This window comes from Halichoerus grypus, chromosome 14 (assembly GCF_964656455.1).
Source record: "Halichoerus grypus chromosome 14, mHalGry1.hap1.1, whole genome shotgun sequence".
NCBI lineage: Eukaryota > Metazoa > Chordata > Mammalia > Carnivora > Phocidae > Halichoerus > Halichoerus grypus.
In genome coordinates this window covers 10,509,714-10,761,029 of record NC_135725.1, presented here as the reverse complement: position 1 = coordinate 10,761,029, position 251,316 = coordinate 10,509,714, and the positions used below count along the sequence as shown (strand labels likewise).

General features: G+C 43.1%; 1 protein-coding gene and 3 pseudogenes across 3 annotated transcripts; 3 read left to right on the top strand and 1 right to left on the bottom strand.

Moving 5' to 3' along the window:
• Positions 1-20,209: 20,209 nt before the first annotated feature.
• Positions 20,210-20,323, top strand: LOC144380176 (small nucleolar RNA U3; annotated as a pseudogene).
• Positions 20,324-24,790: 4,467 nt separating this feature from the next.
• Positions 24,791-247,293, top strand: DOCK8 (dedicator of cytokinesis 8). 3 transcript variants are annotated; one of them, XM_036090844.2, is made up of 48 exons: positions 24,837-24,986; positions 75,417-75,519; positions 88,223-88,398; positions 90,940-91,011; positions 104,376-104,499; positions 109,834-110,046; positions 114,920-115,005; positions 119,282-119,348; positions 120,291-120,440; positions 123,983-124,063; positions 125,389-125,548; positions 127,930-128,066; positions 131,422-131,515; positions 132,226-132,388; positions 159,123-159,240; positions 161,508-161,578; positions 162,652-162,790; positions 163,407-163,508; positions 167,037-167,132; positions 167,814-168,048; positions 170,405-170,569; positions 172,244-172,416; positions 175,033-175,128; positions 178,425-178,520; positions 185,022-185,171; positions 186,881-186,994; positions 191,800-191,955; positions 193,939-194,078; positions 199,764-199,933; positions 203,539-203,684; positions 205,580-205,762; positions 206,129-206,261; positions 207,232-207,319; positions 210,971-211,067; positions 212,441-212,575; positions 213,823-213,975; positions 215,069-215,227; positions 216,018-216,118; positions 216,890-217,082; positions 222,258-222,401; positions 223,626-223,757; positions 224,227-224,361; positions 225,780-225,869; positions 228,892-229,128; positions 231,585-231,728; positions 233,424-233,530; positions 244,765-244,935; positions 245,378-247,293. In XM_036090844.2, the coding sequence occupies exons 1-48, from the start codon at positions 24,934-24,936 to the stop codon at positions 245,436-245,438; spliced, it is 6,309 nt and encodes a 2,102-aa protein (XP_035946737.1). In that variant the 5' UTR covers positions 24,837-24,933; the 3' UTR covers positions 245,439-247,293. The 3 variants fall into 3 exon arrangements, with proteins under 3 accessions (XP_077917652.1, XP_035946737.1, XP_035946738.1); XM_078061526.1 differs by lacking the exons at positions 244,765-244,935; positions 245,378-247,293 and adding an exon at positions 240,779-244,756 and having other exon boundaries at positions 24,791-24,986; XM_036090845.2 differs by lacking the exons at positions 24,837-24,986; positions 75,417-75,519 and adding an exon at positions 76,974-77,060.
• On the top strand, positions 46,900-48,758 carry LOC118534771 (importin subunit alpha-1 pseudogene; annotated as a pseudogene).
• Positions 236,710-236,998, bottom strand: LOC118534773 (small nuclear ribonucleoprotein G pseudogene; annotated as a pseudogene).
• Positions 247,294-251,316: the final 4,023 nt, after the last annotated feature.

The following is a 251,316-nucleotide window of genomic DNA, read 5'->3' as shown; positions in this document are numbered from 1 at the left end:
AGGGGAAAGAATGGGAAGCTATAACACTACTGTATTAATTGCACTTTTTCTCCCTGAAGGAATAATGAGTGAAAATTTTTTTCTTTTTTATAACTACATATTTTACATGTATATCCAAATTTTTACAATGTACATGCACTACTCTCATTTATTTTTCTTTCTCATTTCTTATTTGGACTCAGGTAACCTGTGTTCATTTATCATATTCTTTGGTTCATGGCACTCCCATCATTAATCCATGGGTAGCCTTCCTTTCTATTTATGTTTATAATGAACTCCTTTGACCTCATCCCTAGCCCAAGAACATTACCAATAAGTATACCTATCTATGTGGAGTCAGTACCCTGTTCCAACCTTCTGCCTCTGCCTCTCCCTTAAGATAGTAACAATTACCCTGAATTGATTTCGGGTGACTGATCATTCCCTCCTTTCTTTTTGGTGTTATCAAATATATATGTGCATAGACAATATGTTGTTTAATTTTGTCTTTGACTTACATAAAAAGAGTATCATACAGTATGTAATCTCCTGGGGTTATCTATATTTTCAACTCCTCTGTTTTATTATATTCTTTTTTTAAAATTTATTTTATTATGTTAGTTAATCACCATACATTACGTCATTAGTTTTTGATGTAGTGTTCCATTATTCATTGTTTGCATATAACTCCCAGTGCTCCATGCAGAATGTGCCCTCTTTAATACCCATCACCGGGCTAACCCATCCTCCTACTCCCCTCCCCTCTAGAACCCTCAGTTTGTTTCTCAGAGTCCATAGTCTCTCATGGTTCATCTCCTCCTCCGATTTCCCCCCTTCATTTTTCCCTTCCTACTATCTTCTTTTTTTTTTTTTTTAACATAAAATGTATTATTTGTTTCAGAGGTACAGGTAGTGTTTTATTATATTCTGTTATATGACTATACAGCAATTTCTTCATTCATTTTCTGTCAATCATTTCCAGGTTTTGCTCTATGGACAGCATTCAGTGACCCCTCAGCACTGTATTACTGCCTGAACAGAAGTTGTTACAGCCCTGACCACTCTCTCTTACACATTGCTCAGACACGTTCTTGCAGATACCCTTACGTGGTTCTGACAGAATGTTCTACTAACATCTCTTATCTCACCGAGAGCAACCTGTGCCCAATAAGGCCAGCTCGGTCAAGATGACTGACAAATATTGCTGTAACAGTGTATAGCCTTGGTCAGAGCAAATAGAGTTTTACACACCACAGTAGTCAAAAGATAAAGGCACTCCAAATGTTCATCACCTGATGGATGAATAAACAAAATGTGGTACATTCATACAATGAAAAATTATCTCACAACAAACAGGAATGAAGTACTTGCTATAAGATGGCTGAACCTCAAAAGCATTATGCTAAGTGAAAGAAGGCATTCACAAAACACCACATATTGTATGATTCCATTTACATGAAATGTACTAGAGTAGGCAAATTTATAGAAACAGAAAGCAGATTAGTTGTTACCAGGGACTGGGGGCTGAGAGGAGTGACTGCTCATGTGTACATTTTGGGGGTGTCATCAATGTTCTAAATCAATGTTCTAAAATTGATTGTGGTAATGGTAGCACAACTGTGTGAAAATACAAAAAACCACTGAATTGGATGCTTTATATTTTTAAAGATTTATTTATTTATTTGAGAGAGAGAAAGAGCATGGCGAGGAGGGGCAGAGGGAGAGAATCTTCAAGCAGACTCCTTGCTGAGTGCAGAGCCCCACCCAGGGCTCCAGCCCACCACCCATGAGATCATGACCTGAGCGGAAACCAAGAGTCAGACGCTCAGCCAACTGAGCCACCCAGGTGCCCCCGTATACTTTAAATAGGTGTATAATATGGTATATGAATTTTATTCCAACAGAGCTGCTATTTTTTTTAAAGATTTATTTATTTATGTATTTGAGAGAGACAGAGAGGGAGAAGGAGAAGCAGACTCCCTGCTGAGCAGAGAGCCCAACATGGGGCTCAATCCCAGGACCCTGAGATCATGACCTGAGCTGAAGGCAGACACTTAACCGATTGAGCCACCCGGGCGCCCCCAGAGCTGCTATTTTTTAAAAGTGTTAAAGTTTTCACTGTGCATTAAAAGTGGGGGGGTGCCAGTGTGAATTTGCAGAGAAGCACTGCCTTCAAGGTCTTCCTCCAGCCATTTCAAGCCCTGGCCTTCTGAGCAGTTAAGTCTGAACCTATTTGTGGTGATTTCTCAGCTGAGCCACACATAGGCATGACTACAAAGATTGCAGCTTAATAAATTTCTTTTGTCTGTTTCTGTAAGACTCTTCAGCAATATATCTATCCAGGAATTCTGTGGAGTTCCGCCATTTTCTTTTCTGACTTTTATTAACTCTTTTCAAAATTTAGTATCCATGTGTCTGAAGAGGGGAGGGTTTTGATATATTCAGATACATGGCTTGCAAGCTCAGCTCTCCCTACATGTGTGACTGTTTTCACTTCTATCTTAACATAAGACTTACCACTTTTATCCATTCTATTTTGAGGGAGGTTTTGTTGTTGTTGTTTAATCCCAAATGCCATTTAAAATAAGTAAAAAAAAAAATCCTAATCATAATATTGTAGAGTCTATTGCATTTTCTAAGGTAACTTTAAAATTTCCTCAGTTTGGGGGCACCTGGGTGGCTCAGTCGTTAAGCATCTGCCTTCGGCTCAGGTCATGATCTCAGGGTCCTGGGATCGAGCCCCACGTCGGGCTCCCTGCTCTGCAGGAAGCCTGCTTCTCTCTCTCCCACTCCCCCTGCTTGTGTTCCCTCTCTCGCTGTGTCTCTCTCTGTCAAATAAATAAAGAAAAATCTTTAAAAAAATAAAAAAATAAAATTTCCTCAGTTTTGCCATTTTGTTTAGTTTCAGTAGCTTTGTGGCAAAGCAATAACTATGTGTGGATCCCTTACCATGTGATAGGCATTGTGTTACGCACATCAAATGCATTATCTCCTTTAACTTGGCAAGATAAATATTATTCGTATGCCCATTTTATAGACAGGGAAACTAAGCCTTGAAAAGTTAAATATCTTGCTCAAGGTCATACAATTAGTAAATGGCAGCCCCGGGGCTCATTCCAGATTTACCTGACACTCGATCCCACGTTCTTCCAAAGCAGGGATCTTCAAACTTTTTCTGTAAAGGGCCAGGTAGTAAATATTTTACGTTTTACAGGTCAACAGCCAAATTCAAGAATATTATGTAGGTACTTTCATCATAAGAGAGAACAAATTTCTGCAAATTTTGAAAATTGATTAGATTTGAAATTGAATTTATATAATTTTCATATGTCGTGGAATACTATTCTTTTCATTCTATTTGCAGGCAGTAGAAAAAGAGGCGATAAGCCATAGTCCACCAACTGCAGATCTAAGCTAACAGGCGCTGCCTTGTTAAGCTGTACTAAATGATATTTTGCAAAAACAGATCGTCTTTGCTATTTTTTTTTATTTTTGGCTATTATTTAATAGCATCCTTGCTATTTTCAGCTTAGTTTGTAAATCCTTACCATTGCAACAACCCCTTGCCCTCAAAGGGTTGGGCACCACGATTACCACCATATGAATATTCAGAGGAAGGTCTGAAGCTGAGAAGCTTAAACTATTTCTCCAAGGAAACTGATACCTGGTCTCGGAGGGACCGGATTTAGGCAGCACCTGAGTCTTCCTAATGGGAGGAGCCTTCCTGCATTGGAGCAGAGCAGATAAGCCCTCTGGCCATCTGGATTCCTGCCGCCCAGCTTCACGACAATAACCTTGCCTTAAGATCTTCGGCACGATTCCCTGCTCCTCCCCTTTGCCTCATTTTACTCCTTTAAAAGTTAGGAGAGTTGCCAGGAGAAAAACTAAGGACTGTCGCTATATCCAAATCAGAGGAAAGCTAAAAATAATGCTGGCTTGGTTTTGCTTTTTTTGTTTTGTTTTGTTTTTCTTCTCTCGTTTTGTGACTTCTTACAAAGGAAAGAACACATCAGTGTCCTCCAATAGCTATCGGTTTAGAGGAAAGGAAGCAGGGTTTCAGAATTAACCCAGTTCCTCTACCTAGCTGTGGTTGGTAAACAAACAACAAACAAATAAAGCATCTCATAGTTTAGGAGACTGTCTAAATAACATCCTCTTCTCTTGACAATGGACATTTAAAAGTGACATTTGTGGCTTTAAGTTTTACTTTCTAACTTTCTTAGTTTTAGAAAAGTGGCAAAATCTACAGGCACCTATGTGTGATTTCTTCAATGTGAGTAAAAGACACAGAAACAAAAATAAAATACCTTCACTCTTCATTCTTCTTCCTACTCATTCATATTCTTACAAAGAGTGTTTAGTTGCACAAAAATATTGTGCGATCAGCAAAAACCAGGTCTTTCCAGTTTCAAGCGAGTGTCTTCTGAGTCCCATAGCTCTGTCTCTCCGTGAGCACCGTGGTTTCGCTACGAAGGAAAGATTCATGAATCCTTTTCAGATCGATTGACTTTCCTCTTATGATTTTCCTGTTTCTGTTCTGGCCTGGAGTCCCAGTGTCGACTACTCCGAGTACACGGCAATACCTCTTCTCAAAGCCACCAAGCCACTTCCATACCTACATCTCGACCACATAATCTTTTTTTTTTAAGATTTTATTTATTTATTTGACAGAGAGAGGCGCAGTGAGAGAGGGAACACAAGCAGGGGGAGTGGGAGAGGGAGAAGCAGGCTTCCTGCCTATCAGGGAGCCCGATGTGGGGCTCGATCCCAGGACCCTGGGATCATGACCTGAGCCGAAGGCAGACGCTTAACGACTGAGCCACCCACCCAGGCGCCCCTCGACCACATAATCTTTTTAGGGAACTTCCTTCAAATCCACAACCTTCGGCACACTTACTCCTTCTACAGGCTACCTTGATTTTAGTGACCCCTCCAAACTTACATGTATAAGAATCTGAACTTCCCTGAATTAGGTATGTGTATTACCCAACACCCTTTCCACCCCCTGCTTTAATAACAGCAGAATCCCGATTTTTTAAAAAAAGATTTTATTTATCTGACACACACACAGAGCACAAGCAGGAGGAGCGGCAGGCAGAGGGAGAGGGAGAAGCAGGCTCCAGGCCCAGCAGGGAGCCTGATGTGGGGCTTGATCCCAGAACCCTGGGATCAGGACCTGAGCCGAAGGCAGACGCTTAAGTGACTGAGCCACCCAGGCGCCCCTCAAATAAAATATTTTAAACCTAAAATTTTGATTCTGCTTTACTTAATATAAAAGACAGGTTATGGGTCACACTGATATTTCATGCAAAACTTGGCAAGACAGAATCTTATCGACCCCAGAGTTTTTAGAAGTCAAAGTACTGCTCTGGTTATTATGTTGTTCAGTAAAGATAATAAAGTGAATGTTTACGTTCTGGTGACCACAGAAGCACAATGGCCAGGTAGGGCAAAGGTCTGAGTATGCTCTGTTGCTGTTAGGATATATTTATCATACCTGTGCTCTGTTGCTGTTGTATTAATTTTTCTTGTCAATGTTTACTAAAAAAGAGCAAGTAGCTCTCCAGGTGAGTCAATTGTTAACTTCAAAGTTATTTAATCTCCCGAATGTAACCTTTAACTTTAAAGCATGTCATGACCTTATCAACATGTTTGTTGAAGGAGATCTTAATTGTTTAATTGATCTATGGGATATAGAGATGACAGGGAATTAAATGTTTTCAATTAAGCTGTATATGAATTTATCACACTTGTGATTAATAAAAAATCCACCATCTTTTAGTGTAGATTCTCTTATTAATCAGAATGCTCCATTCACTCTTTTTTGTCCAACTTTTTCTTGGAGGCTATTCAAAATAAAGGTGTTTCTAGCAGTTTCATATGTAAATAAAATACAAAGCCTTATCTGACCATAGTATTCCAACATATGAATGAGCCAAATTTATTTAGCTGTACCCTACAGGTGGATAGTTAGGGTGTTTCCAACATCTTACCTTTAGAACAATTCCTTTCAGCAGAATTTCTAGGTCAAAGGCATATGCAATTAATATTTTGATAGATATTTTATAATTTGTCTTCCATAAAAAGGTTGTTAATATAAATCTTATTTATTTTAAAAAGTTTAACTTTCAGGGGCGCCTGGGTGGCTCAGTCAGTTAAGCATCTGACTTAGGCTCAGGTCATGATTTTGGGTTTTAAAGATTTTAAAATTAAAAAAATACTATCTTTGACTAATACAAGAGTCACTAAAAGGATGCGTTGTTAAATAGAAAAAGAAATACAGAATACTATGTATAGTACTGCTCTATAAGGAGGGGAGGAACAAGAAGGAGAGAATAGTTAATATAATAATATTTATTTTTAGTACTTCATTTAAGAACATCTCTACATTGACTTATTTTCTTACTTATTGCTTTCTTAGCATTAGAATTTGGTAGAATTTGGCTCATCACTTCACCATTCATTTCTTATCAATCCACTGCCATTTTCCAAGCTGAAAGGTAAAACTTCATTTTAACTTTTTAACATTTCCTTTAAAAATATTTCTAAATAACTTACAGAAGTTACAGAAACAGGAGTACCTCAGTGGCTCAGTCGGTTAAGCACCTACCTTCAGCTCAGGTCCTGATCCCGGGGTCCTGGGATTGAGCCCTGCATCGGGCTCCCTGCTCAGTGCGAGTCTGCTTCTCCTTCTCCCTCTGTCCCTCCCCCCTCCACTCATGCTCTCTCTCGCTATCGCTATCTCTCTCTCAAATAAATAAATAAATAAAATCTTTTAAAAAATCTAAAAAAAACCCTCTCTCAAATAAATGAATAAAATCTTAAAAAAAAAATAATGCAGAGATTCTCACAAACTCTTCATTCTGCTTCCCCTAATTCTAATATCTCACACAATCATAGTGCAATTATCAAAAGCAGGCGAACACAATACTATTAACCAATCTGCAGACATTATGCAAATTTTGCTGGTTGTCCCACTAACATCCATTTTCTGGACCAGGATCCAATATAGGATCTTACATTACACTTAGTTATCACATCTCTTTAATCTACTTATTCTGGGGCATTGCTCAGTGTCTTTCATGACTTCCACACTTTGAAATAGTACTTGGTCAGTTATTTTGTAGAATGTCCCTCAACTCAGGTTTGTTTTATGCTTACTCAGGATTAAATTCAGGTTATGCATTTTGGGCTGGAATATCACAAGTTGATATTATATCCTCTGTGCATCACTTTAGAAGGTATATGATATCCATACATCCCTTTACTGGTGATATTATCTTTGATCACTTGGTTAAAATGGTGTCGGCCAGGTTTCTCCACCATAAAGTTACTATTTTCGCCATTATAGTTAATAAGTATCTAGGGAGGAGATACTTTGAGACCATGTAAATATCTTATTTCTCATCATATTTTAGCCCACTAATTTTATCATCCATTATTCTTTTTTAAAGTTACGGCTGGGGCGCCTGGGTGGCTCAGTTGGTTAAGCGTCTGCCTTCAGCTCAGGTCATGATCCCGGGGCCCTGGGATAGAGTCCCACATCGGGCTCTCTGCGCAGTGGGGAGTCTGCCCCTCTCTCTCCCTCTGCTCCTCCCCCAGCTTGTGCTCTCTCTCTGAAATAAATAAATAAAATCTAAAAAAAATAAAATCAAATTACAGCTTTATTAAAGCGTAATTGACCTAGCATAAAATTCACCCATTTTAAGTGGACAATCAATCTTCTCTCTACCTTGGGCCCCAGGCAACCATTGATCTACTTTCTGTCTTTATTTATACAATACTGTAATTTTTCTCATTTATTTGCTTGACTCTTTACCCTTGTTCATGTGCACATTAACAGATGTAGACACTGTAGGAATGCGAAGACTTAAATCTAACACATTGGTATTTGACACAGGACACCGATAAACCTGGAAGGCAAGAGAAATGCTGAGTCATTCATTGACATCAGACTAAAAATGGACTTTGGATATTCTATATATTAGCAGGATCTGAGTGATCCAGTTGCTTTAGATCTTCAGTTAATTTGTAGGAGTTATCCCAATTAAATTATCTCTCTGACTATGTGAAGTCAACGGCATGATCTTTGATATTTTATAAGCACTAAGCAATTCCAATTTTATCACATCAGCATGCCTTGGAAAAATGTTAAGGTCCAGAGGTTTTTGTTTCTTTGTTTTGTTTTGTTCTGACTTGTTAGTTTTATAACAACAAGTACCTTGGCTTGCTATTTAAAATTACTTTCATCCAGGGGCACCTGGGTGGCTCAGTTGTTAAGCGTCTGCCTTTGGCTCAGGTCATGATCCCAGGGTCCTGGGATCGAGCCCCACATCGGGCTCCCTGCTCAGCGGGAAGCCTCCTTCTCTCTCTCCCACTCCCCCTGCTTGTGTTCCCTCTCTTGCTGTGTCTCTCTCTCTGTCAAATAAATAAATAAAATCTTTAAAAAATAATAAAAATAAGTAAAAATAAAAAATAAAATTACTTTCATCCAGAGCCAACTTTACTAACCCAATGCAATATAATTTCAGAGATACTGGGTCTCTCCCACACCCTGCAGAGAGGATGAAAAAGCTTCATCACTATAACCAGCAGAGGATAGGCAACTATAGCTCCCAGCTATGTTTTTTCATAAAGCAGTGTTTTAAAAATCAGGACATTTTCATTTGTAAAAAGTTACATATATGGCTTCTCTCAAAAAGTCCTTAAATTTTGTGATACATGTTTTTATAACGGGTAGCTTAATAGGGGTAGCCCACTCGTAGAACAGAGCATGTCTTCTTTGGTTTATTGTGTCCACACCAATACCCTATTGCATCTTACCAAGACTGCAAGACTGCTTCACCTAGTTAAGTTCCTTGTCCAGCCCCACTGGGCATTTGTGTTTGCGATCTTAGGTTGAAACCTGAGCAACAGTTGTTGGTGTTTTTTGTGTTTTTTTAATTGAGCCATAACCAACAGATAAAGATTACCAATCTTAAGTGTGCAGATTAATGATTTTTTTTTTTGACATAACCACAGATTTGTGCACAAGAAAATGTAACTCTCTCTCTCATTTCTCACCTACACATACACCCAGTACCCACCACTATTTCTGTCTCCCTATACTTCCAACGTGTGTGTTTGTCTTGGTTAGATTAATATTTATTTTAACATTATTGGGACTGTGGAAATGATATTGACAGTTGAGCCTCAGGGTGTCCTGTATTTTTTTCCTACTCAACTTTTCATTTACCCTGAAATTAATATTTTTCTTTTTTTTTTGTTTTTGTAGTTTTGCTTGCTTACTATCGTGTACTTATCACTAATTCATCTCAAACTCGTATACACTTGTCTAAAATGTCCTTTTCATATGTTCAAATGGATCAGGTGATCCTTTAGTTTCACGTTCTCAAGAAAAAATTCTGTTCTGGGGTCTATAACACCTTGATCGTGAACTTCCAGCCTTTAAAACCAAGATGACAGATTTCTGTTATTTTAACCCTGCACTCTGTTATTTTGCGTAGCAGCCCCAGCAAACAAATGCAGAGTGTTTGGAAATGGCACAATACCGTGTCTTGGAGTGGGTCTAATTTCATCTAGTATCTGGACACTTAGTAGCTCTTCCAATCTGCAAACTCATGTCCTCTCCTTGCATTTTCTGGAATTATTTTGTTAATGATTTCCTTCCTTTGGTTTTGTCTGTCTCTCTTTGTGGAGCTCCTCTTATGCAGCTATTAAACTTCTTATTCTGGTCCTCTAATTTTCTTTTCTTTTTTTCAACTCCTATTTTCCATCTTTCTTTTTGATTTACTTTCTGGGAGATTTGCTCAACTCAGTTATATACACTGTCTCTGAATTTTTTATTCTATCATATATAGAATAGCCCCCTTTAATTCCTTGAATAGTCCTTTTAAATTTACAAAATATCCTTATTTCATGGGTACAATATCACCTCTTATCTTTCTGTGTATATTAATAATAGTTTTCTGATCCCATTATAGTTTTGCTTTCTTCCAAATTGCTTTTTATGTTCATTTGGTCTGGACTCTACCTTTTGATGAGAGGGGAAAAAAATCTCTCTAAAGGCCTGATATATAAGGGAAAGCATTTTAGATTTCTTTCTGAGTCAGTAGGACTGTACATAAACGTTGTTTAAACCAAAAGCCTGGTTTACAGCCCGCCAAGCATACATTGCTGGTCTGCCTTACAAAGGAGTAGCCTGAAGGAAAATCATCTTGTCCTTAAGATATTGATCAGTACTCCCTGTATTCCTTGACGTTAACACTTGTGATTCCTGCCTTTCTGTTAATCTATAATCTGTTGAGTGTAGAAACGTATCTAACCCTGTAAAACCGTTCATTCTCCAGACCTCTTTCTTCCCTGTGAAGAGCATGTTTCCTGCACAGCTGTCCCAACTTGACCTCGAATAAAACTTTCTTTTTAGAGATTCTAAAAGATGTGTTCATTTTGCGTCAACACTTTTGTGTTGGTTTTTTTCCTTAAATGTCTGATAATTTTTGGTTATCTACTCGAGTTTAGGAGTGAGGTACTAGAAAAGTGGGGGGGGGGCTTGGGGGGGTGAGGGGAAGCCTCATTGACTGATGGCTTCAGTTTCTGGTACTCTCGCTGGGCCATTTAACTGGGGCGTTTAAAAAATTTTTGTATTTTATTTAAATTCAATTAATTAACATACAGTGTATTATTAGTTTCAGAGGTAGAATTTAGTGATTCATCAGTTGCATACAGGACCCAGTGCTCATTATATCACCCAGTTACCCTATCCCCCACCCTCCACCCCTCTCCAGCAACCCTCAGTTTGTTTCCTATGCTTAAGAGTCCCTTATGGTTTGTCTCCCTCTCTGATTTCGTCTTATTTTATTTTTCCCTCCCTTCCCCTAGAAGAAATAATTGGGGTACTCTTGATGTCAGTATCTTTATGTCTTCCCTCTCCACTTGGTCAGATATCCCAGACATTCCAATCTCCAGCGTTCTGGAATCAGAATCGAGGTAAAAGATCTCTGCTTTTATTTGGTTACAAATGTTTCCATAATTGTTCACGGAAACCACCTCCCTCTGTTCACTGTATTGAATCCCATCCCCAAACGTGCCAAGCATTCCCCAGAATGCGATTCTCTCTATTTATTTACCTTATCTAGCCTCTGCCAGGCTGGGAGAGGGCAGTAATCTGGCTCTATATATGAGCAGGGCATCTAAAGAGATCTAACTGCTCCTTAAACAGATTTATAAACCAATCCCCCTGTTTTCAGTCCTACTTGATCCCCATTTCCAGAGGTATTGATATTCCCACATCTTTTGGGAGGTCTGCAATGCAATCAGGCCTTCCCTAGCTTTCTCGAGGAAAGTTTCAGGATCACCTTTCTCAGATCTAATAAATAAGATATCCCTTGTCTGTATGGCGTCTAAATTCCTAAAGTTTGCTTCATCTTCCCTCCTAATCTCATTTGCACTGTGGGTTTCTGCCTTAAAATAACAATTCCTTTACTGTCATTTTACTAGGTTTCAGAAGAAAACCAAAGTAAATGCAAATATCCAAACGATCACCCTACTCAGAAGTCCATTTTGCATTTTCACAAGGGAACTACAAGCTAGCTCAGGAGTGTTTGAAAACAAACAGATCTGCTTTATAATTTCGCTGCTGGCCATCCCTACACTCAGCATGTCTGGTAAACAACTGGGTCCCTGGAACATAAATTACAACTCTGACTGGTGCTTTTATCCAAGCAACCACAAGTTCATTCACAATTATGGTTCACTTGTCAATTAAAAAGGAAACTAATTGCTAGTAGCTTTAACTCTAGCCAAAGGGATCTGGTAAAACTGTTTTTATCTTCCGGGCTTTGGTCTTTGAATACTAATCCTCTCCCCAACCCCTGATTTTCTTCCAAAATAACAAAGCCTCTAATTTTTGAGCGCTCAGTATGTACTAGGAACTGGGCTAGGGCTTTTACATGCATTATCCCACTGAATCCTCCCTACAACCCTATAATGTCCACGTTGTTGTCCCCATTTTACACAATGCGGAAACTGAGGCTCTGACAGTTAAAGGATCTGTTCAATCTCACACATCTGTCAGGCGGTGAAGCTAGGGTTTGAATCGAAGTTGGCCTGACTCCTGACCCATTTTTACTTTACTAAGCTGTCTTAAAGATTATTTATTTCTGGGCTTTTTGAATCTTTATTTTCAGGTCCTCAAATCATTTAATTATGTTCCCCTCTCCTTTTCCAATCCAATTTTTATACTATACGCCCTATTTCAGGTAAGGGCATCCAGTTGCTTCAGCCTTTGTGAATGTCTACATCACTCTCCTCTCTAACCCGTATCTCGCTAACCACCTTAGGTATCACTTGCTTGGGGAAAGATTCCATGACCATCCAAGGATGGATTCGGTGACTTTCAGGTGCTCCTATAACATATACAGAATCCTATAGCACATATAGGAGCAGTGATTACCCTGTCTAGAAACTATCTGTTTACTGACTTATCTCTCAACTACACTGAACTAACTAAAGGATCCTGAGGACAGTGGCAATATTGACCGTATTCATGTGACATGTCTATAGCCTAGTGCAATGCCTGCCCTAGATGCTCCTTAAGTATTTTGTTGAGTGAATGAATAAATGAATTAAGTTATATATATATACCTCAGTCTGGATGAAAAGATTGTCTAATTTAAAATGATGTTCTAGGGGCGCCTAAGTGGCTCAGTCGGTTAAGCGTCTGCCTTCGGCTCAGGTCATGATCCCAGGGTCCTGGGACGGAACCCCCCATCAGGCTCCCTGCTCAGTGGGGAGCCTGCTTCTCCCTCTTCTTACTCCCCCTCCGCGCTCATGCTCTCTCTCTCTCAAATAAATAAAATCTTTAATAAAATAAAATAAAATAAAATAAAATAAAATGATGTCCTAATGATATTCTAACGTTTGTCAAACAGTTTCATGAAAACACAAGTCTTTAGCACCTTCCATTTACTATTCAGAGCATAGATCCTATTTTAACTTCAACATTTTAAACTGAGGTGTTGATATTAATCCATGAAGTAAACTCTGACAAGTTTTCGAAACACGTATTGAATTGAATTTCACTATGAAATTTTAAAATGTGAATTTTTATTGAAATAAACTAAAAAGTCATCTTACTCTTGATAAAAATCTATCATGCCCTGAAGCCTTTCAATTTATTTGAAAAAATTCTACTACATAATTATAAAGTACAATGCAAGAAATATTCGGAGAAGTATTTTTGGTCTTCACTTGTTATTGTGAATGGACTGTCGCAGTTTTTCTTGGGACTATGTGATAAAACTTCTTATCATAATTCCTGAGGAAATAGAAACTCATACAACTGTTATCAGAATTTATGCAAAATGTTTCCCAGGAGATGTGTTTTTTTCCGGCTCAAACACTCTATGATTCTATATCAGCCAAACTAAAAGAGCAGATCGATGGGATAAAATATAAAGAACAGGAAGAAATAATAGACTTTTTCCTGAGGAATCCTAACCTTGCACATAGTTTTTTAAAAATCGCAGGAGTTTACCTGCTTTATCCTGACACCCAAGGCAAGTCATTAGAGTGACTTGAGAGTTCTGTGGATTCAAGCTGGAATCAGAGAAGGTCTGGGGAGGCCACAGTCAAGTGTAAGCTACCCTTCATGAAGAGATTTACTGATCAAATATTAACTGTCCAGGTATATTCATGCCATGGCCACACAGAAATGAGATGAATGATCTCATTCTAAGGGTAGCAATATGGATGAATCTCACAAACAACATGTTGACTAGACAGAAAGAGGCTACTTATTGTCAACTTCAAAAGCAGGGGGGAAATGGAGCTATAGTGTTAATAGTCAGGATATTAATTACCCTGGGGGAAGTCAACAGAGAAAGGGTATGATGGGGGCCTCTGGAAGTTGGTAATGTTCTCTGTCTTGGTCTGAGTGCTTGTTACATGGGTGTGTTTACTTTGTTAAATTCATCAAGTGGTACATTCACTCATCTGATGAGATTATACAGTAATCCCCATGTATATTATACATGGAAGAATAATTTCTACTAAAGTAAAGCATTAACTGTATACCGTTTTCCAATAATCTATTCCCGTCTCCAAGGAATCCTAACCTAGGAAAAGGAATGCCCTAAACTATGGCCTCCCTAAATGTGGCTTAATGGCAGGATATCTAACACTATAATAATGTAAAATCGAAATGTAAGTTCCACTGGGATAATCAAACACAACAAATATGATATTTCAAAACTAGATTACCATATGCGGAATTTACCAAGGAAACTGAGAACTATTTCCATGACTCTTCAACCCCACAGGATTTTTGAAGAGATTTTTTTTTTGGAGAGGATTTTTCCCAAGGAGAGCTTCCATTTCTGGTTGGGGAGTGGGGGCGGTAAATGAGGAAGGGCTACCACTTCCTTCCATGGCTTGTAGGACACTGTTCAGAGAATTTGAAATGATAATTTTCCTGCAGCTGGGAGATGGAAAGATGTAGCCTGACTCTGGACCTAGGATGTTCAAGCAGCCTGGGGCACCAAGGTAGAGGTTGTGTTGGGATCAGCCGGGATTGTTCATGAGCATTTTCAATGGATCAGATGTGGGCTACAGGGGCGATATCCAGCTAAGGGTCATTTGGGGTCCTGTCCCGTAGGATCCCTTAGAGAGCAGAGGACCCTAGCCACAGGAAACGGGAAGTAGCCGTAAATGAGTCACAAGTGAATACTATGAATACAGGTGCATGAGATAAGAGAAATGACCTACTGGAGAGAAATCTCCAGGAAAACAGCCTTCCAAAAGACCTGAGAAACCCTAAGTAAGGACTCAGCTTTGAATATCTGTCAGGCACAGAAAATTCGAAGCTAGCTCATAACGATATCAGTTCTACAGTTCTGTAAGAGCTTTTTTCCCCAAAATTTTTAGGCATAGTTGACATACAATGTTATATTAGTTTCAGGTGTACAGCATATAGATTTGGCGATTCCACACATTACTCAATGCTCCCTGCCATCAGTGTAATCACCATCCATCACCATACAACATTATTACACTATTATTGACTGTATTCCCTATGCTGTACTTTCCATCTCGGTGACTTAGTCATTTTTTAACTGGAAGTTTGTATCTCTTAATCCCCTTTATCTGTTTCACCCATCCCCCACCCACCTTCCCCCTGGCCGCCATTGTTTGCTGTGTTTAAGATTCTGTTTGTTTCTTTGTTCATTTGTTTTATTTTTTTACATTCCACATAGAAGTGAAATCATATTTGTCTTTCTCTGTCTGACTTACTTCACTTGGCATTATTCCCTCTAGGTCCATCCATATTGTCAAAAGTGGCAAGCTCTCATTCTTTTTGTGGCTGAGTAATATTCCATTGTACGTGTACATATATCACATCTTCGTGATCCATTCATCTACAGATGGACACTTGGGTTGCTTCCATATTTTTGTAAATAATATTTGTAAATAATACTTCAATAAACAAAGGGGTATGTATATCTTTTCAAATTAGGGTTTTCGTTTTCTTTGGGTAAATAAAGAGTAGTGGAATTATTGGAGCTTTCTTATATCTTTACCATTCATTCAACCCCAAGAGGTCAGAAACTGGCTAGCCAGCTGGAGTGGAAGAAGAAAAGAGAAGTGGCACAAAGTGAAGGGAAGAGCCAGCCACACATCCTTCCCTTTCTTTGCTGCTTGAGCCTGCTGGCTTGAAGCACACGCCAGCTGGGGGAAAATCTGTCATTAAAGATAAGGTGGAGTTTTTTCTGGTCTCAGACCTCAAATTATGTTTGCAGCTAACTTGTACCTTAGAGTAAGAGAAAAGTCGTGGGACCTGCCCACATTCCCATATGGGATTGTCAAGGATTATCCCCACTGATTGCCATGGGAACCCATAAAAAAAGATGTGTTTTGATTCCATCCATCAATCATACATTCACTGTACGGGTTACATGGACTTTCCATTAGTATACTCAGTTTTTTAAGAAGCTGGTTGCTGAACCATGATTTAGTCTTAGATAAAGACCTAAATTCCAAGTGTGCCTGCCCGTATAGATTATCTATTTTATCTGCCATTGCTTCCAGCTGTCCCCCTTAACTCTTCATCTAAGCTAAACCTCCCCCCAAACAAAAGTTTTTAATCTTATACTTTTAGGAATATTTTCATTTTATTTGACGGCTCTCAAACAATGGTTCTCAAACTATGGTATGTAACAGAATCACCTGGAGAACTTGGCAGACGTATAGAGGTCTATGCTTCATCCATCCTACTTCAGTGAGTCTGGGACATTTTTATTGTTAGTTCTCTAGGTAATTCCCACACTCCCAAAGTATGAGAACTTCTGTCTTAAAAGACACAGATTGCTCCTGCATGAGGCATAGGTTTGGGGACATAGCATCATGTCACCTGGATCTGACAGCCATATTCTATGTCTTAGTGCCATGTAGTTATGCTGTTCTAAGAATCGCAGAGATCACACAAATTGTGCCATGATACAATCTTCTGTGTGTAGTGTGTAGGGATCAGGGGACACTGAGCCAGGCAAGTCTGTCCAAAGAACCACCATGCAGCTTGCTTTTCCCTCTTCTGAAAATGTCCCAGTGCTTGTCATGGTACCTAAATTTTTATGGTGATATGAGGTTTGGGAGGGGGGCACAGGATGGAGTGAAATGAACTGGGAGGATATTGGAGAATACAGAAATGGGAAAAAAGCATTTCCAAAATTCATATAAACTTTGGTCTGATGCTGACACTCAGCAGGGGCCAACAAAATTTCTAAAGATTCTTTAAACTTGTCTGGTTTCAGTCCTTCCCCAAATGGCTCAAGATATCTAGGGAGATCATAGTTACTTAAAGAGAAATACTCTACATTGTTAACATACTAGTTAAAGGGTGAATACAATCAATAAGAAAAATGCTAAGATTTTTTTTTTCAGTTTTTGTGTTGCTTTTTATTTGAGAAATAGTCATCAATATTAAGGAAGAATGTTCCCTGGTACAATTTTTAAACATCCATTTATCTATTTATATATTCATTTATGTATATGTATTTACATATATATATATATTTTAACATTTTATTTTTAAGTAATCTCTACTCCCAATATGGGACAAGATATAAACAGACACACCCCCACAAAATACAACCATGTCCTAAAATAACATGGAAAAATACTCAGCTCATCTAAATAATAAGCACATAATTAAAACATTTTTAAAAAAGATTTTATTTATTTATTTGACAGAGAGAGAGACAGCGAGAGAGGGAACACAAGCAGGGGGAGTGGGAGAGGGAGAAGCAGGCTTCCCGCGGAGCAGGGAGCCTGATGCGGGGCTCGATCCCAGGACCCTGGGATCATGACCTGAGCCGAAGGCAGACGCTTAATGACTGAGCCACCCAGGCGCCCCAATTAAAACATTTTAAAATGTATTTTTAAGCTAGTAAACTTGCAAAAACTACAAGTAAATGCTAGCGTAAATGAGGGTAAAATGAAAGTCTTTTGAACATTACTTATAAATTAGCATGAGCTAACAAAAGTCAAAATTATGCTTGTCATTTTTATTTTTTATCTTTAACCTTTTCTTTTGAAAAATTTTCGAATTTACAGAGCAGGAAACTTTATGTAATCTTCATCTAGATTTATAATCTTATTTTAATGTTATTAACACCATCATTATCATCATCAGCATGGATGAGCATCTGAAAGTCACAGACACTATACCATTCTGCTGCTTTACCCTAAATACTTGAGTATGTATCCACTAAGAATAAGGATATTCTCTTATGCAACCACAGTGTAAGTATCAAAATTAGAAAATGTAACTTTGATATAATACTGTTATCAAATACATAGTCAAGATGCAGATTTTGCCAATTGCCCCAGTGATAATCTTTATAGTATTTGTTTTTCTTGATCTGAGGTCCAGTCTAGCATCCCTCATTGCCTTTACTTGCTCTGTCTCTGTAGACTCTCTCTCTCTTTTTTAAAGATTTATTTATTTATTTCAGGGGTGAGGGGGCAGAGGGAGAGGGAGAGAGAGAATCTCCAGGAGACTGCCTACTGAGCGCGGGGTCCAACGTGTGGCTCGACGTGGGGCTCAATCTCACCACCCTGAGATCATGACCTGAGCCAAAATCAAGAGTCTGATGCTTAACTGACTAAGCCACCCAGGCGCCCCTCTGTAGTCTCTTTTAATCTGAACCCGTTCCTCAGCCTTTCTTTGTCTTTCATGACACTGACATTTTTTAGAGACTGCCTGGTTAGTAGAATGTCCCTTAATTTAAGTCTGTCTACTATCTCCTCATGATTAGATTTATGCATTTTTTGGCAGGAGTCTATAACTTTTGACCTCATACATTCCAGTTCTGGGAATCTGTTAGGAGAAAATAATAGTAAACATGTAAAAGACAGCTTATATGGCTTTCATCCAACACATGTTGGATAACAGTAAAATCGCAGCCCACATGCCCCGAGGCGATGGTGGGTATCCAGCAGTATGCTCTGTCCTTCAGGGCCATTATCTTACCCAACTTCTCAGTAACGTGAGTACCGCCGAGTCTCTTCACTGCCTACCCAACAACTACCCTCCCCTTTGTCCCTCTTTGGGAAGCTCAGGAGAATGAGTCAGAGCAGTTCTAAGCCAACCACGATCACCCACTCCTGTCTCCAGGTATGGTTTTTTTCTTTGGGGAGAAGAAAATAGACTGATGAGGAAGTGGGTTGATGGGGGTGACCTCAGGGAAGTCAGTGAGAGAGCTTAGGTCAGGAATGGGGCAGTGACCAGACCCCTGTGAGGCACTCCAGTGAGAGGCCGAAGGAACCAGACCAGAGCACCAGGCCTGACTTTCTGTCCGCCCTAAATCCTCCCTCTCTCTATGCGATGTGACTTTGGGAAATCTGCCTAAATCCTTCTGTAAAGGACTGTGTAGCTCTTCATTCGTGTCCAGTGAGCATGCTCCAGCTGAGGAAGATGGGGACGGCAGTGCCAGATCTAGGAGGCCTAATCCCCACCACGATGCGCCCATCCTCTCCTGGACAGTCCTCATCATGCACCTCCAGGTAGCCAGAGCGATCATCCCCCAAGAGACTGATGACCTAGATACAGAAACAGCAACCACCGGCTGGTAGGACAAAGTCTGAACTCTTTGACAGGATGGCCATGTTCAGACCCTGCCCACCTCCAAAGCTTCGTTTGTCACCACTTCACTCTGCACCCCACAGGTCCCCTTGTACTTTTAATTCCCGGGATGGACAATGGCTTGTCTGGGCTCCCTGCTTTGGCACACAGTGCTCCCTGTGTCTGCGATGTCCTGAAGATACTTCTCTGCCTGGTGAATGCTTCCTTGTTGTTTAAGACCCAGTCTCCATGTCACTGCGTCAGTTAAGTCATTCTTCCTCAGCGTCAGTCTCTCTGCCAACACCCTCGCCATGAGAATAAATCATTTCCTCTTTGTGTTTCCGCCCTCACCGAGTTTTGGGAAACAAAACGTTCCTGTGTTGTCACTGGGAACTCAAGCTTCTTCTTTTCCTTTGTAACGCATCTCGTTCCTAGACCATGAGTTCTGCGAAGTCCAGGAGCAAGTATTGTTCATTGTTTTGCCCTTAGGGTCACTTAATACAGAGCTTGATGTATGGTCACCACTCGGTCAATGTTTGGGGAATGAATAAAAAGCATACAGATGATAATGAAGAATGAATTAATGAATTAATGAATTAATCCAAGGTCTTTCTAGTTATAAAATGCTATGGTTTGAATATTCCTATTGAAAATGAAATACCGTTGCACGTTGGAATATGGGCTAAATCCTAAATTAAAATACACATATATAACGTGCACATGTAAAAATATATACACTATGCTTGTATATATATGTTTGTCACCATGATCGTTAAGGGAAAATTTCTTATTCTTTATTCTTTTCTTATTTACAGATTTCTTGTGACAGTATAAGGAATAAAGTGGAGAAAAATAGGAACTCCTATTCTAATGGCTGGCTTTAAATGCCAGCACACAAATCTTTCTGCATTTGTCTTCAATTATAAGACAACAATACAAATATCCACTTGCTTGTAATAATCTATGTGCTGTTTCATTTCTCCACCCAAAAGATAAAGACAAAACAGAGCTGGAAGATGTGCATACAAAGGCACAGCTGAAATACTCAAGAGAATAAAAAAGATTCTTACTTTCTTCTGAAGGACACGTAAAACTCGATTACTCCCATCTAAGACTATACTTTCAGGGATCATTTCTATAGTTTGTTACTAAGTTCACTTTAACAAATACTTACTGAGGGCGCCTGGGTGGCTCAGTTGGTTAAGCGACTGCCTTCGGCTCAGGTTATGATCCTGGAGTCCTGGGATCGAGTCCCGCATCAGGCTCCCTGCTCAGCAGGGAGTCTATTTCTCCCTCTGACCCTCCCCCCTCTCATGTTCTCTCTATCTCATTCTCTCTCTCAAATAAATAAATAAAATCTTAAAAGAAAAAAAAAGCAAATACTTACTGAGTGTCTGCTCTGCATTCATTTATTCAACAAGTACTTGTCAAACACTTAGTATGCGTCAGGAATTGTTCTAGGCAATAGAGATAGAGCAGTGAATAAAACAAAAATCTCTGCACTTATGGAATCATATTCTAGAAGCATGAGGGATAATAAACATAAATAAATAAATTATAGAGTATGTCAGATAGTGATAAAGTCCTTTAGAGAAAAACAAAGTTGGAAATGGAGTTAGAAGTGTCAGAGTAGGGAAGGGGGCATTCCAATGTTAAATAGATGCTCTCAGAAGGTGACAGATGAACAAAATCTTAAATGGTTTGGGGAATAAAGAAGGAGATGTGCAAATGATCACACTTTTCTCTGTAGTCCTATGGACCTTAAATTCCACTAGGTTGTGTTCATTGGTAATGACCTACCCTTTCTAGCTAGTTCAAGGTGCTGTCACACTGAAAGACATACTCCTTCAGGTAGAGATGGAAGGTGTAAACTCCATTCAAACTTTGAAGTTTCAGGAGAGACTGGTTAGGATTTCAGGTGAGGATGGCAGAAAGAATGACACCAGCAAAGAAGGCCCCAGGCCAGGAGATCTTCCTTGCTTCGACAGAGAGGTAAGGTTTAGAATTAGTTACATGAAGTGGGACTATAAACCAGTTGGAGAGATCACACTTGGTTGAACGGTTATGGGAAGTCACCAAAGTTAACTGAGCAGGGAAAGAAGATGATGAAACAAGCGTCTTAGTCAAACTCATACAATGTTAGAGTTCAGTTCAATCAGAATAAAAAAGAAGTGACAAGCAGGGAGGCCATTAAAAACTTTTTTTGGTGCTGTTATCCAGACATCGATTGCTGAGAGCTGGGTCAAAAGGGAAGCAGTGAGGACAATGACACTAAAGAGGAGTGAGGTTTATGAAGCATAAATAACAGAGCTTCGTGGACGATTAGATCCAAAGGGTAAAGAAGAGGAAGAAGTTAGAACTGACACATTCACAGAGTTCAGAGGGAGGCGAGCAGATGGCGTCAGCCTGAGACGGAGGGCTCTGTCAGCCAAGCGCAGGGTGACTGGCTCCGGGTCACACAGTTCATGAAAAGCTGGATCCAGAACACGGGTTTCCTGCTTTTCCCACCCTAGATGACTCCAAAGTTCTAAAATTGGCAAATGGGCAAAGAGGGCCACCAATAGAAATGAGTGATCACAGAGGGATAGCCAGGTTACAAATGGGTACAATAGGTAGAGAGTGTTTTATATTCGTGGAGTTTGAGGATATTCAAGTGGACGTATTTGGGAGATAGGCATCGATTTAGGATTGGAAATGACTCTGTCCCTTACTAGTTTGTGATCTTGGGCAAATCACTTAACCTCTCTGAGCCTCAGTTTTCCTGGTTGCAAAGTAGGCATAATGTTATCACTTAATCTTTGTAATTAACTAATTAATTAACATTTGTAAAGGCTCCGAACAGGCCCTGGTACAAGGTAAGTGCTATTTGTTAAATAAAATATGAACGACGCAGTGTAAAGAAAGAGGTTGGCTTTCCGGAGAGGTAAGAAGACGTAAGGAAAGCTAGATGTCATAATGGACATTACATCTGTTATAGAAGTCAAGAGCCTGGGTGGCTCAGTTGGTTAAGCATCCAACTCTTGATTTCGGCTCCCGTCATGATCGCAGGGTCATGAGATGGAGCCCTGAATTGGTTCTGTGCTGGGCGTGGAGTCTGCTTAAGATTCTCTCTCTCCTTCTCCCTCTGCCCCTCCCCCCACTTCCCCACCCTGAGCTCGCTCTCTTTCTCTCTCTAAAAAAAAAAAAAGCCAAGGGAGGAATTTTATGAAGATGAAAACAAAATCGATGACACAGAGATGCAGAGAAAGAGGAAGGCCAAGAGAGGTCAAAGGTGTGGAAAGGAGGCTTTCTAGAGTGCTTTTTTTTTTTAAGATTTTATTTATTTGTCAGAGAGAGAGCACACAAGCAGGGGGAGTGACAGGCAGAGCAGGCAGAGGGAGAAACAGACTCCCCACTGAGCAAGGAGCCCTATGTGGGACTCGATCCCAGGACCCTGGGATCATGACCTGAGCTGAAGGCAGGCGCTTAACCGACTGAGCTACCCAGGCATCCCTAGAGTGCATTTTGGACGGGGGGGAGGAGGGGGGGCAGCCAGGAGAGACACCCAACTACAGGGAACTAAAGAAGTAGTGAGAAGCCAGGGATTTAGCTAGTGATCTGTGATATGTGAATATATCCCAGAGCAGATACATTTTAAAAATAGGCATCTGACTAAATTAGTGGATTACATATTCACGGTGAATTGTTAAAAGGCTGTTGAGGAAATCTGGAGTCATTTCTAACCATCCAAGAATGGACAGCATGGAGCATAGTGCTGGCCTAATCTTTATAATTAGGTATCAAATACTAAGTTGAATGCAGCATGACCTGGTGTAAGATGGGAGATTTTATGATTCCATCCCCCCTTACCCCCTCCCCCGACAAAAAAAGTTTTCCTTGATTGCAAATTCTGAAAATTTGAGATACTCTCATTACATTTTATTTGCGTTTGTGTGGAAACTAGAATATTTTTGCTCTGTAGGAACATGTGTGTCACAAACATTTAGAAACTCAAAGGAGCCATATGAAAGGCTGACTTGGTACACAGCAGACTCAAGATTCTGGTGTAAAAAAAAAAAAAGATTCTGGTGTAAAAAATCATCTACAAATCACCCATTTGCTCTCAGTTTGAGAAGTCGTCACAGAGTTGTTCTCTCAGCATCTCTTGATCTAAATGTTGGCTTATAGTTCCCAGTGCAGTAAATAGACTTAGAATTTGGAAGTCAGAAACTCCACATTACAAAAAGCTTTCTTTTCTTTGGATCTTTTTTCATAGCCTATATAATAACGTTGGACTGAAGAACTTTGTCTTATATGCTTAAAGGCATTGATATTTGCAGGGAAAAGTCACCTAACCAGCTCTGAGGAATTACTAAACTAACAGAGCCAGGCAAAACCAGAGAAAGGAAGGCCAACAAGAAGAGACCCAATTCAGTCCTTAGGAGTTTTACTTATTTATTAGGTTGCAAACTACAAACCATCAGTGCCTGATAGGAACATATGTGACCCTCATATGTGAACTACGTGTGTAATTTAAATTTTCTTTCACGAAGGCCACATTGTAAAGAGGGAAAAACAAACAGGTGAAATTAATTTTAATATTTTATTTGCCTAATATCAAAACTATCATTTTAACATGTAACTAACATTAAAAAAAATCACTAACAGGATATTTTTGCATTATTTTCTCTACACTGTCTTCAAAATCCGATGTGCATTTTACACACTCAGTACATCTCAATGCAGACTAACCATCTGTTCCAATGGTCAATAGTCACACTGGACAGCAGTGTAGCTCTGAACCAAAAATATCCTGCTTTAGTATTTTTTAAAGGGCAAGCTGCCAAACAGAGGTAGAATTTAGAGAATGCTCTACTAGAGCAAAACTCTGAGCAACCAGTAACTTGAAATAAACATGTACTTTCCCACTCTGGTGAGCACTGGGACTTTTCTGATTTCTCTTGAGTTGGGTCTGGGCCTCTTAGCCGACTTCTCAGTCTGAAACTGAAATAAACAGGGCTGCAGCATATTCTTGAATCACAGGAAAGAGGCGTGCAGTGTTTTCCCAGAGAAAAGCATTTATCCTCCTGTTGGGAAAAAAAAAAAGAAGAAGAAGAAGAAAGAAAGAAAAAACTGAAGGGGGCATTGGGGGATAACTTAACAATGTTTATTCCTTGGCTGGATTCATTATATTTAACTCAAGTGCCCCAGCAAGGATGAGGGACACATCTTTTGCAAAAGTTGATTTGTACCCTGGTCGGTTGGTTGGTTGGTTGGTTGTGTTTTCAAATCTGCCTCCCCCCCGCATCCTCCCCCCCTCCCCCCAGGCTTGGTGCGGACCCTTCAGAAGGCCCAGCGCCGAGACGTGCGGGGCTGGCTTCCCGACCTGGCGGAGCGCGCGGGGCGGGCGGACAGCGCGTTCCCGCTCCTGCCCTCAGGCGCTGGCAGCCCCGCGGCTCCGGGCAGACGGAGTTTCCGGCCTGGCCCGGCGGTCGCGGAGCCCTCCGCCCGCGCTCGCTCCTGCCTGAGGTCAGGGCCCCCGCGGCCGCAGCGCGCCGTCGCTCGGAGCATCCGGAGGGCAGTTCCGCGGCGTGTCCACACCCTCTCGCCCGCCGCTCCCTGCGTGCCGGGCCGGGCGCCGGGTGGCTGGCTGGGCTCGCCGCCGCGGCAGCTCCGAGGCTGGGCCCTCCCCCGCCGTGGCTGCGGCGCCGAAGGTGGAAATGCGGAAGTTTGCAGCCCCGCTGACAGATGAGGCTCGCGCCCCGCTCGGCGTGCGCTGCAGCGGCTCCGCGGCGCGCCGGGTCCCCGCCGTCCGCGCCCCGCGCCCCTAGAGGCGGACGAGCCGCGCGCGGGCCATGGCCACGCTGCCGGGCGCGGAGCGGCGCGCGTTCGCGCTCAAGATCAACAGGTAAGACGCGCCCCGCGGCGCCGCGCAGCCGCCGCCGCCGCACCGCCCCGGGCCCGCCGAGCGCCCGCGGGGGCCGAGTCCCGGGGACGGCGCGGCGGGGTGCACCTGCGACCCCCCTCCCCCCACCCCGGAGGCGGCCGCGCTGGGGCCGCTGAGCGCGCGACAGTGTCCGTGCGCGCCGGCCTCCGCCCGCGCCTCCGCGACGGTCCCAGCCCTCCCGGGTGTCCCGGGCCACCGGCGTCCCTTCCCTGAGCGAGCCCTCGGGGCCACCTCCGCGACCCGCGTCGCCCGCGCCGCCCTCGGGGTCTGACAGGTGGCCGCGCCGGGGAGGGTGAAGGGCGCAGGGCGAGCTGTGCTGGGCTCGCCGCGGACTTCCTGATGAACTGCGCCGGCCTTTGAGACCTGCCGGGAGATGGGGCAAGTCAAGAAGCGGTTGCAGTGCGACTTGTGTTTCCAGGCAGCTGCTGAGGACTTGGGCTGTTCTGAGCAGGGCTCTTTCCCCTCTCGTTGTATTTTCCCCTCCGAAGAAGTTTGGCTCCTGTTGACATCGCTATTTTTATTCCTTGGTCCCAGGGAGCCGTGAAGGGGAAAAAGTGATTTTTTAAAAATTCTCCATTTAAATAAACAAAAAGGAATGGCCTGTGGCTGGCATTTTTACATTTCTAGCGCTCTGGCGGAGAACTAAGAGCAATGAATCCACCTCACCGTCCGGTTCCTAATCCAAATCGCACACACTCAGTGTGAGCACATTTACTGCTCAAAGTTCTCGCCAGAGGTGCTGCAGCTGCAGTTTTCCCTCCGCTGAAAACTGCTGACAAGTATTGGGGGACATTTTTGTCCTGCCCTGAGAAATCGAGACTGTCCGGTTAAAAGATAACACGAAACTGGTCCCGAAGGGTCAACTTGTTATTCTCCTGTGCCCTCCCTGCTCTAGGACGTGTTATTCTTTTAGCTGAGCCCGTGAGAGGGTAGTTGCACAGTACATTTTGTGTGCGGAGGGCGTGTGGAGAGGTTGGAGCCACAAGGCATTAGAAGCCCCGAATAATCAGGTGGTAAGCCCCCCACCCCGGCCAGGGCCCACTGGGCTTTATTGCTGTTTGATGTCCACCTGCTGGGTAGCTGTGGGCAAACCATTCCTTGTACCTTACTATTTCTTCATCTTTAAAATGAATTTAATTATTAATGGGCATTGTATATTAATGTTGGAGTACCACAGGTACTAGTTAAAAGGCATGATGTCCATCAGGAATCTCCCTACGGGGATTTTATTTTATTTTATATTTTATTTTATTTATTTTTATTTATGTATGTATGTATGTATGTATGTATTTTGCATTAGGGTTCATGGCTGTTGCAAGCCAGAAGGGGCAATGAATTCGTTTGGGGAGTATGGGAATCAAACTGAAGTGAGCAACGGGTGTACCACTTGCCAGAGCTACTGCTCTTCGGTCCCTGTGAATTTTAGCTCAGGAAGCATGGCTGGGACAGAAAGATGTTCGAGACTGTGGGGTTTGGTGGAGTTGATCTGGGGAGAGCAGCAGGACCTGCGCTAATCCTGTAGGCACTCTTGAAAGTAGCAGTAGGGCTGGTGTGGCCTGAGGGTTAAGAATAAAGGCCCTGGCTAGAATTAGGACCTGCTTGCAGATTGGCCCCCTGCTACACACTGTGGGACCCTGGGCCTGTTATTTAACCTTTGTAAACTTTGGTTTCTTTATATGTCAAATGGGATAAATCGTAGGACCTACTTCTTATGACCGTTGGGAAGATTGAGGGAAATAGGTGCCTATAGCGTGTGGCTCAGAATAAGTGTTAAGTGTTAGCGGTCCTCATCGACCTTGCCATCAGCTTCATCACTGTCCCTATCATCATCGTTTTTGAGAGCCTAAGGAAGAAGGGTAGGAGAGGAAGCTGCAGTTAGAGAGCACTTTGGGCTGGGTCCACCAGCCGTAGGTTGGAGCTGCTGGGGCGGATGTTCTCCCTCATGTGACTTCCATCCCTGTGCTGAGATCACCAGACACACCCAGTGGAACGGAGTGTGTGATGCAATCTGAACAAGAAGAGCCCCATTGAAGTTAAGTATAAAGGTTCCCTAATCCTCAGGCAAGAAAAAGGATCGGATATTCCTATTTGGGGGGGTTCTGCTTTCCCTTTTGAAGCATTTGTGTCTTAGGTGAAAGAGTTATACTAAGGAGCTTAGCAGAAAGTATTGTTCAAAGGAGTGGATTTAGTAAGGACATACCTGGTATTAGTATCATATTAAAACTCACCATTTATTGAGCCCTTACTCTGTCCCAGACACTGTGATACGCTTCATGGATTATATCACTAAATCCTTACAAAAATCTTAGGAGACTCACATGAAATCTCGTATAGAAGGACAATGAAGCTTGGAGATGTAGTTTGCAAAAGGCCATGCAATTTGTTAAAGGCCAAGCAACAGTAGCAGAGATTACAAACTACTCCAAAGACTGTGCTCTTAATTGGGCATGTGCTATTTTGATGCACGAGCCTTAATAATTTCCTTTGAAAGCAAGCAGGGAATGACTTAAAAAAAAAAAAATTCTCATCTCAGTAGCAGCACTGGCAAACTTTTCTGTGTTCTGATCGGTGTTTAAACCACCAGTGTGACATTTTGCAATTTTGCAGTTGGAAAAGAAAATGTTTTCCCTTGCATGCCTACCCAGTGTTGAAATACGGCCCTCAAGTACATTTAGCATGGGTTCCCATTTTTTCCATTTTTTCACCTTTCTCCTCAGAATGAGATGAACTATCCCTTGAAAATGTTTGTGGGGGTAAAATCAGCGTGCCTCCTATTATGGAAATATTCAAATCAGATATATTAAAATTTTTCTTTGTAAAGAGCTCAGTTCTGCCTGCACCAACCTCAGGAAAGAGCGAGCTGACTAACTCACAGTGGGAAAAGAGTGTCCCCCACTGTTCCCAAATTCTGTGGCTTTCTGCAAGTAACATTGCTCAGTTTAGGGGCAGGGCCAAAGCAAAACAGGAACCTGGGAATGCCCACCAGTGCCCATCCCCCACGATTGCCCTGGCTCTCCCATGCTCTGAAGAAGCCTAAATTCCCATATGTTGGAAATTCACATGTTGGAAGAGTCCCATCCTATAGGACTTTTTGTTTTGTTTTGGGGACAAAGTGTAATTGTATGATGTAATCATGTGACTTGTTACAGTTAAACGTTTCTCTAGAACCCACCTCTCAGGGAGATAACAGGGGAAAAGATCCTCCACTGAAGTTTTCTGAGCTGGGGAAGTAAAATTTAATTTCGCGTAAGTTTCACATACTCATCTTTGTTTCAGTGTAATTGTCGCTGACTTCCTGTGCACAAAAGGACTAGATTGAGTTAAGAAATTCATGGTAATGTTTGCATTTGGGATTTCAGACACCGCTGCTTTAAGTGTCATAATACAGTCCTTGTACGAGCACCAAGTCTGATCAACTACCTTTCTTTCTTACTGGCATTTAGTGCTTTCATAGATTATAAAAATTATTACTAATATTCTGAAAATTCATTAAGGGAAATCTTGGTTTCTTTCACACACAAAATAGATATAGAATTTAGCACATATTAAAGTAAAATAAGGACTCTGGGTAAAGAGAGCAAAAGTCAGAAGGCGGAAAAAACATAAATGATCTTCTGGACACTCAGGATTGAAAGGAATAAATAATAATAGCTTATGCTTATAACATGTCTACTGTATGGCAGTCTAAATCTTTGCACGTTATAACTCATTTACCCCTATGAAGTATGAACAATTATTACCTCCATTTTACACACGGAGAAACTGAGCATGGAGAAGTCCCAAAAATTGTCCAAAGTCACAAAATAGCTAACAAAGGGCAGAGCTGGGGTTCAGATGGAGGCAGCCTGGCTTCAAAATCCTCTCCTTTAATCTCTATACCATGCTGTCGTCTCAGTTTTATATTAAGATAACAGTAAAATAAGTAACGTTTATTGACTGCTCACCACGTGCCAAACATTGCGCTAAGAACTTTATATATCTACATTGCATTGTTGTAGAAAAGGGACAAAATGTTAAGCAAAATAATCATCATTACAGAGTGATTTTATGGAAGATAAAAACAAGGAGCTGAGAAAACAGATTGCATTTAAGAATCCCAATAATTTTGGGCATTAGGACCAGAACAAGATGAAGGTATAGAGATCTTCCTGAGAAGTATTTGCTATTTTGTCTATGAAGATGATGCAGGCATAGAAATTTATGTATAAATGTGTGTCAGCAGTGAAACTAAACTAAATCTTTAGTAGTGACGGCGGAGCAGGATGTTGGTGCTTTCTGGAATTGCTTCATTTGTCGAACGTGTTCTAGACCAACAACCAATAGACAAGGCTTTAGGCAATCAAACTCAGGAATTTAGGTCTTTCACATTCCGAATCATTTTCTTCCAGATTCTTGGGACAGCTCTACTTGACTTTGGGCGTCAAGTACAAATGAAAGAACCTTCTGCCAGGGTGAAATTTTCTTCATTTGGAGTTCTCTGAGCTCTGACAGTTCACATGCATGTGTGGAGCTAATGTTCACTTCTACATGGAAGATAGATGTATAATTGCATCATATGGTTACCTGTGGAAAGCAAATATAATTGCATCATGTGGTTACCTGGGGAGAGAGATAGAACTCAAGGGACGAGGTCTCCATCTCAGCTCCCCAGACAGAGCTAGTGATGGAATGGGGTGATGTTATGAGCTCCCCATCTTTCTGTCCTCTTGTTTAACAGGGACCTTGAGGAGGCAGGGATGTGACGCTCAGACTTCTTGCTGAGGAAGGGTAAGAAACAGGAGGCCTGGGGCGCCTGGGTGGCTCAGTTGGTTAAGCATCTGCCTTTGGCTCAGGTCATGATCTCAGGGTCCTGGGATCGAGCCCCGCCTTGGGCTCCCTGCTCAGTGGGGAGCCTGCTTCTCCCTGTACCCCTCCCCCCTGCTTGTGATCTCTCTCTCTGATAAATAAAATGTTAAAAAAAAAAAAAAAAAAGAAACAGGAGGCCTTAATTTTTTTCAGTGGCAAACAATCAGGTGCTTATTCCTGTTTTGGTCAATAGGAAAGTGTTAAAACAAAATGTACTATCCCAGTTCCCACAAGGATCTAGTCTAATTTATTAGCAACCAGCAGCCTCAAGGGTTCTCTAGGGTCCAGGGAAATGCATGTGTTTATATGGTTGTGGTAAGTGTGGTCCCTCTGCTTCTGGAACTCACGCTGTAGTGGTGCACCTGGCTGTTTGGACAACTTGGGGACACACAATAAAAACAGGCTGATCTCTCTGAAAGTATGTATGAAGGCATCTGTATGCCGGGGTTCCGTGAGATCAAACAAATTGGTAAAGTTGGCATAGGATACTGTGTCCCACTGCATTCAGATCAAATGCAGTACTAAAAAAGCAGGATTAGTGGTGGCAGAAAGAGTTTCCCCTGCCCTCTGTTCTTTTCATCCGTGTTCAACGTGAGAAATAGGAAACAAGTAAGCAGAAATGTCGACCACCCATAAATTACAGCTCAACATTTGCATGTATAGCCTTCCATTTTCACAAAAATAAGATCTTATTGGATATGCCGCTTTGGGGTTTGTTTTGTTAATTTTAAATATTATGAACAACTCTCCATGTCAATCAATGTAGATCTACATTGTAATTGAGGTGAGGCTCTGTAAAATTGCATTGATTGCATATAAAATGATTTGTTGAATTCATTTTCTGTTATTGTGCCTCAGAGTTTCCAGTTTTCACAGTACCGTACAGAGGTTGATGGAATGCCTTATACACACATCTCGATGTGTTAGGGCAAATGCTACCTTAAAAATTTCTAGGAGTGGCATTGCCTGGTCAAAGGAAAGAAACATTTTTTAAGCTTTTGATACACATGGCCACATTGTCTTCCAGAAAAGTTACACTTATTTATGCTTCCACCAGCTGCCCTAGCCCTAAGAGTGATCATTTTCTCACATTCACACCCCCGCTGGGTTTTTTTTTTAATTTTTTTATTGGTATGTTAATCCCCATACATTACATCATTAGTTTTAGATGTAGTGTTCCATGATTCATTGTTTGTGCATAACACCCAGTGCTCCATGCAGAACGTGCCCTCCTCAATACCCATCACCAGGCTAACCCATCCTCCCACCCCCCTCCCCTCTAGAACCCTCAGTTTGTTTTTCAGAGTCCATCGTCTCTCATGGTTCTTCTCCCCCTCTGATTTCCCCCCCTTCATTCTTACTCTCCTGCTACCTTCTTTTTTTTTTTCTTAACATATATTGCATTATTTGTTTCAGAGGTACAGATCTGAGATTCAACAGTCTTGCACAATTCACAGCACTTACCAGAGCACATACCCTCCCCAGTGTCTATCACCCAGTCACCCCATCCCTCCCACCCCACCCCCCACTCCAGCAACCCTCAGTTTGTTTCCTGAGATTAAGAATTCCTCGTATCAGTGAGGTCATATGATACATGTCTTTCTCTATTTGACTTATTTCGCTCAGCATAATACCCTCCAGTTCCATCCACGTCATTGCAAATGGCAAGATCTCATTCCTTTTGATGGCTGCATAATATTCCATTGTGTATATATACCACCTCTTCTTTATCCATTCATCTGTCGATGGACATCTTGGCTCTTTCCACAGTTTGGCTATTGTGGACATTGCTGCTATAAACATCGGGGTGCACGTACCCTTTCGGATCCCTACTTTTGTATCTTTGGGGTAAATACCCAGTAGTGCAATTGCTGGATCATATGGTAGCTCTATTTTCAACTTTTTGAGGAACCTCCATACTGTTTTCCAGAGTGGCTGCACCAGCTTGCATTCCCACCAACAGTGTAGGAGGGTTCCCCTTTCTCCACATCCCCGCCAACATCTGTCATTTCCTGACTTGTTAATTTTAGCCATTCTGACTGGTGTGAGTGAGGTGGTATCTCATTGAGGTTTTGATTTGGATTTCCCTGATGCCGAGTGCTATTGAGCACTTTTTCATGTGTCTGTTGGCCATTTGGATGTCTTCTTTGGAAAAATGTTTGTTCATGTCTTCTGCCCATTTCTTGATTGGATTCTTTGTTCTTTGGGTGTTGAGTTTGATAAGTTCTTTATAGATTTTGGATACTAGTCCTTTATCTGATATGTCATTTGCAAATATCTTCTCCCATTCTGTCGGTTGTCTTTTGGTTTTGTTGACTGTTTCCTTTGCTTTGCAAAAGCTTTTTATCTTGATGAGGTCCCAATAGTTCATTTTTGCCCTTGCTTCCCTTGCCTTTGGCGATGTTTCTAGGAAGAAGTTGCTGCGGCTGAGGTCGAAGAGGTTGCTGCCTGTGTTCTCCTTTAGGATTTTGATGGAATCCTGTCTCACATTGAGGTCTTTCAACCATTTGGAGTCTATTTTTGTGTGTGGTGTAAGGAAATGGTCCAGTTTCATTCTTCTGCATGTGGCTATCCAATTTTCCCAACACCATTTGTTGAAGAGACTGTCTTTTTTCCATTGGACATTCTTTCCTGCTTTGTCAAAGATGAGTTGACCATAGAGTTGAGGGTCCATTTCTGGGCTCTCTATTCTGTTCCATTGATCTATGTGTCTGTTTTTGTGCCAGTACCATACTGTCTTGATGATGACAGCTTTGTAATAGAGCTGGAAGTCCGGAATTGTGATGCCGCCGGCTTTGCTTTTCTTTTTCAACATTCCTCTGGCTATGCGGGGTCTTTTCTGGTTCCATACAAATTTTAGGATTATTTGTTCCATTTCTTTGAAAAAAGTGGGTGGTATTTTGTTGGGGATTGCATTGAATGTGTAGATTGCTCTAGGTAGCATTGACATCTTCACAATATTTGTTCTTCCAATCCATGAGCATGGAACGTTTTTCCATTTCTTTGTGTCTTCCTCAATTTCTTTCATGAGTATTTTATAGTTTTCTGAGTACAGATCCTTTGCCTCTTTGGTTAGATTTGTTCCTAGGTATCTTATGGTTTTGGGTGCAATTGTAAATGGGATCGACTCCTTAATTTCTCTTTCTTCTGTCTTGTTGTTGGTGTATAGGAATGCCACTGACTTCTGTGCATTGATTTTATATCCTGCCACTTTACTGAATTCCTGTATGAGTTCTAGAAGTTTTGGGGTGGAGTCTTTGGGGTTTTCCACATAGAGTATCATATCATCTGCAAAGAGTGAGAGTTTGACTTCTTCTTTGCCGATTCGGATGCCTTTTATTTCTTTTTGTTGTCTGATTGCTGTGGCTAGGACTTCTAATACTATGTTGAATAGCAGTGGTGATAGTGGACATCCCTGCCGCCCCGCTGGGTTTTATCATTCTTTTAAATCTTTATTTGCAAGCTTGACCCCTGCTCTTAAATGTCTCTTACCTCTTCCTGTTTATCTTCTCTGCCAGATCCCTGCGTGACCTCTGAAGTCATGCTTCAGAAATTAAAATGGTCATACATTTCTCCTTTTTTCTTTGCCCGATAGACAACTAAAGATGGTGGTAACCTCCATCTTCCTTGCTTTCTGCCTTTATTCATTGAATAGGTGGGTTAACGATGAAGGTGGATGTTCTAGCAACTTAATTCTTTCTTGATTCTCTTTTAGACTCTAGTTGTCACACTTTCACTCACTCTTTGCTTTCACAATCTAATCTACCTGTCGTTTGCATAAACTCTTGCTCTTTGAAATGAAATGGCATGTCGGAATCAGAATCCCTGTCTCTCACAAACAAGATCCAGATGATGTAATTCACTGTGTTTTCCCTTGGATCCGGGTATACATAAACTGGACTTCTTTCACACTTTTTTGGGTCCCTCTGGCTCTGGGATTGACTTTATGTTTGTACAACATGTTAGTGTCACTCTGCTTAGAAACCTTGAGAGGCTTCACAAGCACTCTTATCATTCAAAGGATAAAGTTTATTGTTCTTCCTATGCAAGAGGTCAAAGGTAAAAATAGCAAACAGGTTACCTAATGGTATTCAGGCTAAATTGGAACTAGAGTAAGAAATGCAGAACTGTAAAGTAATCAACTTTTTTCTCCCATCTGTTGACTTTCTGGTGTGTGGATGAGTTAGGAGGCTTGCAAATCCTAGGCTCATAAGTTTGAGAGTGAGAATACACTCCAGCTAATGAGGGTTACTCTGTTCTGAGCACTGCACCAGGTCCTGGAAATACAAAGACAAAAAGTCATGGCCTTGTCTGCAAGGAGCAAGGACATTAACCCAAGATTATGGACTGGGAAAGGAGGGAGACTTCATTTGCCTCCTAACCCTGCCTTTTGGGCATTGTGCCTTTAAAGTGGTCCTTTTGGCTTCGTCCTTTTGGCTTTGGTCCTTAGAGCTGCTTATTCTAAGGATCCTAGCAGTATCCAGAACATTCTTGGAGATCCTTTTAGAATTGCTCTCAGAGTTTGGGGGACATTTATTTTAAAAAATAAGCTCAGTGGCATGAAATCTTTTTCCCCTGGGGGAGAATCTGCTTTTTTTCTTACTTGGAAAGTTTCAAAAATATAGTAAATACAGATAGATGGTAACATGGCAGGTACCTGAGAGCCTGCTGAGCAGAATGAACAAATGTGAACATTTGGTCACTTTTTTTTTTTTTTTAAATAGGCTCCACACGGGGCTCCATCTCATGACCCCGAGATCATGACCTGAGCCAAGACCAAGAATCAGACGCTTAACCAACTGAGCCACCCAGGCGCCCCAACATTTGGACACTTGTGTCTTAGATATTTCTAAATGAAAAAAGAGAACATTACAGATAAATTTGAAGTCCCCATATTCTGCTCCTTCAGAGGTCAGCACTACCACCAAGTTGTACTTTTAGTGTGTGTGTGTGTGTTTGTGTGTGCGCGCACGCACGCACATATCCATAAATGATACACTGTATGGTTTCTGGAATGAGCCAAAGTCATTAGCATTTAATCAAGTCTGTTAAATTAGGTAGTATCAGTTTGAGTTAATGAAAAGATATGACTTCAAAATCATGGAGCTGGTTTTTAGCGGCCTCTTCAAGTAGCTCTGAAAGCAGTTGCCAAGAAGAGCCCCCAAAGATGATTTCAGGAAGCCAGCTCTCTCAGCATAGACTGCATGGCCCTTCTTGTGTGAAATTATAAAAAAAACAAAAGACAAAAAACCCAGCAACAGGTATTTAGATGTGTACAATCTGGTCATGCTTTTTTGATCACTCCTTACATTATAGTCACATTACCTATTTCCTGGAAAAGCCCGGAAACTAAAACCAAAAAAAATTTTTTTTTTGTCTCCATCAGATGAATGTACCCACGATTTGCGTTTGACCTGAGATAAGGAGTTGAGTTGATAACATGTTTATTTTTAAATAATATGTTATTTTTTAAAGATACTACTTTTTAAATTTCTTTGAGAGACAGGGAGAGCATGAGCGGGGTTAGGGGCAGAGGGAGAGGGAGAAGCAGACTCCCTGCCGAGCAGGGAGCCTGACGTGGGGCTCGATCCCAGGACCCTGAGATCATGACCTGAGCCGAAGGCAGACAGTTAACCAACTGAGCCACCCAGGAGCCCCAATAATATGGTTTTTAAAGCATAGAGTAAAGATTCTGCCTCATTGCCCAGACATTTGATGAGAGATTAGCACAAGAGGGTATGGTGTTTGCTAAGAAGGATGTGGTTCTCCTGGCGTGGGTGTAACTGAATGGTTGGGCTGGATTCTCCCGTTTGAACAGGGAGATGTAGTCCCCTGTTGCACCAGACCCCCCATGAGAGAAAGTGGGAAGAATGGCCACAGATAGTAGGGCTGTCCTCCAAATCCCTGCTCTGCCTTGCTGCGACACAGGGCAAGAGTCCACACACAGCAGACCCCTTCTGTGGTTTGAGTTGTTTGAGTTGTCTGCATTCGGTTCTTGGCGCCGTACTTGAGAACTCAAGAGAAGTTAAGTTCTCACCAAGAAGATAACCCCCCGGGGTCCCGGGTCATTGGGGAATCCAACCAGAGCTGCCTACGGGGTGCCAGTCAGCAGGCACTGATTTATACCAGCATGACGGCCCATTTTCCCTTATGCTCGCAGAAAAAGTCAGGCTCAAAGTCCACTAAAAATGTACCATCTCCTGCTTCAAGGCAGTGGTGGCCGTCTGGTCTCTGCGGGAACAGGATCGTCGCCTCCCTGTTGTCGTTCTCACTGGTTTGCTTCACCTGCTCGTATTGTCCTCTTTCATTCCAAATCACTGTCTGCTCTCACAATATCCCTTTAGAAGGGGTATCCACTTTCTCTGTTGTATATATCCGCTATAACTGTTGTATATTACCTGTTGTATACCGATCACTTTATTCAACTCACAAGAATTTTTTTTGATTGCCTCTGACTTTCTCTAGGCAGTCTGAGAGGGGGAAAAAACAACAACCAGTATCTGCCCCCAGAATTCAGCGGGAGGGAGCGGGTTGACTAAGAGAACAGAGGAGATGGAGTTTGTGTGGCTGGGTGAGGGTTAGGGCAGGATTGTCGCCAGAACGCACAGGGAGGGGAGCAACAGATGAAACTGTTACGATGGGAAGAGTAGCTGTGTGCAGAATGGGTGGGGTAGGGGGTTCTGTGAGATGGATCAGGAGGGGGCTGCAGTCATCCCCATTGTGAGGTGATGAGCTCTGGGATTAGGCTGGAGTCACAAGAAGAAAAGGACTGTGGCCACAGATACTTCAAAGGGAGTCAACTGGATTTGAGAAGCACCTCAATAACTGTTCATTTGCTCTTCTCATGAACATTGACTGTAGCCTGCTGTGTACCTGCAGAGTTCTAAGGGCCAAGGATAGAGCTGTGAGCAAGACAGTCTAGGTTCTTGTTCTAAAAGAAGTCATTTTCCAGGGTTGCCTGGGTGGCTCAGTTGGTTAAGCAACCGACTCTTGGTTTCGGCTTGGGTTGTGATCTCAGGGTCATGAGATCGAGCCTTGCATCAGCTCTATGCTCAGCCCAGAGTCTGCTTGAGATTCTCTTTTTCTCTTCCCTCCCCCTCCTCCTACTCCTGTGCTCTCTCTCTCTCTCAATAAAATAAATAAAACCTTTAACAAAAAATATAAGTCATTTTCCAGTGGGAAGATAATAAAGTAAACCAGGAAAGAAACAAGGAAATATCAGATAAAATAAGAGCTATGCAGAGAATGTACAAGGGCCATGTGGAGAGTGTGGATACTTCAAAAGAATGGACGAGGAAGTCATCCCTGAGTGGGTCGGTGACTGGGGCTGGGACTGGGTGGGGGAATTAGCAAGTGCTGTGGCTGGAGTAAGTCTGGTGTGTTGGAAGAAAAGAAAGAGCCAGCGTGTCTGGAGTAGAGTGGATGAAGGGAGAGTGGTAGAGATGAGGAGAAAAGTTGGCAGCAATCAAATCCTTATAAGCCATGGGAAAAGTTGAAATGTTATTCTAAGTGCAATGGGAAGGTTTCTGGAACAGAGGCATGACTCGATTGACATCCCAAAAGAGATGACACCAAGATTTCCATTCTGGGGTTTAAAAGTGCACTCTGGCTTCCCCACAGAGAAGCAAAGAGTGGAAGCAAGGAAAATAACTGGGAGGTAGTCAGGTTCCAGATGGGTGGTGGTGGCAGCTGGGACTGCAGGGGGGAGGGGCAGTCAGGTCTGAGATACAACTTGGAGATTGAGCGGATGGATTAGATGTGGGCTGGGGACAGTGGGAGAAAAAGAGAAATCGCCATGTCTCTGGGGTTGGAGTTCTGGGTGGAGATGGATGCTTTTCACAGAGATTGAAAAGGGTGGACGAGGAGCAGCCTTTTAGGGTGAATCAAGAGTTTAGTTGGGGGCATATTAAGTCTAAGATGCATATTAGAAATGCAAGTGGAATTTCCTACTATGTAGTTTTATTTAGGAATCTGAGACTCAGGAGAGAGGTCAGAGCTGGATATTTAAATTTGCAAGTCATTGCCATGCTATTTTTCAAAACAGAAGAAAAGAAAATACTGAAATTATCTTGATAAGATTTTGACAGCCACAAAGCTGTATGTATGGTATGAAATCATTCTTATTGAAAAACAAATATGTATATATTTCCCTGTAGAGTTAATGGATCAATACATATGGTAAGGAGGGGACCAGAAGGACATATGTCAACATGTTATCAGTGTTATACCTGGGTAGTTGTATTACTGATGATTTTTGTTTCCTGGCATGTGAAGCGTGTGTATGTATGTATGTGGGTATATTTCCCACATTTTCTTCAAAATTTTGTAATTAGGAAAGGTGAGATTTATAAAAGAGATAACACCAAGATTTCCATTCTGAGGAAACTGGATAAAGATGGTGCCAGTGAGTAATTATGAAAACTTGAAATCTGAGTAAGTTTTGGGAGGGTGATTTAAACTTCTCTTGTAGAGTTTTGTTTAAGAGAATGGAGTAGGCTGCACAGTGATGGATAGTTAGCACTCCTTCCCTGTGAGAGGATTTTACTTTTCACCTTACTGAAGGTGATGTGGTCACTTCGAGGTGAAGCTCTAAGAGCCATGTCAACTTTTCCCTGTTCTGTACGATCAGCAATGTTCCAGATGGGTCTGTAGCCTGCGCCCTGGAGTAAAGACAGTTAGGGGAGAGTCACACTTGCTCTCTGGTGGTCTTTGTTTTTATAAGCCACTAAGATTTTCGGATTATTTGTTATCACTGCATAACCAAGCCCACTCTGATTGATACAGAGAAGCATAAACTCTACAACATTTCCATGGGGTAGCTTGAGATATAGGTTTGGAACTTGAATGAGAGGTCAGGAAGGAACATATTAATTAGGAAGTCATCAATGAAGGTGGGAAAGTGTAGTGGGAAGAGGAAAATCATGGGACCAGGGCATGAGCCACTGCCAGTTGGTGTAAGAGGGAAAAGCTGCAAAAAGAGAGGAAGAAGAATTTGGCCCAGATGTGGCAGATAGGGTAGCGCTAGAAAAGCAAGCTAACAGGGCAATTCGAAAGGTCCGGGGACAAAGAAAGAGCCATTGGATTTGCCTTGCTGGTGGTCAGTGTAAATGTCTAAAACAGCAGTTTTAGTGGAGTTGTGGGAAAGGAAGTCAGATTTCATAGGGTTATGGGGGGAGTCAGTGCAGAGGAAATGGAGGAAGCTGGTAGAGACCACTCCTTTAGAAAGTTTGGATGAGGCAGAAGAGAAAGTGGGACATCGGTAACCAGAAGGTTCTAACAAAGCTTTGACCTTTACACAGATTTAACATGCCATGCTGGCCAGAGCATGCTCTGATCTGAGAGGGAAAGCGCATGTATGTTTCATTCCCATAAAATAAGTCTTACACAGGGATAAAGATATGACCCGATACTGTCTGATTTATAACAAATTTTGCTTTGCGCCACCGTTGGGACCCTTGACAATAAATAAAATATTCTTCTTATCTGTTTTCTTCCGGGGAGATTCTGAAACTCTCAACACTGTCATGTATTATCTTTCAGAACTGATAATCCTTTCTATTTTATTATCTTTATGTGTTTGAAGTACAAAAATTATAGGAAGGAGCACCAGTATCGGTTATATTTTGCTGCTTAACAAACACCTGTTGTGGGTCGAATCGTGTCTCTCCCCAAAGATTCCTAAGCCCTGGTACCTGCAAATGTCATCTTGTTTTAGAAAGAGGGTCTTTGCAGATGTAAGTTGAGATGAGGTCATACTGCATTAAAGTGGGCGCTAAGTCTAGTCAGTGGCATCCTTAGAAGAAGAGCCACAGAGCCACGGACACACATAGAAAAGAGGCCACGTGGGGGCGCCTGGGTGGCTCAGTCGTTAAGCGTCTGCCTTCGGCTTGGGTCATGATCCCAGGGTCCTGGGATCGAGCCCCACATCGGGCTCCCTGCTCAGTGGGATGCCTGCTTCTCCCTCTCCCACTCCCCCTGCTTGTGTTCCCTCTCTCGCTGTGTCTCTCTCTGTCAAATAAATAAATAAAATCTTTAAAAAAAAAAAAAAAAAAAGAAAAGAGGCCACGTGAAGACAGAGGCAGAGACCGGAGTTACGCCACCACGATCCAGGGAACACGAAGTCGGCCAGCAACCACCAGAAAGTAGGGAATCAAGGAAGGAGTCTTCCCTAGAGCGTCAGGGCTGGAGCGTGGTCCTGCCGACACCTTGAATTTGGACTTCCGGCCTCCGGAACAGTGAGGGAATAAATACCACTGGGTCTGTAGTAATGTGCTATGGCAGCCTGGGAAACTAATATGTTACCCCAAAGCTTATTGACTTAAAGCAACAGCAGTTTATTATTTCTCATGATTCTGTGGGTTGACAAGTTGGGTTGGGCTCAGTGGGGCAGCCCTGCTGGTCTTGCTGTGGTCATCCATGTGGCTGCAATTATCCGATGGCTCAGTTGAAATGGGATGTCTACGCTGGCCTCACTCACAAGTTCAGGACCTTGGTGCTGTTCTCCCGCTTCACATGGTCCCATATCCTCCAGGACTCTAGCTCGGTATTCCTTCTGTGGTCGAGGGAACTTTCTACCAGGAGGAGCATGGAAGCCACAAGGCTCCTTGAGGCTTGCTTTAGAGCTTATACAACATTCCTTCCCCCACATTCATTGGTTCAAACAAGTTACAAGGCAACCGAGCTTTAATGGGTGGGAAAATAGACCCAATCTCTTGATGGGAGGAGTTGCAGGATATTTGGCCATTTTAATCTCAGTACAGCACCGAAGAAAGCAAGCCATCGTATTCCAGTTTCAACTTCATGGATTTAAGCAGAAGGTCTTGTCGTTCCCTGCTCCGATCACAGTACCCGTTTTACTGGCAGGGAAACTGAGAACAGATTAAATGGACTCCTTCGTAGTTACCAATGAGTCATGCTTTGTGAGACACTTTTTTGGCCCGTGGAAACCAACTATATGTCTGGAAGAGCTAATTGCAGTCCTGCCTGGAGGCAGGTGAATGAACTTAAATAACTTCTTGGGTTTCTCTTAAATACCATAATTACACCGATGGAGTTGAGATGGCAGAGCTGTCTGGTCCAGAGACGAAGCAGTGGTGTGAGGGTATTATGGAGACAAGGTGCTTGGAAATTCCTGTGTGTCACTCCAAGGAGCAGGATTTGAGGCTAAATTAAATGACTGGAAAAAGGGTCAGCGAGCACTTTATTCTCAAGAGTTACCCTATGGGCTTAGAGATTCGGTAGTGCTATGGTCCAGTGTAAGTCCTGGGCTGGGAAGAATTAAAGTGAGTAGAAGAAGAGAATACAGCAAGGAAGGCAGAAAGACCAGCCTGAAATGAAGATACATGACACGGGTTGTGTCAGAAGGGTCACCCTTCAGTCAGCTAGGATTGCTTTTAGCAGCTGCAGGGAAGAGACAACCCCGCAAAACAGTGGCTTCAACAGATGGGGAGTTTATTTTTCTTACGTAACAGGAATTCCAGTGGTTGGCAACCCACACTTGGTAGGAGAGCCCAAAATGCCACTGGAGACCTCGTGTCTTTGTGTCCCATCATCCTTGGTGCATGGCTCTCATGCTCATGGTCATAAGGTGGCTCCTGAAACTACGCACTGGAAAAACCTTGAAGACAGGAAGAAGACAGAAGGCCAAAGAGGCACGTCGGCTAACGTTGCTCCCCTTTAAGGAACTTTTCCAAAAACTGGAAACTGGACATTTGCTATACATCACATTTGGTCAGATCCCTCTACCTACAAGGGAGGTTGGTAAATACAGTTTTTATTGGGCCAGCACATTGCCACCTCCAACAAAACCTGGGTTGAGCTAGAAGGAAGGGGATAATGGCTATTGATAGGCAACCAGCGGTGTCTGCCATAGCCCCCCAAAATTGCGGTGGGCATGAATCAGTGACAGAACTTCCATTGTAGCATCATGCCACCTCCGACCCATTAATACTCATATCAGATTCAGGCTCATCGAACTCCAGAATCCTAATGAGGAGGGAAGATCCAGGCCTAATGATCTAGGCCTCATGAGGAGGGATATCTGGGCTTATAGGTCCAGTATGAATCCGGGTAAAAGCTGTCATAACAAATAATCCCAAAATCTCAGTGGAATAACCCAACAAACATTTATTTTATGTTCATGCCACAGACTAATACAGATCAGGTGGCTCTCCTCTAAGCAGTGACTTTGGAACCCAGGCAGCTTCGACCTTATGGCTCTGCCATCTTGTCATTGTTAGGTTACTTTGGCATCATTCAGCCAATGGCCGAGAAGAAGAGACAGTGAAAGACTTTGTAGCCCATCATTAAATACCTCAACTCAAAAGTGGTATGCATCAACTTCTGCTCACATTACATGATGAGAACTACTTACAAGGTCCACCGATAGGCAAGGAGGGTTGGTGAATACGGTTCTTGTCTGGCAGTCACTTTCCAGCAACAAATCCTCCCTGGGAATGGGGAGCATGAATTTTTGGGGGGTCAGCTAACCATCTGTGCCACACAGGGTCCCAGTCACAAAGGAGGGGCCGTTAACCAAATGTCAGTCAACATACAGATAGGCCTGATTTGCTGTGCTGTTGGCAGATAGATGAAAACTCTGTGGTCTAAGTCACAGGGGATATGGGTGTGGAGACTACCGAGGAAGCAATATCTAAATGTGTATAGCTGAAACACCTGAGATTCTAGATGGAGATGCTAAGAATACAAGGCATACCTATCCTTTAAGGCAGGGTGGCTGATAGTAGAAAAAAAAAAACAACTTAAAATCTCATTGAAATTGAGGACTCTAGAAGTGCCATGTGAAAGTTAATCTTTATTCTAGAGACCCCACAGATTGGTAAGGAGCCAAGTTGCTCAGCCATTTTTTTTTTTTTTCCAGAGAACAAGCATTTAAAAAGCATTTGAGGAAAAACCAGAAGATTAAGATATTTTTAAACAGCTTTTGAGTGATTAAATTAGAATTTTTTATTTGACAGGAAACAAGATGTTATCTAAGAGAAAGAAGCATTCTAAAACATTCACTCCCACTTGAGGGGTAACCTTGTAATGGTCCCACCTCCCCTCTGTGACAGAATTTTGATGAGAAGCTGAGTCACTTTGCTTTTCTTGACTGGTTTACTTTGGGTCTGAGGAATCCTCTTGTTTTATTTGCCTTTTAATCATTTTAATAGTCTGTGACATCAGTCTTCTCATTCATATTATCATTTGTAGTGATAAACAATTCAGAGAGCCCTCACTACAGGGAGAAGAGAGTAGAGACCTTCCAGTCAGAAACTTGAGGCCAACAAGTCCGATTCCGGTCGCCCTCCACTGATTCTCAGTGGGAGCATCTTGTGCAAGTTCTTTAATTTCCCTGAGTCTTAAGTTTTTCCATCTGTAAGACAGAATAATGCCCATGTCACTGGGTCAAATGATATAATCTCTATGAAAATGCTACATAAGTCAAAGAGCACAACACACATAGTAATGAAACATTTGTGAAATGCAAATGAGTGCCACGTTTCTGTGATTAGTCAACGTGTCCTATGTAACAGACCTGGAACCAGGTCTCCCGCTAGGAAGGTGCTCGGAAAAGAAAACTAAGAATAAATATGGACAAAGTAAAAAAACACTGAACATGAGGGATAGAGAAATGTCAAAAGCAGCGACTGCAACAACATAAAGTAAGGTTTCAACTCATTTACAGAGCCTGTCCCCCAGAACACGCAGGCATGTGCACACGTGCACACACACACACACACACACACACATACATACCACATACATGATAGTTCACTCAAAAGGAAAGAGACGTAAAGGCCAAGGGGAAATTTGGACCTTCAATTTCCCCATGACCTCACATTTTCTGAAAACTGAAAGAGATGGTAGGCACACACTGTTGCCTTTTCCAAAAAGTAACTTCTGTGGAAAACTGTGGCAGTTCTGAAAGTCTGCAGGGGGAACTTGGTAGAGCCACTTAGATAATGCACGTCATGTGATCACCAGAGATGCTTATATGAGGGATGGGGAAGAAATGTGGGAACGCAGAGCCATTCGGGAAAAGAAGGGGTTCATCCTGAAGACTAGCAGCTAGAGTTATAGATTGGAGAAGACAGACCTGTTTCCTAGACTTTCCTTAAGTGAAAAATGGCTTCTTATTACAAAAGCTAGATGTGTGAATTATAGAAAAAGCAGGAATGTACGTGAAGCAGATATTTTTAAGATAAAAATTATTTCTAGGGGCGCCTGGGTGGCTTAGCCGGTTAAGTGTCTGCCTCTTGATTTTGGCTCAGGTCTTGATCTCAGGGTCATGAGATTCAGCCCCCACGTTGGGCTCCGCGCTAAGAGTGGAGCCTGTTTAAGATTCTCTCTCACTCTGCCCCGTCCCTCTCCCTGCTTGCGCTCTCTCTCTTTCTCTAAAACAAACAAATAAATAATTTCTAGTTCTTTGACCAAAAGTTTATCACTTTTAACAGCTTGATATATATATATTTTTCAGACTCACACACATACATGCATGTTTTCTACAAAATTGGAAGCAGACTTACAGACTGTTTTGTAACCTGCTTTTTAATTTAAAAATATAGTATGAACAACTTTTCATGTCACTAAATATTCTTGCATGACATTTCTAAATGAATGCATAACATTTCATTGTGAGGATTGTAATTTTTTTTTCATCTTGAATGATTCTTCAGTATAAATGCTGGAAATTGAATCACAGACTCAAAGGTTATTCAGTGATTTATATAGCTGCCCAGTTGTCTTTCTGGAAGGTGTTGCGTGACATCTGTCTTTAGAATGAGATTTTAAAATACTTGAAAGATGTTCAAATAGGTACAAACAGGTAAGGCCAATCTTTTATAGACACCTTCAAGAAAAAAATCAACCTCAAAATATTGAACTGCAACCATTATTGTGATTGAGTCAATGAACCCAAAGATAAATTGGGGAAGTACCGAAGGATGGTTTATGTTCAAATAGGTACAAACAGGTAAGGCCAATCTTTTATAGACATCTTCAAGAAAAAAATCAACCTCAAAAGATTGAACTGCAACCATTATTGTGATTGAGTCAATGAACCCAAAGATAAATTTGGTTTGGACAAATACTATTAATTCATGAAGTTTCCTTGTGGCCACAGTTTTTAAATGAATGCTTTTCTGGATAATCTCAGTCCTATTTGAGGGTATCCTGGTGTTAATTACCAACATTTCCAGCTGTATCAAGAATCTATAAACTAGCCCTCTTAAGCCAGTTAAATGTATATTTTCTTGAAGAGAATAAAATTATATAGAAGTATGAGATCACCTAGAAAAAATAATTTATTATGTATAATTTCTTTTTTATTGCCAGAGTTATATGCTATTTACATTTATTTATTTATTTATTTATTTATTTATTTTTTAAAGATTTTATTTATTTATTTGAGAGAGAGAATGAGATAGAGAAAGCATGAGAGGGGGGAGGGTCAGAGGGAGAAGCAGACTCCCTGCTGAGCAGGGAGCCCGATGTGGGACTCGATCCCGGGACTCCAGGATCATGACCTGAGCCGAAGGCAGTCGCTTAACCAACTGAGCCACCCAGGCGCCCGCTATTTACATTTAAATCTGACATTTAGGGGTGCCTGGGTGGCTCAGTTGGTTAAACATTTGCCTTTGGCTCAGGTCATGCTCCTGGGGTCATGGGATTGAGTCCCACATTGGGCTTCCTGCTCAGCAGGGAATCTGCTTCTCCCTCCCTCCCTCTCTCCCTCCCTCTCTCTCTCTCTCTCCCTCCCAATCACTCGTTCTCTCTCTCTCTCTTTCTCAAATATATAAAATCTTTAAAGAAAAATCTGACATTTAATTCTCTGTTATATCCCCTTATTAATTCATTAATTAACTCACTAACTCATTCATTCATCCATTCATTCATGTGACAAACATTTACTTGAGCATGTACTATGTGCCAGGCACTGTTTTACACTCGAGGGATATAGAAAGACCCTGCTCTTACAGAACTTAGGTTCTAATGATGGAAATAAATAACAAATACACTGATCAGTATATAATACAATGTTGAGTGGTGGTAAGTGCTGTGAAGAAAATCACACAGGGTGAGGGCTGTGGAGACACCAAGTCATTTTTGGAGTGAACATGAATATTTGAGTCACAACAGGATTCCAGTGCCCGTTTTACCACTTCCTGACCAGCTTTGAGCAAGTCACTTAGCTTCTCTGGGCCTCAATTTCCTTATCTGTTAATTAAAAGAATCTTCTATTTCCTAGGGTTGTTATGGGGATTAAATGAGATGATGTGGAAATTGCTTATCATGTAGGTGTTTGAGAAATATCATTCCTCTTTCTTCCTGTCTTTTGGAAAAGGGAAGATGATTTGGTATAAATAATCGAATTCTCACGTGAGACGAAGAAACTAGCATATTCTTTATTCCATATTTAAGGAAGGGGTAGGTAAAAATTTTTAAAAGGTGTTTTGTTTTGTCTGAGCAAAATCAAATACCAGTGCTTTTCAGGAGCGAAGGTCAGCATGAGCCTTCACATCACGAGATGATCTCTAAAATCCCTTTCAGGGCTAACAGCGCTTTGTCCTTTTATAAATTATTCCCCTACTCCACCCACTTTAAAGGATGAGTGCCAGGTGCCAGACTCTACTTGAGAAGAAATTTGGGCCCCATGCCTATCAAAAATGATAGTATGGACTAAAAAACTATGACTTTTGTTAAAATTCTGTTTTGCTGAGAAGTAGAAAGATCATTGTGTCTTCACTGACAGGGGAAGACTAATATAAACTGGAGAAACTGAGAAACCAGTGCTATGTTTCTTGCCCTGCCAGAAGGAAAGAGAGACACAATGTGATCACTAATAATTATTTTAAAACATTAATTCTTGGGGCGCCTGGGTGGCTCAGTCGGTTAAGCGTCTGCCTTCGGCTCAGGTCATGATCCCGGGGTCCTGGGATCGAGCCCCGCGTCGGGCTCCCTGCTCAGCCGAGAGTCTGCTTCTCCCTCTCCCTCTGCTGCTCCCCCCCACCCCCCAGCTCATGCTCTCTCTCTCTCTCTCAAATAAATAAATACATAAAATCTTTAGCCACACCCTCTTTGGGGTGATCCGTGGTGGACGTTTTGAGGGCAGCTGACCCGCAGCCTGCATGCCCCACACCGCCTCCTGTGGAAGCCTGAGCCGGCCGTGTAGCTTTCTCCCTTTGTCTCATAACCATGTCCACCAACAAGAATGCTAATTCACCAGCTGCCCACCTTAACAGATCCAAGAACAAGGGGAAAGACAGTACAGAAATGAGGCGGCACTGGATACAAGTTAATGTGGAGCTGAGGAAAGCTAAGAAGGTTGACCAGATGCTGAAAAGGAGAAACGTAAGCTGATTTCCTGATGACACCACCTCTCCACTGCAGGAAAACCACAACAACCAGGGCACTGCACATTGTTCTGTTGATGACATTGTCAAAGGCATACATAGCAACAATTTGGAAAGCCAGCTCCAGGCTACTCAAGTTGCTAGGAAACTACTTTCTAGGGAAGAACAGCCCATCATAGACAACATAATCTGGACCGGTTTGATTCCAAAATTTGTGTCTTCTTGGGCAGAACTGACTGTAGTCTCATTCAGTTTGAATCTGCCTGGGCTCTCACTAGCATTGCTTCTGGGACATCAGAACAGACCAAGGCTGCGGTAGATGGAGGTGCTATCCCAGCATTCATTTCTCCTTTGGCATCTTCCCATGCCCACATCAGTAAACAAGCTGTATGGGCTCTAGGAAACATTGCAGGTGATGGTTCAGTTTTTTGAGACTTGGTTATCAAGTATGGTGCAGTTGACCTGCTATGGGCTCTCCTTGCAGTTCCTGATATGTGATCTTTAGCATGTGGTTACTTACATAACCTTACTTGGACGCTTCCAGACCTTTGTCACAACAAGAATCCTGCACCCCTGTTAGATGCTGTTGAGCAGATTCTTCCTACATTAGTTCGTCTCCTGCATCATGGTGATCCAGAAATATTAGCAGATACCTGCTGGGCCATTTGCTACCTTCCCGATGGTCCAGATGAATGGATTGAAATGGTTGTGAAAACAGGAGTTGTGCCCCAGCTTGTGAAGCTTCTAGGAGCTACTGAATTGCCCATTGTGACTCCTGTGCTAAGAGCCATAGGAAGTATTGTCACTGGGACAGATGAACAGACTCAGGTTGTAATAGATGCAGGACTACTTGCTGTCTTTCCCAGCCTGCTAATGAACCCCAAAACTAATATTCAGAAGGAAACTACATGGACAACGTGAAACATGACAGCTGGCCGCCAGGACCAGATACAACAAGTTGTGAATCATGGATTAGTCCCATTCCTCGTTGGTGTTCTCTCTGAGGCAGATTTTAAGACACAAAAGGAAGCTGTATGGGCTGCTGAGAAACTAGGTGAAACTGAGAAACTTAGTATAATGATGGAAGAATGTGGAGGTTTGGACACGGTGGAAGCTCTACAAAACCACGAAAATGAGTCTGTGGAGAAAGCTTCATTAAATTTGATTGAGAAGGATTTCTCTGTAGAGGCAGATGAGAAGGTCGTGCCAGAAACTATAGGTTCCAAGTTCAGGATGGCACTCCTAGGACCTTTAACTTTTAGATTGTATAGCTGAGGCAGAAAGTTGTTTGCTGAGGACTCTGTTTGGTAGAAGTTTGTCTTACTGTTTCTCTAAGAACTCTTTTTCAACGTGTTTTGTTATGGTAGCACTTTTTACAACGAAACTCTACTTGACCTGTTCCAAACTTTACGGCCTGTATGAAGCTCCTCCTCTCAGTGGGTTTCTTATTTCTATGTGGAATCTCCTACCTTGCTGTGTCCTGTAAATAAAGATTAAATTCCACCCTTTCTTTAAAAAAAAAAAAAACTTTAAAAAAAACCCAACATATTAATTAATTCTTGTACTTATTGACACCTGCTACGTCCTTCACGTGCATGTAATTATATATATTATTATATATTCATATGCATATAATTCACATGCATATAATTATGTCTTATATCATTGGATCGTTATAATTCTATAATTCTTATAACAGCCTAACAGGTGAAGGGTGTTCTTCTTATCCCAAGGTGTGGATTTGGAAACTGAGGCTGGGTCAGGTTATGCAGTTGTGAGTGGTAAAGCAGTGGTGGGAACCCAGGTGTGGGAAACCCAGCTAAGGCCAGAGCCATGCTGTTAAGCCCTTGCTGTTGGTCATTGCCAGCCCCAGCTTCCAGCAAGCCAGCTCGCCTGCCCACATCAGTTCTCACCACGGCCTTGCTGTGGAATCTGTTGAGGTTGTTTTTTCCATATGCCGTAATACGTTTAGTTTCGCCTCAGATGGGCGAGCAGATTAACTTCCAAGAGAGATGGACCATCTCCACTCTAAACACAACTAGACATGGCCTTCCAGCGCCTGAAAATCCTGTGCTGGAATCCCTTCATCCCAGTGCAGATACCCTTTTATGGGGTCGGTTTTTTAATCTTTCTAGTAGAGTGGGCCAACACTGACTCGATTTTTCTCTGGAATTAGCTATGAACAGAGATGCATTTTCAAACTCAAAATTCTAACTCCCCCCCAACCCCAGCACTAAAACTGAAAACAATCTGCTAGAAACATTGCCCAGCCTTCAGAGACTTAAATCAACTCAGTGATACAATGCGTGAAACTTGATTTTCAGATGGAAAGGAGGAGAATGTTTGCGGATGTTGGGAGATGACCTCTCTGTTTTTGGTGTAACAAGCACATTTCCATTCACATCTGGCCCCCTCAAGCCAATGCATGTTCCCACGGGTGGGGTTACAGCTACGTTCATTCTCTGGGAAGACATCAGAGTGTGGAGACAGAGATGCTGCCCTGGGGATCAGTCTTGGGTTCTAGTCTCTGCGACCAGTGAAATTTGGATTTTATTTTATTTTATTTTATTTTTTTTTTTAAGATTTCATTTATTTGACAGAGAGAGACACAGTGAGAGAGGGAACACAAGCGGGGGGAGTGGGAGAGGGAGAAGCAGGCTTCCTGCTGAGCGGGGAGCCCGATGCGGGGCTCGATCCCAGGATCCTGAGATCATGACCTGAGCCTAAGGCAGATGCTTAACGACTGAGCGACCCAGGTGCCCCTGAAATTTGGATTTTAGATACAAAGAAGAAAGATCTGACTGGCCCCAAGACAGTTCAGTATTTACCAACTGACATGTTTTGTTTAATATCAGGATTCCCGGGGAGCCCCAATTTGGACAACTGCTGTTTCCAACTGCACAGCTATGTTCTTCCTTCTTCCCTACCGTCCCCTTGAGGCCTCAGGTGGCTCTAAATGAAATGGAGTGTGCGTGTGTTCGTGGGGGTGGAGTTACTCTATGTATCTCATTGCCCAAATCCACTGACTCTGACACCCACTGTGTTCCCCACCCCACCCTCAATGAAAGGGACGCTTCGACTCACAATCCCCCTTTCATACAACGCCACCATCCATCCTCCACAATGTGTGGTGCCCACTACTCCAAAGTCTTGTCAACTTGGTCTTTAATGTTGGCTGTCGAAGTTTTTTCACCACAATCCATGAAAAGAAATACACTCTACATTACAATCAGATACTTACCCAAATGTCTCTTATCCTCCCACAATTCTAGGTCATTGGCAGAATAGGGATGCCATCCAAGATCTGTTGGGTCAGTTTGATGACATCAAGATGTAGATGCTAAAACTTTAGACCAAGTAATATGGGACTTTGAGATAATTGTTCAGACAGTTTAGGGAAACAAACAACTAAAAAGGGCGCCCCCAAAATGATCCCTATTGATCCATTTTTTTATCTGACAGAGGCGGGAGAGGCACAAGAAATAGTCTTTAGGTGTTCAACACGGGGCTGATTTCTTTGTGGTAGAAGGAAGGACAAATACATATGTGAAACCTTTAAAATATACCTATAAAATGATCCCATTTTCTAAGTGGCCTTGCTGTTGAATCCAGAGATTGAGGGTATGTAATTCACAGGTAATTTACCAGTTTTTAAGTAAGACTTTCAACAAATCCAAGGAAGTTGGATAAAGGGTGGTGCCACAGAAAAAATGAAATTTTTGAGATTTTTTTTTTCTCTGAGTATTGAATTAAGGATTTCTTTTTCTTTCTGTTTTTGGAGTGGGGGAGGCAAACAGGGGCAGGGAGAGAGAGAGAATCCCAAGCAGGCTCCATGCCCAGAACGTAGTCTGACATAGGGCTCAATCCCATGACCCTGAGATCATGATGTGAGCCGAAATCAAAAGCCCAACCAACTGAGCCACCCAGGCACCCCTGAATTTAGGATTTCTTAGTTGACATTGAAGATCACATGTGAATATTGGGTATTTAAAAAGTTTTAAGTGACTTGAAGGATTTCCTTTTGACACTTAGTAAAAATATTTCCACACAGCCAAAACAATATAATTCTGCATAAATTGTTATTCACACCTGAAGTATAGAAAGAAGTGTGTTTCCTTGTTTATGTTACTAGTAATTTGAATTTGCTGTTCGTTTTTTAATGTCTCTTTAAAGTCAGCTGGAGAAAGAGATCATGAGCTGCTATTTTATATCTTTTCACTGCTCCCACTTTTGGTAAATTAGTCAAATATGGCAAGTTAATGAGCCTGTAGAATTTACTTGAATTTGCTAATCCTTTAACCAAAAGGGCACTTTCGACCAAAAAAACAAAACAAAACAAAAAACAACAAAAAAACAAAAAACAAAAACACCAAAAACCTTTTATGGTGTCCATTTGTCATTTTTAAAATATTCAACCTAGTTTTATGGCAGAGAAATCTTTGTTTCAAAATGTGGCAATTTGGGCGCCTAGGTGGCTCAGATGGTTAAGCATCTGCCTTCGGCTCAGGTCATGATCTCAGGGTCCTGGGATCGAGTCCCGCATCGGGTTCCCTGCTCAGTGCAGAGCCTGCTTCTCCCTCTCCCTCTGCCACTCCCTCTGCTTGTGCTCTTCTGTCTATCTCTCTGTCAAATAAATAAATAAAATCTTTAAAAAAAAAATGTGGCAATCTTTGGGGAAATAAATATTTCCAGTTTTTTTTTTTTAAAGATTTTATTTATTTATTTGACAGAGAGAGCGAGCGAGCACAAGCAAGGGAGAACAGTAGAGGGAGAGGGAGAAGCAGGCTCCCCGCCAAGCAGGGAGCCCGATGTGGGGCTTGATCCCAGGACCCTGAGATCATGACCTCAGCCAAAGGCAGATGCTTAACCATCTGAGCCACCCAGGCGCCCCTAAATATTTCCAATTTAAGTCCTCTTGACAGTATTATCATTTATAAGTAAACCAAAATATTTCTAATTCCCTTCCATTGTCTCTATATAAATTGTATTAAAATGTTCTTTTCTGATCTTCTCTAAATTAAAAAAAAATAAGTGAAGTTGAGTAAACAAGCTGTACAGACTTTGTATTAAAACTTCAATGTCTTCAGAAAAGGAAGCTTGTATTCAGAATAGTGCAGTTTCTAGTGATGGGGGTGGGGTGCCTCATTTGAGGTGTCTCTTCTGAATGCCAGCACTGAGGTGTTCTGTACATCCACACTCAGGCTCTACCTTGGGCTTGTGTCCTGGAGTCCCAGAGGGACTCATCAGTTGTTTGGTTATTTTTCCCTATACTCTCCTTGGTACATCTTTTTTTTTTTTTAATTTTAATTTTTTTTAAGATTTTATTTATTTATGAGAGACAGAGAGAGAAGGGACAAGCAGACTTCACGCTGAGTACGGAGCCCAACGCTGGGCTCGATTCTCACGAACCTGAGATCACGACCTGAGCCGAAATCAAGAGTCAGATGCTTAACTCACTGAGCCACCCAGGTGCCCTGGTATGCACCTTTTAAAGAAAACATTAACATCGCCCTGTTCTTTGGTCTCCAGCATTGAACTTTCTATCATCATATGGCCTGGCTCATTACCAGATTTATTTGGTCAATTTCACATTTCTTCCTTTCAAAGAAACACCATTCACCTATGTAAAGAGCTCTCTCTCTCTCTCTCTTTTTTTTTTTTCTTTTGTCTGATTCAATTATCAGGGCCTGAAGAAAACTGGGGCATAAGTGATGTTGCCTTTAGACCCCCTCCTGGGCGCCTGGGTGGCTCAGTTGGTTAGGCGACTGCCTTCGGCTCAGGTAATGATCCTGGAGTCCCGGGATCGAGTCCCGCATCGGGCTCCCTGCTCAGCAGGGAGTCTGCTGCTCCCTCTGACCCTCCACCCTCTCATGCTCTCTCTCTGTCATTCTCTCTCTCTCAATAAATAAATATCTTTAAAAAAAAAAAAAAAAGACTGTTTAGACCTCCTCCACCTTCCTATTCCCTTCCCTCTTTGGCTCCTCCCATTTCCAGAATGTTCTGGGATTCTCGTCCAGACATGGTCTCCAAGGTTCTAACTGTACCTTTCTTCTCCCCCAACCACCTTCAAAATTGGCCGCCAGCAGATCCATCCTTCAACATGAATTGGTTTGGACTGGTAAGGGCTTAGTGCGTTATCACTCATAGAGTTCGCTGCATTTTTACTGAGATACTGTTACTAAACGCAGGGTTGCTGTCTGAGGAAGCAGAGCTAACACGGGAAAGTAGGGACTTTCCACAAACATCATCAGCTTAACAGATGGGCATGTGTGGCCTGATCTTGCTACCTCATTCTAGGTGCAAGAGTTGGGTGCGGGCAACACCGAATGCGGACTTATGGGAGAAGGATTACACAGAGCAGGGAGGGACTCAAGGCCCCATCTTCTCCCTTCTCTCTTGGTGCCTAACTGCGGTTTCTACTGTAATCACTTCTCCTACCTGAGAGCTCACAGGATGGGGTGAAGGCCCAGGCAAAGGACTGCTAAGAAGATGCCCAGGATCTTGGGCCAGTGCCAAGAACAGCAAGCTTTCAAGTCCAGAGATGGCCCTATGGCACGACTTTTGGGGACAGAATTTCCTTCACCAGAGCGTTCACATCATCCCAAGTTTGCCTTGGTGAATCCTCCTCTCCAACTGTAGACTCTCTAAAGCAGCACAAAGATAAGCCTCCACCCAACACTTAGCCTGCCTCTGACCACAGCCTGTTCCTTCCAAAGGTAAATGGAAGAGAAAAGTCGGTGATGTTTTATACGTTGTCAGCTCCAATCTGACAGCCGCAGTAAATTTTCCTTAAAAATGTGTAACGTATAATACCAAACCTTTCTTTTCTGTTCCTGGTTGGTTAGAGTGTATCGCGTCTGCCATGCTAATTTTGGCCTTTCAGACAATATGCTGTTACTTTTAATTATAGCCTCAAGACAGTTTGTAGCACCCTGAAAACTCTGTGAAGTTGCCATTGGCCCAAAGTGCCTCTCCTTTATTTTAGATCCTGGGCTTTATAAGCAGGAACCACGTCTTGGGACCATCGGAACTTCTCAACAGGATTCCACACGCTAAGGGTCTTTTAAGTTGTCATATGTCCCGGACAGGCATTTACCATATCTTGAGGAGCATGTGGGGCTCAAGATGTGAGGGCAAGAGAGGGCTGAGCTGTTTATTATTAAACTGACAGGAAACGGCCCAGCTGCTTTTGGCTGGGCAAAAGAGGATAAATTAATTGCTTTATAGAAATTCCTTTCTGCATTCTTTAGGAAAAAATTTTCCATGTAAGCTAAGTGATCAAACTGAGCAGTTTTGGGCTCAACAACTTTGACATTGTCCCTTGAAGGAATGAAACAATTAAAGCAGCTGATTTCCTCTGAGAAAAGACCATTTATAATAATCTATGTACTCTGCAGAAAAGATTCATAGTAGACTCATCGCAAGACCCTAATTCCAGAATATTATTGGGTTTTTCCTTGCTGGGATTCCCCCCACTTTTTTTTTTCCCCTTTAATGCTTCCCCATGTTTTAGGCATACGATGTACTCACCTAGAGCAGCTCCTGATCCTTTTCCCCCCATTCCCAAAGTTATCCCAGTACCACCGTTTGGGAATAAACAACATTTAAAAGGCCCAAAGGAGAAGAAAACCAGTTAATAAAAAACTGAGGGCAGTTGGCTAAGAGAGTTGGCAGGATGTGTATAATTCCAGGGAGGGGTTTCATGAAGATGGAGAAGGTCAGCAGTGTCTGATGCAAGGAAAGGTCAAGTTAGAACAGGACAGGAAAGAAGTTGCTGGCTACCCAACGAAAGGTCATCCGTGGCTATATCAAGGACAGCTTCTGCAGAGGGGCGAGGCTGGATGCCTGAGGACACTGGATTAGGCAGTGCAAGGGAGCAGAGAGGAAGTAGAGATTTGGTGGTCAGGGGAAGGGGAGAGAGGAGCTTGACGATGAAGGTTTTCTTTTCAGATGGGACTGAATCAAGCAGGTTTCTAGGAAGAAGGAAGGAGTCAGGGAATGGAGGGTATTGGCCAAGACAGGATATGATGCGTTTCAGGTGGAAAGAGCTGGAATAAAAACTTGGATGAAGTCCCTGTTCTGGGTGCCTTTTTTGCCTTCCCCATGCCACATGCCAGACAAATATTTGGTGCATGAACAGATTTTGGACTTCGAAGGGCTTCACTTTTATTGTGCTTGAGGTTTGTTCCTTGGTGAAACATAAAGAGACAAAGTTGTACACACAAAAAGGAAATGATATTTGATGAAAACTCACCCTTCAGTAATTGCTCTAAAATCCTTTGCCCGTTGCTCATGTGGGTATTTGACATCTGGAATATGTTCCAAGACTACTTACCCCTGGAAGGATTCATGGTATTGGAGCTGAGTTCAAAGTCTCAAAAACAAGCCCAAACCTGTTCCTTTCAGTAGTCAGGGTAAAGTTTAATATCCTTCTTTGGAAAGCTTTTGCACGTTAAGCTTGCCACCGCTAAGCTGCTGGAAAGGGAAAATGCCAGAAGTTTAACTCCTATAGCAACTCTCTTATGCAAGTTACATAACCTTCCTTAGTTTGTAAAGCAGAGATAATAATACCTACCTCATGGGGTTGTTGTGAGGATTAAATGGGCCAATTAATATAGTCCCTGTCAGACGGTAAGCATGTATTAAGTGTGAGCTTATGTGCTTTATTGTAGTAATAGTAGTTATAGCAGTGGGCTTTTCCAGGTCATAAGGATTATAGACACTGTCAGGTTGCCTCTGTTAATAGTGGATTATTTTAAGGATGCCCCACAAGGTAAGGAGAACAGGAGCCTACCTAGTTAGCTCATTGGGTCTGTAGATCCAAGGGCAATTCTTTTTTTTTTTCCCCTCTCTCCCTTGCCAACATTTACAAATGTCATATTTCACATGAAAATCCAAATTTCTGGTAGCACTAGGCATGTACTGCAGCATGGCAATGATGCTCTGTGTGGAGCTCAACAGTCCCTCAGATCTGCACACGGGTCTGGGATCTCAGCTTTGCCAAGGTTAGTGCCAATCCCTGCTACGAGTAGACGTGGGCCCGGGGCCTCCATGTAAGGCTGTGCAGGTTGCTCACTGTACAAGGCACCCAGCTATGGGGCCAAATCAGGGCTGAATTCCTATAATCTGCAAAGGGCAATTCTTATAGCCTGACAGATTTGGGACTCAGGGTCTCCTTTTCTTCTTTTCTCTATTGCTCCCCCTTCCTCATCTACTAGCCCTGCTGACATCTTTCCATTTCAGGTTTCTTCTCACTTATAGCTTCTACTGCTTTATGACTTCTGTTTACTGCCTCCGTCTGTGTGTTTCCACACCTCTGCCCACTCCACCATGCTTGACAGGATCAACTGATTTGCCTAAGATCATACAATCAATAGGTGATGAAGACAGATTTGAACCAAGCTTACCCCTTGTTGGAAAATGATTACTGAGTAAGTTAGCATGAGGACATTGAAGATAATTTATTAGGTTTGCTTATTTAAAAAAATCCAGTATAGATTTCCTTGCTTAAATGAGGACAGGCTTTATTGTTAATTTTTACGGATAGCCCACATGCATTTAAACTAACTTGTTATTTCCTGGTCTAGGGAAAACTCGGAAAGGGGCCAAGTTGATCCTAGGGTGTCCAAAGGCACAAAGTGCTTTATTCTGTCCTTGGGACAAGGGTTTGATTCAGAAGTGTATTTGTCTGAGAGTAGCTGTGAAAACCTGATTTTACCTTCTTTACTGTCCATCTCTCCTGGAAAAGGACTTGACCCCCATTCCCACCATTGCTTTTTGGGACTCATTATCTTCCTCAGCCCCCTGGGCCCCCGTGGGACCGTCTGGGCTTCATTTCCTCAGTGTTCCTGTATGCGGTTAGCGGAAGCAGGGTAAACTGAATCGTGACCCTACACCATGGCGGATTTCGTTTCTATGTTATTCTCTCAAGTGACTAATCATTCAACCCACTGAAACACTTCCTTTATGCTTTAGAGTGGTGGGAATTACAAGCACAGGTCAGAGATTCGTGCCATCTTTAAATCGTAACACACAGATTTCTGCTTCCTTGATGATCGCGCTTACTTGATGCAACTTTCTGTAGGAACAGAGATAGCGGTGGACTTTCTTGGGCGTTTAGAGAACCGAGTTCTCATCTTGTCTTTGCTTGTTAGTTTTAGGCAGTGGTTCAACCTCACTGAGTGTTTTCTGACTTGTCTTGCTCACCTCCTAGGCAGTGAGGCTCTGGGCAGGGAAGGTGGGCCTCCGTAAGGTTCTAAAATTATGCCGAAACGAGATACTAGCAAAGCTGGAGACGTGTTCCCTGCCTCTTGTGGGGAAGACCTTGTGCTTGACCCAAAGGGATGGTGCAGGAAGAGCTGGTCATGTGTCGGCTTTGCGCCCCCAATGTGCGATAGCTTCATTTCAGAGACCGGTTTTAGGATTCTCGTTCCTAAAATCTCATTCATGTTAATTACTGCGTATTAACTTCACCTTAGCGTGTTTAGCACACAGTCCCCTGGTTCAAAGGCATTTGAACACCCTCAGGAATCATGACGCCACACTCAGTCATTGAGAAAAGAGGGTGCGGCCAACATTTTGAATTGCGTTCAAATGCAACTTTGTATAAAACACGAAGTATTCAAGAACTGGAGGAAGTTAAAGCTCTATGTTATTCCCTTGTTAACTGTGAGAAGTAAAGCTATTTTCCTTGTGTGTTTAATATTTGGGAACTGCATAGGAGATTAGCTTAATAGGAACCACAATATCAACAGTAAGATACATTCTTTTTTTTTTTTTTAAGATTTTATTTGTTTGAGAGAGAGCGAGAGAGAGAAAGAGAGAGAGAGAGCACAAGATGGGGGGCAGAGGGAGAGGGAGAGGCAGACTCCCCGCTGAGCAGGGACCCCGATGTGGGGCTCCATCCCAGGACCCCGGGATCATGACCTGAGCAAAGGCAGACGCTTAACTATCTGAGCCACCCAGACGCCCCCATACACAATAAATTATTATTCTCATATTGCACATGAGGGAAAACACTGCATAAGAAACCTCTTCTCCCCCAAAATTGGGTGAGCTGTTGTTTTAAGCCAGTATTCTCGACTTAAAATAGCTTTTTGGTCCATAACTCATGCTTCACAATTTCACCAAAGCAAATGCCATAATATCCACCATCTTGAATAACTCTTTAGTGCACAGAGTGTATTCTAGTTTATTAGGAAGGGATTTAAGGGGTTTTTACTTCTGCATATTTTCACAGTAACACGACAAACACTTTATTTTTATTTATTTTTTGAGAGAGAGAGAGAGCATAGGCAGGGGGTGAGGGCAGAGGGAGTGGGAGAGAGAGAATCTTAAGCAGACTGCATGCTCAGCACAGAGCCCCATGCGGGGCTCGATCCCAGGACCCTGAGAGCATGACCTGAGCCCAAATCAAGAGTCGGCAGCTTAGGTGACTGAGCCACCCAGGCGCCCCCACGAGACGAACACTTTAGTAAGGGAGGAGCAAAGGAACTTATTTTTATAACTGGATAGAAATGTCATTAAGGATATACAGCATCAGGATTTTTATGGCATGTAGTGGATGGAAAACAAGAATGAGGCTCTTTCTGAGGCCAGCAGGGAAGACTATTTACAGAAAAGATAAAGGACATGGGGGCTTCCTGACAAATGTTGGCAGAAGACTGGGCATGGCTTCCGGACCGGGACGAGTGCTGCAGCTGAGCGAGTGTGAATGTGCCCATCCAGCCCAGGGAGACACCTGGGAGGGGAGACGGGGGCTCCTTAGGTCAGACGCTCTGCTTCAGACCTGGCTCCAGTCACTCAGGTCTTCTCTGCTTCCATTCCCTTTTCTGGAAGATGGGGCTATTACTTATCCCATGGGAGAGCTGTGTGAGGACTAGTGTGGCTTTACAGAATGTGTATAATACTCAGACCTTACAAAGACATACATTTCAGAAGCCTCAGGGAGAGTTCCTTTGCTCTGCGAGTAGCTAAATATGTTAGCTGAGGTGGGGTCTGGTCACATTTTCTTTTTGAACAATTTTCCCTCATTTTGGCCATCTCCTCCCTTCCTATGAAGACACCAAAAGATTGTCTTGCCTCAGATGCCTGCAGTCATGAAACAGCAGGACCGTGAGCGGAAAGATCACTGGATAGTGTAATGCTTGGTTTAGAATAAGGAAGCTTGTTACAAAATACAGAAGCTCGGGCAGCAGTGCACATTTGCATATAAGCTTCTCTTAAGGGCAGGGACCGTTGTCTGCTTTCCTCACTGTGGCACCTTGAAAAGCGGGGTGCTCAATAATTGTTTGTTGAAAGAAGAAATCAAGGTCAGACTTCTGGGCTTAATGTCTCCTCTTTCCTTCCTATTTTTCCTAAGAGATTCTCTTCATTCTACAACTTTCCTAATCTGCTCTCTCTCTAAAACATCGCCCCTTGGAGACTCCAGCCCTCTCCCCTTCCCCACTCAAGAGCTCTTTCCTAAAGTTAACAGTAGTTAGCCATTAACCGCTTCATAACTTCGGAACAATGCCGTTTCTCTGGTGTAAGGAGAATGGTTCCCATCCTCCAATCTAAAATAAATGTTGAGGGGCACCTGGGTGGCTCAGTTAGTTCAGCGTCTGACTCTTGGTTTGGCCCAGGTCATGATCTCAGGGTCGTGGGATCAAGCCCCGCGTTGAGCAATGTGCTCAGTGCAGAGTCTGCTTGAGATTCTCTCTCTCTGCTCTTCCACCCGTGCATGCGCTCTCTGTCTCTCTCCCTCTCTCAAATAAATAAATAAATAAATAAATAAATAAATACATAAAATCTTAAAAAATATATAAAATTAAATAAATTTTGAGAAAAAAATAGAGATGGTTTGGGGTTGGGGAATTTGGTAATTTTGGGGTGCATTTATTTGTATAAAGTGGCATATTTTGGCTAAATCTGAGGAGGAAATATAAACGGTGGTAAATGAATGTCCTTTAGGATCTTGATTTTCAAATTAACTGGGTGGGCAGGGTTAGTTAGGCTAAGGGAGGTGGTCAGATGGCCAAGTCCAAAGTCTGAGGGTGGGTGAGTGGAAGGCAAGGGCAGCCTGGCAGGCGGACCTGGAATTTGTCGGCTCACAACAGACGAGGGGTTCTCAGGCTTGAGAGTGCATCAGAATCACTTGGGGGGCTTGTTAAAACACAGATGGTTGCCCCCCACCCCAGAGTTTAGGATTCAGTAGGTCTGCGGTGGGGCCCAAGCATTTGCTTTTCTAACAAATTACCAGGGGATGTTGCTGTCGCTGGTCTGAGAAGAGCTGCAGTATAGGGAGAGTGTGAAGGTACAGCCAGTCTTCCTAGCCTCCGCGTAGGATGTTTGTCGACCACAAGCTGAGGCTGGGTTCAAGAGCAAACAAAAACTTTCTCAGTCACCCCAGTAAATTCCACAATTTAAGGAAGGAAACCGACAAGAAAGGAGGGGGTCAAAATCGTCCCATTTCACCTTATAGTAAAAGGCATTTTTGTACTTCACAGCTGCAAGCACTTTGGTCTTAGAGGCCACAAGCCTCTTGGGGTCTTACTGAAGGCACTTCACTAAGACGCAGACACACTGCTAATTCACTGCCTTGGCCAGCATATCTGAAAACAGATAGCCCCATTATGCGGTCTTGGAGGAAAAAAAAAAGCATGTGGCCTCTTAATGGCCAAGGAGCTGGCCAAGCCCAGGACAAATAATTTAGGTAAATCACAACTCAGAACGGAGAAATGAGGTGCTTTTAATTAATGGTGCCCAACAGTGTTTGTTGAGTTTAATGGAATCCAGGTGGATCAGGAGGTGGATACAAGGGCTCAAAGTATGTGAGAACACAGTTTTATTTAGAAATTCCAGGAGATGAAGAAACAAAATAATACAAGAGCCCTCAAGAGACCCTTAAGATGTGCAGCCTCGTTCCCATGTCTCAGCAGAAGAATTTATGTTATTTAGAAAGCTGACAAGGTTGTAGGTTAAAAATGTGTGTGTGTGTGTGTGTGTGTGTGTGTGTGCATATACAATTTCTGTCACAAAATTAGGGCAACCGCTGCACAAGCTATATGGAAAAAGAAAAGAGAATAGAAAGAACTATTGTTGTCTCTCTAACGTATCTGTGAATAGCATCTCCTGCTAGTAGTTTTGCTTCTATGTATTTTTAAATTGTGTATTTAGATTTAAATACATTTTTTTAAAAAAGCTTATATAATCATAGTGACTAAGAGCCCGGTCGCTAGAGTCAGATAGCATTGGTTTCAAATCCTGACTCCAGACATTTCCTGCCCGGTGTTTTGTACTTGTTGAATGGGGGAAGACAAACTCCGTTCATAGTGTTGCTGTGGGAATTCAGTGGAATGGTCCACATCCAGTGCTCAGCACAGAACCAGGCCTAGCGCGAGCACTTGATACATATCGGCATAATTTTCCGTTTTCACTAAGAAGCTGTGTCAACCTTCCACAATCCTAATAATTGGGAACATTATCGACATCTAGAAACATGGCTATTTTTATTTCATGACTCTGGTAAGATTTCATTCCACAAATTCTTCTGTGGTTCAGACACTGCTTGGAAGAAGATCTTCTTTGACCAGCTTGTTGAGAGCCCTTATTACCTGGGTTTTCCTCAGAAATTAGACTCATCAAAGAGCAGTCTAAGTCAAAATATACCAGTGACCATTGGGCTTGGAGAGTTTGGTTTATTTGCTCTTTAGCAAGGCTGGGTGACTTTCCTCCAAGACTGCAGACTCTGACTGCACCATTTCGGGCATCACGTACGGCCATGTAGACAGTGGGTTGCTAGGGAGACAGGTAAGAAACTGTGGGTGGAGAGATGTAGATCTCTTACCCCTGTTGGAAAAACAACCCTAAACTCAAGCTTAGCCAAATCTACATCTGCAACCTGGACTTCTCATTTCTGCCCCAGACCTGCTTATCCCATTGCCAACTTGACCTCCACTTGGAGTCCTCTTGGGACCCCAAACCCAAAATGTCTAAACCAAATCTTCAGGCTGATGGGAAGTCATCACACTGTCCTGAGTTTTACGGTTGCCTGTAAAAGAAGGGATTAATTTTGTCAGATAGCAGCTTCCTGCCCACAAAGGGAAGAAAAGAGCTCCTCAGTGAAGACCTTGGTTTTGTTTATCAGATAAACAGATCTTGACTCTACCGGATAGTTATAGGTACAATAAGCAGAACAGCCAGTTCGTTCATTAACTCCTTGAATTTGATGCAACCATGTTGTACATTCTCTTATATTTCTAAAGTGTTAACTGACAAAATACTATGAAGAACAAATACACAAATCCTTTGGCCCAGCAATTCCACTTCTAGGACTTTATTCCACAGATGTATTTGTAAATGTGTGAATTAGCCTGTGTGTGATTTACTGAACATTATTTGTGCTGGCAAAAAGTTGGAAACAACATGGAATGTAAATTGGTGCAGCCACTCTGGAAAACAGCGTGGAGATTCCTCAGAAAAATTTAAAAAGGTTTTCCATTTGCGATAACATGGATGGACCTTGAGGGCATTATACTAAGTGAAGTAAGTCAGAGAAAGACAAATACTGTAGAATCTCACTTATATGTAGAATCTAAAACAGAACAAAAAACTGAGCTCATAGATGTGGAGAACAGATTGGTGGTTGCCAGAGGTACTAGGTGGGGATGGGCAAAATGGGTGAAGGGGGTCATTTGGTGCAGACTTCCAGTTATAAAATAAATAAGTCACAGGGATGTAATGTATAACATGGTGAGTATAGTTAATAATACTGTGTTACATATTTGAAAGTTGCTGAGAGAGTAGACCTTAAAAGTTCTCGTCATAAAAAAGTCTGTAACTATGTATGGTGGCGGGTATTAACTAGGCTTATTGTGTGATCATTTTGCAATATTTACAAATATCAAATCATTATGTTTTATACCTGAAACTAATATAATTTTATGTCAATTATACCTCAATAAAAAATTGGAAATAACAAAAATATGTAAAAGAGATTAGTTAAGAAAATGCCCATCTATATAGTAGAATATATATACAACCATAAAAAAGACTGAGGGAATTTTTATATGCTTATCTATCAGGCAAAATGCAGCTCACCAGTGAATGGATAAACAGATTGTGGTATATTCATACAATGTAATACTCCTTCATTGAAAAAAAGAACAACTATTGGTACACACTACTGTATAGATGAATCTCAAATATTATTTTCCCATTTGTGTACAGTATTGGGGAAAGAATATATATATGTAGTTCCATCTATACTGTATATGTACAGTAATATACACAAGAAACTATTATGTGGATTGTCTATGGGGAGGGAACTTGCATAACTGGAAGACAAAATAAGAGGGAGACATTTTGTAATGTTCTTTTTTATACTTTTTATATTTAAAAGTACACAAATAGAGGGGCGCCTGGGTGGCTCAGTCGTTAAGCGTCTGCCTTCAGCTCAGGTCATGATCCCAGGGTCCTGGGATCGAGCCCTGCATCGGGCTCCCTGCTCGGCAGGAAGCCTGCTTCTCCCTCTCCGACTCCCCCTGCTTGTGTTTACTCTCTCGCTGTCTCTCTCTCTGTCAAATAAATAAATAAAATCTTTAAAAAAAGTACCTAAATATTGCATACTCAAAATAAAAATAGAATAGTTTATAACTATATCTAGATATTATATATAATTTTTTTCTCTTTTTTCCTTTTTGGTTTATAACTAGTTTTTAAAAATTCATTTATTCAACCTATGTGTATAAACATAAAGAAGATGTTTAATATTATTCCATCTGCAAAAATAAGCAGATATTTAGAAAGCTAGTATGTTTTTGTTGATCCTGAGTTTAATTCTACTGTGGTGTGAGACTAACTGTTCTATATCATTTCTGAACTTTGAAGTTTGTTGAGACTTGCTTTGTGATCCAGTATATGGTTACTTTTGGAAGTGGCACAGGAAAAATGTTTACTCTGTCATTAAGTGTAGATTTTCTATATAAGTCAATTAGATCAAGTTTGTTTATCATCTTCAAATCTTACATATCTCTGATTTTTTAATTTACATGTTCTATCACTTACTAAAAGAAGTATGCTAAAGTCTTTCACTATAATTATGAATTTGATATTTCTCCTCTTCTGCAGTTCTTGCTTTATATGTTTTGAGCCTTTATTACTTGGTGCATACACATTTAAGATTGCTATATCTTTCTGGTGAACTGACTTTTGATCATTTAGAAAATGTGTTTACCTTTTGTCACACTTGTTGCTTTAAAATCCTTTTTGCCATATTACTATAGCTACACCAGCTTTCTTTTGGCTATTTTTGCCTAACTTTTTTCCACCACTTTGTAAGCAGTTTATCTAGGCATTTACCCAAGACAAATAAAAGAATATGTCCATAAAAAGGCTTGCACATGAATGTTAATAGCAGGTTTATTTGTAACAGCCCCAAACTGGGGAAAACTCAAATGTCCTTTAACAGGTGAATGGATAAACAAATGGTGGTATATCCATATATAAACAAATATGCAATGGAATACTCCTCTATAATTAAAGGAAATGAACTATTGATGTATGCTACAACATAGACAGATCTCAAAATAATTATGCTTGTGAAAGGAGCCAGAAAAAAGAGATCCATTGTGTGGCTCTATTTATGTAAAATTCTAGAAAATGCAAACTAATCTATAATGATAGAAGATAAATTAGTGGTTACCAGGGAGCAAGGGTTGGGGGAAGGAGGGAGATTAAGAAGTGGCATGAGGAAGTTTTGTGATTACAGTGGTAGTTTCATGGGTGTACACTTGTGTCAGACTTATAAATTATCCACTTTAAATATGCACAGAATATTGCATGTCAATTATACCTCAGTAAATCTGTTAAAAAAGTAAAGTATCTAAGTATGTCTCTTGTAAGTAGCATATAGTTTTTTTATGTAATCTGATGATCTTTGTCTTGTAATTGGTGAATTTACTCTAACTATATTTAATATAATTACTGACATATTTGAGTTTGTTTTTTCCTTGCACTCCTTCCTTCCTAAGACTCAGATAACTTATCTCAAACGTGATGATAACAAACCAGTAAAAGTAAAAGTCTCACTAAGTTATAAATCATTACAGTTTTCAGTTTCTTTCCTGGTTTTCAGAAATGAACAAGATGAATCCTAGATAAAATTCTAAAGCAGATGCCCCTTTTCAACAGAAAGGTTTATACTTAGGCAGATTGCCTGGCATTTTTTTTTTTTTTTTTTTTTTTTACCTTTTGAACCCCTTCACTCATTTCTCCCATGCCTTTTGGCAACCACTAATCTGTTGTCTGTATCTATGAGCTTGTTTCTGGTTTTGTTATAGATTCCATATATAAGAGATATCATATAGTATTTGTCTTTCCTTGTCAGATTTATTTCACTTATCATAATGCCCTCGAGGTCTGTACATGTTACTGCAAAAGGGAAAATTTAATTTTTTTTTCAAGATTTTATTTATTTATTTTAGAGAGGGGGGCGGGCAGAGGGAGAGGAAGAGAGAGAATCTCAAGCAGACTCTGTGCTGAGCGCAGAGCCCCACGCAGGGCTCCGTCCCACGACCCTGAGATCACAACCTGAGCCAAAATCAAGGGTCAGATGCCTGAGTGACTGAGCCACCCAGGTGCCCCAAGATTTTACTTTTTTTTATAGCTGAATAATACTCCAGTGTGTATGTATATACAATTTATTTATCTATTCATCCATTGATGGACACTTAGGTTATTTCCATGTCTTGGCTCTTGTAAATAATGCTGCAAAGAACATGAGGATGCATATATCTTTTTGAGTTAGTGTTTTTGTATTCTTTGGATAAATACCCAGAAGTGGAATTGCTGCATCATATGGTAGTTTTATTTTTAATTTTTTTGAGGAACCTCCATACTGTTTTCTAAGTGCCTGTACCAATTTACATTCCCACCAACAGTGCATGAGGGTTCCCTCTTCCCACATCCTCACCAACCCTTATTATTTCTTGCCTTTTGATGTTAGCCATTCAGACAGGTGTGAGGTGATAGCTCCTTGTGGTTTTGATTCGTATTTCCCTGATGATTAATGATGTTGAGCATTTTTTCATGTACCTTCTTTGGAAAGGCCATCTTCTTTGGAAAAATGTATATTTTCTGTATATCTTCTTTGGAAAGATGTCATTTCAGGTCTTCTGCCCATTTTTTAAATCAGATTGGCTTTTGGCTGTTGAGTTGTATGAATTTTTTGAATGTATTTTTGATATTAGCCCCTTATCAGATATAGGATTTGCAAATATTTTCTTCCACTCGGTAGATTGCCTTTTCATTTTTTTGATGGTTTCCTTTGCTCTGCAGAAAGTTCTTACTTTAATGTAGTCCCACTTATTTGTTTTTGCTTTTGTTGCTTTGCTTTTGGTGTTAGAATAAAAAAATCATTGCCAAGACCTATTTCAAGGAGCTTACTGCCTATATTTTCTTCTAAAAGTTTTATGGTTTCAGGTCTTCCATTCATGTTTTTATTTGAGTTTAAATGTGTATTTCTACTGTGTTTTTTTCCCCTCTTTTTCTTTTTTTTTTTTTTTAATTTTTATTTATTTGACAGAGAGAGAGACAGCGAGAGAGGGAACACAAGCAGGGGGAGAGGGAGAGGGAGAGGCAGGCTTCCCGCGGAGCAGGGAGCCCGATGCGGGGCTCGATCCCAGGACCCTGGGATCATGACCTGAGCCGAAGGCAGACGCTTAACAACTGAGCCACCCAGGCGCCCCTTCCCCTCTTTTTCAACTTGTTTCTTGTTTCCAGAGATTACAACAGTACATACTTATTAGAATTCTGTAATGAGTACTTTCACCATTTCGCAAACAATGCGGGGACTTTAGAAGATATGAACTCCGTTTACCCTTCCCACCTTCTGTGTTATCATTGACATGGATTTTAATGCTATGTATATTTTACATTTATTTAAGATTTTTAATTTTTTTAAAGTGATCTCTAGGGGCACCTGGGTGGCTCAGTCAGTTAAGCATCTGCCTTCGGCTCTGGTCATGATCCTAGAGTCCTGGGATTGAGCCTGGTGTTGGGCTCCCTGCTCAGCGGGGAGCCTGCTTCTCTCTCTCCTGCTCCCCCTGCTTGTGCACTCATGCTCTCTCTCTCCCCCTCTCTCTGTCAAAAAATTAATAAAATCTTAAAAAAATAAATAAAAAAAATAAGTGATCTCTACACCCAACACGGGGCTCGAACTCACAACCCCAAGATCAAGAGTCACATGCTCCACCAACTGAGCCAGCCAGGTGCCCCAATGCTATGTATATTTTAAATCCACATTATTATCATTATTATCATTGTTTTGTACTGTCGATGCACTTCATTGCTTTCAACACTTTTGTGCTTCCATCTGGAACGCTTTTCTGCTCTCCTTCTGTCTGAAGAGCTCTCTTTACTATTTCTTTTAGTCCAGCTCTGCTAGTAATAAATTCTCTCAGTTGTTGTTTATCTGGTAAAGTCTTTATTTATCCTTTCTTAATGAAGGATATTTTCACCAGGTAGAACATTCTAGACTGGTAGCTGTTTTCTTCCAGTGCTTTAAAGATGTCATTGCATTGGTTTTGGGATTTCACTGTTTCCACTGAGAAGTCAGTGATCAGTCCTACTATGACGCTTTGAAGGCAATGTGTCTTTTCCCCAGATTTTTTCAAGAACATTTAAAATTTCTCCTTGATTTTTGTGTTTTACTATGATGTGACTAGGTTTGATTTTCTCTGTATTAATTGTGATGGGAGGTTGTATCTGTGTCTTTGAATCTGTCTTTGGTGCTCCTGTCAACAATATTTCTTTAAATCTCACTTCTGCTCCTGTTTTGTCTCTCCTCCTCTTTTGGGACTTCAGTTTACATATGTTAGATCTGTTTCTTTGTGTGTCAGGACACTTTTTTGGAGACATCTTTTTTCCCCCTTTAAATAGGTACAAACATGGGGCGCCTAGGTGGCTCAGTCGGTTAAGCGTCTGCCTCAGGGTCTTGGGTTCGAGCCCTGCATTGGGCTCCCTGCTCGGTGAGGAATCTGCTTCTCTCTCTCCCTCTGCCCCTCCCCCTGCTCGTGCTCTCTCTCTCAAGTAAATAAATAAAATCTTTAAAAAAATTACTCAGTACTTACAGGTTTTCTTTTACGTTATTATGCTGCCTCATCAGTAGGAGGTAGGACTATATCAGGAGAGAAACTCACTTATATGATGTTTTTCTGATGATATACACAGGCTGGGGGACGTGATGCCTTAGCGAGACCCTGAAGACATTGGCTAACTCTTCTCTAGGCTCCCTGTGGGAACCCTCAAACACTTCAGTCATCGAATAAATATTCTTCCTATTCAGAGGAATTTTCCAAGTGAAAGGAATTTGGGACTCCCCTGTGAGGAAGAAACATAAGTTCCACAGCTTGTTAATAAGCGGCAAACTTCTCTTTGTAATCATGTTTCCACTTGTTGAATCATCTTTATAAAAGTTGTACATTTATGGCATGTCTGTTTATGAGAAGAGATGGAAAATATGAGAAAATCTGAAACCTGAAATATCTATTCTGGAGCCCCGGGCTAATGAACTTCTGAGGAATTTGTTCCAGACTCCATTAACGTATATGTATATGTAAGGATGGAGTTAGATACGTATATGTATATGTAAGGATGGAGTTATATACATGTATTATATATGTAGATAATATATATTATATGTATATTATATATTATGTATGTATTATATAATGTATAATATTGTATATATATTATATAATGTGTAATATATATAATTTGCTACAGCTATTAATTTTGTAGCCTTTTAAATTTAAAGGTGCACTTTAGGGCCCCCTCAGTGGCTCGGCCAGCAGAGGATGCAACTCTTGATCTTGGGGTCGTGAGTTCCAGCCCCATGTTGGGCATAGAGATTACTTGAAAAAAACAAGAACAAACCAAAAAAAACTAAAAAAATATAAAGGTGCGCTTTACTAAGAGTATCTGGGGATGCGTCTCAGAAAAATTCTTAGATCGTTTTTTTTGAAAGATTTTATTTATCTTGGGGGTGGGGTGGGGAGGAGCAGAGGGAGAAGGACAAGCAGAGTCCAAGCCAAGCGGAGCACGGAGCCCGATGCAGGGCTGGATCCCACGATCTCTGAGACCATGACCTGAGCTGAAACCAAGAGTCAGATGGCAAACCAACTAACTGATCCCCCCAGGCGCCCCACCTTCTATCGTTTTGATGTGGTCAACTCCAGGAACTACTCACTCGTGAGCCCAGCTGTGTGTTTTCAGACTTTATCCATGCCATGCACTGTGATCCAACCTGAATCCAACCTGAATGATTACATCATTCAGAGCTACTTTTTCTACACACAATAGATTTAAAAATCTTTATTATTGTTGTTTTACTATATTGCCCTAACCTTATAATTCAGGAAGTTTGGGGAATAGCATTCTTTCATTGCTTACTTGGTGCAAATCATTGCTGGTCCTGAACAATGGTTATTTTGCAAGGTTAAATTACACCATGTGCCTGTGGCCACATACATGTAATGTGCCACCCACAAATGTCTATAATTAGTGTTTATTAGTAGCTGTGTACTTTACGCTTGTATTTGTTGAGTGTTTTGTTAGTTACTAAGTCAGTTGTTAGTTACTAAGGGTAAATTGTAGGTTTACTTCTCTTTATTCCACCCCATTCACTATTGTTTAAAACATGTCACACTCGGGAAAACCCTAAGCCCCTTGAAATACTTATTGACTTGTTTTTTTTCTTGAATCCGTTTTAAAATTCTTCCAACCATTTTGGCTGCTGACCATCCAGCATATAGTGAAAGAATTTTCTTTTAGGGATGAAAGCCAGCGAGAAGGCTTCCGGGGCTCTGTAGTTTTCCTAGCACAGCTGCTGATGTAGATCATGGTGCTGACTGTTCCACTTGGAGATTCTTGAGCATCTTTGCCAGTTTGAGCTGGAAAGGTGCCCAGGAGATCAGATAGCTCAGCCCCTTCATTTCATACGTAATGGAACTAAGAATCAGCTTGGTTAACTAATCTACTTGAACTCAAAGAGCTGGCAAATGGCTACATTTATTGTAAAGAAACAGGACAGCCTGATAGTTTAAATACTTGAATACTACTTCATACTCCTACTTCAAGTATTAGATGTCGTGAAATGGTAAAAACAAACAAACAAACAAACTGCTTTTTTCCATCAGGTCTGTTCCTACTTTTTTTTTTTTTTCAAAGTATGGCTCGAAAGTCCTCTTTTTGGGGGGGGGTGCAGAGGGAGAGGGAGAAAGGGAGTCTTGGGGCTCTCAATCTCACATGGGGCTCGATCTCACCACCCTGAAATCATGAGCTGAACAGAAATCAAGAGTTGGATGCTTAACCGACTGAGCCACCCAGGCACCTGGGTTCGACAGTCCTCTTATTCCAGAAGCCTTCTAAGCATTCCTAGGCTGGATTACTAACTCCCTCCTCTTTGCTCACAAGGCATAGTCACATTTTTTATTATAATACTCATCATGTTCTATTATGATTATTTATTCAGTTAGCCATCTGTCCTCCTCCCTCCCACCCACTGGGCTGAGCCTCCAGGAACAGCAACAGTATCATCTTGGACTTTAATCCCTAGCACTTGGCAGAGAGCCTGGCACTTTTGTGCCCTCGATGTTTTTTTAATGAGTGAAGGAACTAATACTCTCTCATAGTCTTGCACTATTAGCGAATCTTTATTGACATAAAAATCATCTGGAGCTGTTGGCTAAACATGCAGTTTTCCAGGCCGTGCCATAAAAGATGCTGTTTCTGGACGGGGATAGGGTCTAGGAATCCACATTTTATTAAGCAGCTGATAATTGGAAGCATATGGTCCATAGTTCACACTTGGCATGCTCTGCCCCATCATTAGTTCTACTGGCCCTTAGTCCCAACTGTGTGTATCACAATTATCTGTCCGTCCGAATAAAAACAGAGCTTTGCTACCCATCCCCCTCTACCATTCTGACTCCTGAGTAGGGGTACCAACATTTTAAACAAATCCCAAGGCTCCCTCCCAGTTTAATTTGTAGAAATAAAGAAAATAATATTTTAAAGCATTTTGAGTTATTAGAAAAGTGTCTTAGCTCATCAAGGAAATATCATCATGATATATATAAATCTGGCGTCATCAAAGTTATCTGAAAACATGTTGAATTTGGTCTGAGACTCAAATACAGAGGAAATAAAACCCACATGCCATCACTACCTGCGTGGACACCAAGCCTGGATGACCCCTTGCCTGGGCTGAATTCTCTTCTCTGTGTAGGCAGGCTTTCCCCTTCGCTAGGGTCAATGTAGACATGAAGAGGCTTGATTTTGATGCCGGGATGCTAAGTGCTTTTCTGAGAATGAAGTTCCATATCACTAACATTATAGCTGAAATTTACAAAATTTAAAAAATTCCCAAGAGTGCACCTGTGCTCGCATGCTATTTTATATGTACATACCTTTTTTCAAAGTGATGAACTTAAGCAACTTTACATCAGAAAGAGCTGAGTGAGGTAGTGATTAAACTAGCTTTAGATAATTACCAAAAGGATTCCTGATCCTTACACATAAATTGTTAGTTTCTATTCAGTTCCTCATTTTACTTTTCACTTGTAACTTACTTGGTACGCACTTTTCCATAGGTGAACCTGATTCACATTTTTAAGTAGTAAAATCGTATTTCACCTATTTGCTATTATTTCCTCGGTGCTCTCCCTTGTGTTGGGTGCTTTGGTTATTTTCAGTTATTTGCCACCATATACAGAGTTCTTATATTCATTTCTGCTCAAATTATATGTTTGTATGAAATGGGGTATATTCTCCAAAGTGAAATGATCACATTGAAAAGTAATGACAATTTTAGAGTTCTTGTTGTGTATTACAGTGTTGCTTTCCAGAGGCACTGAACCAATATACAACCCTGTGAGGTTCCACCGGGGTGTGGGGCATGCCGATTTTCCCACAGTTTGACCAGCGTGTGATTTTGTCATTCTAGCTTATTTTTGCTGGTTTAATATGTGCTTAGGTCCTCTCCAGAGAGATTTAATTTGGACGTTCTTTAAACGATAGAAGTTCTTTTCCATGTGGGACGATTCACTATTTTCATTTTAAGGACCAACAATTCATCTCCATATTTGACAGTTTAAAGGGACAGGTTTAATTGCATTCTATAGAATTGATCCCAGGCTCCACTGTCAGGGAAGAGGATCAGTTGTGTGGCTCCGAATTGGGAAACTGATGTGGAGAATTGCAACAGAAACACCCACTGACCCTCTTTAAGAAGGACTGAAGAGCTGGAACATTCTGATTTCATGCTGAAAAAAATATTGGGGTTTTGGCATAGGACGACAGATTTTGCTTCAAAATGAAAGCAAGAATCTGTCCCTGCTTCCTTTCTTTGACTCTCTTATAATGCCATACCTTTCCTGATCCTTTTTAGATATTCCCATTTCAGATAGACCCCTCTGGTCTATGGCAGGAAGAGCTACAGAAGGACCATGAGCCGAAATCATGTTATTTGAGAGGTCCTGCTGGGAGGACCTGGGGGCAGAAGTCTTAGGAGCAGTAAGACATGTCTGTCAGAAGGCACCCCGGTCACAGCAAAGGGCCTTTGCTTGGTTGTCTTGTCCCTCTGTGTCTACGGTCATCTCCCTAAGTAAGCAGATAAGCGATCACCATGTTGGTTTGGGTTCCTTTGTGGTGCCAAATGCAAGATACAGTGTTGTTCATGCAGATGGGCCTTTTGATATGGACAGTGGTCTAATCTGTTGGTTTTTAAAAATTGGTGATGGTTCAGCTTGTAATGAAAATCAGCCTATTGAGTACTTAGAAGCAAATTCTGCAGATTTTCCTCCATTCTTGGCTGTTTCATTAAATTTGGTAATTTCTGCCTTCACTCTTGTGTTTTTAGGACACTTGCACACATCCATATCTATATCTGTATCTATATCATCTTTATTGAGAAATAATCCACCTAGTTCACCCATTTCACATGTGCAATTTGCTAATTCTTAATATATTCGCAGAGTTGTGTTTCCATCACCACGCTCAATTTTAAAACATTTTCTTCACCCCAAAAAGAAACCCCATTCCCATTAGCAGTCACTCCCCATTTGCCTCCAAGGCCCCAGCCCTAGGCAACCACTCGTCCACTTTCTGTCTCTATAGACTCTCTTGTTCTGGAAATTTCGTATAAGGACTAATAAATATGTGGTCTTTGGGTTTAGCTGCTTTCACTTGGCATGATGTTTTCAAGGTGCATCCATGTTGTTGTATATACTAGTACTTCTTTCCTTTTTTGTTGCTAAATAATATTCCATCACACGATAGACTTTATTTTGTTTATCCATGCAGCAGGTGATAGACATTTGGGTTATTTCCACTTTCTATTATGAATAATGCTGCTGTGAACATTCATATCTAAATTTTTGTATGAAAGTATGTTCTCATTTCTCTTGGGTGTACACCTAGGTGTGCATTTGCTGGGATATATATGGGAACAGTATGTTTAACTTTTTTGAGGAACTGCCAGACTATTGTCCAAACCAATTGCACAATTTTACATTCCCACCAGTAACGTGTGATGCTCTCATTTCTCCATATCCTCGCCAACACCTGCTATCACCCATCTTTTTTTGAAATAGCCATCCTAGTGATTGTGAAGTGGCAGCCCATGTAGTTTTGATTTGCATTCCCCAGTGGATAATAGAATATTTCTCATCCTAGTACGTTCTTATATTTAAAAAAATTAAATAAAGACAATATCTTAGGAAATTCAGGAATACAATGAGTATGGGCTGCTTTCACTTCCTGGGAGGTCTCACACTTCACTGCATCATCACATAGGGGTTCACCCCTGCCATGAAGGTGCTCCAGCCATTTTCCTCCATCCTTGTATCCATCCATCATCCAGAATCCTGGGAAGGAGAGATCATTGTCCTGTGTTGGGTTATGTGCCCACCCCTTTGCTTTGTAGTTATGCCTAGACAGAGTACAGCATGAGTGTGTGGATCCTGGAGGGACATTGAGGTGCTCTTGGTTTGGGAGAATGGATGTCACACATGGGACCAGAACAGGCTTTCTGCCTGAGAAGAACCATGTTGCCACATTTGAAAGCCAAGCAGACCATGTCAGAAACCTTATAGTGCAGGGTAATTACTAATTATGCTTTAGCACACATTATAATGGAGAAAATGTAAGCTTTATTTGTCACATTCAAATATTATATTTTAAAATTATGATTTAAAAAGTTTATATAGCCCTTTGTTGGACACCCAGCATGTTTCAAATATACAATCTCACTTGATCCTTAGTAAATGTCTCTTAGTGTCTAATTATACTATATAATAGTCTCACTGTGGTTTATATACACTTTTGTGAACTAGCCTAAGAGTCCACCCACCAACAAATGAGATCAAATGAGAAATGTGACGTGAGAAAACGTATTCTGAGCTCCACACAAATGACTAACAAATGAGTGCCTCAAAGTCAGTCTGTTTGTAAGCCAGGGTTTCCCTGGTCAACAGCTCATGCCAGTAGGTGTGAGTAGACAATGGAGAACAACTTCCATGTGCCTGGTTTCCAGCTACCAAGGATGTTGGCTGAGGGGACAACAGTGTTGTGATATGGATGACTCAAAAGATCACTCTACTGGGAGCAGTTTGGAAAACGTACAGTCCTTGGAATCCTAGGTAGCATCTAAGGTGCCTGCAGGGAGGTGGACGTGTTCGTATAATAGTTTTCTAGAATGTTCTGTCATAGCAGGCAGCCTACCAGAAGGGTTCAACTGCTTAAAAGCAGAATGGCTGGATCAAAATGGCAGCATGGGGTTGAAAGGACTCAGTTAGAGACCAGATGTCCTCATGCAGAGACAATGCCTCTGAATGGCCTGGGAAGAAGGATCCAAGCGCCCTGGATCTTTCCTGGGGCCTCAGACTCTTCCCCTCCTTCATGCTCCTACCCTTCCAGTATTGGGCAACAGCCATGGTTGGTTGTAGGTGTCCTGGCCTTTGTGAACTTTCCAAGGGTATAGACTATCAGACAAAAGCTACAATGTCCATTCATAGGCCACTGAGGGCATGTTAGTTCTGCTGATTACCCAGCCAAGGCATGGGTTTTAGAACATAATACCAAAGATTGTATCTAGAATTGTGATGATTTGTTAAAATAACCACTTCATTTGGATGTTTGTGTTTTACCCAAGGTATTCTTCGGCAGAAATAAGGAAACAGTTTACTCTCCCACCGAACCTTGGCCATTACCATCGACAGAGCATAAGTACCTCTGGCTTCCCCTCTCTTCAACTAGTAAGTATGAGATGGGTTTGCTTCGAGAATGGTCAAGTGCAGAAATGCACAGTGTGTGCTTTTCCTTCCTGCTTTTCCTTAGCTCTTCTGCTGCCACCTTACACTTCCTACTACCAGTTCCTAACTCCATGCCTGCTTTTTGACATCACACAATTTCCCTCTCTCTTTCCTTCAGCATGAGCTGAGAGGGCAATGTGGACCTGCAGGGGCCATGGTTCTGAAGTCTCAGGCTTCAGTGGGCAAACGGGCTACTTGATTTCCCCCAAATTATGGCTCCTATTTTGGGGAGGGGGAAGTGGCCTGGAACCCAACTACCATTTGTAACAGGCTTTTATTAGGAAAATAAATCCCCAAATCTGGAAAGTCAATTTAGGAACCTTAATTTTTATTTATTTATTTATTTTTTATTTTTATTTTTTTTAAAGATTTTATTTATTTATTTGACAGAGAGAGACACAGCGAAAGAGGGAACACAAGCAGAGGGAGTAGGAGAGGGAGAAGCAGGCCTCCCGAGGAGAAGGGAGCCCGATGCGGGGCTTGATCCCAGGACCCTGGGATCATGACCTGAGCTGAAGGCAGACACTTAACCATCTGAGCCACCCAGGCGCCCCGGAACCTTAATTTTTAAAAATTGTTTTCTTGGAAGTATAATTTACATACAAGAAATTCACTCATTTTAGGTGTACAGTTTGGTGAATTTGGCCAATTTCTAGTCACTTAATCTCTACTCAGTCAAGATATAGAACAGTCTCTTTACCCTAAGATACCCCTAGGACCCCTTTGCGGTGGGTCTCTTCTTCCAGCCCCCAGCCCAAGGCAATCACTGATCCACTTCTGTCACAATTTTGCCTTATCTGGAACTTCGTATAATTGGAATCACAGAACAGACCTTAATTTTTAAGATTTTTATTTATTTATTTATTTATTTATTTATTTATTTATTTATTTGTCAGAGACAGAGAGATAGAGAGCAGAAGCAGGGGGAGCAGCAGGCAGAGGGAGAAGCAGACTCCCTGCTGAGCAGGGAGCCCGATGCGGGACTCGATCCCAGAACCCTGGGATCATGACCTGAGCCGAAGGCAGATGCTTAATCCACTGAGCCACCCAGGCATCCCGACCTTCATTTTTGAAACACACTCCCCCTTTTAAGTTGAAGGTAGCTTGTATTTTTATATTAACACCTAGTGTTGAGTGTGTATTATGTGTTGTATTATTTGAGGACTAAATGCCAGACATATGTTAGGTGGGCTAAACCTCACTTAAATGAGATGATTTGTAAAACCAGAAGTTGAGTATTCACTTCCTTTGTGTGCGGCTACGGTCCTCGCTGTACTCACTTCCTCACTCGCAGCACAGCGGCACTTTCTTGCTTCTTCTAGTGGTTATCTTGAGGAGGTTAGGTTATTTTTTTTGTTTCTCACTTATTACTTCAAAACCACTTCTGCTCTTCAAAGTTTTGTAACCTTCCACTTGGTTTCCTGTAGCCGCCATCTTGCCTCCTGTAACAATTTGCACGCCGTGTAACTGTGTATCTTTTAAAGGTATGTTTGCTGGAGTGGTATGTGGTTATTTCAGTAGGATAATTCGTGTGTTGTGTCATTGATGAAATAGGAGTAGTAAAAAGTGTATAGCATCTTTTACTGCAAGAGGTAATGACATTTCTTCAAAAAAATCTATTTATGACTTCGGTGGCTTGCTAACTGTCCTTTTTGTTTGTACTTTTCCTGTTTCAGAATGCAGGTTATAATAAAAGCACACTCAAAGCATGACGTCCATGCTTTCAGATAGATTAGATAACCTTTAGATTAAGAAATATTAACTATTTTTTTTTTTTGTTTAATTTGGTGCTAGTATATATTTCATTGAAAACCAAAAAAATTTTTTTTCTTGAATTTCTAATTCAAATTGTATTCCAAAGTATGCAGAATTCAGTTAAAAAGTGTCCAGATACACGTTTATATTTAAAACAAGGTAAGGAGGGAGGGTTTGGTGCCTTGCTTGTTGGTAAATTAAGACTGCCGCTCTTTGCAGTGGCTGAATTGAGAAACAGTGTGGACATCATAATTAAGAGGCTTTAAGGAAGTGTAGCTCGCAAGCTTTAACCCCTTCTCTACACACCAGCTTTGACGTTTATGCTGCAGCCTTAAGTTTTTCATTTAAAGTCACAAAGAAAAAAAAACTTGCTTAATATCTACAGGTGTTCCTTTGGTAGTTTTGCCTCCTCATCCGTAGGTTTTGACAAAAGTGAATGTTGATCAATTTCTTCATTAGCTAGGTAGTCAAATCACCATGTGGCTTAACTACCCATTTTCTAACAGAGGACATCAAAGAAATAGCAAAAATAAGCAACAGCGTTTAACTATGCAAGGATCATGGGTTCCTGCCTGTCGTAATTTATTCCTGATTCTATTTGCAAATGAATAGCCTTTAAAATATATGGCTCTTAGTATTCCAGGTTAGCTCCTGAATATCTCTTCCCAGATCTCGACTCCAATTTCAGCACTCGGTGCTGCCCCTGATCCTTCTTGTTAACTGCACGAGGAACAGGAAGCATGAGGGAGCCAAGAGGCCTGATTTTAATTCCCCCTTTAAAAAAAAAAATGCACAGCCTGCCGAGGAAATCACCCTAAACGTTTACCTGCCGCCATGCTGTCATGTCACAATGAAGTGGCCATTCTTTCCTCTGAATCATCTTCCCGAATGAAGGTTCCTCCAACAGACATCATCAACTTAATGGTGATTTCCCTTTACCTTAAAAAAAAATCCATTTCATAGAAAGATAATGGGACATTTCAGCAAGCTTCATTCCTGGCAAGGCAGAGAAGTAGCTTATCATCTAAAGACTCTCAAGCTGAAGTAGCTTTAAAAAAAAACTTAAAGGCGAAGTTATAGACTGTTCATTGTTTGGTTTCAGACAATTGGAAAATAAGACCAAGTGCATTTTGGCTTTTGTTTCCCTTACCTTTATTTATATAACTACCCATTTCAACAACCCCACATGCTAATACAAATGGCTATTTAATTTTTAGAAGTATCTAATGGTGCCACGTTATTTAAAAACCAATCAGTGGGGCGCCTGGGTGGCTCAGTCAGTCGAGCATCAGACTCTTAGTTTTGGCTCAGGTCATGATCTCAGGGTCGTGAGATTGAGCCCCACACTGGGCTCCGAGCTCAGTCGAGAGTCTGCTGGAAGATTCTCTGCCTCTGCCTCACCCCAAATAAATAAATAAAAATCTTAAAGAAAATAAAACCCAATCAATGATTAGTTTGTTGTCTTGCAAGAGGCCAGAACTTGGCCACAAGCCTAAGTGGACCCCGTTTTGCTTGAATATACCTGCCTTTCATGAATTTGTGAATATGAATAGAATTTTTGTGTTGCAAAAATGTGCATTGTATCCTAAAATTGTATCATAAAATTTTCTTTTATACATAAATCATTAAAAATAAGCATGTATTTTTTTTTTTTTCCTACAAAAACTGGTGAGATGGGTCCCAGGTGAAGCATTACTGCCACTGATTTGGTATATAATCTGGGGCAAGTTAACCTATGTGAAGCCTCCAGATTTTTTTATTTGCCATGTTGGCCTAAGAGTGCTCCCCCTCCCATTCGGGTTAATAGAATGGTATCATAGACGTGTGTAAATACTGGTGAATGGCTCTGTCCACGTGTTTGGCACTGTCTGTTGTCTGTATACTGGAGAAAGGGTGAGAGGTTAAAAGGTGGCCAGAGGTGGTTTCAGCTCTGAAAGGCCTTGTGGTCCACTTGGGAGGACAGATGATACTGAGGACCTATACTGTCTTTAAGCATGCTAGGTGTTCAAAAGGAGGTAAAAGCTTGCTGAGGGAGGTGGAGAAGACTTAAAGGAAAGTTTTCAGCCCTGGCTGCACATTAGAATCATCCGGGACCTTTAGAAACATCTGTGGCCAGGCCCACCAGAGAACAATGAAATCAGAATCTCTAAGGGCTGGAGCCTAGGTATCTTGATATGTTAAAGTTCCCTGGGATTTTAGCATGTGATCCAGATGGAGGATTGTTTAAAGAACCTACATAGGTAGAAGTATTCCAAATAGGAGGAAAAAACATAAAGAAAGGTAGTTTCTTTTGTGGTCCGGGGTGCTCTGGATTTCAGAAAATGTGGTGGGCAAGGACCATTGCTAACCCTATGGATATATCCTTATATAAATATAGTGGCTTCTGTTGTAAATCAGATCAATCACATGAGAGAAAGGGTGTGTGGGTGTGGGTGTGGTTTTATTGGATCTTTGTTTTTTAACTCTAATTGTAAATGTCAGCTGGGATGTATGTGTGTTTTCAAAGTAGATAAAATATTTTAAACTCTTGGGGCGCCTGGGTGGCTCAGTCGTTAAGCGTCTGCCTTCGGCTCAGGTCATGATCCCAGGGTCCTGGGATCGAGCCCCGCATCGGGCTCCCTGCTCCGCGGGAAGCCTGCTTCTTCCTCTCCCACTCCTCCTGCTTGTGTTCCCTCTCTTGCTGTGTCTCTCTCTGTCAAATAAATTAAAAAAATCTTTAAAAAAAAAAAAAAAAAAAAAAAAAAATATTTTAAACTCTTGCACTGTGGACTGTGAAGAAGATCGACTGTTTCAAGTTGGCTTTTTAGACCTGGTGATATGATGATAGACCTGCCCTGGGTCTCTTTGACACTCTTGCCAGAGTTGTTTGTGACCAGTGCCAGAGAGCATGACCCTGTGTTGTAGACTCACCTGGGTGTAGCATTGCACATTGGCCTTGGCATCCTCCATTGCCACAGCCTTGTGGGCAGGTCGACCAGACATCCTCTCATGCCAACCATCTACACAGGCAAATGACTTTATAGTTGACATCTTCATTAAAATACTAAAACTATTTTCTGATCATTCAAAGTCGAAAGGAGAGTGAACTACAAGAAAAGGTTGGGATCTCTATCCTGAAGTAGAAAGGAGGATTTGAGACACTATACTTGGTTAATAACCTTAACCTACATTTTCATAGAGGGAAAAATTCTATTTTTAAAGATGAGAATAGAAAAGATTTGACGTGAAATGGAATGAATCAGCTGGAATGTAACAGTTCTTGCGGGAGAAAAGGATGTTTGAAAAAGCCACATCCTAAACACCAGGGTTACATGAGATGTTTGTGTATAACATTTATGTAAAAGAAAAAAAGTCTCCTACCTTAGAAGGCATTCATTTGTGTATTGTGTTTATGTGTAATGTGTTTAAGCTTCTGTGCAATAAAGCAACCTTTTGCTTTTACTACCAAGGATGACCAAAATGTTAGATCACTTGATAAATATGGTTCTTTTAAATTTTTCTGATGCTATTGTTCTTTTGTGCTTAATCTGTCAAGGAGTTGGGCTGTCCTTAGGTTTCATTGATTTCCCTTGAGGGGCCATGATGGAAATGAAGACCTCAATATAGTTTTCATGGCAGATTCACAATGGAACATAAAATGACAGAGTGGCAGCCTGCATGCCGAGCAGGAGTTTTATTTCTGTCATTGAAAAGCAGGGACATCAAAGTATCTTGGCAAAAATAAGTTGATGCTCATGATGGCCTGTCAGCATCTTCTACTCAGTAGTACAGTGGAAGATTGACATTGGGAGAAGCAGGGGAGCATTGTTGAATCTAAGCCATGAAGTACTTTGAAATCATTGAAGGAGAAGAACCTTATGTTCTCAGCTCTGTTTACTTAAATATAGTAGGGAGTGGAGAGGATTGTCTTAAATATCCCTTCCTCCCTCCCTCCCTCCCTCCCTCCCTCCCTCCCTCCCTTCCTTCCTTCCTTCCAGAAATATGTGTTGGGTCTCAACTCTGTGCTAGGTACTGCTCTAGGAGCTGGGGATATGCTAGTGAATACAACAAAGGGTCTAGCCTCATGGAACCTATGTTCTAGAATGAGAGATAGACAAGTAAGTGAATGCAGACTATATCAAGGGGCTTAAGTGCCTTGAAGAATAAAAGGGAAAGAGGATAGAGAGATGATACAGAAGAGGAGCTATTTGGGTGTCTATTGGAAAGGAAACACTTGGGAAGAATTCTGCATGAACTTGAGGGGTAGCTGAAGGAAGAGTATTCTAGTCAGAAGGAACAGCAAGTGCAAAGTCCCCAAGGCAAGAGTATGTGGTCTGCTCCAGCGACAGCAAGGAAGTGGAGTATGAGCTGAGCAGAGTGGGCATGAGGAGATGAGATCAAAGGGAAAGCAGGGCTCAGAGACCTCAGAAGAACTTCGGCTCTTACTCTGATTAAGATGGGAAGTCTCTGGAAGCATTGAGCCAGAGGCCAGGCATGATCTGACTTTTTATAAAGATGACTTATAGAGTTCCTTTTATAAGGATCACTGTGGTTGCTATGTGGAGAGTAGACTGGGGTGGGGAGGGTGTTAGGAAGTTGTCACAATAACTCTGGAATAGGGTTATAGAGAGTGATGCCAGTAGAGAAGGTGAAAAGGTTGGATGCTGAATATATTTCAGAAGTAAAGTAGATGGGATTTTCTGATGGACAGTATGTAAGGCATAAGAGAAAGAGAGAAACCAACATTAACTCTGAAGGTTTTGCTCTGGGCAACCAGCAGAATGGATTTGCCACTCCCCGAGATGCCAAGACTTGGGAGATATGGGAAGAAAAGATCAGCAGGAAAATTAAAAATTAGTTTTGAATTTGTTGTGTTTGAGAGTCCTATTAGACCACCAGATGGTGATGTTTGGATGTAGTTGGAAAAGTTAACCTGGATTTCAGGGCAAAGATATAAATTTGTAATTTAAAAAAAAAATGGTATTTAAAGCCATGGGAGTAGATGAGTTCATCTGGGAGTGAATGCAGATTGAGAAGCAAAGACATTTTAGGACTGAATCCTGGAGCACTGCATCGTAGGAGGAGAACCTAGAAACAGGTAGAGTGACCAACCATCCCAACTTGTTTCCTGGTACATGAGCTTTCAGAGACTGTGTCACTCTCCATCTGAATGAAGTATTGCAAGAAAGAGGGAGTGATTAACCATGTCCCATACTGTAGATAAACCAGGACTGAGCAATGTCCACTGAATCTGGCAACAGGGGAGTCTTGGGTGACTTTGACAAGACGTCTCGCATGAACAGCCAAGTAGATTTGAGGACCACCCTCCATAGGGGTACACACATGTGAGGGTACTAGGCCAGTACCCCTGGAGACCCCACACCTCTACCCCCAGCCCTGCACAGAGCAGCATGAAGCAACCCCGCCCCTCCCCAAAGCTGTAACGAAGGACCCTTGTGGCAGGCGAGAATTCTACCACTGAACCACCGATGCCAAAGGACCCTTGCGATTTCCTGTCATTTAACCTTTCTGTTTTTCAGCATCCTTATTTGTGAAGTATGACCCAGATTTGTTATTTTAATCTGCTATCAGTGTGCTCTCTGAATACTACACTGTGCTGGGAGCTATACAGATTCATTTTAAACAGATACGGTTCTGGTGCTGTAGGAATTGTCAGTTTCAGAACAAACTGAATCCAATTCATGTCAGGAGAACTAGCCTTTGATGTGCATTAGGGGACAAGGAAAAGCTCAAACTCCCTTAATTAAAACATGGATTTCTGGCTGTGAATAATTGAAGCGTTTAGGGTATTTATAATCTTCTTGTGTGTTTCTAGTCTTCTGTCAATGAGGCCTCTGCAAAAAGTAACCAGAGAGAGAGACTGCACAAGTCTTCACTAGAGAAGTGTTGAAAATTGCTTCCGGGGCAATGACTGTGTCTCCTCACCTAGAGCTGGACCACCGTGGGACCCCAGGAAGTATTTGTTAAATGAATGGAAGTAGACAGATTAGTCCAGGTTTAGTCAGAGCAGTGGAACCAGGAGGAGATGCATATGCACGGATATTAAGGAGTTGATTGCAGAGAATTGGCTTACCCACTGGTGGGGGCTGGCTAAGCGAGTCCACAGAGCAGTCAGGAAGGCAAGATCATAAGCAAGCTGGAGCTCCATGGACAGGAGCTCAAGCCTGGAGTCCCTGAACCAGGAGGTGGCTGTCACCTGATTAAGTCAGCATCCACCTGATTCAGTCAGGCCACCCAGGGGAGTCTCCCTTTACATTGACTTAAAGTCAACCGATTAGGGACTTTAATTACATTAGTAATATCCCTTCAACAGCAGCACCTAAATTAGTGTTTGGTTGTATCCGTAGAAGTCAGGCCACCCAGGGGAGTCTCCCTTTACATTGACTTAAAGTCAACCGATTAGGGACTTTAATTACATTAGTAATATCCCTTCAACAGCAGCACCTAAATTAGTGTTTGGTTGTATATGTATGCTCCAAATTAGCTGTAGCAAGAGAAACATCCTGGAGCCCACTCTGACTAGAAACATACTAGGAAGTAAATTCGGGGAATGTAGTTCAGCCTAGCAAAGTCGACAGTCATGATAGATAAAACCTGATTTAGGATTATTTGTCGTCTTAAGAGTTTTTGTTGTTGTTGTTTTTTTTTTAAAGATTTTATTTATTTGACAGAGAGAGACACAGCAAGAGAGGGAACACAAGCAGGGGGAGTGGGAGAGGGAGAAGCAGACTCCCCACCGAGCAGGGAGCCCGATGCGGGGCTCGATCCCAGAACCCTGGGATCATGACCTGAGCCAAAGGCAGACGCTTAACGACTGAGCCACCCAGGTGCCCCTTTTTGTTGTTTTTTTTTAAAGGGTTTTTTTTTTGGTTTCTATTTTGATTATTTGGGGTTTTTTCTTCTATTATTTTAACAAGTGATGGTGGCGATGTCGTGATTCATGGTATAAGGGGACTTTCTTAGAATTACTTTGGATTATACCATTTAATCTAGTCTTGGGTCTTCACTGACTAACAGGCCATGTGTACTCAACAGCAGAGAAAACAAAATAGTTAATTTTCCTGTATGGCTTTTAAGTTCCCAAGAGCCCCAGTCTTGCCTTAAGGACTGACCTTAGACCATCCCCCCACCCTGTTCTCAAACTTCAGTCTCCAACGAAATAAAATACCACTGCAATTCTGTTCAATATTTGTTTCCTCCCTTTGCTTATCCCTAGATCAGCATAGTGTATGTGCTTGTGTGTATGTGTTGATTGCTTCAAAATAAAACCAACTCTTGAGATGCAGACTTCAGAGAGTTTAGAAAACAGAAACCTCTTTTGGTTCCTTTTTTTTTTTTTTTTTTAATATTTTATTTATTTGACAGAGAGACACAGCAAGAGAGGTAACACAAGCAGGGGGAGTGGGAGAGGGAGAAGCAGGCTTCCCGCTGAGCAGGGAGCCTGATGCAGGGCTCGATCCCAGGACCCCTGGGATCGTGACCTGAGCCGAAGGCAGACGCCCAATGACTGAGCCACCCAGGCGCCCCAGGTTCCTGGTTATTATGTGAATTTGCAAGCAGAACAACTTCCTCGGAGACCCTGTTCACAGTACTTGGGGTCTCCACCTACTTGCCAAAGAGTAGTTTATATCGCATTAGGAATGGACCGTTTCCTCCCTTGTCCGTTTCAGTGTAGAAAGAGTAGGGGAGAGTAGTCAAATGTCACCTTGTCTGTTGCGCTGGAACCATGCTCAGTAATTCTCTCATATGGTTGATGTTTACAGTCTGCTCAGTCCTGAAATATATGCGACCTCGAGAGTTTGACTTTACGATCAAACCCGTATATCGATGACACTTGGCACATGGCCCCACAGTTAGTGCTCAGGGGGGTTACCGTGTCCTTTATCATGGCTGCCCTCTTCAAACATAGCATGATTTATCTGTGAGAATGTGGCAAACTGCACCATCTCATGGCTCACTAGAGATCTCTGGAAAGGTGCTGGAGAGGAGTACCTGACTCTTCTGTACCCCACCCCTCCCCCGCCCTGCTCAGTGACTGGCATTCAGCAGACACTCAGCAAACCCTTGCTGAGGGAGGGAGTCATCCGTCCTTGTCACCCAGGTTCCTAGACAGCCTGTCCTGTAGGTAACCGGTGCTGCTCTCAGCCAGGTTTGTCATCATTTGGAGCTCTGGCTTTCAGGGTCACAACAAGTAGCCTACGTTGGCTGGACCTGAATTTTCTTCTCTCCGATGATTTTGCACAAATGCCATTTCTCCGTGGAAGCTTCTACTTACTAGTGGTTAATGCTAGCGTCACGATGCTTCCAAATTGTGCTTCAGTATAATTTTTTTTTTTAAAGATTTTATTTATTTATTTATTTGAGAGAAAGAGAGAGAGACAGAGAAACAGCATGAGAGGGGAGAGGGTCAGAGGGAGAAGCAGGCTCCCTGCTGAGCCGGGAGCCCGATGTGGGACTCGATCCCAGGACCCCGGGATCATGACCTGAGCCGAAGGCAGTTGCTTAACCAACTGAGCCACCCAGGTGCCCAGTATAATTTATTTTTAAGTATATATTTAAAGTGTCTCGGCTTGAGGGATTGACATTCTTCATAATAAATTTACATTTGTTATTACTGTAATTAATTAATTACTTTATGTCATTACTTTGAGCAGCTGGGCTCATGAGAAATACAAAGTGGAACTTGTGGGTAGTGTGGTAAAGGTAGTTTTCACCCTCTTCCAAACATACTTACTATTGCCTTGTGTTTTAAGTATTTCTGGAAGTACAGATTCCCTAAAATGCCTTCAAGAGAAAACACAACCACTGTGGTTAAGAACATGAGTCTGCCTGGGTTTGAATTCCAGAGGGCCTCCTTCCCAGCTGTGGAGCCATGGGCAAATTATTAAATCTCTAGCCTTCAGTGTCCTCATCTGTAGAATGGGGTTAGTAAGAGTGTGTACCTCATAGGCTTTAGTGAGGATGACATGACATAATGTATATAATGACCTAGCCAGTTTCTTGGTACATAGTAAGTGCTCCATAATTATTGGCTTCATGGGTATCAACTTTGCAATAATAAGACTGGGTATGCAAAAAATGCAGTTTTCTATTTCAGTTCCTGACTCTGAACGCTCTGTACTGGGTTGTGGTAAGGGGTGGGAAAATCCACTTTCTACTTTGGGGTTGGTTGGTCTTAAGAAGGTCTGCATAGACAATGCCTGCCATTTTCTCTGGCAGAGGTCACTAGTGGCCTTTTGCAAACTCTGTCCCCACCTGGCTTCTGCACAGGCTGATCTCCAGCTCCCTGAGCCCCTGCTGGTTCCTGTCTCTTCATTTTGAGAGGCACCCTCTAATCCCTATGGTCTTCTCCTTAGCTGACCTGCAGGTCCCCCCAAGAAACTTGCCTGTCTTTCTCTCACAGCGTATGGGAGCCATGCGGAGCTAGAGATGTCTCTGTTCTCCTCCACCAAAGTATATCCTGTTGCTTCCCTTCTGCCCCCTTTGTCCCTGCGGCCCAGGACATTATGTAAGCCAGCCACCTTCCAGAATCTCAGAGAAGGAGGAGGGCACGTGTTGCCTCAGTTCTTCTCTTTGTCCTCAGTCCCCAGCACGTCACTCAGGTCTCCACCACGACCAGGAACGGCAAGGGTGGGAGGAGGGAGGGCAGCAACATCTACCTTCTCCGATTTTATGTCCTTTTGCCTCTCGAACAGCAAGCAGTGCCCTGTCCCTCCTCTCCAATGTGGAGCCCTCACATCGAGTCTGGTGTATGGTTTCAGGCTGGTGAAAAACCGGTTTTGTTAGCATTTCCTTTGGATCTGGCCTCATTTCACATGGAGGCAGTACAAGTCGGGAGTCTGGAGTGTTTGTTTTATTGGTCCATGGTCAGGGGCGGGGGGGAGTAGAGAACAGTACCTCCTTGGGCTGGTGATTCCAAATAGCCTGCCGTAAATGAACCCCACGGAGCTGCTGGTATTCTCATCATTCCACAGCTCCACTCGATCTGATGCATTTACTTCCTTAAGGCAATGGTTCCCGTTTGGGGACTTCACAGACAAGAAAAAAAAATAGTTGCTTAATTGCCAACTTTTTCTTTTGTCGACTAGAGAAAATTCTATTTCGAATTCCCATCCACTTCTGTCATTGCTTTTGTCCTTTCCCACTGCACGTGGATATAGTCGAAGAGCAAAACAAAACAATCCTTTAAAAGGGAGAACATTAAAAAATAAATAAAAATAAAAGGGAGTACATTTAGGCCTAGGTAAAATCAGCCAATTGCCTTTAGTTTACTCATTTAACTGCAGCCCCGGTGAAAATGTCTTCCTGCCCAGCAGGAGTCAGTCCAGGAGCCTCTGGAAATCACCACCACCAAATCTGGCTCACCATGGGCTGTGATTATGTATGAAGTGCTTTCAAGAAGCAACATATAGGGAAAGTCAGGCCAAAGGAAACACGGCGCCTCAATACTCACACAAAAGGAGTGTTGAGTTGGCCCGAATTTCTGGAAAATTGCCTGCATGCACTACTTCACTGTATTGGGGTAAACATGGCCTCAGAGAGCTTTTGCAGGGGAAATTATAAAATTCAGCAAAGCCTCGTGATCTCATTTTGGATCTCCTCAGGATTCCTCATCAAGATGCAATTAAGCAGAGAAAAATTCTGCCTTGGGGTGTGATTTGGGTGCCTCGCCGTGTTCTGACTTGACTTCCCGTGCAGTGTCTCTTCCCCTTTCCGTATCACTGCCTCTCTGTCTGACAGGCCCCTCGGAAGACCGCTGCACTGGGCTGTGCACTCGGAGCCAAGCCCTTGCTGAATGGAAGGGGCAGGTCCGGGGCTCGCCGACTGTCGCCTTGGTGCTTTTCCTGGAAACCTTGTGGGAACGTCCTTTTCCTTCTCCTTATCTCTGCAGCCTCAGTTTTATGACCCGGTGGAGCCGGTGGACTTTGAAGGACTTCTGATGACACAGCTGAACAGCCTGGATGCGGAGCTCGCCCAGGAGCTGGGAGACTTCACCGAAGATGACTTGGACGTGGTGTTCACGCCAAAGGAATGTCGCACCTTGCAGCCTTCTTTACCGGAGGAAGGGTAAATCGTGTTCCTAAACTGTAGATGCGTGTGATGTCGTGACCGTTATTGGTGAGCAGGGGAGATGCCTTAAGTCTGGACTTCTTTTGAAACTAACGTTACTCAGATCCATTAAGGGGGTGTGCAGGATGACTACATATTACTAGCGCCTGTGATCATTTTTAAATTGGTTTGACCAGAGGCTTTGAAAAGGCATGTGGGGACTAAGCCAGTTAAGGGGATGCTCAAGGAGAGGAGGAGAGGTGCAGGGGGAGGCCTGGGAGCCTGGACCTTGGGCGACTCCCATGAGCTCCCAGAGCCTCAGTTTCTCCATTTGTAAAAATGTCAAGTTTTTCAGTAATAATCAGTGAAATGATTCAGAAGCGTTTGAATTGTTTCCACCTAAGAGACGGGATCAAGTCCCAGACAAGTTCAACCCACATTTATTGAGCATCTACTATGTGAGTAGGGCAAAGTTCCTTCCTTGGAAGAAAGTTTTGCCAAGTGGGGTGGCAGTGGGGAAAGCTCTGTAGAGTGAATATGTGAAGGGCTGGTTAGAGCTTGAGTTTCTACGGTGGGTTAGTCTATGTGTTTCTAGGTGCGGGCATTAGCTCTCTGTAGCGAACAATGGAATTATATCCCAATGAAACTCTTGTTACTTCCATGGTGGAAAAAGCAATACCTCTTTAGAGGTTTAAGATGAACTTTTATTTGCATTTATTTTCAAAACAAAATTAAGATACACGTCTCTCCTGGACATTTTCAACCTCGTCGTCACCTTCCCCAAAAGAAGTCCCCAGAAGGAGATCATGAAACACAGTCCCTGCCCCAGTACTGTGCAATATATTCTAGTTCTCATTTGGATTTTCTTCCATCATAGTTTAAGGATGTGGGCTGACAGTGATATGGTATTATCATGAGTCTTTGCTCTCCAGTTTCGATAGTTCTTATTCACATAGGAGAGTTCATCATGTGCTCAGCTCAGACGTTTTAGAAATATTCACTCCCCAGAAAACAAACAGTGGAAAACATTTCTCCCATTGTCAGCCCATTTATTCAAGGGTAACTTTCATGTAGGTTAGGTCTATTTTTTTCACCATTGACAGAATCATTTCATATCATTTCCTTGTCTGAAATTTATGGTTGCTTATTTAATTATTTTCAAATGAGGTGAGAGTCTTGGAAAATCCTGTTTAAGATACTTAAAATAAATTTAGAGATGGGATTTTTGAATTTTGGTTAAAGAGGCAGGTTTTTTTTCCTTAGCATCAGTAATTTAGTATAATATTGCCTTGCGATCAGAACTTCTAGCTCACACTGTCTGTCTGATGACTTTAAAACAACCTCTGCTATTTCAGTCATTGCCCAAAAGTCTGCCATTATAATCAAAACCCAGGAAGGCATCATCGTCATCACCAGAGTAAACAACAGCTGATTCCCGTTGACCCAGAACTTCGTGGTGAGCTCTGACAGTGCTGGTTAGAAGCCTGCACTCCACAGGTGAAAGGCCCGGATTTAAGTCCCTGCTCTTCGCCTGCTGGGTGATTTTGAGCCAGGTCCTCCTCATCTCACTCTTCTGCAAAATGAGAATAATAGTGCATGCCCATGCCCTCGGGAGAATTAACTGAGTTTTTTCAAAAAGAGAGAAATAACCGAATTAACGTGTGCAGTGGTTACATCAGTACCTAGGACATGGTAAGTGGGTCGGAGGCATGAGCTCTCCTCCATGGGTCTTACTATGTGCCAGACACACTTCTAAGCGCTTCCACATTGACTTAGTTAATCCTCATCACAGCTCTCTGAAGGAGGCACTCCTCTCTGAATAGTACTCTAAGATGAGGACCCTGAGGCATAGAAGGATGGCCCGAGGCCACGTAGCTAATAAGGGATGGGGCTGGGGTTTGGGCAGTCAGTATTTAGTATGTAGTGTTTAGACCCATTCATCTCTAATACCAAAACACTTGGAAAAACAGCAAAAAGCTTTGCTACTCTGTGGAATTGGTTATTTCAAGACTCTGGCACCCTTGGAGAGTATCTCCCATGGCACGCTCTTATGCAGGTATGACAAGAACTGCCCCAATTAAGAATCACCGACCAAAGCCAGTGTCTACTCCTCAAAGCTCAAGACAGCTGTTCTTCGTCATGGCTTTCCGGAAGGGAAATGCGCGTGTCCTGACAAGGTTACACATGAGCAAAAAATATGCCCAAATTACCCCTGTGAGAACTTGGTATTTATACTTATTTTTCTGGTTATGTATGTGATTACAGCTAGTTCTACCTGTCTGGTGTTGGAATGCCTTTAAGGGATAGGTATAGTTTAACATGATTCTCTATAATAAAAAAACCCGCAAAGCCTCAAATGCCAATATGTTTGTCTCATCAAAGTAAAAATGCTGTCGCCTGAGGAATGCTCCAGACACTTGATGAATGGGGAGGAATGCCCCTGGCGTTCTCACTTGATACGGAGTTGAATCATGCTGCTCTCCTTGGTTATGATAAGGGATTGTTTTGTTGTCTTTATCCGGTACTAACATGATTTTATTTCATTTTCCACCTCATTAGGGTTGAACTGGACCCTCACGTCAGGGACTGTGTTCAGACTTATATTCGGGAATGGCTAATCGTGAACCAAAAGTAAGCTCCTTTTTCTTTTCTCTTTACATATATACATATATGGTTAGCTTTTACAGTTGTTTTTTAATGAAAATTTTCAGGTGCAGTTTTAGGTTTACAGGAAAACTGAATAGCAAGTACTGGGAGTTCTGATATACCACCTCCCATCAGTTCCCCTTACTGTTAACATCTTGAGTCGGGGTTTTGTTAGTTGGTTTGGTTTGGTTTGGTTTGGGTTTTAGTTTGTTTGTTGCACACGTGCCCACATCACTGTTCCAAAGGAATTTTAGCAAGGAGGTGACTGTTTAAATACAAAATACAAAATTCATGAGTAATGAATGCGGATTGACTATCTTGTCCCCTATGCAAACACCTGCTAAGGCTTTGTACTACCTACTCTTATCAGATATCAACTCTGCTGTTTGTCTTTCAAGGGCTTTAATAATCTGGCCCCACTGTATGTATTAAAACTGATTTCCCTTATCTCCCAGATCCACTTCCTTTCTGCTGGGCCTCGTGCCTCTTCCTCACTATTCCTCCGCATAACCAGCTCAGTCCTACCTCCACACCTTGGCCATTGCTGTTCCCCTCTGCCTGTGCCCCCCGCTCTTTCCCCTGTCTGTCAGATCCTACCTATGGATTAAAGGCCAGGATAAATTTCTTTCTTTTTTTTTTTTTCTTTATGCAGCCTTCTCTGACTGATTGATTCTTTCTTGGATGGACCTTACTTAAGATACATGATGCATTTGTTATCACTGATGAGCCCATAGTGATACATTATTATTAACTGAAGTCCATAGGTTACATTAGGGCTCATCTTTTGTGTCCTAGGTCCTACAAGTTTGACAAATGTATAATGCCATGTATCTACCATCGCAGTATCCCCTGCCCTAAAGAATCTGTTCTCCCCACAATCATCTCTCCCTGGCAACCACTTACCTTTCTACTGACTCCATAGTTTTGCCTTTTTCCTTCACATCTCTTTGTGGCTGGAGAGCTCATTTCTTTTTTTCACTGACGAATATTTCACTGTGTGGATTTATCACAGTTTGGTTAGCCATTCACCTATGGAAGGAGAAAGTTACGTTTTAAATATAAAGAATAGGGCCTTCTTGTTTTGTTTCCATTCTGATGAATTCCGAGGGGGGAAAAGTAAATGAATTGAAACTTGGCCTCAGGTTCAAAGGTAACATTTAAATTTGTAACCAAGAAATAGATTACTTGCTAGGCTTCCCGTCAAAAGGGCTCTTCTCTCCTGGGTTAGTCAAATGTTCTACAACATTGTCTTGAGCTTTTTGTCTCTATGTCACTGACCTGGACAGTATTGTCCCATGAGAAACATGTAGACACATGAAAATCCTCAGCCTATGTGTATGTATGAGTTGGGGAGCAGGGCGGGGAGTGTCTGCAGACTGAGGACACATCCCATTAGAAAAAGCATCAGAGAGCCTTTATCAAGACATAAATAGTTTGAAATTCTGCTCTCCTCACCTCTCCTGTACTCCGGTAAGAATTACTGTCCTATGGGATAAACAGTGAAAGACTGTGGAGGTTGGGTTTTATCCAGCTCCTGGAAGTGTGCCATTGAATTTGTGCTGATGTTTTTTGGAGTAATGTCAGTAAGCATACTATTTTCAATAGCCGAGCAAAAGAAAGCAACCGCTTAGAAATAGTAATTAAGAGAAAGTTAGATGCTAATCCATCATGTGCTCTAATTTCCAACATGAATGGAAAACGAAGTTTGTCAGGTAGTCAAGTAAGATTATGCTTTGCTGGTAGTAAATAAAAAATTTCAGAACAAGTTGTTCTCAAGCTTTTAAATGTTATAACTAGAGATACTTTCTGGATATTAAGGTTCTAAAAAAGTCTGAGAAGGAACAATAAATAGAAAGGTCCATTTTACTACACTTGGTTTCTGTTTGCTTCTTGGGACACTTTTTTTTTTTTTTAATTCCTCATAGCAATTCCCATTGGAATATTCTTTTTTCCCCCTCTATGTTGCACAAATGTGAAAGAAAAAAGGACTCTTTCGGAATACTCATTTTAGAAATTTTAGAGATTATAGGGAAACAAAAGGAGAAAAAAAACCCACTTAATTTACTATAGACAGATAACTGCCATTAACATTTGATACATAGCTTTCACATCATATTTCTTTGTATATATGTTTGTATAAAAACTAAATCAGATTATAATACTATTTTATAGCATGATGCTTTTTGGGTTTTTACAGTAACTGGTGATTATCTCTGTTTGCTATTACATACTCTTCCTCAACCCAATTTTTAAGGGTTGCATGATATATTTACATCAAAATTCACTTAACCAATTTTAATGTTTACACGATTCCCTGAATTTCAGGGTTATACCCCAATACAGTAACATCTTTGTGCACATCTATGATTTTTTTTTCCTTCAGAATAAATCCCTAGAAGAGGAATCTCTCTGTCTAGGGTTATGTACAAACTTAAGGATTTGGGAATAATATATCAGAAAATTATCAACAATATGTGCATGAATCCTCAAAAATATTGGATGTTATCTTTTAATACATTTCCAATTTTACTTGTAAAGAGACTATCTTTTATTTGCATTTTTGTATTATGAAATCGGGCAAAGCTTTGTCCATATATTAGTTGGCCCACTTGTAATTTTTCCTTCATGTCCTGTTTATTCTTGAAATTTGTGCACCTCTATTAATATATTTGTCTGGGCCTGTTTATCTCTAGGACTACCTTTATTGTTAGGGATATTAACTATTTGTCCAGCATATATTACAAATTCCTATCCAGTATGTTCTTTGCCTTTCAAAATTGCTTATAATTTTTAACATTCAGAATTATTTATGTAATCAAATCTGTATTCATAATTTTCCTTGTGATTTCCATTTTTGCTGTCTTGCTTAAAATGTAATTCACAAACCTGATATTATTTACTGGGAATTTTAGATTAAAATGTTAATCCAAACCATTAGCCACTTGATTGCTTTTCTGTTCCCTTATGTGTCTCTATTTGTTTTTATCTCTTCTGTAGGAACAATGATTATCCATATATTTATTTTATTCAAATTTTTGTGTCTTTTTCTTTCCCCATAAAACAAAGTGATATCTGCTTTATCTTTGGCAACATACTGGGGATGGGGATTGCCACTGGTCCTGTTCTCTGCACACTTGTATAATGGGCCAGTTTCTTTCCCAGAAATTTGGTAGAATTATGCAACTCTGAAACTCATTGTCAGTTTCTGGAAGCTTTGACTGGTGTTTAAGAGAGGAAGCGCCTTTTTCTATCCCACTGTTTGATTCTTTGGTACTCTGAATCTGATACTCTGAACATGAAAATACATTCCTAGCACACACTCCTCCCAGAGATCATTCTGCCCCCATATGCACCTATAATATTTTATTTGTGGGGAAAATCCAATACACTGTTGCCAGACGCCCTTCATCTCCCAACCCTGCACACATTTTCAGCTCAGTTGTTTTCTATGAGTTGTTTCTTAAGCATTGCTGAATGATGGTAGAAAGAGAAAGGCAAGGGAGAAAGGAGTGCAGCCAGCTGGAGCCTGGCCGTGACTCCATACATAATCCTCTACCACGAAGAAGGAGCATTCAGATTTCTGGCTCATGTAGACCTTGACTGCTCAGGGCCTGGCAGGAAGGACAGTACGAAGTGTCTGTTTTCCTTTGAGTTCCCCTTTGGGGAGACAAAGCATGGGACATCATTCTGCCAGCTCCATCTGATCCACAGAGATTCTGTCCAGATTCAGGTATTAAGTTGTGTGCTCATTTGGGTGAGTTTCCATTTTTTCTGCATCTTCATAAACAGTGTCCTGGGATGTTAGAGGAGGATGCTATAATCTTTTTGGCCTGTTGTTACTTAGTGATTAACTAGCTCTCCTTTGAATTTGTTATTTTATGTGTCAAATGATGCATGCTCGTTTTGAAATAAATCAAGTCATGTAGACGTGTATTAAGTAGAAGGCGGTCTCTTGCCTCACTCCTCGCTCACTCCCTGCCCTTCTCTTCAACCCACTCTTAATGCACGAATATTGTGCTATGCGGGCTTCCAGAGCTTTTCATGCCCTCACAAATATATAGATGGATATTTGTATTTTACATAAATATTATGTAAGTACACATAGGTAAATATGTATATATGTTACATATATATACAAAATATCATTTTTTTCAATAATATCTTTGACATTCCTTCCATGTCAGAGATCTCTCCCTCCCTGCCTGGTATTCCAGGGGCAAAGGAATGTATCATTAAGTTATCGAATCTTTCTCTATTGATGGACATTGAAATTGTGTCCATTTTTCACAGGTATAAGTAATATCACAATAGACATCTAGGCACACTTGCCTGGACACATGTATGTGAGGATTTCTGAGGGTAGAAGTGGAGTCCGTGCACATGACGCATCCTCATAAGGACTGCCAAATTTTTTCCAGGAAAGCTCTACTGATTGACTCCATTACCAACTGGGCATGAAACTGCCCTGTCGCTCCATATCCTTGCCAATGCTGGATATGATTGATCAAAATAAAATATAAATTCCTGAACTTGTATTCTTGTTATTGTAACTGGAAGCTACTATACTCTCTGAATATTGTTTCTATCACTGAGTTTCCTTCCCTTATCTACCCTAGAATCCCAGTTACATATATACCTATCATACCACCTGACTTCCTACTTCTAGGTATTTACCCAAGTGAACTGAAAACTTCTGTTCACATAAACATCTATATGCAAATATTTATAGCACTTTTATTTGTGATTGCCAAACATTAGAAACAACCCAAATCATACGCAATGGGGTAATGGATAACCAGACTCTGGTACATCCATACAATGGAATGCTACTCAGCACTAAAATGGACCAAATTACTCATGCATGCGGCCATAGAGATGACTATCAGTTGCATTATGCAATGTGAAAGAAGCCAGACAAAAAAGATAATGCATGATTCTATTTGTATGATATTCTGGAAAAGGCAGAGCTGTAGGGACAGAAAACAGATCAGTGGTTGCCGGGGTCTGGGGGTGGGGAAGGAATTGACTGCAAAAGGTCATTAGAGACTTTTGAGAGTGTTGGAACTGTTCTAAATCTTGATTGTGGTGGTGGTTACACAACTGTATGCATTTGTCACAACTCACTGAAGTGTCATCTAAAAAGGATGAATTGTAATTGTGCCCTAAAATCAATAGATGGAAATCTAAGATAGTTCCTGACAGTAATTAATTACTCGTTAAATGTAAGCTCTATTACTTTGCTATGGTTTATTATATTATTTCATAGAATGATGGTTTCTCTGGAGCAGGAGTAAATGGATTCAAGTCCTGGCTCCGCAACTTACTTGCTGTGTGACCTAAGACAAACTATTTCTTTTGTTCCTCAATTTCCTAATCAGAAAAACAGGAATTAGAATAGTGTCTACCACATAAGTTATATTATATGCAATAAATAAATTAACATATGTAAAGTACTAAGATTTCTTGGCCTATGGTAATAGATTAGCTACCACTTATTATATTTATTAAAGAGTATTACAGAATATGGCTCAGTTGTCCCTGCCCAGTTGACAAATAATTTCAATTAGACCTGTTAGTAAGATATTATATAAAACAGGAAAAAAAAACAAGGGACAACTCAGTGTTAGTGAAGGTTTCATTTAATGATCCAGGGTAGAGCTCCCCTCATAAGCACTATAATTTCTCTATTCTTGAAATTAAGATAAAATTTGGAAAATCAGAAGGCTTTAGGGTTTATCTAGTTCCAATTCAACCTACCCAAAATATTCCTTTCAAGTGAAATAAGATCTGAAGACTTCAGAAAAAGCATTTATATTAGCATGTCAAAGGAATGAACCAAAAACTCTATCCCATATATTTTAATGCACTGGGGGGGGGGGGGGGGAGGAACTACCTTCCTCTGGAAGACATACTTAATGAAGCCATTTCACCTTCTATGGACATGTCTCTGTCATCCATAACCATGCAGTCAAACACTGATTTAGTTAGCTCTTTTATTCCTCAATTATCTCCTTGCTGATATTACATTTCTCTGTAAGGATAGTCTTTTATGTCCTTGCTATCTGTGATAATGGCTTTGAATCCCACTTAGGGGGCAGGGGAGTAGAGTAATGACCACTTGTGTTCCCTCCCATGCTCATAATTCTATAGAGCAATTCCCATTCAAGTTCTATAATTGAGGCTTTTAAATCAGACAAAGAGTGCTGCCTAGGAAGGATAGAGGAAAGTTCTCAAATTTCTTTTTCACTTAATAAGAAAAATTAAACTACACAAAAACACAAAATATGTGATCTCCTTTTGGGGGAAATATGTTTTCGTACTTGAAATGTTTGTGGTACTTAGAATGGAAGATGCCCTGAATGGGTTCCATTCTATCTTTCATGCCTATACCATAAAATGTGGTGTTATAGCTCTAAAAATAATAGTGCTTCTCTCTCCATGACTTTTGGAAATGACCCTTGATCCAATGAAGAGAATGGTGCCATGGTTGCTTGTTCATCTCATCTCATTTCTAAATATTTGATCATTTTGTTTGGATTGATGTTTGCAGGCATCTTTTGGATCACATTAAATACTTAAGCATTATTTCCTCTGCCATTTTCTCTAAATGAACTAAAGAGTGATTCACTTACGTCGTGTTTGGTGTCTTGGTGGAAAGTCGAACTCTTAAGTAATTAAACTTGTTCACATGCTATTTATTCTTGGTGTATTATCCACAGCGACAATGAAACATTTCATGAGTGTTATGAGCAACATCATAAAAGCCCTTAGACTTTGCTTTTCATCCTGAGTGATTAAGGTAATTCTGAAGGAAGGTCGTGCTCAAGGAGAGCTGGGACATCAAGGAATGGGGTATCATCTGTTTTATTACTCCATATTTTACTCCCAGTGAACTGGTAAACAATTAAAATTCAAACACATCAGTGCATATAATTCAGTTACTCCCAAAACACCATAAAAATGTCTCCCTGATCAATAATTGCTTATTATGACATGCATTTGTCGTGCTGGCTGTCAAGGTGTTTAGCTATTTGCTTTGTAAAAGTACAGAAGGCAAGCAAGGCTCATCGGCCTGTGCAGCTACAAAGAGCAATCCAGCTGTGGAAATCGCTGAGCCACTCCTGAGCTGTTACACACACACTCCCATCCCCACAAATCCACACCCCCGGAAGCCCAAGGGCCAGGGCTTTCGTGAAGCCTTCCCTGACCTGGCCGGAAGAAATGGATCCCTTCTGTGAATTTTCAAAACATGCTGTTTGTATTTCTCTTAGAAGCTCTTGTCATACTCTACACCGCATTCTTTTTTTTTTTTTTTAAGATTTTATTTATTTGAAAGAGAGAGAGAGCACACACGAGCAAGAGAAAGTAAGAGCAGGGGGAGGGGCAGAGGGAGAAGCAGACTCCCCGCTGAGCAGGGAGCCTGACCTGGGGCTCGATCCCAGGACCCTGAGATCATGACCTGAGCCGAAGGCAAACACTTAACCGACTGAGCCACCCAGGCGCCCCTCTACATTGCATTCTGATTTCTTGTCTGAATGTTTCCCCTGCTAAATATGTGGTATTTCTCAATAGACTATGACTTCACTGAGGACAGGGACTCCTTTAAAGCTAGGATTCTTGTGTATTCCCCTTTACATCCTCTTTGGTGCCTTATTCTCAGGAGATACTTTATAAACCTGTGTTGAATGGGAGAATGAATGAAACTTTAACAAGCAAATATCCATATCGTGTTCCTTTAAGACAAGTGTTCTCAGATCTATCAGACCCAACAGCGTCTTTCTGTGTAATGAATATTTTATAATGCCGCCTTTATCAGCCATGAACTTTCTCATTTGTAGAAGTCAGTAAAATGTCCCAACCGTTACATAAAGGAGAAATAAAAGAAGCAGACTACATAAAATAGCAGGCATGTAAATATGCTAATGCTTGAACACAACTCCACCAGAGAACTTAGTAAAATAGCTGTTTGCAGCTGTGGGAACCATCACTATGAGTATCACGCCCCCCTCAAAAGCAGACTGCAACAGGTGTGTTGTATGGGTGACTCAAATACCACAAGCAGCATTGCTGTTAGTAATCCATTTGGATTTGATGATTGTAAAATGCCCAATTCCTCATCAAATTTTCAGTTTATTTGTATCGATATTAAATCATAGTTTCCTATTTTATTCAGTAAGTTTGAATCCAGTTCTATGGTTTATTTTGATGCTCAGATTATCCTCACTTTGACCAGTGTCAATCCCTCCAACTGGCCCTTGTGTCTTTTTCACATGCCCCCAAAGAGCCATTGATCATATCCTTGCTTTTTGCCACAAGATATTCCAAGCTGATCTTACATTGTCCTTTCCTCACCCCTGGAATCAGTCATTTCTCCAAGCAGCTCTGACTCCTTTTAGGTGGAAAGTGGTACTTAGAAGCCAAGCTGGAGGTGTCGAGTGTGCTCATTTCTGTTAAGGTGTCACTCCTCCCATGTCTTCTCAGTGAACAGAGGTAGGGCGTGTGTGTGTGTGTGTTTGTGTGTGTGTGTGTGTGCGTGCGCGCATGCACGCATGGGCACTGAAAACCACGAGTTCATGTCGATACATGGAATTCCAACATGACATCAGAGTATTCGTTCTAATTTTCTTCCTTTCCATATTTTTATCCCTTCTCAGATGGTGAAAAACCTGACTCTTACTGTCCTTAGTATGTTTGCTTACTTGATTAATCCTCCGATATGTAACCGTTGCCCACACTACCCCCAGCCCCCACACAGTCGGCTTCCTCCTCATATTCTGGCTCTGATGCTGACACCTGCAACAGGCTTGCCCCTGTTGGATGGGCACCGTCCACCCTGGGTGGCTGCCCTTTTTGACCTGCACAGATACTGAGTGCCAGGCCACCCATCCGTAGAGACACCCTTGGCAGACTGTTCCTCCAGGTGCATGCCCTCCTTGTCCTACCCAGAATGTCTACTCTGTTATCACCTGCCAGGCTCTTCCAGGCTTGGGGGCCCCCCCTCACAGCATGTGGGTTCTGATTCTCCATGCCAGGCAGACCTTTTCTATGCATGTTCTCTTCACCCTGTTTGGCCTTCAACTTCCCATTCTGGGCTTCCTCACCTACTCCCCATCCTGTGGCATGGAGGATTACCTTGTTCTGATGTTTTTAGTGCCAAATTGTACAGGAGGGAGAGGAAGGAAAGGGAAGTGGAGGAAGGACAAGAAGAAGATGTACATGTATTGTTTTCCAGTCAGCACACGGGCTTTCAAAATGAGCAGTGTTATTCCTCATTTCACACCTGAGGAAACTGTGGCTCAGACAGGTTAAGTCACTTGCCTGTGGTCTCATAGCCAGTATGTAAGGGGGCAGCATCCGAACCCAGGCCCTGAACTCTAGAGCCAAATTCTGTCTACTCCACACTGCCTCTAAAGACTTTGGTCTTTAAAATCTGTTTGGTCTTAGGGTGCCTGGGTGGCTCAGTTGGTTGAGCATCTGACTCTTGATTTCGGCTCATGTCATAATCTCAGGGTCCTGGGATCGAGCCCCAAGTCAGGCTTCCCATTTGGCAGAAGTCTGCTTGTCTCCCTCTCCCTTTGTCCCTCCCCCAGCTTGCTCTCTCTCTCTCTCTAAAGTAAATAAACCTTTTTTAAAAAGAAATAAAATATGTTTGGTCTTTGGATTGTTCCCAAATATACAATAATTGTATTTGGAGAAAAGGAATGCAGTTCTCTTGAGAAGCAATAGGTTTGTTCATTTTAAGAATAGTTTTTCTACCACTTGGCCCACTTCCGTATCTTTCTTTTGTCTGCAAAGAGGCTCAACAGGAGCATGGCTTTATTTGGCTCAGTTGCCCACGTCGGGTAGTGAGGCTGGGGTTTCTGGTGGCCAGGGGCACTCAACCAGCAGCCTTACTACCTACGAGGTGGTGGTTTCCACCTTCTGTGGCTGGCACTTTTAAAATGAATCATCTTTACATTCTTGCCAGTCTTATCCTCTCCCCCAGCCAGCTCTACCCCTGCTGCCACAAGACAGCTTTGTGATAAAATGGGGAAGTAGATGCTAAATCTGGAATGAGGAAGGGGAGAGACGTTTGCTCTGGTTTCAAACACACACCATGGAAGACGTCAGTCTTAATGCTTTCCATCCCCCAAATGCTGAGGGCTGGTGCATATATGGAGTTAGAATATATATATATATATATATATATATATATATATATATACACACACACACACACACATATATGTACATATATATGTATATATATATATTATTGTGAAATGAATGTTTAACACTATTCGGTGACTCATTTTTTTAATGCCCATTTGTCAGTGTCTTTGGGGTTCTTTGAAATGTGTCTTTGAAATAACTCCAGAAAACGTTCTAACACAGTGGAAGACCAAAAAAGAAAGAAAACATCTATTTGCATAAAATAGCAAAAGAGCAATAGCCAAATAAATTTGACTTCTTCCAGATTTAAGCATCTTCGGAAGAAAATTGATTTGAATGTTTCCAGATACAGTGTACGAACTTTTTTTCATAAAACCTTAAAGCTGGGCAAATATCCTAGAATTCACCTCATGTTTATGCGTCACCGATGAAGAAACAGAGGCACTGAGGGAAGTGATTGAGGATGATGGGGGCAGGTGCACGGCTGTAAGCCTGTAATTGTGTGTGTGTGCGTGTGTGTGTGTGCGCGCTGTTCACTTGTCAGTAAACACTCAGAAATAGGTATACTTTATGAGACAAGAAATAAAGCTAAGGCAGATATGGTTCTTGTTGTCAAGGCACACAAGGTCTTAAGTTAGGCTGCTTCCTGAGTTTTATTTCTGTGGCCTGAGCAGGTGGTCTTGTGAGGAGACATGTGACATTGAACCTTTAGCAGCAATACCCTTTGGAGTGTACAAGTCCCAAGTAAGGCAAAGGGCAGATGCCAAAGTGTGAAATTTGTGTTTTAATTTGTTTGCATTTGATTTTAGAATTACTTAATTAATTAATTTTAGAGGGGGGAGGGGCAGAGGAATGGGGGAAGAGAATCAAACAGGCTCCATGTCCACGCCCAGCGCGGAGCCCGATGTGGGGCTCGATCTCACAACCTCGAGATCATGACCTGAGCCGAAATCAAGAGTTGGATGCTTAACCAACGGAGCCACCCAGGTGCCCCTAGAATTAATTTATATTAATTAATTCCTTTGGGAATTTTCCCCCTTAAAATTGGATTCTTCAGGAAAAACAATCACAGATTCGGTGTATTGTAATTAACGACAGTAATCTTGGGACACAACTCACTATTTACCGCTATTTCAAGTTGGGTCCTTTTCCCCCAGACATTATATCACATATAGCTTTTTCTTTGAACCCTCAGAGAGAGTCCAAAAGCTATTTTATGCACTAGAAAAGCTACCCATCCAGCACACACATGCATGTTGCTGGGGAAGTTTATATTGATGAGAATCACTTTTAAAAAGCTAACAGGTTAAAAAAAAAGAAGAAGCTAACAGATTTATGAAATCCTATGTGAGGCTCTCTCTCTCAAAGATCTCTGTTCATAGAAAATAAATATTATAATAGCAAATAAATTTTGCTCACACATGTATCTGCTCTTCTTAACACTGCCATTAGCACACTTAGAGCAACTGGAACCAACATAATTTTCTTAAATATTTTAAGTAGTTATTACTTCTGGGAAATTGTTTGAAGGGGTCTCCCCAAAATACTTCTTTGCTAATTGATGTTTATGAACAATATGATATTTTAAATTTCATTTATTTTGTTGGTGTTTAGGAATTCCAAGCCCGAGGTTATTCTGCGTATTTCTCTTGAAATCTTTTCTAAATGTTTACTCTTATTTCCTTATTCAGAGTGTACCTTACTCATTTACTTATTTTTTTCAGTTCCCCAATTTGGCCTGCTGTTCACCCAGCCCCGGGAATACAGGTTTGGGGTCAGGGCAGTACAAGTGGCCAAGAGACGCTGAAGATGACGATTTATAGCAGACGTTGACTTGAATTAGTCACCAAGCCCGTCTTGTCCGTCTTCGGGGGCTATTTCTTGTCTCCTTTTCCTCAAATTGCTTGTCTTGAGAGCACAATAAAATCTAAGGACAGAGCTTTTTTCTCCCTGTAGACCACACTGGGACAGCTCCTTTTTTTTTTTTCTTTAATTAACTTAATCAACTATAATTTATTGAATACCGAGTCTGTGCATAACCCAACACTTCACCCTCCCCAAGAGTTATAAACGTGGATCATTGCTAGTAGCTCTCCCACATCTCCTGCTTTATCTGCCTGCCATTTGATCTGCCTAATAAATCCTCACTCATTTCATATCCTTTTACCCACTTGCTCGGGGGTTTTTCTAATAGTGTGAGAAATCAAACCAAAAAGGCGGGTGGTTGTGCGGTTGACTTTGCAGCCTGTTTTCCAAGAAGACTTTGAGTCATAAAAACGGGGAATAGGCCCGTTGGTTTCTTGGGGCGCCTGGGTGGCTCAGATGGTTAAGCGTCTGCCTTCAGCTCAGGTCATGATCCCAGGGTCCTGGGATCGAGCCCCGCATCAGGCTCCCTGCTCCTCGGGACGCCTGCTTCTCCCCCTCCCTCTGCCACTCCCCTTGCTTGTGTTCCCTCTCTCGCTGTGTCTCTCTCTGTCAAATAAATAAATAAAATCTTTAAAAAAAACAAAACAAAATGGGGAATAGGCCCGTTGGTTTCTGCAGTTAGTATCTGACAGCCTCTATCTGTTGCCTTTTTCATGATGGTCTAATTTCTTTCTCCAGTGACAGGGCTGGCCATTATATTTTAAACCCTTTTCATAGATACACAGTTTTGAAATCCAATTTTAGTGGCGTGCACGGAGCGGAGATTGAGACTGTTAGCAGAGATTTTTGGCCTGTCCATCACTTATTTCTATTTTTTCTTAACCATGTCCTGCCTTTCTAATTCATTGTGAAGATCACTGTTGGGGACATTCAACATTTTCCTCTATTTTTATCTTCAAATGATCTTTATTTGCAGCTCTGCCCATTGCTAGATTTATTCCAGCCTCTTAACACTAGGGTCATAGTTTTTAGTGTCAGCTTGGAGCCAAATGCCCCGCAGCTGAAATGACCACACCTCCGAAGTGGCATTTTCCCAGACCGGTCCTGCCTTTAATAATGAGCCAGCCAGGAGGCAAGTCTGTATCTGATTACAGCAGACTCTTGTATTAGGCCTGGTGCATAATTAGATGTGAGGAATTACAATCGGTCCTCTCTTTGCAAGATCTTTCAGCGCTATGTCTACTCTCAGCCATTACTTTTATTTTTAACCTAATGCGTTTGTACCTCTCTCTCTTTCTCCCTCTCCAAATTACGTATAACAACAAAAAAAGAAACCAAGGAAGTTCGGAGATTTGCGGCTTTAAAAAGACTGGATCCCGAAGAGATTTTCACAAGACGCTCCAGAAACAGACATTTGAGTCAGAGTCCTTGGAGGGCCATGAACCAAGCACACAGGTATTTTCTATCAACAAACATGGTTACCAGGTTACTGGGCTGTTCTGCCCAGGGCATGTTGTTGGCGTTTTAACTAGAGAAAGGGCTAGACTCAGAGAATGTCAGAGTAGGAGGAACGTTACCGTCTGACTCAGTGGGGTTTTTTGTTTTTTTTTTTAAACCTGTTTGTACCTACAGAAATCGGTGTTCAAATGAGAACCCACAAGTTCAATAATGAAAAGAGGTAGAATCGGAGGGGGGGCCCTCTCCCCATAACAGTTCCTGAGGAGACCCAGTGGTACCTCTAAGGCAGGCTGTGGACTGAGTGAAAATCCACACTGAGGCCAGGCTGCCCAGATTCTCTTCGTGATTTTGCTGCATACTAACTCTGTCGCCCCAGGAAGGATCATTAACCTCTCCAGGCTTCCTCCCCTGGAAAACAAGGGTGATAATAAAGCCATCTCATTTTATTATAACTTTTACTTTTATTTCCTTGTTCTGTTAATTTTTTTTTGAGTTCGTTTTAAAAATATATGTATATAAGTAAGTTATATTATCTGTACATGACATTTCAGGATGGGAGAGGAGAAATTAGGAAACATTTACATTAAAAAGGAGTGTTGGGTATGGAGACCAGCTGGTGTAAAGGGAGTAGAGCCTTAGGAGATCTGCTTGTCCGCCATCTTGGGGAACTGTTGTGTGATCTTGGGGAAGTCATGTTACCGCCTGAGTCCACTCAATGGGAAATGATGGGCTGCACTGGTCTCTTCCAATTTTAAATCTCAGCTCTCTGACTTTGACGTTAGTTTAGGTTTGAGAATATTTAAACCCTTTGGGAAAAAATGGAAGCAGCTGAGCTAACTAGGCAAAGTAATGTTTTGAATCTGGTACAGTATGTTGAATGTATTTGAGTGATTGCTCTAGAAAAGGACAACCATGGTTAACTGGAAAGTTTGAGAACTCAGTTTCTGTGGAGGAATAGTTGAGCATATATACTTTGTGCATCTGTTAAAATTATACAGCCATTGAAATCTTAGAAGAGACTGTGGAAAATGTGGGAAATACTAATGTGTGAAACCAAAATCAAGAATCAAACTCTTGAATTTGGTAGGAAAGATATGCCTACAGAAATATAGAAGGTAATATCTTTGGGTACTAGAACTGTTGTATCTTCTTAAAAAGTATTCTTTTCTCAATTTTACACAGTTTCTATAACAAGTACTTATTAATTATTCAGGGAAAGCTTTTTTTTAAAGCATTTTTTGGACTTATTTATTTTATAGAGAGAGTGAGAGAGAGAGCATGTTCATGTGAGGAAGGGAGAGGGAGAAGAGACTCTCAAGCAGACTCCCCACTGAATGCAGACCCTGACTCAGGGTTTGATCTCAAGACCCTGAGATCATGACTAGAGCTGAAACCAAGAGTCGGATGCTTAACCGACTGAGCCACCCAGGCGCCCCAAGGGAAGTGAACTGTCTTAGTCAACTTGGGCTGAATAATAGAGTACAATAGACTGGGGTAGCTAAAACACCAGACATTTATTTCTCACAGTTCAGAAGTGGGGAGGTCCAAGATCAAGGTGTCAGCTGATTTGGTCCTGGTTTGCAGACACCTTGTTGTATTACCACACAGTGGAGACTGAGAGAGAGAACAAACTTTCTCATGTCTCTTTTAAGGGCACTAATTCCATTCATGAAGGCCCCATCTTCATGACCTGATCACCTCCCAAAGGCCCTACCTCCCAATAGCCCATTGGGCATTAGGATTTCAACACAAGAATTTTTCAGGGACACAAACATTCAAGTTCATAACACTAGTAACATTGACAACAAATAGTAACTAACACAGGGGGTTGTTTGAGTATTAAATGAGTTAATATGTGTAAAGCATTTAGGTTGATGCCAGCTCACTCTTAGTGCCCATACATGCTAAGTAAAATAAACCAGTCACAAAAAACCAAAAATGGTATAATTCCACTTATGTGAGGTCCCTAGAGTAGTCAGGTTCCTAGAGACTGAGAATAGATTGGTGGTTGTCAGGAATTGCAGGGAGTGGGAGGAATGGAAATTATCTTGTAATGGGTACAGACTTGCAGTACTGATGAAAAGAGTTGTGGATGGTGGGTTGCACAACAGTGTGAATGTACTTCACACTACTGAGCTGTACTCTAAGAAATGATGAAGATGGTAATTTTATGTTCGGTATATTTTACCACAATTAAAAATTTTTTTCTAGAAAGCTAAGGCTCTATTCCAACTTGGTCCATTTTATAGATGGGAAAAATAAAACAAAGGGGAAGAAATTTGTCCAAGTTTTATAGGGCATCTTCTGAACTTTATAGGGCATCTGTAGAGTTTTCAGCTTTCAGGTGCTCCCATTATAAGCACCTCACCATGCTGAATGGTGAATGACTGGAGAGTTTTAATATAATACCGATTTTTCCAACAACATGGTCTCTACTGCCCAGCTGACTCCTTAATCTGAGCTCTACGGAGGAATCAGCCGTCAGTTCCCATGCTGAATATAGTGGGCTTCCTGAAGCGTGGGATATCTGTACTCTGTAGGAGATTTTTACGGGATTTTTCATTGGTAATTTTGACTAAATTCAGCTTTTTTTTTTTGAAGATTTTTTTTTTTATATTTAATTTTTTTATTGTTATGTTAATCCCCATACATTACATCATTAGTTTTAGATATAGTGTTCCATGATTCATTGTTTGTGCATAACACCCAGTGCTCCATGCAGAACGTGCCCTCCTCAATACCCATCACCAGGCTAACCCATCCTCCCAACCCCCTCCCCTCTAGAACCCCCAGTTTGTTTTTCAGAGTCCATCGTCTCTCATGGTTCTTCTTAAATTCAGCTTTTATTTTACATCATGACCTACTAAATTTTTCCTTGTCTTGGTCAGACGGAAGCCACACCAGGTATCTCAACAAAAGAAATTTAACATAGAGATTGGTTAAACAATTTTGGAGGATCGAGAGAAACAAACAGGAAAATTCAAGTCCTACAGAAATTTTAAGAGTAGGAAACAGCATGCCATGCTGGGGCTGGGGCCCAGGGCAGTGGAAACTGAAGCTTCACTGCAATCCCTGGAGGGCTTGTTTGAACTCACAGTGCTGGACCCCACCCCAGAGTTTCTGATTCATTAGGTTGGAGTGGTGCTTGATAATTTGCTTTTCTAATTAGCATTTCCCAAGAGATGCTGAGGCTACTGGTCCCAAGACCAGATTCAGGAACCACGGGTCTGGTGGGAAGAGTTTGGAGTTATCAGAACCTAGAAGCTCCAAAGAGTGGCCTTAGAGCTGGGACTCAAATCTCTCGGGAGGGGGCCGGACCTGGCTGGAGGTGGTGTCTTGGGATCTCAGAGGAAAGATCCCACGGGGTCTGGGACTCTGGACTTGGACCTCTTAGGAGGGGGGACTGTCTGGCTGGTGCTGGTACCTCCAAGGAGGTAAGAGGAGGATGGTTCTGGAAGTGCCCAAACTAGCTGGAGGCTAGAGCCGATGGCCACTACCAAGGTGTGAGGAACTGCAACGAAGAGGGAGGGGCCAGTCCCTTCTCCCTCCTCCAGCCATCCAGTCTCCCTATAGTGCGCCCTACTGGCAGGACCCAAAAGGAGTGGTGGCAAAGCCAAAATATGACTTGCTGAGTACCAGGCCCAGCATCAGAGAGAAGAGTATAAAATTTGGAGCTGAGAGAGAATAGGTAAATGACCCTCACCCCCATGAAGCACACTCATTCAGCATACTAACAGTACTCAATTAAGTCCTCAGCTAGGTTGTGGAGCCAAGTTACGCAAAGGTATGTTAAGTGTTAGAGTAATAGTCACCATGCAGAGATGCTCAGACAGTGAGACAACGAGCAACATCTTCCATGTCACTCCCATTCTTGGCACCTTCTGAGTGGAATGTGGAGGCCAAGTTCCCGAATTTACGTAAGTTCAATACATATATGATGCAACTCCATGGTACACATATATTCCATTAAATTAGATTATATTATACATAATACTGTAAACCTTCCTTTTTCATATTAACAATACACTGTGTTGTGATCATCTTTCTCTTCCAGGGAATACATGTTTACTTGGGTTTTCTTTAAATGGCTGTATAACATTCCGTTAGATGAAAGTTCCCAAATCTTTTAATGCTACCTCTTTGGGGGGATATTTAGACAGTTTCTGTTATTTTGTTACTACAGTGTTCCAGAGCTGCTCTTGTCCTCACAATCCTTGCTCACTTGTCCAGTTATACCCTTAGGATGAATTCTGGAGATTATATATATAGAGAGAGACATCCTTTCAAAGAAACTTGGTAAATTCAATTCATTTTCCCAAGGCTCTCATAAATTCTAAGCCAAAAAAAGTATCAGTAATTAAAGTGCTAATATTGATTATTGCTAGCACATTTGGTTAGGTAAAATTTATGATCTAGCAGAGTAGCACTTTTATAATGTAGATGGGTATCACAGGAAGGACATATTATAGAGAATTTGTATAGTAGCATGTCCATTCAGTAGAACTTTAGGATAACATTTTACCATTATTATAATAGTTCATCTATATTCTTATGATGTATCATTGATTGTGGGTATATAGTCTTTGCCAAGTCTTTGGTTGGATTTACCATTCCCCATTACTGAAACGTTCCTAATGGAATAAAGCATCTGCTTTGTGAAAGCTTTCAGACTCTTTTTTCAAACACACTGTGACTAAAAGTGGACACTACTTGAATAGCAAATGGCTTTTCTGCTTTTTGTTCTGGCGCTTTTTCCTATAACTGTTACCAAAGAAGAGTATTCACAGCCCCACATCTCTGTCTTCAGAAGCATAATATTCAGTTTGGGAATTTATATAAGGTTTAATTTGGAAGGCTCCTCTCAGGTCATCTTATTTTCCAGTTTCAAAAGCCAGCTTCTGAAATTGAGATTAGGACGAGATCCCTATATACCCCCGTCCAGACTCCTCTCTGTTAAACCTCTTCCAGTTCTGTTCTGCTTGAGTGTGGGACATGAGCGAGGTTCCCAAGAGACTTGGCTCCCAATCTCCAGAAAACAACATGCCCCAAACTAATAGGAACACAGTGCTCTTTTCAAGCCTTTCCTCAAGGACTGGTTTATCCACATCCGATGAGTAATTACCTGCTTCCAGGTGGGAAGGAGACATTTAATTTTAGGATATTCAGGCCAGGAAGCAAAGTTGTGGCTTTTGTCAAACCCCCAGTTTGCTCAGAAGCAACTTGAGGCCCGATTCTGTAATCCCACGTGGGTGCAGGGATGAGACATCGCGGATGCTTTCGTTCTCATTTTAGACTCACGATCTCTGTCACAAGATGGGTCTCTTCTTGCAGGCTCGCCCCCGCCACTTAAACGTGCTGTGTGACGTGTCTGGGAAAGGGCCCCTCACTGCCTGTGGCTTCGACCTCCGCAGCCTGCAGCCTGATCAGCAGCTGGAGAACCTCCTGCAACAAGTGAGTGCCGAGGACTTCGAGAAGCAGAATGAAGAGGCCCGGAGGACCAATCGGCAGGCGGAGCTCTTTGCCCTGTACCCATCGGTGGACGAGGTGGGTGCAACCCTCTCCATGCTGGAGAATTTCAGGGAGGAAACAGAGTCTCCAGGAGAGTATTATCGTTTGTCATGACCGGATAGCGCTGTCAGGATGCTTAATTGTATGATTTCTGGCCCGTTCTTTTCACTTATCCAACAGGATAGCAAAGTTGGTTATTGATCAGTCCTGCCAATGAGATTGTGATAATAACAACCAGGATTTTCATTGCTCTCTACAAAACACTTTCACTGATTTTGTCTCATTTAATCCTCACAACATTTCAAGGGTCTGCATGCAGTGATCTCGCTCATTAAGTCAAACCATTCAGTTATTTGGGGGTATGTTTTGCGGATAATCCATCAAGGTGTGCGTTACTTGAACTTTGATATCCTCAAGTGTTGAGATCTTTTTAAAAATAATCTCTATGAACAACCTGAAGAGAATTGCTTTGAAAACATTCCAGTCTAAAATGACCATGGCTATGCTCTTAGTGCATCGACTTCAGGATCCTGATTGTCCACTTCTTTATATATTGGAGCTGACCGAGAACAGTTTGATCATTTAGGCTTTGCCTTGTGGTCACTCCCTGGGGTACTTTGGATGGATGGGATGAGAAATGACCATTATTCAAGCCTGTTTAGGCTCCTCATGCTTAATGGGAGGCTCTCTGTCTTTCCTCTGTCTGTCAGAATGTCTTTGCTTCTGGTTCTTGCCCAAACTGGCTACAGCAATAAGCTCTGCTGTCCAAATTTTATTGAAAGTTCAGTTGCAAGATATACGATCTAGGGAGCATTTTTGCTTAAAAGATAAGCCATCCATCTATGCCTCTACATGTTTGACATTTAATGTTCAGATCAAGCAGGAAGACCATCAGGGAGCAGGCTTCTTAAACCTTGTGAATCCCACACCCCTGGGCATTGTATTTGCTGACTTGCCCTGGGATGAGCTTACCACTGCGCAGCAAAAAGCATAGTAAGGGAGGCAGCAGTCAAGAGATGTGATATCATGTCCACTGTGCAAATATTATTGAGGACACAGACCTATTCCTCACCCAGCATCTGCCTCAATGAGGATCCAGAGGGGAATTATCTGTCAAGCCTTCGGACAGGGAAGAAGTTGCATCCACTGGGGAAATAGGAACACTTAGGAGACGATGAGCATCTTGTAATCTGCTCTCCTAAAGTCTTTACTTAGGGTCAAATTTCTGTTTGCTGCTACTAAATCACTTCCTTCCTTCCTTCCTTCCTTCCTTCTTTCTTTCTTTCTTTCTTTCTTTCTTTCTTTCTTTCTTTCTTTCTTTCTTTCTTTCTTTCTTTCTCTCTCTCTCTTTCTCTCTCTCTCTTTCTCTCTCTCTCTCTCTTTCTCTCTTTCTTTCTTTCTTTCTTTCTTATCCTTATATTCCAGCCCCTTGATTTTCTCACCTATTTATTTCATTTGCAGTGGCCTCAAATCCTTTTCTGAATGAGGCAGGTTAAAAATAAATATGAATAATGTGGGCAGTGTCATCACCTCCATTCTTCAGATTGCAGAGTAAGAGTCAGGGAGGTTAAGGAACTTGTTCAAGATTCAGCAGGCAAATTAAAGTACAGAATGGGGATCCTAGCCTCTTAACCCCAAACTTTATGTTTGCCTGTTTATGTATCTACATAGGCCTACCTGGTATATTAGAGCACATAACTGAAATCCAAAGATGATATGAGCAACCACATTATATATCATAACTTTTCAGTTTCCATATAAAACTAAATTTTTTTTTTACCAGCTTTGTCAAGAAATATTAATCTGACAGATTTGACTTCCACTTACATTCCTTTTCCTCCCAGTTCCATGGTGGAGGTGCCCGTAAGTAAGAAAGTGTCCCCAAGTGGATGGCAGGAGAGAGAAAACAATTAAAGGGTGAGGAGGACATGTCTGGTGAGACATCAACTCATTGAAGTCCCCCTCAGGGGATTAAGTGGGAGGGTGTCCAGTCTTGCATTGATTGTAAGAAAAATCACAGACTCTGTGGAAGGAACTTTGTTTTATGGTCTCCAAAACAATGCAGAAACTCGATTAGGACTGAAGGTTATAATCTAGCAAAGGTCCTAATAGGCCTGCTTTATTGAGTGGAGAGGAATGCTTTGTAATTATTGTACCAGTTATTTGTAAATTGGTATGTCTAAAATGCTGGAGGGCCCCTATACCAGCCTTTAATATTCTGAAGCTCATCCACACAGAAATTGCATTTGTCCTTGTAATTTGCACTTTCTCCAAAGATAGTCCTGTGGAAGAACAGTAAATTTCTGGCTACCTTGAGGTGATCACCCCTGCTGATTTTTTGGGGGGAACACATTAATGAAACTATTTAATATTACCACGACTTTATTTCCTGGTGAGGAGAATGAGAAGAGAGGTGAACTATTATATCCAAATTATGACTAAGCGTACAGAAGAGGTAAAATAGAACATAACCACCAAGCCTCTATGTGGTGAGTTCTTTCCCCGACTCACTCTCGGTTCTGTGAAAGGCATCCTATGTGTTGGTCCCTAAAAAGATGCCACTATCCTTTAGATCACAGAAGAGTTTGCATTCAGACTCCCTAGGCTGCAAGTGACAGAACCCAAGTAAAAATCAATTAAGAAAAAAAAAAAAAGTGGTGGTGGGGTGTGAGATTTATCTGTTCACATAATGCTGTCACAGGCAAGCAGATACAGAGTTGGCCTCAGGATCCCACTGGCTCAACTGATAGAAGAACATCTTTCCTACTGTCTTTGTCTTTCTCTCTCACTATCTCTCTCCCTCCCTTTCTGCCTCTGTCGCTCTCTAAATATATATATATACACTCAGGAAGATAAAACAGACATCCACTTAAAACTTCATATTTGTTCTCTAAGAACTAGTTCCAATTTCAGATAATTATAAAGGCTCAAGAAAAGCATATAGATTAGAAGGGACTTAGGAAATGCATCAATATGTAAACCTTGTTTGGATCATGATTTAACAAACTAACTGCAAAAAAAATGGAGACAGTTGAGGAAATTTGGAACTGATTAAATATTTAGTGACACTAAGAAGTTGTCTTATTGTCTTATTAAAAAGACTTATTAAAAAGTTTAATCATCATGATATTACAGCTGTGCACTTTTTTTTTTTTTAAAGATTTTTTATTTATGTTTTTGACAGAGAGAGACACAGCGAGAGGGAACACAAGCAGGGGGAGAGGGAGAGAGAGAAGCAGGCTTCCCACTGAGCAGGGAGCCCGATGCAGGGCTCGATCCCAGGACCCTGGGATCATGACCTGAGCCGAAGGCAGACGCTTAACGACTGAGCCACCCAGGCGCCCCACAGCTGTGCACTTTTAAAAATCTGTCTTTTAGAGATTTACAGATGAGGTTATATGATGTCTGGGGCTTTGCTGTGCCAAGCAGTCCACTGTTGAGTGGGGAGAGGTAGTAAGTGGGAATATAGGTGAAACCAGGTTGCCCACGAGTTGAACGCGTTGAAACCTACATGATGGGTAAAGGTGGTTCATTACATTTTTCTCTCTACTTTTGCGTATGTTTACATTTTCCCAATGAAAAGCTTTTAACAAAGGATCCCCAAGGTTCGAATCCAGACCAGAGAGATAGTGTTAGAAACCCATGAATGTATGTTGACTTTCTTCTCCGATGGCGGGGGGCTTCCGTTTTTGATGTGTCTACTCTGATCACCCTGCAAGTGATTTGAGCTTGCTCTGAGGGAGCTGAGTTCAGTGTGGGCATCAAGCAGTGCCTCCTCTGAAAAAAGCTCAGCCCTTCCACCGGACAGGATGGCCAGCTGACCAACACAGGATTGGGCCTTGGACAATAGAGGTTAGAGTAGAGGCGGGTTTACCACTTTGTTTCACCAGTCCAGGTGCAGAGTTACTGGGAAGGTGGATTCTACTGTTATTTCTAAAAATGTTACCATTGCTGTGGGGTATTTGGTGAGGGGGGAAGCTCCCATCATTTACAGCCCAGGAAAATATAATTAGACCCGACTCTATTCTTTGGACCCTTGTGAGCTGCAGACCACCAGAGTTCAGATAGTCCACAAGAGCAGGAATTAAAGTTGTCAGGGCTTTGCACTGTTATTTTTGCATACATGAATGTAATTAAGATCCTGTGATAGTTCAGATTTGAATGTTAAGAGTTACCTTAGGGACTTGATGTTTCTCTTTAAGTCTTGAGTCCCAGTGGGGTAAAATAGAGTCCCAGATGTGGTTAAAAAAAAAAAAAGTTGTGTTTGTCATTACTAAGTCGTTACTAATGTGTCATTACTACGTTTCCTGGACTTAGAACTTCAGCAAGCTCTAGCTGGATATGTATGTATACATTCAACCTCAAGCCTGTTTAAGAAAACGGTCAACTGAGAAAGACACTCTATTATAAGTATTGATAGTTTACATACAGCCTGCTGTGAGCTATTTTGACTCAGGCTTCAAGTCTGAAACTCACTATTTAATAGTAAAACCTTGGCAGGAGAAATATTCTGAATGTGTACTTGGAGCAGCCAAAAAAAAAAAAAAAAAAAAAGAAAATGAAAAAAGAGAAGCCGACAATACCAACAATAGGTATAAGATTTTGCAATGCCATCTGGTGGATGTTACTCAGTCATATTCATGTTCCCATTTCCTTCCTTCCTCCCTCTGTCTCTTTGTCTTAAATGCCTCGCTTTCCGAAAGTAGAATTTGTTTGTGGTTAAGGTTGACTTTGAAGCTTGGGATTGAATAACAAACTCTCATAAAAGTCAAAGTGTTATCCCTCTATTAGAACTAAGGCAAATGCAGGTTGAGCTCTGGGTGGCAGCCCTCCCTTCCCTGGACTCATTCCAGCCAGAACCCCTCATGGAAATTCACTCATGATTTCTTTACCATGTGATTAATAATAGGAGGATGCCGTGGAAATACGTCCGGTACCAGAATGTCCTAAGGAACATCTGGGCAACAGAATACTGGTCAAGGTGCTGACCCTGAAGTAAGTCTCAGCAAACGTACTAACCACTGCACAGAGATTTATCTTGCCTTTTACATATAAACTGCATCTCTATGGACAGAGCTTGAATGGGGAGGGTCTTCCAGCGCCGTTGTAACAGTGTGTGGTTGTGACGTGGCGGGAGGAGCAGAGTTTGGAGTCAGCTAGACCCAGATTCTATTTCTCCCAAGCCTTGGACAGTCCCTCCTCTGTCACAGGGAAGGCACACCGTGAAGTTAGTTACATAAGGTAACTGAGTGAAACAGCATAGTTACAAAAGGAACAGGGAAAGCTATGCAGGGAAAAAAACTGAAAAGCAGTGAATGGTGTACTCGAGTCCACGCTGACTAATTCATGAGAGCTGATGGTGCCTTTCTCTTCCCAGCTCTGTGTCCAGTGATGTCACGTCCGTCCATAGCTTGAAATTGGCCATGGTGGGATATTTACAACATAGAAATCAGAAAATGCTACATATTAGAGCTTTTGTGGGTTTTTTTTTCCCCCCAGAAACTGTTAACTATTGAAACACAACCTTAAATATGACTAAAACCCAGTCTCAGTGCCAGGGGACCACAGAGGACCAGAGAGCAGTGTGACTTTAGCAAACTATTTTAAGGGGGTACCCACTGCTGGCGAGGGCCAGTTCTTGCCATCCAAGGACACAAGCCCATTTTGGCCAACTGTCTGTTTTGTTTTTGTTTTTGCTTTTTCAAGAGAAGCTGGAAATTCAGAGTTTTCTGCATGATTTCACTTCTTTTTTTTTTTTTTTTAAGATTTTATTCATTTCTTTGAGAGAGAGAGAGAGAGCACAGAGGGGGGAGCGGGAGAGGGAGAAGCAGACTCTCTGCTGAGCAGGGAGCCCGATGTGGGACTTGATCCCGGGACTCCAGGATCATGACCTGAGCCGAAGGCAGTCGCTTAACCAACTGAGCCACCTAGGCGCCCCGATTTCCTGACTTCTTAAATACCTTCTCATTTCCTTTCCATTCTACAATTGAATGCCAGCTGGATTCATCTGGTGGGCCAGCTGTTTGCCACATCTACTTTACAGCAATTATTTCCAAATTTTTTTTTTTTGACTGTTTACTTTTAGAGTAGGAAAAAGTCCTATGTCCTCTGTATACATGTATTAATTTTATACATGCAGATCAAAATATTATCTACATTATCAAATATACAGAAATGAGAAATTGAAACTTATGAACTAAATAAATCGGAATAAATTACCGTAGCTTCTTCCAGCACATGAACAGATTGTATTGCATATCCAGTCGGGAATGTTTGCATGCCTCTCTTGCAGACTGCTACTTTCGAGAATTCTTCCAACTTCAAATCACAGACTCTTGAAAATACTCAGTTGTAAATGCCCTGTCTAGGCAACAGTACATAAGCATAATATTTTTTCATACCCCCATTAGGAGGGTCATCCATCTCTTGAAGTCAATTCATGGACCCCTCAAGCAGCACCTAGTTTGCAATCAGAGTATCTGGACTCTGAATTCAAGGCTGTATTTCAACCCTGGGATCTTCTCTGGGAGTTTGAGTTCTTACCGATAAATGACTGACATTGTTACACCAGACGGTCTCAAAGTTCCTACTTGCCCTAAACTTCTGTGATTCTAATACATAGCTTCCCCAGACCTCTCCTGAGAACACAAGGAGGCAGAGCTGCTCACCCGGTTGTGGGGGCTCTCTTGATGTGGTAGCCCCTCCCCCTAGCCAGCTCTACCAAGAGGGAGAGGGGAGTGAGGGCCTTTTGTGCAGGGAGATGAGCAGCTCATAAACCAGCTCTGTGTCAAGTTTGGGCTACAGAAGGCAGCCTCTAACCCTTGCAAACCAACCCGGAAGTGGGAGTCTGCTGGCCCTTGAGCAGGGGGACTGAGTGGAAGTGGCCACTAGTCTCCTCTGCGTTGCTCAGGAAATCACCCTATTGTCTGAGGCACTCAATCACCCCCACAGGATGCACATCAGACCCCTCGTAGGTGCAATAACTATGCTATTCAGGATTGGAGGAATTCTCCCTTATGATGTCACTTTGCCACCAAGTCTTCTAGATCTTTCCAATAAATAAACAACAGCAGTTCTCACAGGTGGGAAAACATGGCCACTAAGAGAGACATGTATTATTTAAAAAAACAAGTAGAGCCATTTGGATTTCTGTTAATGAAATTTGTCAGTTTTCTGGCGATGTTTTTCCCCGTTGCCAAACAGGAATCAGGTAGAACTGAGGTGTTTGCCCAGTGCACTTGGCCCACTCAGGTGTCTTAAATAGTATCCATCTCAACATTCACCTGTAAGAGGAGCAATGGACCAAAGAGATTGTCCCAGCTATAACTCCTCTAAATAAACCAGATTTTTAAAAAAAGCAAGTTCTTGTAGGTAAACCTACAATGTCAAAAATATGAATAGTAAAAATGTAATGGTAATGTTAAAGACCCCATTTCCCCATTGACACGGACATGCAGAATTTTTATTTCTACCACTATCGATTTTATCAGCTCGGGAATTTTTCAGAATCTTGTTGCGATCTCTAACTGTCACTGTTTTGCTTTTGAGAGACATGTAAAACCTCAAGCATGTAGAAAGAATCAGGCTGGTGTCGATTCTGCAAATGTTTGTAGCACCTAGGAAAAAGAGAGGATGGCAACAAAGTATTTTTCTCTTTTGCATTTAATGTGGGGAAATCTTTTAATGTAAGATTTAACTCTATCTTATGTAAAGTAACCTTAGCTCAGAGGAGTCTCCTTGCTGGTGAAACTGGTATGCATCATCACGTTTACTCAGAGAGATTGATTGATTGATTTAAAATTGATTTATTTGAGAGAGAGAAAACGAGCGGGGGGCGGGGCAGAGGGAGAGGGAGAGAGAGAGAGAGAGAAGCAGACTTCCCGCTGAACAGGAAGCCCGACTCAGGGCTCTATCCCAGGATCCGGAAATCATGACCTGAGCCAAAGGCAAAAGCTGCCCAGGTGCCCCCTCAGGGAGCTTGTTTTAAATGCAGATTTTGGGAGACCTTGCACCAAGGTCTCCAAGAGATTCTGGTTCACCAGATCTCAGGGGGGACAAAGAAACCTACATTTTGTTAAACTCATTTGCCTCACAATGCTAGTTTCTGGGGTCTGCCCTTAGAGATAACACCTGTAGGAAAAAAACTTCAGGTTCTGTGATCAGAAAAGGCTGGACTCTTTTTAGGGCCCCCTGGGTGGTGCAGTTGACTGAGCATCGACTGTTGGTTTTGGCTCAGGTCATGATCTCAGAGTTGTGAGATCGAGCCCTGTATTGGGCTCTAGGCTCAGCGTGGAGTCTGCTTGAGTTTCTCTCTCCCTCTCCCTCTCTCACTCGTTTTCTCTCTCTCTCAAATAAATGAATCTTTACAAAAAAAGATCCTCTTTTTAGGCAAAGTTACCCAGCGATAAGGCCATTCTCTGACACATGGCTTGAAACAAAAATTGGCCTAATTTACGTGACTTCTGAGGTAATGGTGGTCCAGGGCCTGGTTACTGGTGCACTCAGCTAGCAGGATCCCAAATCATGGGTTGTTAGCCTGAGAAACTTGGAACGTGCACATCTGTGCTTCATGTGTATCCTATAACATGTGGAAGGAAGCCTTGGGTATGCAGTCTCATCAAAGCCACCATTTTAAGGGGAATGGGCAATTAGGGCTGATATGTTTCTAGTTCTCACTGGGTCCCCACAGCTCAGTGTTTATTGGCAGCGCTCCGCTCCTTCCCCAGCAACTCAGCAGCTCCCTTGGTAGTGGAATAGGAAAGGTCAGACATTCTCCCACATAAATGGCCCCACTGTAAATCTAAGCAAAAGCAACGGAACTTTTATTATTATTCTTTTTACTCTCTGAAATGCCTTGTCCCTTAGAATTGAATAATAGAGATTCCTACCCTAGTAGTAAAGGGTAAACTGTGAACAAAACCTTTACCTAAGACAGAGGCTTTACCATTAGAAAACACAGCATCTACAGTGATAAGGAGGGCCATGTTGGACCGCACCATGGGCACCGTTCTGCCGTCTCTCCCTTGAGTTGCCACCAACAAGTGCTTTTTAGGAGAATGTGCCATCCACCACGATCTCCATTGACTAGGAATTTTCCACGAACCTCCCATCTTTCTCCACTAATATCCCATTATGATTCTCATCTGTGTGGAGTTATCCAAATATTTTGGGGAACGATGTACATTTTTAACTGGTTTATAGAGCTCAGCGCTTTCAGGAAATTCAAAATTATCTAAGTTAAAACCCTATTTTTTCTTACTCTCTCTGAAAGGTTTGAGATTGAAGTTGAGCCTCTGTTTGCCAGCATTGCTCTCTACGATGTTAAAGAAAGGAAAAAGGTAAGGAGGCGAAGAACACCCCATCCATGGGGGCACACATTGCTCATGATTTTGGGGGTTCGTGGTTTTCAAATCCACTTCTCTGCAGCAAAAACACATCAGATTTGAAAGCAAATGACCTTTGACACAGCTGGTTCTATTGCCTTTGCAGTGTTTGCAGGAATGATCTGGCAATGTTAGTCATTTATGTTCTTTGAAGAATCTTAAAGGGAGAGCCTGTTTAGGATCGAGAGAGAAAAGAAATAGCAACATATGGGGTGACACGTCAAACAAGGCAATTTAAATACATTTTTAACAAGCTCGGATATATATGTAACGTTACCTCCGTTGGGGAGGTTTTGCAGTGTGAGAGAGTCTCATCGTGGATGGAAGGCATCTTGTGCAGGAAAAGTATTAATTTGCCATCAGGCGAAGAGCTCACCAACTGTGATGCGCTTTTAATGAAAAAGATTTTGAGTACCTAAGCCTCTTCTCCAGGAGTAAACAATGTTTTGTCACTTTGTGAACCCCAGAGGAGGACAAAAACAGCACAGCCACAAAGGATGCTGTTGCCCCTTTGACCCGTAATCACTCCGTATTTAACGAAGTGTGTATCTCTTGGATAAATATTCACAACCCCTGAGATTTACGTCAGCTAGGGTAGGTTTACTGCTAAAACTGCTAACTCCTAAATTCCAAAGTGTAAGGCAGTAATTCAGGAAATACGGATGGGTTAATAAAAATGTAAATGTTTCGAGGAACATCTCTCAAACAGCTCCAAAATATCTAGAAATTGTGACAAAATGCATATCAGATTTTTCCACCACCACTAGTCATAAACCATGTCTATGATGACCCTTATTTCTTTGGCAACATTTTTCGTGGGTTTTTGACTCTTTAAACATGGGTAGACCAGGAGAACAGCCGGTGTGACTTCTTTTTTGCCTTGTTCCTTGTTTACAGATATCAGAAAATTTTCACTGTGACCTGAACTCTGACCAGTTCAAAGGCTTTCTGCGTGCTCACACGCCCTCCGTGGCTCCATCGAGTCAGGCAAGATCCGCAGTCTTCTCGGTCACCTACCCATCCTCGGACATCTACCTAGTAGTCAAGGTAATTAAACACAATTTGGTTTGCACATTCTGCATTCGGATGCGCTCCTTGTTGCATTATTCCCAGAGCATGTTTGGGGTGAAAGAGGGGTCAGAATGTATCCACATTTTCTCTCTGAGATTCGCTTTGTTTCCTTTTCAACTGGCCCCTTTTCCTTTCCAAGCAAATCCTGTGTGGGACAGTAGCACAGCTCTGGGTTTGGGAGTCATACAGTCTTGGTTTTGAATCCTGGCTTTGAAACTTGGTAGCTATAGGACTTTGGGTGATTACCTAAACTTTTGGAGACTTAGTTTCCTTACATGTAAAGTGGGGATTATAATACTGCCCTCAGTGGGCAGTTGTGATTGCAGAAGAAAGCCTGGCCCATTACTTTATTCCTGACCAAGCTGTTCTTCCTACCCTTAGCTGTCCAGCTCTGAGAGCTGCTGTGGAGGAAATCTTGGCTAGAGTTCCCTAATACTGTTCGTGTTCTTCTAGACGCCTGTAGAGAAATGTTCCCAAGTCCAGGCTCTGACAATTTAAGGTGTGGGCTGTGGTTTCCAAATTTCACTCTCCCTTTACATCACCATGTCCCAGACTATGACTATGTGTGGTGCAACTCAAAATCTGTGGGACAGTTCCAAGGAGAAGGACTTTGCATTCTCAGCTGTACTCTTTGCTGATAGAAGAAACCCAGAGGCTTTCTCTGCACACCAGAATGACTGGTTAGAGGTTAACAACAAACGTTGAGTATTTCACTTAACTTAAGCCAAATATTTAGTCTTATTGACTGTTTACCCCAAAATTGTAAAAAAAAAAAAAAAAAAAAAAATTCAGGTGTTTTGATTTCACGTCTACGCAGAGTTCCAGGTTTGGAACATTTTCTAGTGAGCGCAGTGTTTTACTCCCAGAATCCCATTGATTCCCCCATGATCCCGAGAGAGCAGCCTATAGATTCCCAAGAATTTAAATGACTTAGAGGTCAGTTGACAAGTGGCAGATGTCTTCGCCTTCTACCTGCCTTTCCACCATTTTACAAAGATTCTGAAAAGTTACTGTTACTCAAGGAGAATCTATGTAACGTTGTAGGAGGGATTAAAGTTAAAATTGTGTTGCTAAAAAGACCCATCTGTTGTTGTCAAACTGAACATGTATCCTTTTCACTGCAGTATCCCTTAGACCTATAGGAAGGTTAGAGTCAAGCCCACCCTACAGCTAGTGAGATTCAAAGTTCCCTCAGTCTGGGAACCCAAAGATGCCAACACTAGTCCCATCCAGCCAAGTTTTACTTAAGCTGTACGTCTTAGGGGATGACTTTGTTTTAGTTAATCCACCATAGTCTGCTAAGTATCAGCGCTTACCTACAGGTTACTGTTACTTACTAAATATATTACAAAATTCTCAAATGTACAGATGCATTCATTTGGCAATAACAAGTCTTCTATCAGTTGTCTGTATAGAGTCAAGACATTTAAAGCTCAATAAGACAGTCCCTGGTTTGCTTCTGACTTCTTTTCCTTTACTGGAATGGTGTCATTGTTGCTTCTCTCTACAGATATGGTAAATGGTGTGTCACATTTAGCACAGCCAGGCAGATGCCATTTGGTAAAGAGGAGTTCTTTCTTTTTTTTTTTTAATTTTTTTATTGTTATGTTAATCCCCGTACATTACATCATTAGTTTTTGATGTAGTGTTCCATGATTCATTGTTTGTGCATAACACCCAGTGCTCCATGCAGAACGTGCCCTGCTCAATACCCATCACCAGGCTAACCCATCCTCCCACCCCCTCCCCTCTAGAACCCTCAGTTTGTTTTTCAGAGTCCATCGTCTCTCATGGTTCTTCTCCCCCTCCGATTTCCCCCCCTTCATTCTTCCCCTAAGAGGAGTTCTTTCTTATTCTTCTTCCCAGGCTGAACACCGGGATCTTAACTGTATTTTAGGTAGAGTTTCCTAGTTTAGTATTGTATATACTATTGCTTTAAGGGATTATCCAGGCTTAAAGGTTTTGTTCCTCAGTTGAGGGATGGAGAATAAGGATGAAATTTAAAACTTCAAAAATAAACATGTGGAGGCACTGAACCAGCCCCTCCTGAATAGGACAGAGGGCAGCCTTTTATCTGACAAAAATCCCCTGGTAATCCCCCACACATCCCTTTCCTCTGCCCGCCACGCTTATGAGGACCCCTGGGTTTCTTTCACACCTAAACACGAGGGGACATACAGTGAGCCCTCACAGCAGCCTGCAGCCCTTCTCATGAAGTACCTGGAGTTACTCTTGCCCAACTGGGGAAGGGCGTAGTCTCTGCTGGTCTGGTCAGATCGGGAGTCTTCCACTTTCAGACTCTGGAGACCCCTGTCCTATGGGTTCCGTGCTGCACAGTACTTGTGCTTGAAGCCATGGCATGGTCATTGCTGCTTCAGGATCTCCATTAAAAGGTCCTTTATCTCTGCTCAAAGTTCATTTTAAAGACCATATCTTTATCTGTTGACTACATGGAAAAACTAGCTTCTTCCAATTTGCTCTACGAGCTCCTGACCATGAGCTTCACTAGAATAGGAGTCAGGTCTGTCTTGTTCACCCCCTTACCTGCCCAGCAGCTACCACCTAGAAAAAAAATAAAAATAAAAAACACTCTGTCCCTCTCTGGTAGTGCCTGTGGGCCACGTGCACCTAATGGACTATGTTAAACCCAGACTTCATGTTGCAGGAATGCCGCATCTGGTGTCTAATCTCAGCAAAGGCTAATGGGACTACCTCCACTTGTTTTTCTCTTCAGCATTTTCTTGGAGCAGAGGGTTGGGGAATTTCAAATCTCTTATTTTTTTTCCCCCGTCAACAGGGTGACCACATTTCTGGCCAGCCAGATCCTTTACCTGAAGCAAACTGGAAGAAGATACTCGACAGGAGTAGCATTAAATCGTATTTCCAGCCAGTTAGCCAAGTGAAAAGCTGCCCCATTCCACACCTTTCGGTTTCTCTCCATGTCTGTTAAATCCAGAGAAGCGGCCCTAATAGGAAATACAAGGGAGACAATTACAGATAATTTATTCTGTTCATTTATTCATTTTGTGGAAGGTTTTAGTCCCCAACCTGACTTTTACGGAGGCCATATTTCTTTTTTACATTGTAAGCAATAATAAAGAAAATGAGCTTTTCACTTCTTACATATGTCTCATGGGTTCTGTTTTATAAAATAACTTTTATTGCATTTTTTATTGTAGGCATAATACATGTTTATGGTTTAAAAATAGAAAATACACATAGCAATAGGAAGAAGATAAAAACAGCACATAATCTCACTATACAAAGATAACTACTATTAACAGTTTGTGTATCTACTATCATCCTTTGAATCTGCCTTTGTGACTTCTTTTTTACAAAACTGTGGTACTCTTCATGCTAATTTTTTTCACAGTGATTTTTTTAATCAGAACATATACAGCATGAGCATCTTCCCTAGTCCTCAAATACTGTGACAAAACCTCATTTTGATGGTTGCATTGATGCCATTATGTGGATATAATTCATGAGTTTTGTTTTAATATTATTTTTGTTGGTAGATTGAAAAAGTCCTTCAGCAGGGGGAGATTGGAGACTGTGCAGAACCATACATGGTTATCAAAGAAGGTGATGGTGGAAAGGTATGATACTTTGGCTATTACTAAATGGTGACATCTTAGAATAAACAAAGTTTTCAGAAGTTCCACAAAGTAGTTAAGTAAATAATAGGTCCATAATATGTCCCCATATGAGACATTGATACATTGTGTCTTAAAAAAGAAGAAAGGAGAGCTGGTCATTGATGATAACTTTTTAAAGAAATAAATTCTTGAATTCAACAAATGACATATGCACCAGTGTCTAAAAAAACTTGGCTAGGACAAAAGCCACATCCCGTTGTCTTGGTTCCAAGGCCCTGACCCAGGTTGGGAAGGCCACAGAGACCTCACGAAACTCTGCTGGGCTTTCTCAACAGTACCAGCCAATTTCCAAATGTCTTTTCTGGTGTGGATATTTGGAAATAGGCTGAGACTTCTGTAGATCATAAATTCACTGGGACAGCATAGGTACTGAGCCTGTGAAAGGGACATCTTTTCTCAGCCCCCATTTGCAAAGGTTTCTAATGTGACTTTTAAAACATGGCCTTTCTGGGGTGCCTGGGTGGCTTAGTTGGTTAAGCGACTGCCTTCGGCTCAGGTCATGATCCTGGAGTCCCGGGATCGAGTCCCGCATCGGGCTTCCTGCTCAGCAGGGAGTTTGCTCCTCCCTCTGACCCTCCTCCCTCTCATATGCTCTCTCTCTCTCTCATTCTCGCTCTCTCAAATAAATAAATAAAATCTTTAAAAAATAAAAATAAAATAAAATAAAACATGGCCTTTCTGGATGAAGACTTGCCTAATCAGCATCCTCCCCCAGACTCATAAATCTCAAATAAGATTTCTTGAACTCAAGACACTTATTTTTTAAAAACCTACCTTCTCTTCTGAACTTAGAAAGAACACCCTGGAAGTGTTGTCAGCCTAATAAGAAGTGGTTAACAACCTTTATAGATTTTTCTAGAGTTTCCCAAGGCAACTTTTGAAAAATAGGCTCTCTTGAAAGCGCGATACATAATATATAAAATGTTTCATTCTAAAATTTTGTCATGCAAATCCAAGTCTTGTAGCTAGCCCCTAAAAGCACTTGTCGATTAATTGGTATAACAAGTCTTGGACTTTTTTTTTTTTAGCTGAAGGTATATTTAATAATTGAATGTTGACTTTCTTTAAACTCTTCCATTTCTGATCTGTATTCTCTTGTCAGCTAGCATTCTAGCCTGAGTTGTATCATTTTCCTGCCCATTCACTCTTTTTAATTAGTAGGGTGGGGATTTTGGAGATGGCTGTCATGTCCGTGGCAGAGACCGTTGACTTGGTGCTGGCACCGTATTGTTTGTTTCTGCTTGTGTCTTTCCACTTTCCTCTAGAGTAAAGAAAAGATTGAAAAACTAAAACTTCAAGCTGAATCCTTCTGCCAGCGTTTGGGAAAATACCGGATGCCTTTTGCCTGGGCCCCCATAAGCTTAACAAGTTTCTTCAATGTCTCCACCCTGGACAGGGAGGTAACCGATGTGGAGTCCATGGTTGGTAAGATTTTCAACTGCAGTGGGAACGGGAGGGGTCCCCAGTGAACTAACTCTGAGGTCAGCTGCTTATTAATGGGGGCCCAGGGTGCAGTAATGAGTGGAGAGTGGGAACGAAGAAGATAAATAGGATGAAACACTATTATGACTGACTTACAAATGCTTGATTGGATGGTGATCCCCAAAACAATTATCATGAACATTTGTGGAACTTAAATATATTCTTACAGTAAGACTTTTGGTTGGAATTTTCTGGACACTTCAACACTTTAAAAAGTTAATTTTCAGTAGCTGCCTCCTTTTCAAAGTAAAAATTTTGAAATAACAAAGTACAATAACTATCTGTAGTGGGTTAAACAATGCCACCAGGATTGGCTCTTAAACATAAGAAAAGCTACTCTCAGGAAGGCTTCAAAAAGCAGAACTCTGGCTTCTCAGCAAAATTTCCAGTCCCTTCAAAAAAAATTTTTTTTTTTTTGCCAAGTGCAGTGAAAAAGTAGATGCCAAAAGAGTATTTAGTTTCTGTTCCAATTTATTGAGCATATTTCTCCTTTTCATCACCTCACCCTGGGTCTGAGTCATTAATTTCCTGAACAGTGTGGGTATGGAAGTGTTCAGGAGGGTTCAGAGTTCTCGAGTCGACCCACCCCACCCGTGGTAGAATGTCTGTTGTCCTGAGTATCTTTGTATCCAGCAAATATGTGAGACTGTTCACGTTTCTCCGCATTCCCACGCCCTGCCTTTTCCCAAATGCCGCCTTTAACGGGGGGACTGGAGGGAGAGGTATTTTGTCATTGCTGTTTCTCTTCTGGAATTAGTGTTGTGTAATTACCAGTCAGAACTGCTGGGTTATTTCTGATTTACCAACAACAAACGTCACCTGAGTGCATCCTGACCTTCACACCACAATGGGTAGGGTTTTTTTTTTTTTTTTCCATGCCAACTTCTATGTAGACCCAGGTAGCCTTATTTGAAAAGAATTATGCACAGATTTTAGAGGGCACCATAAACTAGGTAACTCAGCCATAAGGTAATCTCCAGGTCAAGGATAAATTAACCTGACTATAGAAGCTGCTTCTTAAGAAGCAACCAGAAAATGCAGTGTATAATACTGGGGCAGTATGGTAAGTTTAGGCGGACAGTGGTAGCAAGAAATTCCCATTCAGGGGCACCTGGGTGGCTCAGTCAGTTAAGTGTCTGCCTTCGGCTCAGGTCATGTTCCCAGGGTCCTGGGATCGAGTCCCGCATTGGGCTCCTTTGCTCGGCAATGAGTCTGTTTCTCCCTCTCCCTCTGCCCCTCCGCCTGCTCGCTTTCTCTCTCTCTCTCTTAAATAAATAAATAAAATTTTTTTTTAAAAAAGTTCCCATTCGGCATCACAGCAAGAATTAAGGATAAGAGAATATTCAAAGAGTGGGCTTGGCAACATTAGAGTTCTAAGCAATTTGACCGTTCACAGTGGAACCCCTTAATTTTGCAGTATAAAAGCAACAAGGTCCCCACCTCAGTCCTAAAAGGGGATAACAAATAATTAAGCTGAGTATCGGGGTCCCAGCCCAGGTGTGGGTGTGACTCAGGGTTCTAATCCCTGTTGGACAGGTCAGCCGAAGAACCCCGATCTGCTGCCTGGTGCCCACAGGGAGAGCAGAAGAACGCTCAGATTCAGAACATACACAGGCTGACCCTGGCATGTTTGGGCCACAGTCCCAAATGCCTTCAGGGGCATTCGACTACATGCCTCTCCCAGTGGAGTGCAAATGTAAAAATAAAACAAAAGCAAACAGTGTTGGCTAAATAAAGCTTATGCAGACCCAGTTCTGGCTGCAGTCCTGGACCTTGCTGGGTGGCCATCCCTGATGTCCATGTGGGAGGGGACTGTGGCTGTTCATGGCTTCTCCACTCTGGTCATAGGAGGACTAGGGGCTCCAACAGGGGGACTGAGAAAGGTAAGGCCAGTGGAGGGAAATTTTCATCCAAAACAAGGCTGGCCACATTCAATGTTCTTGTTTCATGACTTTAAACTTCTTTTTTTAAGAAACGAAGATAACATTGTGTGTCAACTACGCTTCAATAATACATTTTTTAAAATCTGTCTTTTGGGGTGCCTGGGTGGCTCAGTTGTTAAGTGTCTGCCTTCAGCTCAGGTCGTGATCCCAGGGGTCCTGGGATCGAGCCCCGCGTTGGGCTCCCTGCTCAGCGGGGAGCCTGCTTCTCCCTCTCCCACTCTCTGTGCTTGTGTTCCTTCTCTCCCTTTGTCTCTCTCTGTCAAATAAATAAATAAAATCTTAAAAAAAAAATAAAACCTGTCTTTTATATGATAAAGTTCATGACTGCTGTGTATTCACACAGAAAGGCATGCTTTCGAATGACAACTGTTTTCCTTACAGGGAGAAGCTCTGTGGGTGAGCGGAGAACTCTGTCCCAATCTAGAAGGCTTTCTGAAAGAGCCCTCTCCTTGGAGGAAAATGGGGTCGGATCCAACTACAAGACCACCACCATGACTGTTAACAGCTTTTTCAAGCAGGTATCTCTTCCCATTCCAGTGTGTCTGAATTTCTTCCCTGAGTGGCATGGGTGTTGGAGCCCAAAGGGGAAGTACATGTCATGATTAAGGGAGCAAGTTAGTTAACCTCATCAATCCTCAATGTCATTATCTGCAAAACAGGAATGACGGTGCTTGCTTCATGGGGCAGTTGGGAGTGTTAGATGGCCTGAGGTGTGTAAAGCTCTTCTCACAGTCCCTGGGATATAGCAAGGGCTAAATGAGTGTTGGCTCATTTCATTGACAGAAGGATTTGTTCCCACTAATGCAAACTCTTCTCTTTGAACGATCATGGTCAGTTCATTTATTGGGCTGTTAAAACCATCTGGCTGAAACATCCCTTTCCCCGTGGTCTTGGGGTTTCCCAGCCCAGCTGTTGTCCTTCTCACCCCTGTTCCATCTGTAGGCTTGCCACATTTCTGCCATATTCACTTGCTCATAGAGGGTGACCATTGCAGATCGTTCTCTTTATTAGTTCAATAGACATCGAGGTTATTTAAAAATCAGAGAGCTTCTCAGAGTAATCAACTTCACAGAGACAGAAAGTAGACTGACAGGTACCAGAGGTTGGAGGAAGATGGGAATGGGGAGTTGTTGTTTAAGGAGTTTCAGTTTCAGAAGATGAAAGAGTTCCAGAGATTGGTTGCACAACACTGTGAATGGACTTAATCCTAATAACTGTACACTCAAAAATGGTTACGATGGTGCTGTTCATATCATGTATATTTTGCTACAAACAAACTAATTTGATATGACTTGGTTTGACTCTGCTTTGGAAGATTTTCCATAGCTCAAGCAGTCTTCATGAAGCATTTCAGGGGTATCTTAATGATCCCAAATGCGAAAGGGATGCTGGGAGTGGGAGGTGTGACATGCCACATAAGAGAAGTAGCATGGGACTAAAGAGTTTCTATTTGGGATATAGCCCTTTCTCTTGTATTACCTTGTTGGGGGGTGGGCAAAGTACTTAAATGACTTTTCTTATCTGTACTTGGGAAATAAGACATACCTACCTCCCTAGCTACCTAGCTACCTAGCTACTTACCTTCCTAACTTCCTGGGCTATTAGATTAGAGCTCTTGCCCTTGAATCCTTGGCAGAGTACCTCTCCCATGTAGGCACCTGGAGAGTATTATTTATGCTTAGTCTTCTGGATCAAGACAAATGTGAAGACAATGAGGATAGGAAAAAGACAGAAAGATGCTGTCTCTTTCTTCAAATCTTTGAAGAAGGAAGTAACGTTATTCGTATTGTTCCAGAGAGTAAAATAAGCATTAGTGGATTTAAGTTACAGGGGGAGAAACTTTTGGCCTAGATTTGCACTGGTCACACAGGCTTCCTTAGAATGTAGTAGAAGGATTGTTGAGAGGCTGGGGGACAGTAAGTTGGGAGTGGTAGAGAAGGAATGTTTTTTTCTTGTAAAAGGCGTCTTTCATTCAGTAATCTGATCTAATTGCAGAGTTATGGTCAGTCTTTTGTTTCTTGTCCCTGCAATGTCCCTAGAAGCAAATTTTAATTGTCTGGCTTAGCCTGTGACAGACCAAATGGACAAATCAACCCACAGAATAGTAGCATTTATCAAGCACTTAGACCCAGAAGCACTCTTCTGAATGCCTTCAGTATTAAGTACACTCGTGTGTTCCTCGAAGTAATCCTTTGAGGTGGGGTCTATTACTATACTGTTTTACCAACAAAGAAACAAGCATAAAGAATGAAAGTCAGGATATAGAAGAACTACATAACATAATTGACAAGGCATATCAAGTTGCTGCACTGAAATCTCTATCCTGAAAAGAATGAGTGCACCTTCTTTTCAACTGTCCATGGAGCAGTCTTTTTATTTTATTTTATTTTATTTTATTTTATTTTATTTTACTTGCTTTCCTCACAATAAGTGTACTACGTAATCCCCATCAACCATTTCCCCCATCCCCCCACCCACCTCCCCTGGTAGCCATCCATTTGTTCTCTATAGTAAAGAGTCTATTTCTTGGTTTGCCTCTTTTCTTCCCCCTATATTTATTTGTCTTGTTTCTTAAATTCCACATATGAGTGAAATCATAGGGTATTTGTCCTTCTCTGACTGACATATTTTGCTTAGCATGATACTCTCTAGCTCTGTCTGTGTCATTGCAAATGGCAAGATTTCATTCTTTTTTATGGCTGAGTAATATTCTCTTGTATATATTCCATATTCCAATATTCCATTGTATACACACACACACATATATAGAACACATATTCTTTATCCATTCATCTTTTGATAGACACTTGAACTGCTTTGGGTATTACAAATAGTGCTGTTATAAACATAGGAGTGCATGTAGCCCTTTAAATTACTGTTTTTATATCCTTTGGGTAAATACCCAGTAGTTTGATTACTGGATCATAGGGTAGTTCTATTTTTAACTTTTTTGAGGAAACTCCCTACTGTTTTCCACAGTGGCTGCACCAGTTTGCATTCCTCCCAACAGTGCACGAGGATTCCTTTTTTTCCATATCCTTGTCAACACTTGTTGTTTCTGTGTTTTTGATTTTAGCCATTCTGACCAGTGTGAGGTGATATCTCATTGTGGTTTTGATTTGTATTTCCCTGATGATGAGTGATGTTGAGCATCTTTTCATATGTCCGTTGGCCATCTGGATGTCTTCTTTGGAAAAATGTCTATTCATGTCTTCTGCCCATTTTTTAATTAGACTATTTGTTTTTTGGGTGTTGAGTTTTATAAATTCTTTATGTATTCTGGATACTAACCCTTTATCAGACATGTCATTTGCAAAGATCTCCCATTCAGTATAGATTGTCTTTTAGTTTTGTTGATTGTTTCCCTCACTATGCACAAGCTTTTCATTTTGATGTAATCCCAATAGTTTGCTTTTGTTTCCCTTGGCTCAGGAGCGTATCTAGAAAGATGTTGCTACGGTCTGTGTCAGTGAAATTACTGCCTATGCTTTCTTCAGAGATTTTTATGGTTTCAAGTCTCACATTTAGGTCTTTAATCCATTTTGAGTTTATTTTTGTGGGTGGTGTAAGGAAGTGGTCCAGTTTCATTCTTTTGCATATAGCTGTCCAGTTTTCCCAGCACCTTTGTTGAAGATTTATTGACCATGTAATTGTGGGTTTATTACTGGGTTTTCTATTTCATTGATATATGTGTCTGGGAAGGAATATTTGACAAGAGGTTGAACTAAATTATTTCAGCATTGGCTATAATCCTTATTCCTATGAGAAGCGTGTTAGAATAAAACTTAAGGATCAAAGTCTTCCTGGAAATCATTGGCCCCCACCCCAGGAGCCATGGTGCATCAGCACTAACCGTGACTTCTCTTTTTGTAGGAGGGGGATCGCCTCAGTGATGAAGACTTATTCAAGTTTTTGGCTGACTACAAAAGATCTTCATCCTTACAGAGAAGAGTCAAGTCGATTCCAGGTGTGGATGGCTCATCTTTTCCTCTCTAGTTGTGCCAAAGCCGTTTATGAGTAGACACATTATTTGTCTAATGCTACAGTTTATAAAATAATGTTTGCTAAGTGAAATGTGGGATTTTGCCTCAGGAGGTAAGAGTCTGAATTGGTCTACTTTTTTGAAAACTCTGTTAATATTTCTGTTTCTATTAAAGGAGCATCATGCTTTAGATCTGGCTCCTCAGATAATCAGATAATTATTTGAACAGAGCAGCCTCTTTCATCAAATAAACTATTATATGGAACTTTTAGTATAAAAAGAAAAGTGAAAGTGAGATGCTTTGGTAGAAGATGAGATCATCTTCCTTATTACCAGCTTAAAAGGTCCTGAGGCACTTCTGCAGCACCCTGGGGTACCAGGGAACCCAGTTTGAAAACCACCAATAGTTACTAAACTATGTGCTATTATGGTGTGGTATTTTTGGAAGGAAGTTTAAAGATCCATTTTTATTCATTGTATGATTCCTTGCTCTTTGATTTCTAGAAACTAAATCTCAAAAGATATCAAAACATGATTTTTTTCCAACTAGAGGAAACTAGCTAGGAATTCCAAAAATCTTGCACTCCCACAACTCATCCTTTCTTTCATAAAAGAAATATGGTACAACAGTCTTTCTTGATTCCCATGTCACATGACAGCATCTTTACTGAAATAGTCCTGTTTTCCCTCTTTAGGCTTGCTGAGAATAGAAATTTCTCTAGCTCCAGAGATCATCAGTTGCTCTCTGACTCCGGAAATGCTGCCAGTGAAACCTTTTCCTGAAAACCGGACACGTCCACACAAAGAGATTTTGGAATTTCCAATCCGGGAAGTCTATGTCCCTCATACTGTGTATAGGTAAGAAACTAAGGCTCGTGGGAAACCATGGAACCCACATTTAGAGTTTTGTTTGGAGAATGCTCTCATTACCCTTCAATGATCTTCTTACTTCCTAAGTTTTGGGGAAAATGAAATACGATGTCTACATAACTATAGAAAATTGCTAGATCAATTTCTGAAAATGGTTTATCTAACTTTATTTAACCAGAATGTGTTACTTCAGTCATAGTTGGAATTTGGGATTGGATTGGACATATTCCTTCCAGAAATGAAATAATCTTCCTAGTCATAAGCTTGGTTTTCCTATGTGCAGAAAGATGTATTAGGGAAAGAGCAACGTGACCAAAAATGTTCTCTTTGTCTAAAAGAAAGATTTTTAGCTCAAGACCAGCTCTGTCCAATAACATTTATAGCAATGGTAGAAATCTTCATTATGTATGTTTCCCGATACAATAGCCACTCACCACATGTGGCTGTTCGGCATTTGAATTGTGGCTAGAGTAATGGAGGAATGGAAATTTTGATTTTATTTAACCTTTCTTGATTTTACTTTAAATTCAAGTAGCTACAAGTGGCTGGTGGCTACCATATTGGGCAGTGTGGAGCTGGACAGCAAAGGCCTAAGAGGTTAGGCTGCCTTGGTTTCTTGGAGGCCCTTCGCGGGGAGCTGGGAGGGAGCTGGTCCACATGTATCTGCCAAAGGCATTGCCTTATATTTTTTAGTTTTGATTTTGAGGAGATTTTTTATTTTTATTTATTTTTTAAAAGATTTTATTTATTTATTTATTTATTTATTTATTTATTTGAGAGAGAGAGCACGAGCAGGGTAGAGGGGGGAGAGGGAGAAGCAGACTCCCCGCTGGGCAGGGAGCCCGATGTGGGACTCTATCCTGGGATCCCGAGATCATGAACTGAGCTGAAGACAGATGCTCAACTGACTGAGCCACCCAGGCGCCCCTTGAGAAGATTTTTTAAATTGCAGAAAAAGAATGTTACAACAAGTACCTTTTCTCCACCATCCAGAAATGACGTTTGTTGTTTCTTATATTTTATACACGTACACATGTACATTCTTACTGGTTATATTGAAATCTCCTTTATCCCCCATCTTCAGTCATAGACTTTCACCTGACCTCCCAAACACCACAGTTATTATGAAGTTGGATGTTTCCTTTCTTCTATTTTCTCTGGTTTGAGACACACACACACATACACACATACGTGAGCCCTGAATGGTCTTATTTTTATATTCATTTAAAATGTACATAAATAGCTTTACACTCTATTTTACACTACACTTTTCATACAACGGTGTAATTTCATACAACGGTATAATCTTTTTTGGTTATTATTGTGGATTCAGGAATTCTCTTATTTCAATGGGTCATGTTCAGTTACAATCATTATCCTGTGTAATTACTCAGATTTTCACAAATTTAACCAAGTCCTTAACAGCTTGTGTTTTGGAAATATTAATATAGGTTCAGATAGCACTTTATCATTCTTTTTAACTGCTATATAGTATTCCTTTGTGTGAAGACACCATATTTTATTTATCCATTTCTTATTTTTCTATTGATAGACATTTATCAACGTGCCTAAAAGTGACATTGCTGGGTCACCAGGGATACGCATTTTCAGTTTTATTCATACTGCCCCTTTTTTCCAAAACTGTACCTGCTTGCAATCCTTCCAGCAGTGTGAGCTCATTCCCCCACATCCTCACTCATGCTTCCCAATATGATGTGTGTGTTTGTGGAACTGAAACGCAAAGAATGTCAGAACCCACCCAGTGCCCACCCCCACATCTCCAGATGCACAAAATTGAGTCCTGGAGAGGGTAAGAGAGTGGTTTGTTGAGGTCAAAAATTACAGAGAGACATACAAACAAGCATCCACTCAGTTAGAAATGGACCTTTTTCCTTCAGTACTAAAGTCCCTTCCAGTTATTTCTGGAATAACTTTTCTGAAGCAGCTTTTCATTGTCTTTTCTCATTCCTTAAATACAAACTCAGCCCCAGTCCCTCTCCCTCGATGAATTAAGTATTTCTGGGATAGTGGTTTCAGTTCCCCATTCCCAAGAGGGAGAGGAAGGCATGAAAATGTTTGCTTATGGATGCTGTGTTTGTATCTTTTTAGAAACCCTATCCTATAATTGGAAAAAGAAATGCTTCTGGCATTGTAATAAACTTGCATCAAATGAATTCTGTAGTTATTCAACTTCTCCTCGGCATTTAATCACCCCGGGGAGGCATTTACAACGCCTTCTACTCCTTGCTGCAAACATTATCCCTTAATTACATCACAGCAGGACTCAATGTATTAGTGCGCCGGATGATTCAGAGAGGTAGGAGTTCTAACGAGGACAAGTCCGAACAGATTCCTCTGAACCTGACTTGGCATCCTGAGAAATGGACCCACAGGTGCACAGTGAATGTTCTTTAGCTCTGTTGTACACTCCAGACACGCCAAGGCCAGCCTACTGGAAACCAGGCCTTTAAGTTTACCTTCAGCGCCTTCTCTTGGCTCCTAGGCCACCATATTTTATAGCTTCAGTAAGCAAGGAGACTTACAGTGAACTTGGCTCAGAACCTCACTATGGGAAAATGTCAAGGAATTTGGAGAGCTTATTGTCTACCTCTTGTGCTCTTGTTAAATGTTTCATATTTCTGCAGCCGTCCCCACATGCTTTATCGTGGTTTTGATTAGTTTGGTCTTAAGAGCAACCCAGCCCTGGATGAATCTTCCCCTTTCCCCATACCTCCAGTACCATTTCACAAAACAGAAATGGAAGACTTGGGTCAGATCTGAACCCTGGGTCAGATCGGTGAGCTGACTGTTGGCCTTTGCTGACCTAGTCTGCTCATCTCTGCCCCAATCCACCCCCCTTTTGTGCCTTCTCATCTCCTTATACCTCAAGAAACCGGTAACCTTGTGGCTTTTCCATCCCCTTCCCCTCTGATCAAAGTCTCTTTTCAAGCAGAGGTGTCTAAATCTCCTTACATTGTGGTATCAATAGTGGGTATGCCCTGAAGTCTTCTCTGTCCCACAAGTCTTACCATTTCAGCAGGGGCAGCAGTTCCTTTTTCTTTTAGAAAAGTTTTCCTTTGACTTCGTTGAATTCTGGACACCATGCTAAGGGTTTGGCCTGCAGGTAGCTCTCCCTGTTGACATTGCTATTTCCGTGTCTCTGATCCTGGTCACAGCTGCATCTCTTTAACAAAATCCAGGGAATGAAAATTAAGATTTACAGAGCTGGTAAATTCAGGCATAATTCTTTGTTTTATAGAGGGTCCACCTCCTGAATTTGAAATACGGCTTGACTTAGAGAAATTTGATTTGCCTGGAACTTGTGGGGAGTGCATCTCGTGGGTCAAGCAAGGAATGCCTGCAGTGACAAACCCAGGATTTGAATTTCGAATTTATGTAATTTTCACCCGACCTGCAGAGCTCTCTCGGTGGGGGGAACTTTTACATGGATCCAGTGGCAGATGTTTTCTGGCCTTGAACGTGAATAGTGCCCAGAGTCACACATTACAGGATATTAATATGGGTGAGGCTTCAATTTACCACGGTGTGAGTAGAACTCAGTAGAACTTATTTTTACATCTCTCACAGAGACTCAGATAAAATGGGGTTAGGATGGGCTGACATTGACTTCCTGTCCTCAGTGCCCCTCATCCCTCTGACCTCTGTCGGTCACCGCCTTGTGGTGTGTGAATACCGTTCACACTGCCTTCTCTGGGGAGTCCTCCTTGGTGCCTCTGCCTTCCTCGGAGTGCTTTAAGGAATCCTCTAGATCAGCTATGGGAGCCCTGCTGCGGGCTCCAGAAATACCCGTGTGAGCCACCGCGGGGCGGTCCCTTGTAAAACAGACGCACGCTTTGAGGGAAGAGGTGAATTTCTAGAGCAGGATAGTGCTGTTCCCAGGAGTGGCTAGCATCTCCCAAACCAGGGGCTTTGGCCGTCCGCGTGCCCCGTGCAACCTGTGGGGGTAGCGGCGTGGAGTCGGACGAGCGGCCCCTGATACACGCCCAGCCCAGACCCCTGGCGAAGTCGCAAGCAGGACAGCGATTCTGAAAGCAGAGCAGAACAGCTGGGAAAATGAGGTTGATAAACAGGATTATCCACATCTGACGTTGGCCCCCTTTCTCCACGGCCAGATGAAGAAAACACTAGTTGTGAGCCCAGCAACACGTTTGAGCCCACTCCTGGCTCCTGGCCCAGGGGGCCCAGCAGCTGGTGTTGGGGACACCAGCTGCTGCCTTCCGGTGGGGGCAGGGGTGGGGGGAGGAATAGCAGGGCTGCCGCCAAGGCCCAGCCTGACCTCTTGGGGCACCTGGTCCTGCGGCTGCCACGGGGGTGTGTGCGGAGATCACAGGCGCTGAGCTTGTAATGAGCTTGTTAACCTCCTTGCCGTCCCTTTAGCTGGCGATTATATCAGAGAAAGGCCCATAAAGTGCGTTTTCATCTCTTATCCCAGCCCCCAAAAGGCTCTGAGGCCTTTTTATCCAATTAGCAGGCTTGCTGTGGAGGACCGAGCTTGCTGAGAACAAGTATATCAGTTAGAACATGATTTCTTTGATGGATAATGAGCTGTTTTCAGGCCGCCTCCTATTTAGCAGAACATTCTCAGACCAGCAGTCTGCATTCCCAAAGCTCACCTAGTGCCTGGTTTAACAGGGAGGTGCCTCCCATACCACAGAGGGGAGCGGGCTGTTGAAAACTGTCAGACCTGCAGCCTACACAGGTAAAAAGAATGGCGTAGGATAAATGTGCGAGCTAATCCTGAACGGATGTCTGAAAGTTGAAATTTTGTGAATAGGCTCTATAAGGAAAGGAATGAACCAGAAATAATTCTGGGTGAGGTGGTTAGGGAGGAGCCGGGGCATGCAGAGTAGAAGATGACCTTGAAAGAGACTTCTCTTTGGTCCATGGAAATGGACTCCCATTCTGAACTCAGCTAGCTGTATGTCCAGACTGGATCTTTTTGGTGCTGTGTGTTGGGGCCAAGGGGTATCTCAGAGGCCACTGTGGAGAATTATATTAAAAAAAAAAGTACAACTGTCCAGCCCCACCTGGAGACCCCCTGGAGAGAGGGCTCTGCAACTCCATCCACCTGACTTGGGAAGCAGTCCCAGCTTCTGCTGGAATAGCAGCTGAGGTGAAATTTGGAAAGACCAAGTGCTGGAGCAGGAAATCGCGCCACATGAGGACAGTGTTGTTGTTGTTGTTTTATAGCACAGTATGCTCAGATGCTGTGAGTACTCCAACATGACTGCTAATTAACAATCGGTGCTTTCTGATGTGATTGGCCCGGGTGTAAATCACCATCAAACAATACCTTAAATAGCTATCAAAATAATAATTTTATGTGTTTCTCGAGTTGTTTGAATTTTATTTATCTTGGAACACATAGGCTATTCTGGCGGTTTATCTAAATTATTAAAGTACGAAAATGCAGAGTGAGAATTCTCTCTCCCTCTGCTGACTTCTAGTCATCCAACTTCTTCCTTGGGCACAGCCTTTTAAATATATGTACATATACATCTATTTGATTTTATTCACGTATTTATTCCACAAATATTGAGTGCTTACAGTGTGCCAGGCCCTTTTCTTTCTTTTTTTTTTTTTAAAGATTTTATTTATTTATTTGACAGAGACAGAGACAGCGAGAGAGGGAACACAAGAAGGGGGAGTGGGAGAGGGAGAAGCAGGCTTCCTGCTGAGCGGGGAGCCCGATGCGGGGCTCGATCCCAGGACCCCAAGATCATGACCTGAGCCGAAGGCAGACGCTTAACCGACTGAGCCACCCAGGCACCCCAACCAGGCCCTTTTCTAAACACTAGAGAACTACTAGTGAACAAAGTAGATGAAAATCATGTAAATCCCACAGTTCTATTTTTGACCCTTGGAAACAACCATTTTTATCAATGTGTATCCTTCCAGAGATAGATGATGTCTGTACAAGCCAGGATAGCTCTGGTATTTTTCCTTTCACAATGCAAGTATAGCAAAATCTCCACACTGTTCTGTATCTTGATTTCTCATCGAATACTGGGTTTTGGAGAGGACTTCTGGATGAGTACATAAAATTGCCTCTTTTACAGCTGCACTGAATCTCATTTAGATGCATCATGATTTACTTAACCCATGATAACAAGCATCCAAGATGTTGCCAATCTTTTGTAACAAATGATGTTACAATGAAAAAAGATCTTATTTTTCACACCTGTGCAAGCATGTTTATTGGATACATTTCGGCTTTTCACCCTTTAAAGGGATGTTGAAAGAACTCTGCCTTATAAGGCGACCCTAAAACCCAAGTTGTTCGTTTTACTAGCCTTAGAAAGCAGTTGCTTGTGGAAGACAAACCTTATTATAAACAAACATTTTATTTGGAATGACAGTGCAACACAGGCAAAAGTGAAGTGAATTCCTAGTGCCTGACTTGTCCAGATACTTCAGTCCTCGTACTTGACTTCGCTGTAGCAAGTTGGGCTCAGTAATAAATCCGGAACATCATCCCATTTCCTGATGCCTTACTCCAAAATTCAGTTGTCCTCCTCCTTTTCAGAATTAAAGAGATCAGGAGGGAGCCTGTGATCTAACATGACTTAGCAATTGCAGGCTTTGCCCAGCCAGCCTTCCAGTACAACGTTCAGCCACTTGAGGGCACAATTTGCTCACTTTCTAGGTGCCCACACAACTAGTTATTTTTCTATTACAAAGCAGATGGCGTTGTGATTTATTAAAGGAAAACATACACTTTATTTTTTTGCCCTTGAAGCTCAGGATGGAGAAAAACTGAAAAGTATTCCAGTGTCCCGAGAGATTACTATTGTCTTTTTTTTTGCAAAGACATGTATCTAACCTGTCACCTTCTGCCTTCTTTCATTAAGCCATGACCTTAGAAAGCGGACACTTCTCAAAGCCCTGTGTTGTACATCTGAAACTAATGTAACGTAGCGTGGCAACTATACTGAAATTAAAAATTTGTTCAAGGAAGGATGCGAGGCAGTAGTGAAACGTCATGGAGGTTGTATATACGGTAATGTCCCTGATTCCACAAGTCACAGCCCCACATTGATCTCTGTTTTTTTTTTAAAGATTTTATTTATTTATTCATGAGAGACAGAGAGAGAGAGGCAGAGGGAGAAGCAGGCTCCCAAGGAACAGGGAGCCCGATGCGGGACTCGATCCCAGGACCCTGAGATCATGACCTGAGCCGAAGGCAGATGCTTAACCATCTGAGCCACCCAGGCGCCCTGATCTCTGTTTTAAGACTCATTCCCTTTGAGTGCACCATGCGTAAGTGTGACTGTCCTCATGAAAGACCCTGCACTGTCCACTGAACGATGGTGTCATTTTTCCCGTGGATCCTTTATCCAGCACTCAGCAGGCAGGTTCCTGCAGCATCCTGTTTGGACATGGGTGGGGAGCATAAGGTTGATGAGGCAGAAGCACCGGGGAAACGGTGATGAAAATAAAGCAGACCTGGGCCTGCGTTTGATTATGACGATGAACAGCCTGCCTGTCTTAAGAGGAACCTCCTAAAATTCAGAAAGCCTTCTTTGATTTTGAGACTTTTGTTTGTCTTTTTAATTATCATTTTAAAATCTGTTCTTTGAAGTGGCTTGTCTTCTGATGAGATATCCTTCCGGGGGGAATTCTTCTCTCTTACTTCCCGTGCCGTGCTGGGGGTGGGGGGTGGGGGGGAACAGCTTCTCTCCTTTTTAGCTTTTTCATGCTCAGATCTGACATTCTCGTGTGCTGTATAGATGATCCGGAGGTGAGCATTCACCCAAACTCTTCTCGTGACATGCTTGGCCACCTTTAAAGCAGAGGTATTTTAACAGCTCTCAGTCATGATGGATGTCCTGTGGTTTCAAGGCCTTGGACCCAGTGCCCTTGACCCTTCTCAGTAGAAGTACAATGCCCCGGGGCCAGATGTTCGAGGCTGCATCAGGGTCTTCCTAGGGGACAAAGTGGGTAAGGGTTGGGGCAGGGCAGGCGGGCCCTGCAGCACAAAGTAAAATAGCCTTTATTATTTTAAATGTTGCTGCATTAAATTCAACTATTTATTGATAGTTAAGTAGTAGGGAAGGATTGAGTTTTACAGGGTAATAAGGTAATTTTTAAAAATGCTCATCAGTCAGATTTTGTGTATCTTTTATAATTAAAAAATGAATTTCATTTATCTGCAAGCCTAAATACCAAAAGGGTTATAAAACTAAAAATGTGCCTATTTCACCTCATTTGTTCTATGTTCTTTGATGGCCTTCAAAAGGTAAACTGGGGGTTGGGGGGCTCCTGGTGGCTCAGTCAGTTAAGCATCTGCCTTCAGTTCAGGTCATTCCCCCAGGGTCCTGGGATCGAGCCCCGCATCGGGCTCTGTGCTCAGTGGAGAGCCTGCTTCTGCCTCTGCCTGTCACTCCCCCTGCCTGTGTGAAATGTGAAACGCTCTATAATGACACATATTAATTGTTGCTATTTGTGTCACGTGTATGCTGTGAATCTCTGACCTGGTCGTAAACTCCTTCAGGGTAGCAGAGACTCATAAGTTTCTCCCTTCACGACCTAAAACCGTTTTGCACATGGTGGAGTGCATCAGTAAATGCTCTTGGTATTGGCATGTTGCAGGGGGGCTGGGGGGGGAGGGGGCGTGGGGGATGAGGCAGATTGACTTTTAGCTGATTTGCTGGTGTTTTGCTCCGGCAGGGGTTTGGTGGGACCGGGGCGCGGGCTGCACCCCTTATGTCTCTAGCATCCTGCTGTGCTGATGATCTCCTCTACAAGGCCCTGGTGGAGCCAGGGTGACGGCCCCAGTTTGCCTTGTATGGTCTGTCTCCGACCGAGAGTAAACTCTAAGCAGGTAGCTGGGGAGGGCACTACCCTCATATGAAGATCTTGATGTGATCTTGTCATCAGGGATTGGACTGGATCTGCAGCAATCAGTCTTTCTGTAGTCTTGTTTCAGAAATGTAGCCCTGGTCTTGTGCAGGTCAGGAGGGCAGATAGTCATAGTCGGTGACCGCCTTCCATATCATCACGGCTGGAAAAGAGGCCCTATTTCTCTCATGCCCCTGTAGGGGGCACCTTTCTCACCAATCATCAAGAATAGAAGATGATTGGGCGCCTGGGTGGCTCAGTTGGTTAAGTGACTGCCTTCGGCTCAGGTCATGATCCTGGAGTCCCAGGATCGAGTCCCGCATCGGGCTCCCTGCTCGGCAGGGAGTCTGCTTCTCCCTCTGACCCTCCCCCCTCTCATGTTCTCTCTATCTCATTCTCTCTCAAATGAATAAATAAAAAATCTTTAAAAAAAAAAAAGAATAGAAGCTGATTGTCTGCAGTTACGTTATTTTTTTAAAAAGACTTTATTTACTTACTTATTTGAGAGAGAGCGCACAAGAGAGCACGAGCAGGGTGAGGGGCAGAGGGAGAGGGAGAAGCAGGCTCCCCACTGAGCAGGGAGCCCGATGCGGGGCTCCATCCCAGGACCCTGAGGTCATGACCTGAGCTGAAGGCAGATGCTTAACAGACTGAGCCACCCAGGCGCTTCTGCAGTTCTTTTAAATGCCATGAAGCTGTCATCAAAACTGCCCATTGGTACATCATGTAACTTTTTGATAGTCACATTATTTTCTTCACTGTTTCCTTTCCCTCGTCCTAGAATTCAGGCCAGGCTCCGTTTGATGAGTTAGATTCTGTGCGGATGAAGTAGACCCTGTTAGTTTATAGGCAGAGCCACATTCCCTGAATTGGTATGGACAAAGTAGAATAGGTAGGGAGCCTGTGAAGGGTAGAAAGTTCTCCTCGTTACGTCCAGGGTCTGTTTACTCACGGGGACAGGATGGTGGCAATGATTTCCGGTAGAGCTGTTCTGACCGCCGTTTCTGGCCAGCTCTCTAGCGAGAGCCAGTGTCCGGCAAACCGTGCATTTTTTGCACTGTACCCATGTAGCACTTTCCCTCTGAGGCTCAGGATCTGTCCAGAAATTTAGCATGTGCTTAATACCTGATTCGATATGCATGTCTGCACCTCCCAGCAGCTCCGGTGCTTGTTTGGTGAATACTGGGTGTGTGATCGTTTGCACGAGGACACGGAGGAAGACACCTGCGGTGGGAGTGGTGCTTGATGTTACTAAATGTGAACCCCAATGCGGGCCCCGACCAGAGGCTGCTGGGTGACTCCAGACACATAGCTCTGAAGGTGCCAGCTCCCGAGTTGCTGAGACCCTGGGCAATAGGCCCGAGAGCCTAAGTGCTCCCCCGAGGTAGCTGATGTTTCCAGGAACTGTGGGACGTGATGTGAGCCCAGAATCGCTGTATTGTTGAGCAAGACCCCATCACGACAGCCTTACTGGGAGCAGGACACAAGAGCTGCTTCCTTCAACGGGTCTCTAATGTCCTCTCCCAGAGTCGCTTTGAAACTCACCCGAACCCTGGCATAAAAATCCAGCCAACAACCTGCCAACTCCGTGTGTCTCTAGGGCAAGAAGAAGCAGAGCCCATGACAATGACTGTGACTCAGCCCTCCGAAGGGTCTGGGGATGAGCACAGCCTCCATGGATGTGTCATACTGGTGTGAGCTTGGGGAGTGAGAACTGGTCCCTGTCTTCCCTCCTCACCCTCTGTCATGGAACACCATACCTGTCCTTTGAAAGCCTTGCACACCTAGCAGTACTTGTCCCCTTTGAATAATGTTGATGCATTCACCTATCCAGTAGTTGCGGGCCTCTACTGCATGCCAGGCATTATGCTTGGCATTGAAAGAGACCAGGAGTGACTCATCTCTTTGGAGGCACAGCGCAGTCTCTTAAGAGACACCAGAACCACCTACAAGTGTGCCGATCTGCTGAAAGACGTGCATGAAGTTCTGTCCTACAGCCCCCTTGAGATCTTTGCAAGTTCTCCTGCCTCCAAAACCCAGAGAAGCCTTCTCTCCCCAAGTCCCCAGAGCAGGCAGATGTTTATAGAGGGAGGTGGGGGCATCTGGACAATTTATGTCTTAGTAGACTTGCTGTTTCTCCCAATTCCAATACTTTTTCCCCAACCCAAACCAAGGCATCTGACAATATTAAAACCGTCAGGAATGATGCAGCATTCTAATGAATAGTATTGACTTATTCATTGGCTGGTTTTTTTTTTTTTTTTTGAATGGGTGGGGGACAAATACAGTGTCTGCCCCAAAGGAAAAAAAGAGTCAGTTTCAGCAACAGCGGAGATTGGAAATTTTCTGGTATGTGTATGTGTTTTTGTCACCTGGCAGATTTGTTTTAGGAAACTACTTGCAAAGCCTGGAAAAAATGTGCTCCCTCTGTTCCTTAAAAGGGCGAACAGGTTGGTTCATGTTCGTCATCCATGTGATAATTCTGTCTGGTGGTCTTTTAAAAAATGCAGCCCGGTCCCGATTTGGCATCTAGACAGTGTCTTTAAACTTGAATTTTAAGTCTTTTACAAAGCCAAATATTACTAAAATGTTTGTTCTGTTTTTACTTGGGGGAAGCTAGTCTTAAAATTTTGCTCGTTTAGGAGAGAAGGAAAGATGTTTGTGGCTGGTACTTCTTAGCATTCTTCTTACCTTTTATCTGACCTGTCACAGCCTCTGAAGAGACATTAATTAATTCAGTTAATGGAATCAGAGCTAGAACCAAAGAAAAATTACTTATTACTTATGTTTTTAGTAATTCTCAAGTTTTTAAGCTTAGTTAGAGATTGGATTGATGCCAAAGAGGCTCTTTTGATACTAAGAACTTTATCGTATAGGTTGTCATTATATTATACTCCTTAGGCCAGGAGAATAACTCTGAGATCCAGTTAAGAGGCAGAAATTTTACCAGGTAAAGCATTTCCTAAAGGAATCACATGTTTAAATATCAGTGAATACCCGACCTATGCTTTTTAAAAACATAGACACCTGTGTTAGTTATCTGTTGCTATATAATGAAAACTTTACAGCATAAAACAACAAACAGTTGTTATCTCCCGGTCTCTGTGGTTTATCCAGGTGTGGTTTAGCTGGCTGCCACTGACTCAGGGCTCTCAAAGCCACAGTTAAATGGCAGCCACAGCTGTGATCACCGCAAGGGTCAACTAGGGGAGGGGTCACTTCCAAGCTCACTCACGTGGCTGTTGACAGGATTCAGTTCCCCTTGGATTATAAGGGCTTTCGTTTGTCCTTAGCTGTTGGCAAGAGCCCTCCGTAAATTTATTTAAATCTTTTTATTGTTATGTTAGTCACCATACATTACATCGTTAGTTTTAGATGTAGTGTTCCACGATTCATTGTTTGCGTATAACACCCAGTGCTCCATGCAGAACGTGCCCTCCTTAGTACCCATCACCAGGCTAACCCATCCTCCCCCCCTCCCCTCTAGAACCCTCAGTTTGTTTTTCAGAGTCCATCGTCTCTCATGGTTCATCTCCCCCTCCGATTTCCCCCCCTTCATTTTTCCCTTCCTGCTATCTTTTTTTTTTTTTTTAACATATAATGTGTTATTTGTTTCAGAGGTACAGATCTGTGATTCAACAGTCTTACTCAATTCACAGCGCTCACCATAGCACATACCCTCCCCAATGTCTGTCACCCAGCCACCCCATCCCTCCCACCCCCCCCCACTCCAGCAACCCTTAGTTTGTTTCCTGAGATTAAGAATTCCTCATACCAGTGAGGTCATATGATACATGTCTTTCTCTGATTGACTTATTTTGCTCAGCATAATACCCTCCAGTTCTATCCACGTCCTTGCAAATGGCAAGATTTCATTCCTTTTGATGGCTGTATAATATTCCATTGTATATATATATATATACCACATCTTTTTTTTTTTAAGTAATCTCTAATATACCACATCTTCTTTATCCATTCATCTGTCGATGGACATCTTGAAGAGCCCTCGGTAAGTTTTTGCTGTATTTGTCTGTCCATGGGGTAGCTCCCAACATGGCAACTGGCTCCTTCAGAATAAGCAAGAGGGTGTGTGTGTAAGCAAGATAGAAGCCAGAGTCTCTATGTAAACCTTCAGAGTGACATCTGCTGTATTCTGTTGGTTAGAAACAAGTCACTGGTTCCAGCCCACATGCCAGGGGAGGGGATTTCACAGAGCAAGAATACCAAGAGGCAGGGTTACTGGGAGCCATGTTGAAAGCTGCTACCACAGTTCTAACCAAACTACAAAAGTTGGGGTGGAAGATGTAGCTGAGAAGGGTGAGTTTTGCAGGATGTCTGAAATGTATACTGCTAAACTGGTCTGTTCCAATCCTGCCCATGTAGATAAAATGTATTCTTATTAAATGTTTTCTAGTCACCATGAAAGAAAGAAAGAAGGAAAGAGAAAGAAGAAAGAAACCAACCAGTGACAATAGGGTTGTAATACACCAACTGGGAGCTTGATCTATTCAACAAATTTCTGAGCCCTCCCTATATGGGAGTCACAAAGACCATCCAAACAACAGACCTTAAAACCACACCATAGGTTCCATGGGGGTAGCTGGGAGTTAGAAGAGATGTGGTTAGCCAGTGAATGTTTTGACTATTTTGTCAGTGTCAAGTTTAAGAAAGTTTTAGGGAAAAAATTGTGGAATAAAAAAATTTGGATTTGAGACCTTCCCACCTTTCCATGTTTTCTCACTCTCCTTGATGTGCTAAGTATCCAGATCTTCCCCAGAGCAGTGCCTCATGATTAATAATTACCCCATCTTCCTGTCTGTCTCCTTTCTCCACTCACACTGACAGTCCAAATCCAACCTCTTTGTAAGGAGGAAAGAAACCAAGAAAACTAATTCACACTAAGGTGGGAGTGGATGATATTTAAACCTCTTAATACTTGAAATCTGCTAAGTGGTGTTTCAAAAAAATATTTGGTAACATGGATATCTTAATTGGTAAAATTTCAATGAGCTCAACAAAGTATGGTCTAAAAAAAAAGTTGCAAGCAAGGTGGGAGAGAGATTTACTCTTTTCCTAAAGCAGTCCATTTTCCTCAGCAGGTCTCAGATGCTTATGTATTTGTGATTCTTCTCAATGGGAATCTGATCCAGATAAGATAAGACTTAAGATTATAAACATCCCAGCTTTCCCTTTGGGTCTTGTGCTGTTGAAAACTAGTAGACTTTTCTTAAACAGGTAAGCGGGTTTTAAGGAGAGCTCACATTGGGGCACCTGGGTGGCTCAGTGAGTTAAGTGGCTGCCTTTGGCTCATTCAGGTCATGATCCAGGAGTCCCACATCGGCTCCCTGCTCAGTGCTCCTTTCTCAAATAAATAAATAAGTAAATAAATAAATAATCTTTTTAAAGAAAGGAGAGCTCACGTGCATTGATGTGTTTCTAAAAGGTGGTATTATCTTTGCCCCAACTTGAAGTCCTGCTTTATTTAACAGGAGTGCTGGTTTTCCAGACTCTCACTTAAGACGAACTTTTCTCTCTCATAAAAAGAAGGGATAGGATTGATGTAATAGAAAAGGTGCAGTGTAAGAGCTGTGAGTATTTTGTTCATGTTCAAAGACAGTGTTCTATGTAAAGACACTGTATGTGGTGTTCACACTGTCATTCATCAGTTGAGAAAGCAAGGACATCCAACTCGCCCCACCCCCAATCATTAAAAGTGGTATAATAAGAGTTATGAGAGTTTACTGTTGTTTTGCTTTTTCTCTCTCTCTTATTTGATTTCTGGTTTTGAGTGCATTTTTTTTTAGACCTAACAGGACTGTAGAGAGAGACTATTGGGTCATTTATTGCAGTTTCTAAACAATTTGGTAACATTTTGTCTCTGCTTCTTAACTGCATTTGCTGTTTGTGGGGGTGGCGGGGAGAGGTCCCCAAAGTTCAGAGTACAGTAGCAGCATTTATCCAAAACATTGCAGCCTGCCAGCAGAGCACAGAGGTTACCGAGGGGCCAACTGCTGCTTGTGATAGCATCCGCAGGCCTCCTTCTAATCTTGTGCTTTTTCCCAGGGCGGACAGCCTCGGGGGGGCGCGCTCTGCCTGGTGCCCTGGGACAGTCACAGTCCTTTCCTCTTGCTCTGATTTCTGAAGCTGGAACGTGCTCTTCACCCTACACGTGAGGGTTTCTCCTTCCACTGTTCACGGATTCCTTTGTGAATTTGTGCTTTGATCTAACCGAAGTATTAGAAACGGGAACAACCACAAATAATGGCATGAGACCCATAGAATGACAAGACGGGACATGGAAAATGCCTTATTTATATGCATTTGTTTATAAATCTCATTCTACAAATTATCTGAGGCAGCTTATGGAGACTGTATAACAAGTATAAAATTTCTGGGTGAGAGGAGATAAGGGGAGGGAAGTCAGTCTGAATCTGGGTAAGGTTAATAATAGAAAATATCTTAATGTCCTTGACAGTTCTTTAAAAAGTTAGCTGCACGTGTGACCTTGAGCTTCCTAGCGCCAAGCAAAAAAAAAAAAGGAAGAAAGAAAGAAAAAAGAAACACAGTGAACTCTAGGATTCATATGCCTGCCAAATTAAAAACAGACCAGTTCTCATGGATCAGTGCTGCTCAAACTTGAATGTGCATTTGAATCACTTGGGGTGTTGTTAAAATGCAGGTTCTGATTCAGCAGGTCTGTGATTCATCCTAAGTGGCTCCCGGGTGGTGCTGAAGCTGACCCTGCTCCTCCCCAGACATTCTTTAAGTTGCAAAGCCTTAGCTCCCTCATAAGCATGTCTTTACAAAGCATGCTCCCACTTAAAATATTAGGTTTGCAGGTTTCCTGGGTAATTCTAGAATATATCAAATATTGAGCTCTAAGTTTTCTAACTTCAATTTGCTCTTGATGTATTTAAAATGTCAAACCCTCTGTCTAATACTGAGGGACACTCTCATCTTTGAAGTTAACTATGTTATTTCAAACCTCTTAAAAAAGCTATACTGGGGCGCCTGGGTGGTTCAGTTGGTTAAGCGGCTGCCTTTGGCTCAAGTCATGATCCCAGAGTCCTGGGATCGAGTCCCGTGTTGGGCTCCCTGCTCAGCGGGGAGCCTGCTTCTCCTTCTGCCCCTTACCCAGCTTGTGCTCTCTCTCTCAAATAAATAAAATCTTTAAAAAAAAAAAAAGCACCGTACAATTTGGGCGAACATCCTTTTGCCCTTGTAAGTAATATAATAAAAGATCACATTATAATAAAGTTCTGGAGAGTCTGTGGACCAAAGAGACAGTTGTTATTAGAATTAGCAATGGTTATGTCCCCTGGGTCTAACATCGGGCCACCTGGATCTGAATTCCACTGTGCCATTTGCTAGCTGTGTTACCTTGTGCAAGTTATGCATTTTCTTTGTGCCTCTGTTTTATCATCTGCCAAGTGAAGCTAATCATAGTACCCGTCATAGGTGGCTAGAAGAGTGCCTGCACACAGTAAGAATTCAATAATGTTCGCCATTTTTAAAAAAGATTTATTTATTTTAAAGACAGAGAGAGAGAGCATGGGGGAGAGGGGCAGAGGGAGAGGGAGAGAAAATCCCAAGCAGATTCCCCGCTGAGCACAGAGCCCAACGCAGGGCTCAATCCCACGATCCTGAGATCATGACCTGAGCAGAAATCAAGATTCAGAGGCTCAATCAACGGAGCCACCCAGGAGCCCCAATAATGTTAGCTATTTTTATTATTACATTTAAAATATATTTTCTTGGCACTGAAATGTGAATGATAATTAAAACCACCTCCTCAGCGGCTCATCTTGCATAAGTAACTTTAAAAGAATGTATCTAGATTTGCAGTTTTCTTTGGAATGCCTGAGTAAAAGACAGACAACTTTAGATCACTGGTATTAACAGGCTTTTGAATTTTGTTCTGTTTGAATCAAAGTCAGTTGCTAACAAAGTACTAAAAGCTGTTAGAGCCCCCAACCTCTTCCCATAGTTTTCGAATGAGGGCATCTCATTCACGCACATGATTTTGCAGCATTTCAGCACTTCAGCACACAGTTCATCAATTCTCTGGCTCTGTCTTTGCAGAAAGGGCTAGAAAGGAAGAGTTTATTTAAACACAAGAAAAGGAAAAGAAACACTTTTGAAATTACCAAAATAGGTTGAGCGTGGAGAGAAAAGTGGAGAGCTTTTTATACGGAAAGCTGTTTCAGTATGTTGTATCAGGAGAGCTAGGTACTAATTTACTAGCCCATCTACTTCAGTTCAGTGTTAAACCGACACTTGTGTCTCAAGCTTTAGGAACATTAATAAAATAGCAAAACTCCTCCTAGCCCATATCCATAGCCAAGATCCTTTTAAGGTCTCCCTAAACCTGAAGCACCTGACCACATGTCATTTAAAACATACTGAGATGCACCTACTTCCCCATTTGCTATATATACTTTATGTATAATTATATATAACAGTCTGCAAAGTGGGGGAAAATTTTTTTCACCTATAGGTTAAAGTCAGTAGAGTTGCCATTGACGAATTGACAGTGTCCTATGTGGTAAGCATTTAATTTAAAATCACAGGGTTAGGACACCTGGGTGGCTCAGTCGGTTAAGTGGCTGCCTTCAGCCTGGGTCATGATCCCAGGGTCCTGGGATCGAGTCCCACATCGGGCTTCTTGCTCAGCAGGGAGCCTGCCTCTCTCTCTCTCTCCCTCTGCTTGTGCTCTCTCTGTCAAATAAATAAAATCTTAAAAAAAAAAAAAAAGACTTTAAAAAAAATAAAATAAAATCACAGGGCGCCTGGCTGGCTCAGTCAGAAGAGCATGTGACTCTTGATCTCAGGGTCCTGAGTGGACCTACACCTTGGGTGTAGAGATTACTTAAATAAACTTTAAAAAAAAATAAAATCATTAATGGTGATATTGAAGTTTTATTTTCATATTTTGGAGCTAATAATGTTGGAGGCCTCAGACATTTTTGCGACATCCTAAGATGTTCCTAGATCTGAGGCTCTGTGCCTGTCATCCTGAGGGCAAAGTGGCCCTGCCCACAAGCCAGCCCCAGGTCTTGGCGGGAAATCCTGATCCCTGCACACGTGGAAGGAAATGGGTGCCTGCAGGAACTGGAAGAGCGTTCCCTCATCAAGGGCATTTGGTCATTAGCTGAGAGGCTGGGGGGAAAGGTGTCCCAGAGAGAGAGACACAGAGAAAGGAAGAAAGTGAGGGGGAGCTTAAAAAAAAAAAGGCAGACACACAGATTGAAGACAGAGACAAACATTGAAAGACGGACTTGATGATATGGGGAAATAAAATGGGGATATATATATATATATATATATATATATATGGACCAGCTCCTCGGGGAGCGTGGACTCCGGGACTGAGGCCTCCCAGCCCCGCCCCCTGTTGGCGCCTGCGCGCTGAAGCCACTCCGCGGTCTGGCGCCCGCCTGATGGGACGCTCATCCTCGGTGACGTCAGCCTTGGCAGCTGACGAGGCGCTTCTCGGGGATCACTGCGTGGGAGACGGCCTCCAACCTTTTTCTTACAGGTGACGTCCACCTTACCCTGGCAGAGCATTTTGTAGTTTTATAAAGGACGTTTCTACCCCTTGTCTCATTTGGTAGGGACCGCAGGTTGCGGGTCTCCATGCAAGCCCATCTTCCTGGCAGAAAAGCAGCTTCAGTTTCGGGCGTTATTGATCTTCAAGAGACGGTGGAGACAGCTCCAATCACAAAATCAGCAATTAAAATTTTTTTCTTTTTACAAATTTTTTAAAGATTTTATTTATTTATTAGAGAGCGCACGAGCAGGGGGGAGGGGCAGAGGGAGAGAGAGAGGCAGACTCCCCCGTTGAGCAGGGAGCCCGATGCAGGGATCGATCCCAGGACCTCAGGATCACAACCGAGCAGAAAGCAGACGCTTAACCGACTGAGCCACTCCGGTGCCCCTCCCCTTTTTCAAGTATGTGCTATTTTGTTACAGGTTCTGTACCGAAATAACAGAAAGCCAAAACTGACACCAGTTCCATTTCTAAATCAATTTTTTTTATTTCCCCATATCATCTGTTAGACTGTACCTTTGCGCATATTCAGTGTTTGAATATTTGCAGCCCTGTCGTAGATAAAATTTTATATTCTGAATTCTCAGCATTATGCAAGGAGGATAAGCCCTTTAACGGACTTCAGGCTCACTTTCAAGGAGATACCAAGGATTGTTTGATCTGAAACAACTGTAGTTAATCCTTTGGTGGTCTTTAGCATTTCTGAGACCCTGTAAATAGAATATTCTCAGAGTATAGAAGGCTAGGTTTCTAGCTTCATGACATGACTGAGTGGTCCTCCATCCTTTACTTTGGGAGCAAGGGACACAAATGTTTTTTTTTTTTTTAATTCCAAACATAGTTTAGGGTGCCATTGCCAGCAAAGGAAGACACAGAAACATTAGTATCACAAAGGGTTAATCTGCATTGCCACTCTTCTTAACTGGGTTTTTTCACAGGAGAAATAACTCCAACTTGATGATTCTTACCATTGTGGCTTATTTTCCAATCTGTCAAAATCACAGTGAACTGAGGTTCTCAATAATGATGCACTCACTATGATGACATCCACCCCCTTCGTCAGAGAAAGCCCACCTGCCTTGAAGAGAGTAGTATCCCCCAGCTCCAGTAACCTGAGCTGTTTGTTAGATTTCTCCCTCTGCTTCACACCAGAAACAGGCTGCTGCTGGATCTCAGCAACCAGCTGATGGAGGCCTTCGTTCCTCTTGCCGAGCACTCCTCTCGAGGCTCTGCTTTCTCTCCCGCCGGCTCACTTGTGTTAGAAGCTCGGCTAGAGAGCAGTTCAGAGTGTCCAGTTGTTTAAACAAGTGTCCAGTGTTCTCTTTGCTGTAGCTCACCTGCTCCTTGAGCTGCACTCCAAGCTGCAGAAACTCCTAGAAGAGAACACAGATGTCATCTTGGGGATAAGTGATAGGGGCAGGTTCTTCTCTTTGTTTTCTCGTTCTCTGTTTTCTCGTACGGGAGAGACACTGGGCTAAACTGAGCAGGAACCAAACTGGTGTTTTTTGCATTATGGCTTTGCAAGATTTCTAGGTCCCCTGTGTCAACCTGTTTTCAGCAGAAGACAGTCCCAAGCAGAGAGTGTGGTCACCAGTTCCGTCTAAGAATAACCAGTTTCCACAAGTTAGCTTCTGACTTCCTGGAGCTGCTCACTTAGGGCAGTTCAAAAATCAGTAGAGGGGCTGTTGAGGAATCAATAGAAAAAATTCGAAGTTTCCAAAACAGTTTGTAATCAAGAGAAGCCATCTGAAATGGCTCTGGAAAGAAAGCTGTTGATGAATGCCACATGTTCTGTTAAATGTCATGATGCATAGGACCAAGGAGAGCCATTCTTGTCTGTGTTTGGGGAAAATGAGGTTGTACTCAATGCCATGCACATACACTGGGCCTGCCCTGACTAAAGCAGCTTTCAAAATCACTCGGCCAGAACCAGTGAGTCTCATCTTGCTTATGGGCTACCTTCTCAAAAATCGTTAGATGACATAATTCTTGGGATTTTTCTCTAGGTAACACGAGGCATGTAATTTATCACATATAAAACATATGAGCCCATTTATCAGTGTCTTGATAATCTTACCTGGTTTAGGCTCTCCAAATTACTGAGCATGCAGGTAGATCTTCCCTCCCAAGAGATAACATTCCTATTTTCATATATTCATTTTCTTTCAAAGAGTGCATATTTAACAAAACACATCACGTAGCATTGTTGCAATAAGAAATATAATGATCTTTGGGAGATTCACCGTCCTAAAAAAAAATGTTTAGGTAAAGCCATTTAACTTCCCTGGAGTCAGGTTCTGGGCTTGCAAAAAGGGATGTTGAGCTAAATTCTCTGGAAGTTTCCTTCCAGCTGTGTGTCCTGTAGAACATGCGTTCAGTATGGGGCAGGGCATTGAGTGCCCATGGTGATGATGTTTGAGCACAATGGTTTGCCATTCCTATGGAAGCAGTGTGCAAAATTGTGGACTGGTGTTGGGGGGATGAGTGGGTGAGGTAGGCGCTGCCCCTGTATTGGGACATGGGAGAAGAGTGTGGGGACAGCTCACCTGCTTATTTGTTGTGATTTACACAGACCCTTTCCTCCAGCTACTTCAAAGCATTTTTACAAACTCTAGTTCATTATTTCTTCAAGCTCAGAATAATGAAAGGTGGATTGGTGTTTTTTTCAATTAATTCAAAGGTGAAGAAATTGAACTTTACAGAACCTAAAGAGATTTTTCCAAAACTGCACTATATTGCAGAGGGGCAAGATAGATAAAGTGTTCATCACAGCTTAATAACTGAGAAAAAGGAAATAACTCGAATGCTTCCTTTTGGAAACTGGTGTAAATGATGGCATATTCATCACATGGAATTATCATGTAGCCATTAAAATCATGTTCACTGGGAAAACGCTCATAACTGAACAACATTAAATGATACAAAACCAAGATAAAGCTTCGTATATACAGTAGGATAAAACTGTTTAATGTACAGAGGAAATAAAGACAGAAGGAAATAGGCTAATCTGAACAGTGATTTTTCTCAATGTAGTAGGATATTAGGTAGTTGATATTTTATTCTTTATACTTTTCTGTACTTTTCAACTATTCGAGATTGAAAAATGAATACATATTATTGTCGTAATCATATTTCTTTCATAATCATGGCTATAAAAGAGAGTTTGTGAGAGAGAGTTTGGAGTGGACCAACCCTAGAGGATGACAGGAAGGATCTCTTCAATGATATAGGACATGTGAGCCGAAACCTAAGAGATGAGAAGGGACCAGTCCTTTAGAGAACTGGGAGAATCTCTTCCAGGCAAGGGGAACAGCAGGTACAAAAGCCCTGTCAGTTTAGAATCAGTTTGGAATGTTCTAGGCCTTGAAAAAAGGCTAGTGAAGGGGCGCCTGGGTGGCTCAGTCGTTTAAGCGTCTGCCTTTGGCTCCGGTCGTGATCCCAGTGTCCTGGGATGGAACCCCGCATCAGGCTCCCTGCTCCGCGGGAAGCCTCCTTCTCCCTCTCCCACTCCCCCTGCTTGTGTTCCCTCTCTCGCTGTGTCTCTTTTTGTCAAATAAATAAATAAAATCTTTTTTTAAAAAAAAAAAGGCTAGTGCAGGAAAGTAATGAGCGATGGGGTCCAAGGAATTGCCAGGGGCCAGATCATGTAGGGCTCATAATGAGAAGTTTGGGAAACCCTTGTAGGGGCCTGCCACAATCTGTTTTACAGTTTTGATAAGGTCCTCCTGACCGATATATAAGGAGTAAATTATAAGGGGCAAGTGTAAAAGTCAAGAGGTGAACTGAAGGCATTGCAGTGGTCCAGGTGGGACTGGAGGGTGATTTGGAGTGGAGTAGGTTGTGGTGTGTATCTGACCCTGCTGTGTGCAGGAAATCATCATCATCGTCACTATCCTTAATGATTAAGGATAGTTACTTATTAATGCACACCACAGCCCTGCGAGGTGGGTGCGACTGTTAGCCTGACTGGGGCTTTGGAAAGGCTAAGTAACTTGCCCACCGTCAGCTCTCTGGCTCCAGAGCCAACACCCTTACCCACTCTTGACACAACCACTCAGTAAACATTCACTCTGCAGAGGGGAGCAGTGGCCACAAAGATAAGCAAGCGTGAGCAGAGAGGGTGGCTACCCCCAGGCACGTGCCCACACCCAACTTTGGACTGCCTTCTGTCCTCCTTACTACATCCATGTCCATTCCTAACAGCCTCCCAGTTGTGCTCCCTCTGTCTGACAGAGCAAGATCTGGAAGGTGCCCCTGACACAGCCATGGGCTTGGTCACAGCACTGCTCCGTGGCTAACTCCTAGAGGACAACTGTCCCTTTGCCTTCCAGGGCCTCCATTTTCTCATTTGCAAAAACTGGGGCTTGGGGTTGGTGTCTCCCAGCTCTCGCTCCCCAGAGTTCTGTGCTCATCCCTTCACTCTCTCATGGCCTACCATCTCCTCTTTGGAGGAAGCTGTCAACACTTTACTGGCTTTTGAAGCTTGTTGAGTATTATGCATGTTACCTAAATTTAATTAATTTCCTTGTGATGACATTCTTGCCTTGCATTTATGTTCTTTTTTCACTTAAATGTAGGACGCAGTCAATGCAGTTGGCCATTTAAGGCCAGTGGTGATCCTGAGATCACAGGAGATCCGTAAGAGGACAGGACGGTAGCTAGAAAGAGTTGGAAATAGAGGCCAGGAGGCAGGGGAAGTGTGTGTACCATGCCAGACCATCTGTGCCCGAGGCAGAGTGGCCTGGAGACGTCACAACATAGAGCAATTCAGATCTGTCCCCAGCACTGTGTCACCCCCATTCTGCCTCCAGCGAGTCACCCAATACAGAGAGTCTGGGGTAAAGTAAGACATAGGAATGCTATTTATTTGCATCCTTGGCCTTCGAACTTGCACAAGCAAAGTAACAGCTGCTGTGTGTTCTTGGTAATTCCAAGTTGCATTTTCTCTCCTTGAATACCTGACTTCACTCATTATCCTGCAAAACTATTTCAGCAGAGAGTCCGTATGCATTTTTCCTCCCTTGGTGTGGGATGTTCCTCTGTCCCCGGATAAGTTTATTTCAATGTTTTCCCAAGTGATTTCTCAGAACATTACACATGTGAAATATACCATGAAAGAATAGATTAACGAAATGAGTTCTGAGGTCAAAACATTTAGGGAAAGGAGCTGCCTCTTTCCCCCTCGAAGCAATTCAGGACGCACATTAACCTGCATATCTTCATCTCCCAGTCTCTCCCTGCAGCATTTGTTCGCCCACCTTCTCTACTTCCCCACATATTTGTTAATGTTTTGCCAAGCGCTGGGGTCTGCAGAATAGCCCAGGCAGCGCTGGTTTGTGCTCGGCTTTCAGTGACCAGCAGGCTAATGGAATGCACCTTGCTTGAAACCTGGCGTAAGACTAAAGGTTGTACGACACTCAGGGAAATAAGTATCTTTGCTTTTAACAATGATAATTTGCATGAACTATATTACAGAACAGAATTTCAAACTCTGAAATTTTATTATGAAAATGGGATTCTGAGCATCAGTACATCCATTCCTGGTTGTTCAGGAAGCTCTCCCTTGAACATTAACTCTTGTCACATGGCTCGCTCTTTATTTATATGTCTGGTACCAAATCATTGGGGGCTATCAGCCTGGTCCATCAGGAGTGGGTTCACTCAGCCCATCCACTTGGTCTTGTCTGGGTTATTAGGGTTGTCCTTGCTGATATTGTCATAGGAAGAGCCATGGGGCAAATCTGGATGTTTATGCAGACACAGGTCCAAAATGACCATTTTCACCCACACGTGACAGCAGGATCGAACTGCTTATTACAACAAAGGTGTTAGAGTTGCAAGAACAGAGTCATTGCCAGCTTAGTCCTTCTCTTTTGATTTCCCTATCACAGACCTCATAAATTAAACAGATACAGATTTTTCATCTTCTGCCTTATACTTGAGCATTGACTTCAGCCTTTTCCAGTGGAGCGTACTTTACATCTGAATATGGACCCAATGAACATCAGTATTGACTGTGTCTATCAAGGGCGGGAAATCGGCAGGGGATCAATGTACGGATCTTTACTGTGTCAATTCCCATGTGTAAATAAGTGGTTCTCAAACGGGGGTGATTTGGGCCCCTCGAGGGACATTTGGCAATTTCTGGAGACATTTTTGATGGTCAGGACTGAGTAGGAGGGCAATACTACTAATGTCTAGTGGGTAGAGGCCAGCAATGGGGCTGAATGTCCTACAATGCACAGAACAGTCTCACAACAAGGAATTGTCAGTCCCAAATGTCACTACCGGTGAGGTTGAGAAACCCTTGTATGGATTAATAGGCAAGTCTTTGTAAACTGTTATGGGAACCCCCATCCACTAAAGGAAAATCTGGTCGCCTGGTCCCTCACAGTCACTCCTCTCCTGGTGTCTAATTCACACAAAGTTCTTTTGTCATCTTGGAAGCCTTTGGAACAAGAATGTATCTGTCCCGGGGTGAACATGCTACCTAGGAGTTAGAATAGTGGACCAAGTGTGAGGAACACAAGACATTTGCCCAAAGAAGGGGACACTTGAATCAGTCCTTGTGTCCTGTTGACACTCATTTGTTAGTAAGACCCAGAAAGTTAGGCAGACTTGTCACTGAGAGATGTCATGAGTCACACAGTATGGCAAGGTCATTCTTGTCATTTCAGTGGGGGTCTCATCAGAGGGAACACAGCTCTAGAGCCAGACATCCTGACTTTAATTCCCGACGGACATTTCCTACCTATGTGATTTGGCGCAAGTTATGTAACCTCTCTGTATCTCACTTTTTTCTTTATTTGCGACATGGCAATGATGCCGTGACAATAGAACCTACTTATAGGATAATTATGAGAATTTAACAGTTTAATAAATAAGTATTGGGGGGGGCGCCTGGGTGGCTTAGATGATTAAGGGTCTACTTTCGGCTCAGGTCCTGATCTCAGGGTCCTGGGATCGAGCCCGGTGTCGGGCTCTCTGCTCAGTGGGAATCCTGCTTCTCCCTCTCCCTCTGCCTCTCCTCCCCCCCCCCCACTCATGCTCTTTCTCTCTCTCTCTAATGAATAAATAAAATCTTTAAGAAAAAAAAGAGAAGTATTTGGAACATTGCCTGGCTCAGGATAAGTGCTCTATGAATGTTAATATCGTTTCTTTGAGTCAGGAATATGATTCATCAAAAAAATACATATTTGTTTTTCTATTCAACAAATATTTAGTTAGCACCTACTATGTCCCAGGCACTATTCCAACTGCTGGTGATTCATCAGTGGATCAAACATCAGATAAAAATCTCTGCCTTCCCAGAGCTTACCTTTTAGTGGAATATACTAGTAAAAATGCAAATAGAAAAAAACATACAAAATTATAGTTAGCCTAGTGCCTGTCCCATAGCTGTCAGATAAATGGATATATTTTTCATATTGTTGTGTTATTGTCATATAGCTTATTGGGCTGGAGGTTTGAACTGTCGTCTTAGATAGGAAAAGAAAGCTAAGCCTATCCAGAATGCCATGGTAAGAAGAAATTGAAACTGCTTTGTACAGATTAGAAAGGGAAAAAGAGAAAGGAAAGAAACGAAGTTAGGCCCATCGCCTTTGGTCATTGTGTTTAAAATGAGCTGAGGAGTGCCTGGCTGGCTCAGATAGTGGAGCATGACTCTTGAGCTCAGGGTTGTGAGTTCAAGCCCCTCGTTGGGCGTAGAGATTACTTAAAAAGAAAATCTTTCAAATAAATAAATTAAATAACTAATAAAAAAATAAAATGAGCTGAACCTTTTGTTGCTTTGTTTGTTTTTTTTTTAAAGATTTTATTTATTTATTTGACTGATAGAGACACAGCGAGAGAGGGAACACAAGCAGGGGGAGTGGGAGAAGGAGAAGCAGGCTTCCTGCCGAGCAGGGAGCCCAATGCGGGGCTCGATCCCAGGACCCGGGGATCATGACCTGAGCCGAAGGCAGACGCTCAACGACTGAGCCACCCAGGCGCCCCTTGTTGCTTTCTTTGTATCAGACATACTACCTGTAGGCAGATTTCCATATTCGAAGGCGGCAAGACATTCTCAGCAGTAAGAGACCCCATCTTGCTATGTAGCAAAGCAGAGAACAGTGTCGGTTATTATCAGTTGGCTGCAGCTGAAGAAGAAGAATCCGTAAGACCTCACTCCTCCAAAAATAATTCACTTCTGAAAGGAGAAACTCCTTCGGAATAATTCCTTCATGCATGCAGGCTTTCGCGTTTAGGGAAGAACTTGGCCACAATAACCTCCAGACTTTATTCACTGGTTCTTTATCTTTTCTTTTCCAGAAATCTTCTCTACGTCTACCCACAGAGGCTGAACTTTGCTAACAAACTGGCATCGGCCCGGAATATTACAATAAAGATTCAGTTTATGTGTGGAGAGGATGCTAGCAACGCTATGCCGGTAAAGACAGAGATAAATGTGTGCCTCCCACCAGGGTGGGCTGAACTTCCCTTGTCAGTCCACACAGACAGAATCCAGGGCTCGTCAGCCTACAGAGTCCGTCCAGTCAAGCCCACATATCAGCACCTGCAAAGGCCTTGATGGCTAGTCCGATATTGGTCCCAGTGTGCTGAAGGGGAAGCAGGGTCAGTCTAAATTGAAAGTCTCTTCCCTGACTTATTCCGTAGTGATCTGTGAAGTTTGGGGATGCAGAGCATTTTAGAGCACTGAAAGATGTTGTGAAAACTTCCCATACCACTCTAATGGTATAAGAGCTGGAGAGACGGCCCCCGCTGTGTCGGCCATGTTTGCACTCTGCCCAAGCCCAGACAGCATCTGGAGATAAATGCAAAGTATTGCCTAGTAATGATAAACACACACACACCAGGGGCGCCCGCGTGGCTCAGTCATTAAGCGTCTGCCTTCGGCTCAGGTCATGGTCCCAGGGTCCTGGGATCGAGCCCTGCATTGGGCTCCCCGCTCAGCGGGAAGCCTGCTTCTCCCTCTCCCACTCCCCCTGCTTGCGTTCCCTCTCTCGCTGTGTCTCTCTCTGTCAAATACATAAAATCTTAAAAAAAAATTAAAATAAACACACATACACCGTCTCAGCACCCTTCAGGAATGGATCTTCAGCCTGAGGCAAAACATAAATCAAATACTAAATATATAGTACAGCACTCTCTAAGGAACCCAAAAGACCAGAATTTGAATTATTTTACTTATCTGCCACTAAGTGAGATGGGCAGTTAGCTATTACTATTTTCCCTAAGTCCTAGAATTCAGTTCCTTTACTTTTTTTTTTTTTTTTTTTTTAAAGATTTTATTTTATTTATTTGAGAGAGAGAATGAGAGACAGAGAGCACGAGAGGGAGGAGGGTCAGAGGGAGAAGCAGACTCCCTGCCGAGCAGGGAGCCCGATGCGGGACTCGATCCTGGGACTCCAGGATCATGACCTGAGCCGAAGGCAGTCGCTTAACCAACTGAGCCACCCAGGCGCCCTAGTTCCTTTACTTTTCTACTGAAGGAATTTTTTTCCAGTGCTTCTATTCTTCAGATACCATTTTTTTTTTTTTTTAAAAGATTTATTTATTTATTTATTTGAGAGAGAGAGAATGAGAGAGCAAGCACATGAGAGGGGGGAGGGTCAGAGGGAGAAGCAGACTCCCTGCCGAGCAGGGAGCCCGATGCGGGACTCGATCCAGGGACTCCAGGATCATGACCTGAGCCGAAGGCAGTCGCTTAACCAACTGAGCCACCCAGGTGCCCCCATTTTTTTTTTTTTAAACCATCCTTCTGTTGACCCACTCACCTTCCCAAAGCAAGGTATCCTCTTGTGACAGTGATGGGAAAGAAGTCCTCAAGGAGGGCTCCCCTCGTTCTCTCTGCTCTGGCCCCTAGCAAAGCTCCCAGGGCTGCCAGGTGCAGCTGTGCAGAAGCTTCTTGGAGGGGACAAGTGAGGGCCGATCCCAGCCTGTTCTCCACTCCCCAAGCCCTGGGACCTTGTCATGAGTATTGCTGCATTTAGGAGAAGGCAAGTTTTCTTTGCCCAAAGGTGAGTCAAATCCTGTGCCTTCAGGGCTAAGTCAGGCCAGAGGAGGTTTCTTTCTTTCTTTCTTTTTTTTTTTTTTAAGATTTTATTTATTTATTTGACAGAGAGAGAGAGAACACAAGTAGGCAGAGCGGCAGGCAGAGGGAAAGGGAGAAGTAAGCTCCCCGCTGAGCAGGGAGCCTGACGTGGGGCTCCATCCCGGGACCCCAGGGTTGTGACCTGAGCCAAAGGCAGCTGCTTAACCAACTGAGCCATCCAGGCGCCCCTAGTGTCTTTTTCTAAATAGCAGAAACGTGTCAACAAGCCAGCGAAGGTCCTGATCACCCAAGTGAACAGGTCCATGTCTTTGGAGGGAAAAGAACCTGGACCAGAGTCACTGAGGGCAAAACTATGTGGCTTTGCCTGGAGTACGGGCCTCTAGACAGTGAGGCAGAGTGGAGAGGGCTTTATTTTTCCAGTCTCACAAACCTGTGGCTCTTGGTCACTAATATAGCTCCTTGGGACCTCAGTTTACCTTTCACAGTTGGTTCTTGTATGCAGTTGGGTCAGTTGTAAACCCAGCACCCTCAATTTATAAAATGTAGCTTTGTGAGACCAGAACAGCCATGGGGCTGATGATAGTTGATTTGATACACCCAAATATCACTGATAATTTGGTCCTTTCTGTATTGGTGCACAGGTCATCTTTGGAAAATCCAGTGGCCCTGAATTTCTGCAGGAAGTATACACAGCTATTACATACCATAATAAGTAAGTGCATTTCAGAGTTCCAAATATATGCCACGGTTGTGTCATTATCTCCTGGATTTTCTGAATCCCCTTTTGGTGATTCCTCCCAAAAGTTTTTATAGCTCAGAGACTAAAGGACAAAGGAAATATATGTCAGTTCCATGATTCTGTGTTGGAGGTGCGTACTTTTTGCCGTTAACGAAGACCGGGAGAAGAACATGTCTTTAAGAACGAATATTGTTTTGACGTTCTGGAGCCTTCTGATGTAGTATGATACAGAGAAGTTTTATGGTATTAAATAAAGAAATAAATTTCCTAACTTGCCTGGAGATACTGCAGGGAGCCAGAAGCAAAATCCAGCTCTTCTTTCCCTGTCTCCTTGTCTCCATCTGCCCTATTATCTACTCTAAGAACATTTAAGTTGTCCAAAAGAGAAATGGAACCCTCATTATTCTGTGGGTAAATTGAGTCACAGAATAATGTCTCAAACCATTATTGACATTTCACAGGTAAGGGAGGGAGGGTCAGATGGACTCAGGTTTCAACCTGGTTTGATAACCTTGATCCATTGAAGTATTTCTCTGAACCCTCTTTCCTGCCTTGAGATGAGGTTGAAATGAGTAATGCACCTGACGCCCTTAGGTCTCTGGGACTTTGTAATTCAGTAAATCAGGTTCCTTTTCTTTCCCACCAGCATTCATTTGCTAATCCAAATTCCTTTGATGAATACAGCCATGTGCCAGTCCTTGTCTTGGGGGTGGAGATAGAAAAGGAGGTCACAGCAAGACTCGGAGCCTCATGTTCTTTTTGAATTAGGTTGAACTTTTCCATTATTTGTGGAGTTTTTTTGTTGTTGTTGTTGTTTTTCCTGACAAAGCCTTTAGTTTGTGAGCAATCTTATGTAAGCAAAGCATATCTGGTGGTATAAAGGTTGGTCTCAAGGATCTTCAGTGTGGGAGCAGAATGATATAAAATGAAAAGCAAAACACCAAGCAGGCCAATTCTGAGGAGCAAAGGGCCTGTGGCGTTACAACTGATAGAGAAGTCACTGTTCTTGCTAGAAGTTATTCATGTATAATGTGCTTTTGAAACAGGTCTCCTGACTTCTATGAAGAAGTGAAAATCAAGCTCCCCGCTAAGCTAACAGTAAATCATCACCTCCTGTTCACCTTCTATCATATCAGCTGTCAGCAGAAGCAGGGAGCCTCCGTGGAAAGTCTTCTGGGATATTCGGTGAGTCTTTGCCAACTTGCCTATTCACACTGCGGTGGTTGGACTCCGAGGTCCCTGCAGAGATAAACAACTCGGTTCTATTCACTTGCTTTTTTCCTGTCAGAAGTAGCAAAATGTGCCAGACCAGATTCTAGAAAAAGCAGAAATGACTTGACTTAGCAGATGACAAATTTCTGGAATGGCAAGCTTGTGGGTGATAGATATTGGAAGAATACTCATTTATAAAAAAAGCATTGCAATGTCCATTATTTCCAGATTTCATATATATGCGCCACGTATAAGACCAGCTCTTTTTCCTTCCAGGGGAAGAAAGTTATTTCTTTAAGAAATATAAAAGGTAAAATAAACATTGATGTTGTCCAGACACTCACAAACATTGGCTGTAAAGAAAAATGCTACTGCTTCAGCTCTGAAAACAGTAAATCATTGATATTACTATCTCAGGAGCTCTCAGGGAATTTAAAATGCAAAGAACTTGACAGAAATTACTGCCCAAAAGAGGCCTGGTCAATATCTAATCATCATTTAGTTGCATTTGATTATTGTGAGCTAGATAAATGGCCAGAATTATATGTTGTAATAAATACCGCTTTATTCTTTACATCATCTGTTTCAGTGGCTGCCAATTCTCCTAAATGAACGTCTTCAAACTGGATCCTACTGTCTCCCAGTTGCCTTGGAAAAGCTGCCACCCAATTACTCCATGCATTCTGCAGAGGTAACCAGCAAGTTAGGCGTTGGTGTTTCCTGTCCAGCGTGGTCTCGGACCACCTTCCCAGATCCACTTCTTGTTCCCTTAACCATGACTGAGAATGTGCAGCCTGTTTTGGGGAGCAATCACCTGTCAGCACATTACATCTTCTTTTTGTTTTGTTTTTTTTTAAGGGTTTATTTATTTACTTGAGAGAGAGCGTGTGAGGCAGGGGGAGCAGAGGGAGAGAGAAACTGAAGCAGACTCTGCACTCAGCGCAGAGTCCAACATGGGGCTTGACCTCACGACCCTGAGATCATGACCTGAGCCGAAGCCAAAAGTCCAATGCTCAACCAACTATACCACCCAGGCGCCCCATCACGTTGCATCTTCTAAGAGCACATTGCTCTGATAGGAGGGGAGAAGTCACTGGTCATGAAACCCCATTCATCACCAACTCTGAATGTTTAGTAAATGCAGCTCGCACCCAAGGAAGCATTACCTTGCATTATGCACAAGAAAGGGATTCACAGAAGAATACATTGTAAACGGGGAGGCAAACAGAGCCCATTTGTGTTAACAGCTGCTCTCAGCACTGATCCTTTTAAAAGATTCCCACGCTAACTTCCACCAGTTTCTCCTCTGGGTCAGTTGTGGCCCTCTGCACTTGGTTACCTTTATTCCTCTAAAGATGCCAACGTCAGGAGTCTTTCCTTCCCCCCGTTTCCTGCACTGTCTCTTGCGCACCCAAACTCTGCTGCAATCCACCCATTTAAGGGGGCCCTGAGGACTCTCCGCTGCTCACCCCCACAGCACCAGCTCTGCACCAACTCTCATGCTTCTCGCTCGGCTTGCTGCAGGTTTGCATCAATAAGTATGATTTTGAAGCACATCCCAGTCATCATATCATTTCATTTATAACTATTTTTAAATTATCTTAAAAGATAAGGGCTCTTTTTTTAACCATCACAATGCCATTGTCATACCTTAAAAATTAATAATTCCCTTATCTTCAAATATCCATTCAGTGATCAAATTTCCAATTATCTCATCAATGTCATTTTTTTTTAAAGATTTCATTTATTCATTTGCGAGAGAGAGAAAGCACAAAGGGAGAAGCAGACCCCCGCTGAGCAGGGAGCCTGATGTGGGACTCGATCCCAGGACCCTGAGTTCATGACCTGAGCCGAAGGCAGACGCTCAACTGACTGAGCCACTCAGGTGCCCCCAGTGTCATTTTTTTTTTTACAGTTGTTTGTTTGAGTCAGGATCCAAATAAGATTCACACATTGCTGTTGGTTGACATGTCTTGTAAGACTCTTTATCGATAGGACTCCCCCTCCCAACTTTATCTCTTGTTTTCCTTGCAATTTTCAAGTTGAAGGATTTCCCAGGAATTTGGAGTTTGTTCCAACTTTTAGAGTCAACTTTCTTCTCCACTCTGACTACCCATCTATCATCCCCAAGCTATTCAGTTATTGTCATATTTGCTTTTTTCCCCTGGAGAGGGAAGCTTCCCTTGCTCTGGGCTACAGGCACATGCCTGGCTTCCCACCAAAACCACTCGCCTCAGAACCACCTGAGATCAACCTGAGTATGTTCACAGACGTTCCCTGATGACTCTTTATGATTTGGACATGTGGCCCCTTGCCGAAGCCCCGAAAACCACCTTTTCATCATCAAGCTGCACATTCTGATTTCCTAGAATGCCCAGTTATTTTCTTAATGCTGCAAGACAAACCTGGGTTTTTGGAGACAGACACATCTGGATCCAAAATCCAGATGCTACCGCTCCCTAGCTATGAGAACATGGGGGAGCTGCTTACCCTCGAGTCTCAGTAATGAACTGAACCCACACCAGCCTGTAAGATTGCTGTGGACACTAAATGAGATAATACATAGCAAGCAACAAACTCAGTGCTTAAAGTAATTTCCTCATATTAGTTCCTTTTTACTTCTTGCCCTATGCCACCTTCACAGACATACCCTTAGCTTCACCCGCACTGTCCACCAGCCACATGTGGTTACTGAGAGTGGCTAGTTCAAACTGATATGTGCTGTAAGTATAAAATAAAACCCTGCTATCAAAGACTTAGTGGGAAAAAATAATGTAAAATATCTCATGTATAGTTTTTTATATTGATTATATATTGTATCGATAATCTTTAGGCTATATTGGGCTAAATGAAACAGTATTAAAAGTATTATTGCATGTTCCTTTTCAATTTTTGAAAAGTGACTACCAGTAGATTTCAAGTGACATATATGGCTCACGTAATATTTGTAGCGGACAGCGCTACTTTAGATTATAGGTGGTAAACTCTGGTGACCCCAGGGGTCAGGGGAGCAACATCATGAGTGCTGAATCCTGGTGGAATGTGTTCACGCTGGAGATTATCTGCCTGTCGAGGGTCATATCCCACCACGCTGGGATGCAGGCCCGTGTCTTCGTATCTTCCAGTTCTCAAAGGAAGTTAGAAAAGCAAGCTTTGGGGGCACCTGGGTGGCTCAGTTGGTTGAGTGTCTAACTCTTGATTTTGGCTCAGGTCATGATCTCAGGGTCATGAGATCGAGCCCTACATCAGGCTCCGTGCTCAGTATGGAGTCTGCTTGAGATTCTCTCTCTCCCTCTGCCCCTCTCCCCACTTGCTCGCTCGCTCTCTCCCTCAAATAAGTAAAAAAATCTTAAAACAAAACATAAAGCAAGCTTTCATGTGAAATTTCTTGACTTTCAAATGTTGGCAACTAATTCAAAATGTTTCCAACACTGGGCCACACTGAACTTGTCTGTAGGCTGGATCCAGCTTTGGGGCCCAGTTTGTGACTCTGTCTTGGATAGTTCCAAAAGTCCACACCCCATGCATACATCCTACTCTTGCAAGTACAGCGTGCTTCTTTCCACTAGAATGCAAGATATGCTCACACTCCCGTGACTGGGTCAGGCTAGGCCATTCTCTCTCAGTGCCGTATGTTGAGGTTTCTAGAGAATGCTGATTCTAGTGGGAATTTAAGGGAAGAAATGGTCCCTAAGGACTGCAGGACTGTCGATATATAAATGGTATAGAAGAGTCATTTTGAGTAATTAATGCAGGAACCTAGTGGGCCTGCTCTTTGGAAACATTTTGTTAAAAGGCAAAGTAACTGTAGGCCCTTGAAAGCATTAAAATTTCATGTCTCATAAGATATTCTACACTTTGTCTTGACATTCCTGATTAACAGGGAAATCACTGCAATATTACTTTATTCCCATCCCTGGAATCCAGGATCATCTATGCTGGATGGGAGCTTAAAATAGATCACTCACTTCAGACCCCTTCTTTTGGGATAAGAAAATGAGAGTTAATTCGACTTGTCGAAATGACAATAACTAGTTTCAGTGAAGAGCTTGACCTGAGTGTGGGACCCTAACTCCAAGGCTAGTTCTACCAGGCTTCCAGGGAGGGAGATCTCTGTAAAACCCTGACATTTACACTCAAGCTGCCTCGCTCTGCTTGTCAGTAACCAGAAAGGGGGATTGAGTTGCTAATCGTTTTTTTTTTTTTTTCTTTAACACAGAAAGTCCCTTTACAGAATCCTCCCATTAAGTGGGCTGAAGGACATAAGGGAGTATTTAATATTGAAGTGCAAGCTGTTTCTTCTGTTCACACCCAGGTAAGGAACATCAGCGTCCTCTTCAAATCAGAGTCAGAGGGCTCCTAAGGAAGAAGGGGGTGCAGCAGAGAAACCTCTGTGGATGGTCCAATAAAAGATCAGTGAGAGTCTTCATGCATGGATAAAACAAAAAATCACCTTTAGTTCTTTTTGGAGGCATACAGATCTGTTCAGGTTTTACTGGTTGTTTAAAGGGAGAGACCTCCGAAAAATGTCGAGCGCCTAGGTGAAGGAACGCAGTGTCTGCACTTTGGGCTGAGAAACCATGTGAGGGGCTCCATGTGCAACCGTTTCCTGCTGGTGTCTCACTTCCCTCTGTCATTCCGCCATTTCTCCAAGCTTCCCCCCTCCCCCCCAATTCTCTGTTCCTTCCTTTTCTTGCCACTGTCCGCACTTTACATCTGCTCAGACCCCTTTTTGGCTGTGTGTTTAACCAGGTGTACTCGCCTCTGCCCACAAACCAGATCAGAGGCCAAATTCTGTTTTCTTCAGTTACTAGTGATCAAGAGATTCTGTTTTGTGCCCACTGCTCTATAGAGGTGTTTATAGCCTTGGTCTGAAACCGCCGGGTCCTAGTCCCCAGACCTGAGGCTCCACCCGTGAAGAGCTGTCTGTGCTCATGCATCCACTGGTGAGCGTGGATGGGGTCAGCCCCAGGAGGCCTGCCGTCTGTCTTCCTAGGACAACCACCTGGAGAAGTTCTTCACCCTCTGCCACTCCCTGGAGAGCCAGGTGACCTTCCCCATCCGCGTGCTGGACCAGAAGATCAGCGAGACCTCATTGGAGCATGAGCTAAAGCTCAGCCTCATCTGCCTGAACTCCTCCCGCTTGGAGCCCCTGGTGCTCTTCCTGCATCTGGTGCTGGACAAGCTCTTCCAGCTGTCCGTGCAGCCCATGGTCATCGCCGGCCAGACAGGTGGGAGGCCCGCGGGGCTGGGGGGGAGGCAGGAGGGGCAGGCAGCGCCTTGTAGGACGCGTGATTTTCCAGAAACCCTGAGAACAGGGACAATGGGATTTTCCTTTCTACTGATGATGTGAGTCCAAGGGAAGCCAAGACCAGTGATAATTTTTTTTTTTTTTTTAGATTTCCTGGACGTTAAAATAAAAACCATATTAATATAGGATGCTTAAAGTTATAGTTTTTAAAAATAGATGTATTGAATGATTAGAGGTGATCGTTCAAATTCCATTCCTGGTAATTGATGGATTTATTTGACCTCTGAGATGTTTTTGTTTTCTTGACCAACAAGGAGATACAATGTTTTAAGGAAGTAAGACAACTCGTATTAAATGGAAGCAAAGGAACTCTCTAAATTGAAATTCAGTGGGATCGCTTTTTTTTTATTGAGACATAATATGCATACCTTAAAATTCACTAAAGCATACGATTCATTGGCTTTTAGCACATTCACACGGTTGTGCAACTATCCTGGTATCCAATTCCAGAAGATTTTCATTAGCTCAAAATGAAAGCCATGCGCCTTGGCAGCCACTCCCCATTCACCCCTCCCCTCAGCCCCTGGCAGCCCCTCATACAGACTTTCCGTCTGAGAGTATATTTTAAAGGCTTACTTGGAACAAATGAACACCAAATACAATGTGTAAGACTTCTGGAGTGTCCGATTCAGAAGGGGTTCCTGGGAGTGTCAGAAAAGAAGTGAATCACACAGTGGGGTTGTGGCACATGAGTGAGTGGGTGGGGAGGGAGTGATGAACTCAGAGCCTGGCGCACACTGGGCAGCTTTCAGAGCCAGGGAGGAAGAGGACCTCCGAATCCCCCATTCACGCTGTGTCCTGGGACGTATCTCTCGTGGCGCCACAGATAAGGTTATCCTGTGCTGCAGGCCGGCATCTCCTACGTGAAGCCCTTGCCTCTCCAGCTAGATTCCTGCAGAGTGGCAAGCTCCCGCCTCCCACGTTCCTTCCCACGTGCCCACATATGTGCACCCTGCTTTGTATGTTCCAGTGATTGCCCACAGACCTGTGCAGTAGACAAAGTGTTCATTCCTAGGTTTTGAGCTGCTGCTTTGTAGCAAGTTGCCACCTGTCACGGGGAGACAGCAGGCCGAGTAGGTAGAGGCACTTAGCATATAAGCATTTATTCGGAACCTATTTGTCAGGAACTATGGTCGTCACAGGAGGGAGGTAAGAGGGTGGGAGAAACGCGCCTCAGCCCCGAAGGCTGGAAGCCTGCTCAGAGAGACAGAGGTTACCACCGGGAACAGCCAAAGAACTCTGAGTCTTGGCGTCCCTGAAGCCCTGTACCGAGTGCTGTCCGAGGCTTCGTGGAGGAGGCGGGATGGTGCCCAGCGGTGAAGGGTTGATGGGATTTTGCTGGAGGGAGCACAGAGGGCTTTCCAGCTGAGGACAACAGCGTGAGAAAAATTGCAGAGCTAAGACAGAGCAGACATGTGATGGGGACAGAAAGGAAGTTGAATTTGAGCAGGAATGGGTACAAGGTTGGGTAACGAGGGTGGAGCCAAACCGTGGAGGGCTGGGAGCTCCTGAACAAGACCATACATGGTGAATCAATAGTTTCGTGTGGACCCACTTTGGAGAATGGCACGATACGCCTACCTTTTTATTTTTTGTAAGATTTTTTTTTTTTTTTATTTGAAAGATTGAGAGAGAGAGAGCATGAGCAGTGGGGAGGGACAGAGGGAGAAGCAGACTCCCTGCTGAGCAGGAAGCCCGATGCGGGGCTCGATCCCAGGCCCCTAAGATAATGACCTGAGCTGAAGGCAGCCGCTTAACGGACTGAGCCACCCAGGCGCCCTATACCTACTTTTTTAGATTAAGCTGCACGCCAAGAGTCTACATGGTGCAACAGCACATCTCAGACGGGAGTGCGCGTCAGAATCACCGGGGCATCTTGTGAAATGCGGATTCTGACTTCAGTAGGTCTGGGGGGTCTGAGAGTCTGCATTTCTAACAGGCTCCCAGGTGATGGTACTCACATCAGGGCAGGTCCCACTGAGTAGCACCCAGGTTGAGGGCACGGTGGAGAGGGAAGGTTGCCTAGATGGTCTGCTGTCTTTGTGGTGAAGACCCACAGTGCTGGCCAGAGGAGGCAGACGAAGGAGGAGAGGTGAAGTGGTTTGCAGTAAGCAGTAAGTCACTACAACCACTCACCCTGCCCTGGCCCTCGGTGTGCCCAGCCTGGTTCAGCGGGTCAGCTGTGAGGACTCCTGGACGCTGCCCCAGAGAACATTCTAGCTCGGGTTCATTCGGGACCAGTTGTGAGGCCGCCCATTTTTCTCTTGGTTCCTCAGCCAACTTCTCCCAGTTTGCGTTTGAGTCCGTGGTGGCCATAGCCAACAGTCTGCACAACAGCAAGGACCTGGCCAAGGACCAGCACGGGAGGAACTGCCTGTTGGCCTCCTACGTGCATTACGTCTTCCGCCTGCCAGAGCCGCCGAGGGACCCACCCAAGTCAGGTAGCGTCGCCCCTGCTGCGGGCGCCTGGCGGGCAGGCCCCTGCCCCCACCCCGCTGCCCCGTCATTCAAAATGTAATAAAAAGCCCAAAGTTAAATTTTATATTTGAATTTTATTTTTTTCAGTTAAAATTGATTTTATTAATTTTTAATTTATTTTTGTATCAATGATACAAAACTTACGTGAATGCTGAAATTAAAAATTTATTTCTTATTTTTTTTTTTTCCAACTTGCTTCCTGCCTCCCTCCCTCTTTTTTTTTTTAAGATTGATTGATTGATTTTAGAGAGACAGGGCTCATGAGCATGGGGAGGGGCACACAGAAAGGGAAAGAATCTCAAGCAGACTCCCTACTAAGCATGGAGCCCAACACCCAGAGCTCCATCCCAGGATCCTGTGATCATGACCTGAGCCGAAATCAAGAGTTGGACACTTAACTGAGCCACCCAGGCCCCCTCCCTCCCTCTTTTTATATCCGAAGCACTTATTTTTTTCTGCCTCTGTGATAACCCCTCACTGGTCTTTACCCAGTGGGTAATTTGTTTTCAGGTAGGATCTTTTATTTTCAAAAATGGAGAAGTGACAACAGGTGTCTAGGATGCTGGGATAATAATGACAAAGAAAAACAATAAATACCCGATAGTAGTGGTGAGCACCGGTTCCTAAAGTTTTCATTGTGAAAAGATAAATCCCTTTCCTCATTTCCCCCAAACTAAACTTTTGAAATAATAATAATGCATTTCTCCACTCTTCCCAATTATGTTCAGGGTCATAATCAACCGATACTTCTGGTCAGCAGGATGTAAAAAGTAGCATCAACAAGTTTACAAAATTCCAGGTCCTAATGAAGAAACTTGCCATTTTTATTAGACCATGCAGCCTCATTACAAGTAAACCTGTAATTTTTTTAAAAAAAGATTTTATTTATTTGAGAGAGTGAGAGAGAGTAAGAGAGAGTGAGCAGGAGTGGGGGCTGCAGAGGGAGAGGAAGGAGCAGACTCCCTGCTGAGCAGGGTTCCGAGGTTCCGAGCTCGAACCCAACACCCTGGGATCATGACCTGAGCCAAAGGCAGATGCTTAACGGACTGAGCCACCCAGGCGCCCCAGTAAACCTATAATTTAGATTGAGTTTTTAAAGATACTGGTAATATCTCATAGACTTGCATACTCACTTTGGAAGACATATATGTAGTTAAAAATGAACAACGATATGTAATATATACTTATCCTCATGAGGTGCAGATGCTTCCTTGGATTCTCCTATCTCAGAAAATCTTGCATGACTTATAAAGTTGTCTTATTTTAAATATTAATAAATTTAAAAGTTCCCATTTCCAGCTTGTCTGGAGCGAGCAAAAGCTCTTGTGACCCCGGGGGCTGTTTCCCCGTCGCAATAATAGGCTGAAGCTCAGTAGCAGCCTCTGCCTTTGGATGAGGCACATGTTTCCAGTTTACCACAGTCCTCACCACTCCCTGCTGCCTCACGCCCTACTTACCCCCAAAGCAATGCCCCTCTGACCTTCCCTTGGCATTTGATAATAAGACCCTAATTCCAAGATCTAATCAAGTGGGTTTTCATTCCACTCTCCACCCTGTCCCTCTCCAGTTCCCTTCCAAGCACAGTAAGTGACTCGGATCCCCTTTCTGTTGGCATGTCCGTACCTGGTGGGGTGCAGGTGGCACCGCTGCCGCCCTCCCTGACCCGCGCTACCACACATACGGACGCACGTCTGCTGCCGCCATGAGTTCGAAGCTGCTGCAGGCCCGGGTGATGAGCAGCAGTAATCCAGACCTCGCGGGGACTCACTCTGCGGCGGACGAGGAAGTGAAGAGCATCATGTCTTCAAAGGTAAGGAGGATGCCTTCGCGGGGAAAGGGACGTGAGCTTTTTTAGTTTTAACGAAAACTTGGAGAAACAACACAAAATGGACCACTACCAGTACGACAGTTCTGCTGGTCACATGTTGTCGTGCTTCAGCTTTTGAAATGATCGAGAACATTCTGGAAAGGAGCAGAGGCAAGACTGGCATTGAAGATCTGCTCAGTTAGTTCGTGACACTGGTGGGAAGTTTTTAGAGCTGATTGAGCCACATGGAGTCTATTTTCAAGGGAAACAATGTAGCTTTAACTTTTTTTTTGATGACTAGAACATCAGACATTTTTATTTATTTTTTAAATATCTGCCCTTTACATTCATTAACATCCACAGATTAATTATCCCATATAATAATTCCCAAGAGCAAAGCCAGGTTTTATAAACAAAAACAGATCCTGAGATGGTTGATGACTTGGGCTATACTGTTTTCCTTCCATGAATTCTTTGCTTTCTCTTGATAATTTCTTTTTATAACAGTTGCAGATTTATAGAATTACTGCGACTAGAGTACAGAAAGTTTCTGTATATGTCATACCTAGTCTCTCTCTGTTAACATTTTACATTAGAATGGTACATTTGTCACAATTCATGAATATTGGTCTGTGATCATTCTTAACTAAAGTTCATATTTTATTCACATTTCTTCAGTTTTTCCCTAATGTCCTTTTTCTGTTCCAGGATCCCAGCCAGGATACCACATTATATTTTGTAGTCCTGTCCCCTTAGTTTCCTCTTGGTTGTAACAATTTTGTAGAGTCCCCTCGTTTTTGATGACCTTGACACTTTTGAGGAGTCAGATATTTTGTAAAGTGTGTCTCATTTGAAAATTTTTTTCGAGCCTGTGATATAACCACACACCATAAAACTCACCCTTCTAAGTGTATAATTCAGTGGCTTTTGTTTGTTTTTCCACAAAGCTACCATGAATTCTTCATCTGAATTTTCTTTCCAGTTATCCATGGCCTCCATGGCTAAGTTTTTCAACTAGTATCATTTCCCCTGATTATGATAAATCAAACTCTCTAGGTTTCGACATAATTTCTCTTACAAAATCCACGCACTTGAGACAGTATGTTGTGAGAAAAAGGAATTTGGAGACCGGGGTTGTGTCTGGACTCCACCACCACCCAGCCTTGTGGTCATTGGGGAGTCCGCTTCTCCCTTGGGCCTCGTGTTCCTCATCTCTGTAGAGTTTCTGGACCCTGGATGAACTTAAGGATCATCTATGAATCCACTAGAGATTCTGACAATCTCGAGTGTGCACCATATGAAATTGTTCCTATGCCACCCTTTCTGACTTACAAAATCAATCCAGGGCTGGGCTGGAGCGGGCTCCTACCAGTTTCTGAGAGCTGATTGTTCAAATTTTCTGGCATTTTCTGAGCCAGTTGTTAGATACCACTAAAAAATGACATTATATAAATAACAAATAAGTTATACTAAATAAAAAATAATCTAAATGCAACATGGTATCTTGGATTATATCTTGAAGCTGAAAGTGGACATCAGTGGAAAACCTGGTGAAATCCGCATCTGTGGTTTAGTTGCTAGTAAGGAGCCAATGTTAATTTCTTAGTTTTGACAAAGGTACCAGAGTGATGTAAGATACTAACATCAAGAGGAACTGGGTGAAGAAGGGCGTGCAAGAACTCTGGACCACCTTTGCAACTTGTCCATAAATCCAAAATTATTCTACTTTAAAAAGATAGTACTCAAACACCAGCCCTTCCTCGATATTTTATTACACATTACTCTTTTCTGTGTTCTTGAGGTTATTTGTGTCTCTAGTATCTGTATGGTGGAAATACTCCATAATGATTTGCTGGTGCACATCTCTTCCCAACACCGTGTTCAGTGATGTCATGTGAACTTGCAATCTGCCATGACAAAAGCATTTAAGGTACAGAAATAGGCAAATGCTGTAAATCAGCTCCTCCCCCCAAGAGCTGGTTGTTAAACATTTGCCAACACAGCACAGTCCAACCTCATGTGTAAGGTCCCTTTAATCATTAGCATTTTCTGATTGCCCAGGGGACAATTGGCCTGCCTCTATCATTGACAGCCTTGATCGTTATGATTTCATTTAATAAAAGTGAAAATATTAAATTTCTATATGGATTGGGTTAAGAATTTTCTAATTGTTGTGTAGCAGGGGGAGAACATTTGTCCACAGTGGTTTTTGACAATTTTTTAAATACAGCATTTAGGAGCCTGTGACAGTACCATCCTAGCCCACAGAGAGGCGCTGTTCCCACACTTTTTTTTTTTTTTTTGGTGCTACCCCAATAAAGTCAGAATATCCAAGGGACTTCAGCACCCCCTGTTCCTAAGTAGGTTTTAACTCTGGGTTGCTCTACACACTAAAGTTCTAACAGTGATTGTCTCAGGAGCAAGTAGATTGAGGTTTGATTTCACATTCTTTGCTTTGTTTTGTATTTATTTGTGACAATTGTTTTACCTTTGTAACCAGAAAAAAAAGTAAGAAATACATGAAAAATGAATTCTGAGGTTGTGAGTTCCAGACCGCTGGCTCATCTTTTAAGTGAACCGCTGTCGGTGGACTGATGAGTCATGGTTTGTGTATTTCAGAGTGCTGATCGCACCTGCAATCGGATGTCCTACTATTGCTCAGGCAATAATGATGTTCCCAGTTCGACCGGAGCCCCAAGGCCAGCCAGCAAAAAGGTACTGAGTGGGGCAGTGTGAGGATAATTTGCTTGTGTCTTCATGCTGTGATTGATAACAGACACCATCAAAGTGCTCTCCTGCCTCGCTCCCCCCTCCACACACACACACACACACACACACACACACACACACACACACTTTTGTAGCTCTGTCCCATGTCATTCATTTTTTGACCAATTGATTCCTATTCAAGGGTTCTCCAGCTTACCATACATCCGAAGTCCCTGGAGGGCTTGTTAAAACTGATGGCTGGACTCTACCCCCAGAGTTTCTGATTCAGTAGCTCTGAAGTGGGGCCCGAGAATTTGCATTTCTGACAAGTTCCCAGGGGATGCTCATCCAGGGATGATGGTTTGAGAACACCTGCCTTAGTTTCTTTTTCAGTAGAAGGTGAGCTGGGGACAGTTCATCCTCAACAAAAGTGCATGACAATAATTAGGTATCATTTATTTCAATACTCTTATCAGATGACATGAAAAGCTTTCCTCAAAATTCATTCTAATCAGCTTTACTTAGGAGTTGAGAGACTTTGCGAGCTGCCCACCAGAACATCTGATAATAACAAAATTCGTCAGTCATAGTCACGGCCTGTGTGGTTTGAGGGGCGGGGCTGTCTCGCTTAAGTTTTTTCTCTGCCAGACACTCAAGTATTGCTCCATTAGAGTAGTGGCTGAAGTTAAGGTCTTGAGTGTCTTTCAAGACCCTTATTAAAATGTAAATATGCTGATTGGAAGGATAACACAGGAAGCCATTTGCAACAGCTGACACAACAGGGAATGTTTATTAAACATGCCAGGAGGGAATGAGCCTCAGCTCAGCTTGCTTGGCACCAAGGGAGGGAAAGATCAAGCGTGGGGGGGCCCTGGCAGGGCCTGAGGGTGCAGACTTCTCAGTAATCCGGGCACCATATGTCTGGGGAGAGGTACAGGGAATTAATTTTAAAAGAAGTGAAAGAAGATAGGGCAAGGTGCTGAAAATAATTTTTCACTTACCCTAAAACTCAGCTTTGGGCTTTGCAGGGACTGGTTACATGTACCATTCGACCTTCTTTTTAAAGCATCGTTTGCCTACAGCCTCGCCTCCTTCAGGCAAGCAGGCATGTTTGGCTTTGCCGCTGCCGTGTTTTGACTTTGTTCCTGGCCATCTCAGTGCCTAAAAGACAATCATTTCATTTCAGAGGGAAGTTTAGACAGTGTGTTTCTTCAATAGATCAGCAAAAAGGATTGAGCTGCTTGGCTCTCTTCTGTAACCTCCGGAGCAAGGTGTTCTTGTAACAATGTTGCCTGGTAAGCAACATAAATTACTTTAAGAAGCAGCTTATCCTCCTCTAATCTCTAAGACTCTGGCAGTCAAACTGACCTATTTTCCAGAGGTTACCTTTGAAGCTAGTGGAGCGAATCTTTCCTACACCGGCAAGATCCAGGTGTAGCTGCCTTACATCATCTGCCCACTTAGACCACCTGCTAGATTAACATTCCGTGCCTCATGCCGCTCCCAGGTGGGTGAGCTTCATGGACGGCTCTGAACAGCAAATGCTTTTCCGTGTACTAAGATTATAAAGGTTTGACTCACCTGGCAGAAGGAAGGCGAACCTCCTGACATGCTGAAACACCTAAGCATTTTGCATTCATCACCATTAACCGGGTGAGGCTATAAATAGTTAAAATGCCCAGAGACCTGCACATAGATTTTCCATTTGTGTCCTTTTGGTATAGCTTAGTAACTCAAATTTTAATGTATATAAGACGGTAAATTGAGTTGCATGCACGCCGTGCAGGGTCAGGACCTTGAAGATGTATCAAGGACAGTCTTTGCTATAATCAATTTTTATTTTAGAGGTTGAGTTTGAAATTTAACTGCCATATATGGTAGGACCTTAGGGTGTGGTATTAGGATGTTGAAATAGTTTCAGCTCTCTTACCCACAGAACAATAATCAATTAGTTCATCTGTATTTATTCTAGGTTTTATGGTCACCAGATTAATGAAATCCAGAGAAAATATCCAGACATCATTTTTGCCGTTAGTTAAGGTGGCCACACATCCCTGTTTGCCCAGGACCAAGGGCTCCCTGGGATGCTGGACTTCTCTGTTTTCAGATCGAGACAGTCTCAGGCAAATTGAGATGAATTGGTTGCCCTACCTTTAGTCTTTTTTTTTTTTTTTTTAAAGATTTTATTTGTTTGACAGAGAGAGACACAGCGAGAGAGGGAACACAAGCGGGGGAATGGGAGAGGGAGAGGCAGGCTCCTGGCTGAGCAGGGAGCCCGATGCGGGGCTCGATCCCAGGACTCTGGGATCACGACCTGAGCCGAAGGCAGACGCTTAACGACTGAGCCACCCAGGCGCCCCTGCCCTACCTTTAGTCTTGAGCTTGTTCCCCAGCAAAGCTGTTGTCAAGGGTATTAAGTAGCCACATAAACCCGGGAATGGGAAATGTACAAAAGATGCAAAAGTCACCATCCGCTACATTTGCTCTCGAGCAGTTGGATAACTTGAAGGGAAGTATAGACATAAAGCAGAGCTGAGGAACCTTCCAGCATCTGACCCTGGCACAGAGGGCATTGAGAAGCATGAGTTCAGGCTGCTACCACTATCTAATGCAGAGGATCTGCTCATTAAGCCCAACCCATCACATTTCCCACAGTGCCATAGTGGTATTATAAAAACAAAAATCATCCTATCTGGAAGGCAGTTTAGATATCACCAAGACATTGGTTCTCTAATTGAGGTCCCTGGACCAGCAGCTTGTCACCAACACCTGGAAACTTGTGTGAGATGCGAATTCTCAGGCCCTGTCCTGGATCTGCCACATCCAAATCCGAAACTCTGGGGCGGAGCCAGCAGTCTGTGTGTCTTCATGATCCCCCAGGGGATTCTGATGCACGTTCCATTTTGACCACCACTGCTACCAACCAGCAGATTTTACAGATGAGAAAATGGAGAGTAGAGAGAGGAATGGCTTGCCCGTGGTCACACAGAGGGTTTGCAGCAGGGTCCGAGGTGAAAATAACGGTCCCAGTTCTGACCCGCTACCCCAGAATGCAGAGTCACCCCCAGGCAGAGGCCATTCCTTCAGACCTAGCTGTCTTACCTGATACCGCCACCAACCTTCTCCGACCCACCTGGAAGGTCCTCCATCTCAAGTAACCTCGGCATTGATTTTGCCATCCACCTGTGGTCTGGGACACCTGGGACACCCGTGTCAGGAACTAACAGTTGGTTCAAAAGAGAAGGGGTGTGGGTGTAGAAAGCACCTTCCATCTCAGACTGGTTTTTGTCCTTGTCATCCAGCATTTCCATGAGGAGCTCGCCCTGCAGATGGTGGTCAGCACCGGGATGGTGAGAGAAACCGTCTTCAAGTACGCCTGGTTCTTCTTTGAGCTTCTGGTGAGATTCTGGCCTGTTTGTGTCTGTGCTCAGCAAGGCATGAGGCACATTGCAGAAAGGCAGTGAAGTTGTCCCCCTCTTAGGAACTGACGTTTTATCCCCCGAGATGCTCCCACTGAAAACCTGGGATGGGTCCTTAAAATCCAGCTCTGCCTCACTCCTCTGCCCCGCTTCCACTCGTTCTTGTTGATGCTGACTTGAAAACATACCTCCAGCCCCCGGCTGCTCCTCATCTTCCCTGGTCCCCACCTGGCGCTTCTTGTAATCACTTCCTCTTTCGCCCGCCTGCATTTCTTTTTGTTCTGGTCCGTCCATTCTGCACAGGGCTGCCAACTCTTTTAAAACAGATCATGTCAGTCTCCTCTGGAAAACCCTTCCATGATTTCCGGTGTACCGGAAATAAAGCACAAATTTTATCATGGCCTACAAAGCCCTTGTCTGATTATGTTTCCCTCTGTCTCTCACCTGAGCTCATACCATCTTGCCCCCTCTTTCAGCCCCGTTGGTCCCATTTTGGTTCTTTGAAGGTGCTGTGGACTTTCCAGCCTCAGATCCTTTCTCAAATTCTCTCTCCCCTCCTTACCTTCCATCCCCCCACGCACACACATTTTGGGTTCTTCTCTTTGGGTTTTAGCTTAAATGTTACCACCCCTGAGAAGTCTTTCTGACCAGCTCACACTGTAATATATCTTCCTCTCTATTATTCTCCTCTTAAACACCCCGTTTACTTCGATTCCAGCAATTATCACACTTTATACTTGCTTTTCTGTATTGCTTATTTCATTTCTAGGATTTGGGTCTGTCTTCCTTATGATCATGTCTGCCCCAGCACACTATTGGGTACCAGACAAGTGCCAACTGATATCTACTGGGAAGAAAAAATGAGATTTGTAAATTTGTTTACCCTACAACTTCTGTCTGATCTCTACCAGAAAAACAGAAGGCACAGCCGTGTTCCTTCATTTTAGAATGAAGACAGTAATACTAATACCCCTTTTGTAACTGATTATTGAAGTGAAAAGATTTTACTATAAAGCTATAAAGCAACTAAGAATATCCATGTCATCAGTGCTGATAAATGGAGATAAATTTTGATGTGATGTTAAATGAAAAAGGTATACAAGTGTAGACAGCAACTATAGTTAACCCATGAACAATGTGGGGGTGAGGAGCCCAACCCAACCCCTGCATGGCTGAAAATTCTCATGTAACTTTTGACTTCCCAGAAACATAACTACTAATAGCCTATTACTGCCCAGAAGTCTTGCTGATAACATAAACAGTCGATTAACACATATTTTATATGTTATGTGTATTATATATTGTATTCATATGCTAAAGTAAGCTAAAAGAAAAGAAAATGTTAAGAAATCATGAAGAGAAAATACATTTATAAGGCTGTACTATACTTATCCAAAAAAAATCCGCATATAAGTGGACCTGTGCGGTTCAAACCCATGTTGTTCAAGAGTCAACTGTACATAAAAACGTTCATACAAACAGTCCCAGGGATTAGGATTAGGAGTGGATTAGGATTTAGTGATAGAGTGAGCTTTATATTCACTGGGTTCTTTTCCCTGTGACATTAAGTGAGTAATTTTTTTTTTAAGAGAGAGATGGTAGGATTTCCCCCATGAGCTCTAGTTTATTTATTTAGGTTCAAGCCTAAGGAAAAGGGAATACTACTGAACAATAGGTACAGACAACAGGGGGTCAAAGGAAACAAAAATGAAAGTCACACTGCGGGGGAAATGGGAAGCGATGTGCAATAGAGTTAAAAAGGAGTCAAGCCCACACCGCAAAAACATCCAGGATCCCAATCTTTTAGCATTTCACCGAGTTCGAACCACTAGCTTGAGAAAGCTGTTTTCAAAGCACAGTCTCAAATTCTTGCAACAGAATCACCAGGGGGAAAAAGGGGGTGCTTAGTAAAAATAAAGCAGATTCTTGAGGCCCTCCCTAGCACTAGTGAATGCAGTGAGGAAGAGTGGAAGCCAGCGATGTACATTATTAACCTGTCTTCCTGGGGGACTTCTAAGCTCACTGAAGATCCACTAGTCCACACCATCCCTGCCCTGTGAGGCCTCAACAGAGCTAAGGGTCTGTATACATGGCCAGCGCCAGGATTTTCCATTCTAAAAGCCAACCTCATCCAGGTGGATGCCTGCAGCCTACGAGTCTTGGAGCAATAACGTTAGCAGTGAGACATGAGCTTTGTGCTCTGGCAGCGAATGGACTGGCCTTAAAACTCTCCGTTGAGGTGTGAGAAGTATCAATACCAACACTCCATGCCTTGTACATCCTTCTACTTACTTAACCCACTCACTGTCAAGTTTCTCCGTAAAGAGGATTCACTTCGGTCATAACCTGTCTGTAGACAATTCATACGAATAACCTTCATTATGCAATTGCATATGGCAGTTGAGTCCATTTGTCATATTGCAAATGAAAAGTCAAGAAGCAAAAAGTAAAATTGATATTGTAGAATCTCAATGAACAAAGTCCCAGAGGAAAACAGTATCCCAATTCAATGTTTTCACACACATGCACACATATGTACACACACACTTCACCTGATCATTCTTAGATATTATTGAGTAGTTATATAAGTACAATTGTTTGACCAGAGAACCAAACTTCTAGAATGACGGTTCTCAAGCTCAGCTATGTGAGAGTTCCAGTAGCAGCTGTAAGGGCTCTTTCCTACGTCCTTGGAACCTCAGTAGAGAGCTATGTGATAAGTACCTGAGGAGTTCTCCCCACTGCACACATAGGAAACCAAGGCTAAGGAGGGTTTGCCCAGCCCTCTCAGTCACCAAGGGCAAGATGCTCAAGGCTGTAGTCCGGCTTCTGTTCTTCTGCCATTTGGCCTCTCCTTGGAAGCTCAAAGTTGCAAAACATTTCCTTAGCCTAAGCTATTAACAACATGCAAAACCTTTATATTCGGAAGTCAACTTTAATGCACCATTGCTACGCTTTTGCCATTCCCAGCCAGAATGAACTCAGCCTTTCGAGGCCTGAGTGGCTCCACCTGGCATCCTGGAGCTTTGTCTTGAAGTTTGCATTCTCTGTGGGTGTCCCAGTGACTCTGCCCTTCATATAATCCCAGTAACCACTGGCATCCCTGAGGAAGGAAAAATAATCACATCCAAAATGTATTATGCGTCGTACTATGTATGTGCTAGGCACCGTTTTAAGCTTTATCTCATTTAATCCTCAAGCCGCCTTGAGGCCAGAGTTTTCTATCATTCCTATACATGGATGGGGTTGGAGGAAATGTGGTGGCTCTAAGGAGGAATCTCCAGGTCTGCCAAAGGCTTTGTCTTCTTTAGTACCCTTAACCACAGGGAGCTAAGAACCATGGAAAAGGTGAAAATTACCTTTGATCTTGCACATTTATCTACTAGGACTCTGGGAGAGGAAGCAAAAGCTAAAGCTGGTAGCTCTCCTTCCCTCTAGGAGTCCTTGATGGTAAACAGATGAGGTAGCTGGAAAGAAAACTCCTGCTGATCTGAGCGTATGGAAGGGATTGACCAACGGGCAGATCTCCCAAGACACTGGTGCCCCAGGGCTCTGCATGTGGTAACCTAAGTGTGTCAGGGTCCTGGCAGGACACCGTTGGCATCACTCAGAAGGCTTGACGGAAAAGCATTCATCAAAGGGACAGTGCCAGGGTGAGCACAGGGGGTTGGTGGGGCACCCGGGAAGGAGCCTTTATCTACCCATTCCAGGTCTGGAGGAGCGAAGGTGGGGAACAGTGTAACTGGGATTTAGAGAAAGCTGAGGCAGAGCAGAGGATCCCCATGACAGGAGCTGGAGTCCTACAGAAATGTCCCCACTGCCAGAAGCTTGCTGTGGCCCAGATGAGGGCAGCGGAGTGGACATATACCTCTGTGTCCTCTCCCCCACCGATCCCCTGCTGGTACCTCCCCTTGGCCAACTCCAAGCAGAAGCCCAAGGAGGCCTAAGAGACGGAGTCCCAAGGAGCTTCCCAAGGTTCAGAGATTGACACAAAACACCAAGAAATGGATCTCGGCGCTGGGATGGGGGCAGATGGAAAGTACTGGGGCCAGCCAGAACTTTGCACAGGAAACCGATCCCAGACCCAGACAGCGTGCGCAGTCCTCTATGCATTGTTTGTGCATTTGCCTTACTGATGCTCAGGGAGCTGTTTAAAAACCAAAACAGTTTTTTTTTCCCCATGAAGCCTAAAGAGAAAGAGAGGACAGCCTCCTTGGACTTAGCCAACAACCTGCGCCATTTGACACCCTTCAATTGTGTTAATGCCCAAGCGCTAATGAACAACTATTTTGGCTTCAGAGCTGTTGAACACAGGCTTTGGGCCAATTTCACACTTGCTAATGAATAAATCCCTGTGCTTCTAGAAACTGCTGAGCCAGACTTTGGGGACCCACAGGTAAATAGGTGACCTAGTTTACTCAGAACGTGAAGTTTTGCACCAACAGGCTCTTTAGAGGTACCCCTGCTGTGATGGGTCATGAGGGCCAATGGGGGGAAAGAATTTTCCTGCCTCACCCCACCTACAAATAATATAGACCAAGCATCCACTAGTATTTATTTCTACTGGATGTTCTTCTCTGAAGAGCCAAAGGACACAGTAGCTGGCAAGTGACTTACAGTCTGGAAGGAGGCCATTGATTGGAAGTACGGAATTGTGAGAATTATTTATTTGGTTGTAGGATGGCCAAGCTCAGCAGGTAGAAGCCGGATATAACAGTGAGTTCTAAAAGTCTGGTGCTAGGGTGAGTTCGCCGGAAGAAAAATCAGGATGGGGGCAGCTCAAAACAAAGAGGCCTTGTCTTCCCTAGGTCCTTTGTTAGGAACATGGTGAGAGAGACACTTTCGTCAGACAGAAATGGAGCCCAGTCCCCATCTCTCATCCTGATCCTCCCTCCCACCACGTATGTGAGACTCTGCGAGGTACAGACTCATCTGTGTGTCCGGAACCAGGCAGGACTCTCCAGTGAAGAGAAGCCATGGTCCTTACACTGGGCTTAGGATCCTATGTTCTTAGGTCTTCTCTGAGCTGGCCATGGTATTACCTGAAAACAGAAAACACATAAAGCCTGTCTGTTATTCTCTTCTTATTTGATCTTCTCTTTGTGTTTTATCTCTGTTTGTCTCAATGCTAATGAAAATTACTGGCCCTGCGTTCTTAGAACCAGGAATCTGCTGGTGGTGCATAAAAGTTCTCCCGTATGGTGACTTCAGTTCCCATCATAGGAGCAGAGAGCATTTTTCCCATATAACTGGCTTTGTCTCTTCTTCTTCCATCCCTGACCTAGGGAGTCATCTTCAGGCAAAAGTGGGCAATTAACTCCTAGGGCCATTTCTTTTTGCAATGACTCTCTGATTAGGCTGGGCACATTCACGAAAATGACCTCAGAGGGTAGGCATCCAAGGTAAGAACTCCCAGTCTTGCCCATCAGAGTGTTCCTGATAGCTCTAAGGAACTTCTAACAAGGAGGAGACACGACCCCAGATGGTGGCAAAGGGCCTTGTATTACCCACGAATCTCCTGGCCTCAAGAGGAAGTCCAAAAAACAAAGTGTGATCTTGATTTTAAATGGTGGTAGGCATTGAGCTGGTGTCGTATATGGTATATTTTTAATACATATCTTTTAAATATATAAATATATATATATATATTTTTTAAATGTTTTATTTATTTATTCATGAGAGTCAGAGAGAGAGAGAGAGAGAGAGAGGCAGAGGCAGAGGGAGAAGTAGGCTCCCCGCCTAGCAGGGAGCCCAATGCGGGACTCGATCCCAGGACCCTGGGATCATGACCTGAGCCGAAGGCAGACACTTAACCATCTGAGCCACCCAGGCGCCCTATAAATATATTTTTTAAGTAGATATATAAAGCAAGATAGTCTTAATTGACTTCAAAACATAACTTCTCCTAGAGGCAATGTTCCAAATAGTGGTTAAGTTGCCAGCTAGCATAATATAGAATTGTTTCTGGAAAACTGTGCTCCCTGTTCCAACTTGAAACTCAAGAGGAGCATTTGTCCCCTCTTCTCCTTATTGTTTTGGGGCAGAAGTGACTTCAGTTCACATCAAAAACGGTATCCTGAACAGTTCCTTCTGTGGCACATGTTGGCCCCATCATCAAGCAGTACCTGAATGGTGACAGGAGTCCTGTCCACATCTGCCTTGCCGTGGGCGGTTGAGGAAAGGGGAGTCTTCTAACACTAAAGCTAAAGAACGAAGCTCCCTGGCTTTGTGAGCAGCAAGAAGGAAGCCCCCTGACTTGGGCTCAAGAAGAAGACATCCTTCCCACCTCCTGCCACCATGGTAACCCTCTGTGTGGCAAGAGCATTTTTTGTCCAGAGTCTTCTTGGGCAACCACCAGTGCAGATAAAGTGTTAGGAAGTCCACTGTTAATGAGCTTTTCTTCACATCTTTCCCCCTTCTCCCCAGTGTACAAGCAGCTCACCAATTTCTGTGCTGACATTTCCCCCACCCCCTCTGTAGGTGAAAAGCATGGCGCAGTATGTACATAACATGGACAAACGGGACAATTTTCGGAGGACTCGTTTTTCCGACCGTTTCAAAGATGACATAACTACTATTGTTAATGTGGTCACCTCGGAGACTGCAGCCCTTTTAGTGAAACCTCAGAAGGTAACTGTGCCATTATTCTTTATTTTCTAAATCTCTGACCTTGCGCGTCTGTTATTTCCCTAAGCAGAGAAAAATAAGCATCCTCTTAAGCCAGTAATTTAAATGTAACTAAATAAACATGACACCTAAGTGCAGTTATTACACTGGATGGGACTCTGGGGTGGGCCTGGGGGATTGTCAATATAGATACAAGAGGGAGTATTCTCGTTCTTAGAAAATACATCTTGACGTATTACGTACGGGGTAATGGGCATGATTTTTGCAACCTACTCTCAGAGTCAATGCCCCTGAAAAAAAAATTATTATACACAGAGAGAGCATGATAAAGCTAATGTAGCCAAATGTGAAGTATTGATAAATCTGGTGAAAGGGCATGTAGGAGTTCTTTGTACTATTCTTGCACCTTTTCTGTATTTGAAATTATGTCAAAATAGAAAGTTGCAAAATGAAAAAAATGAACTGGAACAATTTTAGAAGGCAACCATGAAATGTGAGGCAGCAGTGGTCATTATTAATACCTTTACCATTATTAAGAATGTGTAGAGTACCCAGTGCTCGGGAGGTTTCCGTTTGGTTATTTCTCGTGGCAAACTGTCTCAGTGAAGCAGTGGTCTGCATTTTGGCAGGCATGGAAAAGGACATGCAGTGAGGTTGATAGATTTTCCAAAAACCATGTGGCTAGCAGCAAAGCCAGGACTGAAGATTCCAAGCCCAGAATATTCAGACAGTTATGTAAGCTGCCCAGGAGTGGTCCCTCTGCAGGATCCTGGGGCAGGCAGACTTGCCACTCAGAGATACTGTGGAAACTTCTCTGTCAGGTCCCTCTCCATCCCAGGGGCTGTTCAGCTTGGCCTGAATTTGCAAACGGCACATCAGAACAAAAGGAAAATATTCTTAAATCATATTTTCAATAGAGGCAGAGAAAAGTGATTTATCATTCTGAGAATGAAGGACATAAATATGAAAAAGTGAATCCCAGGTGCTCTGAAGTCCTGTAAAATCTCTCATAAATACGAGCACCAAGAGATGACCAAAACCAAAGCTCTTGCCTCAGTTCATGCAAGAGTTCCCTCTACCATGTGTAACTCTGACCTCTCTTAGGCTGGGAATGCTGCCTAATTGGAGGGAAAAGAATTTCTTACGTAACAACCAATTCTTGTATCCTGATGAGATTTTCTCAACAATTCCTTATAAATTAAGAATCTGTCTCACTGAAGATAGTGGATACATTTCATGTTAATTTTGCCAAAACAATAGTTACCAGAATCAAATAAGTTATGGTAGAAGCATATGAAAAAAATATGAGATAGCCATTAAAACCAAGTTTTGAAGAAATGCTTAAAACGTGGAAAGATGTTCATAGTATAATGTTGAATGAAAAAATTCGAGGCCCAACATCGTGTATAGGAGAACGAGCTCAATTACGTACATACACATATGCATATAGGAAAAGAAAGACTGAAGGAAATGTACCTAAATAATAACCATAAATGAAGAATTGCTTGATTCAACCCAACACTCATGACACCTGCTAAGGGCTCACTTGTATTTGCTGCAGTTTGCAGGGTCACCAGCTTTGGTCCGTTTCTCCCCCAGGGACACTGGCTGAAATAATAGGGATCTGTCTGTCTGGGCTTTCCCACCAGGGACCTGGTTGTTCCTGATCAGGGTTTACCGCAAAATGATTTGGGTGTTGGTTTGTTTTTAAGGAAAATGAACAGGCAGAAAAGATGAACATCAGCCTGGCTTTCTTCTTGTATGACCTTCTCTCACTCATGGATCGTGGCTTCGTATTTAACCTCATCAAACATTATTGTAACCAGGTGAGCATCCCACGGACATAGCTGTGTCGTTCCTGGTTCCTTCTCTTCCAGTGTCATGTTCATTGCCAAGGTATGCTGTCATGCTCATTGCCAAGTTAGCTTAACTCCTGTACATTCTGGGTTTTGTGATCATTTGTTTTATGTCATTTGTCTTCTGCTGTGGACATCACTAGACACCCTGGTTCGCATGGATTCCTGGAGCATTTGCCAACCCAGCGCAGAAGGGTCAACAAGTTAAATGTGGGGGAACTGAGAGGTGTCAGTGCTCTGATCGTCTTCACTGGAACAGTTAACAGAAATCACGTGACGGTCACATTCGGTCTCAGACCAGGTCTAGAATTCAACATATGAGGTCTCTTTTCACATACTAGGGCAATTAATTAAAATGTGCTTGTGGAATTCGGACTTTAAAGAACCCTGATAAAATCGGCCAAAGAGACCGCCTCACTGAGCACAAAGCAAATATTTAGAATCCAAGAGCGTCTTAGCAGTTCCGCCACTCAGATTTTTAAGTAGGATTCTTCTTTTGTTCGCCATCCCCCTTAAATGGCTCCAGCAGTAGTCATATAAGTAGCGGTTGACTGCTATCGTTGCTGCTTCTTTCCTTCCCTATTCCTGCTCCCACTGTCACTGCCATGTCACCACTACCCACCAGCACCGTCACCACCTCCGACTCTCACTGCCACCCCCTAACCCCGGGCACCGTCACCGGCACGGTCACCAGGGCTGGCTTCTCGCTGCGAACCAGGCACTGTGCTGCACGTTTTCTAGAAGTAGCATCTTTAATCCTTGCAAGGTGTCTTCTACCTTTTGCAAATGGTAAGGTTGAGGTTTAGAAGAGTCATGTAACTTGTCCAGGTTGGAAAGAGCCACATCTACCTAACTCTGGGGTGCAGTGGATTAATCACTTTCTTCTATTAGGCCTGGCTCTCCGTGGTTAATCTCTTCGTGACCCTAAGTAATTCATTTAACGTTTCTGGGTCTCATTTCCTCATTTGTAATAGTTTGTAATAGAAAAGGAACCCCCCCTTCCCCCCCCCAAAAAAAGACCATGACTTTTCTAAAGGAACTCCTAATAAAGAAACCAACCTGTAAAAAGAGAAACCTAAGGAAACCTCAGAATTCCCAGAACACCAACGTCTTGAGTGCCCTGACCTCCTGACCCTGCGTGGATCTTCTGTTTCAGATTCCACCAGAATGCAGGGGTGGAGGACTATGCCTTTCCTCTTTGCCTTTCCTCTGTGCAGTCCCTCTTAGGTGTTGAGGATTATAGGTCATCAGATGAATTGCAAATAAAAGTTAATATTTTTTTCAAAACAGGTCATTGGATGAGTTGCAAATAGTAGTTAATCCGTTTTTCAAAAGTTAAAATAGGATATATAGAAAGGAGATACTGAACACCACGGTAGGCCCATGGGTTAGCTGCTTTTAAAGAAAAAAATGAATCATGACAGTAATCATGACAGTAAGGCAGACTTTTGTTTGGGACCATCGAGATAAGTGTGGGGACCGTTGCAATGGGATTTTACAATACGGGAGATTGGGCTCAACTATAAATACAAGGAAAAGTGGGAACTTATAGCCAGAGAGTGGGGTGGGGGGATTAGTGGATGAAAAATTCGTAAGCAGAAGCCTCAGAAGAGAGGAGGATTCTGGCTGAACCAACCTAACAGGATTCTTACTGAAGACAGGCCAGGGTGACCAGAAACCCCCCAGGGGGCTGGTGAGGGATGAGGGATGAGGAATTGGGCAGATATCAAGGTGACGGTCAGACATCAAGGCTGGGTGGGGGTGGGGGGACTCTGGCTAAACTGATGGAGCAGGATCCTTGCTAAAAATCGAGCTCTCGAGGATATGCTCAAGGGTGGGCCTATTTGAAAAACAGCTCAGAGGAGCCTGGCTTGCATTCGGTGAAGGAGAGACTCTTCATCACACATGGATACTTTTCATTACCAAAAAACCAACAAAGCAGTCCAAAGAAGATGTCTACTTGCCCTGCAGAGGCCCTTTATAATTTCCTCTTTCGTTTTCCTTTCTTCTCTCTTTCTCTCTCTCTGTTTTCAATCTTTTCCTTTTCTTTTCCGTTAGGGTTGCCTCTCATTTACCCTCTCTTTCTTCCTCTTTTGTGTCTCAGCTTCCAGAGAGCCTCAGACTTGGAAACTGGAGACCTGTGTTCTAATCCCAGTGATGCCGTTCAACTCCTCTGTGGGATTTGGGCAGCTTTATATCGGCATCAGTAGCTCCCTCATCCGCCAGAAGGCAGAGCTGGATTAGATTTATTCAGGCTTTGACGTTTTGATTCTCTGCTCTGATGGCCGGTGACGTCTGTGGGTATTGCTCAGCATAGTTAGTGTAGCACTCGGACCTACAGTGATCCCGTCCCGTGATCAAGGGTGATTCAATCCACTGATCCCAGCTATCTAGATAGACTATGAGCATCATACCTGAGGCAAGTTATATTCTTCCAAAGTCCTCTGATTTTATCATTTTTGCATACCCTCATTCAAACACCCCATCGTATTTCCCACCATTTATAGACCTTGTGATGATGGGTATGATCTCAGCCTTTTTTTTAAATAGTCACTGACAGTAGACACATCTAGCTTTTCAGTTGTTTGAGGTCACTTTCAAATTGTGCCGCTAAGGTAACACCCGTCCCTTGGGGAGTGCGACTGAGGCCACTACTTTGGGTCCTGACCTTTGGGGAGGATGTTTCCAGAACTGCCCCTTATTCTCTTCTAAACATCACCAAAATTATTTTTGAAATTTCCGTCTTTAATGAAGTCTCAAGGGACCTACTGAGGATACCTTCTTTCAAGAACAAAATCTTACGCTTTCACATTCTGACCGGTTTGACCCAGCAGCTCCCGGTGAGTGACCATTAAGTGAGGGGCATACGATCGGGTTCTGATCAGCTCAGTTTGCTGGTGGCTCCATTGGTCCGAAGTCAGGCAGCAGGACACACTGACAGAGAGCATCGGTTCTGGTAACTGTTCTTACCCAAAAGTCATGTTTTATTTTTTACATAGTATGTAACTATAACTGGTGGATCCTGTAGGCAGAATGACCCACAGCACAAGGGCTTCTCCTAAGATGGCTGAAAATACGTTGCTCATTTAAATTATGTCCTTTATAACATGTATCATATGACCTCACTGATATGAGGAATTCTTAATCTCAGGAAACAAACTGAGGGTTGCTGGAGTGGGGGGTGGGGTGGGAGGGATGGGGTGACTGGGTGATGGACACTGGGGAGGGTATGTGTTCTGGTAAGTGCTGTGAATTGTGCAAGACTGTTGAATCTCAGATCTGTACCTCTGAAACAAATAATGCAATATATGTTAAGAAAGAAAAAAAGAAGAAGAAGAATGTAGCAGGAGGGGAAGAATGAAGGGGGGGAAATCGGAGGAGGAGAAGAACCATGAGAGACGATGGACTCTGAAAAACAAACTGAGGGTTCTAGAGGGGAGGGGGTTGGGAGGATGGGTTAGCCTGGTGATGGGTATTGAGGAGGGCACGTTCTGCATGGAGCACTGGGTGTTATGCACAAACAATGAATCATGGAACACTAAATCTAAAACTAATGATGTAATGTATGGGGATTAACATAACAATAAAAAAATTAAAAAAAAAAATAAAATAAAATGCTAACATGCTTTTGTAATAAATACTTATTTGTACTTAAAAAAAAAATAAAAAAAATAAATTATGTCCTTTATAAAACTGCTCTCAGAGTCCAGAAGAGGAGGCAGGTCCGTTCACAAGGATGAGATGCTGGGGCGCGAGGGTGTTGATGATGATATATTGAGAGTCTCAAGGTCCCTCGTGGCCCCCTTTCCTTACTTTGCCTTAAAAGAAGCTGCGTCTGAGTCAGAGCCCATAGAGTCTGGGTCTTCAGTTGTCACCTCATCCGAGGGAAGCAAATGATCTCTTCCATTTTGTCACTGTTTTCAGCATTTCATTGCTTATGCTGTGGTTTTTGTTTTCATTTTTTTAATTGAAGTCAAATTAACAGACGGTATTATATTAGTGTCAGGTATGCAGCATATTGGCACAGTGGTTCTGTGCGTTACGCGGTGCTCACACAAACGTGATCTTCACAGTCACCATCCGGTGTCGCTACCACATTGTTGAGTGTACTCCCTGGGCTGCACTTTTCATGGTTAGGTTGTTTAAGGAGAGACGTCCTCGTAACTCTTGCAGCTTTCTCTTGCTTTCTCCTCCTCTTCCTCCCCTCTTACTTTGGGGCAAACTGCAGCTTTTTTTGCAGGGACTACATACTTTCCTCAGTAATGTGATGCCTTTATCTAGGGAGCTGGCCTGAGAACTCCCCATTGGGGCCTTTAATTAGAAACTACAAAAGAACAGTTGTGGTGTTAGAGTCACCCAGTCATATTCCATTAGTTTTGTGTGGCCCCATATGGGGTCAGCTCCTTTCATTTAGCTTCTCAGACACAGTGGGGTTTTTGTGAAATTAATGATATTATGTTACACTGAAGACATACCTCCGGATTATTTGCAACACCGGTTTGCCACAGTGTTGTAGATGTGACAAGGGTGGGGGTCGGGGCGAGAATCCACATTGTGGACACCTGTTAGGCTAGAGTTATTAAGGGGAACAGTAATGCGTGACAACTCACTGGGCCTCCCTTTAATATAGAGCTTTCCATCCGTTGCAGTGCCCCTTAATTTTTATTAAATTGATTGTCTTAATCTGGAGAGAAAGGAGATTTTTGTATCTGCCAGCTTCAAGTCCATTTGCCTTATAATAAACACATCTTTCCTGTTTTCATTTTTCTTCCCAGCTGTCGGCCAAGCTCGCCCACCTTCCGATGCTCATTTCCATGAGGCTGGAGTTTCTGAGAATCCTGTGCAGCCACGAGCATTACCTCAATCTGAACCTCTTCTTTATGAATGCTGATACTGCTCCGGCATCCCCCTGCCCCTCCATCTCTTCCCAGGTGATCAGCTACTGAAAAAATGCCTCAAGCTCTTTGATTTAATTAGTTGAGTCATTTATTACTATAAAGGTTGGTCTTGTTAATTAAAAGACAAATCAAGCTATTCACACTGGACCACTTGATCCAGATACACACAAGTATGGTACCCAAAGTTGCGCCATCTAACTGATCATTTACAAGGTACGCGATTGGTTTCTTCCTAGGCTCAAGGGTCTGCTGAGGCCAGGAAGAGCAAGGAATCCATACACGTTATCAGAATTTAGAAAATCATAAATAAGTCACGTAGCTTCCTCTGTCTGGCGTTAATCATCTTGCCACATTAGGTGGACCATCTTCTTTGCTCACTTTCCTTTTCCTGAACCCCAGAACCATAAAATTCATGAAATTGCATATTCCTTTATATTAATTCCAAAATGATCTACTAGTGGTTTTCAATACTGGTATTATATCTTTGAGCTATCCTAGAACTTTCTATTAATACTGTTATAAAATGGAGTTGGGTGCAAGATGAGTCCATCTTGAATTATACTCCAGATAATTTAGTTCTTGAAGCACTAAAAAGACCTTGTCATAAACGAATGCAACAGTCTCTTTTATAGAGAGTGTATTTCTAATGAGTCTTGTTCTTTATCTGCCACAAAAACAAACAAACAAACAAAAAAACACTTGTATACTATTTAGAGACAAGACTTGGGCTGACGTGGCTAATCTTTTTTTGTAACAGTTTCTCACAGGTTAGGTTCAGCGGGCCCCAGATTCTAGAGGTATTATGCAAATACAGAATTCCAGAGTCAAATAAATTTTGGAAACCCTGTGTTAACTGGTTTGTTCGCATTAGGCCACCAAAGAATCCCTAACTTGTTAGTGTAAATTGTAAATACCCAAGGGGTGGAGGAGAAAAGTATTTAATAACCACTGATTCCCAAAGTGATTTCACTATTGGAAACCTTTTTTTTTCCTCCATAGATTTCTCAAGGGACTCCTGCCCTCTAGAAAAACTTTAAGGAAATGCTGTTTTACAAGACAAATCAGTAGCTCAGGGCAGCAAGCAAGATTTCTCCATATTAGGTTCTATTTTTGTTGCATATTCCTTAATGCTAATACAAAGGTGAAGGTTTGTCTTACTAATTAAAAGAAAAAAAAAACTTAGCCATTTATGCCAAGTAGCAGGAGCCAGTTGTCAGCCACATGACCGTCTCCTTGTGCACTGGGGAGGATTGCACTTACAGCATCAGTTCCAAATGGGCCAACTTTGTCCTGAGTCTTCTGCCCCATTTCCCTTCTGACTACCCCAGGGAGTTAGCAACCCTGGGGCCGAGGCCGAGCCTCGGATTTCCAGAGACGCTTTCGATTCCTTTAGTGCAATGTACAGTGTGCCCCCAAGATAACACAGGAATTATCTAGGACTGGTAAGTCTCACACTTCCCTCCCCGACTCCCCTGCTAGTTCTAGCCAGCAGAATTCGGGCAGTATGCAGAAGCTGTACTCAGAAGTGTAGCTGAGGAAACAGGGTCCTCAAATCAAGGAGGCAGTTTGTAGGAGAGGCATTCCCTGCTCAAAAGCCCCAGCATGGGACACAGTGCCCGTTTCCCTAGGTTTCCTGATCCACATGATATCCTTGGACTTTCATCTTTGCTTCTGATCTGGGGTGGGGAAGGGAGTATGAGTCTTTTTGTGAGAGACCCTGAGGGCTCTGTTTTCATCTTTCCCAGCTGATGGTTCTCTGTCTGTGGGGATGGGAAAGCAAAGTGACCACCCGAAGTACAGCTCCCACCTGGGGACTCTCCCTGGGAAGTGCTTACAAAGCCTCCCTTCAGGCAGCCCAGGCTCCTTAAACACTGGCCATTGTGATTTGAATTCCCGGTCCTTGTTCCTTATGGAACTGCTCCTTGCATTTCTTTCTTTCTTTTTTTTTTTAACAGCATCTCAGTTTATTTTTTTTTATTTTAATTTTTTTTAATTTAAATCCTTGCATTTCTGTAGAACTCGAGCTCCTGCTCCAGTTTCCAGGACCAGAAGATTGCCAGCATGTTTGATCTGACCCCAGAATACCGTCAGCAGCACTTCCTCACCGGACTTCTCTTTACTGAACTGGCTGCTGCCCTGGATGCTGAAGCAGAAGGGTATGTGTCTGTCATGTAAACTGGAATGCAAAGCGGAAACAAAACAAAACAAAAACAAAAGCCAAAAAAACCCCCACAAAAACCAAAAGCTCCTTACTAAAGTTTGCGGTCCAGCCTCTCCTACTTGGCAAAAAAACTCTACCATTCACCAGCTCTGAAGAGTGGAAGTATCCATGTGTTGAGAAAAAGGTGCTCAGGGGAACGTGGAAAGGCATGAGGGACAGAGAGAAACCCTCATAAAATGGCTTTTTCCAGCCACTTATTCATTGAGAAGAACTACTACAACAGCCTTCCCGGGGATGCCTTGATTAGTGAACTTAGGAACAAAGCCCTTTATAAGATATGCCCCAGGTGTGATCTGTGTACACACAGGGGAAGCAACAAGATGCTGCTTGGCTTCATGTTGACCAAGGAAGTGGCCGCTGATGGGAAGGCAGTCACCCAGTGTGCAGATTAGGTTTCTTGCAGGGAGACCTTCCCATGTTGAAAGAGATGCCCCGGGTCCAGGGCTTATAAATCCTTTCACCTTTTATAAGCCTGATCACCCAGGGGCTTGTGGCAGGATCTAGTCTTGAAGTCAGTGGACAGGGATGGAGATGGACCCACCCCTTCTTTCCTTCTCTCCCTGTGCTCCCTGAGCCATAGGATTAGAAAACCACCATCTGCCCAATTGGATGGAAGGAGACAATGCCTTCCAAAATATTATACATTCCATTCAACACTTAGCAAATGCCTACCATGGGGTGGACACAGACACAGTCTGGAGTATATCAGAGATACATCAGTGCACAAAACAGACAAAAGTCCCTGCCCCCATAGAACTCACCATTCGGGGACTCAGATCCAGAGATCGTTAGGATTGGAAGATAATTCAAGCTTCGCCCTTTCGGTGTTCGGGTTAGGCACGAAGAATGGAAGGAACTTGCCCAAAGTTACATGGCAGAACACATCCAGAGCCACGGTCTCCAGAGTCTTTCCTGGGGTACACCCCCAGTACCACACCATCGCCCTCCCTGGAAAACCTCTCCCTATGACTCCTCTGTTTTTCCTTCCTCTGCTAAAGAAGTTTCTGGACTAAAGTATGCTGATTAGTGGCAGCATCGCTATATGTTGACAGATTTTTGTCTAATTGGAAGTTTTCAAATTTTCTCTGAGTGCTTATAATTTCGTGAAGGAAACAGTGATAGAAGCACCTTCAGCTTATGTTAACTGCTGCAATCACAAAAGTATCCTAAGCGCTTTGACCATACTGATGTTGGCCAAGTGAATGTCTGTCTCTGCCTCCCAGGAGGTCAGTGTGGGAGACGGAATGTTCTTCCGGAAATTCAGGTCCTGAGTGCATCCTTAGAGAGCTTCAGTCTCCTCTTCTCTCAATCCTAACTACACTGCTCTCAAGTTTCTCAGCAGAACTTTCTACCCTGTAACTAACATAAATTTCAACAGCAACACAAAGTGCCGTGATCTATAAGGTACTGAGAATGAGGTTTGAGCACAAAGAAAATCGCCTTCATGTACAAATACACACATACACACACACACACACACGTTTTTCCTTAATTTTCCTTTGCTAGCACTGATCCATGTGACATCTGAAAGTACTCTTTAGTATTTACATTAGCAGAAGTTTCTAATTTCCATTTCCCTTCTACTGAGACGTCAAGGGCAACAGCCTTGACATCTATTTTGATTCCTCATAAAATTGTTGCTGTTATTTTACTAGCAACAGAGTAGAGTATGTTCAGAGGTCATCATGTAATTTTCAGTCAGGTGGGTATGTTCTTCAAACACACTCACGCACGCACACACGTGCATGCACATACACACACAGTACCTTTTCTACCCCCCAGAAGGTAAGTAATTAAGAGTGTCTCTCCTTTGGCAACACAATAATCCCTGATTTCTGGGTTGTCAGTTACTCCCCTGGAAAGTCATTAGAAATATTGTCACATACTTATTAGTAACTTTACCATGAGGGCTAAAACCTCAGAAAAATCTTCTTTAACAATACTTCCTCATCATCAGTACTTCCTTTTGCTGCCAATACAATTAATAGACTCACCAACACCTGCCCATCTGAAGGGCAAGGGCCAGTGGGCATGTCTCAGTAGCTGGACTTCTGAAAGGAGCCACAGCTCCAGTTTCTAAGGGTCTCTCTAGAACCCCCTTACCTGGGGATGCCCACAAATGTCCACACATCATTAAATCCCTAGTGTTTTTCAAGCTTGTGGAAATTATCTAGCATCTTTTTGTTATGCTACCAAATGGTTAAAGACTTAATTCCAATCCTTCACATGCTCTTCCAGAAAATAGAAGGGAGAGGACCCTTTCCAACTCATTCCATGAGGCCGGCATTACCCAGATACCAAAAGCAGATAAAAGACATCACAAGAAAACTGCACACTGATATGACTGCAGATATAAATATCCTCAACAAAATACTGGAAAACTGAATTCAACAACGTATAAAAGGGATTATTCGCTGTAGCTACAAAGGATTTATCCTAGAAACGCAAGATTGGTTTAACATCTGAAAATCAATTGATATGATACACTCTATGCATAGAATAAAGGATGAAACCCATTCAATCATCTCAATAGATGAAGAAAAAGCTTTTGCCAAAATCTAATACCCTTTCTTGAAAAAACACTCAATAAATCCTATAGAAATAGAAGAGCAGTTCCTCAACCTGAGAAAGGGCGTCTATGAAAAACCCACAGCTAACATTGTACTTATCAGTCAAAGACTGATTGCTTTCCTTCCAAGACCAGGAACAAGATAAGATTATCCACTCGTGCTACTGCTATTTTATTCGTCATTGTACTGGAAGCCCTACCCAGAGCAAGTAGGCAAGAAAATGAAATAAAGGCACCCATATTGGGAAGGAAGAAGTAAAACTATCTCTGTTCACAGATGACATGATTTGTTTTTAGAAAGTCCTATGGAACCCACTAAAAGCCTATTAAAGATAATAAATGTGTTCAGCAAGGTTGCAAGGTACAAGATCAATATGCAAAAATCAATTATATTTCCATATCCACACAAACAATGTGGAATGAAATTAAGAAAACAACTCCATTTAAAATAGCATCAAAAAATAATAAAAATCATAGGACTAAATTTTTTGCACACCAAAAACTATAAAATACTTTAGAAATAAAAAGATCTAAACAAGTGGAGATTCATGACATATTCATGGATCAGAATACTACTAAGATGGCAATACTCCCCAAGTTGATCTACAAGGTCAGTGCAACTCCTCTCAAAATTCCAGCTGGATTCTTTGCAGATATTGACAAGCTGACCCTAAGATTCATATGAAAATTCAAGGGACCCAGTATAGCCAAAACAGTCTTAAAAAAGAACACAATTGGAGGGCTCACATTTCCTGATTTCAAAATCTACTACAAAGCAGTAGTAGTGGTTCTGCCATAAAGATAGACATATCGATCAATGCAGTTGAATTAAGAGTCCAGAAATAAATCTTCACATTTATAGTCAATTGACTTTTGACAAGGGTGCCAACACAATCCAAGGGGAAAGAGTAGTGTGTTCAACACATGATGCTGGTGCAACAACTGGCCATCCACATGGAACAGAATGAAGTTGGGTCCCTATCTCATACCATGTGCAGAAGTTAACTCAAAATGATCAAAGACCTCAATGTAAGTGCTGAAACTATGAAACTCTTAGATGAAATCATAGAGATAATCTTCATGAAATAGGATCAGGCAATGGCTTCTTAGATCTGATGCCAGAAATAGGCACAATGAAAGAAAAAAAGTAGCTAAGTTAGACTTCTTGAAAGTGAGAACTTCTGTGATATATAGGATATCATCAAGAAAATGAAAAGACAATGCACAGAATGGGAGAAAATATCTGCAAATCACAGATCTAATAAGGGATTTGTGCCCATTATATAATTTTTTAAAGATTTATTTATTTTAGAGAGAGAGAGTGCACGTGCACACGTGGGGAAGGGGCAGAGGGAGAGGGAGAGAGAGAGAATCCCAAGCAGACTCCCCACTGAGTGCGGGAGCCTGATACGGGGCTTGATCTCATGACCTATGAGATCATGACCTGAGCTGAAATTATGAGTCAGAGGCTTAACTGACTGAGCCTCCCAGGCTACCCCCTCTATATATAATTTTTAAATCTTACAACAATAACAAAAAGACAAGTAACTCAATTTTTTAATAGACAAGGGTCAGAATAGACATTTCTCCAAAGAAGAGATGACCAATAAGCACATGAAAAAAGTACTCAACCACATTAACCATCAGGGAAATGTGTATCAAAACCAGATAAATATCCCTTCTCTCTTAGTTCCTTCAGGCAACTGTAGCAAAAACACCATAGCGTAGGTGGCTTATAAACAACAGAAATTTATTTCTCATAGTTCTGGACGCCAGGAAGTCCAGGATCAAGGTGCTGGCAGATTCAGTGTCTGATGAGGACCCACTTCCTAGTTCATAGGTGGTCATCTTCTTGCTGTATTCTCTCATGGCTGAAGGCAAGAGAGCTCTCTGGGGTCTCTCATAAGGGCACTAGTCCCATGCATGAGGACTCCACCCTCATGACCTGATTCCCTCCCAAAGGCCTCTCCTCCTAATACCATCACACTAGGAATTAGGTTTAAACATACGAATTTTGGGAGGACACAAACATTCAGTCCGTAGCACCTTCATACCCACTAGGATGGCCATAATAAAAAGATAAATATTAACTAGTGTTGGCAGAGAGAAAATGGAAACTTTTCCCAGGGTGGGGGGGATGTAAAATGGTGTATCCATTGTTGAAAACAGTTTGGTGGTGGGGCGCCTGGGTGGCTCAGTTGGTTAAGCATTGGACTTCAGCTCAGGTCATGATCTCAGGGTCCTGGGATTGAGCCTCTGGTCAGGCTCCACACTCAGTGAGGAATCTGCTTGTCCTTATCCCTCTCTCTCTGCCCTTCCCCCTGCTCATGCTTTCTCTCTCTCTCTTGCAAGTAAATAAAATCTTAAAAAGAAAACAGTCTGGTGGTTCCTCTAAAGGTTAAATATAGAGTTACCACAAAATCCAGTAATTCTACTCTGAGGTATGGAGTAGACTTCATATCCAAGAGAAGTAAACTTATATCCATACAAAAGCTTATACACAAATATTCAAAGCAACATTAATAATTCATAATAGCCAAAAAGTGGAAATAATCCAAATATCCATCAATTGATGAATGGATTATTAAAATGTGATCTGGGGCTCCTGGGTGTTTCAGTCGGTTAGGCAGCTGACTCTTGATTTTGGCTCAGGTCACGATCTCAGGGTCGTGAGATCGAGCCCTATGTCAGGCTCCACACTGAGCGTGGAGTCTACTTAAGATTCTCTCCTCCTTGCTCTCCCTTTGCCCCTCTCCCCTACCTCAAACCCCCCACCTCAAAATAAAATGTGATCTATCTGCACAATGGAATATTACTCAACAATAAAAAGGAATGAAGTACCAAATGCTACAATATGTTGGACTTTGAAACATCAAACCCAGGACGTGAACACAGGCAGTCTGTTTCTGGATTCTAGACACTTCTACCCTCTTTTATTTGGTTTTCACATGTCACCCCAATGATCAGGAGCATTCTGATTCCTCCTTATTAAGAGCATTTTGGCTGATCTCCCTTCACCATAACCTCTAGCTTTCTGTGTTGTGCCAATAGGATCAGCAAAGTGCAGAGGAAAGCGGTCAGTGCCATCCACAGCCTTCTGAGCTCTCACGACCTGGACCCGCGCTGTGTCAAACCAGAAGTGAAGGTCAAAATCGCTGCCCTCTACCTGCCTTTGGTTGGCATTATTTTGGATGCTTTGCCTCAGCTCTATGACTTTACAGGTAATGATGCCTTCGTGTCCTTCCTTGGATTGATGGGGGCGCCTGCCAAGTGCCCCACTGGAATGAAGTTTCTGCTCTTAGCTCTAGTGCTGATATGTTTGTGTGAGCAGTTTTCCACACTGGTGCTCTCCAGATGTTTTTCATATAAGTCCCAATAAGTTTTGGGGGTTTGGTTTTTTTTCTTCTTTTTTGGTTCCTATAAGTTTTTCGTTTGTTTGTTTTGTAAAGGACCACAGTCATGTGTGTGTGTTTTAAAATATTTTTTATTTTAATTCAATTAATTAACGTATAATATATTATTGGTTTCAGAGCTACAGGTCTGTGATTCATCAATCTTTTATAACACCCAGTGCTCCTTCCATCACGTGCCATCCTTAATGTCCATCATCCAGTTGACCCATCCCTCCACCCACTTCCCCTCCAGCAACCCTCAGTTTGTTTCCTAAGAGTCTCTTATGGTTTTTCATTTAGAAATTACTTGTTCATTCATTCACTCATCTGCTGGTATATGATGAACTTGATAGACCATACATCACAAAGGATGAAATACTAACAGAATTACTCCCGTAGGAGATCAGCACCCTAAGGCATTGAAATAAAGGTGTTTCTTCTCTTTTCTCGTATGAATGGCTTAGGAAAGAAGCAGACTCAGATGACCCTAAACAATTGTTCCGTATCATGGTGTCGGGGTGCCTGGGTGGCTCAATTGGTTAAGCATCCAACTCTTGATTTTGGCTCAGGTCATGATCTCAGCATCATGAGAGTAAGCCCTGCATCAGGCTCTGCGCTGAGTGTGGAGCCTGCTTGGGATTCTCTCTCTCCTCCTTCTGCCCCTCCCAACTCTAACTCTCTCCCTCTGTCTCTATCTCTCTCAAAAAAATCATGGTAATCATGGTGTCTTCAATATTAGGAAATTCTGCCATGGCAACAGAATTTTGCCTTTGGCCCTAAGAGGCTGATTCTGGGGTTGGAAGTCCGTATCTCTCATTTTTCAGCAAGAGGACAATTGTCTTATAGGAGTTTGTGGACCTCCTGAGTTTATTTACATATTACAATGTGGATTAAGGAATGTAGATGAACAGAAAATGGGCAAGGGATGTATAGAAGCAAGATTGGCCCAGGGGGTGAGCGTCCTCTGGTGGTGCCTGACTGGAGTCCAGATTGAGAATACAGCTGTCTTCAAGATTTAACGATATAATCCAGAGCACAGCAGATGACCTGTAGACCATTGCCAGAATTTTGCCGAAAGTTTCTAGAAAGTTCCATTTAAAGACCTATGACTCATTTGTTCCCAAAGCAGGGAACTGCTTTAGCACAGATTCTCCTAAGCTTCCTTGTTGATGAGAATTTTCCCAATCAGTCACTTTGGATCAGAGCTTTTCAGTGCTTGGCCTCCAGGGCTTTTAAATCTCAATGGTTTCTCAATTCACAGCGGTCACCGTAGCACATACCCTCCCCAGTGTCCATCACCCACTGCTGAGAATTGTGCAAGACTGTTGAATCTCAGATCTGTACCTCTGAAACAAATAATGCAATATATGTTAAGAAAAAAAAAGATTGCTTTATTGCTACATGTGACCTTTGAAAAATTCCTCAACCTTTCAATGCCTTCCTTCCCCTTTCCTCAACTGTAACAATGTGATAACAATGTCTACACCTTAGCATTGTGATAAGGATGAACTGAGAGACCCTCTGTAAAAGCATTTTATGTGGCAAATGTTTATATCCTTCTCTCTGTCTTTTATAACCATGACCCTGTGCATATTTAGGGGAAGTAAGAATGCATCCTCAAATCTGATAATGTTACCAGATCTTACATAATTGCCACATGCTACTCATTTTACCATTTGTTTAAAAACTCGGCTGCCTTTAAACACAAATAGTGAACTCTTATTTTAAAAAACTGTGTTCTAAAAATATTTGAGTTCTGTTTTCAGAATTTTAGCAGAAGGAAATACTGTTTGCAATCTAATTTTCCTGAAAAATTGAAGATACAAATACTTACAATGTTGACAAGCATAACAAAATACGAGTTTTTAATGAATCAATGAGTTGCAAGTGATTTAATAACACTTTTCTAAGAACTGCTTAAGCAAAAATTTTGTGTGTGATTGGTAGTGAAAAACCAACCTTTTAAGTGGTGGGTCCTTTTTTTGTCCCCACACAATCTAGATCTACATATAAACATAGGTATGTCTATATTATGTAGAGATAATAAATTAACATTCATTTCAGATATTTGAAATTTAATACATTATTGCCGAATTTGTGACTTGTTAGCTTGTTAATTTATAAAGAACTGAATAGTTCTGTAATTACGGGTTCCTTTCTATTTGGTCATTATTTAAAATATATGAATAGAGTAAAAAATATATTATACACCTGAAACTAATATTATACTAACTGGAATTTAAATAAAAACTTAGAAGAAATTTTAAAAATATTATATTACAGGAAAGTGTTATGAATGCTTTGAAAATTTTTATTTTTACAATTTGAAAAATTAATTTCTAGCTGAATCTTTTGCTGAACATTTTGTCTTTTATTAGCCTGCCTGCTTTTTCCTAGAGATGGTAGCAGTTTAGCAGTAATGCTAAACATCAGGGTTGTTTTGTTTTTTTTTTAAGATTTATTTACTTAGAGAGAGAGTGTGTGTCAGGGGTAGGGGCAGAGGGAGAGGGAGAGAGAGAGAATCTCAAGCACACTCCCCACTGAGCAAGGAGCCTGATACGGGGCTCAGTCTCATAACCCTGAGATCATGATCTGAGCTGAAATCAAGAGTCAGATGCTTAACCGACTGAACCACCCAGACACCCCAGTAGACATCAGGTTTTAAATTACTGTGCTGACTTTAGTGACTAAAAAGTATCAGTTCCTCCGTGGGTAGGAGACATAGGGAAATACTGTTTTGGGCTTCACATCAGCAAAGATTTTTTTTTTTAACTTTTAAAGAGCAAAAATTGAACAGAAAGTATAGAGACTTCCCATATACCCCCTGCCCCCATGTACAGCTTCTCCTGTTGTCAGCATCCCCCACTGGAGGGGTACATTGGTTACCACTGATAAACCTACAGCAATACATCATAATTACCAAAGTCCGTGGTTTACATTAGGGTTCACTCTTGGGGTTGTAAATTCTGTGGGTTTGGACAAATATATAATGCTGTGTATCCATGATTATGGTATCAACCAGAGTTGTTTCTCTACCCTAAAATTCCTCTGTGCTCTGCCTGGTCATCCCTCTCTCCCCCAACCCCTGGCAGCCACTGAACTTTTTATCATCTCTGTAGTTCTGCCTTTCCCAGATGTCATAGAGTTGGAATCATATAATATGTAGCCTTTTCAGATTGACTTCTTTCACGTAGCATGAGTTGAAGATTCCTCCGTGCCTTTTCATGGCTTGATAGCGCATTTCTTTTTACTGCTGAATAATATTCCATTGTCTTATCCATTCATCTGCTGAAGGACATCGTGCTTGCTTCCACGTTTTGGCCATTAGAAACGTGCAGATTTTTGTGTGGGCATAAATTTTCAACTCCTTGCCTAAATACCAAGAAGCACCATTGTTGGATCATATGGTAAGGCCAATGATGTTTTCGTTACAGCTGCAGATGCCCGTAGTGGAAAAAATCGTGCCAATGGCTCGGATGAAGACCAAGAAGGGACCAGTGCAATTAACCAGAACGTGGCGCTGGCCATAGCCGGAAACAATTTTAATTTGAAGACAAGTGGAACAATGCTTTCTTCCTTGGTATGTTGGTGCACCTTTCTCTGGTTTATTTTTTGTTCCGTGTCTTGTCCCATCTTCTCATGGGCTTGTTCTTGTATTTACCTACCGGAACCCAGAGCAGAGCGGGCTGTGAGATTCCCGCCTCTTTGCTCAGTTCTGAAAGGCATCTGCGTGGAGCTAGCAGCTGAGAAGGGGAACGGCACGCATGAGGCCGCAGAGTCACAGGTGGTCCTGGCTGCAGCGGTAGGTCCACGGGCCAAATGCAGGCAGTCTCAACGGTGCCTGAGTTCAAGGTTCAGAGCACCAGAAAGAGGTGAACTTGGGATAGCTGAGATCAGCTCAAAGAAGATCAAACCAAGGCTCCCTCGAGTGGGAGGCTTGAGTGGTGTTTATTCTATGTTTATCATTCACACTATGTTTGCCTCCAAAAAAAGGGTTGAAATGGTTGAAGGGGCCAGTTGCTTGGGGCGAGTACTTCTTAGGCAAAAGACTTCAGCTTTTCTGGGTCCCCAGGGAGCCCAAACAGAGTAGGATAGCTCTGTCCTTTTGCACAGACTCTGGGCTTAAAGAGCAGCACCTCCAGGAACACAGTGTCTGATTTCCTTGAGGTGGGAACTCCATTCCTTGAGGAGCTCGACTCTTCCTTTGGCAGACAGTGACAGCGCCACATCGTCCAGCTTCATTTAACTTTGCGTTTCAGCGTAAGGTATACATCTGCAGAGAACTCCACTTGGTTCTCTCCTGGGAAAGGCAGCATCTAGACCTAAGTAGCTTCTCTGCTGGATGGCTTTCCTCTCTTCCCTCTAGCACTTGGCAAGCCCCCACCCCTAGGACAGCCCCGGGAGGGCTGGAGGGCAGGGATGTAAGAAGGAAAAAAGACCCTTGAGAGTTGACATCGCTCATCATCCTGCAGTTGGAGACATACTGTGTTTTATGATCTCCTTCACCTTAATAATGTGCATCTTACCAAAGTTAGCTGCCTAAGGCAGTGTAGATACCTTTTACATTGTTAATTGGCTCAAAGGGCATATGCTCAGATGCCCAGAGTTCACCGTTAGAGGATCTTCCCTAGGAAGTTATCACTAAGGTTTTCATATCTTCTTGTCACCATACTCAGGAAGACTAAATGAATTTCATAAGCCCCGTCATTCCCAATCAACATTTCCGCACATACTCACAAATAGGCGGTTTCACATTCCATTGGGTATTAGCTACACCGTGTGAACCAAGGGTGCAGCCACGTAGTGTTCTTTGTCTTGATTGGATGAGTAAAAGAAAGTGTGCTCAACACTCAAAATCGAACACTTGGGACCCAGGCCTTAAAGCAAATAGCCTGAGCCCCCACCCCGCAACCCCCGGGAAAACATAAATTGTAATTGAAGTCCCAGCACAGGGGACTCCACTAAATTAGGGATTTGATTCATTTGATTCATGAATGACCCTTATATTATACTTTGGACTCTGACACAGGAGTTAATTCTTGAATAGTTAGGATGTTTCTGGAGCCTGGCTAGTCTTGTTCTCTGCTCTAATTTCAGCCCTCTGGTGTCTCACTGGAAAGAGAAATACTTGGAGTCTTAGCAGCTTGGAAGCTCCCTTTGTATCATTGAGACTGGGGGGTGGCTGGTCAAGGCAGGACAGACCATCAGACCACACTGCTCCGGAGCCGGAGGGTGCCACAGGATGTGGCTGAAAGCCTGGCTCATACACTGCCCCACGTGAGCCCCTTTGCTGAGCACCTCAGCTCAGGGAACACAGTTTCGTAGCCTTGGAAAGGTCGGGCTCCTGGAAACAGTTCCCCAGCCAGGGACGAAGTGCAATGCCTATGTTCTAAGAGCTTAGCATCCCCTAAGTTTTGGGGTGCCCATGGCTCTACTTCTTCCCCTGCATCCATCTCGCCCTCTGCCTCCCTGCAGCCCTACAAGCAATACAACATGCTGAATGCCGACACGACCCGCAACCTCATGATCTGCTTCCTCTGGATCATGAAAAACGCCGACCAGAGCCTCATCAGGAAGTGGATCGCCGACCTGCCATCCATGCAGCTAAATAGGATCTTAGATCTCCTTTTTATCTGTGTCTCGTGTTTCGAGTACAAGGTGAGTGTGAGGTGGCTCAGCCTTGCACCAGCTCTTAGCTCCCAAGTTCAGGTCAATGTTGTTACTATGGTTCCCCTTGGCTTGGGGGTGGGGGGGGCATCATCTGTTGGTCTCACTTCTGTATTAACACCCATAACCTCTTTGCATTCTAGATACGGCCATTTCTCAGGGGAAGGATCTCTGCCTTCTGCAGAGAGAACCCCATCCCATTGTCATTTGCAGGATAGGACGCCCCCGAACAGTATCTCCATGGGGGCACATGTCCCAACTGGCTATTCTTCACTGCAGAGTGTTGTGTTTTGGGGGTTCTCCCCACGCACAGACATCTCACCACACTGAACAGCCTTCTGCCTCTTTCCTGTCCAGGGAAAACAGAGTTCTGACAAAGTCAGTACCCAAGTCCTGCAGAAGTCAAGGGATGTCAAGGCCAGGCTGGAAGAGGCTTTGCTCCGCGGGGAAGGGGCCCGGGGGGAGATGATGCGGCGCTGTCGGGCTCCAGGTGTGTTGGCCTTGCCCTTCCCTGCTTCCTGTCAGTGAGTTTTACACCCTGGTGAGGAGAAGCGTCCTCACAACGCGAGTAGACCTACCACTGCTTTCTTAAGATGTTAGGATAATAAAGACAAGCAGGTTCCCGGATTCTGTGCATGATGTATGGAATGTTAGCTGTGTACTTGCGAGGGAAGACTGCTGTCCTGAGGTCACAGGAACCCTGGAAATGTCCCCAAATGTGTCTTCTGTTTAAGACTTGTCAGCAGTACAGGTCACAGCCAAGGACATGAGTCACAGGATAGGTGGAATGTGGTCACCCTCAAGGTCAAAGCCTCTCCCCGGGACATTTGACTACTCGTCTTTGTGGAGCACGGTCAAGACGCTGGATAATTCTGATTCCAAAGTCATCTCCCCAGATCATTCAGGGCATTACTAAAACACAAACGATTCCCCACCCCAACCAGGTGTGTCCGAGTGTTCCAGGCCTGCCAGGAATGATCTCAAAAAGGCTGAACTCACTGCTGTGGAGTAGAGTGAGGTTCTCAGGCATGCTCCATCTTAGTCACCATGCTCAAAGTTACAGAGTGACAGCTCGTTCCATGCAGTGGGACACAGTGGCTGGAAGCTTGGGGGGAGCTCAGCTCTTGCAGTGGTGGCGGGAGGGCACCCCCATTTAACACCCACATGCTCCTCTTCAGTAATTCACTGAGAACCCCAGTTTCACTGGAACCCTCTGTTCAGGACACACGTACTCACCCACACTCCAGAAAGGCAAGGGTTCTAAAGCTGTAGGCTGTCAATCAAAGCGCAGGTGGCCAGGTCCTGGGCAAAGCCATGTCTCCTCCTGGCGTCCCGCATGGGCTCTAATTAGCCGGAGGCGCAGTGCTGAGTCCTCTCCGCCGAGCTTGTTACGGAACTTGTGGTTATCTTGGAGGGTTTCGTGCTAATCACATTCCTCTCGTGCATTTCTTAACTCCTAGGGAATGACCGATTTCCAGGCCTCAGTGAAAATTTGAGATGGAGGAAGGAGCAGACACATTGGCGGCAGGCTAATGAGAAGCAAGATAAGTGAGTCACTCAGCAACTTTGTGCTACTTTTACCTAAAGTCTAAAACCCTTTTTCCCAGGCTACTTGTATTACCGAAACAACTACATCCTTCCAAGGGTAAGAAAGTGAAACATCATTATCTGGGTAAATTCACTTCATCCAGGGACCCAGGATACCAAAGGTATAAGAAGTTATGATTTTCAGCTCTGAAAACTTGACCACACTGATAAGCATTTAAAGAAAACTAATATTTAGCAATCTCAGATAGCTTGACAAAAGCTGCTGGAGGGGACAGGACAGGGCACCCAAGACCACATAGTTCAAATTCATATTTCCATTCCGGAAGCATGTACAAAAGGTGTAGTCAGAGATATTTATGTCAGTATCGCTCAATATTTTTAAAATGGAAACATTGTAAATGCTCAAGAATAGGTGTAAGGAAATGTTAGGTTGCTATTAAAATTTCATGATGTGGGACATGCTTATGATATAATGTTAAGTGAACCAAAGCAGGATAGACACTTGATTTTAGAGTAGAATCTTAAATCTCTAACTACATAGGGTAAATACATTTTAAGACTGGCAGGAAATTTACCAAAATATTAACAGCGATTTTCCTTGGGTGGTTCTCTTTGGGTGTTGAGGTAATCGATGTTCTTTTCTTTATACTTTGCTGTATCTCCTACAATGGGTATGTGTATTATTCTCTCTATATACACACACATATGCACATATATACACATATACATAAGATAATACATGCTATTATCAGCAAAAAATATAAAAAATGAAAGAAGAAAAATCCTGCTGCTTGGATTGTAACGTATGAGATATATATGTGTAAGAATTTGAATACATAAGGACATACAACTAGATATGTTGAACAGAGAGCTCATGTCTGCCATTGCTCTTTGCAGCAGATAGCCTAATGAATCTCAGGGTCCACTGAGCAAAACATTACATGGTTAAGGACCCTGCCCCACACACTCGACAAGGTATAGGTCGCCCATCTCCTCGGGGTATGAAGCCCCCATCACGGAGGTGTGGGGGTAGGGCAGACTTGAATAACATTGTTGTTTCGTCAGTAAATACGGTTACTGTCTTTGTTACCATCACAAGAATGAATCATTCTAGTCCACTTACGGGACTTTTGAGAGTCAAATTTATTTTAAAACATGAAGGAGATAAACACATTTTTATTACAGATGTTACTGAGAAAGCCCAGTTGTTGCTCTTATTAGTAATATCCATTTGCTGTGGGTATTTTATTCTTGCTTTAAATTCCCTGAACTAATTTTTGAGATGTTTGGTTTTGAGAACCCATAAATTCTAGCTCAGGCCATGCGCACCCTGTCTTCCCCCAAAAACAGAAAGAAAGGCACGTGGAGTTACGTGCTACAGAACCGCTTAGGGGGTTGGGCCATTTCCTCTCTGAGATTAGGGGAAGAGCCTAACAAGATATGTTTGGCCCGGGCTGCATAAATTGAGGTTTTGGGAAACCTGCCCCTTTTGCTTGCAGAAATAACACCACACTGAGCCTTTCCATGCAGGGCCTCCCGGTACTCCCTGGTCAGGGGCAGCGTGGGTTATTTTGTTTTGTTTTGTTTTGTTTTTCAAGAGAAACCATAGTGAGATTTAGCTATTTGGAAAACTTTTTGTCATTATAATAGCGGTGTCTTTCACCTTTTTCTTTCAGATCATTTTTTAATTATTTTGGATCTGTTTCTTTTAGAGCAGTAATTTTCAACTGGGCTATACGCTAGAATCACCAGGAAAGCTTTTAAAGCTCCCAGTGCCCAGATGTACCCCAGAACAGTGAATTCAGAACCTCCCGCAGTAGGACCCAGAAATCAGGATTTGGTAAAACTCTAGGCAATGCTGTTGTCCAGTCCAATTTTAGAACCAATGTTTTAAAGGACAGGCTGGTAAGCTTTCTAAAAACTGGATTAGAGGCAGTGGTAGTTGAATGAAAATACAAGTGTACTTAATACCACTGAACTGTACATTTAACAATGGTTAAGATGGAAAACTTTATGTTATGTGTATTTTACCACAATTGAAAAACTTTGACAACAAAAATGAAAACCAGATCTAGGTCTGCATTGTCCCATAGGGTAGCCACATTACTTATACAAATGAAACATAGGCCAGATTTTGACGATTTAGCACCAGTGAAGGAATGGAAAAGGTCTCAGTCTCATAAGTAATTTTTATAGTGATTACACATTGACAATTTTTTTTTCTATAATGGGTCAAAAAAAATATTTTCGGTTACTTTCACCTGTTTCTTTTTGCTTTCTTTAGTGTGGCTACTACAAAATGGAGAATGATATTTGTGTTCGTCATTATGTGTCTGTTGCATAGCATTGCTCCAAATCAAAATCTACCAATATATTTTTTTAAAATAGCTTTTATATTTCACTTTCCTTACACAAATACTATCGCTTGCAGAATGAAAAACAACGTAGAGCCCCTTGGGACCAGAGAGCCTATCCTAAGCTTGAAAATTTTAAAGATTTTATTTATTTGTCAGAGAGAAAGAGAGAGCACAAGCAGGGGGAGCGGCAGGCAGAGGGAGAGGGAGAAGCAGGTTTCCCGCAGAGCAGGGAGCCCGATGCGGGACTTGATCCCAAGACCCTGGGATCATGACCTGAGCCGAAGGCAGACTCTTTATCGACTGAGCCACCCAGGCGCCCCGGTTTGGAAACATTTAAAACACAAGGAAGTATTTATTCTGAGCCCTCAGAGGCATATAAGCAGAGGCAGAGATCCCATTGTTGGGTGAAGGGGACTCAAGAACAGCTAGGTGGTGATCCTGGTCCAAGATTTCTGGGCTCACATCATGATGCCCCAACCCCTAGAGTGACATTTTGGCCTCGGGGGTGTCTTGGGGAAATGAATTCTTCACACTTCCGTTTTCTGGCCACTAAATTTAGATGATACAAAATATCCCTTTCCAGCTTCACTTAGATTTTATGAGAATCAATGAACTAGTGCCTGAAATATTCTGGTTCCTCAAAATGGAAACCTCACAGAGAAGCAACGCCAGGCGATTTCCCGTTCCCTACCATTCCCTAGTGGGTAGTAACCAGTAAACACCCAATGGGATGTTAGATGACCTGCTGTCCTGCAGGAATGCCACCTTGCTGCCCACTGGGGAAAAAAACAAAAGGTCCCCACTTGACCGAGCAACCCCCCAAGGTGGTCTTTGGGAAGTCAAGAGACTGACTCTTCCCTGCCCCAGTTCGGAAGTAGCAGCTTTCCTAATCCAGCAGCAGTGTTGTCTGCCAAGTTCAGATCCCATCCATCCCCACTCCCCCTGCCTGTGGCACAGACTTGCCTTGATTCGGATCTAGAGATGGTTCTCATGCAGGAAATCCAGGAACGGCCCGAGGCTTCACACAGCAATCAGATTGGCTAGCCTAACTGCTAGTAGCGACCAGTAATTGCTTTTCTCCCCATTTTTGTTATTTCTATAACTGTCATCATTATTAGGCACTAATCTCAGAAAGGGTCCTGCACTCTTTGGTTACCTGTGGCCAGCTCCTCTGTTTTCATTTCAGGATGGACTATTCAGAACATTTCTTTATGCTTTGGTGCATAGATTTGCCATCACTGAAATATGGCCAGGGTTGATATGCTCTTTAATTTGACCTCTTTTTTTTTCTTAGAACAAAGGCAGAGTTAGATCAAGAAGCCCTGATCAGTGGCAATCTGGCTACGGAAGCAAATTTAATCATCCTGGATATGCAGGAGAACATTATCCAGGTGAGGACACACACCTGGTCTGTTCGACATGTTTACTGGAATTTAATAAGGAATTCTTTATAGATAATTGTGAAAGAAATGTGATCCCAAAATGCGCCCCCCTCTTTTTTTTTTTTTTTTTATCATTTACAATAGTGTTCACCTTACAAATTCCAGAGATACTCAACATTCTCCTGGCTTCTTTGACTCACTGCTCACTTAGGTGCTTGACGAGGTGACCCTCGTGGTTAAATCTGTCAAGTGTGTACCAAGTGTAGGGCATAGACGGTGGCTTGTGGCTGATGATCTAGAAGAGGGATGGTAGCTAGGGTTTTTGTTTTGGTTTTTGTTTTTTTTTTGATGGGCCAACTCCAGTTGAATTAGAGTTGACATCTAGTATGGGAGCGAAGGTGATGACTGGACTAGGTGGAAAAGGTGCTAGGTCTGAATAATGAGGTCTACTTTGGACACTGACTGGTGAAGGAAAGTTACTTGTACCATGAATTTGCCATCCCTGCTGCAGAAAAGCGTAGTGCCGCCGTGAACATTGCAGTAAGACAATTTACCATACTGATTTTATCTCCTAAGTGAGTGTTTCCAAAAATTCCCAAGAAGTCTAGGTCATAATGGGGTTTTGGCTAACCTGAGAAATGAGTTCCTCCATGTTTCCAGCGAGAAATCATTTATTCGGGTAGATCCAGTGTTGCTTTTTGGAGCTAGGAAGAGAAATATTGTTGAAACCCGGGAAAACCTTAGTTATCCTACTTTTAGGCGGTCTAAAATCAAAGTAATTGTTATAGAAACATAAAGACAAAAAGTGTGTGGCGTCTTTGATATCTTAAACACTTGGCATCCTATTGATTATATCTCTATCCCTCACTGCTTTGACTGCTATGGACTTACCAGTTCTCAAAATGTTTTTTTTTTCCCCAAAGAAATGGCACTTACTGTCATTCTCTTTGGTGGTATTAGTCTTGCTGTTCTGTTTAGAAACCCTGCTGCCATCAGGCAGCCCCTTTTATACTGGGAGGCTGACAACTGTGTTTTGGAAGCCCACAAGGAAAGCTGCGCCTTCTATATAAAGAAGGAGCATTCCAAGAGCTGTTGTCTGGGGTGGGAGGATGGGGTGCCTTATAACTTAGTTTAGCAGCCCGGAATTGGGCATAAATCCCAAATCATTTGGGAGTTTTGGAATAAAGTCATTTGGAAATAGGTCTTCAGCTGTTGTGGTAATGGATGACGTGTGTGGGGTGGCCAAATCCTGAAGATCTTAGACTGAGAGAGATGGAATGTCAGCATCGCTGTGCTAATTGTCAAGAGCGCCGACTTGTGTCCTTCACCCCTCTGCTCCCTGGCACAGGGATTCAGTGACGCTGTTCTTCCGTTCCCCTCAGGCAAGCTCGGCTCTGGACTGTAAAGACAGCCTGCTGGGAGGTGTTCTAAGGGTCCTGGTGAATTCTCTGAGCTGCGATCAGAGCACCACCTACCTGACTCACTGCTTTGCGACACTCCGGGCTCTCATTGCCAAGGTAAACATGGGATGCTTGTTTTCTTACTCCTAATTAAGAGCTGGGAATCTCATCTGGCTTCACACTTCTCCCATCAGGTGCCCCCAAACCCACACAGCACGGTATTTAGTGACATCAAGGTAAAGGTCTTAAGTCTCCCTAAGAATAAAGCAGATGCCCTGATTTTTTGAGAACTCACCATTAAGAACAACAGTGGCTCTCACACTTGAAATGTGGATGGAACTATAGACATTTGACATGGCCACTCACTGGAGACATGAGGGCAAAACCAGCTGAGCACCTTTACCTTTCACCCTTTCCAGTACCGCATCTGGGTGAGCTTAATGTCCTGAACATGATGCCCATCAGTAAGTCTTGCAAAATGCCTTGTCATGAAATGAGAGAAGATTTAGAAGTAAATTTCTCATAGCCTGAAGAATATAGATTTTCCTTACATCAAGTGGTCTAATGCAGTTTACTTTCTCCCCCTGGATTGGAAAGCTCTCAGTTGGTACCTTCTTAACGGGATCTTTTACATTTTTTAAGTTTATTTATTTATTTAAGTAATCTCTACACTCAACATGGGGCTCAAACTCACAACCCAGAGATCAAGAGTTGCATGCTTTTCCAACTGAGCCAGCCAGGAGCCCCGGGATCACTTACATTTACAAAGTAGAATTCTCCTGCTCTCCCCACTCAGGATTATTTTCTCTTTCTTTTCTTTCTTTCTTTTTTTTTTTTTTAAAGATTTTATTTATTTTTTGACAGAGAGAGCAAGAGAGGGAACACAAGCAGGGGGAGTGGGAGAGGGAGAAGCAGGCTTCCCACTGAGCAGGGAGCCTTATGTGGGGCTCGATCCCAGCACCCTGGGATCATGACCTGAGCCGAAGGCAGACGCTTAACGACTGAGCACCCAGGCACCCCTATTTTCTCTTTCTTAGTCACCAGTAATTTCCAGGGGGCTCAGTAAACGCAGGATCATTCCTGCAGAGAGGTGGCTTTGCCGGTGAATGCAGCCTGGCTAACGATGCGGTGAATTACGCAGCCCTGATCTTAGTTGTGCAGTTCATAATTAGCTCTTAGGTCGACTCCGTTGCTTCCATTCATCTTCTGACTCAAGGAGCTCATTATCTTTATGGAGCAGTGCATGAACTCTTCTGGGCTGTCTGCTTGTCCCAGCAGACATTGCCCATTTCAACAGGCATCCAGTCCAGAAAAAAAATACGGAAGTGCCCAGGGATGCCTCACGGGCTCTGTGTCTCTCCTAGTTCGGGGATTTGCTGTTTGAGGAGGAGGTGGAACAGTGTGCGGACCTGTGTCAGCGAGTCTTACACCATTGCAGCAGCAGTGTGGACAGCACCCGGAGCCAAGCCTGTGCCACCCTCTACCTGCTCATGAGGTTCAGTTGCGGAGCCACCAGTGTAAGAGCTCACACCGGCGGGGTGACCCAGAGTTGGTAGAGACAGTCAGTGCAAAGCACTGGGTGAGGAGAAGTTTGCGGGATCGCCATTTCCTTCCGTCCCGTGTGAAGGAGACAATGGATGCTGTAGATAGATGGCAGCTCTTGAGTTTGCAACCAGAAGTGAAGATGGAGACTGATGAATGCCATGGTTTCCATCTGTGTGTTTCAAGGACAAGTGAATGAATATAAGTAGATTAAAAGTTGTCCTCTGTGGGGAAAAATACAGCAGGCAGGTTAAGAATTCAGAAGCATTTGTCTTGTTGCCAAATTCTGATTGAATGGTACCAGACTGACCTGCGGAGGAGAATTTGAATGATCAGTATCATCTGAATTTTAATCAAAGCTTTGCAGCCTTTGGATTTATGCTTTATTTCAGAAGAGTTAACCTTTGCTTTAGTTTATCTAGATTTTAGTTTATTTAGATTTATCTAGATTTTCGTTTATCTAGATTATTTACATTTGTGGTTATGTTAACAAGCATGCCCAAGAGATCTTAAAAGATAAATTGGCCCATGGGAGAAAGACAGGGTCCTCACCATATGTTAGGCATAACTATTGAAAATATTCAGGACATTTTCTCAGGGGCCCCCAGGATAACGATATTTTTCCATAGGGTGAGAAGGGAAGGAGAAACAGAAAGTCACTGCCTGTCCAGGGTCCAGAATCTCAGAAGGCGTGGCCATGGGGATACTGTTCCTTTGTCCAGTTAAAGTCAAGTCCCAAGAAGAGGAATCTTGGTACAAAAGGATCCGTCTTTGAGACCCAACTTTGTAGGACGCTCCCAGCCTTACAGCATGGAGGGCATCCAGTCCTCAATGAAAATTTAAAGGGAGCTGACAGATTTATGTCAGAGCAATATCCATTTAAACCATTTAAACAATGATATGAATCTTGTGCAAAGTAGAGCTCACATTTCATTGAGAGGAAAGGAAACGGTTGAGACGGGGTAAAAGAAAACATTGGGGAGCTCCTGGTGTCTGGCTCCGCTGCCTTCCATTAGCTGCTCGCTGAGTGTCTCTTACTTGGTCCATCTTTCCCTCTTCCTGACGCAGAACTTTGCAAGAGTGAAGATGCAAGTAATCATGTCTCTGGCATCTTTGGTGGGCAAAGCACCAGACTTTAACGAGGAGTACCTGAGAAGATCCTTGAGGACGATCTTGGCCTACGCAGAAGAGGACACAGCCATGCAGGCCACTCCTTTCCCCACCCAGGTAAGCTGAGGAGCATGCCTTACCTCATGCACAGGTTCGGGATCAGCCAGGTATAAACTTGTGTGTATATATGTGTGTGTGTATACTGTGTATCCATGTAACACATATAACATATAATTATATAACAGTTCTATGTTATACATAAAATATATAAGTATTAATAACATACATAAAATACATAAATATTAATGTTAATATAAATATAAGTAATATAAAACATTTATATTAAAAATAAAATAACATACAAAATAGGTAAATATTAATAAATATTAATATAAAATATATTTTATAAATAAATATAAGTATATAAATATGTATACACGTATTTAATATCTAGCACACTGTATATTATATATAATATATAGCACACACACACACATGTATAATATATAGCACACTATATATATATAATATATATAACATAAGCTGAAGTCCTAAGCTGCCTCCTATTTGGTATAAAAAGCCCGGTTGTTCCAGAGTACCGTTGAGGCCTCTTCCAGGTTGCAAATAAGTGAAACTAAGCTCAAGTTAAACAAAAAGAGGGAAGATAGTATAAGGATTCGGGGCTAATTCATGGAGCCCAAGGGCCAACTCACATCTGAGCCTCCGAAGCACATGGACCTGCAAAGATGAAGGCCACGGAGGGTCCATCCAGGCTCCCCTCCACCTGCGAGTTCTGTTCCCAGAGAGCAGCCCACCCATGGCTGTCCCGTGCCCTTCCAATGCAGCCCTAGCTGGTTACCATGGATGACAAAGCCAGGATTGTTTAGAGGTGTACACTTTTTTGCAGGTGGAGGAACTTCTCTGCAATCTGAACAGCATCTTATATGACACGGTGAAAATGAGGGAATTTCAGGAAGATCCTGAGATGCTTATGGATCTCATGTACAGGTAAGCTTTTCTGATAAAATCAAAGGGTGTCAGTTGAGGGTCTAGGGTTTGTCACTGTGGAGGTCTTGTTAGTGTCATTATTATAGGCCATGTGGGTACACTGTTGTGGATGACATCCAAAAGCATATATAGAAATTGGTAGAAATTAATCATTCAGAGTGAGTTGATTCATGTACACCTTTTTAGAAATATCCCCCTAATTTAAACTGAGGTATCTTTCACAACAGTATCTTCTACTTACCAGAGAATGAGAGAAAAGAACTATCTATTATCATATGAATTATTTCCTATATTTTTTCCAGTTATATTCAGATTTACATGTACCGTTTTATTTAGAAATCATATTTTACTTAATAGTTTGAAACTTTGTCTTATGGTCCTTGTTTGGGAGAAACTACTTAGAGAAATAAATTGGTTCTGATGTGATGTCATAGACGGGTCGTACTTTTGTCTTGTTATTATTCTGAGAGAAAGGAAAGAAAAGGGAGAAAATTGCTAGAGATCCATTACAATAGACCTCATTTGATTGGGCCTTTTTCTTCCCCATAAAACTTTAAGTAAATGCTATTTCTTGAGGTCCAGCACATGCTACCTGTGATATAAAAACAACCGGACTGATAAATATTTGCTTTTTCCTCTCATTTTCTGAACAGGTGGGGAAAACCTCTAAGGGCGGGCGGGGGTATTCTTGCAGGTGGGGGGAAGTGGCCACGCACAGTAGAACAGTGTCATTAACCAGCTGTCCTTGAAACTTTCTCATTCTGCCTTCAGAATTGCCAAGAGTTACCAGACCTCTCCTGATCTGCGGCTGACCTGGCTCCAGAACATGGCCGAGAAACACACCAAGAAGAAATGCTACACGGAGGCCGCCATGTGCCTGGTGCACGCGGCAGCCTTAGTGGCCGAGTACCTGAGCATGCTGGAGGACCACAGCTACCTGCCCGTGGGCAGTGTCAGCTTTCAGGTGGGGAGCTAATGCAGCTTTTCCTGGGGAGCGGTGGTTCTCAACGGGGGGCGGGCTTGCCTCCCAGCCCAGAAGGCATCTGACGATCTCTGGAGACATTTCTGGTTGTTACAACCAGGGATCGGCTCCCACCGCAAAGAGTTATCTGGCCTCAAATGTCAATAGTGCCAAGGTTGAAAGAAATCTCCTTTAGTGTATTATATTTGCCTCTTCTAATTGCTTTACTATCTTGTTTTTTTAAATTATTTACAATAAATGTAGAGTTGATAGCCACTCTAGGCATTCCCAAACACTCAGATCCATGATTTCATTTGACCTTCCCCATCCACCAGTGAAGCAGGCAGATAGGCAACGTACTCTGACTCCTACTTTACAGATAACAAAACTGAGAGAGCAGTTTTTCTAAGGTCATTTAAACTCTTTCTCAAAGACTCGGAGTTGGCACAGGACACTGAAAACTGAGAAAGTATTTTCCAGACACTAGAGAAATGATTTCCCACATGATCCATTCCTTTGATCACATGCCCCAACTCTGTAGCGTCCCACACCTCAGTCCCAAAGCAAGGAAGAACCGCGTGGACCTGGGAAAGGCAAAAGGGAGCTGAAGCAGTACTTTCTTAGGATAAGCTAAATATTGCCCACAGTTAGCAAAGGGTCTAGCAGGTCTGAAAATTGGCTCAGGCTAGGATGCTCATTGGCCACTTGGATAGCTTTTGCTGAATAGTTTAATACAGTCTTTAGAGAAAATAAAAGTTTTATGAGTCTTTTTGTAAGAGAGACATAATCTGCAGCCATGATTCTTCTTGAATCCACAAACAGTCCAGTAATAGAGCCCTTTTCAAGCCAGATTCACAGTCATTAGTAAGTGCTTGTATTATCCTTGTTTCAATCTATATGACTGATTTTATAAAAGGCTTTTTTTTTTTTCAGTCTTGTTCTTCAGCACAATTTTGTGATGGCTATGTGAACCAGAGGGAGAGGACAATTCAGAGTAGCTTCCCCAGGTTTTGGGAAGAAGTCACTGGAACCATTGCTGGGGGGGGGGGGGGGGTTGGGAGCTTCTGATTCCCTAGAACTCTGTTCACCTGTGCACCTGTCTGCTTATTATTAAGCCCTCCTTTTTTACGGCTTTCAGTAACAATAATATTTATTCTAACATTTCATCCTCAGCAAATCACTTCTCTTCTCAATTCAGAAATGTGTGTTATAAAGGCCAAAAATGAAATTCTTATCCAAAAAGCATAAAAATATCACATCTGATTTTCATTTGCATAAAAGTGAAGGAAGTTACAAAAGTCATTTTAGATGTATCTGCTGCTTTCATCACATTTATTTTGGCTGTTTGATATTATCAAGGATAAAATTTTTTTTTTTTTTAGACATTTTTTCAATTTTGTTTTACTTCACATACATGCATATATATTTAATTATAAATATATATTGGGTGGATAAACTTGTTCACAATAAACTGCAGACATTGTGACACCTCACCTTAAATATTTCAGCATGTGTCTCTTACTAAAAGGATATTTTCCCACATAATCACATGGCTTTATTCTGCCAATAATTCTCTAGTTCCATGTGATACCAACTCTGGAGTCAGATTTCTTCAGGAACAATCGTGGTTCACATATTACATTTGGTTATATCTCTTTAAATCTAGAATAAAGGGATAAAATATTTTAAGTGCTACTCTTTCAATTCCCAGAAAATCTTTGGGTTTTTTACTTAATGTTGAATCATATTATCCTCTTTCCATGCTTCATTAACTGAACTATTTCTTGTCATTCTTTTATGCCTTTTTCACAGCTGCTATATTCTATTTGATATTTATCACTTAAGTATTAATGGCATTTCATTATCGACTCTCATGTTTGGTAAGCTTGAGAATTCTAATTTCGCCTAGAATTCATTTGATTTGCTTATAATAAGCCATGCCAAGGCGAGATAGAATAGTTATTCTAGAACCAACAGGAAGACTCCACATTGTCCCCATAGGGGAGCATTGAGCTCTATTTTTCATGTATCTATAGATCCATTCATTTATTCTTCTAGATGATATTCATTGAGCACTTACTGTGTCCTCGTGAACTTTACCTTCTAGCCAGGGAGAGCGACATCATCTAACTATTCTATTCCTTATTCAATTACAATTATGATAAATGCTGTAAGAAAGAGGTACAAGATGCCGTGTTTATAATCTGACCTAACCTGGGGGTCGTGGGAAGCTCAGAAGGACCAGGAAGGTGAAGGGGGAGGCAGAAGGAATTGTGGAGTATCAGGTCTTCATGATACACAAAACATGGTGAGGTAGGTGTTCTTGGCTACGGAAGAGAAGCCAAATTATGTTGTTGCTTTTGAGCCAGTTCTTTTCCCTCAAAGGAGACATAACAAATCTTTTTTGGAGATGTATACTTGCAAGTGACAATACCAAACCTAGACTGACCTAGGGTAGAAATGGAATTTCGGCACCTGCCGAACTGGAAGGAGAGGCCCAAACCGTGCCATCGGACCTCGGTGTTGTCACCACTTCCTGTCTCTGCTTTCCCTTAGGTCGACTTCATCCTGCACGGGCTTCCCATGCTCACCGAGAAGTATTTAGGTTTATGCCTTCCCAGGTTCAAGACCAGGAGACCAGAGCAATGGCTGATTTCTAGCAGTTGCAGAGAAAGTCTCACTGCATCTTACTGGGTGTGACAGGGTCATGTGCTCGGCCCTGAGCCAATCAGAGTGGCCAGAGAAATGGAATGCTCTGATTGGCTGGGCCAGAGTGGGGGTCCACACCTGGACTTGTGGATGGTTTCCCAGGAGGTCTTACTCTGCAAAAGGATGAGGGACTTCTGGACAGCATTAACAGCACATGTTCAGAGTTGATTTCTCAAATGCTGTGTGCTTTAGCTTTCAACCTTGTTCTGCGCCAATAAAATTGAATTTTTGGAAAAGAATTATAAACTGGAGATAAATAAATCTGTGCAAGGAAAATAACTTTGAGGCCACTGAATTCCAAGGCACTGAGATCGTTGAAATTCTGTGCCCCAGACTGCAGTGTTTCTTGCACAAATGTAGATACGGATACATTCTCAGATACTGCTGTGACTTTTACCTCCCTGATTCTGAAGCCAGGAAAGTCGGCCAGAATCCTTTTTCTCTGGTTGCAGCTAATAAAGCTTCATTACTTCAGAGCTGTTCCTCTACCTGTAGAAAATTACATACAATTCTCATAGTACTCATTTCTTGAGTTATTAGATTCTTTCAGCTGAATCCCTTGGACTTTCTCTTATTTCCAGTTTGGAAACATCACAATAGAAAGGCCAGGTTTGGAAAAAAGACTGGCCACAAGAGAGTCTGAGCGTCTCATATATTCCTCAAAATACATTACAGTCTTGGATGTGAAGATAAGAGGACTGTGACAGCTCTTTTCCTTGATTGCCAAGGTTGATGTGCTTGATCTTGCTAGCCAAGCCAGGAAGCAGATGTTTTTACTTCCCAACCCAACTCTAGTCAGTTGGTAGTGGTTGACTGGAGTGCTACGCTAAGAAGAATTTTGAGAATACAGTTGACCCTTAAACAACATGGAGATACAACCCCCCACCCAGTCAAAAACCCACAGATAACTTTAACTTCCCCCAAAACTTTACTAATAGCCTACTGTTGAGCAGACACTTCAGTGGTAACATAAACAGTTGATTCACCTGTGTTTCGTATGCTAGGTGTATAATATATTGTATTCTTACAATAATACCTAACTTTTCCTTAATATCTTTGGTATTTCTAAACTACACGATTTCTGAGTTTTTCAAATTGTTGCAAATCTCAAAAAATTTTTCCAATATATTTTTTAATTTGATTTTATTTAAATTCAGTTAATTAGCATATAGTGTACTCTTAGTTTCAGAGTCCAGTATATTTTTGAAAATGCATACAAGTGGACCTGTGCAATTCCAACCTGTGTTGTTCAAGGATCGACTGTGTATCCAAACTTCAGGGGAAACGGTGCTATAATTGATTAGTTATGCCTGTTACGAGTGTAGGAATGGGAAAGAGTGGCATGCGTGCTACCTATTTGCAGTCTCTAAGCTGGGAAGATGTCCCATTGCTTTTATGCTCCTTATGCATTTCTTCCACAACTCTGAGACAGGCTGAAAAAAAAAAGATTCTTAACACATTAAAAGTATGAGAGTCACTGCAAGGGCCAGAGCTGGGGTGAGGCCAGAGGCACCTAAGGGGCAGAATGTAAGGAAGCGCTCACTCCTAGGGTCAAGCAAATTCAGAGTCATCACTTACTGAGATTGGATGGACCCTGAGATTGAATGCCTCTCTAAAGGTTGTGCCCTCGGTTTCTCACTTGGTTCACCCTAGCCTGGGCCCTGGTTATTGCGCTCTCTGTTGGAGACTTTATTATTATTTTAAGATTTAATTTATTTATTTGACAGAGAGAGACACAGTGAGAGAGGGAACACAAGCAGGGGGAGTGGGAGAGGGAGAAGCAGGCTTCCCGCTGAGCAGGGAGCCCGATGCGGGGCTTGATCCCAGGACCCGGGGATTGTGACCTGAGCCAAAGGCAGACGCTTAATGACTGAGACACCCAGGCGCCCCTCTGCTGGAGACTTTAAACTCTATGGTTTGTGTAAAGGAAAAGCTTGAAAAAGAGAACAAAATGGGAGACAACAACAGTAATGGTTGCATTGCCATCAACATGGCCGCCAAAAAGACATTTTCATTGGCTATTATCGTATAACATGGCTGCTCACCTGAAGATCAGGTTGGTAGCAGCACACCTCCGAGGGTCGCTGGGCGGCTGAAACAGGGAATCTGCTTAGCTGTTAGTTGGTCTTTGCCTTTGAAAAACCATGACCCCTGCTGGATGTCCCATAGGGTTATTTCATGACAGTAATTCAGTTGTTCTTACATTGAGGTAAGTGTCCCTTTATGTATGTCCTCAAGGTCAAAAAGAAAAGAAAATTGTAAGTTTTGAAGACCAGTTGCTCAGTGTATCCTTTCAAAATAAATGGCAACCAGGGCGTCTTGTGGGTGGAATTAGAGACATTTTCTAATCACAGGCTCTCTGAGGATCTTCAAACGTGGGCTGGCTCAGTGCCCCATCTTGGGTTCCTCTGGTACCTTTTGTTAGTCCGGTTCCCCTGTTCTCCGGGCTTATCCTGGGATCTCTTTCAGAACATTTCTTCCAACGTGCTGGAGGAGTCTGCAGTCTCTGATGACACCTTGTCACCCGATGAGGACGGTGTGTGCTCGGGCCGATACTTCACCGAGAGTGGCCTGGTGGGCCTCCTAGAGCACGCAGCTGAACTCTTCAGCACGGTCAGTGCTCGCAGGGGTCCTGGGGCCTCCGCGGTGGGCCGAACCCCCAGCACTGTGAATGCCAGTCTTACCCCGAGCCAGGCACACCTCCTGCTGGGCTGTGTGGGGTGGGGGGGCAGAGGGTGGCCCCAGATGACTTTGATGTATGCAAATTGTGTCAGGTCTGGAGGGAGCTGAGAAAGCCTTTCATCACTGCAGTATTCTGGTCTTCATGGCAGGCTTTTTGGCTGGGCAGCAGTTATACCGTATTATTTCCATTTACTAGGGGGTAAATTAGGCCACAGAGAGGTGAAATGGCTTGCCCAGGGTTATACCACAAATGATGAGGCATGTTCTCACTCCCTCATTTTCCCTCTCATGGAGAAAAGTATTGGGGTGGAGCCACTGGGAAGGGAGGGAGGGAAGAGATGGACCAGCTGCCTTTCTGATGACTGGGTAGTCCTCAGGATTGGCGCAAACCAGGCCCAGCTGAGAGAACTATGGGAGGGCAAACCACTGAGACTCCCCTCATTTGCCTTATCTGGGTCTACACACTTCAGATAAGATAGAATAGGTAGATTAAGTCAGTGAGATTCAGGGCAGTAGAGAAAGTCTGTTGCCCATTTTCATGTTAATAATCGCACTCCTCCCGCCAGTTTTAAGCCAAGTAAATATCTAATACTTCACTATATTTAGCTGATCCAATTTTATGTTCATCCTTATGGTTTTCTTTCTTTTTTACCTTTCATTTCCAAGTTTCCTACCCTACGACCTCTATGTATTTTTTGTTTTAACTATCTTTTCTTTTTTCTGCTTTCCATTTCAGGATTCAGAGAAAGTACAGTATACTTCCATTTTTCCTAAAATTCAAGAAAATGAACTAGTTAGAATCTTACCAATTCCTTTTAGGCAAGCATTGAACATCTGGCTAAGCGTGACCCCAGATGACATTTAATGATGCTGAAGCTGCCTTCCTGAATAGTTACTAGTCTCTGCTGCCAATCTGCTGTTTTTATTCCTTAGAAACCCTTTTGCCCACTTAACATCATCATATAGGACCATTTAGCGTGTGTCTAGTTCCGTTTGCGTGCTCTGGCCATCCCAGAGAAGCTGAGACATCACTCCTGCTCTGTAAAATATTGTGGTGCTCATAACTGATCCATTCTCCAGCACATAATGAACTCTGGATGCTCTTCTTAACTTTCCACTGGATTAAATTCTTGTTGATTTTCTTCTTTTTCTAAGGGAGGATTGTACGAGACAGTTAATGAAGTCTACAAGCTGGTCATTCCCATCCTAGAAGCACACAGAGACTTCCGGAAGCTGACCTCCACCCACGACAAGCTACAGAAGGCTTTTGACAGCATCATCAGCAAGGTATCTGGGGAGTCTGGCCAGCAAGTCCTTTTACCTGGCAGCATGTGGCCCTGTCCCAGAGATCCTTAGCCCTGCTTCCTCTCTAGCGAGCGATTTGCCTTGAGCACTTCATTGCTGTAGCTCTTGCCTACCCAATGGAGAGGGGCTGGGAATAAGGCAGAGGACCAGAGGTCAGACAGTTCCGACTGGAAGAAAGCACCTTGAATGACTTTACAACCAGGAAATGTGAGGATTTTTAAAGTTCACTTCAAAGAAATCCTAGAAATCTTCCGTGGCATTTTTTTTTTTAATTATTTCCAAAGTTTCTTCCATAAACGTTACATTTTTTTAAAGGCTTGATTTCGGTTTATGTTAGCTATAGGAATAAAATGCTGTGTAACACAATAACAAAAGAATCCTGCCCTTTAAGAGCCTATAGATCCTCACGAATGACCTAACTAAAGAGAGGTTTTCTTATTTTGCTCACTAGGGTCACAAGAGAATGTTTGGGACCTACTTCCGAGTTGGGTTCTATGGATCCAAATTTGGGGATTTAGATGAGCAGGAATTTGTTTACAAAGAGCCTGCTATTACCAAGCTTCCTGAGATCTCTCACAGACTAGAGGTAAGAAAAGCGCTCGACTCCATATACTTCACAAAAGCAAGTTAGAATGGGTCATTGCCAAAAAAAGAGTTATGGATTCGTCATTGATCTGTATAAAAATTTGTCCACATTGCATTTTTAATATGAAGGTATTAGGTGAGATCATAAGGTAAAGCATGATTTGGAGAGTTTTCTCCTAAGATTCTGTATTTGCTTGTCAAAGTTTGTAAATTTATAGGGTGAGTATTTATTTTCAAGGCTACCCAAAAGTCAGTCGTTGTCATGTGCTTTCCTATCACTCTTGAAATTTTAGTAATAGTTTTTCAGCCTTAAGATTATCACCTTGATTTTGAATCCTGCCAAATTACTGAGTTATCCCTAGAAAGTGTCGTGGCCATCCTTTTGGTATCACTAGACAACACATCCCACTTCTGACACAGAGATGTTCACAGTAGCCATGCCTTGAGCTGGGTCATGGTGAGCTTTTCCTGCTGAGCTGGTCCAAGGAGCCCTCCTGTGGATTATCAGAGTCAGTGTCCCGTCTCGTAGGCTGGAAGCCCCAACTCCAACCTGCTGTCTACACTTGATCCATAGTGTCACAGAAAAGAAGCAGCATGTTCCTAGAGGAAAGGATGGAGAAGCAGGAAACAGCCCGGAGAAAAGTGAGAAAAGCAGACACAGAAAGGGCCAAGCACTAAGAACTCAGGATGAAAGTCAAGGGATGTCCTCCAGACAGAACCCTCGCAGGCAGAGTACCTGGGGACCCCAAAGTGCTGACACTTAATTCAAGATTCATTCCTTATGCCTGCTTGTCATTGCTTCGAATTTATGCTTCTTCATAGCTGTAAAACTTAAAACACTTTAGTTGCCAAATGGCTCCTTATGCTATCCATCTCTGGAAAAGAAGAGACTTTAATTCCTACTGGACTCAAAGAAGCCATGGCACAGAGTGGTTGAGTAACTTGTCCAAAGTCATTCAGCTCATGAGAAGGAAAACCAGCAATTGACCCCAAGCCACTTGGTTCCCTATTATGTTTCTCCAACGTGGGACTAGAAGTGTGTGTTTTGTCTTCTTGTGAAATGTGGTTCGTCACATTCTGGGAAGCCTAGTGACCTCCAAGCTCCTAGGGTACAAAAGACAAGAAGTAAATTCTGCCATTCCCCTGGAGCTGCTTCCGGAAAGATGAAGACATTGGTTGAGTTAGAGGTCAAGCACACTTATTTTAGGGAAGCATCCATCAGTTTGCAATGCTGCACTTCCTTATATTTTTATTTTTGTCTCCAGAAATGCTAACTTGCCTCATTAGCTGAGAAGGACTTCCAATAATCAATGAGCAAATTCTTCCTTAAGCTTGTTCCAAACTTACTCAACTTTTAAGACACAAAGAGTTGCATTATATTAAAATAGTCTTTGTAATCTGTTGGTTCTTCTTGCCTAGGGATTTTATGGCCAGTGTTTCGGTGAGGAATTTGTAGAAGTGATAAAAGACTCTGCTCCTGTGGACAAAACCAAGTTGGATCCTAACAAGGTATGGGGAAGTTTGCAGAAAGTCACCCTCAGGCTCCGATTCCCTTCATTCTACCCCCCAAAACACAAAATGTTCTCCTCTGTTTGGGCTCTCAAAGTCACTTTGGTGTAGCCAAACTTTTTTGTCGAGGGTTCAACTATTATATGGTTAGATCTTAAACCATATTCCAAGGGAGGAACCATAAGAGCTACCATTTATTAAACACCAGCTGTGTACCCGGCACTGCATCGGGCCCTTTGGGTACATCATCTCCTTTATCCACCAAGAGCCCTTTGAAATAGGTGTGGTTATTCCTATTTCACAGATGAGAAAACTGAGGTACAAAACTGTCAAGCAACTTTCCAGGATCATGCAGGTGTCCAAGCCAGGACCCAAGCTCAGGGTCTGTCCTCCTCAAACCCATCCTCCTGATCACTGTTCTCTATTGCCTTTCTATGCAAAGTTTTACACTCAACTTCAAACATGTTGAAAAGATGCAAACTTCTCACTGCCAGTGCTTAGTGGCACCCTGCTTTAGGCTGCAGGAATTTCTTCCAGCCAGGTGCAGGGCCCCCATGACGTTGGGGGAATGATGGGCAGGGCTTGGACCTCAGCGACCTCCCTTGTCACAGGAGGGCGTATTCTGTCCCATCCCCGGCTGGGTGTGACGCATCCAGCGTGGACACTCTCCACCCCGAGCCAGCGGCAGGGGCTCAGGCCTCCACAGCCCTGCCCTCTCGTCCGACACCAGCCTCAGGCCACCCCCACGTCTGACCAAATGGTTACTAATTTGGGGGTTCCCGCGGCAGCCCTCAGGTTAAGGAATTCACTAGAGTGACTCACCGACCTCAGGGAAGTACCTTATGACAATGACAGTTTTATGATAAAGGGTACACAGAAGGCAAGGTCTGGGAAGGACCCTAGCGCTTCCATGCCCTCTCCTTGTGAATCAGGGCACGTCCCCCAGCCTCCCCCTTGCCCAGCAGGTCTATATATTCACCTGTCAGGAAGCTCCACAGAGTCTTGGTGTCCACAGTTTAATGTCCAGGCATGATTGATTAACTTGTGGGCCACATTACTGAACTCAAGTCTCCAGCCCCTGCCTCCCCGCCCTGGTTGAGCCCAAAGTCAGCCCCGACTCCCAACCCTCTAATACGTGCTTGGTCTTTTGGGTGACCGCCCCCATCCTGGGACCCACCAAGCTTGGGTCACTTCATTAACATAACAAAGACGCTCCTATCCCTCAGGGCATTCCATGGGTTTTGGAAGCTGCGTGCTAGCAAATGCAAAGACTAAATATATTCCTTAGCGTATCACGGAGGCGGGGGGGGGGGGGGGGGGGGGGGGGGACTGGGGGGGCTGTCCTCCTGCTCAGCCCACCTCATAGATGTGTACATGAGACTGTGTAAGCTGCTGGGAATAATGCAAGTTCAAGGTATTTATGAAACACTAGGGCCCAGAGGAGCATTTGCCATCTGGCAGGCCTGGAAAGTGCAGAGTCCAAACTCTTCCCTCAGTTCTGTCCTCTAGGATGTTAAGGAGATGATGCAAGTAGGGAGGAATTGACCAAATGCAAGTTTGTTTTTCTCCAGATTTTGAAAGACTTGCTCACTTCACACATCTTCCCTAGCCCAGGCCTGCGGTGGTAAGTGTGGTAGGAGCTGAGCAAGGCTTCGACAGAGGTGTCAGAGGTCCTTGGATGATAGGCGTGCACGGCACATGCCGCGGAGAGTCACCATTGTCCCCAGTGACATCCCTGACACATGGTGCACTTGTGCCCTCTTCTAAAATGCCCAAGGCCGGTGCTGAGAGTTTTAAATGAGAAGCCAAACCCAGAATGACAGCAGGATTTCATCACACTAAATAGTGATTTATAGGCTGAGGTCAGTGTCGTCCCCCACCCTTTTCACTGGGTGGGTATTACAGAGCCTTTGGTCACTGTCATTCTTTTTTTTTTTTTTTTTAAAGAGGCCTTCTTTCTTAATAAGTGCCCTTGTTCAGTGTGTGTGTGTGTGTGTGTGTGTGTGTGTGTGTGTGTGCGCGCGCCCGAGCACGTGCATGCATTTCTAAAGGAGGTACCTGCAGTGAAATTCACCTTTCTGATGTTGAATTCTCTGAGTTTTGACAAACAGGTGTCACCACCACCAGGAAGAGTTCCATCACCCCCAAATACCTCCCCATGCCTCTTCCTTCTGCTCTGAGCCCCTGACCATCATTGATCTGCCATCTGTCCCTGTAGTTTTTTGCCTTTTCCAGAAGGTCACATAAATGGAGCCCTAGACTAATAAGCGCAAGCTCATAGTCCTTTGAGTCTGGCTCTGTCACTGCGGACAGTGCATCTGAAATTCCTCCACGAGGTAGTCCTGCTCTTCCTCTGTCCCGCAGAGTCGTGTTCTGTCAACCGGCTGTTGTTTCTAGTTTTTGTCTATTATGAATTCTACTGCTGTAGACATCGTGTGTAAGGTTTTTGTGTGAACGTAAGTTTGCATTTCTCATGGATGCACACGTCAGAGCGGGATTGCGGGGTCATATGGCCAGTGTCATCTATCTGTGTAAGAAACAGCTAGCCTTATGTTAGAAGGGGCTGTCCCACTTTCCACTCCCACCATCGGTGTGTGAAAGTTCCAGCACCTCTCCGTCCCTGGCCGTGCTCAGGACTGTCACTTGCCTTCAGTCTGGCCATTCTAAGTGGGTAGCGGTCATGGGGGCTCCAAAAAGGAAAGCTTGTCTGTTCTGAACAGCAGTTCGTGAACTTTCGTACCAAGTTTCAGTTGGACCAGTGAGGTCAGCTTGGAGGGGCAGCTGGGAGACCTGACTTCACATGGGCACGCTGCCCTGTCCTTCTCGCCCACAGCCCTTCGTCTCCCTGGGGGGGCAAAGCAGGGATGGCCGACGTCTGGCCTGATGCGCTCAGCTTCTGTGGCTTTGGGGTGCACACAGGGTGGGGGCAGGGCGCTGTGTCCCAACATGCCTCCCCAGTGCATCCTGGGTGGTGGCTTGCAGACGAGCTCATCTCCTCCTTCCCCCACCTTTTCCCCCTCAGGCCTACATACAGATCACGTTTGTGGAGCCCTACTTTGATGAGTATGAGATGAAAGACAGGGTAACCTACTTTGAGAAGAATTTCAACCTGCGGAGGTTCATGTACACCACCCCCTTCACCCTGGAGGGGCGGCCCCGGGGAGAGCTGCATGAGCAGTACCGGCGGAACACCGTCCTGACCACCATGCACGCCTTCCCCTACGTCAAGACCAGGATCAGCGTCATCCAGAAGGAAGAGGTAATGGCCCCTGGAGCCAACGGTCTCAGGACTGAGGTCACCACTGAGTGCCTGAGTCACCCTCCCAGGATGACACTCACACCTCCTCCGAGCTCCTTCCTGGCAGACTGGAGAGAAAACCAAAAAAAGGGACACACTGGAAATATTATCGTGGTGGTCATTCTCTGACTGTCATGGCGCCAGGGAATCCCATTTAGGCAGCCGTGCGCTTCATAGCATTACTTTGTATTTAAATATTTTATATTTTGAAGTTGTATCTTTAACGTAAATAGAATGACAAAATTATAATATTTAACATGTTTATTTTCATGATATGCTTACTTGAAATATATATTTAAAATTTAAGTATTTTATATTGAATTTTTATATATTTGGAAGCTTACAGGTGATTCAGACAGAGTTGTTTTATTAGTTATTAGAGACGAGGAATAGCAAGCAAGTAGCCCCACAAGTTGGTGGTGAGCTGGAAGAAGGGCCCCTGCAAGATAGGCAAGGAGACCAACTGACTTCTAGTCCCAGATTCCTCCTGTGACATTGCTCAAGACACTTACTTTCATTCAGCTTTTCTCATCTATACACTGACAGCGAGGACCCCTTTCTCTTCTCTGGTTCTCTGTATAGTAGGAGACTTTGAATCCATTGTAAGAGGACTGATCAAGAAAGTGTCTCAAAACTAGACATAGTACAAACATTTTATTTTACTTTAAAATACATATGTGGACATTTATTTGTCATTCAATTTATATAAGACCCCAGCCTTCCCTGTGATTTGGGGTTGGCGGGTCACAATTCAGCATTGTCTTTCTAGTATAAGCCCCACCCTTAATACACTGTCCATAATTTTCCGTTTTTATTTCTATATAGCAGAGGAGGAGCTTAAAGATACTTGCTAAACAGTATGAGGACAGAGTCCTTCTGGATTTTTATGACTTGCTTGCCGCTAGCCTTTTACAGTTGTCTTGCACACACCTAATATGGCAGGAATCTTTATAGCGACTCACTTTTGTGATATCTTGCCCCAGCATTCAGCTTCGTGTTCATAGAAACAGTTCTGTTTCTTTCCACACCCACAGTTCATCAGTTTGTGCATTATTTAATTAGATGAGGTCATTAAAATAACAAGCATAACAGGCATCATCAAGTCGGTGAACGCACAGAGCTGAGCTGTGAACGGATGCCTCATGGGGCAGGAGCAGAAGTGACTGAGCTCACTGCCCATTGGCTAGGGTGTCAGCAACCACATCAGAGAGCGAGCTTCACGGACATGAGAGAAATCCAGGCTGAGTGACTCAGTTAAGAGGAGGTTGGTTTAGAAGGCATCTATTATATTTCTTATTGTTTTAGACTTTTGAACACTAGGACAGGTAGGCATAGGACAGAAATAAACTCATGGTTCCAGTAAGAATCCCCACAGCATTTCTTGGCCATATCTCCCTTTCCTGAGAACCTCAGTGTGTTAGATCACTAGGACTGTTGTAACAAAGGACCACGGGCTGCATGGCTGACATGGCAGAAATGTATTGTCTCATAGTTCCGGAGGCTAGTGACCAAATTAAGACGTTGGCAAGGTTGGTTCCTTCTGAGGGTTGTGGGGGATGGATGTGTTCTGGGCTTCCCTCCTTGGCTTGTATATGATGATCTTCTTCCTGTGTCTTCACATTCTCTCCCTCGACATGTGTCTCTGTGTCCAAATTTCCTCTTCTTATAGGGACATCCATCATATAGGGCCCATCCTAATGACCTCTCTTTAACTTGATTACCTCTATAAAGACCCTATCTCAAGTAAGGTCACATTCTGAGGTACTGGGAATTAGGACTTCAGTATATGAAGTGGGCGGGGGGGGAGGATAACTCCACCTACAACATTGAAGAAGGACCCTACCCCAAACCTGCAGAACTTGGCAACCAGGAGATTGACCCTTAAGCGGATTCTGTTAATCAGGAATTCATCTTCAGGGTGAGTTGGAGAGGGTACACATGATGCCAAAATCATGTGTTATGGCAGAAACAAAAATCTTGAGTGCTGTGCTTCTCATACCTTCTCCAATTATAAGTCAAGTAACTTGTTTAATAATTGGAAAGGAAACTTAACAGGTAGAAAGAACATGGATTTTGAATGTCGACATCATTGTGGTCAAATTCTGAGCTCCCTCCTTACTACCCTGTGTCATTTGGTGGCACTTCCTGAACCTTACAAATCCCTCTTTGGATGTAGAATGGAGAGAATACGTAGGTTGTTTAAAGGAGTCCATGAGAAATGTCCACAAAGTTCCCCGAACACAGTAAGTGTTCAAGAAATGTTAGGCCTTTCCTTCCTCTTAATCTATCCAGAGTATTTTAAATACTCTGAAGGTATCCTTACCTGCTTCTTCAAATCCGGTCCGTCCTAGCCCCAGATTTGTCCATGGCTTCCAAGACTAGACAATGACTTCCCTGCACTTCTGTCTTGCGTTCAGTTTGTTTTGACACCAATTGAAGTTGCCATTGAGGATATGAAGAAGAAGACCCTGCAGTTAGCGGTTGCCATTAACCAGGAGCCCCCTGATGCCAAGATGCTCCAGATGGTGTTGCAGGGCTCCGTCGGAGCTACTGTAAATCAGGTGAGCAAGACTGGCTGCCGGCAACTCCTCTGGTCCTTGTTACTTGGGTTTTCATGATATGTCTACACCTCCTTCCTTAAGGTTGATGAGGAGTCTGATCCACACATAAATGGTATCCCTGAACTTAGACCCAACACTTGTGAGGTTTAGAAGACTTTGAGGAGGGCTCTTCACATCACAACCGTGGTAGAAAAGAAGTCCCGGGGGTACCTGGGTGGCTCAGTCGGTTAGGCCCCTGCCTTGGGCTCAGGTCCTGATCTCAGGGTCCTGGGATCGAGCCCTGCATTAGGCTCCCTGCTCAGCGGGGAATCTGCTTCTCCCTCTCCCTCTGCCCCTACTCCACTTATGCTCTCTCTCTCTCTCAAATAAATAAATAAAATCCTTAAAAAAAAGAAAAGAAAGAAAGAAAAGAAGTCCCAGACATGAGTAGACCATGTGGAAGGGGCACCATTCTCACAGAGAGGTCTTCACTTTGAGGCCAGACCTGGCAGCATGCTCCAGATCGGGCTCCTCTTGCAGAGGGCTCAGTCATGCCCTATGTAGGCAAGGTTGTTGCAGAGCTTGAGGCCAATCTAAGAATGTCTGTAGGAGAGAAGGGAAAGGGTCTAGAACATGCAGCCCCTGGGTCAGTCACCAGACGAATCCAGCATGCCGGGGGCCTTGCCAGCCCGGAGTGACCAGGGACCAGGCTTCTTGGGGCACTTCAGACCAAACTGGATATTCTCAAACCCCTTAGAATCCTACTCCCAAACCCGCATGTAACTAAACCAGTCTCAGATACAGGGAGGTGCTAGCCTCATGCTTTCTGTCCAGTGGGCATCCTTAATTTCAGATCCAGATCTGCTCTTGTCTACACCTCCACTCAAAAACCCAGTGAGTATCATGACTTTTTCCTCACTCACCGCACCTGGACTTCCCTGCAAAAATTGTGTCCAGATAATATCAAGGGAACAGAAATAGCACAGAGGAGAAATGACTATTATATTTCCAAGATCAGAAAATATTAGGAAGTTTTGCTTTAAGTCCTAATCCTTTAATGAAAATGGAAGACTTTGTGAGCCCATAACCACGTACTGTGCGTATCTCTGACACAAGCCAGCACTTACACAAAATGGTGCCGCGACTAGGGCAACTAAATAAGTGGATATGAAAGGATGAATCAAGACAATCCTCAATTTTAGAAAAGCAACTCAGATCACATACCCTGTGATGCAGTAGTATTACCTTTATATACAAAGAAGAGCCTATTATTAGTAGAGCATTTGATTAAGAAGATACATTTGGGGGCACCTGGATGGCTCAGTCGTTAAGCATCTGCCTTCGGCTCAGGTCATGGTCTCCAGGTCCTGGGATTGAGCCCTGTGTCAGGCTTCCTGCTCAGCGGGGAGTCTGTCTCTCTCCCTCACCTGCCCCTCCCACTCCCACTCCTGCTCTCTCTCTCCCTCTCTCAAATAAATAAATAAAACCTTTTTTAAAAAAAGAAAATACATTTATACTTCTGAGTATTCTCCTAAATGTCCAGACTCCTAAGAAATCAAAGTTTCCTGAGAAGTTCAGTACCTTCCTTGATTTTTTTGTTTTGGTCACACTACCTACAGAATTAAACGTCCAAACTCAAAAGTCAATCCAAGATTTTCTCCCAAGTAATTTAATTTTCTTTCCAATGTCGTATTGTTCTGTTCCTTTTTCCATCAGGGACCACTGGAAGTAGCCCAAGTGTTCTTGGCCGAAATTCCAGCTGACCCAAAGCTCTATCGACATCACAACAAGCTGAGATTATGCTTTAAGGAATTCATAATGCGGTAAGACGGAATATGGCTGGGAAGGCAGCAGAGCAGTGGTTCTCAGAGAGGGGTCCCCAGACCAGCAGCTAGGACATCACCTGAGAACTTGCTAGAAAGGCCAGTTCTCGGGCACCAACCAGGCCTACGGAATCAGAATTTCCAGAGGTGGATGCCGGCAGTCTGGGTTTTAACAAGCCCTCTGGGGATTCTGATGCACCCTCACGCCTGGGAACCCCTGCAGCAGACCAGCCTTGTGTGTACTATTAAGTAACCGACATTCAAACCGTAACGTGCTTTCGTGTTTATCGTCTTGTGTGCGCCTCACACATCAAACCGGTATTACCACCAGCCTCATTTTGCCAAAAGGGGAAACAGAGGTTTGGAGATGGGAAATGATTTTGCCTGAGGTCACACAGCTAGTTAGTAGGAGAGCTGAGTTCAAATCCAGAGCTTCTGAGCCACATAGCGCACATCTCCATTCGTGTGCTGACCGTCCACGATGCTTTCAAGTCCAAGAGGGTGTTGGCATTGGTTTTAGAAGTTTTAATATCACATGATAACTTATTTGTAGAATCTTAAGAATAGATCCTGCCTCACTTTTGGTGAAGGCAATTCTAACGCTGGGCTTTTTCAAAAGTATCCTGTCTCTGGCAGTTCCATTGTCAGACAAGCTTCTGTGGGCTGGCATCAGGAGCGGCCCGTTCAGGCTGCATAGGAGTGGGTCTTTGAGCAAGGTCTTGCAAACTGTTGCAGTGCAGACGGGTACCGTGGGGTCTCCTGTGGCCCTAAAATGAATGTTTATGAAGGATGTGATGACCTTTTACCCATGACATCAGGAAAATGTGTACCAGTATTTCTTTTCAACCTTAGAGCAGCATATCAAGTGTAGGAATGACCTCACTTGGCAGCTGGGGAATAAAGGAGGCTAAAAGTGGAAGTTTGCTAAATTCACTGAAAACTCATCAGCGTGCCAGTGTTGGGTAAGACGAGAGCTCCCTCGTCTTCCACAGGCTCTGGTGAGAGGTCTGCAGACATGCTGTACATGGAGACCCGGTCTGTGGGCAAGCACCCATACACACACGGGGCACATACGCAGAGATTACATTTATTAATAGTTTGGCGTTTGAATTGCTTCCTGTATTTGAAAGCAATTCTGACATTACACAAAAGCTGCATTTTGTTGAGAAAAGAGCATTTTTACAGAACAAAAAAACTAGGAAAATACTGTGGGAATTTTTAAAGATCTATTTCCTTTCCACTTACCTTCATTTAAAATTATTTCGGGGGACAGCTGGGTGGCTCATTCAGTTAAGCGCCTGGCTCTTGGTTTCTGCTCAGGGCATGATCTCAGGGTCCTGGGATTGAGACCCAAGTAAGGGTCCATCCTCAGTGGGGAGTCTGCTTCAGATTCTCTCTCCCTCTTCCTCTGCTCCTTCCCCTGGCTTGCTCACGCTCTCTCTCTAAGATAAATAAATCTTTAAAAAAAAAAATAAAATGAAATAAAATAAGGTATGGTTGAAGGCCCCTGAAGTTGGCAGTGGCCTAGGCCTCCTTGGACCTCTGAAAGGACCTCTGAAATGTTTAAAGAGACAGTACGACCCGGTACGGTATCAGTTGTGGGAAGACAGGAGCTCCCGACAGCACCCCGAGGTGCATAACTAAATACCAGCACAGTGCAGCATGCACTGCCCACTGCCGAGAGCGCAGGAAATACAGGGCTCCAGAGTTCAGAAAGGAACGGTCCGTTAGAGGCTAGAAGGCTGGAGAAGCCTTCACTTAAACTTCGTCTTGAATATTTAGGTAGAACAAAGGGGGCGGTCAGAAGAGGGAGCCAGGCCTGGTAAACCAACAGACCCTGAAAACCTCCGGGACGCCTCTGGGCTCCTCTGGGTCAGCAAGAGCAGTGTGTTCCCGGGAGTCTGCTAGGACAAGAGGAGAGACGAACGACAGCCAGATTGGCAGATGGGGCTCTGGACAGAACCGAATTGTAAAAGCAGGTTGGGGAAGAGCAGATGTGATTTGGTTCCCTAGTCTGTAAATCATACCCTCAAGACAGCAGGAGGCGAGGAGACCTTCCTTTCCCCCGATTGCTTAATTGCTTCTCAAGTCCCCTCAGCAAGTTGCAGGCTTTTAATGGCCAGAGTCAATATTTTGTCACATTATTTGCTGCCGGGTATTTCCTCCCGGCTCTCTGCTTCCAACAGCCAAGGTGACGCAAGAGGGGAAGATACTGGGGGGTGGACAGCTCTTGGGTTTCCCCGTGAGTGAGCTCCCGCTGCTTGGCAGACTGGGGCGGCGGGTTGATAAGCCCGGATTTCCAAGGTGAACATAAGTGAGCCTTCCGATGCCTCTTTGCTGAGCGCAGAAACGTAGGCTTGCCAGGTGCCTGCTGTCAGGTCCTGCCCCTGGGCGGTGGCCTTGGACTTGGCTGTCGCGGCACCAGACTGGCCATAGGGGACCTGGCAGGTGGGCCCGCGGCGGCTGATGCTCATCCAGCCAGTTGCCAGGTCAAGACCTTGATCCCCTCCTGCCTTTTCTCACGGTAAGAAAAAAACAAAACAAAACAAAAACCACCTCAGGGTTTCCGAAGCCAAGAGGGAGAGATACCCCATTGTCTTTCATTCCTCTGCTCCCCAAAGTACTCAAGCTGTTTTAGACAGTGCCAGAGCTTCCAGTCTGGGTTTTTAAATTTTCTTCTTACCTTTCTGCCTTAGCTCGGGCTGGTGTCACCAAATACTGTGGACCGAGTGGCTGGACCAGCAGACACTTGGCTGGACCAGCTGGGAAGGCTCAGATGAGGGTGGTGGCAGGCCGGGCTCCCCGTGAGGGCTCTCTTGCTGGCTGGGCCTCCTCACGGGGTAGGGAGAGGAAGAGGAAGAAAACTCTCTGACAAGGGCACTAATCCTACCCCGTGGGTCCCATCCTCACGGTAATTTACACCAAAACACCTCTGAAAGGCCTTACCTCCAAATACCATCACGTGGGGTGTTAGGGCTTCAACATAGGAATTGGGGGGGGCAGAGGACACAAACATTCAGTCATAACATTATCTGAACGCTCTCAGCCTTACAAAGACTATGTGATCCTTACATTTATTTATTTATTTTTGACTATTATAAAAGTTTATAAAAGTTTATTTAACAAAAAAGTTCAATATGAAAATGCACACGACCTGATTTTTATATTGTAGTAAAACAGGTACTGTGGAGGGGACATGTGGAAGCAGTTGATTCCTTCTGATGGACACACCCATTGTTTATACTCGTTCCAAGGCTTCTAACGTGATGAGACTATTTCCTCGTGTTACCACCATTCCAGTATTGTTCTGTTGCCCACAGTTGCCATCTGCACTCATTCATCTATCACAAGATTCATAAACGGATCGAACCCCCGCAATATTCCTTGGACATGTCTGCCACCATTTAATTTCAATGATAATTTCTTGTCCATAAATTTTTTCAACTCGGGAGGGTGAGCTTTGCTCATGGTGTCTACTCGGCGAGCTCAAAGATGCCTCCCTTTACGTTTATTTTTATATTGAAATAAAAGACCACATCCTCCATGGCACCAGTCACCAGTTGTCTCTAGGAGAAATAGTTTGAGATACACCCAGACAGGCACCTACCACACGTACGGTCACAGAGTCAGGACACGGAGCGTGGAGCGGTGGTGTTTGCAGACTGCAGTGAGGGTCTGTGAACAGGAGGGAGGGAGAATCTGCCCAAGGGGCCAAAGGAACACCAAATGCATATCGTGTGGGTAGAAACAGAAGCAGGAGGTAGGAAGAGATTTGAATATGTGATAGGAAAACAAAGCCTTAAATATCGTGAGGGGTTGCTCTGCAGCAGGTCAGTAGGGGAGGACAGAGGAATGACTTCTGTCACTTTTCTAGGGTCACAGAGACCTGATCCGTGGGCTAAGGCTGCTAGAAAACTGAGAGCAGGTGGAACAGGTTACACTTGAGGCACGTGTGCAGGTGCGTACCACCCCCCACAAGACGCACAGGGCTCTGCCCCTCCCTCGTGCCTCCTGCAATGATTCTGAACAAAAAAAATATCCATTTTTGTTACAGTGTGATCTTTTCCTCCTCTCTCAGCCCACCCCATCCCCCAGGTCTCATGAGCAAGCTCCTGGCCCTCAGGGCTGGTCCATGCTCAGGGACGGGGCACCATGCCCGAGGGTGGCTGGGGCTGATACTGGATTAGAGAATATTATAGAAACATGTGAACCCCAGGACTCTGTGACTCTTCAGGAGAAGCCCAGGGCCTGAGAGGGGTTAAGGTCAGTGTAAGGTGATGCAGGCATAAGTCTGATCTGGTGAACCACCCCCCTGTGCCTGGATTCTAGGAATCTGCCTCTGGGTGTCAGATGCGAGTGTGGACACCTTCCCAAGCCTGTAGCCCCAGTCTAGCCCCCCTTTCCCACATCTGGCATTAGGATGAGGAGAAGGGGCCACTGGACCTTCTGTGAGGGAGGCGGCCACACAAATCCAACCAGGGGCGGTAGAGGTGACTCCAAGGGGACAGCAGGACGATGCTGCCCCTGGTCTGCCCTGGGGTGCGCTCCCTACCCCCACAGTGCTGCGTCCTACAGCAATGGGGAGCACATAGGATGATGCCTTTCATTAGGCCATAACCCCTACTTCGCTCCCAAAAAGCAGGTAGTGTTGACTATGAAGCCCTCCCTGGTGGTCATCGCTTAGCTAGATCCTCACACGCCTGACACCGTTTCATCCCCATAAACCCACTCTACAGATGAAGGATATGAAGTTGAAGAAGGTTATAATGAGCCCAAGGTCACACAGCAAGTAGGTGGCAGAACCACGATCGAAAGTCTTCACTTGGGACAGGCTGTCCCTGGGTGTGGGGTCCGGCCGAGGCCGGCCAGGGAGGGAGGAAATGAAGGGGCTGAGTTGGAGAAAACCACCAGGGAGGGGTGCCTGGCAGAGCCATGGCTCTCCCACACCCACTGCAGGCGGCCACCCTGCCCCTGGTGCCCTGCCCCCAGATGACCCCTCCTTGCCAGTTCTCGGCTTCTCTCGTATCGCTGTCAGATCTCCCCACTCCAGCAGTCCCGCTTCCTTCCTGGGCCCGGAGTGGAGGTTTGCTAAAGAGGTACCAGCAAGAAGCTGAGAAAGGCAGAGTACTCCAAACTGGGGCTCCAGAGAGAATACCTTCCACTTGAGACCAAGGCCATATGCCTGGATTCTAGCTGGAAAGGCCATGTCTTCCCAGGGGTGTATGCGGCGTTGCAGTTAGCAGTGAGCTCCTGAGCCAGGCCGCTGGGCTTCGCGGACCCACCGTGCCTTAACTAGCGGTGTGACCTTGGGCAAGGTACCTGGCCTCACTTTCTCCAACTTTAAAATGGGAATTGTAATCGTAACTCTCTCTTAGATCTGGTGTCATGATGCGATGAGTCAATACACAGAGCTTAGAACAGGGCTTGGCACTTACTAAGTGATCAATCAATGTAACGTCATTTGGTGGGGCAGAGACCGGATCAATTTAAGGAGGGAACAGAAACTTAACCATCTGATTTTAATATAGACATTGTCCACCCATGACTTGGGTGCTTCTATAAAGTTTGTACCATAAGACAAAGTGGGCCGAGGACACATGAACCCAGGACGGGCAGGTCTCTGGATTTGCACCTGACTGCTGTTCCTGCAGGTGTGGGACTCGGGACAGGGCATTCCATCTCTGCATTTTTTTTTAAGATTTTATTTATTTATTTGACAGAGAGACACATTGAGAGAGGGAACACAAGCAGAGGGAGTGGGAGGGGGGAAGAAGCAGGCTTCGCTCTGAGCAGGGAGCCCGATGCGGGGCTCGATCCCAGGACCCCAGGATCATGACCTGAGCCAAAGGCAGACGCTTAACGACTGAGCCACCCAGGTGCCCCTCTGCATCTTTCATTAATCATGAAAAACGAGGGACAGGAATATAAACTCTTTCATACTTCATCATTCTCATATCGAACAAATCATTTCTGTACTCAGACTGGGTCTATCGGGGATCATAACCATAACAACAATAAGTGTTCTTACTTAAAAATTCTAAGCACTTTATATGTTTTCACTCATTTAATCCTTACAAGCACAATAAGGTCAGCTATTATTATCACTTCCATATCACAGGTAAAGAAACTAAGGCATGAAAAGGTTAAGTGCCTTGCCTAATGTCACAAAGCTGATACTCCGCAAAGCAGGATTCAGAGTTGAGTGCTCAGGCTCCAGAGTCTATACTCCTAACTACTATACTGTGCTGTTCTCTTTAGGAACTGTGTTCAGTTGCTCATAACAGAGAACAGAAGTAAGATGGCTTAAATACCATAGAAACTTATTTTTTTTCTCCTAAAATAAGATCAAAGATAGTCATCCCAGAACTATATCATCAGTGACCCTGGCTCTTTCCATTCTTTTCTATGCCATCCTGATTATAGTGCATCCATCCTCATAGTCACAAGATGGCTGCTAGGGCTCTAGTCATCATGACCACATCCCCGGAAAGTATCAGGAGTAGAAATGAGGAAAGAGCAAAAGGCTGTGCCCCTTTAAAGAGCTTTCCTGGTGACTTCATTTTGTATCTCATCAGCCATCCCTATCTGTTAAGGGAGGCTAGGAAATGTCACTTCCCAGGGAGGCTCACCAGATGGAGTTCTGTTGCTAAAAAAGAGACTGGATTGAGGAAGGAACTAGCAATTGTTGGCCATCCCAAGGGACTGATGTGGGGGCTGTGCTAAAGGAGCATCACAGAGGAGGGAGGCCAAAAGATACAGAGATGGAGGGCTCCCTGACAACCCTCTCTGTAGGAAAGATACCTACCTCCTTACAGAGAGGCCCCTGGAGGTGACTGTCTACCAAAGCCAGGAACCACGTTCTGGAGTTAAAATTTCCTTCCTCTCAGTCTGGTTTCTGTGGGATTCTGAGTGCTGGAAACCCCCAGGCACATCTGCTATAAGAAAATGCTTGTGTTCAGTGACCTTATCAACAGAGGGGGAAACAAAAGGGGTGGGGGCTCTGGAATGCTGGTGTTATTGAGTGAGAGCAGCACAGTCTATTTCTGGACCTAATGACAATGTGACGATAAGGCCACTTAAACAATTATTTGCATTGTAGGTCTCTGTTGTGTAGATTTCCCAAGAGAAATAGCTGTTCTGGAGGCGGTCGATTTCGTGCATGACTCACTTTAGTTTATGGATTTAAATTAACATAATGATGGAGCGCCTGCTGGCTCAGTCCGTTAAGCATCCGACTCTTGATTTCAGCTCAGGTCATGAACTCAGGGTCGTGAGATCGAGCCCGGTGTAAGGCTCAGTGCTGAACGTGGAGCCTGCTGAAGATTCTGTCTCCCGCTCTCTGTCTTCCCCTCTCCCCATGCTCGTGTATGCTCTCTCTAAAAAAAATAAATAAAAATAAACCCAAAACCATAATGGAAACTATATTAATTTTAATAAAATCTATATTATATAGGGGCACCTGGGTGGCTCAGTCAGTGAAGCATCTGACTCTTGATTTCAGCTCAGGTCACGATCTCAGGGTTGTGAGATCAAGCCCGGTGTCAGGCTCAGTGCTGAACGTGGAGCCTGGTAAAGATTCTCTCTCCCTCTCTCTGTCCTCCTCCCACCTCCATGCTCTCTAAAAAAAAAAATAAAAAAAAAAAAAAACCATAATAGAAGCTATTTTAATTTTAATAAAATCTAGAGTATATGGGGGCACCTGGGTGTGGCTGAGTCAGTTAAGCATCCCACCCTTGATTTCGGCTTAGGTCATGATCTCAGGGTTGTGGAATTGAGCCCCATATTGGACTCTGTGCTCAGCTCGGAGTCTGTCTTCTCCCTCTGCTCCTCCCCACCCCTCACACACTCTCTCTCTCTCAAATAAATAAATAAATAAAAATAAAATCTTTAAAAAAAAAAATCTAGAGTATAGAATCCAAATGGGGGAAAGGAAGAAATACAGAAAATGTATATGAAATAATTCATAAGTTATAAAATTTGTTAAAATATAACTTCATATTACTACTACATCTGAAAAATTTTCACTCCACCTATTAATATATTTGTCTTTGTAAAACACTGTGTTCATCTATTGCTTTGCAACAGGCCACCTCAAGACTTCGTGGCTTAAAACGACATTTAATTATTACATGTGTGGTTCTAGGGGCTGGTGGGCTCAGCTAGGTGGTTTTCGCCCAGTCTCTCGTTGTCACCCAGACAGTGGTTGGGGCCTGAATTGCCTGAAGTGTTCCTCAGTCATATGTCTGGTGTCTGAGCTGAAAAATCCTTAAAGAGCAGGTGGTTCCGGACTCCAGAAGGCACGTGTCCCAAGAGACAGAGCCAGGTAGAAGCCACACTGCTGCTTTTACCTAGTCACAGAGCATGTAAAGCCTTTAACCATGTCCAGGACACATGGTACGCCATCAGTGTATGTCAGCTGGCTCTTGTTACTTCTGAGCACGAAGACTAGGGAGAGTTTAGTTAATTCCCCCCAAGTTGTCAGAGACATTCCCAAGGATGCAGTCAGCCTCTCTGGGCCTCCTGCAGTCTGCCGATGTTGCAAACCCAGGCCTTAAAGTCATCCTGAAACTGATTTTATTTTACACATGGTGGTAGCTCGTAACTGTTAGTTAAGAAGCAATAGAAACGGAAGGGATGATGGTAATTTCTCAGGATTCAAAGGTTATAAACCTCCCCTTCCCACCCCTTCTTGAAAACTTTGATATGCAACCTCAGAGATCGTACAGTTTGCGTCAATTAACGTCCAACTTAAAAGATTGGTGAAGATCCAGTTAGGGGAGTTCTTTTGGTTTCTGGCTGAGTTAAATCAAGTCTTTTTCTGCCGGGGGCTAATTGTGTAGGAAAGCTGTGGTCATGGGTTTATTTCTGCCTAGTCCAGGTAGCTTTCCCCTGTCCTGTAGCCACATTCCACCCTCTTCGCCTTCGGCTGTCATCATGAAAATGTGTTCAGTGGTAATACCAAGGATTTGGGTCACAAGGTCTGGGTATCCCCATGACTTACCCCAGATCTAACCCTGCTATCAGGAAAACAGTTTAAACCACATTGATCACCAGGATCCCATTCACCTACAGGGTAATAAAGAATTATTACTAATTTTTGCAGGTCAGCTAGGTTTCTACCATTATGGTGTCCCTTCAAGGTTTGTTGATTTGTTAAGTTCCCTTAGGTAGCACAGTGTAAAATAAAAGGCAGGACTTTATCATGTTTAAATATGATTTTCTTCTTTGGTATGTAGCATACTCTGTGGGAGACCATGAAAACACTAGGCTTAACTGTCTACAAGTTAGGTCACCATGAGCTTTAATGATTTTCTCTCTGATGCTTTGCAGTTTCACCATGGTGGAGCTCCGTATGGATCTGTTTCTGCTGATGAGGGGATTTGCGTCCGTTTGCAATTCTGGAAAATTATCAGCTGTTATCTCTTTATATATTGCCTCTTATTTTTCATTCCCTTAGGTAGTCATTTAGATGTGGGTTGGGCATCTCCATTATACCTCCAGGTTCTTTTTTTTTTTTTTTAAGATTTTATTTATTTATCTGAGAGAGAAAGCACTAATGGGGGGAGGGGCAGAGGGAGAGGGAGAAGCAGGCTCCCCGCTGAGCAGGGAGCCCAACGGAGGGCTCGATCCCAGGACCCTGAGATCATGACCTGAGCCAAAGGCAGACGCTTAACCGACTGAGCCACCCAGGTGCCCCTCTATCTCCAGGTCCTTAACCATTTTTTTTTTTTTATATTTTTAATTTTTAAAAAAATTTCTTTGGTGATTTCCTTAGATCTGTCATATAGTTCGTGTGTTCTCCATTTGTGTCTGGTTTATTTTCTAACCTGTCCATTGGGATCTTTTTCTTTATCTTAGTGACTCCTATTTTTATTTCTAGAAGTTCCATTTGGTTCTTTTCTGAAGTTTCCCTGATCTCTTTTTTCATACTCTCCAATTGCTTTCATCACGAATTTTATACCTTTTTTTTTTATTACATCTCTGTATTAACTTTGGTCTTTTATATTGTTCTGTCATCTTGAATTCTTAGTGGGCTGTTTCTCCTGCTTGTTGCATCTGTTGGTCCTCTCCTGTGATGATTGTATTGTGAGCTTATCTTTGGGAAGGGTCACTCTTTCTGTGGGTGGCCCATGAGCCCTGATGGAGAAAGGGTTTCTCCAGAGCAAATTTATATTAATTTCTGTCCAAGCCCTGGGGATTCCAGTCACCTTGGTTGCTTTTTAATTTAATTTCTTACCTTGGAGCACTCACCACATAGCAGTATAAATTTGTAACTCATACCCGTGTGTGGTGCAACCTAGAATTTCAGTTCTTAAGGTGACTTTCTTTCCCAGTGATGGCCCCAGACTGTTAGCAAGCTTTTATTCCACCTCTCTGGACAGTTGGCAGTATTTTTCTGGGCCCCCTTCCATAAATGAGGTAGCAGCTTTTCAAGCCCCTGAACTATATGCAAGTGGAATATTCAGAGCCCCACTTGGCCCTTGGCTGAGGCTACCTCTCCTGTCTCGTGCGGGCTCCCAGCACGCCACACCTCCCCCAGCCTCCAGGACCCCTGTGCAATCTTGAAATTCTAATGGGCACGTCTTGGGACAACTGCCATGACATCAGCTCCTGCTATCACTCTGATTTGGATTTTTCTCCTCCTGTCCGGCACCTGGGGCTTCCCTTTCTCCTACAACAGATGTTGGCCGCACTTTCCAGCTCGTCTGTGTGCATGCGGCAGGAGGGGGGCTGAGTGGCGTCTGCTCGGTCTACCAGCTTGCCATAAGCCACAGTGAGTGTCTTGTGAGCAGAACAATGACCCTGAGTTTGGATCCCGGGCTCACCGCTTCCTCACAGTGTTATCTTGGGCAAGTGACCTAACATTTCTGAGCTCCAAGGACAAAATGGAGATAAATACAGACCTCCTGGGTTTGTTGGGAGAATTAACCAGATAATGCATGGAAAACTCTTCGTATAGTGCCCGGCATGTAGCAACTCAGAGCATCAAGATCTCTGGGCCACTTTTCAAGAATAGATTCCTGGGTGTTACTCCTTAGGGATTCTGATTCCTTAAATCTGAGGTACAATCCAGATGTCTGAACTTTGAAAGCCTCCCCAGGCAATCCTGATAGGCTACCAGGTTTTAGACACTCTTGGAGGTACTCAAGAAATGGTAGATAGCATCTAAGCAGCTCAAACTCCTGCGAAATACCACCTCACTTCCCGCCCCGCCCCTGATGTTTGCATCTCAGGTGCGGTGAGGCCGTGGAGAAGAACAAGCGTCTCATCACGGCGGACCAGAGGGAGTATCAGCAGGAACTCAGAAAGAACTACCACAAGCTGAAAGAGAACCTCAGGCCAATGATTGAGCGGAAAATTCCAGAACTCTACAAGCCGATATTCAGAGTTGAGAGTCACAAGAGGTGAGTTCAGGGCAGAGGAGGCCTCCTCCTGGGGGATGAAGGACAGGGCTTGGGGCCCAGCGGGTCAGGGTGCGCTCTGCTACACTCGGGAGCCGCACAAGCTCGGAGGACCGGGAGTGCACGCGGGGTCAGAGAAGCCGCCAGAACCCGATCTGTCCTGCCTCCATCCTGAGTGCCTTCCGCTCCCTCTACCTTCTCCTTGACCTTCCTGGGACCCCTTCATGTTGGCCTTCTGCCCGTGGTCTTCCCAGAACCCATTTCCTCCTGTGTTTTTTCTGGCGCTGGTGTGAAGGGATCTCAGGACCTTTGCACATTCACTAACTTACTGAGTTGCCCAAAGTCCTTGTCCTTTTCTGGTGGGTGACCCCCCCCCTTTAAAAGTTTAATTGATCTTTCTTACCTCTGTTTTCTCTCTCTCTCTCTCTCTCCTTTGTAATTTCAGAGACTCCTTCCACAGATCTAGTTTCAGGAAATGTGAAACCCAGTTGTCACAGGGCAGCTAGGAAAAGCTGTCCTCACGCATGGAGACTGAGGCTCTGTGACCCTGGAGAAGTGCTCACTGGTACTTAAAACACAGGACATTTGCCAAGCAGGATGGACTGCATACTCCCTGACCGGATAGCACTCTGGAAGCCTTAGAATCCCAGGGACCATGGGAATTACACCCAAATGGGGTCTGATCAGGTTTTGGCCCTCCATACTGGGGTTAATGGAGGGTGGTTAATCAGGGGAGCCTGTGTATTTATCAAATCATGGCTTTTCACAATATTGTACAAAACAAGGCTTAAACAGCGTCTCCTGCTGAGTGGTCGGTCACTCTCTACAGGACAGATGACTTCCTCTGGCCGTATTTGGATTTACGGGATAAACCCAAATTGCCCGGGGGAAAATGGAAACGTCCGCTGTCCCGTGCAGAGTGAACGTCACGCGTTCCCTGTTTATGGGTGAGGAGGGTCGGCTGGCAGGACTGCAAAAACATGGTGAATAAATCCGTGAGGGGAGGCCTCACTAGAAATCTAAAAATCATGATGATGGTTGGAAACTTGGAGCTAGAGGATTTATTTGTGAACTCGTTACCTTCTTGGTAACGGTGGACTAATTGTTGTATAGTTATTTTTGCCTTAAGTGTTACTGTGTGTTAAGTTAATTTAACAAGCGTTTATAGATGAGGACCCTGGACTCATTGAGTTAGGAGATGTGCGGTACTCTGCTGCATTCACTTCAATTCAGACACTTCTCCTGCAATACTTTGCATTTTTTTCTTCTGCTCCTTCTCGCCCACTCTTTTTCTCCTCCCGCCTGGGACCAAGTTTATTTTTGTAAAAGGACAATAGCTCTGCTTTCATGTCAGAACACCATGCCGTCCGTCGGCCTATTATATCGGCTAGAGTAGACTGAGCTTGGACTTCTTCTGGCAATGTACTGTAGGAAACATGAACAAAACTGTGGCTTGAGAATTAAATTATATATTTTTAATATGCCTGATGCCCTTGAATGGTACTAAAAATGTAATAAGAATGGCAAGCAAAATGTTTCCCTTTGCAACTCGTGTTTTTTATTTTGACACCTCTTAACTCTTGCAAAGCACTTCGGAGGAAAGGAAAGAGGCATGGGCCCAGTCCTCCAGACCAGACGGTGCTGTCCTGGGGCGTGCCTCTTATGCGGTATTTAATTTGGTGTTTATAAGAGAGAATTTCATTTGGATAATCCAGAACTTTTTATGCAGGAATTTATATTCTGAAAGAGATCTTTTTTTTTTTTAAGCACAAAAGCTTACTAGTTTACATGGCAGACTTTTTGGAGTCTAGGCATTTGGGGAAAGGATTCTTTCTAAAGTATATGATACACTTAATTGCTTTCCTACCTGAGTACATATGATACACTTTAATTCCATGTGCTGTTTGGCGTCTTCTGTGTGGGGGGTACTGGGTGAGACTGAGGTCCGATAACATTGTCACCGTCCTCCAAACCCTGCCAGCTTAGCGAGGAGGAGCATCTCTGTGCATATAGCCACAATACAGAGCAGACTAGAACAGGCAACAGGCCCTATAGAACGTAACCTTTCATGAGTGACTCAAGGTTGGGCATCAATCACTCGCAACATCTATTATATTTTGCCCTCAAACAATAAGTGTTAAGTGTTAAGCACTAAGCAAATTAGGGGCGCCTGGGTGGCTCAGTCATTTGAGCGTCTGCCTTCGGTTCAGGTGGTGATCCCGGGGTCCTGGGATCAGCCTGGCATTGGGCTCCCTGCTCAGCGGAGACCCTGCTTCTCCCTCTCCCTTTGCCTCTCTTCCTGGCTTGTTCTCACTCTCTCAAACAAATAAATAAAATCTTGGAAAAAAAAGAGTAAAGCAATTTAGGCCTTTTGGTTTTCTAAAAATTAAAGAAACCTGATATGCCACGATAGCATCTTGATTTTACATTGGAAAAGCCTTCTGTGCAAGGGTTTTGGAGGAATCCTCTGATTAGCTCATGCTGCCTCTCCTTCGGCAAGGTCAAGGGTGCAACTGTCCCTGTCTCTTAAGGATCTCCAGGAAGGGGCACCTGGCTGGCTCAGTCGGTGGAGCATGGGACTCTGGATCTCAGGGTTGTGGGCGCGAGCCCCACCCCCATGTTGGGTGTGGAGATTGCTTAATAATAAAATCTTAAAAGAGAGAGAATCTGCAGGAAGATGAGACATATGCCGCACAGATCTGATTGGGTTGTCACGCTTTGTAGTGTCTTCAAGTCTCTGATTCTATTCCCTAAGGAGTCCTTTCCATGACAGTGGGTTTGTTTTAAAATGAAAAACTTTTAGAGCTGCCATTGATAATTGTGGTTGCAAGTATGTTTCCAAAGACAGGGAGCCTTTGTTTTGCCTTGAATGTATTTTTAAATGCTTGTTATCTCAAACGTTGTAAAGCTGCTATTAAGTATCATTTTATAAACAAAACACCCTAAAGGTTCTAATACATCCCAGAATGCTGGATATGTCCACAGTATCCAGTGTATCCTTTTTTTGGACTGAAAGCAGTGCTTCCTAATCTTTTTCACACCAGGGGCTTAAATGTTCTCTATTGAGGCATAACAAATAGCCCGCAAACTCGTTAGCTTAAAGCAGCAATAAACAATATCTCACCCAGTTACTGCAGATTTGAAATTCAGGAGTAGCTTGCCCAGGCAGTCCAATTTGAGGCATCACATGAGGTTGAAGTCAAGATATTGGCCAGAGCTGCCATCATCTGAAGGCTTGACTGGAGCTGATGGATTCTGTTCCAAGGTGGCTCATTCCTAACGTTGGGAAGTTGTGCTGGTCTTTGATGGGAGGCTTTAGTTCTCCCTGTGGACCTCTCCCCAGATGCATGAGTGCCCTCCTGACATGGCCGCTGACTCCCCCTAGGGGGCGCGATACAAGAGAAGTAAGGCCAAACTGGCCATGTCCTTTATGACCTAGCCTCTGAAGTCAGACTCCCTCGTGTCTGCCATATTCTGTGTTTTCGAAGCAGGCCACCAGGGTCAGTCCCCGTTCGGGGGGAGATTTATTAGGCTGTACATTTTGAATGGAGGAGTGTTAAAGAATTTTTGCACATTTTTGCACAATTCTGCATTTGTTGTCTCACTGCGATTGATGGACAAAGCTACTTGCTGATAGAGATTTCCAGTCCAGGAGCTCTGGCTGCCCTGAGTCCCTCCCAGGGGGCTGGGCCAGTCAACCTCAAGTAATATATATAACCCAGTTCCTGGGTGCACCATGGCACACCACTTGGGAAGCCTAGCCTACAAGTACTCAGTTGGCCATCTTTTGCAAGGGACAGAAAACCAAACTCAACCCAGTGTTTTCAAAGGGGGTGGTGGAGTTTATAGGCTCATGTAACAGGACAACCCAGAGATGTTGGTTCAGACGCATCTTGATTCAGGACCCACATAGCATGGCCTGGGTCCATTTTTCATCACTGCTTCCTCTTGGTTGGCTCCATTCTCGGGCTTTCAGCAGTGGCCCCTGGAAATTCCGGCTCATCCCTCAGGATGGCAGTCCATCAGGCCGTCCTGAGCCTCACAGCCTCATACGTTCCAGAATTCTTAGGGGAATCTCTTGTTTGTTCTAATTGGAGTGGCTTATGCTAACCGAGGTTCTCCCCTCACACTAGCAGCAGGGTCAAACCACATGGCTAGTGAGAAAGGGACTAGAACCTCCTCAGGGAACTGGGAAGAAAGGGGAAAGGAAGCAAAGCAAACCATGGGAGGCTCACTACCAAACATTTTGCTTTAAAGCATTTGGAAAAAGGAGCTCGTGTGGAGATCAGGATGAAAGTTTCTTTCATATCCTGTTCACAACCACTGACCCTGCAGGACCGTCCCCAGGAGGGGTGATGAAGGGGATAGGAAGTCTAAGAAGGAGGACCTAGGGCTTAGCATATCCTGAAGCAAAGTGGGGACCAGATAGATAGGAGTGGGAGATGTCACTGCACCAGTCATTTGGCCTCTGGAGCGTCTTGCCAACGGTGGTACACGTGATCCAGAATCAGAACTATAGAGCTGGGGGGGGGGGGCACTGGTAGGAGAGAGAGGGACAGGGAAATGGAGTAACGGTACGTTTGACTGCAGAAAGTCAAGCATCAGAATTGTGCCTTTCGCTCATCATTGTCTCCCCAGAGCCTGGCCCATAATGGACACTCAGTGGATGTTTATAAACAACCAAAATAATGAAAGAAGGTGGCCACCAGTGATGATTTCTCCCAGACTGCTCCTTTTCGGTAGCTCCGAGCTAAAAGCAGTACCTAAAGGAGGACCGTCGATCAGGGTCCATTGGCCCCAGAGGAATGCCTTTCCATTCACTCTAGGCTCTCTAGTGTCAATGCATGGGCAAGAATTAAGAGGATTTCCTCCCCTTCCTGGTGCTATCCCTTGACTCATCTTAAACTTTATCCGTAATAATCTTAAACCTAACCTAACAGAGCCGGATTAAACACCCAAATCTGCAATGGTCACTAAGTTTGTGGTCATAGAACTCCTGGAGGAAATGCAGCATAGCCTTGGTTGAAAACGATGTGGAGAGCTGTCCGTGTTCCTGACCCCACGGCCTTGACGCTGCAGCACTTGGGGGCGCGGGGGTGGGGGGCACTGCTCTGGAATGATGCTGCTGAATCCAGCCCAGCTCCTAGTCTGCCAGTGTTCTCTGCCTGGCAGCTAAATGGCTTTCACCTTTGCTGTTTCCTTCACGCACTGGAAGATGGCAATCACCGGGCAGCACGGATAAGGGAGTGATTTTCCAGGTGCTATAGCTCCGAAGGATACAGTTGAAAAATCAGCTCTTGTTCCTTATCAGTTCCTTTATGCAGTGAGAGAACGTGACATAGATGACTACATTCTGTACTGATAACAAGTTCAGTTATCCGACAGGACTGTCAGGGTTATCAGTGAGATGATATAATAACAATAATAATTAATAATAAAATTAAAATAATAAATTATTATTATTATAGTAGACCACATGACTGCCAAAAGTCTCTGGACCAAGGATCAGAAGTCCTGGTTTCTCACTCCTTCACTTTCTAGTCTTGCCCCTCTGTGCAAGTCACTATACCTCTCAGCTTCAGGGGTTTTTTACTGTGAAATAGGGATAAATGTAGCTCTGTCTTCTTCCTACCTGCTGAGGAAATCCAGGGCGGTAATGAATGCGCGGGACTTGTTTTGGAAACTCCGGAGGGCTTGCCCCCAATATAAGGAAGCACTGTTTACACCCGACACCTTCAGAAAGTTTGGCCAGCCCCCCCACAGGTTGCACCCCCGGCTGGCGGCATCCATCCGTCCAAAGGCGGACGCAGGACGGGGGCCTGATTTCCCGGTAAATAAACACCGGGTCTCCTGAGCTTGAAGTGCCCGTGGATGCCGGCTGGCAAAGGCCAACAGCGAGGGCCTTCGGGGGAGAGGAAAGGAAACCCCATCCGACCTGGCTTCCCTCCTTGCTCAAGTGCAGCATGTTTCCAGTGCATTCCTCTGCAAGGTGAATACCCGGGTTCCAACAGCCCACCTGTGTGTCCGCCCCCCCCGCCGCAGGTGCTCCCCCAGGGTATCCAAGCACACCGACTCCCGCTGGAAACAGAGCTCTGGAGCAGCGAGCGGCGAGTCTGCCCTGTTGTCCTAAGGAACAACGAGAAGACACGGCGCCGACGGTGGACGTGCAGTAACTAAGCTGACGTGGCTCGTTCGGAAGCCTGGGCTTCATCTGCAGCCTCGCGCGCTCGGCTCCATCCGCTCCAACTTGGCAGCCAGGCCCCCGAAGTCTCTAGATGCATAGGAAGCCAAAGGTTTCTTAAAAGGATTGTGTGGGGCCTGGCAATTGATTAAGAAACTCGATGGCCCGATCCACCGAGAACTGAGCCCAGGGCACCCCAGCAA

Coding starts and splice junctions, on each gene's coding strand:
- DOCK8 (XM_036090844.2), top strand. CDS start 24,934: ATGGCCACGCTGCCGGGCGCGGAGCGGCGCGCGTTCGCGCTCAAGATC. Junction 170,570..172,243: donor GAGGGACCCACCCAAGTCAG/GTAGCGTCGCCC, acceptor GGTGGGGTGCAG/GTGGCACCGCTGCCGCCCTC. Junction 217,083..222,257: donor TGGGCAGTGTCAGCTTTCAG/GTGGGGAGCTAA, acceptor GATCTCTTTCAG/AACATTTCTTCCAACGTGCT.